Source organism: Schistocerca piceifrons, chromosome 2 (genome assembly GCF_021461385.2).
Source record: "Schistocerca piceifrons isolate TAMUIC-IGC-003096 chromosome 2, iqSchPice1.1, whole genome shotgun sequence".
In the NCBI taxonomy this organism is placed as follows: Eukaryota; Metazoa; Arthropoda; class Insecta; order Orthoptera; family Acrididae; genus Schistocerca; species Schistocerca piceifrons.
In genome coordinates, this window is record NC_060139.1 from 953571578 (window position 1) to 953859935 (window position 288358).

Consider the following 288358-nt stretch of genomic DNA (forward strand, 5'->3'; position numbering starts at 1 on the left):
CTAATCATCTTTGTTAGCCCCTCAATCCAGAGGTGGATCCTCCTTGTGTTCGTACATGTCTTCCTCTTTCCTATTGCATCTTCAGATGATTTTAATACTACATCACTAAGTTCTCTTCATTATTCATTTACGTTTTGGTTTACTGTTGAATCTCTTAACTTTTCATCCATTCTCCGTTAATATGGATGCTTCACGCTGAAACCGTGCAGAAGATGTATTCTAAGACATTATCTTTTGGTGTATAAGTATTAAAGTGAACACTTTTACCTTGGTATTTTTATTTTACATGCTACCAGGAAGTGGTCCTAATGTATACAGTACCCTCGTTATACTCTAGTATCTTGTACTAAAGATGTGGTTTTGTAATTTGTGAGGATATAATTAATGACTGATTTGCTTCCTCCTGCACACCAGGTGAAGTTATAGATATTTCCCATTTATTATCCTCAGGTAGTTTCGAAGTATCTTAACTGTTCACCATTCCAATTCTCATAATCTTTTCAATTAGTTCCAAGTATCTCTTTTGACGGCGTGTTTCCTACCTTTGCGTTAAAATCCTAGGCGAATGTGGTGTGCTCGCAACTAGATCTAGCTTATCCATCACAGACAGCAGGGCACGATAAAACTCGCGTGTCTCTTCTTTTCTGCCTTTCTCGGGTACATATATATCCATGATGTTAATATTATGTTTTAATTTGAGTTTTAGATGTATAATTGTTTCATTAACCGACTTGTATGAATGAATGCTGTTTTTAAAACCCGTCTTTACCATCACATCAAGACCAGTTCTTGCTCTTTTACTCATATCTACTCCGCTGTACAACAAAACATAATTCGTTCATTCAGTTTGGTTTCTTTCTTGTTTTAGTTATTACTGTTACATCAGTTTTTACCGTCAGCAGTTCTATAGTTAGTCCTTGTTCTTTTCTCTGTAGGCCCCTTGCGTTCCATGCCGCTACATGTAGATCTACATCTACATGATTACTCTGCAATTCACATTTAAGTGCTTGGCAGAGGGTTCATCGAACCACAATCATACTATCTCTCTACCATTCCACTCCCGAACAGCGCGCGGGAAAAACGAACACCTAAACCTTTCTGTTAGAGCTCTGATTTCTCTTATTTTACTTTGATGATCATTCCTACCTATGTATGTTGGGCTCAACAAAATATTTTCGCATTCGGAAGAGGAAGTTGGTGACTGAAATTTCGTAAATAGATCTCTCCGCGACGAAAAACGTCTTTGCTGTAATGACTTCCATCGCAACTCGCGTATCATATCTGCCACACTCTCTCCCCTATTACGTGATAATACAAAACGAGCTGCCCTTTTTTGCACCCTTTCGATGTCCTCTGTCAATCCCACCTGGTAAGGATCCCACACCGCGCAGCAATATTCTAACAGAGGACGAACGAGTGTAGTGTACGCTATCTCTTTAGTGGCTTGTTGCATCTTCTAAGTGTCCTGCCAATGAAACGCAACCTTGCAACCTTTGGCTCGCCTTCCCCACAATATTATCTATGTGGTCTTTCCAACTGAAGTTGTTCGTAATTTTAACACCCAGGTACTTAGTTGAATTGACAGCCTTGAGAATTGTACCATTTATCGAGTAATCGAATTCCAACGGATTTCTTTTGGAATTAATGTGGATCACCTCACATTTTTCGTTATTTAGCGTCAACTACCACCTACCACACCATACAGCAATCTTTTCTAAATCGCTTTGCATCTGATACTGGTCTTCAGATGACCTTACTAGACGGTAAATTACAGCATCATCTGCGAACAACCGAAGAGAACTGCTCAGATTGTCACCCAGGTCATTTATATAGATCAGGAACAGCAGAGGTCCCAGGATGCTTCCCAGGGGAACACCTGATATCACTTCAGTTTTACTCGATGATTTGCCATCTATTACTACGAACTGCGACCTTCCTGACGGGAAATCACGAATCCAGTCGCACAACTGAGACGATATCCCATAGGCCCGCAGCTTGATTAGAAGTCGCTTGTGAGGAACGGTGTCAAAATCTTTCCGGAAATCTAGAAATACGGAATCAACTTGAGATCCCCTGTCGATAGTGGCCATTACTTCGTGCGAATAAAGAGCTAGCTGCGTTGCACAAGAACGATGTTTTCTGAAACCATGCTGATTACGTATCAATAGATCGTTCCCTTCGAGGTGATTCATAATGTTTGAATACAGTATATGCTCCAAAATCCTATTGCAAACCGACATCAGTGATATAGGTCTGTAGTTCGATGGATTACTCCTACTACCCTTCTTAAACACTGCGCAATTTTCCAATCTCTAGGTACAGATCTATCGGTGAGCGAGCGGTTGTATATGATTGCTAAGTAGGGAGCTATTGTATCACCGTAATCTGAAAGGAACCTAATCGGTATACACTCTGGATCTGAAGACTTACCCGAAACAAGCGATTTGAGTTGCTTCGCAACCTCTAAGGTATCTACTTCTAAGAACCTCATGCTAGCAACTGTTCGTGTTTCAAATTGTGGAATATTCCATTCTTCTTCCCTGGTGAAGGAATTTCGGAAAACTGCGTTCAATAACTCCGCTTTAGCGGCACAGTCGTCGGTAACAGTACCATCGGCACTGCGCAGCGAAGGTATTGACTGCGTCTTGCCGCTTGTGTACTTTACATACGACCAGAATTTCTTCGGATTTTCTACCAAATTTCGAGACAATGTTTCGTTGTGGAACCTATTAAAGGCATCTCGCAATGAAGTCCGTGCGAAATTTCGCGCGTCTGTAAATTTTCTGTAAATTTTAGCCAATCTTCGGGATTTCGCGTTCTTCTGAACTTCGCATGCTTTTTCCGTTGCCTCTGTAACAGCGTTCGGACCTGTTTTGTGTACCATGGGGGGTCAGTTCCATCTCTTACCAGTTTATGAGGTATTAATCTCTCAATTGCTGTTGCTACTATATCTTTGAATTTGAGCCACATCTCGTCTACATTTGCACAGTCAGATTGGAGGGAATGGAGATTGTCTCTTAGGAAGGCTTCTAGTGGCACTTTATCCGCTTTTTTAAATAAAATTATTTTGCGTTTGTTTCTGGTGGATTTGGAAGAAACGGTATTGAGCCTAGCTACAACGACCTTGGGATCATTAATCCCTGTATCAGTCATGATGCTCTCTATTAGCTCTGAATTGTTTGTGCCCAAGAGGTCAAGTGTGTTCTCGCAACCATTTACAATTCGCGTGGGTTCGTGGACTAACTGCTCGAAATAATTTTCGGAGAAAGCATTTAGGACAATCTCGGAAGATGTTTTCTGCCTACCGCCGGTTTTGAACAAGTATTTTTGCCAACATATCGAGGGAAGGTTTAAGTCCCCACCAACTATAACCGTATGAGTGGGGTAGTCTTGTCTTGTGACAGCCAGAGCGAGAGCACCAGCAGCAGCGAGTACTGTTTGTATAAAGCGTTTATTTTGCATTTTGTTTACGACCTTCCACTAAGGAAGGGATTCTATTTGTGTTTATCTGCTCTGCATAGTAACTAACAGTTCTTGATAAAACTTTACGTAGTTTTCGTGTTAGATTTCTTAGTGTTTTCTTGATCGTTTAGAACAGAAAGCGCCCTAAAACCGTCTTTTGTTTGTTTCGCGGCCGTTAGCCACTAGTCACTTGAATCAGCAGTTGTCTTGTGACAGCCAGAGCGAGAGCACCAGCAGCAGCGAGTACTGTTTGTATAAAGCGTTTATTTTGCATTTTGTTTACGACCTTCCACTAAGGAAGGGATTCTATTTGTGTTTATCTGCTCTGCATAGTAACTAACAGTTCTTGATAAAACTTTACGTAGTTTTCGTGTTAGATTTCTTAGTGTTTTTTTGATCGTTTAGAACAGAAAGCGCCCTAAAACCGTCTTTTGTTTGTTTCGCGGCCGTTAGCCACTAGTCACTTGAATCAGCAGTTGTCTTGTGACAGCCAGAGCGAGAGCACCAGCAGCAGCGAGTACTGTTTGTATAAAGCGTTTTTGTACTTATTTGCTGCGCTTAGCTTTTAAATAGTTTTTCTGGGAAAACCTAGCCTAGTTTTCGCGTCTCGTATTTCAGTGAGTGTTTCTTGATTATCAGAGTAGCTCATCAGAAGATTATCTTGGGAATTTGTCACCGTATAGAGTAGGGTAAACATAGTCATGTGTAGGGACTGTGGTTGTTGTGAGCGGACGCAAGGAGAATTGGCCACTCTTCGGGGGCAGGTGGAGGCTTTGTCTGTTAGGCTCATCGAGCTCGAGGCGCAGGCGTCGGCTCGTAGTGGCGTTGGGGCAACTGTGGTGAGACCTATGCCTACTTCGGTGGCCTTGGAATCACATGGAACCCCTGATGTCGCTGCGTCTTCCGGCAGTGAGCATCTTACCGGCCAGCCATCACTCCAGGGTGAATGGCGGACAGTGGTGGGCTCGCGCGTGCCTGGCCGAAAGGCGAAGGTGGGATCTGGCCGCGTGGCAGCTGCCTTACCCCTTTCCAACAGGTACGGGGTGCTTCCTAGTGGTGATGACATCGTTTCCGAGCCACCACAGGATGCCTCGCCTGTTGGGCCAGTGGCCGATTCTCCGGCAAGGTCCCGACAGTCACAGAGGGCGGGCCTATTAGTTATAGGGAGCTCCAACGTTAGGCGGGTTATGGAGCCCCTTAGGAAAATAGCGGGTAGGTCGGGGAAGAATGCCAGCGTGCACTCGGTGTGCTTGCCGGGGGGTCTCGTCCGTAATGTGGAGGAGGCCCTTCCGGCAGCTATTGAACGCACTGGGTGTGACCGGCTGCAGATAGTAGCACATGTCGGAACGAATGACGCCTGCCGCTTGGGTTCTGAGGCCATCCTTGGTTCCTTCCGGCGGCTGGCTGATTTGGTGAAGACAACCAGCATCGCACGCGGAGTGCAAGCTGAGCTTAATATCTGCAGCATAGTGCCCAGAGTCGATCGCGGTCCTCTGGTTTGGAGCCGTGTGGAGGGTCTAAACCAGAGGCTCAGACGACTCTGCGACTATAATGGTTGCAAATTCATCGACCTCCGTTATTGGGTGGAGAACTGTAGGGCCCCCCTAGACAGGTCAGGCGTGCACTACACACCGGAAGCAGCTACTAGGGTAGCAGAGTACGTGTGGCGTGCACACGGGGGTTTTTTAGGTTAGAGGGACCCCCCCTTGGGCGAAACGATAAAATACCTGACGGCTTACCAGAGAGGACATTATCATCGTTGATAAAGAACGTCCGTCCTCAGAGACCAAAAACAGGAAAAGTTAACGTAATATTGGTAAACTGCAGGAGTATCCAGGGCAAGGTTCCTGAATTAGTATCTCTTATTGAAGGAAATAGTGCGCATATAGTATTAGGAACGGAAAGTTGGTTAAAACCGGAAGTGAACAGTAACGAAATCCTAGACACAGAATGGAATATATACCGCAAGGATAGGATAAACGCCAATGGCGGAGGAGTATTTATAGCAGTAAAGAATTCAATAATATCCAGTGAAGTTATTAGCGAATGCGAATGTGAAATAATCTGGGTTAAGTTAAGTATCAAAGGTGGGTCAGATATGATAGTCGGATGCTTCTATAGACCACCTGCATCAGCAACCGTAGTAGTTGAGCGCCTCAGAGAGAACCTGCAGAACGTCGTGAAGAAGTTTCGTGATCATACTATTGTAATAGGGGGAGACTTCAATCTACCAGGTATAGAATGGGATAGTCACACAATCAGAACTGGAGCCAGGGACAGAGACTCTTGTGACATTATCCTGACTGCCTTGTCCGAGAATTACTTCGAGCAGATAGTTAGAGAACCAACTCGTGAAGCTAACGTTTTAGACCTCATAGCAACAAATAGACCGGAACTTTTCGACTCCGTGAATGTAGAAGATGGTATCAGTGATCATAAGTCAGTGGTTGCATCAATGACTACAAGTGTAATAAGAAATGCCAAGAAAGGAAGGAAAATATATTTGCTTAACAAGAGTGATAGGGCACAAATCGCAGAATATCTGAGTGACCACCATCAAACGTTCATTTCTGAGGAAGAGGATGTGGAACAAAAATGGAAAAAATTCAGAAACATCGTCCAGTACGCCTTAGATAAGTTCGTACCGACTAAGGTCCAAAGCGAGGGGAAAGATCCACCGTGGTATAACAATCATGTACGAAAGGTACTACGGAAACAAAGAAAGCTTCATCATAGGTTTAAGAGTAGTCGAATCATAGCTGATAAGGAAAAGCTGAACGAAGCGAAAAAGAGCGTAAAGAGAGCAATGAGAGAAGCATTCAACGAATTCGAACATAAAACATTGGCAAACAATCTAAACAAGAACCCTAAAAAGTTTTGGTCATATGTAAAATCGGTAAGCGGATCTAAATCCCCTATTCAGTCACTCGTTGACCACGATGGCACCGAAACAGAGGACGACCGAAGAAAGGCAGAAATACTGAATTCAGTGTTCCGAAACTGTTTCACTGCGGAAAATCGTAACACGGTCCCTGACTTCAGCCGTCGCACGGACGCCAAAATGGAAAATATTGAAATAAACGATATCGGAATTGAAAAACAACTGCTATCACTTAGTAGCGGAAAAGCATCCGGACCAGACGAGATACCCTTAAGATTCTACAGTGATTATGCTAAAGAACTTGCCCCCTTTCTATCAGCAATTTATCGTAGATCGCTGGAAGAACGTAAAGTACCTAGCGACTGGAAGAAAGCGCAGGTCGTTCCCATTTTCAAGAAGGGTCATAAATCAGATGCGAATAATTATAGGCCTATTTCGCTTACGTCAATCTGTTGTAGAATAATGGAACATGTTTTGTGTTCTCGTATTATGACGTTCTTAGATAATACAAATCTCCTTCATCATAACCAACATGGATTCCGCAAACAGAGATCATGTGAAACTCAGCTCGCCCTATTTGCCCAAGAAATTCACAGTGCCGTAGACACTGGCGAGCAGATTGATGCCGTATTCCTGGACTTCAGGAAGGCATTTGATACGGTTCCGCACTTACGTTTAGTGAAAAAAATACGAGCTTACGGAATATCGGACCAGGTTTGTGATTGGATTCAGGATTTCCTAGAAGAAAGAACACAACATGTCATTCTTAACGGTTCAAAATCTGCAGATGTAAAGGTAATTTCGGGAGTACCGCAGGGAAGCGTGATAGGACCTTTATTGTTTACAATATAAATAAATGACTTAGTTGACAACATCGGTAGCTCCGTGAGGCTATTTGCAGATGACACGGTTGTCTACAAGAAAGTAGCAACATCAGAAGACTCGTACGTACTCCAGGAGGACCTGCAGAGGATTAATGCATGGTGCGACAGCTGGCAGCTTTCCCTAAACGTAGATAAATGTAATATAATGCGCATACATAGGGGCAGAAATCCATTCCAGTACGATTATGCCATAGGTGGTAAATCATTGGAAGCGGTAACGACCGTAAAATACTTAGGAGTTACTATCCGGAGCGATCTGAAGTGGAATGATCACATAAAACAAATAGTGGGAAAAGCAGGCGCCAGGTTGAGATTCATAGGAAGAATTCTAAGAAAATGTGACTCATCGACGAAAGAAGTAGCTTACAAAACGCTTGTTCGTCCGATTCTTGAGTATTGCTCATCAGTATGGGACCCTTACCAGGTTGGATTAATAGAAGAGATAGACATGATCCAGCGAAAAGCAGCGCGATTCGTCATGGGGACATTTAGTCAGCGCGAGAGCGTTACGGAGATGCTGAACAAGCTCCAGTGGCGGACACTTCAAGAAAGGCGTTACGCAATACGGAGAGGTTTATTATCGAAATTACGAGAGAGCACATTCCGGGAAGAGATGGGCAACATATTACTACCGCCCACATATATCTCGCGTAATGATCACAACGAAAAGATCCGAGAAATTAGAGCAAATACGGAGACTTACAAGCAGTCGTTCTTCCTACGCACAATTCGTGAATGGAACAGGGAAGGGGGGATCAGATAGTGGTACAATAAGTACCCTCCGCCACACACCGTAAGGTGGCTCGCGGAGTATAGATGTAGATGTAGATGTAGATGTATTTATTTGTTACGAGACTCAGATTTTCTCTGATCTGTTCAGCAACTATATCATCGGAGTCTGGTGGTCGGTAGAAGGAACCAATTATTAACTTAGTTCGGCTGGTAAGTATAACCTCCACCCATACCAATTCGCACGGAGTATCTACTTCGACTTCACTACAAGATAAAACACTACTGACAGACACAAACATTCCACCACCAATTCTGCCTAATCTATCTTTCCTGAACACCGCCTGAGACTTCGTAAAAATTTCTGCAGAACTTATTTCAGGCTTTAGCCAGCTTTCTGTACCTATAACGATTTCAGCTTCTGTGCTTTCTATTAGCGCTTGATGCTCAGGGACTTTCCCAGCACAACTACAACAATTTACAACCACAATTCCGACTGTTCCTTGATCGAAGCACGTCCTGTATTTGCCATGCACCTTTTGAGATTGGAGCCCAACCCGTACTTTCCCGAGGCCTTCTAACCTAAAAAACCGCCCAGTCCACGCCACACAGCCTTCGCTACCCGTGTAGCTGCCAGCTGAGTGTAGTGAACTCCTGACCTATTCAGCGGAACCCGAAACCCCACCACCCTATGGCGCAAGTCAAGGAATCTGCAGCCAACACGGTCGCAAAACCGTCTGAGCCTCTGATTCAGACCCTCCACCCAGCTCTGCACCAAAGGTCCGCAGTCGGTTCTGTCAACGATGCTACAGATGGTGAGCTCTGCCTTCATCTCGTAACCAAGACCGGCAGCCTTCACCAAATCAGATAGCCGCTGGAATCCAGAGTGAATTTCCTCAGATCCAAAGCGACACACGTCATTAGTGCTGACATGTGCCACCACCTGCAGCTGGCTGCACCCTGTGCTCTTCATGGCATCCGGAAGGATCCTTTCCACATCACGAATGACTCCACCCGGAATGCACACCGAGTGCACACTGGATTTCTTCCCCTTCTTAGCCGCCATATCCGTAAGGGGCCCCATTACGCCCAATACTGATCTTCAACAATTTATTGCATCGGTTACTCTTAATTCTTTTCATAGTCCTAGTCGTCATCTAAGCATCATTCCATCTTTTATTTCCCCTGTTTCAGGTAACCGACCTATAACCAGGGTAACTAGGCGGTGGGACTGCCACATTTAGGCATCCTTGCAAAACCTAATAAGAGTAGAAAATAGAAAATGAAAGACACGCTCAGGCCTCGACACCTAATTCCATCGGGGTCGATAAAACCAGGAGTTAGCCACGGGAGGCCGACAGGAGAAAATACAGGGGAAGCAATATCTGCTAAGGCCCCATATGGTTGCCATACACATACTCCTAAGAAGGGAGTCGCCTAGGGAGGACTACAATTTATCTGGAATTTCACCAAGTAGGTGACTCTACCAGGATCATTACTCCCGCCAGAATAGGTCAGTGGATCACTGAGACGCACAAACTTCACCAACGTTCAAGTGGCAATCCCTGAGGAGACTCTAAATCTTCTAATAAAAATTTGAAATGTTCTGGAAAATATTCCCATACTGATCTTCTTTACGTGAAGTATCTGATGACGTGGATGATAAAAAAAATGTTTGAACAATAACTCAAAACCACAGGTAAAGTCAAAGACAACATTGCCATAACAAGCAGGTTCAATTTCAATAAGAAGATAACTCTGAGACAAAGTGGCTAGTTGCTTGATCGTTCGGCTCATCAGTTAAAAAACGAAACAATACACATAAAACTTCGTAACAGCTGGTGCCGGCAGAAATGCTGAATTTTTAAGTAAGAAGTACCTTAACATTTAATGATTTCCGTTATCGTGATAGCTTGTTTACTCACATTATTTACAATGGCACGAGTATGCTCTTGCCTCACATACGCCTATTCAGCTAAAGACATTGTAACAAGATGAGATTGCTAAAGTGCGTTCGGGGGTTTTTAGCATAGCAAAAAAGATGAAAATTGCATATATATAAATGTGACTCGTAGACAGTCACTGGGTTGCGATTAATTATTTTAGAGATGTAATAAAACGTATAAGTGAAAGTTCGTAGTATTATTTAAAAGCGATACCAAGTAAATGCTAGTGTTGTGTATTTGTTATGGCATTTTGCCAGCTCGTATGAATCTGGAACATAAGAAGCCGCATTACATGTTATTCTCATTGATATAAACATATTTTACCTGAATTTATCTCAAATTCGTATAGCTATTGGTGTAGAGAAACCGATTTTTACTGAAATAATAATTTTGTGCCCAACTGTAAGCATATAGTTACGGAAAACCATGAACATTTTCCTTTTTTTTTTACCTCATATACTGATCCTGCGCTATTGCACTGAATGACAACCAATGAGAACTTATTAACCGTTGCAGGTGGCTATTTGTCAGGCCCTCCAGAATATGAAAATATGCTAAATACTAATTTCAGAGAGTGAGTAAAAAAAAAGCTCTATGGACCTTTTGCATGTCATGTATTACATAGTTAAAGAGCTGTTACCTGGTATTTTAAAATGGATCGTATATTTTAAAATTTTCGTCATGTAATAATATAAACTGTTCAACATTACGCGCAAATATTGCTTTTAGCTAAGAAAGATCAAAGATACAATAATGAATTACGAAGAAAGATAATGAAAATATAAGCTACAAATTATTTAAACGAAACAGAGTATATTAAGTAAAAGTGTTAGTAACTTGGAAGAGAATGAAAGAAAGATGGGAAGGATGGATAAGTCGATTGCTTACTACCGTCAAAGATCGAAAGGCAAAGCCTCGGATATGTGTTTAGCCTTACACTCTCTGTTTGAGATTACAAGTTTTATGTGTAATCTGGCTGTATATTAAAGGTAATTACTTACTGTCGTAGTACAGAGATGTGTTGATTGTTGATATTTCTTGTTTCCTAATTTAGTTGCACTTTTTAAGTGACGCTTAAGCAACGAAAGTCAATCACTTTCTGTTGCTGTTACACAACGCGTGGTGAATTCTGTTAAGTGTCTACAACCTTAAAATAATCTTTGGGCATAGGCAGCCTGCAACTGTTTACAGATTGTTATGAAATACATTTTAAAAACAAGTACTATGGCAGTCTTTACTGCCAGTTCTTTACGGCTCCTCTCAAGAAGGCAGATATCGGAATGGCGTCATCGAACTATGCATTTATGACCAGCATTTTCTCCATTCTTAAGTTTCTATGTGGCTGTGTTTGTATGCATTTTTATTTTTAATGTTACTACACGCTTTTTTTTATTTTTTAACTACGTTATGTAGTACGTTGGTTTGTCTTAGTGCCTGTCCGCTTCATCTTCTGTTTCTGTATCACTAAATGAAGTGTCATTTTCTCTATTATTATATCTGCATCTACATCTACATCATTCCACAAGCCACCGTACGGTGCGTAGCGGAGGTTACCATGTACCACTGCTAGTCATTCCGTTCCCTGTCCCACTCGCAAATAGAACGAGGGAAGAACGACTGTCTATTTGCCTCCGTATGGGCTCTGATTTTTCGTATCTTGTCTTTGCGGTCGTTATGCGCCATGTATGTGGAGGCAGTAGAATCGCTCGGTAGTCAGCTTCAAACGGTGGCTCTCTAAATTTTTTTAAACAGTGCTTCGATGTCTTCGTTCAATCCGACCTGGTAGAGATCCCAAACACTCGAGCAGTACTCAAGAGTAAGTCGCACCAGCGTCCTATATGCGGTCTCCTCTAGATGTGAAGCACACTTTCCTAAAATTCACCGAATAAATCGAAGACGACTGTTCGCCTTCCCTAACACGGTCCTCACACGCTCGGTCCATTTCATACCGCTTTGCATTGTTATGCCCAAACATTTAAACGACTTGATTGTGTCAAGCAGGACATTAGTAATACTGTATCCGAACATTACAGGTTTGATCATACGCATTAATTTACATTTGTCCACATTTAGAGCTAGCTGCCATTCATCACACCAACTGGAAATTTTGTCAAAGTCATCTTGTATCTCCTAGAGTCACTCAACTTCGACATCCTACCGTACACCATTGCATCATCAGCAAACAGCCGCAGATTGCTGCCCAGCCTGTCCACCAAATCTTTTATGTGCGAGGGTTGCCCGGAAAGTAAGGCACCGCATTTTTTTCTTCAACAATTCTTTATTGAACATGTAAGACGTGTATATTTCTACCGTCTATTGTCAAACCACAATTTATGAAAGATGTTTATATTTTATTAATAGGATTAAGTAGGAATAATTAATATTCGTCATGTTGGAAATAACTGTGGTAGCAGGGAATGTCTACATCAAAGTATTGTTGGCAGGAGGGACCGCACATTGATATAATTTTTAAAAAAGGCGGGAGAGACCGCGTATGGATACACTTTAAGAAAAGAGCGGGAAAGACTGCGCATTGATACATTTTGTAATGGTAGCAGGGACTGTCTGCACCAGGAAGCATTGTTGGCGGGAGAGACTGCACTTTAGCGTTCCTAGGAAGTCAGTAGTAAGCGAGAAGTGAAGCGAGTCGGTGGCAGGTGTGAAGCTAGAGGTTGAGAGGAGCGGTGTGCCTGCCAGCCGCCAGCTATGATTTACAAGAGAATATAAACGGATGTACAGAGACATTAGCTAACTATTATCATAAGAGCAACTAATATTATTGAATTATTTTTTTGAGAAACTCAAGACTACTGAAGGTATGTTTGCGCAATGCTAGTTGTAAGACTATTGTAAAAAGTAAGTCCCATTTGAACGTCTGTAAAATCATTTCATTCAGAATATAATTAATTTTTGCCAGCAATATTGCATTACTGATTATAATCCATTCCAAAAACCATCAACGTAAAACTTTGTAAAATTTTATTGTTGTCGAGAAAAAGTTTAACTATGAATTACGTACCAGTCAAATTAATTAAACAATAACGTCAGTTTTGCTATTAAAGAATAAAGGCACCTTTGGTAATAAATACAGTCACTTATTATGACTGCTCACCAGCAGCTAATAGAGTATAGTAAAACAGAGTAAGTATATTCACGTCGCAGTTCGATGTAGCAGTCAGATGGCGACCCAGTAACAGTAAAAAAGGTAAGGAACAGTTTTTTTGGGTTATTGCAGGTAACGACTGAGGGCCACGACAACGACACATTCTATGTTTCGTCGAAATAATCAGAAAATAACTTTTAATAAGCAGCATTTAAATTTGTATGCGAAGATTGAGAAAGAGAATTAATTTCAAAGGGAAGATTTCATTTGTTACTATTAAGCAAGAGATAGAAATCCTAAGGGAAGGTTTCACTGGGTTATTGTAGAAGGGAAGGTTTCGTAACACAAAAGGTACAGAGGAGACGGGAAGGTTTCAAACATAATGAGAATTACACACACGAGAAAATGGTGTTTTATCTACACACCCTATATTTCCACGTAATCTCCATCCCATTCTGTGGTCTTCCTCCAGCGCGAAACAAGGGCGTGTATGCGCTGTCGGTACCAACCCCTGTCCTGGTCTCGCAGCCAGTGCTTCACTGTGTGAATCAACTCCTCATCGTCGTCAAAATGTCTTCCACGTGTGACATACTATAACGGTCCAAAGATGTAGAAGTCAGAGAGGGCTAGGTCAGATGTGTCAGGTGTGACAGCCGTAAATGGTCTAACGGCCTCTGAAAATCGTGGAGCTCCACCGAACCGCCTTCCGATGACCTCACCCTCCGCGACTAACTTTACCTCTGTCGACAGCAATGCTCCTTAGACTTTGCACAAGCGTTTCTGAATATTCCCCACAGGTTTTTTCTCTGCAGTGAGAAATTCAATGACGGCACGTTGCTTTGTAACGTACATCACCTACATACGCCTTTCTGAACTGTCCTACAGCTACGCAATCTGTCAGAAGTGATGGAAACTTGGTGCGTTCGCTCAGGAGACTTCAAATAATACACTAGTGGCCATTAAAATTGCTACACCACAAAGATGACGTGCTACAGACGCGAAATTTAACCGACAGCAAGAAGATTCTGTGATATGCAAATGATTAGCTTTTCAGAGCACTCACACAAGGTTGGCGCCGGTGGCGACACCTACAACGTGCTGACATGAGGAAACTTTCCAACCGATTTCTCACACACAAACAGCAGTTGACCGGCGTTGCCTGGTGAAACGTTGTTGTGATGCCTCGTGTAAGGAGGAGAAATGCATACCATCACGTTTCCAACTTTGATAAAGGTCGGATTGTAGTATATCGCGATTGCGGTTTATCGTATCGCAACATTGCTGCTCGCGTTGGTGGAGATCTAATGACTGTTAGCAGAATATGGAATCGGTTGGTTCAGGATGGTAATACGGAACACCGTGCTGGATCTCAACCGAACAATCCGAAAAAATGACATTTTGCCATTCGTGAACCCAGGTTCGTCGCTGAGTACACCATCGCAGGCTCTCCTGTCTGTGATGCAGTGTCAAAGGTAACTGCAGCCATGGTCTCCGAGCCGATAGTCCATGCTGTTGCAATCGTCGTCGAACTGTTCATGCAGATGGTTCTTGTCTTGCAAACGACCCCATCTGTTGACTCAGGGATCGAGACGTGGCTGCACGATCTGTTACAGCCATGCGGATAAGATGCCTGTCATCTCGACTGCTAGTGATACGAGGCCGTTGGGATCCAGCACGGTGTTCCGTATTACCCTACTGATCCCACCGATTCCATATTCAGCTAACAGTCATTGGATCTCGACCAACGTGAGGAGCAATGTCGCGATACGATAAACCGCAATCGCGATAGGCTAAAATCAAAGTCGGAAACGTGATGGTCCGTATTTCTCCTCCTTACACGAGGCATGACAACAACGTTTCAGCAGGCAACGCTGGTCAAGTGCTGTTTGTGTATGAGAAATTGGTTCGAAACTTTCCTCATGTCAGCACATTGTAGGTGTCGCCACCGGCGCCAACCTTGTGTGAGTGCTCTGAAAAGCTAATCATTTGCATATCACAGTATCTTCTTCCTGTCGGCTAAATTTCGCGTCTGTAGCACGTCATCTTCGTGGTGTAGCAATTTTAATGGCCAGTAGTGTATATAGAAAACAGCAGCGGTCCTGTCACACTTCCCTCGGGCGCTCCTGACGATACCCTTGTCCGTGGTGAACACTCGCCGTAGAGAACAACAAACTAGATTCTGTTTATTAAGAAGTCTTCGCTACACTCAGATATCAGTGAACTTACTCCAATGTTCGTACCTTCGTTAACAGCCCGCAAAGGGGCGCCGAATCCAGTGCTTTCCGGTAATCTAGTAATGTGGTATCAGATTGTTGCCCTTCATCCACAGTTCGTAGTACAACATGTGAGGGAGGGGCAAGCTGAGTTTCGCACGAGTGATGCTTTGTAAATCTACGCTTATTCGTTGCCATTTAATGTGATGGCTATGGGTTACAAAAAAAAACAGTCATTCTTTGCAAGACTAAAGCTTTCCAGCTCGCCCTTGTAGCGTTAGCGCGGAAATGATGCAGCTAGGAACTGCCTCTAGGCGCACTGTAATTTCGGCTATGCAGCCGGATGTTGCGGCGACCAGGTGAGCGCTGTGCGTTGTGTGTGTGTGTGTGTGTGTGTGTGTGTGTGTTTGTGTGTGTGTGTGTGTGTGTGTGTGACCCAGAAACAGCGTAGCCGGTGACGAGAGGACTGACGCTGCATTAATCAGGGCCTGCCTTATCGACATACCGTCTCGCGTCACGCGCCTGCTAAAAGAAACACAGCGTGTACAAATGTGGAGGGTCGGGGGCTGTTTTGTCACTGCCAAAGGCTGAAGCTTTTGAATAAAGAGGCTCTTGAGAGGTTCTCGCGGTAAATTTTATGGAAACTATCTCTCTGTCTGTCACACACACACACACACACACACACACACACACACATACACACACATACACTCCTGGAAATTGAAATAAGAACACCGTGAATTCATTGTCCCAGGAAGGGGAAACTTTATTGACACATTCCTGGGGCCAGATACATCACATGATCACACTGACAGAACCACAGGCACATAGACACAGGCAACAGAGCATGCACAATGTCGGCACTAGTACAGTGTATATCCACCTTTCGCAGCAATGCAGGCTGCTATTCTCCCATGGAGACGATCGTAGAGATGCTGGATGTAGTCCTGTGGAATGGCTTGCCATGCCATTTCCACCTGGCGCCTCAGTTGGACCAGCGTTCGTGCTGGACGTGCAGACCGCGTGAGACGACGCTTCATCCAGTCCCAAACATGCTCAATGGGGGACAGATCCGGAGATCTTGCTGGCCAGGGTAGTTGACTTACACCTTCTAGAGCACGTTGGGTGGCACGGGATACATGCGGACGTGCATTGTCCTGTTGGAACAGCAAGTTCCCTTGCCGGTCTAGGAATGGTAGAACGATGGGTTCGATGACGGTTTGGATGTACCGTGCTCTATTCAGTGTCCCGTCGACGATCACCAGTGGTGTACGGCCAGTGTAGGAGATCGCTCCCCACACCATGATGCCGGGTGTTGGCCCTGTGTGCCTCAGTCGTATGCAGTCCTGATTGTGGCACTCACCTGCACGGCGCCAAACACGCATACGACCATCATTGGCACCAAGGCAGAAGCGACTCTCATCGCTGAAGACGACACGTCTCCATTCGTCCCTCCATTCACGCCTGTCGCGACACCACTGGAGGCGGGCTGCACGATGTTGGGGCGTGAGCGGAAGACGGCCTAATGGTGTGCGGGACCGTAGCCCAGCTTCATGGAGACGGTTGCGAATGGTCCTCGCCGATACCCCAGGAGCAACAGTGTCCCTAATTTGCTGGGAAGTGGCGGTGCGGTCCCCTACGGCACTGCGTAGGATCCTACGGTCTTGGCGTGAATCCGTGCGTCGCTGCGGTCCGGTCCCAGGTCGACGGGCACGTGCACCTTCCGCCGACCACTGGCGACAACATCGATGTACTGTGGAGACCTCACGCCCCACGTGTTGAGCAATTCGGCGGTACGTCCACCCGGCCTCCCGCATGCCCACTATACGCCCTCGCTCAAAGTCCGTCAACTGCACATACGGTTCACGTCCACGCTGTCGCGGCATGCTACCAGTGAAAGACTGCGATGGAGCTCCGTATGCCACGGCAAACTGGCTGACACTGACGGCGGCGGTGCACAAATGCTGGGCAGCTAGCGCCATTCGACGGCCAACACCGCGGTTCCTGGTGTGTCCGCTGTGCCGTGCGTGTGATCATTGCTTGTACAGCCCTCTTGCAGTGTCCGGAGCAAGTATGGTTGGTCTGACACACCGGTGTCAATGTGTTCTTTTTTCCATTTCCAGGAGTGTATATAAGGTTGTCTCATTTATCTTCACCACCCCAAAAACATTTTGTGCAGAAGCAAAATAAAAAGTGTATCAAGAAAATATTGTTCAGGTACCAGGGTGACATTAATCAGCTTGACTGCCCTGAAAATATATATATATATATATATATATATATATATATATATATATATATATATATTTAAATTTCTTTCTTTTTGCTTTGGATTACGAGAACGAAAGAGCCAAAACGGTTACAAAGTGCCAAAGAAACATAATCGCAATAATGCAGAAAGCAGAAAAGTACGAAGTTAGCACACGAACACCCTCTCAAAGTAAAATAAAAGCCCAATTAGACCAACCCCAAACAGCCGGCGGCAGTGATGGCAGTGACATTGGAGCAGAATTACGAACAGAGCTACACAATAACATTATGACAAGCATGCATACGCTCTTATAGTAAAAGAGAAAGCTTTAAAGGGCAAACACTGTACATCATACATTAAGTACAGTTATACCCGAAGAATAAAATTGCAGATAACTTCATATGCTGAAGCACCAAGAAACTGGCATACGCATGTGTGTTCAAATACGGAGATATGTAAACCGGCAGAAGACGGCGCTGCGGTCGGCAACGCTTATATAAGACAAGTGTCTGGCGCAGTTGTTAGATCGGCTACTGCAGGTTATCAAGATTTAAGTGAGGTTGAACGTGTTACAGTCGGCGCACGAGCGATGGGACACAGCATCTCCGAGGTTGCGATGAAGTGGGGATTTTCCCGTACGACCATTTCACGAATGTACCGAGAATATCAGGAATCCGGTAAAATATCAAATATCCGAAATCGCTGCTGAAGGAAAAAATCCTGCAAGAACGGGAACAACAACGACCGAAGAGAATCGTTCAAGGTGATAGCAGTGCAACTCTTCCGCAAATTGCTGCAAATTTCAGTGCTGAGTCATTAACAAGTGTCAGCATGCGAACCATTCAACGGAACATCATCGATATGGTCTTTCGGAGCCGAAGGCCCATTCATGTACCCTTGATAATTGCACCACACAAAGCTTTACGCCTCGCCTGGGCCCGTCGGCACCGACATTGGACTGTTGATGACTGGAAACATATTGCCTGCACGGACGAGTCTCGTGTACGGATGGACGTGTACGGGTATAGAGACAACCTTACGAATCCAATGACCCTGCATATCAGCAGGTGACTGTTCAAGCTGGTGGAGACTCTGTAATGGTGTGGGGCGTGTGAAGTTGGAATGATATGCGACCGCTTGTAAGTCTACATACGCCTCTGACAGGTGCCCACGTACGTAAGTATCCTGTTTGATCACCTGCAACCGTTCGTGCCCATTGTGCATTCCGGCGGTCTTGGGCAATTCCAGCAGGACAATGCGACACCCCACACATCCAGTATTGCTACAGAGTGGCTCCAGGAACACTATTCTGAGTTTAAACCTTCCACTGGCCGCCAAACTCTCCAGTCATGATCATTACTGAGCATCTCTGCGATGCCTTGCAACGTTCTGTTCAGAAGAGATCGCAACCCCTCGTAGTCTTACGGATTTATGGACAGCCCTGCAGGATCACGATGTCAGTTCCCTCCAACACTACTTCAGACATTAGTCGAATCCACGCCATGTCGTATTCCGGCACTTCTGCGTGCTCACGGGGGCCGTACACGATGTTAGGTAGGTGTATCAGTTTCTTTGGCTCTTCAGTGTACAACAATATGAGAAATGTAGCACACAGACAGACGTACTTAAAACAAAAGAAGAATCCAAAATGACAAACACAATACGACCAACGGTATGTTCAATAGTTCCAGCAGAACAGGGACATAAAATGCACAAGAGAGCAATAATGAAAAGTTAATGTCTAAATTAAGGTCTGTATGCAAATTAAAACACAAAATTACGCATCCCATTACGAACCAGACTGACTCCATGTGGAAGTGAAGACTCCTGCAGCTCATAAATTAAATTTGGATGCCGGTGGCCTTGAAATAGTCTGTGAGCAAGTTATATTTATCAAAACGGTGGAGTAAACCAGAAATACTTGTGAGGAGGGGGTAACCTCTCGGAACCAGCTGCACATATAAGTCTGACTCTGAAGTTGTGTACTTGGAACAAGCCAATACGACGTGTTTAAGATCCGCTTCTGCCGTTGAGTCCTTATCATAGTGTCCAGAAGTGATAATCACCAAGCGATATAGGAGCGCGGGTTTAACACCGTGTCACAACCTCATGCAAATGACAGAAGTTACATGACGTCTACGAAGCTGCACCGAGGCGAACCATGGTCGAGAAGAATGTTTAGTTGCATGGCCGCCAGGTGGCCTCTGTTAAAGTGCTAAGAGAGATGCCATTCACAGTTCCAAGTGTGGTAAGCAGCCTTCCGTATCGTCGATGTGAGATCCGTATAGGGGATGGGCGTTGGGTGTAACTAGCCTTCTATAGTACTCCGCTTGAAAAGGCGGTCAGCAGTTTCATTGTGAAGAATGCCATGATGTCCTTTAATCCAGAGTAACTGAACTGCGATGCCCACGGTCTGCTCGTCTTTTATGGCCACCAAGACGTCCAGAAAATACCTGTTGGTCTGTTTATCAAATGGGGGATGTTGCAATTTCTGCAGCACTCTTTGAGAGTCCGTAAGTACCAGGACGAACCTGAATGTCCGGGTACTATAATGGATGACTTCCCTGATGGCCTGTAGCTCCGCCGTGGAGATAAAAGATGGAGGTGGAAGCGGAAACATTTGGCAGGCGCCACTAGAAGGGGAAAATAAGGCTTATCCAACACCCGCCTCAGATTTAGAACCACCTTTCTTGTAATTTTATTGATTACGAAGATATGTACAGCAGTAATTATTTTCTGAAATAGCACCCTCTACCATTATTTGGTAATTCACTTCCTCTACTGAAGACCTATACGAAAACGTATCACAGTGCACCATTCACGTAAACATGATGTTACTAAAAACGTAACACAAAACTGTTTTTGATTCCCCTGTACCCGGGGTAACGTAACTCGCCCACTAGTTGGAGTCCGCAGTGAACAAATGGAAACACAAGGAAAATGCTCATCGCTTATTGAGTCAACCATTTCTAGTTGAAGGTTTTTGTGGATATTATGTACACGTGTGAAGAGAAGGCAGAAATGCAGGTCGTTTATGGAGAATGTAAGTACTGTTGTAAATGTACCAGTCTTGCAAATAAGAAATCATTATTGTAATTACTGTTCTGATAACTTACATTCCCCATATATGAGTCGTATTTCCGCATTATTTTCGTTGGTGTATATTGTATTCTCAAAAATCTTCAACTGAAGGCGGTTGACTGAATAACCAGTGTGCATTTTCCGTGTTTCTCTGTTTCATTACTGTCATCTCAGCGAGTAGACGAGTTAAGTTAACTCAGATACTACACTGTTTGCTATTACAGGAGAGTCAAAGTCAATCTCGTATTGAACTGTCCATACGTGAACTGTACACAGTGATACGTTTTAGTACGGGTTTTTAGGAGAGGAAGTATATTACCAAATAAAAATTAAAAGGTGCTATTTCAAAAACGACTTACTGCCGTTCATATTTTCATAACGAACCAAGTTACATGAAAGAAAATAATGTTGATTAATGTTCCGCTGGCAGTTAAGCATTAGCTCGATGCACGTTTTACTGTACTTCCGAACATAAAGATTTTCGAGTGGTCAAGATAATGAGACATCCTGCTCATGTATACAGACTGGATAACTCAGCTAAAACTTGTACTCGTTTCATTTCGTGAACGGTTCAAGACATCTGTGCAGGCCACATCGCCAGTCTATGGGGAACCGGGAATTTTTATTGCTGATTTTAAAAATTTTCCCTGCATACATTTTCGCTATCAGTATTCACATATGGTTATCGTGGTCTACGTGTTAAATAGGAGGATGCCATCGGTGGGGCCGGTCGAAGTGGCCGAGCGGTTCTAGACGCTACAGTCTGGAACCGCGCCACCGCTACGGTCGCAGGTTTGAATCCTGCCTCGGGCATGGATGTGTGTGATGTCCTTAGGTTAGTTAGGCTTAAGTAGTTCTGAGTTGTATGGGACTGATGACCTCAGGAGTTAAGTCCCATAGTGCTCAGAGCTTTTTTTTTGTCATCGGTGGAGGATGTTTGTTTCCATAAATGCTTTAGCAAACGAGGTACTCGTAGTGGCAAGATGCCAAGCCACAAAAAAATGGTTCAAATGGCTCTGAGCACTATGGGACTTAACATCTATGGTCATCAGTCCCCTAGAACTTAGAACTACTTAAACCTAACTAACCTAAGGACATCACACAACACCCAGCCATCACGAGGCAGAGAAAATCCCTGACCCCGCCGGGAATCGAACCCGGGAACCCGGGCGTGGGAAGCGAGAACGCTACCGCACGACCACGAGATGCGGGCCGAAGCGATTTAGGGAAATAACAGAAAACCTAATTGAGGATGGCTGGAAGTGAGTTGAACCGTCGTTCTCCTGAATGGTGGGTACAGTGTGCTAACCACTGCGCCATCTCGCTCGGCCCATGTGTATGAAAACCTGCTTTGCGCATAAACCTTCTGCACCGTACAGTTCGGCCGGCATATGGAGCAGTTCCCTCAGAGCACTTAGAGCTCATTGTCTCCGCTGTGTGCATCATACCGTGAAGTGGGAGACTTCAAAGTGATACGATCTTCAAACTTATTTACATCCAAACGGTACATTGTCGGACGTGGGTTCCTTATCAAAACTTTAACTACCAAGTGCCCTCTACAACGCCTGGAAGCCTCTAATATCAGTTGTGAAACACCTTGTATATGGTTATCCAGACATTTGTCTGAAGGTATTTATTTTTTTCGTATTTCATTCCATACCCTGAAGGAGAGAGCGGGCTCTTCGAGATACTTATCACTGACGAGCCCAAATCTTTTCTGCCACATTGCAAACGAACTGGTGGAGAGAAAGAGAGGGTCGCAATTTGTAATATTCAAGATGGAATTCCAGTTCTGGCTTTTGCCTTACAACCAAGTAAAAATCTCCTGTAAAACTTGGTCGGAACCGGTGGATTAGAGGTAATTTCATTTTGTTTTTGGGCGTTCTATTCGCCAAATAAATTTTCAGTCAAATACTAGTATGTGAAAAGAAGAGATCCTCTACCTCCGAAAGTACGAGGCCTGTTCAGAAAGTAAGCTCCGATTGATTGCCAAATTGAAACCACAGTGAACATCAGAAATGTTTTACTTGTAACAATTAGCTACACCTTTCAGCTACTTCTCTACGTAGTCGCCGTTCTGACTTAGACTTTTGTCATAGCGTTGTACCAACTTTTCAATAGCCTCATCATAGAAGGCAGCCGCCAGTGCTTTCCGCCAATTCTCCACGCTGGCCTACACCTCGTTGTCTGTGTCAAAATGTTGTCTTCAAAGACAGCGGTTCATGTGACCAGAGATGAAACTCAGGGGGAGACAATTGCGGACTGTATTGTGGGCAATCTAACATTTCCATTTGAAAACGATGCAGGAGCATCTTCATTGCCCCTGCAGAATGCGGCTGAGAATTGTCGTGAAGACGAAACAGCACGACAGTTATGTAATGTTAGCTGCATAGCTTCAGGCGAAATTTCTCACCAGGCCCTCGTACTTGGCGGCAGACACTATTTTCTAGACATCTTTACGCACTCACTGCGAGCTCAGAAATGAGAAGAGCGACGTGATGCTAATTGGGGTTATACTAGAGACACTACCCAACACATCTGTGCAAAGCTTTATCGGATTTTCATAGTCGTTTCCATTTCGCGACCGATCGGAGCTTACTTTCTGAACGCCCCTCATATTTGCTGCTACGTGATAGCTCGCTTATACGTAGCACCTATACTGGCTGGTCACAGGGACAAATAGGATTAGATAGCACTACGAACAGAACGTTGGCAACACAAATTAGCAGCAATTTACAACAATTTGTTTTTAGAAGTATCACACAACTTGATTTTTGTATGAAGAAGGTGCATGTCACTAGTTCAGTGTTCATTTCCACTTAGCAGTCTTTAGCTCTTTCTGGTCCCGAATCCAGTGACCACTAACTGCAATCTCTTGTAGAATGTCCGTTTTTCTCTCTTCTTGGCAGCGGCTGTACACATAGTCCTCATGCTGTCTTCAGGTACTGTTGATCCTTTGTTGCCAGCGACGATACTGACGCTGATACTTTCTCACTGTGTAATGGATTGATACCCACTTAGGAATTATTTGAGTTATGTCTGCTGGAAGTATGAAACAGTCTGTGTTGTGTGTGCCCTCCACAGTGTCTGACCATAGCTATGTATCTGTCCTCTGGAGGCTGCCCTTGCCATGTGATACGTTTTCTGTGTATGGCTGTGTCACTGATCTTCTTAACAGACACAGTACTAAGACTGCATCCTAGAGTACGTTTGTGTATCTGAATGTGTGTAACAGGGAAAGGTCGGTGACTTGATCTACCTGTATGACAGTGCACCTCATCATCGAATCGCATGAACCCTCGACGAACATCATCGAACTCAGGTGGCAAATAAAAATTCTGAAATATCGTGATAGCCATAGTTGTGATTCTTCGCAAAACGGAGACAGTGGAATGAATAAGAAATTTAATAATAGTCACTTATGTTACATGTTGTTGGTATCTACATCACTTAAGAAAGACCTGTAAGGCCTAAATTGGCCAGTTGTGTGAAACATAATAAAGTAAATTCTTCCTGATTAACCAGCAGCCAAGGTCCACTACCTGTTCAACAATTTCTTTTACTTCGCCTGTGTACAGTTCTAAATCAGATCTTCATCAACTGAGCTTCAGATGATACGTAAAGATTTTCATTTTGACGTAAACATGACACAAAGTCGTACCTGTGGCATTTATAGCGCCTATGGCGACTCCCTTTTCAAAACAATTGGAAGTTAAGCTGCGAGTACTAACGTTGATCTAATTCGAGTTATTGTAATCTGTCTCCGGCGAACCATAGCTCTATGGGACCCAAAATTCAATATTCCCGGGAAAAAATTTAACAATATAAAAATCATAACTGGTGCATTAGACTATGCAACTGACTGCTGTTAATAAACTTCCACCTCCGGCCAACGCTAGCAAAACAAATGAACACCAAAGAATACTAAACGATAACACACAGAGCAAGTAACAGTCTCTGTTTCAGGCAATAATTAATAAAAGAAGCTACACACTGCACTTAGTACTGGAAACAAAATTAGAATATTTTCAACTCAGTTTAATTTGTAAAGGAAACAAAAATATTTTTCAAAAATTGTAAGCGCATTAACTTTTTTAATGTTCTCTTGTATTTTTTGACTCATCCTTCACTTGAAAATAATTTTTAATAGTCGTTTATGAAAAGTGAAGAATGAAGAGTTAGCAGTCCAGGACTGAACCAAGGCCGTCCTTTTTCCCCAATTAGACACGAAGTTGTGTTCGCGTGCCAACTGGGTTCCAAATTCTAATTGTAAGATTGCATGTTTCGTTGTGATCCATTCCATAGAATTAGAGATGACTCAAATTCTTGCTGTTGAAATCTCACACTGTTTTCCTCTTCCTAAGTACACGTACGAGCAAACCTACGACATTCTTCAGGGTCTACCAAAATCACTCTGCCGTCTGAAACTACAGGTAGTCTCACCAAGCTACGACAGGTCTTGTTTGTGTGCGAATTAAAGCTAAACTACAATTGTCATGAAGTTGTGAAGCAGGAAGAAAGAAGTATCAGTGGTGGAATTCGATAACGGATGGTGACCAGGTATACTACAGTCATATATATTTTGACGATGGTAAGGAAGAAGTGTACTGGCCATTTACGGCTGACAGCATGTGCCTGGTTTTTCGGACCGGCCTTCTTTTGCAGCTCAGTAAGGACTGTACACGGAAGCGATAAAAAAAAGATGGATGACACTATTGCGGTTATGTTGTGCGGAAGTTCGTATCCGGCTTCATTGAAGGGCGGCATCGAAAATGGCGCCGTGCCAAGGAAACGGCACAGTTTCTCGTGAACAGTCTGACAGATAAGATAATCCATGTTAATAGTGCGTGACAGTGCTAAATCTGCAATTTAGAATAGCCGAAGAAAATTATTGTTGTCGTCAATGGGGATGAGTCTGCTTTCTAAGGTTGGTAGACACAATAAGATAGACCAAAGAGGCTGTAAGATGTAAATGTATAGGCACGGCGGTGTACCTTTTTTTCTGCCGTTGGTTCTCTTTGAACTGCAGTATTGCTGGTGCGACCGACAGGCATCGTTCATCCGTTATGAGTCTCTCCACTCTGTGGCGAGAGCATGGACGTGTGTGTGGCTGTGTTAAAGACATGAAAGCAGGTGTAACACAGTTAGTCGACAGGGGAGACGCAAAATGATATTGCGAGTGAATTTCGCAGAACGTATGTAATGTTGATTATTGCAATATTGCTGTTAATGGACTTACGTGTGTGAAAGGTAGAAATATGAGATCAACACCATGCTTGTAAGAGTTAGAAATTACAGTGACTGATACTTACTGATAAATTTTAGTGTCGTGTAACTTGACTTGTACAATTATCATTCAATAGTATCCCATTCGTTAATAGTAGATGCTCGTAGTAATGACTTTAACAGTGGTCGTATTGGTTAAATAGTGCTGCCATTCTTACAAGCGAATACGGTCAATGGATGTGAGTTCTGCTGCTAACTAAACAATCCGACTGTCAAAAATTAATTAAACTGTGATAATATTTTAATAGCAGAGAACGTTCAATGCGCAGTCATTTCGAGGCCTTTCGCTACGTCTTTCAAACGGAGCTCGAAGGAAGATCTCTCTGCTCAATCGACTTTTTGGGCGTGTCCTAGCATGCCCCGAAAAATCAAGCCTTTGAAATGAACTGTCCTCCATCTTCGTTAATCTGTCAAATAGACGAAGGGAGATGAAAACTATACACTGAACTCTCAGATGGTTCTGCAGTTTCACCTGAAAAGTGTTGTGAGGAGCAATGGGTACTTGACAAGTTACATTAGAAGTGTAACAATGCCCAACACTTGGCGGAGTGACAAATCAGAAAAAGAAATGTCGGGTACGGCCTTTCTGCCATACATTCCCAGAGTGACGGACAGAATCGGTGGTATATTGCGCAAACACGGCGTAAAGACGACTTTCAAAGACAAAGAAGATCAAAGAGTGTCTCAGATCGGTAAAGGAGAAATGGGACCCTCTTGAGATGTCGGGAATATACCGCATACCATGCACATGCGGAAAAGTTTATGTCGGAATGACTGGACGATCAATCAACACCAGGATCAAAGAACGTAAGCGACGTTGCAAGTTGGGGAAGGTTGAGAAATAGGCTGTGGCATAGCACACACTGTGTGAGACCGACCACGTAGTAAAATTCACCGACATGGAAGTTCTGGCTGTAGAGAAACACTAATCCGTCTTTTCTGTAATGCGCGAACGACCGTCGCAGGTAGCAAGAGGAGAACCGCACAGGAAATGACCGCAGAGAAGCCCTCGGACGTTGGCGCGCCAGGTACATATAATCTGCAGCCGCGAGCTCGGCTCCAGTTCACCACCAGCAATGGATGGGTGAAGCTTTGACGGTGCCAGCCTCTCGTTCCGGCAAAACGTCAGTAAAATCCTCAGAAGAACGTCGGCCGAGGAACCCGAGACAGAGGCCAATAGGCAATTTATCAACAAGTGGCCACGAAAGCCTTAACAATTTTGATCTGATACAAAGCTTGTCCGTGCTTCCAATTCAACTTGAATCATGTGGCTTGTGAAATCATCGTTGTTTATAAGAGTACGGATTTGTGGCCCATCAAAAATTCCTGCTTCTAACTATTCTATACTGAGACCAGGAAATGACTGACAAACATATTTGAAGCAATCACCATTTATCTGTACAGCTTTACGAAACCGTTTTGCAAGCCCAAGTTTAATATGGGGTGACGCAAGAATGATTTTTTCCCGACTGACCTACAGTTCATGAACGATGTTATCTTTTCCTATAGACAGGTTCATTCACGGCGACCAGTCTTTCCTGCTCCTATGTTCGTTTTTCGCACGACTGTCCAGCAGACAAAGAAAACAGGGATATTTAGTGTATCCACTTTGTTGAGATAATAAAAAATTCACCGTTATTATATCTACACACACTGACGACTGATGTTGATGAAATGAAGCTGTCTCTAAAACAAATTTAACGTTTTGATATTCTTCCTGAAGAGTAATTGAATGAGCTATCGTGTTCCAAGCTAATTTACTTCCGTTATGCAGTAACACACATTTAAAACTTATTTTGAGCTATCTAGGAAAAGTCGCCAGTCTTTTGGTTGGTACAGTGAAGGACCCATTAAATTTAAAAGCCCAGGAGTGCCATCTGTCGGATTCCTGCAATAGTTACCAAGACAAAGGCACTAGGCCATATTGAGTCACAAGCCCTATTCAGTCCAATTACCTTACTTCTGAGGGTAGAGTAGCAAAAAAATGCGTATTTTTTATAGAACGGATTGTCATGAGAACCAGAATCTATTCAAACAAAATCATTTATAGGATAAGTACCTCAACATCACGTGTATCTAAATAGACCCGTAAACTTAAAATTTTGTTGTCCACTGTGTTATTGTTGTCCGAACTGAAACGAAGCAACACAACTCTTGTAATGAGCGCAAGTCGTGCAATTTTTACAGGTGACACGTTTGCTGTATTCTGTTCACACTGCCTCCTCAAGGTAGAAGCATGGACTGTTTCTGCTAGAATCACGTTAGGCACAAGCTAATGTGTTGATATAATAGCGTATTTTGGGATCAAACGTTCAAGACAAAGTATCGGCAATATGCAAGATTTATTTTTGACCACTGTGTTATCGGTTCAGCAACTGTTGCGGTTCCTTCATTTTGTGAAAATGAACACTAATTTAAAATTTTAATACACTACTGGCCATTAAAATTGCTACAACAAGAAGAAATGCAGATGATAAACGGGTATTTTTGGACAATTATATTATACTAGAACTGACATGTGATTGCATTTTCACGCAATTTAGGTGCATAGATCCTAAGAAATCAGTACCCAGAACAGCCACCTCTGGCCGTAATAACGGCCGTGATACGGCTGGGCATTGAGTCAAACAGAGCTTGGATGGCGTGCATGCAGCTTCAACACGATACCACAGTTCATCAAGAGTGGTGACTGGCGTATGGTGACGAGCCAGTTGCTCGGCCACCATTGACCAGACTTTTTCAATTGGTGAGAGATCTGGAGAATGTGCTGGCCAGGGCAGCAGCCGAACTTTTTCTGTATCCAGAGAGGCCCGAACAGGACCTGCAACATGCGGTCGTGCATTATCCTGCTGAAATGTAGGGTATCACAAGGATCGAATGAAGGGTAGAGCCACGCGTCGTAACACATCTGAAATGTAACGTCCACTGTTCAAAGTGCCGTCAATGCGGACAAGAGGTGACCAAGACGTGTAACCAATGGCACCCGCTACCATCACGCCGGGTGATACGCCAATATGGCGATGACGAATACACGCTTCCAATGTGCGTTCACCGCGATGTCGCCAAAAACGGACGCGACCATCATGATGCTGTAAACAGGAAGAACCTGGATTCATACAAAAAAAAAAGACGTTTTGCCATTCGTGCACCCAGGTTCGTCGTTGAGTACATCTTCGCAGGCGCTCCTGTTTGTGATGCAGCGTCAAGGGTAACCGCAGCCATGGTCTCCGAGCTGATAGTCCATGCTGCTGCAAACGTCGTCAAACTGTTCGTGCTGATGGTTGTTGTTTTGCAAACGTCCCAACTGTTGACTCAGGGATCGAGACGTGGCTGCACGATCCGTTACAGCCATGCGGACAAGATGCCTGTCATCTCGACTTCTAGTGATTCGAGGCCGTTGGGATCCAGCACGGCGTTCCGTATTACCCTCCTGAGCCCACCGATTCCATATTCTACTAACAGTCATTGGATCTCGACCAACCTTTAGCATCAATGTCGCGATACGATAAATCGCAATCGCGATATGGTACAATCCGACCTTTATCAAAGTCGGTAACGTGATGGTACGCATTTCTCCTCCTTACACGAGGCATCAAAACGACGTTACGCCAGGAAACGCCGGTCAACTGCTGTTTGTGTATGAGAAATCGGTTGGAAGCTTTCCTCATGTCAGCACGTTGTAGGTGTCGCCACCGGAGCCAACCTTGTGTGAATGCCCTGAAAAGCTAATCATTTGCATATCACAGCATCTTCTTCCTGTCGGTTAAATTTCGCGTCTGTAGTACGTCATCTTCGTGAGTTGCAATTTTAATGGCCAGTAGTGTAAATTTAGAAATTCTGTGTAAGATCGGCCAGCGATTAGGCGGCCTGCAGACTGTGCGAGACACATCGGTAGGTCTCCGGAAGATCGATAGGCTTCAAAGCTACGCCTCCCGCTATCTCGCCGGGGCTGACGGCTTATCGCCGGCTGCTGGGGTATCAGATTTCCGGCCACGGAGGCGCCCGCGTCCGGATTGTGCGTGATGAACGGCAGGGGGCGCAGTTTATTCAGCGGAATAGCCACCGTAGCTCAGGTTAAATTAGGAGCGCCGATGCGTCGCCCTCCGCCGCGTCCCGCTATATTGCCTATAAATAACCCAACCCGCCGTCCAGTCCGGCGGCCAGCGCTCGCGTCTGGAACCGTAGCTCCGTGTTCCACAGTGTCCAGCCTTATCTCCATAGACCGGCCACGTTTCGGTAACGGTGTGGACACCGTTTCCAGCAGCCTCAAACGGCGAGGCAGAAAGCGAAGTGTGCCCACGAATATTGTACAACAGATGGTGTAACACAGGCACAGAACAAAATGTAGTCTGAATCCGAACTCCACCGAAGAAGTTTCGAGAATTATTCAGTGACGTTTTCGGAGTATTTTAGTATATCCTGCCCAAAGTCTGCGGTGGCTCATTACAGAGTAATAGTGTAGATATTATTTAAAACTGTAGGCTTCTATGGCAACTGTCAATTTGAATAAAAATATTTTGAGTTTCGGACCAGGTCATTGTCGTTGTTGTGGTCTTCAATCCTAACACTAGTTTGATGCAGCCCTTCATGCTAATCTATCCTGTGCAAGCATCTTCATCTCCGAATTACTAGTGCAACTTACATCGTTATGAATCTGCTTACTGTATTCATCTCTTGGTCTCCCTCTGCAATTTTTACCCCCCCCCCCCCCCACGCTACCCTCTACTTCTAAATCGGTGATTCACTGATATCTCAGAATGTATCATATCAACCGATCTAGTCAGGAGGTTGTGCAACAAATTTGTTTCTCTACAATTCTGTTCAGTACCTCCTCATAAGTTACGTGACCACCCACCTAATTTTTAGCATTCTCCTACACCACCACGTTTCAAAAGCTTCTATTCTGTTCTTGTCTAAACAGTTTGTCATCGATGTTTCTCCTCCATTTACGACTGCAGTCCAAACAAATACTTTCCGAAAATATTTCTTAGCTCTTGGATCTATATTCGATGTTAACAAATGTCTTCTCCTCAGAAACGCTTTCCTTGTTATTGCCAGTCCACATTTTATATCCTCACTTCTTCGGCCATCGTCGGTTATTCAGCTGCCCCCCCCCCCTCCAAAAAAAAAAAAAAATCATCTACTACTTTAAGTGTCCCGTTTCCTTATCTAATTCCTTCAGTATCATCTGATTTAATTGGACTACATTCCATTACCCTCATTATCCTTGTTTTGCTTTTTTTACATCCATCCTCTACCGTCCTGTCAAGAAACTGTCTATTCCGTTCAACTGCTCATCCAAATCCTTTTCTGTCACAGTATTACAATGCAATCATCACACCTCAAAGTTTTTATTTCTTCTCCCCGAACTTTAATTCCGACTCCAAAATTTTCTTTGGTTTCCTTTACTGCTTCCTCACTGTACGGATTGTCCGCCTCCATAGCGTAGAGGAAGCGTTACCGCCTACCACGCAGGGAGCCCGGGTTCGATTCCCGGCAGGAGACTGGTTGTTGTGCGTCCTTCATCATCATTGATTCGCAAGTCGCCGAAGTGGCGTCACCTAAAAAGGACTTGCAATATGGCGGCATGCGGCGCGGCGCGTTTCTTTTTACCGCCCTGCCAGTGTCCAGCAATGTTCATTTGTCTAGCTAAAAGCTGTAGTAGAAAATACTAGACCACTACTGTCTATTGCAGGTCGCAACATACATAGAATTGTCCGGTAAACGGGATGTGGCTGGCTACTGAAATAAAAAGTTTTAACTTGGCAATGTAAATTTTCAGGTGTATTTTTACAATACAGATCACAGTTAATACTGCCAAGTCCGTACTAAGTGTCTACACAATGTAAAGTTCCCACGCACACCACAATCACACACGTAGCCAATTTATGGTTCAAAAATGGTTCAAATGGCTCTGAGCACTATGGGACTTAACATCTATGATCATCAGTCCCCTAGAACTTAGAACTACTTAAACCTAACTAACTTAAAGACAGCACACAACACCCATCCATCACGAAGCAGAGAAAATCCCTGACCCCGCTGGGAATCGAACCCGGGAACCCGGGCGTGGGAAGAGAGAACGCTACCGCACGACCACGAGATGCGGGCGCCTGTTCATGGTATTTACACCCGTTACCGAAGTTAATAGAGTTCACTTGATCGTTTAGTTATGAAAATGCTCGTGCAAATGTTGTGCACTCTGCTCTACACGTAATACCTGCTCCAGTCTTAGATTGCACAACACGCCACGTGGTTTTAACTAACAGTCAAAAGCAATAATTTTGATATTCCGTCCGAAATTCCACACGACTTCCACTATACCGTTCACTTAAATACGCTTTGTACTACTTCGCGAACTCGTAATTAGCATTTTCCGCGATTTTACAGTACTTTCGTCGGAGCTGCTTTCAATGAGGTGTCACTGGTTCGAACCCTCAGCCCCGACTGACTTAGATCACACCAAAGGCTTTGTTCCCAGCATAGATTAGCGCGAGCCTGCATTTTTCCGATTGGCTGATGTCACAAACAGCAAGTCAGGTCGCAGTATTATCCCGCGCTAACCCGCACTTTTCTTCAATGACCAATCATAGTAAAACATTTCTTTCTATGACAATTGCTAAACAAATAAATTTAGAAAAGTATCAAATATAAAATTACTCCTTCCGAAATTACTGATTAATTTGTGTTCTACTCTCGATTTAGTAGTACCATAAACTGGCTGCACATTTAAGGATAGTAAATCCCCTGTATAGTTTAACTGGTACTTCGTGAACAAACAAAACAATTTTCATTTACTTCTGTTCTTCTTCACTCATACAACACTCACACTGCTAATTACTACACATATAAAACAATTATATATATATATATATATATATATATATATATATATATATTTATGCAAATACATTAAATATTAATCAAACATAACTTTACAACATTGTTTTGACTACGATTGCTAGCACTGTCTGTCAACTGCTGACCTCTGCCGCCTACTAGTACAACTACGTGCAGCTCTGTAACTCAGGTCCATGTCAGCTGGTGACATCTGTCGATGACTCATGCCTATAACGATATCGTCCTAACAAGTGACAAACAACCCCGAATGGGGTCTCCCGGCCAACAATGCCATACGATCATTTCATTTTCATTTCACTATACGGACTGAATAACACTGGCGATAGGCTGCAGCCCTATCTCACTTCCTTCTCAGTCATTGCTTTCCTTTCATGCCCCTCGACTCTTATAAGTAGCATATAGCCTTTCATTCCCTATGTTGTACCCCTGCTATCTTCAGAATTTCAAAGAAGGTGTTCCAGCCAACATTGTCAAAAGCTTTCTCAGAGTCTACAAATGCTACAAAGTAAGTTTACCCTCCCTTAAACTATCTTCTAAGATAAGTAATAGGGTCAGCAATGCCTCTCGTGTTTCTACATTTCTCCGAAATCCAAACTGATCTTACCGAAGTCGGATTCTACCAGTGTTTTCATTCTTCTATAAAAAAAATGTTGTTAGTACTTTGTAACAATGACTTATTAAACTCATAGTTCGGTAATATTCACATCTGTCATCACCTACTTTCTTTGGAATTCGGAATTATTACATTCTACTTGAAGTCTAAGGCTATTTCGCCTGTCTCATACATATTGCACACCAGATGGAAAAGTTTTGTCAAGGCTGTCAGTAGTTCCGACGGAGCGCCGCCTACACCTGCGCTTTGATTCGACTTAGGTCTTTCAGTGCTCTGTCAATTTTTTCTCACAGTATCATATCTCCCATATAAGATTCATCTACGTCATCTTCCATTTCACAGCCGGGATCATATACCTGGGTGCAACACTTTGTAGGAACATGAAATAGAACCATCATATACGTGCAGTCGTGTGTAAAGCAGGTGGTTTATTGATATGAGGGTGAGCCAAATGAAAACCGTAAATTTGTAATAACAAATCGAAATTTCGCTCCGATATCCTGTAAGTTGGTAAGCGTGCTACAAACAGCGTGCAAAATGGCCTGTAGGTGGCAGCATAGTACAGACGCACACGTACCGTCGCAGTATCAGTATAAAGATGGCCGCCCCACTTGCGACTTGCACCAGGGAAGAACAGCGTTCTGTTATTCGGTTTGTGCGTAGTGAAGGTGTGAAACCTATTGAAATTCATCGACGAATGAAGATTCAGTACGGTGATGCATGTTTGCCACAGCAGCAAGTCTACGAGTGGAGTAGGAAGTTCGCACATGGTGTGACTTCAGTGGAAGATGCTTCTCGTCCAGGTCAGGCACAACGAGTTGTGACTCCACAGAGCATTGCAGAAGTTGAAGCCTTAGTGAAGGAAAACAGCTGAGTGACACCGAATGACATTGCAGCATGTTTACAGATTAGTCACGGGGACAGTACACCACATTGTGCATGATGTGCTCCAGTTTCGCAAAGTGTCTGCAAGATGGGTGCCACAGCAGCTGACTCCTGAAATGAGAGAACGACGTGTTGATGCTTGTGAAGAACCTCTTCGGCGCTTTGAACGAGAAGGTGATGAATTCCTTGCAAGAATCGTTACTGGGGACGAAACCTGGGTTCACTTCCACCAACCGGAAACGAAGAGAGCGAGCAAGGAATGGCGCCATTCCTCATTACCAAAACCAAAGAAGTTTCGAACAGAACCATGTGCATGGAAGGTTATGCTGACTCTCTTTTGGGACGAAAGAGGCGTCATTTCCGAGCATTACGTGCCTAGAGGGACCACTGTCACCAGTGCATCACACACAGATCTCCTAAAGAATCATCTGCAGCTTGCAATCAAATCAAAGTGACGTGGATTGCTGTCAGCAGGTGTCGTTTTGCAACATGACAAGGCCCCACAGTACCCATACAACAGTTGCAACAATCACAGACCTGCATTTTGAGTGTCTTCCTCATCCACCATACTCGCCAGACCTTGCCCCAAGTGATTTCCATATGTTTGGACCACTCAAGGATTCAATGGGAGGAAAGAAGTTCCGTTCTGATGAAGAGATACGCCACGCGGTGCATGAGTGGTTGTGCGGACTACCAAAAGGATTATTTCTAAAGAAATTTATGCACTTTGTAAGCGCTGGAGGACTTGAATTGAGCATGGGGGAGATTATGTTGAAAAGTGATACAACTTTGTACCACTTCTGCACAATAAATAATATTTAAAACAAATATTTAAGGTTTTCATTTGACTCACCCTCGTGGAATACCTAGAATACAAGGGAAATGCCATCAGTCTGCAATTGAGGTTGCTTACAAATCACTCGTGCTACCAATTCTAGAATATTGCTGAAATGTGAGGAATCCATACCAAATAGGATTAACAGGGAGTACGCAACATATACAGCAGCACGAATCGTCACAGGCTTGTTTCGCCCCTGAGAGATTGTGACAATGATGCTGAAGAAACTGAAAAGGCAGGTTTTTGGAGATAGACGTTAACTATCCCGAGAAAGAAAACTTACAATGTTTCAAGAACCAGCTGTAAATGATGGCTTTAGGAATATGTTACAACCCCCTACGTATCACTCTCATACCGATCGTGAGGAGAAGATTAATTATAGCACACACAGAGGCATTTTAACAAACCTTCTTCCTGCGTTCCATATGTAAATGGAATGGGAAAAAACCCTGATAACCGGTACAATGGAACGTACACTCTGCCATGCATTACACAGTGGTTTACCGGGTATAGATGTAGATGTGGGAAGTATAGGTTCATGGTGGTTTTAATGTTCTGTAATGACGCAGCCTAACACCCAAACATAATACAGATAATTTATCAGTTACAGTACTTTTACCTTTATTTCCTCGGAAATGAACTCCTCTGTCGTCAGTTTCTACCAGTTTTTCCATTCTTCAGCAAGTAATTTTTGTATCGGTATTTCGGCACCGCGTCTTATTAAACGGATAGATGATATCCATACCTGTCAGTATCTACCTTCTTTGGAATTGCGTTCCTACATTCTCCTTAAAATCTAAGGATATACCACCATCTCCTATTCTTTGTAGATCAGTTGGTATAGTTTTGTCATGGCTGGGACGGCCAAGGAGCTGAGGGAATGTCTCTACTTAAATGTCCTTATTCCAGTTAGGTCCTTCAGTGCTCTGGCAAATTCTCGCAATATCATATGTCTCATCTCATCTTCATTTTCTTCCTGATCCCTTTCTATAATGTTGTCTTCAAGTCTTTTTTTTATACTCCTTCTATCATTCAGTTTTCCCTATTTTGGTTAGTACTGGCTTTCCGTCTGAGACTTAATGTTCGTGGAGCTGCTTCTCTTTTCTCCAAGGTCTCTTTATTTTTCTGATTGGAAAACAGCAGTGAGGTTGCAAGTGGGCTGCTGTGTTATGAATTCTTCTACTGAGTTAAGTAGTCAGATTAAGCTATGCCTTGTACATTCATGATCCAATAATTAATTTTCTGATGCAGTCTGATATCGAAAATGAGAAAAAGAAATAATCACTGTGGAACACACTCACAAGAAACTGCGCAAGTAGGAATTATCAGACACAGCTTGTACACACATCAAAAAACGTTTTGCATCACCGCACTTCCCAGAACTCCTGAAGATAGACGTTGACTGTGGATATTGTATCACAGACACAGTCCCTTTGTTCACAGATGTCAAGATGTAAACAACCGAGGCTCAGGTTGTCTGTAGTTCAACCATGAATATACGGTCAATACTGCGGTTCGATCGCGTGCGCAATGTTACTTTGTGCCGGGAAGGGCTCTCAACAAGGAAAGTGTCCAGGCGTCTCGGAGCGAACCAAAGCGATGTTGTTCGGACACGGAGGAGATACAGAGAGAAGACAGGAACTGTCGATGACATGCCTCGCTCAGGCCGCTCAAGGGCTAATACTGCAGTGGATGACCACTACCTACGGATTATGGCTCGGAGGATCCCTGACAGCAACACCACCATGTTGAATAATGCTTTTCGTGCCCACATGACGTCGTGTTACGACTCAAACTGTGAGCAATAAGTTGCATGATGCGCACTTCACTCCCGATGTCCATGGCGAGGTCTATCTTTGCAACCACGACTCCATGCAGCACGGTACAGATGGGCCCAACACCATGCCGAATGGGCCACTCAGAATTGGCATCACGTTCCCTTCACCTATGATTGTTGCATATGCCAGCAACCAGACAATCGTCGGAGACGTGTCTGGAGGCAACCCGGTCAGGCTGAACGCCTTAGACACAATGCGCAGCGAGTGCAGCAAGGTGGAGGTTCCCTGCTGTTATGGGGTGGCATTATGTGGGACCGATGTACGCCGCTGGTGTTCACGAAGGGCGCCGTAACGGCTGTACGATAGGTGAATGTCATCCTCCGACCAACAGCGCAACTATATCGGCTGCATATTCGCGAGGTACTTGTCTTGAAGGACGACAGTTCGCAGCCGCATCGTGCACATCTTGTTAATGACTTCCTTCAGGATATGACATCGCTCGACTAGAGTGGCCAGCATGTTCTCCAGACATGAAACCTATCGAAATTGCCTGGGATAGATTGAAAAGGGCTGTTTATGGACGACGTGACCCATCAACCGCTCTGAGGAATCTACGCCGAATCGCCGTTGCGGAGTGGGACAATCTGGACCAACAGTGCCTTGATGAACTTATGGATAGTATGCCACGATGAATACAGGCATGCATCAATGCAAGAGGACGTGCTACTGGGTGTTAGAGGTACCGGTGTGTACAGTAATCTGGACCACCACCTCTGAAGGTCTGTGTGTGTGGTGGTACAACATGCAATGTGTGGTTTTCATGAGCAATAAAAAGGGCGTAAATGATGTTTATGTTGATCTCTGTTCCAATTTTCTGTGTAGGTACCGGAACTCTCGGAACCGAGATGATGCAAAACGTTTTTTGATGTGTATATATTTGAACATCGAACAGGACAAAAATCACTCGTGAATTCTATCAAAGGTACAGAGTGTGGTCGAGTGACAGCCAAACACGCTGCAGTGGTCTGGTTCTCCTCAACTGCAGTCGGAATACCTCAATCTGAAAATGGTTAATTGCAGTTAACAGTTCACCAAAGCAAGTGAATACCGATGTGCCGCGCGGAGTTTCCACGCGGTTTCAGGCGCCATGTCACGGATTGCGCGGCTCCTCTTAAATCTCCGGAAGTTCTTCACCAATGCAGTGTGAGTATTGTGGGAATTTCATGAGATGGTAAAGGATCGGTGTGGGGGAAGGTAAATGGATGCGGAATTCGAGGCGGAGAGCATGACGTACAGGTATCTGGAGGGACTTACAGAACTTAGGGGAAAGGGGGTGGGGAGGCGAACGCATGTAACAGTCCAATTCCATACTTTTTTTTATTCCAATTAAAATATTAATTTCAAATACAAGCTAGAAAAATATTAATTTCAAATAGTTGATGAGTGATGGGAGAAGAGCGAAATAGTGGGCTAGTCAACTGGCAAGGCAGTATTACCAAATTCCGAAATTCATTTCCAACTACCCCGTATGTTGTTGTACAGAGGATGCCCAACTACCAGGTGGGTTGGCTCACACCAGCGCCCGCTAATGCTGCACGCTAATTATCTGAAGAAATAAATACATGTTGTTTAGCGCTTTGGTGGCTCGCCACGGCTTGTATTCAGGGACAAACAATGCCTCTGAGAATTCATTGTTTCATTAGTTTAAGGAAAGAGTAGCAAACAATAACCTCAAGGAGCCAACAAGCAGCCTCCATTCTCGAGCTGGAGACTGACGATTCCACAGGCGACTGACCACCGCACTCTGAGGGAGCACAAACGCCAACACGGCCCCGTTGATCATCTGCCAGTCAATTCAGGCGACGGTTTTCGCAGTCACATTTACATATTTTACTCTGGTCTGGTCTAGTTGCCCTCTACTAAATAATGGCACAGGTCTTCATGACTAGGGCTGTTATACTGATTTAATGTTATTCACTGAGCGTTTGTTGTGGCAGACATGTCACATCGAGTTCACGTGATTTAGAGAGGAAAAAAAAGAAAGAAAAACAAATTACAACGAAAAAGAGTGGGCACCATGTGAAGTGAATGACTGCTGTGAGAAGTAAGTTTGGTCACCTTCGTCTTATGTTGGTTTTACGTCTACAGTAAATTTCAAAATCCCTACGGCAAAATCTGATAAGTTAATAAAATGGGCAGTTTTTTGCGGTTTCACTCCACACTTAATGAGAACACATTGCCAAAACGCGAATACAGGCAGTCATGGGGTGACCCCGTTTGCGAACAGAAAGTGGCTTACATAATTTTTGGAATGTTGTGACTCGTCAGGCTGTATTCTGCATGGCGGAGCAGTGAGATTTTCACTTGTCGCCTTTCACTGCAAAATATTGACCCGTATATACGACATTAAAGATACAAGAACGCTTTGAAAGAAGATACGCAGAGTTCGCTGGAAAAGACGTTGAATTTCTCAGACGCAATGTAGCATAATTGAGAAGTTTACGCTTAGATTCATCAGGCTACTTTTTCCAGTCATCAGAAGATTGTCTTGAAACTGCACACCAAATCTCATTTCGAATAACAGAAACCAAGAACTCGCATACAATACGAGCAGATCTCAAAACTTACTTAGGAGGTGTGGCGAAGCTATTTCTAAGACAGCATGGTGTGAATAAAACAAGATATCTCTTATTTAGAAGATGAGTTTGAACATCTACGGTCGACATTCAAGAAGAATAGTTATTCAAACAAGGAGATATATCGAGCACTTTTCCGTAGGGAGAGAATCAGGACCAACGAGGAACAAGACACCCAGGAAGAAAGTTTTCCTTTCGTGCATTAGTAAGATTACGGGTCAGTTGGCAAAGTCTTGAGCACGTATGGTTTCGAAACTATCTTCAGACCCACCAGGAAAATAAAAGAATGTTTAAGATCTCAAAAGATATACGATATTCTTTGGGTACACCGGGTGTACATAAAGTTCCTTGTGGTTGTGGACTCGTTTATATTGATATTACGAAAAGAAGTGTGAACACTCATCTGGTTGAAAACAAGAAGACTTGTTTTGTAAATAAAACTTCGTTTTCCTGCTGCTAGTTACTTTATTTATCCTATACGTGATTCGCCTTCTCCTGCTCTAAGGCATCATCAGTGGGATCTATAACGTTACAGTTGTATTAGGTTTAGATTATTAAACATTTCACTTCGCGATTTTTTTAAAAAAAGTAATTACTGTAGTGTCAGGGAATAGTAAAGAGTTGGAAACGTGGAATATTGTCAAAGTTTCGTTGCCTATGCCGAGAGCCAGAGGCAGTAGGTTAGCCAAGAGGTAAGAGGATTGCACATGTATCGGAATGTGTTGTCACGCAGGGGCAGTGGCCTGGTTACACACAACAGGTAAGAGAGTATTGCTTAGCACACAGGTTTGTGTTAGACGGAGACTTTTGTAGAATGTAAGACAGAGGTATAGCGTCAGCTGTACTGCATTTCATAACTTCGCGTAAGTCTGCCATAACAACACATAACTCTGTCACAAGGACACACTAAGGGGCGAGTACGACAGATAAATCAGCAGCATAAATGGAACGAATGCGTTCATTACTAACGAGCATGACATCAGGACGTCGCTCGTGCTTCCTTTACATACGCCAGCTTTGATAGCAACAAAGCACTTGCGGTTAGATGTGTACTGGGACGCTGCGTAGTGCTCAGCTCGGTGATCTACATGTTAATCTTTATTAAGGAGATGTTGCAGTAAGGGCGGCCCATCCATCAGCAGATGTGAGGGGACAGTACCAGCTCTGGTCCTCTCTGCTGCCGCTGTCAATCATCAACCCAGGATTAGCAGACATCGCGGCAGACTCGCTCGCCGCCAATGCTGACCACATCAGTGAGCCATCGTCGAGATCATGCGGGGCCTAGGGCCTGTGCATCCGCCGTCACAACCGGGTGAGCCGATGACGCTGGGGGACTGCAGCCCATTCCACACGTCCACTGCGGACGAGCCACCAGGAGGAGTAGGGAAGAAGACCGGGTGGGACAAAGTACACTCCGCACTACGAGAACGCCTCTCGTGCCGACAGCGCCGGGACTCCAACCCGGAGCCTCCTACGCTTAGCGGCCTGCTGTCCACCCACCAACGAGCCGGCCGGCCAGCCGGGAGCCGCCAGCCACATGCGGCCGAAGCAAGGGTATTCCATCGCTACGTCACAGCACGCGGCGCTGCGGTAGCAAGACCGGTGCGGCCCGGAGCTGGTGTCATCGCTCCGAGTCAGTGAGGACTCGGGGAAGGTCGTTGATATCACGAAGCTCAGCCAGCCTGTGTTTTGTCGGCCACATTGTACTCGGCAGGAATAAAGGTATCATGAATTAATAATGTTTCTTTGGCGTTTCTGACGCGTCCACAGTCATTCCCTGGCATCCTGACAACTGAGGAGGTCACCGCTCGGCTTCCAGTTCACCGTAGGCGACCGGGACCACCGGGGCGCCTACATTACTTACGATTTGCTGATCTGCGTTTCCTCACATCTGGTCTGGAGGTCGCACTACTACTTTTATCACTGCCATATAATCACATCTTTGTGTTGTCGCCTTCCACGCACTGTTCACCATGTTTCTTACTCTTTTCTGTGGTGGACTATTGTACTTTTGTCACTCGATACAAATATTTCGTCGTACACTGTTTTTCACAACGTAAATATTGCGACTCCATTACGTGTTTCATTTTCTTTGGTATATTTACCTATTTGTTGCAACATAACAAAGTATATGTTCGAGACTAACTTCTATTTATGATGTTTATACCGTGTGTGTGTATGAGTGAGAGAGAGAGGGAGGGATAGAGCCGAGAAGTTTGTGGGGGGGGGGGGGAGGGGGAGGAGAAGGGGGGCGTGTACTAGCTGTTAACGAGTGGTTGAAAACTTTGTTGAATGCTGATTTGACTTTTCGTTTCAATATTCTGTGGAGGGGTTCATGGATGAGTGAGTGTAGAGATGTTGGGTTCTATTATTATATTGGACAGTATTACTATATTAATACTTTTTGCGAACGTTGTTCTATTATTTTATCTCTTAGTGTAAATAATGAATTGCTTGCCATGTGTACTTGGGCATTCAACAGGATTTTCACCTCTGCTTTGGTTTTCTGTATGTGGGAATTTTCTTGCATTGTTAGGAGGTGTTTTTTATTGTTGATTCTAATTATTTTCATGTCATATTCTCTAGTGGTGGGTTTGTGGTCATTTTCTCTTAGGTGTTCTGCAAATGTGGAGTGGTTTGTCCCATATTTCAAGGCTCTCATGTGTTCTTTGTATCTGACATCAAATGTTCTCCCTGTTTGCCCTATGTATGTGCCTTCACAAGTGTTACACTGTAGCTGATAAATACCTGCTTTCTGTTTTTTGTCAGTTTTGGGGTGTATATTTTTACAGAATTGTCTGTTGTGCATGCTATGTTTATTCCATGTCTTTTGAATATGTTGGTGATTTCATGGGTGAATTTGTGTTTGTATGTTATTGTGTAGCGTCTTGTGTTTCCTTTCATCTTTTTCTGATTATCCTGTGTAGTTGTTACGGGACTGCGTGTTTGTGTTTGGTTCTGTTGTGTTGTTTTCTGTAGTTTGGAGCTTTCTGCTTTTATTTTACTTTTAATTTTGTTGTTTAGCTTTGTGACTGTGTTATTATTGTAAACATTATTTTGTGCTATCTGCATTATTATGTCCAGTTCTTTCTGGTAGCATTCTTTGGTGAGTGGTACTGTTGAGTCTATAGAGCATGTGTCGAAGTGCTGCTTGCTTTTGTGCGTATGGGTGGTTCGAGGATTTGGGAATGATAATGTCCGTTGCTGTGGGTTTACGGAAAATGATGGTCAGGTCCTGCAGAAAGTGTCATCGCTTCTGTCTGTAAGCTGGTCGTAGGTTGTGTTCCAAGAATGAACAGGATAGAGACAGAAGTGATGACACTTTCTGCAGGACCTGACCATCATTTTGCAGGACATTGCTCTAGCACGTACAGTGCAAGTATTACTGATTTGTTTGGCTGATGTGGCTGCTAAGTGCTATACCACCTACTGCACTCGCCTGACTTAAGCCCTCGTAAGTTCAATTCGACTTCTAAACTGAAGGAAACACTTCACGGCATTCGCTTCAGAACTGCTACAAATTCGTTGGGCAATAGACCGCGCCGCTCGAACTATCAACGCAACTGGGCTGCCAAGAGTATCCTACGACTTCCACATCGCTGGCAACGGGTTATACACAATGCTGGTTACTACTTTGAAGGTCAGTAAAACTTTGAAGCGTGTATCTATTCGATACGAGCTGTAAATAAATAGTTGTCACTGTTAAAGTTCCAACCCTCGTATATTCGGTGCTCTCTCGAGTTCTGCTTGCAGTTTGCCGCTTTACCTCTGAAGATGTCTCCCGCAGTCGGAAACGAAATGCTAGGAGAAAGTTTTATGCATCGACCACGGCCTATCAGCCCGGAAATTTACAGTGAAGGTATCTCTTTCTAATAACACAGTCAGACGTCGTATCGAGAAGATGAGTTTGGATATTTTGGACATGGTACTGAACGAAATAGGGTTATGCGATTCTACCAGTGTTCTGTCTTGTTTCCAGCTGCGTGTCTATGTCCGATACATAACAGGTGACGCTTCAAAAAGAGTACTGGTTCTCCAAATCTCGCGGCTAAGAAGTTTTCAGATCAATGAAAATTTTTTTTGAGGAAAATGAGGTGGATTTGTCGGAGTTGTTACGTGTATGTACGGACGGAGCACCTTCTAATTTGAGGGTTCGCTCTGGATTCCATATATTGGTGATAGAAGTTGCTCCAAATGCGACATTCAGATCCTGCATGATACATCGTTGTGCTTGGCACTGAAAACAGTTTCACCCGGTTTGTTGAAACGTACTCATTCAGGTAGAGAAGACTGGAAACCACAGGCGAGACAGTCCAACAAACACTTCTCAAAGAACTGCATAAAGTTGACGAAGTCAAATTCGATGTGCTTTTATTCTACAAAGAAGTACGGTGTATGTCATGTGGCTGTTTGAGGTTCGACAAGAGATTGCATTATTCCTGGAAACGCTGAGGAGGAAAGGAGGAAGAATTACATGCCAAAGTAAATAATATATAGTTATTTCGAAAGTGGCGTATCTCTCGGGTTTCCTCGAGGAAAGAAATTCGCTTGACGTTGGCTTACAAGGAAATGTGGTGAATAGCTTGACAGCACACGATAAACTTGCCGGTTTCCTTTCCTGACTGGAGCTTTATCAACGCTCGGCTGAAGTTCAGGGCATTTCGATATTCCCAGTACTGATAATGATGCTCGACATCAAAAGTGAAAAATGGCCATTCGCACATGATCTAGGTCAGCACTTAACGTCGACAAGTAAAAGCCCGCGTTTTAAGACCCTTTCCATTGAAGGAAGCAATATATTTTAGATAGCGAATTTCAAGCCAAAGCATAATTTGTTGGACTCCGCGAAAAAACACACTGAAAAAAGATTGGACACAAAGAAAGATTGGAGACGAGTATCCACGATTATTAGAAAAAAGTATTAAGAACTCTGGTTTCATTCGAGCGAAAGTGTAATTGCGACTAGGGTGGTGCTGTAAACAAAAGCAAGGAACTGACTGAGCTCGGGACACGATCAACGATGTGCACTGGCCAAGGCGAAACCGGTATAAAACAGATTGTTAGAAATTAGAAATACCAACTGTAGGATCTTGCCCACTCGTTGCTTATAGGTTGTCTAGAGGACGTTGCGTTCTAGGAACGCTATACAACAATTAAACAAATAACATTAGTAGTTTTATTTCTAGAAAGCAAATTGACAGTACTTAACTTTGGAGATTTACAAGTAGTAGTCGCAAACGAGGGGCGACATGAAAACAGTAAAGTTATTGTAATACACGAAGTCCAAGTTAGCACTTGATAGGATCACGACGATCTGATAGCGTAGCACAAATGTCCGTTGCAGACTCGGGCCGATCTGAGCGGCCGAGCCTAGCAGGAGCGGAACTTAATATTCTCTTCTTCCAGGTGTCGCTCTTGGCACGGCACGGTCCAATTCCGCGCACCATTGGCCAATGTCTCCTCACCGCCTTCTCTGCTCTTGCGTTCCGCATCTTCGTTCCGGCGCTTGCGGTTACGCCATAACACCAATCATTTCCTTGGTTTTTAATTATTTCGTGGTTTAATATACACTACTGGCCATTAAAATTGCTACACCAAGAAGAAAAGCAGATGATAAACGGGTATTCATTGGACAAATATATTATACTAGAACTGACATGTGATTACATTTTCACGCAATTTGGGTGCATAGATCCTGAGAAATCAGTACCCAGAACAACCATCTCTGGCCGTAATAACGGCCTTGATACGCCTGGGCATTGACTCAAACAGAGCCTAGGAGGGCGTGTACAGGTACAGCTGCCCATGCAGCTTCAACACTATACCACAGTTCATCAAGAGTAGTGACTGGCGTACGGTGACGAGCGAGTTGCTCGGCCACCATTGACCAGACGTTTTCAATTGGTGAGAGATCTGGAGAATGTGCTGGCCAGGACAGCAGTCGAACATTTTCTGTATCCAGATAGGCCCGTACAGGACCTGCAACATGCTGTCGTGCATTATCCTGCTGAAATGTAGGGTTTCGCAAGGATCGAATGAAGGGTTGAGCCAAGGGTCGTAACATATCTGAAATGTAACGTCCACTGATCAAAGTGCCGTCAATGCGAACAAGAGGTGACCAAGACGTGTAAGCAATGGCACCCCATACCATCACGCTGGGTGATACGCCAGTATGGCGATGACGAATACACGCTTCCAATGTGCGATCACCGCGATGTCGCCAAACATGGAGCCAACCATCATGATGCTGTAAACGGAACCTGGATTCATCTGAAAAAATGACGTTCTGCCATTCGTGCACCCAGGTTCGTCGTTGAGTACACCATCGCAGGCGCTCCTGTCCGTGAGGCAGCGCCAAGCATAACCGCAGCCAAGGTCTCCGAGCTGAAAGTCCTTGCTGCTGCAAACGTCCTCGAACTGTTCGTGCAGATGGTTTGTTGTCTTGCAAAAGTCCCCATGTGTTGACTCAGCGATCGGGACGTGGCTGCACAATCCGTTTCAGCCATGCGGATAAGATGCCTGTCATGTCGACTGCTAGTGATGCGAGGCCGTTGGGATCCAGCGCGGCGTTCCGCAATACCCTCCTGAACCCACCAATTCCATATTCTGCTAACAGACATTGGATCTTGACCAACGCGAGCAGCAATGTCGCGATACGATAAACCGCAATGGCAGTAGGCTACAATCCGACCTTTATCAAAGTTGGTAACGTGATGGTAGGCCTACACATTTCTCCTCCTTACATGAGGCATCACAACAACTTTTCACCAGGCAACGCCGGTCAACTGCTGTTTGTATATGAGAAATCGGTCGGAAACTTTGCTCATGTCAGCACGTTGTAGGTGTCGCCGCCGGTGCCAATCTTGTGTGAATGCTCTGAAAAGCATATCACAGCATCTTCTTCCTGTCGGTCAAATTTCGCGTCTGTAGCACGTGATCTTCGTGGTGTAGCAATTTTAATGGACAGTAGTGTAGTAGTCGCAAACGAGGGGCGACATGAAAACAGTAAAGTTATTGTAATACACGAAGTCCAAGTTAGCACTTGATAGGATCACGACGATCTGATAGCGTAGCACAAATGTCCGTTGCAGACTCGGGCCGATCTGAGCGGCCGAGGCTAGCAGGAGCGGCACTTAACATTCTCTCCTTCCAGGTGTGGCTCTTGGCACGGCGCGGTCCAATTCCGCGCACCATTGGCCGATGTTTCCTCACCGCCTTCTCTGCTCTTGCATTCCGCATATTCGTACCGGCGCCTGTGGTTACGCCAGAACACCAACCATCTCTCTGGTTTTTGATTATTTTGTGGTTTAATATATAACCACCGAAAACATGGGAATTTTAGTTGTGTAATATAAACTATATTTTACATATTTTCCATGAACTCGACATATAATTTAATAAAGTCTTTGGTGCACTTAAAATGAGGAGCATCTTAGCAAGTCTACCATACGGTTTTTCCAGTTTCATTTATGATGAATTGCACATTCAAATCATACAACTTTCTCCAGGAATTTTTCCTGGCATCCAGTGAGAAACAAAAGGGTGTGGGAACATGCAGACCAAAACTTCCTGTTTACATATAACAGCACTTAGAACGTCTGTGATATTTATTTCACATTCCTCCGGGAAATGGATGTTGACGACGATGTAAGCGACTTTATTATCTCCTGCCGTAATACACTACTGGCCATTAAAAATGCTGCACCACGAAGATGACGTGCTACAGACGCGAAATTTAACCGACAGGAAGAAGATGCTCTGATATACAAATGACTAGCTTTTCAGAGCATTCACACAAGGTTGGCGCCGGTGGCGACACCTACAACGTGCTGACATGAGGAAAGTTTCTAACCGATTTCTCATACACAAACAGCAGTTGACCGGGGTTGCCTGGTGAAACGTTGTTGTGATGCCTCGTGTAAGGAGGAGAAATGCGTACCTTCACGTTTCCGACTTTGATAAAGGTCGGATTGTAGCGTATCGGGATTGCGGCTTATCGTATCGAGACATTGCTGCTCACATTGGTCGAGATCCAATGACTGTTAGCAGAATATGGAATCGGTGGGTTCAGGAGTGTAATACGGAACGCCGTGCTGGATCCCAACGGCCTCGTATCGTATCACTAGCAGTCGAGATGACAGGCATCTTATCCGCATAGCTGTAACGAATCGTGCAGCCACGTTTCGATCCCTGATTCAATAGATGGGTACATTTGCAAGACAACAACCATCTGCACGAACAGTTTGATGACGTTTGCAGCAGCATGGACTATCAGCTCGGAGACCATGTCTGCGGTTACCCTTGACGCTGCATCACAGACAGGAGACAGGAACGCCCCACTTTGAACAGTGGGCGTTATTTTTCAGATGTGTTACGACCCGTGGCTCTACCCTTCATTCGATCCCTGCGAAACCCTACATTTCAGTAGGATAATGCACGACCGCATGTTGCAGGTCCTGTACGGGCCTTTCTGGATACAGAAAATGTTCGACTACTGCCCTGGCCAGCACATTCTCCAGATCTCTCACCAACTGAAAACGTCTGGTCAATGGTGGCCGAGGAACTGGCTCGTCACAATACGCCAGTCACTACTCTTGATGAACTGTGGTATCGTGTTGAAGCTGCATGGGCAGTTGTACCTGTACACGCCATCGAAGCTCTGTTTGACTCAATCCCCAGGCGTATCAAGGCCGTTATTACGGCCAGAGGTGGTTGTTCTGGGTAGTGATTTCTCAGGATCTATGCACCCAAATTACATGAAAATGTAATCACATGTCAGTTCTAGTATAATATATGTGTGCAATGAATACCCGTTTATCATCTGTATTTCTTCTTGGTGTAGCAATTTTAATTGCCAGTAGTGTATATGTCTCAGCAGCTTGTCCTTTCTTCAAATTATTTAATACAACTACAATAAGCACCTCTCCAGCGCTTATTAACAACAGCACAATCATATTCAAACAAAAACCGACACCAACCGTACCAACCAGCAACCGTGCCATTCTCAGACCTTAGGCATCAAGGAATTTGGATACAGAGGGGCGTGTGGTCAGCACACCGCTCTCCTGACTGTCAGTTTTACTGACCGGTGTCACTACTTCTCAATCACGTAGCTCCTCAACTGGGCTCACTAGGGCTGAGTGCACCACGCCTGCCAACAGCATTCGGTAGACCTGGACAGCGACCTATCCGAGTCCTAGCCAAGCCCAAGAGCGCTTAATTTCGGTGATCTGATGGGAACTGCTGTTAATACTGCGGCAAGGCCGTTGGCTAGCATGATCATTATGAAACCTCCCCGTAGAAAAATTTATGAATGATTGTGCTGATAAACCCCTTACGTTATTTGATTTTCAATCAGCTGAGCAAAGCTGAACGTTCACAGACATTTCTCTCTTTACTTATTCAGATCATCAATAAACTGACACACTATATTTTTAGCACAACACAATCTGAATTTCAATAATCTCTACAAAAGGATAGCCCTGACCAACAATAACCTATATCTTTCATGAATCACTTACCTCACAAAAATCTTCGTTACTCGAACTACTGCAATACAGCGAGCGCCACTACTGCCAGCTAAATAAGAGACTAACAACTGAAGGCACTAACTAGTGATAGACATAGTTAGCAAATGAAAGATTTTGATAGAGAATAAAACAATGTATTTACCTTAATAGCGTTCAAAAGTCATTATATATACATCGGTTCATGACATCCAGTCTTACAAATTTACTCTTTCTGGCGGACACACGTCCAGATCCTCCGCTCTCAAAGCTCCGCCATCCCATTCCCCACACGCACCACTGCTGGCGGCTCACCTCCAACTGCGCAACGCCACGCGCTGTTCACATCCAACTGCCCAACACTACAATAGCGAATGTTCCAACAATGCCAACCAGCCACAGACTGCACACAGCACAGCCAGTGATTTTCATATAGCGTTACCAGCATAAAAACGTAAACAGCCTTCTTACAATCATCAGGTATAAAAATAAAGTGACCGAACTGTAGATTTCACTCTACGGAGAGCGCAGCTTTCCGCGTTAGACGGAAAACAGAAATAACAACACCCTGGCCCAGAGAAATGTGTAGGAATTCTTGCTGTTTATCTCCTATATTAATGAACTCGCAGACAACATCAATATAAAACTCATATGATGCTGTTATATATAAAATGATGTATTATATGGCATGGCTGTCATCATTAAAAAAACAGTATCAGTTTTTTCAGTGTTAATTGACAAAAAATGACCTTTAAACGAATATAACCAAGCTTAGATAATTACACACACTAAAAGCTCTTGTGCCATAAGAATTAATGATTTTCAGGATTTACTAACGTGCCAGGAAATCAGATACACTTATATTATTCACATTTCAACTTTTAATGACTCTTGTTGGTAAGACTATACGTTTTGGAGCTGGGTGGATAAGCATGAATCTTCATTTTGCTGTAAGTTGTAGGAAGGGTGGCCATGACGCAGATGGTTAACAATCGAACGTCGCACAACAGCCACCTATAGTCACGTGTTGGTGCAACAGTAGCTATAGCCAAGGTATGTGTCAAGAGGAATTGTTATGAAGAGAGTTCAGGGCATTGCATCAATAATGCCTTTTTTTTAGGGAAAGGAATGATGGTAAGTAATTATTTATTACAAAATGTGTTCCAATTTATTCAGATTTACCTCTACATTGTGGTAGAAGACCTAGTTGATAGGAATTTATCAGGTACTTTTCAAGCTGATTTAAATATAGCATAGAGCCTGTTATGTTCTACACATATTATTTACCCATGATTCTTTACCACAAAATGTTTATCATGATGTAGCAATTCACCCATCACGGCTTCGCCCACGTTACTCAGTGCAAGAAAACCACGCATCGTGAATTTTTTGAGGGTACTCTTGTAACCTAAAAGGTTTCAGCGTTTTTAAAAGAGACGTCTGTACTTTAATCTAAGAAATACACTATGTTTTCTGTCGGATTATTTTCATTTTCTGAAAATGGTTTTAATCTTCAAACTAATATAATATTTAAATATGTAGAGGACTTCGTATGTTACTGTTTGAGTCAACCGACTGAGTCGAAATTTTGCACGAACGAAGCTTTTACGTATTGAAGTAACTTAGGACTATTGCCGTTCCGTTTTGGACATGATGATGATGATGATGATGATGAGTCCCATAATCCTTTACAGAGCGTAGGGGAGCGACGCGGGAGACCCGCGCAGCCTTACTAGGCAAGGTCCCAGTGGAGGTGGTTTGCCTTGCCTGCCTCCGACCGTAATGGGGATGAATGACGATGATGAAGACGACACAACACCCAATCATCTCGAGGCAGGAAAAATGCCTGACCCCGCCGGGAATCGAACCCGGGACCCAGTGCTCGGGAAGCGAGAACGCTACCGCGAGACCACGAGCTGCGCATAATAACCAAACAAACAATCGATAAATTTAAATGTTAATATCATATAACTTTTTTTGGACTCAGCAATCGCAAAGTACCTTCTAACCCAGGCTTTAGAACCGTAGTAACATACAGTCTGTGGCTCCAAAAAGTGATTTTAGGTCTTACTTTTTTCAGATTTTTTCAAGGAGATCTCCCGTTTAGGCTGGACGTCCTTTTGTGATCTTTACCCTATCTACTCAGTCTTCTCTCCCTCCCTCCCCCGAATAATTTAGTGCTGGTGACGACTGTGCTATCAGGAAAAGCTGCACAGATACTGAGTCTCACCTTCATAAGCTTTCAATGTGCTGTAAAGATTGAGAACCTTCTTTCAGTGTTCAGTAATGTAGAATTTTACTTCAATAACTGCAAGAAAAAGATAGTACACTATAACTACATTTTCAAGTAGTCACATCTGGAATCATTCAGATCATACAAAACCTGGATGGAAACATTTGAGGATATGTGAAATAGAATTATAATTGACAGCCGTCTTTATGTTGGAAGGCAGTCAGTCTGCAAAGGAGATTACTTACGAAACACACTAGAGTATTTCTCAAGTATGTGTTACCCACATCAGATAAGAGGAACAGGGCTTATTCAAGGCATAAAAGAAAGGACAGCGCAGATGGTTATCTGCTTGTCTACTCCACGGGACTGTGCCAAGGACATGAAGTGGTAGGACTATTGACGATAGAAGTCAGCTATCTTGTGCAGGCGTACTTACAAAGGATCAATAACAAGAGTTAAATGAAGAATGCGTTTTACAGCTTCTTACGTTCCGCTCCAGAAGTAACCCTGAAAACAAAACGGTACTAATTACATCTCGCCCAAAGGCATCTAACAAACAGACCACACGGTAATAAGATTTTTGCAATCTATACTGCTATATAAACACAGGTCAGTGTTTAAAGTTGTTACCAAAAAACTCGAGAAGAACCAATTATTTTCACATTCTTGCATGGATCGCTCATGAACATTTGGACTCGCATAGGTTATAAATTTCTTAATATATATGACTGGAACACGCTGTTACCAAATCTCGGAAAGTTATTAACCAAACTACTTTAATTTTCCGCACTACTCTCTAAAGAAACATTCGGGTAAATACTGGAAAGGTTGTTCATTATAGAACACATTTTACATAAATCAAGGAACATTGAATAAAAAAGGTATGCCAGATTCGTTTAGTGCGCTCTCATTGGTCAGCGACTTGTTACGTCACCCGGCAGCCAGACGGCAGCAGTCTCCGTTAGTAGAGTATGGGGGATTGCAAAATAATTTTTTCACGTCTCTTCTCTTCCCATATAACTAGAAGTTTCGCGCTCACAGGTTTGAACACACTTCATGTTAATATTATATACAAGGTTTCCGAAAGAAATGATTTAAATATTAGTAGCAATGATGATATATCGCCACGCAAAACTAGTGGTCGATGTTCGCATCCGCATTCATGCTCGTGTTTTAGGCATCTGACAAAGGTAAATGTTTTACAATTGGGTACTGCCTATTTTATACATTTTTTGTATATAAAAAGATAATAATCTCCAAACTTACCTTACAAAGCTGACGCAGAAGCTACGTCGAAGATGCTGAAGGCGTCGCTGACCAGAGCCGATTCTTCCTTGCCGAATTCCGTTTCATTGAATCAGTTTTGGCGCTTTTGTTTAAATGCCTAATCCGTATAAAAGTTCTCGTTCTGACATATAATTGAACTATTTTGCCATTAAGCTCGGGAAATTTCGCACGTATATGATCTGCTAACGTTGCCATCACTCTACTACAATGAGAAATATTTGATCAATGAAAAGCAGCAAATATAATTTCTAACTCACGTATTTTAGCAAGCCAGTCAGTAGAGGGAGAAATGAGGCCCCCTTTTGAAATAATAGTAACCCAGTCTTGCTTCAGACTTAATTCTGTATCAACAGCACACTGCCCTGTTGTATTTCCCAAAGCACTGTCAACGTTTTTGCACTTGAATGCTATGTATCCTGCTAGATATTTTAAGGTATCATCATTAACATCTTCACTGGTGCACGCTGAATCACTGAGCTCGAAATCTGAGAGCAAGTTTTCGTCATCTGTAGGGACGTCAAATGATTTGTCAGTTACTCTGATATATCAGTCACTCGAGAGAAAACGTGCAAAATCTTCCTCAGTTACATCAGCAGGTGTCGGGTAGTTTTCAGAAGCAGAATTCTCATTTCTGTCCTCTGAAGTCGAAGCACCAGAAGACAAAGGTATTTCACTTGCACTTCTAGTCAGTATCAATAAACGAATTCTGTTTTTCACCTCGAAAGGTGTGGGTTGTTGTAGAAGACACCAAGGCCACGAATTCTGGAAAAGAAATTTTCCAGACAATCTTGATTATGTCTGGCTGTCAATATATAAGTAGCTCCGGAATTTTTCATATCATTCTCAAGTCCAAAAAGTGAATTTATTGATATAATGAATCCCTTCTGAAACGGGAGAAGACTTTCTTTTTCCTACTCGCGTATTAGAACACATCTCAAGGAATCTTTTTAGAGTGTTTTCCTGACTTCTGATATTAAACCCGTAACCACTTCTAAGGGGAGCTTTCTCATATTGAGGGTATATCGAGTTAAGCACATCGAAAACATCGTTCACCGGCTCAATGAAGCTTCCTTCGCGATCTTGATACAGAACATATCTCAAAGCTTGGGCAGTGTGACGTGAAAATAGCTGTGCAGCCCTTCGGACTATCACGTCCACTAACGTTAAGATGAACCTCCGATATGTGGTGATTGATCGAAAGATCGCCTTTCTGATGTCGAAGAAGATCTTCTATAACAATTTTTGTAATCACAGTACCTTCAGGCAAAGTGATTCCATCATCAAGAAAATGATTTATTAATAATTTTAGCAAATGTGGAACATCAAAAATAACCCAAACTTTTCTGCCATGATCAACAGGGTTTGAAAAAAATGTCTTGGATGTAGAACACCAAGTTGCTTCCACACATTCATATATTTTGGCCCCATGTCACACGTAACAGCTACTGCATGGATTCCTGCTGTTTCAACTTCTTTTATGACATTCTGCAACAAATCACTAGACACTGCAACATCAAAGTCATCATACATTGGGTGCTTCCACCTTGAAAACAAGCTGCGAACCATGACGATTTGGACATTGTTGTGTGGTCCGAGTACTACATCGCCGGACGAATCGTAGTAAGTCACACGACCGTCAATGCTCATCTCGTCGAAGCTTAGGATATCAATCGCCTCTAATGATGTGAACATTGCTGATCTACCTTTAATTAACTCCAAAACTGATTTCAAAATACCTGGTTGGCACTTGAACTGTTTCGTCCATATCTGGAGTGTTGACCTGCAGGGAAAAGGAAAATTCTTCCTTCTCAGGTACGTATATGCTATGGGAGACAAAGTTCTTAATGTAAGAGCATCTACAATGTCCTCTGAGCAACACTTTACTTGCTTCCTCTTCTTTAACAGATAGCGAATTTGTCCTTATGTGAAACACTGAGAAAGTGTATTTCTCACATCCGAGCATACACATTTGTGCTTCTTAGTGTGAGACACATTACGTTTTATACAGGGTGTTACAAAAAGGTACGGCCAAACTTTCAGGAAACATTCCTCACACACAAAGAAAGAAAATATGTAATGTGGACATGTGTCCGGAAACGCTTACTTTCCGTGTTAGAGCTTATTTTATTACTTCTCTTCAAATCACATTAATCATGGAATGGAAACACACAGCAACAGAACGTACCAGCGTGACTTCAAACACTTTGTTACAGGAAATGTTCAAAATGTCCTCCGTTAGCGAGGATACATGCATCCACCCTCCGTCGCATGGAATCCCTGATGCGCTGATGCAGCCCTGGAGAATGGCGTATTGTATCACAGCCGTCCACAATACGGGCACGAAGAGTCTCTACATTTGGTACCGGGTTGCGTAGACAAGAGCTTTCAAATGCCCCCATAAATGAAAGTCAAGAGGATTGAGGTCAGGAGAGCGTGGAGGCCATGGAATTGGTCCGCCTCTACCAATTCATCGGTCACCGAATCTGTTGTTGAGAAGCGTACGAACACTTCGACTGAAATGAGCAGGAGTTCCATCGTGCATGAACCACATGTTGTGTCGTACTTGTAAAGGCCCATGTTCTAGCAGCACAGGTAGAGTATCCCGTATGAAATCATGATAATGTGCTCCATTGAGCGTAGGTGGAAGAACATAGGGCCCAATCAAGACATCACCAACAATGCCTACCCAAACGTTCACAGAAAATCTGTGTTGATGACGTGATTCCACAATTGCGAGCGGATTCTCGTCAGCCCACACATGTTGAATGTGAAAATTTACAATTTGATCACGTTGGAATGAAGCCTCATCCGTAAAGAGAACATTTGCACCCAAATGAGGATTGACACATTGTTGGGTGAACCATTCGCAGAAGTGTACCCGTGGAGGCCAATCAGCTGCTGATAGTGCCTGCACACGCTGTACATGTACGGAAACCACTGGTTCTCCCGTAGCACTCTCCATACAGTGACGTGGTCAACGTTACCTTGTACAGCAGCAATTTCTCTGACGCTGACATTAGGGTTATCGTCAACTGCACGAAGAATTGCCTCGTCCATTGTAGGTGTCCTCGTCGTTCTAGGTCTTCCCCAGTCGCGAGTCATAGGCTGGAATGTTCCGTGCTCCCTAAGACGCCGATCAATTGCTTCGAACGTCTTCCTGTCGGGACACCTTCGTTCTGGAAATCTGTCTCGATACAAACGTACCGCGCCACGGCTATTGCCCAGTGCTAATCCATACATCAAATGGGCATATGCCAACTCCGCATTTGTAAACATTGCACTGACTGCAAAACCACGTTCGTGATGAACACTAACCTGTTGATGCTACGTACTGATATGCTTGATGCTAGTACTGTAGAGCAATGAGTCGCATGTCAACACAAGCACCGAAGTCAACATTACCTTCCTTCAATTGGGCCAACTGGCGGTGAATCGAGGAAGTACAGTACATACTGATGAAACTAAAATGAGCTCTAACATGGAAATTAAGCGTTTCAGGACACATGTCCGCATAACATCTTTTCTTTATTTGTGTGTGAGGAATGCTTCCTGAAAGTTTGGCCGTACCTTTTTGTAACACCCTGTAGATGCAGCTTGCTTTATAATTTATCTCATTGACTTAATTCTTTGTTTCAGTCGACCATTTTTAGTCTTCAAACTAACCAATTTTTTCTTCAGTCTTTGAATTTCCTGGTCTTCAAGTGAAATTAGCGGATCAGTAATAATGTCTGTGTTGATGAATTTGTCCAGCTTACTTTTCTTCGGGGATAAAGTGTTCAACGTTGAGAGTGCTCTTTTTTTACTGTTCTAGTGTCACAGCGACGTTCTCTCTCTGTTAGAACGCTACCGGTAACATTCGCGGTGCTAGGACCTGGAACTTCGAATATATTTCCGTGCCAGTTTGGTATTTTTTAGACGGAACAGCATTATCCTGTAGCAATTTCCGTGTAGGTAGACCTAGCAATTCATTCGACAAGTCTCGTTTGTAATCGCTTTCACAAAAATGTTCAGAACAAATTCTTGCATTATTAACATTAATTTTGTCCTCTCGTTTACAACGAGCAATCCACTTACGCTGTAGTTTAACATTTTTTGGAAAATAATGATAAATTACGCCCTTAGTCTTACTTCCGCTGTTACTACATTCACCAACTGCACAGTACAAGGTATTTGTAGACATAATTCCAAGAGAGAAGCTACAAGACTAACGAAACAAACTCCTTTCCAACTGAACACTCGGCAGGACAAGAAATACACACAAACTTACACGTAACACTAGCTTAAATGCACGCCTTTGATAGAAGCACTGACAGTTACTGTTGCAAACAAGCAGCAGTGGCTGCCAGATGACGTCATTACTCGAGATTCACCATGGCGCTGAAACGAGTCAGGAGGTCGCATTTGCATTCCAATGATGTAACTTACCAAGTTTTTTTTTGTGATATGTTACAATACAGCATCACCGGTCTATTGCGGTTTAACTGTGTTGGTGAGGCAGTAAATTTATCCACAGGGCAGTGACTACGTCACTGCAGTTCGCTTTGGAGGTGTGGCAGTGGGACTTGTAGTCCCGTACCACTCTCTGACGGTGACAGTACTACATGAGTCAGGCAGAAAAATTTAGCCTAACGTGGGCAAGTATGATTGGAAAGTATTGGACGTAGAATGGGGGCTAGTCCCGCCAAAGGATGCGTCCGTGGTGGGCGTGCCAGACCTATTGTTAGCCATGGTCGGAATCCGATTCCTCTAGGATGGTTAGGGGAACCGGGTGTCGATGCCAGTGGCGTGGACGTGTGGTCCCAACGTGTCGTAACCTATGGACAGTGTCCCGCAAGGCATCCACTTTCTCATAGAGCCGCCGCGCGTTGCTGCGTATGGTCGTCTTTAGGGGGACGATATCCGCTTCCTCGTGGAGAGTGACAATTCTCGTGAGTGGCGGGGCGTGCAGGCTCCACCTGAGCACCTTGTTCTGCAGGCGCTGCAATGTCCGCATCCTGGTGACACTAATCGTGGCCCATGCAGCAGATCCATACGTGAGGGCAGGCAGGATAACTGTTCGGTAAATGCGGAGCTTGGTATGCAGGTTAAGTTCAAAAATGGTTCAAATGGCTCTGAGCACTATGGGACTCAACTGCTGAGGTCATTAGTCCCCTAGAACTTAGAACTAGTTAAACCTAACTAACCTAAGGACATCACAAACACCCATGCCCGAGGCAGGATTCGAACCTGCGTCCGTAGCGGTCTTGCGGTTCCAGACTGCAGCGCCTTTAACCGCACGGCCACTTCGGCCGGCACAGGTTAAGTTCCCTACTGCGAAAGAGCGGGTACAAAGCCCTGGTTAGCTTTTGCCCCTTGTTGGTGACATACTCCGCATGAGAGTGGATGAGCAACTTGTGGTCCATCTGGACCCCGAGGTAGGTGGTTGTCGGGGACCAGGGCAGCTGCACACCTGCAATCATTGCGGCGGAGGACTGGGCGCCGTTTCGTGAAGTAAACTGCCGTAGTTTTGGCGGCATTGAGAGCTATTTTGTTTGTCCGGCACCAGGTGATAGTGGCCTCCACCTGTCGCTGGAGGCGGGCGACGACGGCATCAGTAATGCGGCCAGTGGTGTATAGTGCTGTGTCGTCAGCGTATTGTGCAAGGTGGCACTTGGGGATGACCGGCATATCATTGACATAGATATTAAAAAAGATGGGAGATAGCACCGATCCTTGCGGAGTGCCTGCCGACAATTGGCGAATGCCAGAACGCATTCCCCGTTGAGCCACTAGGAAAGTCCTACCACGGAGGATGTCATCCACGATCTTGTCATAAATATCCGGTATAGGGGTCTGTGTCAGCATCTTGTGTACGAGGTTGTCTCGCCAGATCTTCTCGTAGGCGTTTTGCAAGTCCAGAAAAACGGCAGCTGTCGACTTGGCAGTGTTGAAGCCTTTGCTGACGTGTTCAGTGATCCGTAGGACCTGAAGTTCATCAGAGAGGTGGGAGGTGAAATCAGACTGTTCAGGACGGATCGTCCCAGCTGCCGCAAGAGGTTGGGAAAGTCGGTGAAGGATCACAGATTCAAGGACCTTCGCCATAGTGTTTAGGAGGCTGATGGGCCTGTTGTTGGTGGGGACTGTAGGGTCCTTGAACCTCTTGGGGATCGCAATCAACTTGGCTTGTTTCCACTGAGGGGGGAAAAGGTCAGATGTGAGACAACAGTTTAAAATGTTGGTGAACAAGATGAGTGGTGTGCGGGGAAGGTGGCAAAGATGTTCATTTAAAATTCCGTCCAATCTAGGGGCCGACCGGCCACGTTTCCGTCGAAGGATGCACTGAATTTCTGCCATGGACGTAAGAAGGGGAGCAGACTGGGGTGGGCGGTTGCGGAAAGCAGCAACAGCTGTCAGGACTTCATGTTCTTCCTGTAGTTCGCTCGGAGAAAGGTCCTGGACCAGAGGGCGGTTTTGGGCCTCGAACGCGTCTGCCAGCGTTTCCACAATTTTCTGGGTATCATATGACAAGCCCACTGCTGTGCGAATAGGATGGGCAGTCGCTGGCTTAGAACGCCGCAGGGTGCGAATGACAGCCCAGTCAGATTTTTGGTGGAGTAGGAAAGTGGACATCCTGTCGTCCCACTGTTCAGACCTCCATTCGGCGAGCCGGTGGCTGAATTCGCGTTGGAGGCGTCTCATTTGGCGTTTGTCCTGAGGGTCACGAAACTGCTTCCACCTCCGGCGGTAGCGGTTCTTTTGCACCTTCAGCTCTCGTAACAGAGGGGGCAAGTCGTCCAGGAGTGTTAAATTTCGAGGTGCAGTGGAGGTGGAGAGTTTCACTGCTTTCTGTATTTTGGCGGTAAGGTAATTCACAGCACGGACTATATTGGCCGGTGTTGTCAAATCGAGGTCGTGTCGAGTGGTGTTATTAAGTACCCTGGTAAACTTGTCCCAATTGGTGAGGGTCGCAGTGGAGCGAACATCAAATGAAAGGGCAGCATTGGTGAGGTGCAAGAGTACTGGCTCATGGTCAGAGGCCAGTTCGTGGAGAACTTCCAGTGAAAACTGAGTGGTGATGTTTTTGAAGATGGTCACATCCAGAACGTCTGGCTGGCAGTTAGTACGGACTGGGATATGGGTAGGTTCGTGGGGGCCATAGACTGAGAGTGCTAAAGTATCCTCCAGGTCAAGGAGGAGCTGGCCTTTGGGGTTAGACACGTGAGAATGCCAAGTTGGGTGCTTGGCATTGAGATCTGCTCCAATGATGAGCCTGTCGAAGGATGACAATGTGTGGAGGTCTGCTTCCAGCAGTGGCTTGTTTGGGCTCAAATACGCTGCTGCAAAGGTAATGGCACCAAGGCATGTGGAGATGGTAACTGCTCTGGTCTCTATGTGTTCCATTGGCTGGAGAGTCTCTTGGGTATGGACAAGAGCTTTGTTAAGGAATACAGCTGTGCCTTCACCACAGCGGTCGAGGCGGTCAGAGCGGTAACACACCATGTTGCGAAGGCGGAAATCGTCTGCTGGTTTGAGGTGTGTTTCTGTGACCAGTAAAACATCTACACGATAGTCATGGAGGAAAGTGTTCAATTCCGTCTTCATACGTTTTATACCATTGGCATTAAAAGTGCAAGTACAAGATCCCGAGGGGCCTGGTGGCGGTGTGGAGGTCCATTCGCCATTACAACAATATTTGACTAAGCTCTTCCACTAGGGCGATGACCTTGGAGAGCCCGTCCTCCGACTGACGGATTTTTTGTGCAGTGTCACGAATAACAGCCCGGATGTGGGGTTTCGTGGAAAAGGAGATGACCTGGAGGATTTCGTGCATGTCCGCCCGAAAGGACGCATCAGTCTCCACCACTGTGGGAGGGTCCCCGGTGGTCTGCTTACCCCTACGGCGCGCAGGTGCAGGTGTAGTAGTAGGCAGAGTGGGGGTAGGGGCAGAGGGCTGAGATAGAGCCACAGATGGACTGGAGGGAGCTGCAGCTGGCTCCGGTAGTTGGTGAGCAGTGGGAGCCATCACGGAAGACAGACAATGAGGAAGAGACCAGGCTGCAGCAGCTAAGGATGTCGTGGGAGTCTGGGCAGGAAGGGGCACAGGAGCCACCGAACCATCTGGTGCCTGAGTGGCTGGTACCAGAGTGGCTGCTGAGGACAGTGCACCAGGCTGACCCCGCAAAACAGGATAGTTGATCATGTCCCATAGCGGTGGGGGAGGTCGATTTGTTCTTGGTTTCTTTTTGGGCGGACGAGAAGACTTCAGTGCCTTCTGGTAAACAGGGCACCCCCTCCAGGATGCCATGTGGTGGGGATCGTGCGTCGTTCCCAAAGATCTGGCACAGATAGGTTTCTCCAAAGCAGGGAGTGTGCAGTTCTCCACTAAATGTGGGCCAGCACACTTAACACACCGCAACGGTAGAGAGCAGTAATTCCCTGTATGTCGTAAACGTTGGCATTTGCGACAGATGGCTGGCCCGTTGCGGCCCTCGTACGATTCAATCCGGACTTTCGTGTACAGAAGATACTGGATTTGGTAAATCCGCTCTATGTCCTCCCTCCGGGAAAGGGAGACGACGTGGGTAGGGAAGGGGATCAATGCCCTGGTCTCAGGATTCCTCTTGCTATACTGGTGGACCAAAGGATCTTCGAAATCGAAGCAGTTCCTCCTTGACCTCCTCTGCCGTAACCTCTGGTGGCAAGTCCTTGATGACGATTTTGGTGCGGTGATTACCCGACGTCTGGTGGGTAAAGTAAGGCATCGCCTTTCATTTTACGAAATCTAGAATGGTAACATAGTCGTCTCTACTGTCAAGCAGGTATTTCACATGATCTTTTTGGTAAACAGCTCTCAATTGGCCGACAATGAGCCGCTGGAGCTCAGTGTTCAGTTTCGTATAATTAGTGACATTATATACCACAATGGGGGGTATCTTCTCTTTCTTCAGAGGGCTTGACGGGATCTCTTGAGAAGGAGGGTCGGGAGCATGAGCCATGTCCTCATCCACAGGACCATCCGTTGCGGCGTCCCCCGGCAGGGGGGTATCGGAACACGATCTGCTGCCACCACAGCCCGCGTGGGCGGAGGGGCGTCTGGAGCGACGGCTAGAGGACTTTCCGACTGGGTCAGCGTGTCCAGAAGACTCGCCACGGTGGCGGGACGGCGTAGAAAGAGGTGCAGGTACAGCCGGGTGGTGGTCAGACAGAGCCGATGTGTTCGCCGCCTCACTACGAGAAAGATCAATTACTAGGCGGTCAGGTGAATCATCGGACGACGACGACGACGCGGATGAACGGACCCTGACACGCGACTGTGGACAGTCTTAATGATCGGTTTCAGTGCCGGTGGTGTCCACCGGCGATTTGTGGCGGTTGGCGCGATTCAAGCTATCCTTCGCCAGTTGCGAGGTGGGCGGAGCATTGTGCGCGACGGGAGGCCGGGACGAGCGGCGTTTCGGACGCGGTTCTCCCCGAAGGGCGGCGGTGCAAGAGTCGGAGGGTCGCGATGAAGGCTGCTCCGCGAGCTTCTCCATAGTGGACACGGGTCCGCCTGGCATGGCCAGGGGCCCGGCACGGGAGGACTGCGCACACCAAACACTTCCCAGCTATCCTGGGGTAATAACTACTAAGACACCAACGCCGAAATAGCAGGTATACCAACGCTGATTAAGCGGTGCAAAAACTATAACGATACGAAACGGGAACGCACTCGTATTAGATAACACTTTAAGGGATCCAACCTGAAGCACTACTTACCACTTTTTTTTATTTATTGTGATATGTTACAATACAGCATCACCCATGAGTAAAGATAGGTTTATTATACAGATTATCTGTTAAACCGACTGCGAAAAATAAAAACTTTGCTATGTCAAGTTCTCAAAATGTATGGTTTTCTTTTCTTTTTCGTTGTCAGTTTTAACTATGACAGCAGGGCATTTAAAATGTTAGACAAAAAGTTATTAGCAAATAGTTTTTCCCATATTCTTTCTTTCTCATTATGTATGTATTGACTAAAAATTGGATACAAATCTTATGTGCTGTTCTGGTTTCTTCCTCGCAGTCGGTTTTCACAGAAAACAGGAAAGTTGAATTAATGGCTTTTCAGTTTATCATAGAATACTGTTATGAGACTTTGAATTTGCTACAACAATAAACAAGGCTCAAGGGCAGAAGGAGAGAGGGAAGAGGAGATGGACAGAGGGGGAAGGAGTAAATGGACACAGAAAAGGGGAAGGAGGCGATAGACAGAGAGAGAGAGAGAGAGAGATAGAGAGAGAGAGAGAGAGAGAGAAGGAGGTTAAGACATATATTCAATTCCCTTAGATATTTAGCAATTGCGAAGCATTTCCGGATACGCTAATTTTTTATATTTGTTGTTTTACGAGCTCTTTTAATACCCTAAAGGAAGGACAGTTGTTCGGTGGGTGGCGCGTCTGTGCGATAGGATGCTCGCACATCATGTGAGGGGCCTGATTTTGATTCTGGGCCGATGAAAATTTTTAAACAAAGGCACATGTTCTACGAGCATTTACGTGAAGCGTAAAATATACAAACATGGAAAAAATCTGCTTTACTCGAGACTGTAATCGCTGATTAGAATCTCCTTCACTCATTATTTTTTTCATTTTCAGTCCGAATACCAACGTCATTTAAATAAGAATTTCATCAAATATATTCTAATTAACGCATATAATTGTCATTGTTATATTATGAAAAATGGACGTCTTGTTATTTCTAAGTACATATCGCACACAAAAATTCACTTTTCCGTTGAAAATGCACAGCCTCAGTTCACACCGATTCGGCGAACATGACGTCACTGAGACTTGTGCCGAAGCCCACGAGAAAGACAGATCGTGGCGCTTACGCCACAGCACGTGACACCGTAGGTCTTACGAGTGTCAGCAGACGTCTCGGGCGGGGAGCGACTAACTATTTCAGACAAGTTTAATAATTCTCGACTGCGTGTCTAAATGCATGCAAGTTCTCGATAATACACGACAAAATTAAGACCTTTAGGGGGTATCAATCAAATATTTATTTCCCATGGGCCGTGCACGGAGCTGAGCGTTCGCGAATTGTGGCGCACAAGCAGGCCAGTGTGACGTCAGATGTACGTTGCACGGCCCGTGTATCTCGTTGGACGCGGGCACGATGTGTGGTGGACACTGATGCTGTCATCTGGCGGAGGTCAGTCTGCAGATAGCCTCTCCAGGATTCGACGGTATAAATGGCCGACTTCCAGCAAGATGCGTCAATCGCAACTCACCGCCATGGCCCGCATTTCCAGAATGTTTCTCGCCTTTGCTGCCCTCGTGGTCACAGGTATAGTGTTCTACAACACCTTCTAGATTTAGGCGTGTCCAGCATATGTGAGCCGTGACTTATGGACAGCGAAATATTACCAGATGTCTGAGGCAGCGCTGTCTTTGACACAGACGAGCTGAAAATTGATACCTTAACGTTACTATCTCGCCGCTGATTCGCTGCGAGGTCACCTGATGTACTCGGAGGAGCATAACACCTTCTTTCCCTCCCAGCTATGTCGTTTCACCGGCTTTCCTCACAGCTGCGGGCCGTTACAAGAAGTGTAGCGTCAATTGTTGTGAATATGAAGTGTTAAAACAGAAACAACATATCGTTTACAAATTAGTCCACCAGGATTTCTCAGTATCACTACATCTCAATGTTACAAAGGTCTAAACAGAGCATTCGAAGTGCATGACAGCGGACCTGATTGTGCTTTGCAGGTGGTTTCTAAAAAACAGGTGAATTAGACCCTCTCTACCTTCCTACTTCCAAAGAAATGTACTACATTTCATCGACATAGACATCAATCGCAATCAACATTGTACTAACTATGAATTAGGTCGAGATAGTTCTAGATTCCATTATCTCGTATTTCATGTTATTACCAGACCAGTAACATTATTACAATTGAATATGAAACTCCAAGTGCCCATCGGAGAGTCCGATTTTTCTTCTTTTTGTTTTATTTTTTGAGTCATCGGTCTTCTGACTGGTTTGATACGGCCCGCCACGAGTTTCTCTCCTGTGCCAACCTCTTCATCTCAGAGTATAACTTGCAACTTACGTCCTCAAGTATTTGCTGGACGTATTCAAATCTCTGTTTTCATCTACAGTTTTTACCCTCCACGCACCCTCTAGTAGCATGGAAGTCATTCCTGAGCCAGCGTAATTACGATATTTATTAATGTTCCAGACACATAAATACTGGTAAGAAAATTTTGTAATTCGTCGTCAGTTCTAACAACGTTTTGTGATTCAAGAGAAAGTTCAGTTGCTGCCTTTGTTATTTTTGTTCAAACTGTCAAAAGTTTTCTTTATTCGTGAAATGCGTATATAGCTCCGTTGATTTTAAATCATTCAGCTTTTGGTTGCAATTTAAATTTGATATTGTTTAGTCTGACTTCAACCAAAAGACTACTGTAATGATGAATTTTGTCGAAAAGTTTTAGGAAAAACGTACCAAACGTACGTTGGTTGATTTGGGGGAGGGAACGAACAGCCAGGTCATCAGTCCCATCGGATTAGGGAAGGATGGGCAAGGAAGCCGACCGTGGCCTTTTCAAAGGAACCATACCGGTATTTGCGTGAAGCGATTTAGGGAAATCACTGAAAACCTAAATGATGATGGCTGGCCTCGGGTTAGAACCGTCGTGCTCTAGAATGCGTGGCCGAGCGGTTCTAGGCGCTACAGTCTGGAACCGCACGACCGCTACGGTCGCAGGTTCGAATCTTGTCTCGGGCATGGGTGTGTGTGATGTCATTAGGTTAGTTAGGTTTACGTAGTTCTAAGTTCTAGGGGACTGATGACCTCAGAAGTTAAGTCCCATAGTGCTAAGAGCCATTTGAACCATCTAGAATGCGAATCCAATGTGCTAACCACTGCGCCACCTTGCTCGGTCCTATGCGTGAGTAAAACATCGTTTGAAACCTACGTTTATCTCTACATCTACATCAAAAGTCCGAATGTCACCTGACGGTGTGTGGCGAAAAGTACTTCTGTCACCACTGTCTGATCCTCCCTTACTTGTTCTACTCGCGAACGGCGCTTGGGAAGAATGGTCGTCGGTAAGGTTCTGTATTAGCTCTAATTTCTCGAATTTTCTCCTCGTAGTCATTTCGCAATATGTGTGGGGGAGGAAGTAATGCGTTCTTCGACTAACCGCAGAGCGTACGCCCTCGGAACACCAGTAGTAAACCTCTACGTGATTGGAACATCCCTCTTGACGCGTCCGCCATTGGAGTATCTTGAGCACCTCCGTAATGCTCTTGCGCCGAGTGTATGCTCCGAGAACGAAACGCTTCGCTCTTTGTTGAATCTTCTATTAATTTAACGTAGTAAGGCTCCCAGAATGTTGAGCAATATTTCAGAATCGTTCGAAAAAGTGTTTTGTAAGCTACTTCTTCTGTTATGAATTACATTTCCGTAAGGTACTTCCTATGAATCTCAATTTGGCATCTGATTTTCCTAAGATTTGTTTTATGTTATCATTCCACTTAAGATCGATCCGGATAGTTACATGTATATATTTTACTGTAGATACTGTTTTCAGCTTTTTTTGGCATTAATTGTGTAATTGTACAGCCGTATATTACTCGTGGTCTTGCGGTAGCGTTCTCGCTTCACGCGCACGGGATTCCGTGTTCGATTCCCGGCGCGGTTAGCGATTTTTCCTACCTCGAGATGACTGGGTGTTGTGTCGTCATCATCATCATTCATCCCCTGTTTCAAGAAGGCAATGACAAACCACCTCCGCTACGACCTTGCCTAGTCAGCGGTACGGGTCTCCCGCATCGTCCCCAACGGTCCTCGGAGTATGGGACCTCATCAACATCTTATTTCTTCTCCTAAATATGTGCAATGCGTTACATTTATTTACGTTCAGGGCCAACTGCTGGATCTTTCACCCTTTATCTGTTCTCTGCATGGGCATCCTGCAGTTCGATTAAGTATTCTGACAATGCTACCTTCTTCAAGATAACCGCAACAGCTTCATGTAGCTTCCGACGCTTGCTACCTTATCATTGTAAACAGTAGTGGTTCTATGGAACTTCCTCACGGTACTCTGAAAATAACCTTTATATCAGTCGATTTTTCTTTCAAAGCGACGTGCTGAGTTCTATCTGCAAGAAGTCTTGATCCCCGTCAACAATCTGGTACGGTACTCGGCAAGCTCGTATTTATCTTCGCTAATGTGCAGCTCTGGATTGTGTCAAAAGCCTCCCTGAAGTAAAGGAACATGGTATCAATTTGAGCGCCGTTGGCTACAGCACTGTGGATCTCACGGAGGAACAGAGCGAGCTGAGTTTCACAAGATCCCTGTTTGAGGAATCCATATTGATTTTCAGACGGGAGATTTTAATTCTGCAGAAACGTTCAAATGGTTCAGATGGCTCTGAGCACTCTGGGACTTAACATCGGAGGTCATAAGTCCCCTAGAACTCAGAACTATTTAAACCTAACTAACCTAAGGACATCACACACATCCATGCCCGAGGCAGGATTCGAACCTGCGACCGTAACAGTCACGCGGTTCCGAAATGAAGCGCCTTGAACCGCTCGGCCACCGCGGCCGGCTGCAGAAACGTCATTACAGATACGTCATTACACGTGAGCATAAATCATGTTTCATAATACTACAACAGTTTGACGTCAACGATATTGTCCTATAATAATGAACAACGGTCTTACGACTCTTCTTGATAACGGGAATGATGTGCGCTTTTTCCAGTCGCTAGGTACTCTTCATTGCTCCAGCGAACTACTATAAACTGCTATTAGAAGGGGAGCAAGTTCTGTCGCACAATCTTATCTCACAGGTATCTCATCTGGTCCTGGTGCCTTTCCATTACTAATCGATTGCAGCTGCTTTTCTATTACGCGAACACTTATCTCAATGTCTCCAGTTTTGGCATTCATGAAGTGATTGATAGGATGCATCCTATTACGATTTTTCGCGGTGAAGCTGTTTTAGAAGGCCAAATTCACTATTTCGGACTACTCTTTGTCATCTTCCATTTCGGTGCCAGTATACTCACTGAGTACTGAGTACATGATTTTGATCCGTTTTCTGGTTTAACGTGAGACGAAAACTTCTAAGAATTTTTGGTCAGATCAGTTTAGTTTCAAGTTGATTGAAGATTCATTTTCGCTTCGCTTAGCTTTTGTCTGGCTGATGAAGTTCTTTTCTATACGTAACAACTTTGTAGCAGGGCAACTAAACCAAGGTGGGTCTTTTCCATCCCATAAAACCTTGCTCGGAACATACTTGTCTGTGGAGTATTGAATGATGCTTTTGAATTTTATCCACTTGTGCTCCACATCTTCGTTTTAAGAACTGAATGTTTGACACTGGCTATTCAGATGCTGTGCAATTAGTATCTTGTCACTCCTGATTAACGGAAATATTTTCCTACCTTTCTCGACAGTCCTTATAACACCCGTAGTCTTTGATGCTGTCACAGTTTTATGATCACTGATGCATTCTTCTGCCTTAACTGATTTGAAAAGTTCAGGTATGTTTGTTGCTAGGAGGTCTAAGACTTTATCCTCACGAGTTGGTTCTCGATCTACTTGAAAGTATTTTCGGACAAGACATTCAGAATGTCACACAAATTCCTGTCTTTGGCACCAGTTTTGATCGCATTACGCTCTCATTGTATACCAGGCAAATTGAAATCTCCTATTATTATACCAGGTAACTTATTTATGACATTCTGCAAGTTCTCTCTTTAACGCTCTGGTCATACAGCTCCTGACCCAGGCGATCTATAAAAGCATCCGATTACCATTGTTGACCCACCTTTGAGGCTTTTCACGCAGCTTGTTTGCTGGGCTGAGGTTGACAACTAATTGCGTACAAGGCAATGGATCAACTAGATAACGCAGTTCAGGATTTATCCTAGAAGTGCATGTAAGTTATGCAACATGAATGAATTTTCTAAAATGGCGGAAGCAATAAACAGCACGTACCGAACACAGGGGAGTGTACTTGGGCGGAAAAATTTTACCCACTGTGTCAGCTAGCATTGGGAAATTTCTGATAATATTTACGAGCTTTGTATCTGTTACACGTCGTTTAATGAGCTCCGTTAACGATCATGTGTCCATCTGTTATATTGCGGTAGTATATTAGATGATTTGAAAAAAATGAAAACGCTGTTATTAGAGAGAGAAAGGGAGAGAGATATCAGCGATAATAGCGTAACATTTTTGGCCGTTTATCCATCTTCACAGCCCCTAAAAAAAGGGATAATGTGTTTCTTGAGAGAAAAAAACAACACATCAAAACACAAATAAATACAATCTGCACAGGCGATCAGATACACGACAGACTGGCAGGCACCACTGGCTTTATTGTCCGCAGTCAAGTTTATTTAAAGTATATAAATTTTTGGACATCTTCCATCACCTTATCAAAAAGTAAGAAAAAAAAATTACAGAAAGCGCAATTAGAATCCAGGCACACTGAAAGAAGTTGACCTGACCTTAGCCTTCACCATTTTTCTTGGCACCGCCTCAGTTTCCTCGTGAAATATATCTACAACAGATCGCTCCGCCTGTTTCCTCCTCAAATACATCTACAACAGATCACAGTTGCTAAATCTTCTATTAAGTTGCGAATCGAAAACATGTAGCAATTTTTTTGTATTTTCGTCTGCATCAACGGATCAACTTGGACCAAAACGGATCCTGCGTCTTGACGTTAGCCTGGAAACGTAATGATTTAACAAGAGGACCGCTCCTACTCATCATCACCAATTTCCTCAAAATTTATGGTGTATGCAGGACTTGGCTAGAAATGAAAGTGACAGAAGTGCTAAATCCAGATGGCAAAGCGTTTGGAAAAACATAGTATCTCCAGCGCAGATTGAGCGAGACATGTTTGCTTACTTTCCAGGCATCGGTTGATTCACCGGGAAATGTACAAAACGGTAACCAGAGGTTCGTGGGCTCGAGAACCTAGGCGGAAACTTTTTAATTAATTTTCTATTTTAGTCTTCAGTTTTTACGTTAGTCACACTGAAAATAAATGTAAATATGAAGAAAGTCACCCACTAGCAACAGCGCAATATGGTATAACAATTTCTGGAAAACTGTTGCATGCTTGTTGACGAATTCGCAGATATATGTAGGAATGTCGTTATTCCTTCGTCAAAATCTGGGAAACTTAGAGCAGGCTTATACAGAAAATTTTTGACTGATTTGGTGAAACCCTACGAACCGGAGAACAAATGTCTTCTGTTGATTGACTCGTGACAAGGATAAACAAATTAACAATTATACAACCGGATTTTTCAAGCTGAAGGATGTTTCCCAGATCCAATATTAAATTGATCCCCCTCAAATTCTCTCCGCTAGCCTGTGATGTACACTTTTATTGTCAGGTAAAGAATTTGATCAAAAAGCTCAAAACTGCTGCTATCCAATCAAGAGAGGAAAAGAAACCACATCCCGAGAAGACTGCATCTAAACACGTTGCATTGTACATTGAGGTGAGGAAACTCATGGGGTAGCGATATGCACGGTATACAGATGGCGATAGCATCGCGTACACAAGAAGTAAAAGGGCAGTAAATTGGCGGAACTGTCATTTGTACTGAGCTGATACACGTGAAAAGATTTCCGACGTTATTGTGGCCGCACAACGGGAATTGTCAGACTTTGAACGCGAAATTGTAATTTTCTGTCTCGAAATCTGGCAGAAAACCCTAAGAGATTCTGGTCATACATAAAGCATACCAGTGGCAAGATGCAATCAATACCTTCACTGCGCGATAACAACGGTGAAGTCACTGATGACAGTGTCACTAAAGCAGAGTTATTAAACACGGTTTTCCGAAACTCCTTCGCCAAAGAAGACGAAGTAAATATTCCTGAATTCCAGTCAAGAACAACTTCCAAGATGAGAAACATACAAGTAGATATCATCGGTGAAACAAAGCAGATTAAATCGCTTAATAAAGACAAGGTCTCCGGTCCAGATTGTATGCCAGTCAGGTTCCTTTCAGAGTATGCTGATGCGATAGCTCCGTATTTAGCAATTATATACAACCACTCGCTTACAGAAAGATCCGTACCTAAAGACTGGAAAATTGCTCAAGTCACACCAATACCCAAAAAGGGAAGTAGAAGTAATCCGCGGAATTACAGGCCTTTATCACTAACGTCGATTTGCAGTAGGGTTTTTGAACATATACTGTATTCGTACATTAAGAAGTACCTCGAAGAAAACGATTTATTGACACATAGTCAGCACGGTTCCAGAAAATACCGTTCTTGTGAAACACAACTAGCTCTTTACACTCATGAAGTAATAAGTGCTATTGACAGCGGATGTCAAATTGATTCCATATTTTTAGATTTCCAGAAGGCTATCGACACCGTTCCTCACCAGCCTCTTCTAATCAAACTGCATGCCTACGGTGTATCGCCTCGATTGTGCGACAGGATTCGTAGTTTCCTGTCAGAGAGGTCACAGTTCGTAATAATAGACGGAAAGTCATCGAGTAAAACAGAAGTAATATCCGGCGTTCCCCAAGGAAGTGTTATAAGCCCTCTATTGTTCCTGATCTAGATTAACGACATAGGAGACAATCTGAGTAGCCGTCTTAGATTGATTGCACATGATGCTGTCATTTACCGTCTTGTAAAGTCACCAGATGATCAAAAGACTTGCAAAATCATTTAGATAAGATATCCGTATGGCACGAAAAGTGGCAATTGACCCTGAATAAGGAAAAGTGTGAAGATATTCACATGAGTACTATAAGAAATCAGCTGAATTTCGATTACGCGATAAGTCACACAAATCTGAAGGCTGTAAATTCAACTAAATACTTAGGGATTACAACTACAAATAACCTAAATTGGAACTATCACATAGATAATATTGTGGGTAGAGCAAACCAAAGACTGCGATTCGTTGGCAGAGCACTTAGAAGGTGCAACAGGTCTACTAAAGGGAGTGCTTACACCACGCTTGTCCGCCCTATTCTGGAGTATTGCTGTGCTGTGTGAGATCCGCATCAGGTGGGACTGACGGATGACATCGAAAAAGTACAAAGAAGGGCAGCTCGTTTTGTATTAACGCGAAATAGGGGAGATAGTGTCACAGACATGATACGTGAATTGGAGTGGCAATCATTAAAACAAAGGCGGTTTTGCTTGCGACGGGATCTTCTCATGAAATTTCAATCAGCAGTTTTCTCCTCCGATTACGAAAACATTCTGTTGGCACCCACCTACATAGAGAGAAATGATCATCACGATAAAATAAGAGAAATCAGGGCACGCACGGAAAAATTGAAAATTGCTCGTTTTTCCCGCGTGCTGTTCGAGAGTGGAACGGTAGAGAGACAGCATGAAGGTGGTTCACTGAACCCTCTGCCAGGCACTTTATTGTGAATAGCAAAGTAATCACGTAGATGTAGATGTAGATGTGCTAATCGTAAGGGACATTCCATTTCGGAAATCGTTAGCGAATTCAGAATTCCGAGAGCCACAGTGTCAAGAGTGAGCCGAGAATACCGAATTTCAGGTATTGCCTCTCACCACGGACAACACAATTGCCGACGGCCTTCACTTAACGAGCGAGAGCAGCAGCGTCTGCGTAGAGTTGTGAATGCTAACAGATAAGCAACACGTGAAATAACCGCAGAGATGCATGTCGCGCGTACAAAGAAAGTATTCTTTTGGACTGTGAGGCAAAATTTGGTGTTGAGGGGCTGTGGCAGCAGATGACCGATGCGAGTGCCTTTGCTAACAGCGCGACATCGCCTGCGGTGCCTCTCCTGGGCTTGTGACTATATCTGTTAGACCCTAGACAGCTGGCAAACCGTGGCCTGGTCAGATGAATCCTGATTTCAGTTGGTAAGAGCTGATGGTGGGATTCGATTATGGTGCAGACCCCACCAAGTTATGGACCAGACTGTCAACACGGCACTGTAAAAGCTGGTGGTGGCTCCGTGATGGAGTATGCTGCGATAACATGGCATAGATTGGGTCCTCGGTAATGTTCGTCTACTTGGAGACCATTTTCAGCCTTCCATGGACATCGTGTTCTCATACAATGATGGAACTGTTATGCATGACAATGTGCCATGTCACTGGGCCACAACTGTTCGCGATTGGCTTGAAGAACGTTCTGGGCAACCCGAGCGAATGGTTTGGCCACCCAGATCATCCGACGTAAATCCCATCGAACATATATGGGACGTAATCGAGGGGGAAGGTTGTGCACAAAACCCTGCATCGGCAACGGTTTCGCATTTATGACGGCTATAAAGGAGTCTTGACAGGTTTTTGCAGAGTTTGGTATCCCACCTCACTTGATAGCATTGATTAGAAGTCTATACAATAACCACTTCGCAGTTGTAAAGACAAGTGCTGGCGCGTCCGATTCATTCAGAGTATCAAAAGGTGTGAGACAGGGTTGTGTCCTATCCCCACAACTGTGCAACATCTATGCGGAACATGTCATTAGGAAAGCTCTTGATGGTCGGAGCAAAGGCATCTCAATTGGTGGGAGAACTATCAACAACCTTCGTTTTGCTGATGACACTGTGCTTTTAGCCAACAGCGAAGATGAACTTGCTGGGCTACTAACAAGAGTAAAGAACATTAGTGTAGAATATGGATTGGACATCAGTCTCAGCAAGTCCAAACTCATGTTTATTCATCGAGCGAGGTGGCGCAGTGGTTCGACACTGGACTCGCATTCGGGAGGACGACGGTTCAATCCCGTGTCCGGCCATCCTGGTTTAGGTTTTCCGTGATTTGCCTAAATCACTCCAGGCAAATGCCGGGATGGTTCCTCTGAAAGGGCACGGCCGACTTCCTTCCTCATCCTTCCCTAATCCGATGAGACTGATGACCACGCTGTCTGGTCGCCTTCCCCAAAACAACCAACCAACCAACCATCATGTTTATTCAAAAATGGTTCAAATGGCTTTAAGCACTATGGGACTTAACATCTGAGGTCATCAGTCCCCTAGACTTAGAACTACCTAAACCTAACTAACCTAAGGGTGTCACACACATCCATGCCCGAAGCAGGATTCGAACCTGCGACCGTAGCAGCAGCGCGGTTCCGGACTGAAGCGCCTAGAACCACTCTGCTGCAGCGGCCGGTTCTTGATAATTGATCAGGAGTAACAGATCCAGCTGACAGGTCATTAAAGGAACTGGAAGTCGTGCATTCCTTCATCTATTGTGGGTCAACCATCTGCAGCACGGGAAGATGTGAATATGAGGTAAGAAGACGGATCACGAAAGGGCGAGTGGCTATGAAGAAGCTCACCAATATGTGACAGAGCAGAGCAATAATAAATAGCACAAATATCCGGCTAGTCGAAACACTCGTGTTTTCTGTCTTCTTTTATGGTTGCGAAACATTGACACTCAAGGCCAGAGACAAACAGCGCATTGACGCGTTTGAGCTTTGGTGCTGGCGTAGGACGCTACGCATAAAATGGACCGAAAGAAGAACAAATGTGTCCATTATTGAACAACTCGGTATCTCCAGACGCCTTTCTATCCGAGTTGCCGAAAACAATCTACAATTCTTTGGCCATATTTTGAGAAGAGAGGGAGAAAATCTAGAGAAAATAATTTTGCAAGGAAATATTCGACGGCACGAGACCAAGAGGAAGAGCAACGAGCAGATAGATAGATCAAATCAATGAGATCTCCGGTCTACCTCTTCAGGAGGATGGAGACGCTTGGTTCATAGGGTCACGACGCTCAGCAATGAGCACAACAACTTATGATGACGGTGAGAGGCGGCATGGTTCACTATTTCTGCAGAGGACATCCAACAACGTCCAACAACGTCCATGCCCACCACTATGCTGGTCAAAAGAAGGTGCGACACGATATTAGGAGGTATACCATGACCTTTGTCACCTTTGTGTATACCGCCAGCTACGTTCGTCAATATTTGGCGAAATCTTCCATTACGCGTGGCTTGCTGCCAGTCTGTAAATTGATAGCCAACCTTTCATCAATATAAACCAAGTTTGTTTTTCTTAGAAACTTTAAAACAACCATGTGCTTGTCATAATGCTGCGTTTATAAAGTATGCAAGATCCTAAGAAAACTACTGCTTCCTCAAGTTCGACGATGAATATCACTCCACTATGTCATCAACTGTAAAATAATAAAAGTATCTAACTTGTTGTACGAAATTCTCCTTCCCTGGAGCCGGCCGAAGTGGCCGTGCGGTTAAAGGCGTTGCAGTCTGGAACCGCAAGACCGCTACGGTCGCAGGTTCGAATCCTGCCTCGGGCATGGATGTTTGTGATGTCCTTAGGTTAGTTAGGTTTAACTAGTTCTAAGTTCTAGGGGACTAATGACCTCAGCAGTTGAGTCCCATAGTGCTCAGAGCCATTTGAACCTTCCCTGGAAATTTATTTTCGGTCCCAAATGTTCCGTTGCCTTTTCTGTTAACGCTCTTTATGAAGCAAGAAGAGAAGAACGTAGGTAAAAGATGGAAAACTACTGGAAAGAAAGAAAACGAGCAGAAAAGAAAGAAGACGTAATTTATTTCATGCCATCATCAGTAGACCAAACCGATAAAAAAGTACAGTATTCTGAACTTTATTTCCTGGAGACTATGCTAACATAAAAGATTGATGCCTCACCGAGCGAGCTGGCGCTGTGGATAGCACACTGGACTCGCATTCGGGAGCCTCCTGATTTAGCATTTTCCGTGATTTCCTTAAATCGATTCAGGCAAATGCCGGGATGGTTCCTCTAATAGGGCACGAACGACTGCCTTGCCCATCCTTTCCTAATTCGATAGGATCGATAATCTCGCTGTTTGGTCCCCTCCCGCAAATCAATCAACCAACCAATACATGTCTCGGCCGGCCAGGGCCTAAACTGCTATTTTCTCTAAATGCTTGCTCTTCTGAAGCATCCACCTCCATCACATTCACATCTGGACAAGTCCAATGTGCCATAAATCTGGATGAAATCGGTGATGACAAGTAGACGCGGTCCTCTTGAAAGATATTTCGTGGGAGATGCTGTCGGGTGATCCCCGACTAGCATGCCAAAGCTGATCGCAATTAGTGCGTCGAAGAGTCCACCTCTACTTCTGAGGCAGTGTAACGTATCTGCAGTGCCAATTACACAGCCGTTGAAGACTTAATAATCCATTAAAAGCACAGCTGCATCCGCGAAAGTTGATTCATTAAACAGTCTCGTATCCTGTTTTTCATAATACATACATTTATTGACTGTTACTGAGAATCTGCAGTGAGTGGCTTACAGTCATAGGCCCTCTCAATGCGCAGCTAGGTGTGGCTATTGTCCTCTCCTAGAATCCGAGTGCGACTTTTTTAACCTTTACAGCATTCTCACGAATTTCCATTAAGCACTGTCTGCGATACTATGAAACTGTCGCGTTCAAGACTACCAGGACCAACGGGAAATACTGTGACTTTAACGACGACTAGACTATCTTCGTTTCTTTTTACACACTTTTCAGGGGAAATTGTGCCACTTCCTTAGCCAGACGGCGGTTTCGACGGTGCTTTGCAGTGAAGATTGACACGAAGCTTCAGATAACTTAGCAGAAAACGCCCTCACCAAACCTGGTCATTTCCGTATCGAGCTGCAGAAAGGACCTGATCCAACACCGTGACAGGCGAGCTGCCCGCATAACATAAACATAGTAGCAGCATGAGTGCCCGTCATCTACCCAGAATCCCACTCAGCGATGTCCCTTCCCCTTGACGAACCACGGTACCACAACAGTAGTTTACCATTTGTATGTGGACAAATAAAACCCGCGATGGCTTGCAAATTTTACAATCAGTTTTACACGGCACAACTTTTGCCGTAGACTCTGAACAACACGGCCGTGTATACATCTACACTTAATCTGCGTGCCCAAGTGCATGTTTCGTAAAAGTAAATACCATATTTCGGGCTGGAAAAGGGGAAAAGAGACGGTATCAAGAAGAACTGGGACTTCTTCTAACCCAATGGTGTCCAACAAAGTGCCAATGCAGTCGTAGAGGTACGAATTGTACTGTCCATCTGTCATGATTGCAGAGTTATATGATGAAGTAGAGAGACAAGGACATCCTGGGTTCTGTCCTAGGTTGTTGAAAGAGATTCAGGCTAGTTTTCGGCAATTTCCCACCTTGCTTAAATCATATACTGACCCTCGAATGCCTTGTGCCAATGTAACTACAAAAACTCATTCTGTTCACCTTCAGTTATGTTAATCAATATTAAAAACTAGAAAGAATGATAGTAATGCAATAAATCATTAATGTAACTAGATATGTAGTTGTGGAGGGAATATAGTGTTATAGATGGCATCAAAGCTTGATTAAGCCTTTTTAAATTTATTCCGTTCCTCCGCTTCGGTGAGTATATAAATGATGGCGCATAATTATGTATATGGTGTTTCACTGAATGTTTCTTAATATGTTACATTTACAATTTTCAGTGTAAATCTAATATAATAATGGCAAATGACAAGATTTTTCGTGTATATTTCCTTACTTTATTTCATAGTTCAGTGGGTGCATACATGTTCATACTATTAACATAAAAACATTTACTTTTTGTATGGTAGTGGAATATGCTTACCGGTTACGCATCGAAGTAATCTACATTAAAAATACTATGTGGGGAACTACCAATAATTTGACACACAGTTACTTCTATGTATTGTTATGACATGTAGTCGTTGCAACACGACACCTTTTCAAACTTGCCGAGCCAGTTACATCCAAACTGAAACTTCCTGGCAGATTAAAAGCGAGTGCCGAACCAACGCTCGAACTCGAGACACCTTTCGCGGGCAAGTGCTCTATCATATTTTTTTGTTGTTGATTTCATTTTGTTGTATATTGTTCCTTGTATTTGGTCAGGGCGGACGTCTCATGACACCTGTTGAGGTTCTTCGTTGATCGGTTCCCTCAGCTTTTTATTACAGAGGGTAGCCAACCCTCTGACCGAACACGCTGAGCTATCGTGCCGGTAACCATCTGAGCTAACCAAGCACGACGCACGACCCGTCCTCACAGCTTTACTTCCGTCAGTACCTCGTCTCCTACCTTCCAAACTTCACAGAAGCTATATCAAAACTGACAACGTTAGAATCTTTCTCCCTCTTGGTAAAAGTTCTGCGGATACCCATTATACCAACGCAAACCCGGAGAACGGAGATTAATAATCGGACTGTTTCAATATTTCGTACAGGTGTTCTGTACATCAGTTTATTAGACGTTAGAACCAACATCTTTCTTCCTTCCTTACATAAATTTATTAAAGAGCCCTCATTTTATGAAACATTCGGGATTAGGTGCTGATTGGATAGAGTGAATATTGAAACGTTTGCAACGAGAATGTCCAAAACTTTCCTGGCAGATTAAAACTTGTGTGCCGGACCGAGACTCAAAGTCGGGACCTTTGCCTTTCGCGGGCAAGTGCTCTACCACCTGAGCTACCCAAGCACGACTCACGCCCCGTCCTCACAGCTTTACTTCTGCCAGTACCTCGTCTCCTACCTTCCAAACTTTACAGTAGCTCTCCTGCTCTTTCAGGAGTGCTAGTTCTGCAGGGTTCGCAGGAGAACTTCTGTAAAATTTGGAAGGTAGGAGACGAGGTACTGGCAGAAGTAAAGCTGTGAGGACGAGGCGTGAGTCGTGCTTCGGTAGCTTAGTTGGTAGAGCACTTGTCCGCGAAAGGCAAAGGTTCCGAGTTCGAGTCTCGGTCCGGCACACAGTTTTAATCTGCCAGGAAAGTTTCATATCAGCACACATTCCGCTGCAGAGTGAAAATCTCATTCTGGAAGAATGTCCAATTTTGCAGATTTGTGACTGAAAGAATGCAGGAGAAAAACCTGTTCTGTTAAACACGTCTCTCAGAATAACCAATTCATTGCTATCATAACTTCACGAACTTTTTGTTACTATGTGTTAACATTCTTAAAATTCATTATGATCTCAGTAACTGGTTATAAATAACAGTTTGTATCGAAAAGCTCTTCTGTACTACACATTATGGTCTGTGTGGATATGTTTCTGTCATCCTTTTTACATTTATTTGTTAAGAAATTTTGTTTATTTTTTATTTATTCGTGAAATAGCTATTCATTACTTTATAAATAGCCTTCATATGTGCGTTCCTGGAGCATCTTATTTGTATGTTAATCATTTTTCATACATGTTACTATTATCACACTATTACTTCTGAGTGCTACTGACTTCCAGTGATGCAATGTTACACTTGCCTCCGTTAACCTATTTCGCTGTCCAGTTGCTGCATATATTTTCCGAAAAGTATTTTAAAATTCCTTTTTAACAGTGTGGTTACGGATCCAACTTTTTGGTCTAGTGTTGCTCTGAAGTGCTTTTTAGTTTTTTTTGGAAGGTGTTTAAACTCTTTTCGCTTATCAATATGAAGATTGGAAGCCTTACCATAAGCACTCTAATAAATAGTATCCGGAGACCAAACGAGACGAATATCATCTACGGTCTGATAATGAGGTGGGGGAGGTGGTAGGGTTTACGTAGAGACCGCTGGTTCCAGACAAACGCTCATACTGACTATGGGAGTTCGCCTGGAGGCAGTGTATTTACAAAAATGGAGATACTGTTGCTTTTCAAACAGCTCCATGTGAGATGTCCAGTGTCTGCTCGTCTCTGGAGATGGAGTGCTCCGTTCATTCATTTTGGTCCAACAAACGGCAACGACGAAATGCTGTAATATCTCACGTACAGCCCACCTTGAGAGTTACGGTCGAACATGTACAGTCTGAAAATATAATACTCACTTATGATAGGAAGACGTGCGCGTTTACCTCTTCTACGTGACAGCGATTAAGCGATCACTTATGAAATAAGTCGTACAAAAATTCTTGTTATTCAGTCTCTTCCTGAATTTGATATTATCTCTTTACAAATTGGTGCACTTCTCTAAGAAATGGGTGCTGTCCACTGCCCTTCCAACAAAGGGTTGGCAAAATGGAACAACAATACAGAAAAAGGGAGGGCTCAAAGGCGACAGATTAAATATGCAACGGGGAAGGTAACTTGACGTTCTGTCTACATCGTAGACACGAGAGATGGAGATCTTGCTCATTTGGGAACAACGGGAGGAGTAAACCCGCCGTGGCTTTCGCAAGAGCGTTTTAGGGACACTACGTAAGCTCGTGAGCATAACACATGACAGTATTTATTTTTTATTTTATTTACTTCGTTTAATTATTGCGTTTGTATTTGTTTACATCAAGTTTATTCTTATGATGAAGGGATTATAGTTATTCCAACAAGGGAACCTCCCCATCGCACCCCCCTCAGATTTAGTTATAAGTTGGCACAGTGGATAGGCCTTGGAAAACTGAACACAGATCAATCGAGAAAACAGGAAGAAGTTGTATGGAACTATGAAAAAAATAAGCAAAATATACAAACTGAGTAGTCCATGCCAAGATGGGCAACATCATGGGAGCCGTCAGCTCAGTAGCTCCGTGGTCCGGTGGTTAGCGTGAGCAGCTGCGGAACGAGAGGTCCTTGGTTCAAGTCTTCCCTCGAGTGAAGAGTTTAATTTCATATATTCAGTTTATGTGACAACCTCTTCTTTTTCATCACTTTTTTGTGAGTGATTATCACATCCATAAGAAAACCTAAATCGGGTAGCGTAGAAGAATCTTTTTACGTATTCGCCAAGTGTACAAGTTAGGTGGGTCGACAACATATTCCTGTCATGTGACGCACATGCTGTCACCAGTGTCGTATAGAATATATCAGACGTGTTTTCCTGTGGAGGAATAGGTTGACCTATGACCTTGCGATCAAATGTTTTCGGTTCCCATTGGAGAGGCACGTCCTTTCGCCTACCAATCGCACGATTTTGCGGTGCTGTCGCAGAACACAGACACTAAACTTATTACAATGAACAGAGACGTCAATGAACGAACGGACAGATCATAACTTTGCAAAAATAAACTTTTCACTCGAGGGAAGACTTGAACCAAAGACATGTCGTTCCGCAGGTGCTCATGCTAACCACAGGACCACGGCACTCCTGACCTCACTTACTCCTTGATGTTGCCTATCTTGCGCATGGACTACTCACTTTCTATATTTCGCTTATTTTTTTCATAGTTTCACACAACTTCTTCCTGTTTTCTCGATTGATCTGTGTTTAGTTTTTCAAGGCCTATCCACTGTGCCAACTTATAACCAAATCTGAGGGAGGTGCGATGGGGAGGTTCCCTTCTAAGCACTTCAGTGTCGAGGATGTCGAGATATTCATTTGCACAAATCCGGGCAGTGAGCGTAATGGTGGGACCAGCTGAATACCACGACGTAGCCGGCCAAATCGTAACCGAATCTCGCCGAGTTTGACTGTAGGAAGCAGGCAGGCCGGATCGTAAGCTTCTTTTGGTGGTCTCCATAAATAAACTCAGCTGTTTGTGGGAAACAATTTAAACGATGATACAGCGCACCGTACCACATTTTTCCAGTCATCAAGTGTAGAGGTTTTATGATCGTGGCGCCATTTCTTTCGCAGCATTACGTTGGCTTCCGTCAGTAAGGGTTTCGCAACTGCATCCCTTCCATGAGTGTTAGCCTTGTGAAGTTCCTCCCGTAGTAGTTTTGTCGACACAGTATCACTTAAATGAGTGTCCGCCTGCTTAGCTGAGTAGTAACGTGCTTGCCTCCCACTAAAATGAGTGTACCGCTTTGGCGGTACATATACTAAAATTGGAACGATACAGAGAAGATTAGCATGGACCCTGCGCAAGGGTGACACGTTACAAAAAAAAAAAAAGAGAAAAGAAAAGTTGAGTGGTAACGTGCTTGCCTGGGCCCGGGTTGTCCCCATCATCATCGATGCGGAAGTCGCCCAGTGTGGCTTCAAGTGAAATAAGACTTGCAAACAAGTCGGCCGAAACCGTACGGGACCTCCTGGCCAACGGTGCCATACGATCGTTTCATTTTTCACTCAAAATGAGTGTTGAGCTCTGCAGTCACTTTTGCCGCAGTAGTTTTGTGTTGTCCGGTCACAGTCCTTTTGAATACTCGTCGGTCTCTCGCAGTAAACTTCGACTTCCGTTCGCTATTCCTCTTCGCCAACGACGTCTTGCCGTGTTTCGTGTACCCTGTCGTTACCGTGGATGTTGTCGCCCGTGAAACGTTAAACAGTTCAGCCGTTTTCGTCTCAGATGCTCCCGCTAACCGTACACGAACGAGTAGCACATTTTGGAAGTGTGAGAGGTCACACATTTCACTGACCACTGGTGTTCACTGTCGCAGAACAAAGTGTATAATATACTGGTAGGAAACTTCCGACGCTTGTCACGTCAGTTGCGCACTGCGGCCAAGTCGAAGTACAGGGTTATTCTGAATGATGGACCCATTTTCAAAAATTCGTATATATTCAAGTACAAATCCAAGATGAACGAGCTTTATACCAACGAAAAGAGGAAGTTTCGAAGTTTTTGGCAGGCGGCGGCGTGCGAGCGGTGATGGTTTCAGAAGCGGCCGATAGAGTTCGCGCGGCAATAGGGCCGTCATTGCATTTCACTGTCAGTTGTGAGTGAAATGGCACCTGTGGAGCACAAGGTTTTCTGCGTTCTTGAGTTCGCGAAAAGTGAGTCCCAAAATGCAATGCAGCGCGGGGATTTCGTACCAAATTCGGTATTCAACCAGCAACTCGCAAAAGCATTAGCCGTTGGTTTAAGCAATTTAAATAGACTAAGAGTGTGTGAAAAGGCAACAGCACAGACCGACCGCGTTGTCAGAGGATGATGTCCGACGGATTCGAGAAAGTTTTATGCGCAGTCCCAGTAAGTCAGCCATTCGAGAACTTGGAATACCTCAGCCAACTGTATGGAAAGGACCCCAGTGACAAAGAGAAGCGACTTGAATTTTGTGATTGCGTGCTAGCAAAAATGGAGGATGACGCATTTCTGCGGCGTGTAATTTTTAGCAATGAAGCGACGTTCCACTTTAGTGGAAAAGTCAACAGACACAATGTACGCCTATGGTGTTTGGAAAGTCCACATTCACCTTGAAACACGAATCACCGAAGCTCGACGTGTTCTGTGTCGTATCCCGTACAAAGGTTTACGGACCATTTTTCTTTGAAAAAAAAAAAAAATAACTGTAACAGGATCACGTACCTGGACATGTTGTGACAATGGCTGTTCCCTCAGGTTATGGAAGATTCCCAGGACTTCATTCTCCAGTAGGATGGAGCTCCGCCCCATTGCCACAGTGATGTACGAGGCTTTTTGAATGACTCCCTTCCTCAGCACTGGATCGGTCGTAGGGGACTTGACCTGGCTCTGCTCTTCTGGCCAGCGAGATCTCCTGATCTCACAGTCTGGGACTATTTCTTATAAGGTTATGTGAAGGAAGCTGTTTACGTCCCGCCTCTACCAACCACTCTGAACGATCTGCGGAACCGGATCACAGCTGCCGTGCACTCGGTAACAGCAGATACACTTTCGCGCGTGTGGGACGCGTTTGGCTACCGCGTCGATATTTGCCGTTCAGCCAACGGTAGCCACATTGAAGGTTTATAACATTTATCACATTTATAATTATGAAATAATTATTAAAAACTAATTAATTACAAATTATTAAATATACACTACTGGCCATTAAAATTGCTACTCCAAGAACAAATGCAGATGATAAACGGGTATTCAATGGACAAATATATTGTACTAAAACTGACATGTGATTACATTTTCACGCAGTTTGGGTGCATACATCCTGAGAAATCAGTACCCAGAACAACCACCTCTGGTCTCCGAGCTGATAGTCCATGCTGCTGCAAACGTCGTCGAACTGTTCGTGCAGATGGTTGTTGTCTTGCAAATGTCCCAATCTGTTGACTCAGGGATCGAGACGTCGCTGCACGATCCGTTATAGCCATGAGGATAAGATGCCTTTCATCTCGACTGCTAGTGATACGATGCCGTTGGGATCCAGCACGGCGTTCCGTATTACCCTCCTGAACCCACCGATTCCATATACTGCTAACAGTCATTGGATCTCGACCAACGCGAGCAGAAATGTCGTGATACGATAAAGCACAATCGCGATAGGCTACAATCCGACCTTTATCAAAGTTGGAAATCGATTAAATTTCGCGTCTGTAGTACGCCATCTTCGCGGTGTAGCAATTTTAATTGCCAGTAGTGTATTAAATTGATATCGAACATTATGAAAAAAAAAAAACCTTGAAACGTCCTCTTTTCATTGGTATAAAACTTGTTCATTTTGGATTTGTACTTGAATAAATCGAACTTTTTAAAATGGGTCCATCAGTTAGAATAACACTATTTACATGTACGCAGCGGTGCCATCCTACAACAAGATGTACTATGTAGTGTGGTGTTCACATTATTTTGTCCACGCCCTGTACGTAAGAGCGAGTACAGCCTGTGTTCAAAGTATAGGTAATAGGTTACAGAGTAATAAATAAATAAATAATAAGTTCTCGTCACCAGCATTGTGCCATTCTAAGAGTAGCTTTGCAAGGACGAGGACATTTCATTCTTATGGGGTAAGTCAGGCTTGTATGGACAGTTTTACACGTAACTGCATGTGTCAGTCAGTTATATGGTGTAATTCACACTCCATATTTATGTTATTATCTTCTCCCAGCGCACTGGAGGCTTGTGATGATGTACAGCATAGGCCGTTCCAACAATCACATTATAATAACCAATGTTGTCCTTAGCATACATGTGTTGGTCCGTTCTCTCTGCAGGGTCACTGAGCTTCGCGGACTGCTCTTCTGTGGGAAAGAACACGGAAGTCGGTGTCTCCAGCAGCAACTACTCTTCCACGGTGACAGCTGCCGTCGGCAGCATTATGTACCTCCAGTGCCCCCTGTCCTCCAGCGACAAAGCTTCACAGGTGAGTCACACTTTAACTTAAATACTCGTTTTTGAGTGAGCTGTTACCTTGTGGCAGTTGAAGCGACACTAGTGCACCAATGGGCGAGTACACTACTGGCCATTAAAATTGCTACACCGCGAAGAGGACGTGCTACAGACGAGAAATTTAACCGACAGGAAGAAGATGCTGTGATATGCAAATGATTAGCTTTTCAGAGCATTCACACTAGGCTGGCGCCGGTGGCGACACCTACAACGTGCTGACATAAAACTTTTCAACCGATTTCTCAAACACAAACAGCAGTTGACCGGCGTTGCCTGGTGAAACTTTGTTGTGATGCCTCGTGTAAGGAGGAGAAATGCGTACCATCACGTTTCCGACTTTGATAAAGGTCGGATTGTAGCCTATCGCGATTGCGGTTTATCGTATCGCGACATTGCTGCTCGCGTTGGTCGAGATCCAATGACTGTTAGCAGAATATGGAATCGGTGGGCTCAGGAGGGTAATACGGAACGCCGTGCTGGATCCCAACGGCCTCGTATCACTAACAGTCGAGATGACAGGCATCTTATCTGCATGGCTGTAACGGATCGTGCAACCACGTCTCGATCCCTGAGTCAACAGATGGGGTCGTTTGCAAGACAACAACCATCTGCACGAACAGTTCGACGACGTTTGCAGCAGCATGGACTACCAGCTCGGAGACCATGGCTGCGGTTACCCTTGACGCTGCATCACAAACAGGAGCGCCTGCGATGGTGTACTCAACGACGAACCTGGGTACACGAATGGCGAAACGTCATTTTTTCGGATGAATCCGGGTTCTGTTTATAGCATCATGATGGTCGCATCCGTGTTTGGCGACATCACGGTGAACGCACATTGGTAGCGTGTATTCGTCATCGCCATACTGGCGTATCACTCGGCGTGATGGTATGGGGCGCCATTGGTTACACGTCTGGGTCACCTCTTGTTCGCATTGACGGCACTTTGAAGAGTGGACGTTAAATTTCAGATATGTTACGACCCGTGGCTCTACCCTTCATTCGATCTCTGCGAAACCCTACATTTCAGCAGGATAATGCACGACCTCATGTTGCAGCTCCTGTACGGGCCTTTCTGGATACAGAAAATGTACGACTACTGCCCTGGCCAGCACATTCTCCAGATCTCTCACCAACTGAAAACGTCTAATGAAACCAGTTTAACACATTAATTCATTTGTAAAGTAAATAAGTCGTTTGACAGTGGTTTATACATGAGAGTTTGATGCTTTAAAGAATCATTGGAATGGGTGGGGCGGGAGCGGGGCTTTCCGTGTAGTGACTGTTTCGTAAATTGTGCAGGGCAAGAATTTCGTGATGGGAGACAGCGGAACTACACTACTGGCCATTAAAATTGCTACACCGAGAAGAAATGCATATGATAAACGAGTATTCGTTGGACAAATATATTATACTAGAACTGACATGTGATTACATTTTCACGCAATTTGGGTTCATAGATCCTGAGAAATCAGTACCCAGAACAACCACCTCTGGCCGTAATAACGGCCTTGATACGCCTGGGCATTGAGTCAAACAGCTTGGATGGCGTGTACAGGTACAGCTGCCCTTGCAGCTTCAACACGGTACCACAGTTCATCAAGAGTAGTGACTGGCGTATTGTGACGAGCCAGTTGCTCGGCCACCATTGACCAGACGTTTTCAATTGGTTGGAGATCTGGAGAATGTGCTGGCCAGGGCAGCAGTCGTACATTTCCTGTATCCAGAAAGGCCCGTACAGTACCTGCAATATGCGGTCGTGCATTATCCTGCTGAAATGTAGGGTTTCGCAGAGATCGAATGAAGGGTAGAGCCACAGGTCGTAACACATGTGCAATGTAACGTCCACTGTTCAATGTGCCGTCAATGTGAACAAGAGGTGACCGAGACGTGTAACCAATACCACCCCATACCATCACGCCGGGTGATACGCCAGTGTGGCGATGACGAATACGCGCTTCCAATGTGCGTTCACCGCGATGTCGCCAAACACGGATGCGACCGTCATAATGCTGTAAACAAAACCTGGATTCATCCGAAACAATGACGTTTTGACATTCGTGCACCCAGGTTCGTCGTCGAGTACACCATCAGAGGCACTCCTGTCTGTGATGCAGCGTCAAGGGTAACCGCAGCCATGGTCTCCGAGCTGATAGTCCATGCTGCTGCAAACGTCGTCGAACTGTTCGTGCAGATGGTTGTTGTCTTTCAAGCGTCCCCATCTGTTGACTCAGGGATCGAGACGTGGCTGCACGATCCGTTACAGCCATGCGGATAAGATGCCTGTCATCTCGACTGCTAGCGATACAAGGCCGTTGGGATCCAGCACGGCGTTCCGTATTACCCTCCTGAACCTACTGATTCCATATACTGCTAACAGTCATTGGATCTCAACCAACGCGAGCAGCAATGACGCGATAGGATAAACCGCAATCGCGATAGGCTACAATCCGACCTTTATCAAAGTCGGAAACGTGATGGTACGCATTTCTGCTACGTACACGAGGCATCACAACAACTTTTCGCCAGGCAACGCCGGTCAACTGCTGTTTGTGTATGAGAAATCGGTTGGAAACTTTCCTCGTGTCAGCAGGTTGTAGGTGTCGCCACCGGCGCCAAGCTTGTGTGAATGCTCTGAAAAGCTAATCATTTGCATATCACAGCATCTTCTTCCTGTCGATTAAATTTCGCGTCCATAGCACGTCATATTCGTGGTGTAGCAATTTTAGTGGCCAGTAGTGTAGTTAACCTGCAACTGGGACTGTATACTGTGCACCAGTTAGCCGTTTAATCTCTCTATATTCAGGGTGGCGGAAATTCCCATTACAAACGTCTAGGAGTTGTAGAGGGTAGTAAGTCTCAGAGTTCCCTGTCCTGGTATGCAACGGGTAGACACGATGACGTGTAGTCAAACGATCCCCAGATGTGACTTATTGTCCGCTTTGCTGTTAGACCGAGTCAATACCTGTGCATCACCGATAGAGGAAACACGGTGCAGTACACGTTTGCGGAATACACAGACATGCTCCTTGTGTATGGCGAAGTTGCAGGTAACGGAAGAGCTGCTAGTCGGTGTATCACGAACGTTTACCACACCGTCACACTCCATCGCACAAACTGTTTGCCTAAGTTACACAACTGCTACGAGAAACGGGTACCTACTCCGTGAGGAGGCAGGACTGTGGTGCTCGCGCAGTGGTTAACACACTGGACTCGCATTCGGGAGGACGACGGTTCAATCCCGTCTCCGGCCATCCTGATTTAGGTTTTCCGTGATTTCCCTAAATCGTTTCAGGCGAATGCCAAGATGGTTCCTTTGAAAGGGCACGGCCGATTTCCTTCCCAATCCTTCCCTAACCGTCTCTAATGACCTCGTTGTCGACGGGACGTTAAACACTAACCACCACCACCACCACTGTGGTGCTCCACGGCGACGCCTCACTCCCGAATTTGAAGAAGGTGTACTGCGTTGCACTGAAGACAGCCCATCAGATAGTTCGCGAACAATTGCGTGTGCAATGGCTGTTAGTCACAGTACCGTCTTGGACGTCCAGCATGAGCAACAATTACATCCGTACCGCTTACAAAGGGTACTCGCTATGGGTTCAGCTGACTTTCCTCAACGCGTCGCCTTCTGCACGTAGTTCCTGCACCGTTCCATCGACGCGCCCCTGTTTCCACGTCGACTTCTCTTCACAGATGAATGTAGGTCAACAAGGGATTGTCTCCTGAATGCCCGAAATAGCCATGTCTTGCGGACGAAAACCCTCATGCCACGCATGTTCAGGGATTTCAAGACAGGTTTGGAATTAACGTGTGGGCAGGTATTCTGGACAGTCATGTGATTGGACCATACCTCATTCCATCCAAGGTCACTGGCCCTGTATACTTAGCCTTCCTACGACACGTAACGGACCGGTTCTTGGAAGCTGTGCCACTGAATGTCCGTCAGGAATTGTGGTTTCAGCATGATGGAGCACCACCTCACTTTTCACTGGCTGTCCGGAGACATCCCAGCAGACGGCATGGTGAAACGATTTAGGGAAATCACGGAAAACCTAAATCAGGATGGCCGGAGACGGGATTGAACCGTCGTCCTCCCGAATGCGAGTCCAGTGTGTTAACCACTGCGCGAGCACCACAGTCCTGCATTCTCACGGAGTAGGTACCCGTTTCTCGTAGCAGTTGTGTAACTTAGGCAAACAGTTTGTGCGATGGAGTGTGACGGTGTGGTAAACGTTCGTGATGCAGCCGACTAGCAGCTCTTCCTGTACCTGCAGCTTCGCCATACTCAAGGAGCATGTCTGTGTATTCCGCAAACGTGTACTGCACCGTGTTTCCTCTATCGGTGACGCACAGGTATTGACTCGGTCTAACAGCAAAGCGGACAATAAGTCACATCTGGGGATCGTTTGACTACACGTCATCGTGTCTACCCGTTGCATACCAGGACAGGGAACTCTGAGACTTACTACCCTCTACAACTCCTAGAAGTTTGTAATGGGAATTTCCGCCACCCTGAATATAGAGAGATTAAACGGCTGTGGTGATCCAACCGCGTGGCCGCCACGATCGCCGGATTTAACCCCTATGGACTACTTCTTGTGGGGTCGTATGAAGAGCCTAATTTATGAGGCACCTGTAGAGACAGAGAAAGATCTGCTGGCACAAGTTCTAGCCGCTGCACGAGACACTGACGATACACCAGGTGGGATGGAGAGAGTGTACCAGAACATGCTTCGGAGGTACAATGTGTATAACAACGTTGATGGTCGCCACATCGAGCCGCTGTTGTAAGGCATCGGTACGTTGCGGCTGGTGCCGTAGATGCTGGGTTCTTGTTGTTGTCGATTAATTTATACCATAAGGTGTACATTGTAATGCAGATGCGTAAGTAATAACGGAACGAGTCAGTATTCTTTTCAAATGGATTGCAACAATTGTACTGGGTCACGCCTAAGTACATTCCTGTGGATGAGATAATCACCTGCATTGAAACTGTCGTAGAAAGGAAACGACACGTTTCCGCGCATGGAGGGTTGGGTTGTTTGGGGAAGGAGACTAGACAGCGAGGTCATCGGTCTCATCGGATTAGGGAAGGACGGGGAAGGAAGTCAGCCGTGCCCTATCAAAGGAACCATCCCGGCATTTGCCTATAGCGATTTAGGAAAATCACGGATAACCTAAATCAGGATGGCTGGACGCGGGATTGAACCGTCGTCCTCCGGACATGGGTTCCTATTCAAAATGATATGTACTCACTACCCTCTACATGTCCTAGAAGTTTGTAACGGGAATTTCCGACCACCCTGTATAGAAGGCAATGTCCTGACTGACTGACTCATCATCGCTCAGCCAAAACCGCTATCAACAGAAACTTGAAATTTGGTGAAAGTGGAGATCTGACTTACACTATGTGATCAAAAGTATCCAGACACCTGGCTGAAAATGACTTACAAGTTCGTGGCACCTTCCATCGGTAATACTGAAATTCAGTATGGTGTTGGCCCACCCTTAGCCTTGATGACAGCTTCCACTCTCGCACGCATACATGCAGTCGGGTGCTGGAAGATTTCTTGGAGAATGGCCGCCCATTCTTCACGGACTGCTGCTCTGAGGAGAGGTATCGATGTAGGTCGGTGAGGCCTGGCACGAAGTCCGCGTTCCAAAACATCGCACAGGTGTTCTATAGGATTCAGGTCAGAACTCCGTGCAGGCCAGTCCATTACAGGGATGTTATTGTCGTGTAACCATCCTGCCAGAGGCGTCGATCGTGTTGAGAGATGCAATCGCCATCCCAGAATTGTTCTTCAACAAGTGCGAAGTAAGAGGGTGATTAAAACATCAATGTACGGCTGTGCTGTGATAGCGCCACGCAAAAAACAAGAGGTGCAAACCCTCTCCATCAAAAACACGACCACACCGTAACACCACCACCTCCAAATTTTACTATTGGCACTACACACGCTGGCAGACGACGTTCGCCAGGCATTCGCCATACCCACACCCAGCCATCGGATCGCCACATTATGTACCTTGATTAGTCACTCCACACAACGTTTTTCCACTGTTCAATCGTCCAATGTTTATGCTGCTTACACCAAGCGAGGCGTCGTTTGGCATTTACCGGCGTGATGTGTGGCTATGAGCAGCCGCTCGACTACGAAATTCAAGTTTTCTCGCCTCCCGCCTAACTGTCGTAGTACTTGCAGTGGATCCCGATGCAGTTTGGAATTCCTGTGTAATGGTCTGGATTGATGTCTGCCTATTACACATTACGGCCTTCTTCAACTGTCGGCGGTCTCTGTCAGCCAACAGACGAGGTCGGCCTGTACGCTTTTGTGCTGTACGTGTCCCTTCACGTTTCCACTTCACTATCACATCGGGAACAGTGGACCTAGGGATGTTTAGGAGTGTGGAAATCTCGCGTAAAGACGTATGACACAAGTGACACCCAATCACCTTACCACGTTCGTGAGTTCCGCGGGACACCCCATTCTGCTCTCTCACGATGTCTAATGGCTACTGAGGTCCCTGATACGGAGTACCTGCCAGCACAGTGCACCTAATATGAAAAACGTACGTTTTTGGGGGTGTCGGGATACTTTTGATCATATAGTATATAGTTCAGTCGTTACAAAATTGCGGCCTTTAGGGGGCAAAATAGGGGATGAAGGTTTTTTATTTTAAGAAATGTCGTTATTAAGGCAATTTTGAAGCTAGACCTATGAAAAATGGTATTTGGTTTCTCGGTCAGAAATAAAGAAATACGCGTTTCAGCATCTTTCGAAAGCCTACCCTATGAGGGTGAAGTTGTGGGTGAAAACTTTTTTTGAAAGTATATAATTATAAAGAACTACTAAAATATTTTCAAAGATACATCTGTGAACACTAGTATGGATTTCTCGTTTACAAATAAAAACATACGTGTTTCACTGTTCTTGGAAACTGCAGCCCTAAGGGGGTGAAATAGCGGATGAGATTTTTTATGGAAATATTTTATTATGAAAGCATTTTTAAAGCTAAATCTTTGAAAATTTAAATTTGGCTGCTCAATTAGAAATAAAAAATACGTGTTTCACTGTTTTTGGAAATTCAACCCCTACGGGGGTGAAACGGGAAATGAAAGTTTTTATGGAAATATTTCATTGTGCAAGTATTTTTGGAGCTAAATCTATGAAAATTTGTATTTGCCTTCTCTGTTAGAATTAAACACATGCATGTGACTGTTTTTGGAAATTCAACCACTAAGATGCGAAATAGGGGACAAAACTTTTCATGAAAATATTTCATTGGGAAAGCATTTTTAAAGCTAAATTTTTTGAAAATTGATGTTTAGCTTTTCGCTTGGAGTAGAAGACATACGTGTTTCACTGTTTTTGAAAATTCAACCCCTGTTGTTGTTATTGTGGTCTGCAGTCCTGAGACTGGTTTGATGCAGCTCTCCATGCTACTCTATTCTGCGCAATCTTCTTCAACTCCCAGTACCTACTGCAGCCTACATCCCTCTGTATCTGCTTAGTGTATTCATCTCTTGGTCTCCCTCTAAGATTTTTACCCGCCACGCTGCCCTCCAGTACTAAATTGGTGATCCCTCGATGTCTCAGAACATGTCCTACCAACCGATCCCTTCTTCTTGTCAAGTTGTGCCACAAACTCCTCTTCTCCCCAATTCTATTCAATACCTCCTCATTAGTTATGTGATCTACCCATCTCATCTTCAGCATTCTTCTGTAGCACTAAATTTCGAAAGCTTCTATTCTCTTCTTGTCTAAACTATTTATCGTCCACGTTTCACTTCTATACATGGCTACACTCCATACAAATACTTTAAGAAACGACTTCCTGACATTTAAATCTATACTCGATCTTAACAAATTTTTCTTCTTCAGAAACGCTTTCCTTGCCATTGCCAGTCTACATTTTATATCCTCTCTACTGTGACATCATTAGTTATTTTGCTCCCCAAATAGCAAAACTCCTTTATTACTTTAAGTGTCTCATTTACTAATCTAATTCCCTCAGCATCACCCTACTTAATTTGACTACATTCCATTATCCTCGTTTTGCTTTTGTTGATGTTCATCTTATACCCTTCTTTCAAGACACTGTCCATTCCGTTCAACTGCTCTTCCAAGTCCCTTGCTGTCTCTGACAGAATTACAATGTCATCGGCGAACCTCAAAGTTTTTATTTCTTCTCCATGGATCTTAACACATACTCTGAAATTTTCTTTTGTTTCCTTTATTGCTTGCTAAATATACAGATTGAATAACATCTGGGATAGACTAAAACCCTGTCTCACTCCCTTCCCAACCACTGCTTCCCTTTCATACCCCTCGACTCTTATAACTGCCATCTGATTTCTGTACAATTTGTAAATATCCTTTCGCTCCCTGTATTTTACCCCTACCACCTTCAGAATTTGAAAGATAGTATTCCAATCCTCTTTGTCAAAAGTCTTCTCTAAGTCTACAAATGCTAGAAATGTAGGTTTGCCTTTCCTTAATCTTTCTTCTAAGATAAATCGTAGAGTCAGTATTGCCTCATGTGTTCCAACATTTCTACGGAATACAAACTGATCTTCCCCAAGGTCGGCTTCTACCAGTTTTTTCGTTCGTCTGTAAAGAATTCTCGTTAGTATTTTGCAGCTGTGACTTATTAAACTGATAGTTCGGTAATTTTCACATCTATCAACACCTGCTTTCTTTGGGATTGGAATTATTATATTCTTCTTGAAGTCTGAGGGTATTTCGCCTATGTCATACATCTTGCTCACCAGACGGTAGAGTTTTGTCAGGACTGGCTCTCCCAAGGCTGTCAGTAGTTCTAATGGAATGTTGTCTACTCCGGGGGCCTTTTTTCGACTCAGGTCTTTCAGTGCTCTGTCAAACTCTTCACGCAGTATCATGTCTCCCATTTCATCTTCATCTACATCCTCTTCCACTTCCATAATATTGTCCTCAAGTACATCGCCCTTGTATAAACCCTCTATATACTCCTTCTACCCTTCTCCTTTCCCTTCTTTGCTTAGAACTGGGTTTCCATCTGAGCTCTTGATATTCATGCAAGTGGTTCTCTTTTCTCCAAAGGTCTCTTTAATTTTCCTGTAGGCAGCATCTATCTTACCCCTTGTGAGATAAACCTCTACATCCTTACATTTGTCCTCTAGCCATCCCTGCTTAGCTATTTTGCACTTCCTGTCGATCTCATATTTGAGACGTTTGTATTCATTTTTGCCTGCTTCATTTACTGCATTTTTATATTTTCTCCTTTCATCAATTAAATTCAATATTTCTTCTGTTACCCAAGGGTTACTACTAGAGCTCGTCTTTTTACCTATTTGATCCTCTACTGCCTTCACTATTTCATTCCTCAAAGCTATCCATTCTTCTTCTGCTGTATTTCTCTCCCCCATTCCTGTGCATTGTTCCCTTATGGTCTCCCTTGAACTCTGTACAACTTCTGGTTCTTTCAGTTTATCCAGGTCACATCTCCTTAAATTCCCACCTTTTTGCAGTCTCTTCAGTTTTAATCTACAGTTCATAACCTATAGATTGTGGTCAGAGTTCACATATGCACCCGGAAAAGTCTTACAATTTAAAACATGGTTCCTAAATCTCTGTCTTACCATTATATAATCTATCTGATACCTTTTAGTATCTCCAGGGTTCTTCCATGTACACAACCTTATTTCATGATTCTCGAACCAAGTGTTAGCTATGATTAAGTTATTCTCTGCCCAATATTCTACCAGGCGGCTTCCTCTTTCATTTCTTAGCCCCAATCCATATTCACCTACTATGTTTCCTTCTTTCCCTTTTCCTACTCCCGAATTCCAGTCACCCATGACTATTAAATTTTCGTCTCCCTTCACTACTTGAATAATTTCTTTTATCTCATCATACATTTCATCAATTTCTTCATCATCTGCAGAGCTACTTGGCATATAAACTTGTTCTACTGTAGTATGCGTGGGCTTCGTGTCTATCTTGGCCACAATAACGCGTTTACTATGCTGTTTGTAGTAGCTTACCCGTACTCCTCTTTTTTTATTCATTGTTAAACCTACTCCTGCATTATCCCTATTTGATTTTGTATTTATAACCCTGTGTTCGCTTGACCAAAAGTCTTGTTCCTCCTTCCACCGAACTTCACTAATTCCCACTATATGTAACTTTAAACGATCGATTTACCTTTTCAAATTTTCTAACCTACCTGCCCGATTAAGGTATCTGACATTCCACGCTCCGATCCGTAGAACGCCAGTTTTCTTTCTCCTGATAACGACGTCCTCTTGAGTAGTCCCCGCCCAGAGATCCGAATGGGGGACTATTTTACCTCCGGAATATTTTACCCAAGAGGACGCCATCATCATGTAATCGTACAGTAAAGCTGCATGCCCTCGGGAAAAATTACGGCTGTAGTTTCCCCTTGCTTTCAGCCGTTCGCAGCACCAGAACAACAAGGCCATTTTGGTTAGTGTTAGAAGGTCAGATCAGTCAATCATCCAGACTCTTGCCCTTGCAACTACTGAAAATTCTGCTGCCCCTCTTCAGGAACCACACGTTTGTCTGGCCTCTCAACAGATACCCCTCTGTTGTGGTTGCACCTACGGTACGGCTATCTATATCGTTGAGGCACACAAGCCTCCCCACCAACGGCAAGGTCCATGGTTCATGGGGGGGGGGGGGGGGTTCAACCCCCAAGGGGATGAAATATGGTCAGACTGATTCACCAACTCATCATCGCCCATCCCACACCGCGGAGGATAGAAATTTGAAGTTTGGAGAGGGTGTGGCTCTTATATTGTAGGCATCGTTTAAGAAGGGATTGTCCGAAATTTCACCACTAAGGGGGTGAAATAGGGGATGAAAAGCTTTTTGAAAGTATGTGGCTGTTAAGGGAATTTTGAAACTACAACTACGAAAATTGGTACATAGCTTCTCAGTCAGAAAATAAAAAATACGTGCTTCGGTGTTTGTGGAAATGCAGACGCTAAGGGGGTAAAACAGGTGGTCAAAGTTTTTCTGAAACTAAATAATTATTTAAAAAGTACTAAAGGATTCTATGGCTACATCTACGACAGTTCGTATTTGTCTTCTTGATTAGAAATAAGAAGTATGTGTTTCAGTATTTCTGGAAATTCAGAATTATATGCAATAAGGGATGAAAATTTTTAATGAAATGTTTCGTTGTATAATAAACGGTTTAAAGCTAAATTTATTAATATTGGTATTTCACTTCTCTGTTAGATATACGGAAATATTGGTTCAAATGTTCAAATGTGTGTTAATTCCTAAGGGACCAAACTGCCAAGGTCATCGGTCCCTAGAATTACACACAGCTTAAACTAACTTATGCTAAGAACAACACCAACAGCCGTACTCGAGGGAGGACTCGAACCTCAGGCGGGAGGGGCCGAGCAGTCCGTGACATGACGCCTCAAACCACGCGGCCACTCCGCACGGCGAAATATTTGTAAGGGGATGAAAGTTGCTGTGGAAATATCTCCACAAGAACGCAAAAACTGTGGACTCCACCTACCACAGCCGGCCAGAGTGGCCGAGCGGTTCCAGGCGCTGCAGTCTGGAACCGCAAGACCGTACGGTCGCAGGTTCGAATCCTGCCTCGGGCATGGATGTTTGTGATGTCCTTAGGTTAGTTAGGTTTAACTAGTTCTAAGTTCTAGGGGACTAATGACCTCAGCAGTTGAGTACCATAGTGCTCAGAGCCATTTTTTTGTAATTTGTGAACAACATAAAAATTAAATTAAAAAAACCTCTGCAGACCATACAGTGCGAGCGAACCAACGGGAACTAAGCTAGTAATATACAGGGTGTTACAAAAAGGTACGGCCAAACTTTCAGGAAACGTTCCTCACACACAAATAAAGAAAAGATGTTAGGTGGACATGTGTCCTAAACGCTTAATTTCCATGTTAGAGCTCATTTTAGTTTCGTCAGTATGTACTGTACTACCTCGATTCACCGCCAGTTGGCCCAATTGACGTGAATCCCCTCGCAGCTATGCAATCACGTCATCAACACAGATTTTCTGTGAACGTCTGGGCAGGCATTGTTGGTGATGTCTTGATTGGACCCCATGTTCTTCCACCTACGCTCAATGGAGCACGTTATCATGATTTCATACGCGATACCCTACCTGTGCTGCTAGAACATGTGCCTTTATAAGTACGACACAACATGTGGTTCATGCACGATGGAGCTCCTGCACATTTCAGTCGAAGTGTTCGTACGCTTCTCAACAACAGATTCGGTGACCGATGGATTGGTAGAGGCGGACCAATTCCATGGCCCTCACGCTCTCCTGACCTCAACCCTCTTGACTTTCATTTATGGGGGCATTTGAAAGCTCTTGTTTACGCAACCCCGGTACCAAATGTAGAGACTCTTCGTGCTCGTATTGTGGACGGCTGTGATACAATACGCCATTCTCCAGGGCTGCATCAGCGCATCAGGGATTCCATGCGACGGAGGGTGGATGCATGTATCCTCGCTAACGGAGGACATTTTGAACATTTCCTGTAACAAAGTGTTTGAAGTCACGCTGGTACGTTCTGTTGCTGTGTGTTTCCATTCCATGATTAATGTGATTTGAAGAGAAGTAATAAAATGAGCTCTAACATGGAAAGTAAGCGTTTCTGGACACATGACCACATAACATATTTTCTTTCTTTGTGTGTGAGGAATGTTTCCTGAAAGTTTGGTTGTACCTTTTTGTAACACCCTGTAGACATTTTTATGTCCCGAGAATCAGTAAAATGTCAATAGGCATGAAAGATCATAAAATGGATTAGAGTTCATGAATGAAATATCATAAACAACGATGTATTTCTGCCTTCAGAAATTTTTTCGAACTTGTTTTATCCTTTCAGTTTTGCCTCTGTTAAGGTTTTTCCGCAGAAGGCATGACGTTAATGTGAATATTAACATCTTGTTCAAACACTGTTTTGGGAGGTTCAATCAACTAATTAGTTTGAGATGTGGAATGTTCCTGCCATGACACATTTGTTTGTCCAACACGCTAAAAACGCAAGTTGTTATTTGCAAATTGTTACATGTGAAGGGATGCGTTGACCAGTTTGTAACAAAAGATCCAGCAGTTATCTCCTGTATCTTTTTTAATGAAATTTGCCTTTTTAAATGGAATTTCATTAAAGAATAAAAGTAAATAATCAGTTACCTTTTTTAAATTTTTTGCTTTTAGTTACTTTGCCTTTCTTTCTTTCTGTACGTACGAACGAACTTTGTTGTAGAACCTCTCATTTACGTGTGGTAATAAAATATTCATTTACACGGAACTAAGTACATTTAAAATTACGTGAACTCATATTAACTGATTAAGAATATTAGTTGAGAATTAAATCCTTTACATAATTCGGCCTTGGCACACATTTTATAAATGCAGTGTTTTTTTTTAAAATATTTACTGCATTCTTTCCCGGCGTTAGCTATGGAACACAAGACTGTCTCTATTAGCAGAAAACGGTTAAATATTGCCAAGCCGACGTTTAATTATCACTGATAAAACACACATCCCTATACATTTAAGTTATTTGAAAGAACCAAAATTGTTAAATTTCAACATTAACTATCCGCCTATGAATGCACAAATGTGAACTAATTTAAAATCCGTAAGTCTCAGGATCGCTGTAAAAGAAGTACATTTTCTTAATTCACTGCTAATTTTTATCTGTTCCCGATTTACGGGTTTGGTTAATTTTTCATAGCAGAACAATTTTTTAAATGTGCCGCCGCTGCAAATCGTTCGGTCGCGGCACAGCCCAGCAACACCGCTAAAAATGCTGAAAATTCTTTAAAGAAATATTATAGATGATATGGGCAAGCTAATTTACATTAATAATACACACTTTTGATAAATTATAATATATTTAAACCACAACAAATATTCAACTCACATTAGTTTGTAATTTCTCCTCTAATGGCGGCTAAATCTAGCTACAGACAAAAGACGTCTACCCATTCATAAAACGCTTTCTCACAGCTTCCTATCGCTTTCAGCTCTAAAAGAGGATGACCAAAGAATACTCAGTACGTGGTGCTTTTATACTACTGCTGACTATTAACATCTCTTTGTAATCATATAACATTATTTTCGTCTGTGGCTGATTTTTACATTTTTGTTATCGCAGATATTGACACATTTCGCAATTATATTACGAATATAGAAATATTACCATCCTAAATACAGAAAGAATATTACTACAGAAAATATTACAATAATAATGAATGTCCTTGACACAAAATTCAATAATATTTTTTGTTAAATAATTACAGTATTTACAAATTCCTTTATAGCGGCGTATATGGTACAATTAAATTTTAGTTTATTAATAGTGTGAGTTGGCCAGGGAACGTTACATTGGCCCCTGGCAGCATTTGGCAAAGAGTTTTTATACTTTGACACAATGGTGCCAGTGACGTTCTTTACAATTCTGTATTTTTTTTATGGACTGGCTCTTTTAATTAGTCCTAGGGTTATATATGTTCATGGCTCCCCCATTTGGGCGAAGGCAGACAGGAAAGCTGGGCAAAACTGTGCCGGAGCCCAGCCATCCCAGTTGGTTCATGATTAATCTTGTCTCTTTAACAGTCATTCTTTTGAATTGATATAGCAGTTTGTCATCAATGGTTACATAATATCACAGTCACATACAGTTCAACGAAAGCTTTTGTGTGTGATTAACAACTCGTTATTATCAATTTTTGCGATGTACTGCAAGGTCACTTGTCCTAGGATACATCACTTAGTTTTTTGAAATCACTTAGCACAACGTCACTTTTTATAATGTTCCCACTACCTACGTGTTACAAATCCATCTCCTACACTTGTTAGTGTTCATTTTCTCTTATCAGTTTACGGATATACATAATAAATGTTCAATGTTTATCAAAAATGGAGTCATTGGCATGTTATGCAGTTTGTGTAAATATTTTGGAATATGTCAATAATGCTGTGGTTGGTGAGCGGTGCGGAGTAATTGTTGAGCGGCGCTCGGCGCGGCGCGTCGGCTCCGTGTAGGTCACCGCCCCCGGTGTTGACAGCTACGGCGCGGAGAGGCGTGTGGCTGTCTGGTCTGCTACGGGCTGCTGCGGCCGCTGCATGGCTGAGGTAGCCGGATGCGCGTTGTATATCAGCTCGCCCGTGTGACATCTTCTTGCAGTGCTCCAGCAAACATGCAACAAGTTCACAAACAGTGTACTACCCTTATGGGCATTTTTCCTGCTGTGGGAAAAAACGCACACAGTTATTGGCAGTTATTATTCAGTAAGCCTTCACTAGTCTGGTTTGCACAGTGTTTCGTTGTCATAGTAACACGTTTTATGGGCACACAATATTTTTTCACCATGTCATGACTTGTCATTAGTCACACGCAAGTTTTCACCTTAGGACAAAATGTATCTCTGTAGTCAATGCGCTTTTCTGGCGTCCCTTGACACACAAAGAGTTATAGTTTGACACTAACTTGGTTCACCGTCCGTTATCGGCTCACTGTTCGTGTCGTGCTAGTTCCTTGTTCACTTGCACACACGGCGATGATACAGTTTCTTATTGTTTGTTCAAAACAACTTCGTGACGTATTGCTGCAGGTTTAACAGTCACTGTCTGTCTCTGCCACACAATACTGCACTTTTGTTTAAGGTTTTTTTTTATTTACAATGTCCGTTGTGCGATTTTTATAACAGCACATTCGTAACTTCTTTGTTCGCTCTTTACCAAGGTGTGTGATATTTGCGTACATGGTAACAAATATTAAAACTTCGTATTAGTTTGCCCAAAAATCATCTATATTTATGTTCGAGTAGATTTTATTTGTGCATTCCAGCCGGATTAAGGCATATTGTTCAATAACTCCTTTGAAATTATGTCTCAGTTTACTTGCAAGGTCCTACGTAACTACAGTGTAGTCTCTGTAGGCTAAAATTGACTTGGACTGTATCAGGCTAGCTCTTTTTTACTGATTGAATCTGCACATGCTTCAATTGAAGCTTCTTTGTGCGTAACTTTGCGTTACTTAAATTTGCAATAAGTTTGCCTCCCATGGTGCCCTCGGGTCACTACTGGGTGCATTATTCTCTTTGATAACACTGGTTTGAAAATAAAGTTCTCAGGGTCTCATATTACTGATATTATTCTGGGTTCGAATCTGTCAATCTGACAGCTACACATATATACATACATACATATATAATAGAAAAGATTGTACCAAGAAATATTTCAAGTTTGACACACATACAGAAAATTATGCAGTACCCAAACTAATCACTACTAAGATGCTCCTCCTCACTGAACTCTGTCACAATTTAACACTATAAATAATTGTACTAATCAGGTTATCTGTGCAGACATTTAGAGCATGTTTAAGCTAACACTAATTAAAAGAAGACACAACTCAAATATTCATAAACAAAAGAGAAAGTCAATCATATTCTTATAACTAAATACTTCTACACTAATACATTATCTCTAAGATCACACATCATTAATGTTCATTCATTTTCAAAAGAATGGTGTATCTTTTTTACACATAACACATAGGACATTTAGTCATTTACTGTAGGAATATTTTTACATCCTTACGCGGATACAGTCCCCGTACTCTCCGTGATTGGGGATCTGCTAAGAGATAGCTACTATTTCCTTCTTGGACTAAGGAATGGAGTATGAGGCTCGACAGTAGGTTTTGTGAGGTTTCACCTCGATATTGTACTGATATCCCTTAACAATTCCTGGTCGTTCTGAAAATACATCTGCATAATTAGATAATAACTGTACCAAATCCTGCTGTTGCATTGAGTTCAAATTTTCGGACTGTGATACTTTGCTCACAAGTGCGTCCACATTTGCTTTTAACTGATCACTTTGTACGTCTGGATAATAGAGATTTTGTCCTAAACAATGATTGTCTAAATGTAGTATCCACTGATTCCTACATTTTATGTTAATAGCATTACAATTAGGCACAGTTACCTCTTCAGATCTGAGCATGGACAATTCTATCCTCCTACCCGCGTTCATCAAACTCTCGTAATTTTCCCCGAGAAAGGTCGATTACTGCGTCCCTTTCTCTCAAAAAATCTACCCCCAAAATGCAGGCTACCTTTAAACCCTTTACTACCAGGAATGAGCACGCTATGGCTTCTCCCCCTATATACATCTCTACCCGCACTTGGAGTTTAATTATTTGTCGCTGTGCACTGATGGCTCCAGTGACTTTGCAATTGTTTACAGGAAAAGTCAGCATACGCTTTTCTTTCCCCAGTACTCTGAATAAGTCCATCCTCATGACACTGACAGTAGCACCTGTATCTACGATTGCTTGCACATCAATATTGTTAATTTTGATCTCTATTATCGCTTGTACTTTGTCCTTGTGCTCCTTTATGCACGTGGATGGTTCAGTTATTAATTCATGTCCCATCTGTACCCCTTCATTATACCTGAGGATACAGATTCCCGATGTTTTGTTCTGTGTCGGGCTGCTCTCACTCCAAACCTCAGCCGACGATGGAGAGCGTATCTCGGCTGAATCTAGTTTGTTGGATTATTACTGGTGGATGGGTGTGGCTGCTCTGTGTCGCTGACCTCCACTATGTGTAAGTTGTGTTGCGTCGGCCGCCACGGTTGCGCAATTGGCGCATTTTGTGGTGGCGGTCGGTTATTGTCATATCTTTCACTGTTTTGCCGGTCCGGACTGGGCCTCTGGTTCTGTGGCCAAGTTCGGTTTGCATCGTTATAGGTATTACTGTTCCACGGCCCCCTGGCATTTTTCCATCTACTATTGCTTGGTGGGCCTGTTTCATATCGGTCATCAGACCTCCTTTTCCGGTCATTATTCACCGGCGGACTACTGCCGTTCCGGTCTCTACCTCTATTCCCGTTTTGTACATAATCTTGTCTCCTATTGTTACCTCCGCCGTTTCCATTATTTGGTGGAGGGGTGTTATTTCGACCATTTCTGTAACCGTTTCCGTTACTTCTAGCCTGTTCAGAGGCTGCCTTAACATCCTCCTGAATCAGGTCAATTGAGTCCAGAACAGACAAGAATTGTTCTATGTCGTTCTCCAGTACGTGTATAAGTTTTTCCTTTACGTGTATCGGCAAGTGTGATTTCAAAAGTCTGATCAAATCCCGGGATGAAATCTGCTCGTCCCAGTAACGGGTATTATTAATGTACTTCTCAAAATATTCTCGCAAATTGCCTAATCGTGGAGAATACGGCTCTGGATTATATAACTCTTTCCGTAATCTCTCCTGAATACATGTTGACCAATATTTGGCCAAGAATGCCTTTTCAAATTTCTCATATGTGTCGCAACTGTCAGCTGCTTCGGTTGCCCATAATGCAGCATCTCCTTGTATGTAAGACATAACGAACTGTATTTTCTGTGTATGACTTCAAACGCTAGGCAAAATATTTCTAAATCCCTTGATAAACACTACAGGGTGAACAGATTTCTTCTCCGTTGTAAATATCTGAAACTGTCGGTTTCTAATCAGGCTTTCTTCAATCACTATTTTGGAGTGACATTTATTTGTTTCGCTAACATTGGTTGCCTGTTCTGTTTCGCAGTCGCAATTTTTTACTGCTGTATTTATATGCCTATCATTGTTGGACCTGGCTGGCGTGACACACGCCTGTGCGTCGCCGTGCAGCAAGCTGGTTTCCAGCTCTGCAAGACGACGGTTGACATTCCGCTGCCACAGCGGAATGTCAGTGTGTACCGCCTTTTTTAGGTCCTGCACTTCCGCATTGGAGCCTACGTCTTTGGCTTCAATCGCGGCGTGCACCTTCTCATCTATTTTTTTTATAAATTCATTTTCAATTTTGTGCACTTGTTCGGACATTTTGTGCTCAATTACTTGACTTGTGTCAATTTCTAATTGTTCCATCCTGTTAGCCAGTACACTAATTTCACCCACGATACTGGCGTTAACCACCTGGATATTATCTACTCTGTCGCTCAGTTCTTGCACCGCTTTGGGTATGGTTTCGTAGTTTTGTCTCAAACTAACAATCTCACTTTGCATAGTTTCCAAAGATTGCATTAACTGCAAGTCTCTCTCATTCAAGCGTTGATCACGCTCTGCTTGTTTAGCATCACGTTCTCTATCGCGTTCTGCTTGTTTAGCATCACGTTCTTTATCGCGTTCTGCTTGTTTACGTACAAATTCAGCTTGGAAATTGAGCATGCGCTCGAACATAACTCTTAATGATTGCACTTCTGACACCTTACCACTCTCTGGTCCGTGTCTAGTGCTTGTGGGTGGCACAGTATTTCTACTATCAACTGAATCACTGGCTGGCAGTGGCAACATTTCTTGCCCTTCTGCCCCCAGATTCTCACATGGTACTTCCTGAATTACGCTACTAACATTACTTTGTGCCCCACTTTCTAACTCGGTATCACTACTTGCTAACTGTTGTTCATTATCCATGTTGATATCTTTCTGACTACGCAATCTAACCATAGTCAACAAAAGAAACAAAATCTGAACTAAATATCCTAACACTCAGGTTTCACTGACATAATCACACAAGAAATGGTCATTTGTTGACACACACTTATTATATACTACAATGACTAACTACTCAAATGCCCTGTTATTTAAAAAAAAAAACACTAACAACAAGCACACCACTAATGATCCGAGAACACTGCACTGAGGCTGCTTTACTACCCACAGGACAACTACACTGTAGCTTTACCTTTTGGTGATCTGTCTTGGGTGCAGCTGCCCCCTGGTATTGTGGTAGGTAATTAATTTTTCGATATAATGAGCTCTCTTCTTCAGCTTGCCTCTGGGTATATAGTGTTCTCATGCAAAAAATCATATACAGGTATTACCACACAATATTGGTTAGGCAATACATACAATACATGAAAAAAAAATTATTGGTTGTTCTCCAACAAAGTTCGACTACAATAATTCCCTAGTTATCTCATGGGTATTTTGTGGCCACTGCATATTCGGGCCCCACGTTGGGCGCCAATTTAATGAAATTTGCCTTTTTAAATGGAATTTCATTAAAGACTAAAAGTAAATAATCAGTTACCTTTTTTAAATTTTTTGCTTTTAGTTAATTTGCCTTTCTTTCTTTCTGTATGTACGAACGAACTTTGTTGTAGAACCTCTCATTTACGTGTGGTAATAAAAAATTCATTTACACGGAACTAAGTACATTTAAAATTACGTGAACTCATATTAACTGATTAAGAATATTTAGAGACAATAAAAATTCTATTTCAAAAATAAAAATTGGTAAATATCTATCACATGGATTCCAAGTCACAAAAGTATTACGTCAAGGATGTGCATCTCACTGACATTGTATAAAATATATACAGAAGTAACTTTACAGAATTGGAAGAAAAAATGTCACGCTATGGGAATACCAATAAATGATAGAACAATATACTCGTTACAATTTGCAGATGACCAACTGATTATAGCCCAACACTATGAGGACATAGAGTATATGACCAGAAAATTGATTCAAGAATATAAAAAATCAGGTCTAAATGTAAACATGAATAAAACAAAGTACATGGTAATTGGTGGAGTGAATGGAGACTTAATATTAGAAGAAGGGATGGGAACAATAACAGCTACTGAGGAATATAAATATTTAGGTGTGAAAATTACAAATGATGGGAAACAGGACGAAGAAATTAGATCAAGAATAAATTCTGGAAAGACGACAATCTCTTTATTGAATGGAATTCTCTGGGACAAACACATAACAACTGATAACAAAATAAGGATTTTTAAAACAATAGTTAGGAGCATTATTACATATGGTTCAGAAGTGTGGACAACAAAATGGCAACTGAAATCAAAATTATTAGCCACAGAAATGGATTTCTGGAGACGTTCAGCAAGAATATCAAGACGAGAAAGAATAAGAAATGAAGTAATCAGAGACAAGATGAAATGTAAAAATTCAATTATTGATTTCATCGAGCACAAACAACTTAAACGGTATGGACACATCAGACGAATGGAACAGGAAAGGCTACCAAAATGCATAATCGACTGGGTACCAATTGGAAGAAGAAAAAGGGGCCGACCACCTGATACATGGATACAGGGAGTTCAGTCAGCAATGAGGAAGAACAACATTCCTGAAGATTTATGGACAAATAGAGAAGAGTGGAGAACAATAATTAGTGACTTACTGTAATCTAGAATAGGTGCTGGAAAAATGTACTCACATTGTAAATCCAGAATAATAATAAAGAATATTTAGTTGAGAATTAAATCCTTTACATAATTCGGCCTTGGCACACATTTTGTAAATGCAGTGGTTTATTTTTTTTTTAATATTTACTGAATTCTTTCCCGGCGTTAGCTATGGAACACAAGACTGTCTCTATTAGCAGAAAACGGTTAAATATTGCCAAGCCGACGTTTAATTATCACTGATAAAACACACATCCCTATACATTTAAGTTATTTGAAAGGACCAAAATTGTTAAATTTCAACATTAACTATCCGCCTATGAATGCACAAATGTGAACTAATTTAAAATCCGTAAGTCTCAGGATCGCTGTAAAAGAAGAACATTTTCTTAATTCACTGCTAATTTTTATCTGTTCCCGATTTACGGGTTTGGGTAATTTTTCTTAGCGGAACAATTTTTTAAATGTGCCGCCGCTGCAAATCGTTCGGTCGCGGCACAGCCCAGCAACACCGCTAAAAATGCTGAAAATTCTTTAAAGAAATATTATAGATGACATGGGCAAGCTAATTTACATTAATAATACACACTTTTGATAAATTATAATATATTTAAACCACAACAAATATTCAACTCACATTAGTTTGTAATTTCTCCTCTAATGGCGGCTAAATCTAGCTACAGACAAAAGACGTCTACCCATTCATAAAACGCTTTTTCACAGCTTCCTATCGCTTTCAGCTCTAAAAGAGGATGACCAAAGAATACTCAGTACGTGGTGCTTTTATACTACTGCTGACTATTAACATCTCTTTGTAATCATATAACATTATTTTCGTCTGTGGCTGAATTTTACATTTTTGTTATCGCAGATATTGACATATTTCGCAATTATATTATGAATATAGAAATATTACCATCCTAAATACAGAAAGAATATTACTACAGAAAATATTACAATAATAATGAATGTCCTTGACACAAAATTCAATAATATTTTTTGTTAAATAATTACAGTATTTACAAATTGCTTTATAGCGGCGTATATGGTACAATTAAATTTTAGTTTATTAATAGTGTGAGTTTGCCAGGGAACGTTACACTTTCCTAGCTCAGCAGGCAAACGTCTGATTATCTGGTATCTTCTAAAGTTGTCTCAATGTCCCTGTCGGCTTTCTTCACCGCCAGCTGTGGATTCGAACACGTGAACAATGAGTAGAGGATAATGGAATGGCAAGTGGGAATGCCACAACGCCACTATAACGTAAGTCCCAAAGTAAAAGGATGCCGCCTGCTTTAATTGGGATCAGTTTCAAAATCAAGAAAATGAATTATTGTAGTGATAAGTCACTTGAGTTATACAATGCTAACAAACGTATTTATGTATGTATGTATCTCCAGACGTGTCTTGATGAGCTCCTTAAGCTGTCATGTTAATCACTGCTGTGCCAGGTTTTATCAAACTGAAATTAATTTATAATGGTTTGTCCATTATGTCTTTATTCAGTTTACGTATCTTTGATGATTTTATGCGACCCCTTTAAACTTGGTATTGCATTGATCAGTGCATCGAGCTCGCTGTGAGGTGCAGTGTATGTCTGTACGTATGTTGGTATCCACAGTACATGCTCATAATAAAATCACAGTAGCCTAGCCCCCACCTTCTTCGGCTAGAGTCCCCAAGCATGTGACACCGCAATTCAGCCATTAGCTAGTTTGATAGACCCAAGTGCTCAGGTAGTTTTACTCTCACTGTCTGACAGATGACGGAACAGATCCACTTCTGGCACATGCACTCCGTATGTAATCTTATAGGCTTCGTAAATAGCTTCATATGTTTTGTGTTTTCCAGCTACACGCTGCTTGTCTTGGCGATTTGCTGCTCATTGTTAAGTTACATTGGGACATGTACAACTTTGATTGTGTCAGTCTCTAATAACGGTCATTCTACACTAATATCAACTACTCCATTAAACAACACTATTTAATGGATGTGGCTGTATGAATCTTGTCAACAGGTGGAATGGAAGCATGGAAGCTACGACACCACCAACAGGCGTTTCTTCATTGCAAGTAACAAAGAAACTGGTGAGACGGTTCTGCAGATATTCTCTGTGCAGTTCAATGACACCGGCGTCTATGTCTGCTCTGTCCCTGGCATACCGACCGAGGAACACTCGGTATATCTCTCTGTCATCGGTAAGTTCGTATGACGCTGGAATGATCAGTTTGGCAAATAATATTAATTATTATTTTACAAAAACATACATTTCTTTTACTGTCTGGTGTCATCTCAACTCAGCTGATTACATTCAGTGAAATTTTAATATTTATTAATCCGTCACGTTTATTCCTATCCCTTCATAGTAATTGTTCCCAGCACAGGTAACCCCTCCCTTCCCTCAACCCCAAGCAATTATTATGATTAAGATACAATTAAAACCACGTATGTCTAAATTGCAGACCGGGTGGCTACTAGACCACGGTGAACTAGTGCTTGTGCATTTCGCATCACTGTGCCTCTTGTGTGAACAGCCACATTTTCCTAGTGTAACAGATTTTTTTTTCTTTGCTAACTTTGCTCACGCCAGTTACAGCACTCTGTGGACGCAGACTAGTAATGTCTCGTAATAAGAATTATACTTTTGTCGATTTAGTCACAAGCAGCCTGTCTCTAAAAACAAATGCCACCATTTTTCCCTTTGACAATAAGGTTTTCATATTTTCTTGTGTAACTTCCTTCATACCCATTCTATTTTAATTACAGAGTAGCCTGCAGATGTGAATACAAATTTCGTGTAGCCATTGATGAAATCCCTCAGATTATGCTAAGCTCTTTCCATACGAAATTCAGAAATGTCTCTATTCGAAAATTTCTCACTTAGTCAACAAATGCGGCGCTCTTCTTCATGATCCCAGCTTTTTCATGCAACGTACTTAGGTATATTGTGTACCTGTAATCATGTTTCTGTAAAAACGATTCTGTACAGTTTAATATGAATGTTTACATCAACAATTAATATTATTTAGTATTTTAATTCAGAGAAAGTGCTTAAAGTAATTAACAAAAGTATTACTAATTTCCAAACAGTAATTTGAAGTATATTGTATATTAAATGATTGAATTATGAATACTGTTGGTAGCACTTCATCACTTGAAACCCAGAGCATAGTTGATTTATGCCAGCAATGGAAGGCAACAATGTTCACAGAACTCCAGTTATAGAGAAACAGTCTTGCTGCTACTTTTGACTTACAACCGGTCTCATTTCTTTGAGTGTCACACTTTCAAAGAGTCGCTCTTAAACAAGATATTTTCTTTTATAATTGTAATAGAAGTAATACGAGTACTTTCTTTATAACTTTTTAGTTATTTAAGTTTCTTATGATTATCTTCCGGGAAGTAAACAGTATCTGAACAATATTAATAATGTTTCAACTGGGCACAATGAAAATTTTGACCATAGTGCTACAACAGCCACTTTTTGAAAAAAAAATGCCTTTCCAAAGCACTTTTTCTTGGAGGAATAATGCATGACTGTAAGCATTTATGTACTTAATCAACTAAGAGAACAAACAAACCCTGCATTAAAGGATAACTTTGCGCAAATCTGTATATACTGGAATAAAAATCATGTTGAAAGCATGTATTGATCCTGTATAACGCTACATGACTTTACTCCATCAACGTAAGTTAATTTTAGGGGGATATAGAGAATTATTTTGCACTTTTGCTACTAAGGCTTAGTCTGACTGTATCCTGAATTTGGTCCGATGCACATAATTTGCAATATTCATTCTCCTCAAGTCATTATAGCTGGGGCTTACTGCTCTTTCCTTTAACTGGTTAATCATTTCATCATCAAATTTGACTCTAAATGAATGTGGAGTGAATAAAACCGTTGCGTGTGCTGCAATTTCGCTTGGCAAGGCAACAAGGCATGGGCAAGTCATATCTTCCTCAAGTTTCTGAATTGTCTTGTATTCTTGTATGTCCCCCCCCCCCCCACCCCTTCGTGACGTCGCGACACAGGGACTCCTGTAAACACAGAGACAGATTTTCAACCTGTTAACACCACGAGTAAGATAACACAATAACCTTTTTTGCAGCTCGGAAGCAGGCCTTCCTGCCCAACGACTACTCTCTATTTCATCTCCTGAAGACTAGGGCTTTTTCTCGTCTGCTAATACGGTGCAAACCCAAGCCCTGCCCTCGATCTGTTCGATGTTACCTCTGCGAACATACGGCTTAGAGCACCGGCTACCGGACTGTAGGAGCCTCTTGCATGTTTGACGAAGAAATGGAATGCTGAAATACGGATGTCGCAACGTCAATGTGACCTGTTTGATGTGGTCGAGCAAGGACCTAGCTAAAAGCCTGATTATCGTTTTTAAGGGAAAAACTCCCGATTCTCAAGACACAATTTGAAATTTTTTAGCACAAAAGGGACTGCTAATGCCTCTAATTCATAGACCGAATATTTTACCGCGGCAGGAGACATAGATCTGGAGGCATACGACACAGGCCGTTTTTCACCGCCCTGTTCTTGCAGCAAAACTGCCACGACGCCTGAATTAGAGGCATGGGTCTGGACTATGAATGCGTGACAGAAAGCTGACGTGGCCTGGAAAGGAACGTCATTTACGACGGATTTCAACGCGTCAGAGGCTGCCTGTCGGCTTTCAGTCCAGTGAAACGCTCGCAATTTATTACGTAACTGATTCAAGGGGGCGACCAGCTGGGCAAATTTAGGTACAAATTTCCTATAAAAATTCCCCCTTCCTACGATGGACATGAATAGTTCACATCAGCAGCAATAAGGTAACATGTTTTTTAAAATTTTACATGACAGGCCTGTTCAGGCTTATTGCCATTATCAAGTGACCTGTGAAGTAACATTAGTAAGTTGTCTGTGTAAAAATTGTGACTAAATTACAATGAAATGAACACCCTTAGCTGCTTACAGGCGTTGACATACGTCAACGGGGACAGATGAAAATGTGTGCCCTGACCGGGACTCAAATCCGGGATCTCCTGCTTACATGGCAGACGCTCTATCCATCTGAGCCGCCGAGGACACAGAGGATAGCGCGACTACAGGGATTTATCTCTGGCACGCCTCCCGCGAAACCCACATTAACAACATATTGTCCCGCACTACGGCCGGTGAGTCTTAACTATATATATACTAAGATGGTATCTGTTCTTTCGGACATGTCCGAAAGAACAGATACCATCTTAGTATATATAAAATTGTGACTGTTTTACGTTTACATTTGCGCTCGTACTTACGTCTAGTTGGAAGTGACGACCATACTGCATCTATAGTCTTACTCTCAAGTCTCGGTAAGAATAATTGTTCTTGTAGTGATCGAAACGTAAAAGTACGTTTTCGTCAGATTGTTTTGACACTTCAGTTCTGACAGTTCTCTACTATAACGCTACATGTTTGCAAAGTATCTACAGCTTACCAGAGATGATGTTACCTATCGTTGTTCTTCTACCCCCATGAACCATGGACCTTGCCGTTGGTGGGGAGGCTTGCGTGCCTCAGCGATACAGATGGTCGTACTGTAAGTGCAACCACAACGGAGGGGTATCTGTTGAGAGGCCAGAAAAACGTGTGGTTCCTGAAGAGGGGCAGCAGCCTTTTCAGTAGTTGCAGGGGCAACAGTCTGGATGATTGACTGACCTGGCCTTGCAACACTAACCAAAACGCCTTGCTGTGCTGGTAATGCGAACGTCTGAAAACAAGGGGAAACTACAGCCGTAATTTTTCCCGAGGGCATGCAGCTTTACTGTATGGTTAAATTACGATGGCGTCCTCTTGGGTAAAATATTCCGGAGGTAAAATAGTCCCCCATTTGGATCTCCGGGTGGGGACTACTCAAGAGGACGTCGTTATCAGGTAAAAGAAAACTGGCGTTCTACGGATCGGAGCGTGGAATGTCAGATCCCTAAATCGGGCAGATAGGATAAAAAATGGATAGGTTGAAGTTAGATATAGTGGTAATTAGTGAAGTTCGGTGGCAGGAGGAACAAGACTTTTGGTCAGGTGATTACAGGGTTATAAATACAAAATCATATAGGGGTAATGCAGAAGTAGGTTTAATAAGGAATAAAAAAATAGGAGTGCAGGTAAGCTACTGCCAACAGTACAGTGAACCCATTATTTTGGCCAAGATAGACACGAAACACATGCCTATTACAGTAGTACAAGTTTATATGCCAACTAGCTCTGCAGATGATGAAGAAATTGATGAAATGTATGATGAGATAAAAGAAATTATTCAGGTAGTGAAGGGAGACGAAAATTTAATAGTCATGGGTGACTGGAATTCGAGAGTAGGAAAAGGAAGAGAAGGAAACATAGTGGGTGAATATGGATTGGGGGAGAGAAATGAAAGAGGAAGCCGTCTGGCAGAATTTTGCGCAGAGCATAACTTAATCATAGCTAACACTTGGTTCAAGAAGGTTGTATACATGGAAGAATCCTGGAGATACTAGAAGGTATCAGATAGATTATATAATGGTAAGACAGAGATTTAGGAACCAGGTTTTAAATTGTAAGACATTTCCAGGGACAGATGTGGACTCTGACCACAATCTATTGGTTATGAACTGTAGATTAAAACTAAAGAAACTGCAAAAAGGTGGGAATTTAAGGAGATGAGACCTGGATAAACTGACTAAACCAGAGGTTGTGCAGAGTTTCGGGGAGAGCATAAGGGAACAATTGACAGGAAAGGGGGAAAGAAATACAGTAGAAGAAGAATGGGTAGCTCTGAGGGATGAAGTAGTGAAGGCAGCAGAGGATCAAGTAGGTAAAAAGACGAGGGCTCGTAGAAATCCTTGGGTAACAGAAGAAATATTGAATTAAATTGATGAAAGGAGAAAATATAAAAATGCAGTAAATGAAGCAGGCAAAAATGAATACAAATGTCTCAAATATGAGATCGACAGGAAGTGCAAAATAGCTAAGCAGGGATGGCTAGAGGACAATTGTAAGGATGTAGAGGCTTATCTCACTAGGGGTATGATAGATACTGCCTACAGGAAAATTAAAGAGACCTTTGGAGAAAAGAGAACCACTTGTATGAATATCAAGAGCTCAGATGGAAACCCAGTTCTAAGCAAAGAAGGGAAAGCAGAAAGGTGGAAGGAGTATATAGAGGGTTTATACAAGGGCGATGTACTTGAGGACAATATTATGGAAGTGGAAGAGGATGTAGATGAAGATGAAATGGGAGACATGATACTGCGTGAAGAGTTTGACAGAGCACTGAAAGACCTGAGTCGAAAAAAGGCCCCCGGAGTAGACAACATTCCATTAGAACTACTGACAGCCTTGGGAGAGCCAGTCCTGACAAAACTCTACCGTCTGGTGAGCAAGATGTATGACATAGGCGAAATACCCTCAGACTTCAAGAAGAATATAATAATTCCAATCCCAAAGAAAGCAGGTGTTGACAGATGTGAAAATTACCGAACTATCAGTTTAATAAGTCACGGCTGCAAAATACTAACACGAATTCTTTACAGACGAATGGAAAAACTGGTAGAAGCCGATCTCGGCGACGATCAGTTTGGATTCCGCAGAAATCTTAGAAGAAAGATTAAGGAAAGGCAAACCTACATTTCTAGCATTTGTAGACTTAGAGAAAGCTATTGACAATGTTGACTGGAATACTCTCTTTCAAATTCTGAAGGTGGAAGGGGTAAAATACAGGGAGTGAAAGGCTATTTACAATTTGTACAGAAAGCAGATGGCAGTCATAAGAGTCGTGGGGCATGAAAGGGAAGCAGTGGTTGGGAAGGGAGTGAGGCAGGGTTGTAGCCTGTCCCCAATATTATTCAATCTGTATATTGAGCAAGCAGTAAAGGAAACAAAAGAAAAATTCGGAGTAGGTATTAAAGTCCATGGAGAAGAAATAAAAACGTTGAGGTTCGCCGATGACATTGTATTTCTGTCAGAGACAGCAAAGGACTTGGAAGAGCAGTTGAACGGAATGGACAGTGTGTTGAAAGGAGGATATAAGATGAACATCAACAAAAGCAAAACAAGGATAATGGAATGTAGTCGAAATGAGTCGGGTGATGCTGGGGGAATTAGATTAGGAAATGAGACACTTAAAGTAGTAAAGGAGTTTTGCTATTTGGGGAGCAAAATTACTGATGATGGTCGCAGTAGAGAAGATAGAAAATGTAGACTGGCAATGGCAAGGAAAGCGTTTCTGAAGAAGAGAAATTTGTTAACATCGAGTATAGATTTAAGTGTTAGGAAGTCGTTTCTTAAAGTATTTGTATGGAGTGTAGCCATGTATGGAAGTGAAACATGGACGATAAATGGTTTGGACAAGAAGAGAATAGAAGCTTTCGAAATGTGGTGCTACAGAAGAATGCTGAAGATTATATGGGTAGATCACATAACTAATGAGGAGGTATTGAATAGAATTGGGGAGAAGAGGAGTTTGTGGCACAACTTGACAAGAAGAAGGGACCTGTTGGTAGGACGTGTTCTGAGGCATCAAGGGTTCACAAATTTAGCATTGGAGGGCAGCGTGGACGGTAAAAATCGTAGAGGGAGACTAAGAGATGAATACACTAAGCAGATTCAGAAGGATGTAGGTTGCAGTAAGTTCTGGGAGATGAAGAAGCTTGCACAGGATAGAGTAGCATGAAGAGCTGCATCAAACCAGTCTCAGGACTGAAGACAACAACAACAACAACAACAACATCGTTGTTCTTATTTTCCTTTAAATTTTATCTATGATCCGTGTGAGTTTTGTTTATCATTTGACTATGTCTTTTCTTGTTCTGTTATGTCAACAAAGTTTTTTCCTTAAAATGTGTGTGTTCATTTAAAATGTCTTGTGGATGTTTCCTCGTATGAATATGAATTTCCAGTTCTTCGAGAACGTTCATCGTAAGTCCTTTCGGTACTTTGTGTAACATTTCTAGCGCAGTTTCATCTTTCTTCGCTTTGTGGTGTTGATATTACAGGTGTAAACAGAAGCTTGATGGATTACTATCACTGTTTCTAGTGTGTTCTTTAAATCTGTTCATATATGTATATATAGTGACGATTGCAACAATGTCTCTTGGCCAGATCAGACGAAATTTTAACACCAGACTTAAAGAACACGAACAAGAAGTTCTAATTGAACACACAGATTTTAAACATAAATACTATCAAGAAAACTTTAATTACATAGAACACGAAAAGACATACTCAAATGGTAAACAAAACTCACACGTACAATAGATAAATTTTAAACGAAAATAAGAACAACGATAGTTAACGTCATCTCTGGTAAGCTGTATATACTTTGTAAACATATAGCATCATAGTAAAGAAATGTCAGAACTGAATTGTCAGAACATCTGACAAATACGTATTTTTACGTTTCGATCACTGCAAGAACTGTTATACTTACCGAGGCATGACAGAAAGACTTTACTATAGGTGCAATACGGTCGTCACTTCCAACTAGACGTAAGTACCAGCGCAAATGTAAAACAGCCACAGTTTTTATACAAATAATCTTACAATGTTATTTAGAGGACGACTTGATAATGGTACTAACTCGAAACTGGCCTGTCATTAAAAAAACATATTATCTTATTGCAGCTGATTTAGAACATTCATCTCCATAATGTCTTATACCGATTTCCTTTTTATCCTTAGGTGGTCGGAAGTTTGGATTGGCGTAGTTCGCTCCTGATCTTTCTGAAATCTGCTGCCCTTCGGATGTTGTGTGAACAGAAGCATCTTCCTGGTGTAAGGACACATTTTCTTCACCGATCTTGGTCACGTCCATTCCAAGTCTCTATGGAAGCGGATGAATTAAGTGTCGTATTAAGAACTCCATTTTTGTCCATTTAATCACTATCAACAACAATGACACCCTGCGTGTCTCTAAAAAACAAATACCACCAATTTTCCCGTCGACCAAAGGGTTTTTGTATTTCCCCGTGCAACTTCACTTTCATCACCATTCTGTTACGATTTTACAGTGCATCCGCAAAGTTTTACCTCAACGGCGAGTTCCACGTGTCTCGGCGTGCGGGACTCGTAAAGTTGGCAGCGCATTCATGTCGCTGTATGGCCTAGAGTCCGAGATTCACTGTTAGTGGTTGCATTTACGTTGGTGGATTGGATTCAACATTATTACAATCGTAACAATGACCTTAATTATATTACATTAATTACAATTAAATACACTCTAATCACCAGTATTACAGTAGGTGCTGGAAATGTTTTCCTCTTTCTTGAAGGCATAATTCAACACGTTCACAACAGCTTTACCAATGTTTCACGTGTAATCGAATGCAGATAATCAATTACCGCTATCTCCAGTTCATCTATTTTCTTTGGATTATTTTGATACACAAATGTTTTGACAGCACGCCAAACTGGATAGTCGGGCGGAGACAGATCAGGTGAGCGCCGGTGCCAGAGGCCTTTCGTAATTACTCTCTTTCCAAAGATTTCATCTACAAATCGTATACACTGGTGTGCAATATGAGCAGTAGCGTTGTCTTATTGGATAAATGATTGTTTGATCTTATTTTCATTCAGCAGAACAATAAATGGATGAATGGTATAGGAATAATAGATGTCGGAAATGACGGTAGTATCGAAAAATGTCAGCCCTGTAATTCGCACTCGCGTTATGGCAACACAAATTCCGATTTTCTCTGCATACAACACCTGAATTTTATGATGACAAAATTCGTGAATTTTGAGGATTAATGTAGCCAGCTAGGTGTAACCAAGACTCATCAGTGAAAAACGTTCGATCTGAAACACCAACTCCATGTCGGTTAACAAATCGCTGAAACAATTCACAATACGCTATTCGTTTCGCATGCTTCATACAATTTAATTGCTGCACAGCAGTAATTTTATGTGGATACATCCCCAGTTCTTTGGTTACAGCCTTATGTGCTATGGTACGAGTGAATTTAGCCGCTTGCGTTAATCTCCTTACTGATTTTGTTGGACTCCACAACATGATATCCAAAATGTCGTCAAGCTTCCGTTCTGTTAAAATTGTGGACCTACCAGTTCGTGGTACATCATGAACTGAACCTGTTATGTGGAATTTGCGAAGTAAATCACGCACAGTGTCACGATGCGGACACATCGAAGTAGGAAAACGCAATCTAAATTGCCGATTCACATGCTCTCTACCGTTTCCTCCTGCACGGAAAACATCTTACATTAAAAACGGTCTATCTGCAGTAGTAAGCATTCTCACTACACTCACCTTACACTACTTCCCCCCACCCTTCCCCACCCCACCGCCTATTTTCTCGGAGAACGGCGAAGTGAGAGCTGAACCTGCTGCCAACATTTCGCGCCCAGTTTTGTGTGTAGGTTGTAGTTATGGATATACATGTCACCTAGCCACTCAGTAAATGCTTCAGATGTTGCTGTGTTCTACCCTTATAAATTTCTGAAACGTCCCTCTTCGAAAATTTGTTGCTTGGAGTCAACAAATCCGACACACATCATGTGTGGTCCCAAGTTTCTCATATGCAGAACGAGGTTTAGTATATTATGCACCTGTTACTATAACATGTTTATAATCACTACAATCTCATCAGTCTTAATATTACGGTATTCTGTCACCATACCTTGAATTCTATCCATTCTTTTTCCCATAAGAAATAAAACTGAATTTCAGTAGTGTGGAGATCTGCCATTGCGCAAACTATTGTGATCTCTTGATTCTCAATAGCCGACCAATGATGATCTTCCACAGCAACCAGTCACCTCGATGAGTCTTCAGTCACGATCGTCACTATTTATACAACAACAATCTTTTCCACCTGCCACTATGTAAAATTTACTTGGGTAATTTAAGCAAGTTTGGCAATATTCTGTGATTTGTGTACCACGAATACCAATCATTGTAGCCAGAATCACAGTTTAGTTTTGTCAACTTGGAAACGTACTGCCGTTGGATGTGATATAGTCAAGGATCAATTTTTTGCCTTCTGCATTACATCACATCGAACAAAATAAGAAATACTTCTATGGTCTCCACACATTGCAGAGTCCAATGAAAACACATGTGCCATCACAATTTACATTTCTTATTATCATTTACACTGTCTGATGCATTCTCGACTGCTGTTTGAATGCTCCACTGTTTGAACGGATCTCAGGGATGATGTTCGTGTGGTCGTGGAAATTAAATACCACTTCGGCTATACAGTTGTGTGTTACCTTCAGCTACGAGTACCAGGAATTTCGAGACAAACTTCAGTACTGAATTGTACCTTGCTTTTACTGGTTTGGTAGAATTCTGTACATTTTAGAACTTGTCCACTACCCTTAAGTAGAAGTATGTATGTGTTTCTCAGTCTTCACTTTGATATTTTCGGTATCATTAGACATGGCTGTGGGAAGTCGTAGCAACGAGACGATTTATACAAGGGGCAGTTGGAAAATAAGTTTCCCCTGTCGACTGTGGGCAGAGTTGTGTTACATGGGCGAAAGACGACACGGCGCACGTGCAAGACACCGATACACCACTGGGTAGAGGTGGACCGCGATCAAGCAGATGGCGCTGTCGCAGTGCCTGCGCAAAGCGGAGTCCAGCCGCTCAGTCTTTTCCCGGAGTTATGGAAAGAAGGTGCGTTTTGGAGTCGTGGATCACAGGCGGAAGTGAGAGCTGTTATCTGCTATAAATGGGCACGTAGAGTATCAGGCACAGAAATTCATGACCGCCTTGTTGAAGTGTATGGGTCAGGTGTGATGTCAAGGCAAATGGTGCGGAGATGGTGCCAGCAATTCAGTGACGGACGTCAGCAAGTGTAGGACATACCGCGACCTGTACGGACGCTCACGGCCACTACAGATGCAAATATCAAGAAGGTGGACGACATGATTAAAGCGAACCGGCGTATCACCATCGATGGAGTAGCGGTAGAACTTGGAATCGGACATGAACGAGCTCACAAAATCATCCACGACATTCTTTCATACAGGAAGGTGTCAGCACGATGGATGCCGCGCCAAACGACCCCGACACAGATGGAATAACGCATGGCGTTCAGTCTGGAACAGCTCATGCCTTACCATGACTCTGGCAATGACATTCTGTTTCGGATTGTGACACGGGATGAAACGTGGGTCCACCATTACACATCCATGGAATGGAAACATCCGTCATCACCTGTCCGTAAGCAGTTCAAAAGCACTGCGTCTGCAGGTAAAGTGCTAGTCTCCGTTTTCTGGGACGCCAATGGAGTTTTGCTGCTGGACTTTCTGGAGGATGCAACCATCAATGCTGCGCAGTACTGTGCCACTCTGTCGAAATTGAAAGAGGTGATTCGGGAAAAGCGGCCTGGCCTTCTCAGATCTGGCGTTCTGCTGTTGGATGAGAATGCGAGACCACACACGGCGACGGCATCGCAAAACCATATTGCAACTCTTGGTTGGGAGCGCCTACACCATCCGCCTTACAGTCGGGATCTCGCACCAAGCGACTTCCATCTGTTTCCTGCTTTGAAGAAGACTCTCGGCGGAAGGCGTTTTGGCAGCAATGCTGATGTCAAACAAGCCGTTCTACGGTTCTTCCGTATGCAATGCCCTGATTTTTTCCTGGAAAGCTTTTTGAAGCTTATAAAGTGGTATGACAAATGTCTCAGTGTACTTGGAAATTATGTAGAAAAATATACACATGTCTTATCTTTAATGTGACATTTTCTTTTTTTTCCTTTCACACACAACTCTGACCACAGTCAACAAGGGAAACTTATTTTCCATCTCTCCCTCGTATATTAGCTCGGTAGACAGGCTTTAGTGCCCTGAGAAAGGTGGAGGGGATTTTGATATCCATCGTCCATGCTGGAGAAATGAAGACAGTCCTACGGTACTTGGGGCGGGAAGTCCCGCAGTAAGCCGCAAACACGAGCATGTGCATTTGGCAAACTGTTACAGCCCAGCGTAGGTGTCGTTTCAGGCACCACTAGATGTGGTCTCGGCAGATTCGTTCCTCTATAACCGATGGTGTCTTTCGAAGTCAACGCTTGTTTCCACGCTCAACTAAACCGAAATACTGAATCTCAGTTGATGTTGACACTGCTTTTTTAAAGGTCACCTGGGTGCTGTGTGTAGCCGTTTTTATCAGCGAAGGTGAAAAGCATAGGGTGATGCCGACAGTTACATGTGTTATCAGACACGTAGGCCACAGTGAAGTAATTGTGGGAGATTGACTGGAAGATTTGATGGAAAAATTTCGAAATAATATGTTATATAAAACCCTAAAATTTGTGCAGACATGTTTTTAACAAAGAAGCAGGCATATATGAGTATATTACCTTACCTTTACTGATACGCAAAGTCGCTGCTGAAGATGTTATACAACTGCTTAGTTGAAATACTTTTGTTTTTCCACAACATCTGATGTAATGTCCAAAAGCCATTGAATATTGCTGATAGAAGGGGAAATGGTGGGGAGCATGTATTTAAAGGATTTTATTTTGTATTCAATGAAACTATACTGTTCAATATGAATGGTTACATCAAATAATGATTTTACTTGATATTTTAATTGCAGACAGTGCCTAAAATAATTAAGAAACGTTATTAATCTTATAAAATAATTTGAAATATATTGAGTTCTTAGAGAATTTCAGTTATTGAGAAAGAGTCTGGCTGCAATGTTTGACATACAATTAATCTCTTTTTTTTCAGTGCCACACATTAAAAAATATCGCAGTTGTACCCTTCTTTTATTTTTGTAATAGAAGTCATTGTCTTCACAAATTATTATTTCTTAAAATCTAGAATGATAACCCTTCAGAAAATAAAATTTCCAGAAAGACATTAATAGTGGTCCAAATGGATGCAATGCATGGATGAAAAATTTTGTCATTCCTTAATTGTTGTGCTACAATAGTCACTTTTTGCAAAAAAAATTTAAAAGAGTATTTTGCAGTTACACATACATTTTCTTAAAGAAGTAATACAGAACTGTCAAATTTTCTCTAGCCATTCACCTAAGAATACAGAGACATCTTTCACAAGCACATTATTCTGAACGAATCATTATAATGGATATCAAGGATTATTTTGTACTTCCACTACAGATGGTCAGTGTTAACATTTCAAATCAAAATGGTTCAAATGGCTCTGAGCACTATGGGACTCAACTGCTGAGGTCATTAGTCCCCTAGAACTTAGAACTAGTTAAACCTAACTAACCTAAGGACATCACAAACATCCATGCCCGAGGCAGGATTCGAACCTGCGACCGTAGCGGTCTTGCGGTTCCAGACTGCAGCGCCTTTAACCGCACGGCTGTTAACATTTCCTAAATGCAGTATCGTATATACAATTTACATGATTCATGTTTCCAAATCATTGCGTTCAATGAATACTGGTTTTCCTCTTTCACTAATTCAACATTTCATCATTACATTTACCAACAAATTTATCTGGTTTTTCTCACTGTCAGGAATACCATGATTTTTTTTACAAAATGTTGTATCTCTGTCTCAATATTTCTCATTAATTTCTAGTTTGAATAGTTTTCTGAGTATGAATGAAATTTATGACTTGAATAGTGCTTGATCCACTAGGTTCCAAGTTACAAATTTGTATTTTTAAAAGTCCATGCTCTTATTGACACATTTCTGTGATTCATAGCAATTGTTCCGTCAATGTTTAAATAATAATCAAATTTGGTGATTCAATAAATGGACAGAGCAACTGCCAGTTAACAGATATAATCTATTAAGACAGTCCGGTATGTAAAATTACTGTTAATTCCAGTGAGGAATCATGCAGGCTGAGTCACCAATGATAAAATAATGGTATTCGATATATATTAAACCAAATGAATCTTACTCAGTTAATATTAAACAGCCAAGTTTGTGCATAATGCTCATTATAGAGAAAATGTTATGTATAAAGTAGAAAATGCACATGAATATTTTTTAAAAAAATTAAGAAAGAAACTGGATGGCTGTCTTCACAGATGTTAACATCAAACCTTTAACTTCCATGGAAAAACACAGGTACAAAAAGTCAAAGAACTTTTTCCCTCTGCTACAATTTATACAGAAAGAATACATCATTATGTTCATTTAATTGGAGACTTAATGCCATCACCCTGATATAACTAGAATCCGAAACTGAATAATCCTTCCATTACATTTTCAGAATCAATCTGGTTGTCGTGCACAAAATTTTGCAAGAGAAAAGTTGGATGTGAAAAAAAAACCAAATACTGAAGTGAAACACATAAATTTATCAAAAACAGGCTGATGCCATAAAACGATACGTTTTATACTCACTTTAACATCTATATCTTCATCTTTAGGCAAATAACTGTCAAATTCATCAGAAGAACTAATGAAAAATATTAGAACATATTTTCCAGTATATAAGAATACCTTGGTTTAACTGCAGAAATGCAAGCATGTGACGAATCTCTGCCATTAAAGACTACTATATTGCAGTGCCTGTGTTGGTTTGAGGTACTCTGCACTGTGCTTCAGATATGCATGCATTGCTGTGATGATCAGCCACATAAAACACAAGACTTATATACGTATTTGCGAATATTTTGAAACTCCAGCTGCACAAATTATTGGTGACAATGAAGATTTGTGGTAGACCTGGACTTGAAAGTGGATTTCCCACTTTATACGAGCGGTCACCTTAACCGCTTCAGCTGTCTGAGCACACTCCCAGGACAGACCTAGACTTATATATGACACTGATTTGTTTACATCCTATACTTGCACAGGTGCTGTGAATCCCATACAGGGAGATACATGTAATTAAAGATCTGGCCTTCTTATTAGGATCGAAATACTATATTGCAGTGGCCATGTTGGTTCGATGTACTCTGCAATGTGTTTCTTACATGCATGAATGCATGTCAGAGAGAACAGGCACTGCTGCAGTCGTCAGTTGCATGAAATACAAAAATTTTATTTTCATTTGCGAATACAGTGAACTCCAGCTGCGAAATTTATTGTTGACAACGAAAATTTGTGCCAGACCACAATCAAACCCGGATATCCTTCTTTACAGTAGTGTTTGTCATAACCACTTCAACTATATAAGCACGCTCCCTGAACAGACAAAAACATTTTGTGTCACCATTTTGTCTGCGTCCTATACCGTCAAAGCTGCTCTGAAATCCATGGAGAATGAGACAAATGATTTAGAGTCGTGGCCTCATTTTTACCTATGAAATATTATACTGCAGTGCCTTACTTCTTTCAATTTACACTGCAATGTCCTACATACATGCATGCATGTTTGGAGGTATGGGTTCTGCTGCGATCGTCATCTTTGTTAAATACAAGATTTATATGTGCATTTGCGAATATGACAGACTGTTGTTGCATAATTTACTGGTGACAATGAACATCTGTTCCGGATCAGAACTCGACCTTGCATTTTCGGCTTTACAATAGTGGTCGCCTTAACTGCTTCAGCTATCTGAACATGCTCCCCAGAGAGACCCGGACATCTGTATGTCACCGTTTTCCTATACTCACACACACATGCATGCTTGACTGAAGGACATTGCAGAGTTCATCAAGTCCAACACAGCCATTGCAATATAGTATTTCATGTCTCAAAGTAAGGCCAAGACTTTAATTACAGATCTTTCCCTGTATGGGATTCACAGTATCTGTGTGAGTGAAGCATGTAGACAAAACGGTGACATGTGGAAGTTCGTGTCTGTCCAGGAAGAGTGCTCGGATATGTGAAGCAGTTAAGGTAACTGCTCATGTAAAGTGGGAAATCCTGTTCCAGTCTAGCACAAATTTTCCTTGTCACCAAAAAATTTTTGCAGCTGGCGTTTCACAATATTCAGAAATGGGAGTATAATTCTTGCAGTGAATTTTTCATTGAGCTGAATGAATATGATATAAGTGGTAAGAATTGAAACCTGCTAAAAGTATATGAGAAATTTCTATACAAAGAATCTTGGAGAACTTAAAATTTATGTTTATAACTGATGGTTTGCTATTAGCTAATATGTTTGAAAAAATTGGAGAAACACCTATAAACCACAATGATTCGATAATATGATATACTGCACCAAGATTGTGATGGGATGCAATAAAGAAAAAACCAAACAGCTATTGAAATCTTTACATAGTTACAGTTTGATTTTTAATTCTTGAGAAATGTATGAGAGAAGGATTATCATGGTGCTGGGGAAGATAAGTTCACAAGCAACAGATATATGATTAATTATTATTCAGTTGGCATATATAAAAAAAAATTAATACTCAAGAAAAGAAGCAAATTATCAATCCATGTTGATGTCAATAATCTACATGCATTTGATGCTTTTATGTAGGTGTATTATACAGAATTTGAATTTAGTACCTCATGAGAAATAGAGCTGCAGCTTTACTGTATGATTAAATGATGATGGCGTCCTCTTGGGTAAAATATTCTGGAGGTAAAATAGTCCCCCATTCGGATATCCGGGCGGGGACTACTAAAGGGGACGTCGTTATTTGGAGAAAGAAAACTGGCGTTCTACGGATCGGAGCGTGGAATGTCAGATCCCTTAATCGGGCAGGTAGGTTAGAAAATTTAAAAAGGGAAATGGGTAAGTTAAAGTTAGATATTGTGGGAATTAGTGAAGTTCGGTGGCAGGAGGAACAAGACTTTTGGTCAGGTGATTACAGGGTTATAAATACAAAATCAAATAGGGGTAATGCAGGAGTAGGTTTAATAATGAATAAAAAAAATAGGAGTGCGGGTTAGCTACTACAAACAGCATAGTGAACGCATTATTGTGGCCAAGATAGACACAAAGCCCATGCCTACTACAGTAGTACAAGTTTATATGCCAACTATCTCTGCAGATGATGAAGAAATAGATGAAATGTATGACGAGATAAAAGAAATTATTCAGGTAGTGAAGGGAGACGAAAATTTAATAGTCATGGGTGACTGGAATTCGTCAGTAGGAAAAGGGAGAGAAGGAAACATAGTAGGTGAATATGGGTTGGGGGGAAAAATGAAAGAGGAAGCCGCCTTGTAGAATTTCGCACAGAGCATAACTTAATCATAGCTAACACGTGGTTCAAGAATCATAAAAGAAGGTTGTATACCTGGAAGAATCCTGGAGATACTAAAAGGTATCAGATAGATTATATAATGGTAAGACAGAGATTTAGGAACCAGGTTTTAAATTGTAAGACATTTCCAGGGGCAGATATGGATTCTAACCACAATCTATTGGTTATGAACTGCAGATTGAAACTGAACAAACTGCAAAAAGGTGGGAATCTAAGGAGATGGGACCTGGATAAACTGAAAGAACCAGAGGTTGTAGAGAGTTTCAGGGAGAGCATAAGGGAACAATTGACAGGAATGGGGGAAAGAAATACAGTAGAAGAAGAATGGGTAGCTCTGAGGGATGAAGTAGTGAAGGCAGCAGACGGTCAAGTAGGTAAAAAGGCGAGGGCTAATAGAAATCCTTGGGTAACAGAAGAAATATTGAATTAAATTGATGAAAGGAGAAAATATAAAAATGCAGTAAATGAAGCAGGCAAAAATGAATACAAACGTCTCAAAAATGAGATCGACAGGAAGTGCAAAATGGCTAAGCAGGGATGGCTAGAGGACAAATGTAAGGATGTAGAGGCTTGTTTCACTAGGGGTAAGATAGATACTGCCTACAGGAAAATTAAAGAGACCTTTGGAGAGAAGAGAACCACTTGTATGAATATCAAGAGCTCAGATGGAAACCCAGTTCTAAGCAACGAAGGGAAAGCAGAAAGGTGGAAGGAGTATATAGAGGGTTTATACAAGGACGATGTGCTTGAGGACAATGTTATGGAAATGGAAGAGGATGTAGATGAAGGCGAAATGGGAGATAAGATACTGCGTGAAGAGTTTGACAGAGCACTGAAAGACCTGAGTCGAAACAAGGCCCTGGGAGTAGACAACATTCCATTAGAACTACTGATGGCCTTGGGAGAGCCAGTCATGACAGAGCTCTACCATCTGGTGAGCAAGATGTATGAGACAGGCGAAATACCCTCAGACTTCAAGAAGAATATAATAATTCCAATCCCAAAGAAAGCAGGTGTTGACAGATGTGAAAATTACCGAACTATCAGTTTAATAAGTCACAGCTGCAAAATACTAACGCGAATTCTTTACAGACGAATGGAAAAACTGGTAGAAGCGGACCTCGGGGAAGATCAGTTTGGATTCCGTAGAAATGTTGGAACACGTGAGGCAATACTAACCTTACGACTTATCTTAGAAGAAAGATTAAGAAAAGGCAAACCTGCGTATCTAGCATTTGTAGACTTAGAGAAAGCTTTTGACAATGTTAACTGGAATACTCTCTTTCAAATTCTGAAGGTGGCAGGTATAAAATACAGGGAGCGAAAGGCTATTTACAATTTGTACAGAAATCAGATGGCAGTTATAAGAGTCGAGGGGCATGAAAGGGAAGCAATGGTTGGGAAAGGAGTGAGACAGGGCTGTAGCCTCTCCCCGATGTTATTCAATCTGTATATTGAGCAAGCAGTAAAGGAAACAAAAGAAAAATTCGGAGTAGGTATTAAAATTCATGGAGAAGAAGTAAAAACTTTGAGGTTCGCCGATGACATTGTAATTCTGTCAGAGACAGCAAAGGACTTGGAAGAGCAGTTGAACGGAATGGACAGTGTCTTGAAAGGAGGATATAAGATGAACATCAACAAAAGCAAAACGAGGGTAATGGAATGTACTCAAATTAAATCGGGTGATGCTGAGGGAATCAGATTAGGAAATGAGACACTTAAAGTAGTAAAGGAGTTTTGCTATTTAGGGAGTAAAATAACTGATAATGGTCGAAGTAGAGAAGATATAAAATGTAGACTGGCAATGGCAGGGAAATCGTTTGTGAAGAAGAGAAATTTGTTAACATCGAGTGTAGATTTAAGTGTCAGGAAGTCGTTTCTGAATGTATTTGTATGGAGTGTAGCCATGTATGGAAGTGAAACATGGACGATAACTAGTTTGGACAAGAAGAGAATAGAAGCTTTCGAAATGTGGTGCTACAGAATAATGCTGAAGATTAGGTGGGTAGATCACGTAACTAATGAGGAGGTATTGAATAGGACTGGGGAGAAGAGATGTTTGTGGCACAACTTGACTAGAAGAAGGGATCGATTGGTAGGACATGTTCTGAGGCATCAAGGGATCACCAATTTAGTATTGGAGGGCAGCGTGGAGGGTAAAAATCGTAGAGGGAGACCAAGAGATGAATACACTAAACAGATTCAGAAGGATGTAGGTTGCAGTAGGTACTGGGAGATGAAGAAGCTTGCACAGGATAGAGTAGCATGGAGAGCTGCATCAAACCAGTCTCAGGACTGAAGACCACAACAACAACAACATGAGAAATAGAAATTAAGTGAAGAATGATTCTTTTCATGGATATATTCCTGAAGTGGATATTGATTATGTAATACAATTACATAATTCGCCCAAGGATACACTACTCACACCAGAAAATAAGAATACTCCATGAATAAACGCATGAAAATTATTGAAAAATGTTATTTAAATCACCATCATTGCGTAATATTTATATTATTTCTTTTGTCACGCTTCTACATTTAAAGAAATGAGTAAAACTCTGTGGTCACATTTGTCTGCTTGTTAGCTATCCGGCAGGACTATGTTGTTATCTTTTCCTGCCACCCCGGAGGTGTTTCCTGGTGCCGGCCAGAGTGGCCGCGCGGATCTAGGCGCTACAGTATGGAGCCCAGCGACCGCTAAGGTCGCAGGTTCGAATCCTGCCTCGGGCATGGAAGTGTGTGCTGTCCTTAGGTTAGTTAGGTTTAATTAGTTCTAAGTTCTAGGGGACTGATGACATCAGAAGTTAAGTCGAATAGTGCTCAGAGCCATTTTTATTTCCTGGTGTAGAGCATAGGACACTCAAACCGTGATTTCATTATAATAACCAAAAGCGTCATTACGTTGGGGCATTTCCTTTCCAGGTTCAGACGGCTCTTCTGGCGAGCAGAGCGCAGAACGGTCGTCCTCCGTGGTGACGGTGGTTGTCGGCAGCACTGCCTATCTCCCGTGTAATATGCCCGACACTAACAATTCATTGGTGAGCCACAGTCTAACTTAAATAGTCGCTAGACTCATTTTGTGTAAGTTGTTATGGGCTGACAGTTGGGGCGACATTAGCGAACCAACCTGCCAGAAGTCTGGCTGTCTCTTAACAATATATGGACACGACAAATAATACAGATGTTAAATCTTTTCCTTCATAATTTAGAACATGTACTGTATTTTTGTATCCCAAGCTTTAGCAAACTGCCAAGAGAAATGAATGGTTGTAAAGTAAATTCACACAGATTTAAAACTGGTGTATGAGATGAGTAAACAACAACCTGTTTCAGATAAAATGTTTTCGAATTTCCTTTATTACTTCATTGTCGCAACTGTTGATGTTTTTTTGCCCAAAACAGGAGTTTTCTCAATAAAAACTTTTGTTACACTGATTGGTAGAGGGAACAGTAAATACAATGCAAACTGGCTACTTAACATGTATTAACTATTACAAATTCTGAGATGTTGTTGTTGTGGTCTTCAGTCCTGAGACTGGTTTGATGCAGCTCTGCATGCTAGTTTATCCTGTGGAAGCTTCTTCATTTCCCAGTACCTACTGCAACCTACATCCTTCTGAATCTGCTTGGTGTAATCATCTCTTGGTCTCCCTCTATGATTTTTACCCGCCACGCTGCCCTCCAATACTAAATTGGTGATCCCTTGATGCCTCAGAACGTGTCCTACCAATCGATCCCTTCTTCTAGTCAAGTTGTGCCACAAACTCCTCTTCTCCCCAATCCTATTCAATACCTCCTCATTAGTTATGTGATCTACCCATCTAATCTTCAGCATTCTTCTGTAGCACCACATTTCAAAAGCTTCTATTCTCTTCTTGTCTAAACTAGTTATCGTCCATGTTTCACTTCCATACATGGCTACACTCCATACAAATACTTTCAGAAAAGACTTCCTGACACTTAAATCTATACTCGATGTTAACAAATTTCTCTTCTTCAGAAACGCTTTCCTTGCAATTGCCAGTCTACATTTTATATCCTCTCTACTTCGACCGTCATCAGTTATTTTGCTCCCCAAATAGCAAAACTCCTTTACTACTTTAAGTGTCTCATTTCCTAATCTAATTCCCTCAGCATCACCCGACTCATTTCGACTACATTCCATTATCCTCGTTTTGCTTTTGTTGATGTTCATCTTATATCCTCCTTTCAAGACACTGTCCATTCCGTTCAACTGCTCTTCCAAGTCCTTTGCTGTCTCTGACAGAATTACAATGTCATCGGTGAATCTCAAAGTTTTTTATTTCTTCTCCATGGATCTTAATACCTACTCCGAATTTTTCTTTTGTTTCCTTCATTTCTTGCTCAATATACAGATTGAATAACATCGGGGATAGGCTACAACCCTGTCTCACTCCTTTCCCAACCACTGCTTCCCTTTCATGCCCCTCGACACTTATAACTGCCATCTGCTTTCTGTACAATTTGTAAATAGCCTTTCGCTCCCTGTATTTTACCCCTTCCACCTTCAGAATTTGAAAGAGAGTATTTCAGTCAACATTGTCAAAAGCTTTCTCTAAGTCTACAAATGCTAGAAATGTAGGTTTGCCTTTCCTTAATCTTTCTTCTAAGATAAATCGTAGGGTCAGTATTGCCCCACGTGTTCCAATATTTCTACGGAATCCAATCTGTTCTTCCCCGAGGTCGTCTTCTACTAGTTTTTCCATTCGTCTGTAAAGAATTCTCGTTAGTATTTTGCTGCCGTGACTTATTAAACTGATAGTTCGGTAATTTTCACATCTGTCAACACCTGCTTTCTTTGGGATTGGAATTATTATATTCTTCTTGATGTTTGAGGGTATTTCGCCTGTCTCATACATCTTGCTCACCAGACGGAAGAGTTTTGTCAGGACTGGCTCTCCCAGGCCGTCAGTAGTTCTAATGGAATGTTATCTACTCCCGAGGCCTTGTATCGACTCAGGTCTTTCAGTGCTCTGTCAAACTCTTCACGCACTATCATATCTCCCCTTTCATCTTCATCTACATCCTCTTCCATTTCCATAATAATTCTGAGATACAAAATCAAATAACTGGAAGCCACAGCGATATCCATAAATAAGTAACTGGAAATGAACATTGCTTCGCAGCTTACAGGTAGCCAGTTACATGTGGCCCTTGTTAACCACGGACTTAAATATTGCACACAACGGATACGACGCTCATCCGGAGAATAGATTTGTCCAAGGTGTCAGCTATCATGGTCTCATTTGTGTGCCAATTAAATTTCTTCTAGCTGTTCATTCAAGATCCATAATATTTGAAGATGGCACTTCCACCTCAGTGACAAAAATTACAAGAAAATGGCAATGAACAAGTCTAAAACAACGCTTCATGAAGTAACTAGCACATGCAGCATCACATAAACTTCCAAAACCCCGAGACAATCACATATAACACACAATTAATTGGAAACATCAAAATTTTAGCTTAAAATAAAGGATTGTAACGGTTTTATTATCACATCTCACCAGCTCCGCGCCGCGCGGGATTAACCGAGCGGTCTGAGGCGCTGCAGTCATGGACTGTGCGGCTGGTCCCGGTGGAGATTCGAGTCCTTCCTCGTGCATGGGTGTGTGTGTGTTTGTCCTTAGGATGATTGAAGTTAAGTAGTGTGTAAGCTTAAGGACTGATTACCTTAGCAGTTAAGTCCCATAAGATTTCACACACATTTGAACATTTTTGAGCCAGCTCCGTGAACAAAAATTTTGAGTAAGTTTAACACAGCTAGCATCTAGTTTAAACAGTTGCGCATTAGACAAATCCTTACCAATTGTCAATGCACCATTCTTACATGATACCCTTAGTGACTAACCAACTGAGAATGGCGCTGCCTGTGAGCTTTGTTTTAGCTCGCGTGTAGAAGCAGACACTGTGAATCTGGCAACATACGTTGGGGATAATTTGACACATCCAAGTTCGAGAGTTCTGAAGAGTGCACACACCTGAAAACAGCCTACAATAAAGAAGCGAAAAGTGGAGAAAAGCCAGAACGAGCCAGTTGCAATCCATATGTGGTTGAGTGGAGTGCATCTATCCACAACATATTCTCTCCCGGAAATTCGACTGCAATACAGCAATATCCCCAAAACCACTGCTGAGCTGAAAACAGCCATTCAGGAGGTCATCAACAGCATCGATATTCCCAAAATTCAGCGGTTCATGCAGAATTTCGCTATTCGTCTGCACCACATCATCACCATGCTATATATATGAGACATGGCCACGATAGATGAGATGTTGTGGCCTAAACTGTTTTAACCCTTAGCCGTGAAGTTGGTCTGTGACTGAAACCGGTCGATATTTGGGTTTTAAATAAAAAAGGAGCTGATGGTCAAACATCCATTTCATACATTACTTGACGGCTGTTAGAAGTCACCTTCAACAAATGTTCCCTTGAATTAGTCTAGGTAGAGTTAGATGCAGAAACAGTGGCCCAACTTTGCGCTCACCCCAACGTTGTCATTTAACAGGGTAAGCAACGGCTGGAGCCTGTTGGCAGGCAAATCACTCATTCGTGTGCCAGTACGAGTGGTTGGCATTGTCAAAACTTCACTCTGCATTCCCGGTGGTAGCCTGGAGTCGAGCTCGCGGCCGCAGGTGTATTTGCCTGACGCGCCAACGTCCAAGGGCTTTTCCATGATCATTCCCTGTGCGGCTCTCCTCTTGCTACGAGCAAAGGTCGTTCGCTGCAGCACGGGAATCCAAGATCCGTTCATCTTGAGGTTTTCTTCTTTCTTGTTGAAGCTATTCTCATGTTTGTGTATTTCTGTAGCTTCTCTGGACAACCGGGTGTCATAGCTCTTCGCTACAGCCGCCGCGCGGGATTAGCCGAGCTGTCTAGGCGCTGCAGTCATGGTCTCGGAGGACGTTAGAGTCCTCCCTCGGGCATGGGTGTGTGTGATTGTCCTTAGGATAATCCAGGTTGCGTAGTGTGTAAACTTAGGGTCTGATGACCTTAGCAGTTAAGGTCCATAAGATTTCACACACATTTGAACATTTCGCTACCGCCAGACCTCCCGTGTCGGCGAATTTTACTAGGTGGTCCGTCCGCCCCCGGTAGCTGAGTGGTCAGCGCGACAGAATGTCAATTCTAAGGGCCCGGGTTCGATTCCCAGCTGGGTCGGAGATTTTCTCCGCTCAGGGACTGGGTGTTGTGCTGTGCTAATCATCATCATTTCATCCCTATCGACGCGCAAGTCGCCGTAGTGGCGTCCAATCGAAAGACTTGCACCCGGCGAAAGTTGTACTCGGCGGGAGGCCCTAGTCACACGACATTTATTTTATTTACTACGTGGTCCGTCTCACACGGCGCGTGCTCTGCCACAGCAGATTTCTCCACCTGCCACAATCTGCAACGCCGCTTATGTTCAGTGATACTGGTGTTGATTGATCGTCCAGTCATTCCAGTACAAACTTTTCCGCGTGTACAAGGTATGCGCGTACATTCCCGACATTGGAAGTGGATACCTTTTCACGTTTTCCGATCTGGGACTCTCTCTGATCTTCTTTGACGGTTTGTAGATAGTCTTTACGCCATGTCTGCGTATTACGAGGCTGATTCTGTCCGTCACTCTGCGAATGTATGACCTTTGTTACACTTATTGTATAGCTGGTGGAGTACCCATTGCTCCACAGAACGCTTTTCAGGTTTTGCATCTCTCGTCTGAGGTGCTGTAGCTCTCGTATTTGTCTTGCTCGCGTTACGAGCGTATTAATCATGTCTCTTTCTCTGACTCGGGTGGTGATTTGATAGACTATGCAGGTATATGTCCGTGAGTGTCGGTTTTCGATATACACTGTGTCCCAGGTTTTCACCATCCCTTGTGACCAGCATATCGAGAAAGGGTAGCTGTTATTCCATTTCTAGTTCCACTGTAAATATTGTATTGGCATGGAGGCTATTCCAATGTCTTAGGAAGTCACAGAGCTGTTCCTCACCATGGCTCTACACAAAGAAGGTATCGTAGACGTACCTGTACCACACCGTAGGTTTACAAGGTGCCAAGTCCAGTGCTTGTGCTTCAAAATGTTCCACGAAGATGTTGGCCGCCAGTGGACTAAGAGGACTACTCGTGGCGACGCCTTCCAGCAGTTCATAGAAGCTGCCATACCATGTCAAATAGCTCGTTGTAAGACGTCGTGGTCTCCTGACCTTCATTGCTTACATATTACGCCCTCACAATCATATTCCGCACATCAAGACGTTTCATTCGAACCCAAACTCGATAAGATAAAGTCAATGTTGTATGAATTCATGTAAACGATATGCAAATAACTAGTAAATCGTAAGTGCGCACCGAGATTGAAATACTCGAGGCTGACGTAACCACACACAGTCAAGACACGATGGTCGCAGGGGCTTTTAGTTCAGGAGAGGCAAACCGCACGCCGGGGCGCCGGACTCTTCAGAGTACGAGTCAACCTATCTACGACGGCTGGCGACTGCCCGTAGAGCAGACAGCATTTGCCCGAGTGAAAGGGAGAACGACCCCGTGTTTGGCTTAAAAGCAAATTCCGCTACATTGTGTGGAAGCGCCCAGCCTACGCATTGTTTGCAAACATAGCATGGAGTTTCAGAGGTTTTCACAGGGAGACCGCAAACGCCAAACGCCGGTGCTACAGATTTCTGGATTGGTCGCCTTAAACGAAACGTCATTCTCCCGTTTTAGAAGAGCAATGCTGATTGGCAGACGATATTCCTGGCGCCTTGAGCTTAAGAAGTGATGGAAGAGACCGAAAGATATACTCCTTCACGTCTGGTGTGGAGAGGGGCCGTTTCGCTGTCGCTCTTGGAGTGAGAACACATAATGAGAGTGTGTGCCCTCGTACGTGTACTCAAAGAGCGAGGAACAAGTCTCTCCTCAGAACATCACTGGGAGAGCACCTCTGTCAAGAGCGAATCGAAGTGCGACTCTATATTGAGTGCTTGCGATTAAGCATTGTTCACTGTGTTGGCCGCCACACTTATTGTGCGGCGTGAACGGACAGAGTTATAGTTAAACGCCTGCGAGCGAATTGAGTGGCATCGCGGTGGACTGGTTATCTGACCAGTGTACCACGCCAATAGTTAGACTAGGGGCGAATAGGAGTCCTTGACTTCATCAAGGCATAGGGAGAGTTTGATTGGCGAAGTCAATCCAGATAGGACGGGAGTTATGTGTCAGCAGCGAGCGGCGCAGACAGCAGTCATCGCAGCTTACCGTATTGTGCGCTACAGCTCTTGCGAGCCTCATATTTCCTCCACAACAGTACACTTCACTGCATTTCACACACGACAGCCTCGACCGTACCTAGCAACATTCTAACGGATAATTATTCAAGTTGAGTAGGCGCGGCTCTCAGCCATTCTGCCAAGTAAATAACCATCTTAAACTTTATATAGAAATTTCATTAGCGAATCCTATCCTCAAGAGGTAACTTCACATTCCGAAAAGAACCCGGAAATAACTTGTTGAGTTCATAACTAAAAGTGTCATTGTGATTTCTCAGAATTTTTGCAAAATAAATAATTTTCGTTAGTTTCATGTTTACTTACACTAACTAGCACTACTCCATTACCCAAGTATCCCACTAGTTACATAAGAAATTTTGTGAATTTTTGTGTCATTTACTTACAGCGGACGACTCGAGAAGATATTTATTGCTGAAAGTTTCTCAGGCATTTCTCTTTAGAACGTTATAAGCCTCTGTCTGACTTATGTAGTAGTGTGGGGGGTGGAAATTGCATCTTGCAGGAGCCACAGGGTAAAGGGTACATCTCAGATTAATCCGTTGCGCAGAATGACAGCATAGCACCCACACGCTCACATCGTGGTGAGATATTCATGAGAATTTGGTGATGTCTTGCGCGAAAATGGAACCGAAGTTCTCCATAGAGTCATTGAGTGGCTCTTTCATAAACGAAGAAACAATATCAGAGCTTATCAGGATGTCGTGTGGTCCAAGTTTTAGTTTCTTCAGTATCTGAAAGTAATGTCCTGAGTCCTTTAGTATGTGTCAGTCTTCCCCATTTGCAGCTGGAGCAGAGAGGCCAAGTGCTTCGCCAGTTTATACGTCGGTGTGCCAGGGGGGCTAACAATAGGTCTTAATGGAACATTATTCCTATTGATCTTTGGTAATCTATACAGCGAAGGTGATGGGGCTTCTATGTAACGCAGGTTCCTCTGCATCTCCGCCGAGAGGAAAGACGCCTTGATTAACCGATTCGTATTTCGTATGATCCGATGCGTCGGATCTGCGCTTAGTTTTCTGTAAGTCGTTGGATCTAATATGTCGCGGTTCTTCTGCTCATGAGCTTAGGTTTTCATTATGACGATCTATTTTCCTTTATCGGCAGGCAGTACCAATATACTCTTGTCGGCGTTCAGACTCTTGAGTAACAAGTGAAATATTAGCTGTCAGGAACAGTTTAGTCCAGATATCTGCCAGTTGTTTCCCTGTACCCACTACTGATATACAATGAGATGATAAAAGTCATGGTTCAAATGGCTCTGAGCACTATAGGACTTAACTTCTGAGGTCATCAGTCCCCTAGAACTTAGAACTACTTAAACCTAACTAACCTAAGGACATCACACACATCCATGCCCGAGGCAGGATTCAAACCTGCGACCATAGCGGTCGCGCGGTTCCAGACTGTAGAGCCTAGAACCGCTCGGCCACTCCGGCCGGCATAAAAATCATGGGATAGCGATATGCGTATATACATATCGCGATAGTATCCCGTACACAAGATATAAAGGGGCAGGTATCGTAATTTGTACTCAGACGATTCATGTGGCGAGGTTTCCGACGTGATTATGACCACGCGACGGGAATTAACAGACTTTGAACGCGGAATTGTACGAGGTGCATTGAAGTTCTAAGGCCTCCGATTTTTTTTTTCTCCGGAGTGGAAAGAGATAGAAACATGCGCATTGTTTTAAAATGAGGCCGCATTAATTGTCAATACACCCCAGAGATGGCAGCACCGTACGGCAGATGGAATTTTACCGCCAGCGGCGAGAATGAGAACTGTTTTAAATACTTAAAATGGCGACGTTTTCCTTACTTGAACAGCGTGCAATCACTCGTTTTCTGAATTTGCGTGGAGTGAAACCAATTGAAATTCATCGACAGTTGAAGGAGACATGTGGTGATGGAGTTATGGATGTGTCGGAAGTGCGTTCGTCGGTGCGACAGTTTAATGAAGGCAGAACATCGTGTGACAACAAACCGAAACAACCTCGGGCTCGCACAAACCGGTCTGACGACATGATCGAGAAAGTGGAGAGAATTGTTTTGGGGGATCGCCGAATGACTGTTGAACAGATCGCCTCCAGAGTTGGCATTTCTGTGGGTTCTGTGCACACGATCCTGCATGACGACCTGAAAATGCGAAAAGTGTCATCCAGGTGGGTGCCACGAATGCTGACGGACGACCACATGGCTGCCCGTGTGAGCAATGTTGACGTGCAACGACAGCATGAATGGGACTTTCCTTTCATCGGTTGTGACAATGGATGAGACGCGGATGCCATTTTTCAATCCAGAAACAAAGCGCCAGTCAGCTCAATGGAAGCACACAGATTCACCACCACCAAACAAATTTCGGGTAACCGCCAGTGCTGAAAAAATGATGGTATCCATGTTCTGGGACAGCGAGGGCGTAATCCTTACCCATTGCGTTCCAAAGTGCACTACGGTAACAGGTGCATCCTACGAAAATGTTATGAAGAACAAATTCCTTCCTGCACTGCAACAAAAACGTCCGGGAAGGGCTGTGCGTGTGCTGTTTCACCAAGCAAACGCACCCGCACATCGAGCTAACTTTACGCAACAGTTTCTTCGTGATAACAACTTTGAAGTGATTCCTCATGCTCCCTACTCACCTGACCTGGCTCCTAGTGACTTTTGGCTTTTTCCAACAATGAAAGACACTCTCCGTGGCCGCACATTCACCAGCCGTGCTGCTATTGCCTCAGCGATTTTCCAGTGGTCAAAACAGACTCCTAAAGAAGCCTTCGCCGCTGCCATGGAATCATGGCGTCAGCGTTGTGAAAAATGTGTACGTCTGCAGGGCGATTACGTCGAGAAGTAACACCAGTTTCATCGATTTCTGGTGAGTAGTTAATTAGAAAAAAAATCGGAGGCCTTAGAACTTGAATGCACCTCGTAGATAGATCTAGACGCATGGGACATTCCATTTCGGAAATCGGTATGTAATTTAATATTCCAAGATCCACAGCGTCCAGTGTGTGCAGAATAACCAGATTTATGGCATTACCTCTCATCACAGACAACAAAGTGGTCGACGGCCTTTACTTAACGACAGAGAGCAGCGGCTTTTGCGTAGAGTTGTCAATGCTAAGAGCCAAGCAGCACTGTGTAAAACAACCGCAAAAATTAATCTGGGACGTTCGACGAACGTATCCGTTAGAACAGTGCGGCAAAATCTGGCGTTAATGTTCTATGGCAGCAGACGACCGACGTGAGTTTGGCGCAGACCCCACGAAACCATGGAGCCGAGTTGTCATAGAGGCACTGTGCAAGCTGGTGGTGGATCCGTAGTAGTGTGGGTTGTGTTTATATGGAATGGACTGGGTCCTTTGGTCCAACTGACCCGATCATTGACTGGAAATGATGATGTTCGGCTACTTGGAGACTATTTGCAGCCATTCATGGACTTCCCGTTCCCAAACAACGATGTAATGTTTATGGATGACAATGCGACATGTCACTGGGCCACAATTGTTCACGACTGGTTTCAAGACAATTCTGGACCGTTCGAGCGAATGATTTGGCCACCCAGATCGCCCGAAATGAATCCGATCGAACATTTATGTGCCATAATCGAGAGGTCAGTTCGTGCACAACATACTGTACCGGCAACACTTTCGCAGTCATGAACGTCTATACAGCCAGCAAGGCTCAGTATTTCTGCAGGGGCTTCCAACGGCTTGTCGGGTCTTTTTCCTAAAGGAAGTAGCTGAAAAACCCAAGTCTACTTGTCCTGCAATGTTTTTATTTCTTGATCCATTGCTCTCTTTTACTTGTCTTATTGATCTTACATCATAGCTACTTGAAATATATGTGGCTCTTCACAATCTGTAAAGTAGAAACTACATAACCTTCACATCTTATGGGAGATTTCATCAATCACGTAACTATATTCTCCCATTTATTTTCTCATAGCATTTATTTCCTCATGTCGTTGTCTTCAGTTTAAATAGCTTTTTGAGAATTGTCGAGTCTTGGAATTCTTCAGCAGGATTATTCATAGCTACTGTAACAAGCTCGTCTACCTGCTAAAGTAAAGTATTTTCTTCAAAAATGAAATTTCGTATGGGATTAACTTCTTGTCATCTGTTGACCAAATAAGATAACCTTTCATGTCATCACAACCAAGAAAGATTACTTTTACGGCTTTCTGGTCCATCTTCTTTCTCCTTTCCTTGGGAACACTAGCATGCAAACAGATCTTACTATATGCAAAGGCTTTGTCTCAGGTTTCTCTCAATAGCACAATTCATATGAAGATAATCCAGAAACGATGGAAGATCGTATTCGATGTGAAATGTAAGCTGCTGGACGTATCATTTCGGCCGAATAAAACACCCTGGAATATCACTGTGAACATTCATCACTGCTCAGTCTGTTTCCAAAACGGTACGATTCTCACTCAAACAGCAGCCATTTTGCTGTGCAGTACACAAAAATGTCAGACGGTGAATTATGCCCTCTTTGTGTAGAACCTCTCTAACCACGTTGTTGTCTGACTGTCCACCACTATCACTGAAAAGAATCATAACACCTAAAACAACAATCTTTGCTTGAGCTATAAATTACCTCGGTTTACGAACAAAATCAGATATTGCTCCTACGAAACAAAAATTTCAAAAACACAAAAAACTATATCCAGACACAGAGCTTTGAAATAGGCTACGAGTATCTGTATGACGCTCTCCCAGCATGGTAGCTTTTTTGTCTTATTCCAAAGGGAAGTCGATGACGTTTACCATAAACAAAATCTTCACATAAGTCAAAGTGCAGGTCCAGTTGACATTCATCTCCTTGCAGATATTTTCTATCAACTGATGTTTACTCTGATGTTCAAATCTTTCATGATGCAACTGCTGTAATTGTTGTTGATTGAGTGCATTTCCTACAACAGAAAATTGACATTTAACACTTCTCGTAGTCACTTTGAATAAGTCTCTGAAGCGAAAGGGTAATCCACTCAAGTTGGACATTTGAACCAATTTTAAGAGCGCATTTTCCACAGACGACATATCTAGCTATATTCTTGTCTTTTAAAGCAACTACGGAAGATACGTTTCCATTAGTTTTTGTACATACCGTAAGTCTATCGTTAGTTTCTAATAATTTCCCTTTACTGTTGTTTCGGTATTTATAGTTCCTTTACCAAACGCTTCAACAGTACTTCTACCTACTATCTAACAATGTGTGTTGACAGTAACAATTCAAAAACCTTAAAGTTCCTTCTGTCATAGGGAACGTATTGTTCAGGTACCCATATCCTGTTTTGCTTCATTGTAGTCAGAATACATCACATCAGATGTCATAGGAAGCAGCTTCATACTAAATTTCTTGTCTGAAACATTGTTAACTTCAAACTAAAGCATGTCTATCATTTTGGTAGCTTTCCATCTGCTATTCACTTTGATCATATGAATCTGCTTTTTGCAAAATTGCAAATTATTTTATCCTCCTCCTTGAAATCCTTAGAATATTTTTTTTTTGTTCTTTCGAACTTAACGTAAGTTCCTCTTGCGAAGTATATTCTTTTTCTTTACTTTAGAAATCCCTCTCAAAAGCACAGACCGTGTATCAGTTTATTAAAAAATAAATCAGATATTTTACAATTATTCGTACCGTCGTTGTTCACTTGTTGCTTCGAATCAATTGTCAAAGTTTCAAGTTTACGTACAATATATTGACACCAATATCATCAATGAAATTTTTCTTAAAATGAAAGAACGGGGAACAAGTGTCATGCATCTATGCACTTATATCCAAATGTCTTGAGCGGAAGCATTTCACCTTACCTGTTTCAACATTTCTTCAGTCATATTTGTTGTCAAGACAGTTAACAAATTGGTATCAGTAGTGAGAAATGTTTCCACAGAAGCACTACATGGCTATCTTTCCGTCACACTTGCATCTTCTGCAGCTGTATGTGATTTTGCTAACGGATCTTCAACTAAATCAAATGCTTCTGAAATACTTCTCTATTAATTTAACATTGTCTAATGATTTTTACGTTCTTACACTTCACTCTCTTTTCAATGCGAGAATGACCTAGTTAGTCTAATCACATCATCTTCAAAAGTCGTCTTTATTAAGGAGTTTGTATCGCATTTCTCGAGGTTTTTTTTTTTCTCTTTTGGAAGGAAGGACTGGGCCATAAGGGATCGAACATCATTGGTAACGTTCATAAATGTCAACATAATTTATTAAAATCACAACTGTTTCAATTAAAGCAAGTCACATTGATTAAAAAAGAGAAGATTGAAATGTTGAATTTTGGGACTTTCAAAATAATTTAAAACTTCATCAAAATAATAAAATTCAGTAATTAAATACAGTGTTAATTAAGAAAAAACCTTCATGATTTAAATATCTAATCAAGCCTAATAAAATTAATCAATATGAAAGAGACTAATAACTCCAGCAAAAATTATAAAAATAAATTTCCAAGGTTCTCCCATCCATGGGAGGTAATACCAGATAACAGAAACCAAGAACTTTCTGCCTCATAATTGTGAAGTGTGGCTTCAATTTTAGAAACGCCAAAAACACAGGTGGAGCAGCGTTATCCCAACATATATATATATATATATATATATATAGGGTGAGTCACCTAACGTTACCGCTGGATATATTTCGTAAACCACATCAAATACTGACGAACCGATTCCACAGACCGAACGTGAGTAGAGGGGCTAGTGTAATTGTTTAATACAAACCATACAAAAATGCACGGAAGTATGTTTTTTAACACAAACCTACTTTTTTTTATATGGAACCATGTTAGTATTGTTAGCACATCTGAACATATAAGGAAATACGTAATCAGTGCCGTTTGTTGCATTGTAAAATGTTAATTACATCCGGAGATATTGTAACCTAAAGTTGGCGCTTGAAACCTCCGACGTTCAGTTGCGTGTTGCAACAAACACGGTCCACGGTCGGCGAGCAGCATCTGCAGGGACATGTTTACGATGACGACCGTGTTTACGAGTGTGGCTGTAGTGCACTGTTGTGGTTTGGTCTAGCTGTCGCAGTGTCCGCATGTAGCGCTTGCTGCTATTGTTTTTCTGCATTCGTCTCCGCACGCAGACCAACTGTAGTACACCGTGTTACCAGACGTCTGTGATAGTGTAGTGTTGTCGGAACTGTGACCATGGTGTATTCGAACTCTGAAAAGGCGGAGATGATAATCTATGGCGAGTGTCGACGAAATGCAGCTGAAGCCTGCAGGGTGTATGCAGAACGGTACCCGGACAGAGAGCATCCAACGTGCCGCACATTGCAAAACATCTACTGCCAACTGTATGCAACAGATATGGTCGTAGGACGCAAACGGGTCCGTAACAGGCCCGTCACAGGAAAAGCGGGAGCAGTTGGTGTGTTAGCTGCTGTTGCCATGAACCCACACATGAGAACACGGGACATTGCGAGAGCCGGTGGACTGACTCAAAGTAGTGTCATGCGCATACTGCATCGTCACCGCTTTCACCCGTTTCATGTGTCGCTACATCAGCAATTACATGGTGATGACTTTAATCATCGAGTGCAATTCTGTCAATGGGCATTAACAGAGAATGCGTTGCAGTTCTACCTGTTTATCAATGAAGCGGGTTTCACAAACCACGGGGCAGTGAATCTACGGAACATGCATTACTGATCCGTGGACAATCCTCGCTGGCTCAGACAGGTAGAGCGACAGCGACCGTGGACTGTAATTGTATGGTGCTGAGTCATTGGCGACCACCTCATTGGTCCTCACTTCATTGCAAGGGCCCAAACAGCTGCAACATACATCGCGTTTCTACAGAATGATCTGCCAGCGTTGCTCGAAAATGTCCCACTGGAAACGCGTCGACGCATGTGATATCAGCATGATGGTGCACCTGCACATTCCGAAATTAACACTAGGCTGACCGTTGACAGGATGTTCGACGGACGTTTCATATTACGTGGAGGACGCATAAATTGGCCAGCCCGTTCTCCTGATCTTACACCTCTGGAGTTCTTTCTGTGGGGTACGTTAAAGGAGAATGTGTACCGTGATGTGCCTACAACTCCAGAGGATATGAAACAATGTATTGTGGCAGCCTGCGGCGACATTACACCAGATTTACTGCGGCGTGTACGACATTCATTACGCCAGAGATTGCAATTGTGTGCAGCAAATGATGGCCACCACATTAAACATCTATTGGCCTGACATGTCGGGACACACTCTATTCCACTCCGTAATTGAAAACGGAAACCACGTGTGTACGTGTACCTCACCCCTCATGGTAATGTACATGTGCATCAGTGAAAAAGACCAATAAAAAGGTGTTAGCATGTGGACGTAATGTGCTGTTCCAGTCTCTTCTGTACCTAAGGTCCATCACCTTTCCTTTTGGATCCCTACGTAATTCGGTACTCTCCGATACACAAGATCGAACAGCGGAGGAGTGGTACTCAAGCGTCAACTTTAGGTTACAATATCTCCGGATGTAATTAACATTTTACAATGTAACAAACGGCACTGATTACATATTTGTTTATATGTTCAGATGTGCTAACAAAACTAACAGGTTTCCATTTAAAAAAAACGTAGGTTTGTGTTAAAAAACATACTTCCCTGCATTTTTGTATGGTTTGTATTAACCAATTACACTAGCCCCTCTCCTCACGTTCGGTCTGTGGAATCGATTCGTCAGTATTTGATGTGGTTTACGAAATATATCCAGCGGTAATGTTAGGTGACTCACCCTATATATATATATATATATATATATATATATTGGGATGCCTTACAACATGGGCAGCCTGGGGAATACTGGACTCTCCGCCTTCTACTAGTGCTGTTCGGAAAGTAAGTTCCGATCGGTCGTGAAATGGAAACTACTGTGAAAATCAAAGCTGTTTTATTTCCAATGGTTAGCTATACCTTACAGCTACTTCTGTAGATAGTCGCCACTCCGACTTAAGGCATTTGTCATAGCATTTTACCAACTTTCCAATACCCTCGTCACAGAAGGCAGCCGCCTGTTCTTTCCGCCAATTCACTACGCGGGTCTACAGCTCGTTGTCTGTGCCAAAATGTTACCTCCATAGCTAGCAGTTCATGTGAATAGAGATGAAAGTCAGGACGGGCCAATTATGGGCTATGTTGTAGGTGATCAAACAGTTCCCATCGAAAACGCTGCAGGAGCATCTTCATTGCCCCTGTAGAGTGCGGCCGAGAATTCTCATGACAAACGAAACGCATGACAGTTGCGTTATGTGGGCTGCACGATATCAGCCAAAATCTCTGATCAGATCCTCATACTTGGCGGGAGACACTATTTTTCTTTCTGTTCACTCAGAACTTGAAACAGCGATGGGCATACTGGAGACACCACCCAACTCATCTGTGCAAAACACCATCGGATTTTCACAATGGTTTGCACTTCGCGACCGATCGGAACTTACTTTCTGAACAGCCCTCGTATAACATACTGTAAATAACTTTAAACACAGACACCACTATGTTAAAACAGATGAGGTAAAATATCAGCCTCAAAAGGAATCTATGAAACCTAACTTAAGCAAACACCACCCAAGCGGAATACACTACTGGCCATTAAAATTGCTACACCACGAGGATCACGTGCTACAGACGCGAAATTTAACCGACGGGAAGAAGATGCTGTGATATGCAAATGATTAGCTTTTCAGAGCATACACACAAGGTTGGCGCCGATGGCGACACCTACAACGTGCTGACATGAGGAAAGTTTCCAACCGATTTCTTATACACAAACAGCAGTTGACCGGCGTTGCCTGGTGAAACGTTGTAGTGATGCCTCGTGTAAGGAGGAGAAATGCGTACCATCACATTTACGACTTTGATAAAGGTCGGATTGTAGCCTATCGCGATTGAGGTTTATCGTATCACAACATTGCTGCTCGCGTTGTTCGAGATCCAATGACTGTTAGCAGAATATGGAATCGGTGGTTTCAGGAGGGTAATATGGAACGCCGTGCTGGATCCCAACGACCTCGTATCACTAGCAATCGAGATGACAGGCATCTTATCCGCATGGCTGTAACGGATCGTGCAGCCACGTCTCGTTCCCTGAGTCAACAGACAGGGACGTTTGCAAGACAACAACCATCTGCACGAACAGTTCGATGACGTTTGCAGCAGCATGGACTATCAGCTCGGAGACCATGGCTACGGTTACCCTTGACGCTGCATCACAGACAGGAGCGCCTGCGATGGTGTACTGAACGACGAACCTGGGTGCACAAACGGAAGAACGTCATTTTTTCTGATGAATCGAGGTTCTGTTTACAGCATCATGAAGGTCGCATCCGTTTCTGGCGACATCGCGGTGAACCCACATTGGAAGCGTGTATTCGTCATCGCCATACTGGCGTATCTCCCGGCGTGACGGTATGGGGTGCCATTGGTTACACGTCTCGGTCACCTCTTGTTCGCACTGACGACACTTTGAATAGTGGACGTTACATTTCAGATGTGTTACGAGCCGTGGCTCTACCCTTCATTCGATCCCTGCCAAACCGTACATTTCAGCAGGATAATGCACGACCGCATGTTGCAGGTCCTGTACGGGCCTTTCTGGATACAGAAAATGTTCGACTGCTGCCGTGGCCAGCACATTCTCCAGATCTCTCACCAATTGAAAACATCTGGTCAATGGTGGCCGAGCAACCGGCTCGTCACAATACGCCAGTCACTAATCTTGATGAACTGTGGTATCGTGTTGAAGCTGCATGAGCAGCTGTACCTGTACACGCCATCGAAGCTCTGTTTGACTCAATGCCCCGGCATATCAAGGCCGTTATTACGGCCAGAGGTGGTTGTTCTGGGTACAGATTTCTCAGGATCTATGCACCAAAATTGCGTGAAAATGTAATGACATGTCAGTTCTAATACAATGTATTTGTCCAATGAATACCCGTTTATCATTTGCATTTCTTCTTGGTGTAGCAATTTTAATGGCCAGTAGTGTACATTAAATAATACACTCAAAACAGTAGCTTACGCTCGCTGTACGTGAACATACAAGGACTAAGATGCTGCCTGACGAAACCAGAATTATTACACACCAGAGCCACTCTGATGTCACCACAAGAAAATATAGGGATACCTTACAACACACACAACCTGGGGTGTACTGAGACCTCTGCTTTCTATAACATACAGTAAATAATTTAAAAACAAAGATGACTATATTAAAACAGTGTTAGATATCAGTCACAAAAGCAGCAGACAGTGCAGAGGCTACAAAACCCAACGTAAGGAAACCCCGCCCAAGAGCTATACAGTAAACAATACACCCAAAAACAGCTTAATATCTCCGTGAGCAAACTCACAAGGACTAAGGTGGTGCCTTACAATACCGCAGTGTCATAATAAAAGCCAGATTTAGAAAATACCTCTTCACGTAAAATATGTCACTTGGGAAGAAACACACTTCAGTACAATATATAAGCATTAACACCTTTTAATTTAAAAACGTCTTAAAAGCCCAAGGCGTATTGACTTACACACCAACATGAGAGGTTCTGTAAACAATTTGGGAATGTTAAGCAGCATAAAAATCACCAAGAAATACTTAAAAATGTATTCACAATATTGTGCTGTGCCGACCATATTTGGTCAAAAACTGTGCCAGAGCCGCAGGTGGACGAGAGTGTAATGTGTTGCAAAGCAAAACATAGCCGACTGGCGTATATTTTAACCGAATGCGGTCGATACGTTACATTAATGTTGAATGACCCTTGGATTGTTATCCATGGAGAGTGAAATGAGACATCAGGACGACTGTAGATACGATTAATTAATTTTTATTCCATCCCTCAGCCATAGAGGCAACGGCCTTGCCGCCGTGGATACACCGGTTGCCGTCAGATCACCAAAGTTAAGCGCTGTCGGGTGTGGCCAGCACTTGGATGAGTGACCATACGGGCCGCCATGCACTGTTGCCATTTTTCGGGATGCACTCAGCCTCGTGATGCCAATTGAGGAGCTACTCGACCGAATAGTAGCTGCTTCGGTCAAAGAAAACCATCATAACGACCGGACAGTGGACCACGAATTGCATTCCAGGACGTCGCTCCGGGTGTCATAGACCCCTGGCGTAGGCTGTGATACTGAGATGAGAATCCTTTAGTACATGACTGGCTTAGTACTTATAGGATCCAGACTATGTTCAAATGATTCAAATAGCTCTAAGCACTATGGGACTTAACATCTGAGGTCATCAGTCCCCTAGTCTTAGAACTGCTTAAATCTGACTAACCTAAGGACATCACACACATCCATGCCCAAGGCAGGGTTCGAACCTGCGCCTGTAGCAGGCAGACTATGTTCGTTTTGGGGTTAAGGCAATTACTCCAAACACTCCCATGGCGGCAAGCCAGGAGAGGCTTCCATCTTCCATCCTTCTGCTAACGTAATGCAGCATCGGCTGTTGTTTTATCGCACCCGACTGGCTCCACTCCGCAACGCCAGTCGGCCGTGTTTTGCGTTGCTCCTGCGGCTTGCTCTGTTGCGACTCACGTCTGCTCTGACGTATTTTTTTACTGTATACAGTCGATACGCTACAAAAGTCTAGGGCGATGTCTGGACAGACAAATGCCGGCGTAGTCACGAGCGGTCGTGGCCATGGCACTCACCGATTCATGGAAGACTCACAGTTGACAGGACGAAAACTGCGAACATCTTCTCGCATACACAAGAACGTGTCCCGCATGTCTCACATCAATATCTTACCCACTACACGCCACCATCAGCGCCTCACAAGTAGACGCAGCAATTTCACCATCGCAAGCCCTGCCCCGCCTCGAAGCCCTGCTAGCCACACACTGAGGTCCACTACACGTCCTGACAGCCTACACAGACTTCCGCATTCTCGGACAAAGATCAAATTTAAAGTCGTGACGCGACTATTTATCGTAGCACGGCTGAGAGACTTATGTTTGTGACTCTGATGTACCAACAATTGTGAAAATGGTTTCTTCTGCATATGGAAACAGTTTTACTGCTTTTAACAATTTATTATAAAATTTGCGTCAGTTTTCTCTTACGCGTCAGCTGTGGACGCTCATTTCTTAGGTTACACGATTTAGATCCTGAATTTCCTGCGTTGCACAATTATGAACTTGTTTGGCTCGAACTAGAGCAAACAAAGTTTCGTGCTGCTGTACAGTTATGTAACAGGCCATGTTCTCTACTATTTACTAGCTATTTCTTGTTCCGTAAAAGAAACGTTAATCTTTATTAAATACCTGTAGGTTTGAAGAGAATTGTTACTGAACAGCCATCCAGAGTTAATTGTCAATCTATACAGCAGTTCGGCGATTTGGTACTTTCTAGTTGGCTACGTTATGTACCGGACCAATACTCAAACATGGAACCTCCACCTTTCACGGGTAAATACGCTACCGAAACGGTTTTGTGGTGTGATGTTTCATACGTCTCATGGTCCTTAGGAAACCCAATGAATGAGAAATGCGTAGCTAAACGCTGATACATTCCTATAGTTGACTTCATTACATCTACGCGTTCAACAACGTCTGTACTCCACTGACGGTGTGTGGTGGAGAATACTTACGGTACCACTTACTGATCCTCTCTTCCCTATTCCATTCACGAATGGCGCTTGGAAAGAATGTTCGATGGTAAACCTTGTTCTAATTTCTCGAATTTTCACTTTGTGGTCACACACACTCGGAGTAGTGAAGCAACTTGAATCACTTAACAAAGACAAGTCTTCTGGTCCAGACTGTATACCAATTAGCTTCATTTCGGAGAACTCTGATGCATTAGCTCCATACTTAACAATCATATACAACCGTTCGCTCGACGAGAGATCCGTCACACCAATATTCAAGAAAGGTAGTAGGGGTAATCCACTAAGTTACAGGCCCATATCGTTAACGTCGATATGCAGCAGGATTTTAGAACATATATTGTATTCAAACATTATGAATGACCTCGAAGGAAACCGTCTATTGACACACAGTCAACATGGGTATAGAAAATATCGTTCCTGTGAAACACAACTAGTTCTTTATTCACATGAAGTGTTGAGTGCTATTGACAAGGGATTTCAGATCGATTCCCTATTTCTGGATTTCCGGAAGGCTTTTGACACTGTGCTACACAAGAGGCTTGTAGTGAAATTGCATGCTTATGGAATATCGTCTCAGTTATGGGACTGGATTTCCTGCCAGAAAGGTCACAGTTCGTAGTAATTGACGGAAAGTCATCGAGTAAAACAGAAGTGATTTCTGGTGTTACTCAAGGTAGTGTTATAGGCCCTTTGCAGTTCCTTATCTATATAAACGATTTGGGGGCAACAATCTGAGCAGCCATCTTAGGTTGTTCGCAGATGACGCAGTCGTTTATCGACTAATAAAGTCATCAGAAGATCAAAACAAATTGCAAACCGGTTTAGAAAATATATCTGAATGGTTCGAAAATGGGCAGATGACTCTAAGTAACGAGAAGTGTGAGGTCATAGACATGAGTGCTAAAAGAAATCCGTTGAACTTCGGTTACATGATAAATCAGTCAAATCTAAAGGCCATTAATTCAACTAAATATATAGGTATTACAATTACGAAAAACTTAACTTGGAAGGAACACACAGAAAATGTTGTTGGGAAGGCTAACCAAATACTACGTTTTACTGGCAGAACACTTTCCTCTTTCAGAATACTGCTGCGCAGTGTGGGATCCTTACCAGATGGGACTGACGGAGTACATCGAAAAAGTTCAAAGAAGGGCAACACGTTTTATATTATCGTGAAATATGAGAGTGTCACAGAAATGATAGAGGATTTGGGCTGGACATCATTAAAAGAAAGCCGTTTTTCGTTGCGGCGGAATCTTCTCACGAAATTTCAATCACCAACTTTCTGCTCCGAATGCGAAAATATTTTGTTGTCACCGACCTACATAGGGAGAAACAATCACCACGATAAAATAAGGGAAATCAGAGCTCGTACGGAAAGATATAGGTACTCGTTCTCTCCGCGCGCTATACAAGATTGAAATAATAGAGAATTGTGAAGGTGGTTTTGTAAGTAGCCTGTTCAGGTTTTTATATTGGTAACGCCATGTAGCGCTCTGTATGAAAATCACTGGCTGTGCTGTGTGCAATCTGTGGCTGGTTGGCATTGTTGAAATATTCTCTATTGTAGTGTTAGGCAGTTGGATGTGAACAGCGTTAAGCGTTGCGCAGTTGGAGGTGAGCCGCCTACAGTGGTGGATGTGAGGAGAGGGATGGCAGAATTTTGAGTACGGACGATCTGGACGTGTGTCCGTCAGAAAGAGTAAATTTGTATTATTGGATATCATGAACTGATACATATATATGATGGCTTTTGAACATTATTAAGGTAAATACATTGTTTGTTCCTTATCAAAATCTTTCATTTGTTAACTATGCCTATCAGTAGTTAGTGCCTTCAGTAGTTAGAATCTTTTACTTAGCTGGCTGTAGTGGCGCCCGCTGTATTGCAGTAGTTCGAGTAACGAAGATTTTTGTGAGGTAAGTGATTCATGAAAGGTATAGGTTATTGTTAGTTCAAAAATGGTTCAAATGGCTCTGAGCACTATGGGACTTAACTTCTAAGGTCATCAGTCCCCTAGAACTTAGAACTACTTAAACCTAACTAACCTAAGGACATCACACACATCCACGCCCAAGGCAGGATTCGAACCTGCGACCGTAGCGGTCGCGCGGGTCCAGACTGTAGCGCCTAGAGCCGCTCGTCCACCACGGCCGGCTATTGTTAGTCAGGGCCATTCTTTTGTAGGGATTATTGAAAGTCAGATTGCGTTGCGCTAAAAATATTGTAGGCCTATGTCAGTTTAGTGATGATCAGAATACGTAAAGAGAGAAATGTCTGAGTACGTTCAGTTTTGCTCAGCTGTTTGAAAATCAAATAACGTAAGAGGTTTATCAGCACAGTAATTCGCTAATTTTTCTAAGGGGACGGCTCAGTTTGATGATCCCTCTGCCAGGCACTTGAATGTGATTTGCAGAATATCGATGTACATGTAGATATAGATTGTAATTGCGCAAGACGTATGTGGGAATAAGTAATATAAGGAGCGATCAAGAAGTTTCCGTTTGATAGCGTTGCTGCAGCGCACCTGAAAAGTAGCGCGACTCAGATGCATGTGTGTAAGCACCGACGTGCGTGCAGTAAATGCGCAAACGTGAACTTTGGCGACATTATTACCAAATACGCCCAAACAGGACCAACGTGATGTTATTCTTCCTTGGCTGCCGCAAGACAAAGACCGGTAGACATCCACCGCAGAATAAAGAAAGTTTATGTTACAGCATGTCTATCGAAAACCGCCGTTGTGGAATGGTGCGTCAAGAGATGCTGCCACTTCATGACGACGCACATCCCCACATCGCAAATGCCGTAATGCTGAAGTTACGCCAACTCTTGTGGGAGTTACTCGACCTCCCGCCCTATAGCCCTGATCTCTCCCCATCCGATTACCTCAAGCTTTCACTCCCTTAAGAAAGGTCGTGAAGGGCCGACGATTCCTGTTGTACGATGTGTGCAGCAGGCAGTTACGGACTTCTTCGCGCGGCAGGTCATGGTGTTTCAGCCTAATGCGTCAATGTGATGATTGCCTCAATCCTCACTGCGATTTTTTTTGGATTAGGATGCCAATTCTGTACTGTTCGGCCTTTGAAAGGAAACGTTTTGGTCCCGCCGTAATGTAGTCCTACTCTTCGCGATTCTGACAGTAAACTTCTCCATGCCACACAAACCCCCTCCAGTAGTGACTGCTAATGGAGTTTCTTAAGCGTGCCTGTAACACTCCCGCGGCGATTAGACGACCACATAAAAAAAGTGCCGATCTTCGATCGATATTGCCCGTCTCTTGTGTTAATCCATCCCAGTAAGGGTCCGAGGCTGATAAGCAATACTGGAGAATGAGTTCTACATCTACATGATTACTCTGCAATTCACATTTAAGTGCTTGGCAGAGGGTTCATCGAACTACAATCATACTATCTCTCTACCATTCCACTCCCGAACAGCGCGCGGGAAAAACGAACACCTAAACCTTTCTGTTCGAGCTCTGATTTCTCTTATTTTATTTTGATGATCATTCCTACTTATGTAAGTTGGGCTCAACAAAATATTTTCGCATTTGGAAGAGAAAATTGGTGACTGAAATTTCGTAAATATATCTCGCCGCGACGAAAAACGTCTTTGCTTTAATGACTTCCATCCCAACTCGCGTATCATATCTGCCACACTCTCTCCCCTATTACGTGATAATACAAAACGAGCTGCCCTTTTTTGCCCCCTTTTGATGTCCTCCGTCAATCACACCTGGTAAGGATCCCACACCGCGCAGCAATATTCTAACAGAGGACGAAAGAGTGTAGTGTAAGCTGTCTCTTTAGTGAACTTGTTGCATCTTCTAAGTGTCCTGCCAATGAAATGCAACCTTTGGCTCGCCTTCCCCACAATATTATCTATGTGGTCTTTCCAACTGAAGTTGTTCGTAATTTTAACACCCAGGTACTTAGTTGAATTGACAGCCTTGAGAATTGTACTATTTATCGAGTAATCGAATTCCAACGGATTTCTTTTGGAACTCATGTGGATCACCACACACTTATCGTTATTTAGCGTCAACTGCCACCTGCCACACCATACAGCAATCTTTTCTAAATCGCTTTGCAACTGATACTGGTCTTCGGATGACCTTACTAGACGGTAAATTACAGCATCATCTGCGAACAACCTAAGAGAACTGCTCAGATTGTCACCCAGGTCATTTATATAGATCAGGAACAGCAGAGGTCCCACGACGCTTCCCTGGGGAACACCTGATATCACTTCAGTTTTACTCGATGATTTGCCGTCTATTACTACGAACTGTCACCTTCCTGACAGGAAATCACGAATCCAGTCGCACAACTGAGACGATACCCCATAGACCCGCAGCTTGATTAGAAGTCGTTTGTGAGGAACGGTGTCAAAAGCTTTCCGGAAATATAGAAATACGGAATCAACTTGAGATCCCCTGTACAAACTGTTTTATAAGCAACTTGCTTCGCGGTTTCCCTAAGATTCTTCCTATGAAATGAAATGATCGTATGGCAATGTTGGCCGGGAGGCCCCATTCGGGGGAGTTCGGCCGCCGTATTGCAAGCCCTGTTTAGGTGACGCCACATCGGCGACTTGCGAGTCAATGATGATGAAATGATGATGAAGGGCACACAACACCCAGTCCCCTGCCGGGAATCGAACCCGGGCCCCTCTGCGTGGTAGGCAGTAACGCTAGTGCTACGCTACGGAGACCGGATGGTTCTTCCTATAAATCTCAATCTAGCATCCGCCTTTCCTAGTTTTGATTCATGTGGTCATTTCAGTTCAAGTCGCACTATGTGGTTACCCCTAGCAATTTTACAGCAGTCATTGTATTGATAAGTTTTCCAGCAGTAGTGCAATTGCGCAGTAGTGTATTTCTTCTTGTATGTATGAGCATTTTGATACATTTATGTACGTTCATGGTCAACTGCCAGTCACTGCACCAGTCATCAATTCTCTACAGACTTCTTGCAGTTCGCTAAGATTTTCTGAAGTTGGTACCTTCTTAATGACAAACGCATCATCTGCGAACAGTTTTAGGGACCTTCCGAGTGACCTACTGGATCGTTTATATTAGGTTGGTGTGTAAGTTTGTAGCGTTTTTCGCCGCCGGAGTGGCTGAGAGGCTCTAGGCGCTTCTGTCTGGAACCGCGCGAGCGTTACGGTCGCAGGTTCGAATCCTGCCTCGGGCATGGATGTGTGTGACGTCCTTAGGTTAGTTAGGTTTAAGTAGTTCTAAGTTCTAGTGGACTGATGACCTCAGAAGTTAGTGCTCGGAGCCATTTGTAGCGTTTTCCGATAACTTTGCTGAACACAACAGGTACAGAATGAGATTTTCACTCTGCAAGCGGAGTGTGCGCTGATATGAAACTGCCTGGCGGATTAAAACTGTGTGCCGGACCGAGACTCGAACTCGGGACCTTTGCCTTCTGCGGGTAAGTGCTCTACCATGTGAGCTACCAAGCACGACTCACGCTCCGTCCTCACAGCTTCGCAGGAGGTTCGCAGGAGAGCTTCTGTGAAGTTTGGAAGGTAGGAGACGAGATACTGGCAGAAGTAAAGCTGTGAGGACGGGGCGTGAGTCGTGCTTGGGTAGCTCAGATGGTAGAGCACTTGCCCGCGGAAAGGCAAGTCTCGGTCCGGAACACAGTTTTAATCTGTCAGGAAGTTTCAAAAAAGTGTTCAAATGTTTGTGAAATTTTGTGGGACTTAACTGCTTAGGTCAGGTCATCAGTCCCTAAGCTTACACACTACTTAACCTAAATTATCCTAAGGATAAACACACACACCCATGCCCGAGGGAGGACTCGAACCACCGCCGGGACCAGGAAGTTTCACAATAGGTACAGCTAACACAGACTTTAGTCGTCAATAATATGTTCTCCTTCACTATTTATAACAGTCTGCCAATGCTGCGGTAATTTCTCGATTCCGCGACTGTAGATATCATGTTATTTTGAGGCGAAGAACTCATCGAGCTATGTTCGTAGCGCATTTTCATCCTTGAACGTTGTTCGATAGAGAGAGTGGAGAAGGTGAAAGTCTGATGGTGCAATATCAGGTGAATAAGGTGGGTGCGAAAAGACTTCCCAGTCCAACTCCTGTATAATGTTTTTTGTCAGTCTCGCAGCATGCGGGCGGGCGTTGTCGTCGAGTCCCACACTTCAAGCAGTCTTGCTGGTCGTTTTCATGGATTGCGTCTGCAAGACGACTCGGTTGTTGACAATAAATGTCAGTAGTGGGAAGCAATTCGTAGTAGGCCTACACCACACCGTCGCTGTTCCACCAGGTGCATAACATTATCCTTATGGATGCATGCAGGTAATTTATATGGGGAGTTGTTGCTTTGTTTGGGCTCAACCGTCTTTATTTTCCTTATGTTAGCATAAAGACACCATTTTTCGTAACCTGTAACGATACAGGATAGGAATGGTCGTTGTTGTTCACGTGCCAATAGATGACTAGCAAACAGAGATGCAGAAATGGCCACCCACTGATTTCTGTGATTTTGGTTTGGTGCATGCGGTACCCACACACCCGATTTTTAATCTTTCCCCACTGCATGCAAATGTTGCACGGTGGTGAAATGATCACAGTTCATCACATTTGCTAGTTCTCGAGTACCCTGACGTGGATCATTGTGGATTAATGCTTTTAAGTCATCTTCATCAAACTCGATAGTCTTCTTGAACGTGGAGAGCCACTAATGTCAAAACCAACCTTCTTCAAACAAGGAAACTTTTACTTGCTCTTTCTAAAGGCATTATCCCCATACATGTCGTAGATGTTTGTGGCTGCCTCCATTCTCTAGCGTCCACAGCTCCATTCACTATCTCCAAAAGACAAAATGGCAATATGTGAACTCAAATAGCAACAATGAACTAAAAATAAAAATGACAATCTATAAATAAACCCATAGATAGCAATAACAACATACAAAACAAAAACGCTACGAAGTTATGCACCAACCTAATATATATTGTAAAAACTAACGGTTCAAATGGCTCTAAGCACTATGGGACTTAACATCTGATGTCATCAGGCCCCTAGACTTAGAACTACTTAAACCTAACTAACCTAAGGATATCACACACATCCATGCCCGAGGCAGGATTCGAACCTGCCACCGTAGCAGCAGCGCGGTACCGGACTGAAGGGCCTAGAACCGCTCGACCATAGCAGCCGGCAAAAAGTAACGGTTCTCTTCTCTCTTCTCTGGGATGCACCCTAAATCACCCTAAGATTTGTTGATTTTTTTTTTCCAGTTAAGATCGACGAGTTGAGTTCTGTGTACAAGGTAGTCTTGTATCCAGTCGCAAATCTTGTCAGATATTTGTGTGCTCGTATTTTTTCCCTCTAAACCTCGATGAGAAACTGTGCGAAATGGCTTCTTGAAGTCAAGGAACACAGAGTCAACCTAGCGCCCATGTCTACAGCGCTGGGGGAACAGAGCGAGCTGAGTTTCACAAGATCTCTATTTTCGAAATCCAAGATGACTTATGCAGAGGAGATTTTAGTTCTCTAAAAACGTCATAATAGGTGAGTGATATAGGCTTTCAGTTACGTGCATCTACGATAATGCTACTAGAAACGGAGCAAGTTCTTTCACGTAATCACTATAGAATATTAGAGAGATCTCATCTAGTCCATGGTGAGTGGTATAGGCTTTTAGTTTCGTGCATCTACAATAATGCTTCTAGAAACGGAGCAAGTTCTTTCACGTAATCACTGTAGAATATTAGAGAGATCTCATCTAGTCCATGGTGAGTGGTATAGGCTTTTAGTTTCGTGCATCTACAATAATGCTTCTAGAAACGGAGCAAGTTCTTTCAGGTAATCACTGTAGAATATTAGAGAGATCTCATCTAGTCCACATGGCTTTCCACTTTTAAGCGATTGTAACCGCTTTTCTGTTCCGCGATCACTTATCTCAGCATGTGCAATTTGGGCATTTGTATGATGACTGAAACGGGGAATCGTATTATGAGTCTCCACAGTGAAACCGTTTTGACCACACTGTCACTGAGTGACTGGGTAGATGAATTCGACATGCTTAGCGATATTAAGACAAAAACTTTTACTGAGGTGGGTTCGCAAAACTTTACTTTCATTGAATGCTTCTCCCAGTGTTCTCCTTACACTGATTCTTGCATCGTTCAGCGTTTGTTTTTCACCTGTATTTTGATTTCCGTTAAATGTGCGACGGAGCTCTGTTAGACAGTGGCGAGTTTTATCGCATACTAAGTAGCTACCAAAAAAATTATATTTGGGCAGTTTCGCAAACGATAAATGTGTCTTCTGTGAATATTAGGCGACTGCAACTAGCTACTTGGCACCACGTAGCATGCCGTTAATTGCCATGAGCGCATTATATTTTATTTCTTTGTAAGTTGATGGTTCTCCATGCAGGCTAATGTAATCTGTCAAGAAGTCCATAATCTAGTATCAAACAAAGGAAGATATGCACTGCGACAATGTTGAATAGACATCTTGAAACGGTACAGTAGTTTCCGCTCTATAAGCAGCAGGATCCGCTGCTCGCTCGCACCGGGAAATAGAAACAGAGGCGGCTCCGCAGCCAATTTTATTACACGGCGCGGCCGGCCGCGGGTGCAAGAGAACCCATGTGGACGGGTGGAAAGAAACGTATCAGGCTTCATAATACCTATTTATATGTGTTGTGTATTATGCATTTCTTGCACGTGAATATGAATCTGCAGATGATCTTTCCTAACCTCCTCACACATTTCCGTAAAGCGGGGCCAAATCTCTGTTGGGAAGTAGTTCTGTAGTATAGTAGTGCCAACCTTACTCCTGGGTAGGGGATCAGAGAGACAGCACAGGCAGGTAAAAGTCAAAGACTTTCCAGTGTCACAAGATTTGGGGTGGAGAGGTTGGTCACGGCAAAGTGGTTCGACCACCCCCTCCACCGGGGCCCAGGAAGACCTCCGGGTGCCCGCCATATTCAAGGAGGGTTACAGAAGACGAGTAAGTGAGCAGACGTGCCCTCTGTCCGTCTGTCTCAATGTTCACGCATGGAAGAGAGGAATTTGAATATTTGTACAAATTCTTTTATTTCCAGCTTCGGATTGTGTAAGGAAATGAATGCGCTCGTTTAATTCCGGAAATTTGACCCCCTGTGTTAAAGTATATGGTCCCCAGTTTGCCCGTTATCCCCCTCACATAGTGAATGTCCTATGTAAAATATTGGGAGACTTTGGTGGTATACATTTGGCCAACGCAATTCCGTCTTACCCGTAGAAATGTGCGTGCAGATTAGTATATAATATACCCGAGCTATAAGTTGTAAAATTGTAATATCTGTAAACCGAAACACTTGCTGCGATCGCTGTAAAGTCGAGTGATAATGTTTAAAATAAATAAGTAATCAACTGTCATCAATCTTTAACACACCTTAAAAATCACAAAGAAGTCAAGTTAAAGGAACTTATTTAAAATAAAAGCTATAGAATGCAGGGACCCACACATCAGCGTGTGAGCCCTCCAGCCCCTTGCCTAGTATCGTACAGAAAGGGCACGCTCTCTAGGTAGCGCGCTCAAGTTCCCCTCCCCAGTTATCCGTTGCGCAATTTTCATTCAGGGCTTGACGACATCAACTTTCATCTGGCGTCCCTAGGCAAGGAGGTTAGACGGTAAACTTTCAATCTCTTTGAAAGTCTAGAAATAAGGAACCCATCTGGTTTCCTGTATTCGCATTGTACCCTCAAGAAACTGACGGAGTTTCGAAACGGTCAGTAGTGTTTCATTCAGTTCGTAACAGTCAAATGTAGTAGTGGCATCTAAAACAGTGATTGGCAACATTTTAGTACCGATGCGCCGCATTCTCAGTACATGACTATCGTGTGAGCCACACGAATTTCCAGCTCAATATTTTGAAGATTTTAATCAAATAATAAGTTAAAATTCAATAAACTTTGTAGTTTTATTGGAATATTGTTAACCGTTAGGTTAAAATGATACCTGTGTACTAATTTAGTGAAGTTAACATGTTAATTATTTTAAAACTCAGTTTTGTTCCAGAAGGAAAAAATTAACAACATTAATATAAATGCTTATCTATCTACTGATTGTAGTATTATTTGGGGATTAGGGATAAAGAAACAAGTGCAAGTTGAAGGTTGTAACGTATATGCAACTAATATGTGTGTAGCTACAACAAATATACATACGTTCGTTAATGAAAAGTGACTCGATAAGGAACCTGACATATCAGTAAACGGAATCTAACCTGATTGACACTGTGTGCGTCTTGTCACTTAAGCCCTCAGCAGATTGTTACATGAAAACTTAAAACTAGTATTTGGGTAAGCTATTTGACTGCGTATTTGAATATGAAAAACTACACGAACAAATGAACCTCTAACAATAGATACCTAAGCTATCTGACTGCGTTTTTAAACAAGAAATTACAAGTGATACAGAATCTGACTTGTGGAACGGAGTTTACTGGATTAGAGTACATGACATGTTGTAGTGTGTCAAGGTCTCTGTTTTGCATTCACCTCTTTAGATGACTACCCTTTGCCATGTGGGTTACAGCAATGCGCAGCAGCATGCAGCAGCAGCGACTAAGCATATTGTTACTAAGAATGAATTTACACTACTGGCCATTGAAACTGCTACACCAAGAAGAAATGCAGATGATAAACGGGTATTCATTGGACGAATATATTATAGTAGAACTGACATCTGATTGCATTTTCACGCAATTTTGGTGTATAGATCCTGAGAAATCAGTACCCGGAACAACCACCTCTGATCGAAATAACGGCCTTGATACGCCTGGGCATTGAGTCAAACAGAACTTGGATGGCGTGTACAGGTACAGCTGTCCATGCAGCTTCAACACGATACCACAGTTCATCAAGATTAGTGACTGGCGTATTGTGACGAGTTAGTTGCTCGGTCACCATTGACCAGACGTTTTCAATTGGTGAGAGAGCTGGAGAATGTGGTGACCAGGGCAGCAGTCGTACATTTTCTGTATCCAGAAAGGCCCGTACAGGACCTGCAACATGCGGTCGTGCATTATCCTGCTGAAATGTAGGGTTTCGCAGGGATCGAATGAAGTGTAGAGCCACGGGTCGTAACATATCTGAAATGTAACGTCCACTGTTCAAAGTGCCGTCAATGCGAACAAGAGGTGACCGAGACTTGTAACCAATGGCACCCCATACCATCGCGCCGGCTGATACGCCAGTATAGCGATGACGAATACACGCTTCCAGTGTGCGTTCACCGCGATGTCGCCAAACACGGATGCGACCATCATGATGCTGTAAACAGAGCCTGGATTCATCCGAAAAAATGACGTTTTGCCATTCGTGCACCCAGATTCGTCGTTGAATACACCATCGCAGGCGCTCCTGTCTGTGATGCAGCGTCAAGGATAACCCCAGCCATGGTTTCCGAGCTGATAGTCCATGCTGCTGCAAACGTCGTCGAACTGTTCGTGCAGATGGTTGTTGTCTTGCAAACGGCCCCATCTGTTGACTCAGTGATCGAGACGTGTCTGCACGATCTGTTACAGCCTTTTATTGGTAAAACACGCAATTTGTAATTTTCGCATCTATCTGGAGATTGTAATCCTTACGTCCCCACTTTTCTCACGATGTCATTGAGCATATCATTTTTTCTAAAATCCACATGACTTGTTCTTTTTCATTATTTGGAATTACTGTTGCACTGCTCAATCTTTTACACAGAAGAGCCAAAGAAACTGGCACACCTGCCTAATATCGTGTAGGGCCACCACGAGCACGCAGATGAGCCGCAACACGACGTGGCATGGACTCGACTAATGTCTGAAGTAGTGCTGGAGGAAATTGACACCATGAATCCTGCAGGGCTGTCCATAAATCCGTAAGAGTACGAGGGGTTGGAGGATGTCATCTGAGAACCACGTTGCGTGGCATCCCAGATGTGCTCAATAATGTTCGTATCTGGGGAGTTTGTTGGCCAGCGGAAGTTTCTAAATTCAGAAGAGTCTTCCTAGAACCACTGTGTAGCAATTCTGGAATCGCGGGGTGTCGCATTGTCCTGTTGGAATTGCCCATGTCCGTCGGAGTGTGCAATGGACATGAACAGATGCAGGTGAAATGTGTGTGTGAATTTCTAAGGGACCAAACTGCTGATGTCATCTGTCCCTAGACTTACACACTACTTAAACTAACTTATGCTATGAAGAACACACCCATCCAGACCGAGGGAGGACTTGAACCTCCGGCGGGAGGAGCCCCGCAGCCCGCGACATGGCGCCTCAAAACAGCGCGGCCACTCCGCGCGGCGATGCAGGTGATCAGACAGGATGCTTCCCTACGTGTCACCCGTCAGAGTCGTATCTAGACCTATCAGGGGTCCCATATCACTCCAACCGCACACGCCCCACACCATTACAGAGATTCCATCAATTTGAACAACCCCGTGCTGAGATGCAGGGCCCATGTTTGTTGGTGGTTAGTTCCTGTGGGATCAAATTGCTGAGATCATCGTTCCCTAGGCTTACGCACTACTTAATCTAACTTAAATTAACTTAAGCTAAGGACAACACACACACACGTGCCTGAGGGAGGACTCGAACCTCCGACGGGGGGAGCCGCGGGAACCGTGGCAAGGCCCATAGACCACGCGGCTACCCAGCGCGGGTGCTGGTTCCATGGATTCATGAGGTTGTCTTCATACCCGCACACGTCCACCCGCTCGATACCATTTGATACCAGACTGGTCCTACCAGGCAATATCTTTCCAGTCATCAGCAGTGCAATGTCGGTGTTGACGGGACCAGGTGAGGCGTAAAGCTTTGTGTCGTGCAATCATTAAATGTACACGAATGGGCCTTCGGCCCCGAATGCCCATATCGATGATGTTCCGTTGAATGGTTCGCACGCTGATATTTGTTGATGGCCCAGCATTGAAATCTGCAGCAATTTGCGGAAGGGTTGCACTTTGTCACGTTGAACGATTCTCTTCAGTCGTTGTTGGCCCCATTCTTGTAGGATCTTTTTTCGGCTGCAGCGATGTCGGAGATTTAATGTTTTACCGGATTCGTCATATTCACAGTACACTCGTGAAATGGTCGTACTGGAAAATCCGCACTTCGCTCGTGCGCTGACTATAACACCACGTTCAAACTCACTGAAATCTTTACAACCTGCCGTTGTAGCAGCAGTAACCGATGTAACAACTGCGGCAGACACTTATTGTCTTACTTAGGGGTTGTCGACCGCAGCGCCGTATTCTGCCTGTTTACACATCTCTTCATATGAATACGTGTGCGTATACCAGTTTCTTTGGTGCTTAAGTGTATCATCTATTTATACTTACACTGTACATGTGTGAGCCAAGTTTTTTCGTCTTCTATTATATACATTATTTATTCGTCTATCAGATTTATGTCGATTTTGAAAAGCACATGAAAATGGCTTAACGTAAAAGCCGAGGAGGAAATTAATGTTTAACGTCCCGTCGCCAATGAGGCAGTTAGATACGGAGTAGAAGCTCGGGTTAGGGAAGGAAGTGGAAGAAAATCGCCTTGCCCTTTCTAAGAAACCACCCTGGAATTTGTGCGAAACGTTTTAGGGAAAAATCAGGATTTCCGGACATGGGTTTGAAAGGCATCCTCCCGAATGCGATTCCAGTGTGCTAACCACTGCGCTACCTCGCCCCATGTAAAGACCGAAATCGGTGGTGGACTCAGTAAAGTTCTCAGTAGCACTTGGTGCGGTTTTCATTAATCAAGCAGACAGTTAAGGTATCAGCACTCTTTCGAACGTGGGAAAAACTATTAAAAACTAAAAACAACCAAAAATATAGATTTGTGTGTACTAACGTCTACTTGAACATACCACATTCCTGTTACTTGCAGCTATCTTATCTTTTTGATTAATTTTGTCTTGATCTGTAAATAGTCATCATTTCTTAATGAAATATTTGAATGCTGACAAGGATGTGCGGGTGCATGTGTGTGCCTGTGTGTCGAGATGAGTCTCGAAGATCTCATTAAGTTGACATTTTGTTCGCAGTTGTGACACTTTTTAAATTGTTATTAATTTATAGTTATTTGTCTTTTATGTATTTTTTCAGTTTGTGTACGTGTTTTTAGTGATTTGTATGTGACCTGCATAAAATTGGTATTCAACTGATCATTGCATCCTGCTTTTTAACGTGACATATAGTGCACTCTGCAACTATGTTTGTAATCAGGTACACCTACACATTAGAAAGACAGTAGACTTGGCGCCATCTTCCTGTCCTGGGTCTCCCGTGCACATGAACACCCCAATACCGTCACTAGACAGTTCGACGCATCCAAGTGCGCTAGCGGTTTCACACTGACAGACGGCGGGCCATACACATCTCAGGCGCGAGCTTTCTGTGTGTAATGTCACAGTCTTCATAGGACATGTGTTTTCCACCTACATGATAACTGCTTGGCGATGTGCTGCTCACTATAAAATTACATTGTAAACATACGTAATGTCGATATGTCAGTGTCTCACAACAGCCTCTCTATACTAATAACAACAACTTGCATCGCATATCACCATTAAGTCAGGTGATTATATCAATCTTGTCAACAGGTATTTACTCGGGATGGACTCGAGACGGACACAAGCTCCACGTTTGACCGTGTCAGCGGAGTGATGAACAATCAGTCTGATACACTGGATGTGAAGATAAGTTCAGTGCTAAAGGAGGATTCGGGCATCTACTTCTGTTTTTTCCCCGGTGTGGCAAACGGCCGACACACGATACATTTCTCTGTCGTCGGTAAGTTTGTTTGAGGCTGGAATGACCAGTTAGGTTAGAAATATTAAATTATTATTTTATAAAAGCAGATATTTATTTTCAGTCTAGTATACTCTGCACTTAGTTGATTAAGTTATGTGAGATTTCATTATTTTTTAGCCCTTTACAAAGAATCTTCGCAGTTCTTGTTCTCAGAGAAGATACGTCCTTCAATAGATGATTTTTTTCTCAGCTCTCAAGCAGTCGTTTGTGATTAAGATTCAGCTAAAACATCACGCGAGTCTAAATCTGTGGACAGGGTGGGTATTAGAGTAGTACGAAAGAGCGCTTGTGCCGTTCGCAGCACGGCGACTGTTGTGTGAACAGCCGCATCTTCCTGGTGTACCAGCACTTTTCTCTTGGTCACGTCGATTCCAACATTCTGTGGAAGCAGACGAGTAATGTTACGTACTAAGGACTACTTTTTTGTCGATTTAGTTACAATCGGTAATGATCATACCCTGATTGTATGTAAAAACAAATGCCACCAATTTTCCCCTCGACAGTAGGGTTTTCATATTTTCTTGTGCAACTTCACTTTCATTCCCATTCTATTTTAATTACATTTGTGTGAAGGTTGTAGTTGTGGATTTACCAGGTGGTTATATTTAAAGTGCAGTTACTCACACTTCATAGTGTAATTATCGTATGGCATCGAAACTTTATAGATGTTCCATTGCACTAATGCAGAAGAGGTTTACGATGGGAAAAGAATTAGTTCCAATTTTGGCCACCACGTGCAAATCTGGCGCTGTGAATGCAAGAAAGATGTACGGCAATGTTCCATATGTAATGAATTAATAACAGGACATGGGCAGAAAAGGTCAAATAAGTAAGAAAGACACAAGTTAATTTTATTATTAACCGCCACTTAACACAGTTTGTTCAGTCTGAGCCTCGTAGACGTCGACGAAATGCTGTACAGCGCCGGAGTTGCGCCTGGTGACCATAAGTGGAACCAATTTTTTTCCAGCGTAAATCGGTTCCGCATTAACGTGTAAGCAAACCTACCAGGTTTCACTACCATACGGTAATTACAACCCATACTGGGTTTCCGTGAGTAGCTACACGTCAGTTATAATCACGTGGTACGTTTCGTCTAGCCACTGTAGAAAGCCTTCAGAATATGCAAAGCTTTCGCCATACAAGATTCCGGAATGTTCCTCCTCGAAATCAGGTTTGTAGTCAACAAATGTGATACACATCATGGGTGGTCCCAAGTTTTTCATACGCACATTGTAGTTTATTGTATTACATACCCGTTATTATAGGATGTTTATAATCGCTACAGTCTCGTCAGTCTCAAGGTAACTTGCCAGTAAACCGCTGGAAAAACAGTAGCAATTTTCATAAAGTTTATGAGGGTCTAACTGCATAATGTGAACTCTGAATACAAAGATATTTTAGGACAATGAAAGTGTTTTAAGGATGAAGATTTTGGTATAAGAATAATCACAATAGCTTTGATATAAACTTTATTATATAAACATTTATGTCGGTCAGTAATTTAAAATTTTTCCTGCCAATCTATGTTCGAAGTCTATAGACTTATCAACTAGATGCTTAAAACTTTGTGATCACATTTTTGTTATTGTTATCTAACAAGCAGAATTAAATCAAATGATTTCAATCAATAGTTTTTATAATATAAATACATAAATTACACAATCAAAATTAAGGTAATTTTTTATAATTAATAAGGGTATATTTTTCCTCCTGGTGATAGTAAGCTGGTGCCTGTAGCCTACTTTTCTCCAAATGGTATCCTGAAATATCACCAAAAATTTCAGACCTCTAGCTCAAATTGTTTTTTTTTTTGCGTAAAACAAAAATGTCAGGAAATTTGATTGTTGGGAAATTCAGTTTAAAGGTACATTTCATCTGTTACTCACCTCTTTTGTTCTTAGAGCCCTCCAGTTGCATTATATTCTTGGATTTTGTGTTCCTCATCTTCTCTCTTCCTTTTCTAGCTCTTCTTTGCTGTTGTGGCCTCTTTAGTTGCCTCAAGAGCCTTCGGCCACTCTCAAGCAATCAATTGCCATCAGTGCTTGTCTCATATTGCAGCCAGGAGTTGGTCCCAACAACTCTAAAGCATCACATCTGCTAACTGACCCCAATTATTAAAGAATATAACTGCACCTAATCTCATGGTGTTGGAGCCGGATGGGGAATATTTCATTTCTCAAGAACTCTAAAGAATTACATCTGCTGACTGACCCATCATTAAAGCAAGTAACTGCATCTAATGCTCGTACTCTCATGGTATTGGGGCCAAGTGCGGAATTTTTCGTTTCACGGTTTCCCTGATTATTCCCGACTTTGAGCCAATTACGGAATATTTCGTTTCACGGCTTCCCTGTTTGCTTCCCCACATCTAATGCGCCTAATCTCATGGAATTGGGACCAAGTGCGGAATTCTTCGTTTCACGGCTTCCATGATTATTACCGACTTCGAGCCAATTACGGAATATTTCGTTTCACGGCTTCCCTGTTTGCTTCCCCACTTTTAACAAGCGACACTGCTAGTTTTGCAGTCCGGGGGTGATATGTTACAATACAGCGTCACCGGTCTATTGCGGTCTAACTGTGTTGGTGAGGCAGTAAATTTCCTCCGTCACTGCAATTCGCTTTGGAGGTGTGGCGGTGGGACTTGTAGTCCCGTACCACCCTCTGACGGTGATAGTACTGCATGAGTCAGGCAGAAAAATTTTGCCCAACATGGACAGGTGAAAGTGTGGCGGTGGGACTTGTAGTCCCGTATGCCAGGGCACTGGTCGTGACGACTGCTAGTAAATACCAGATCCGTTATAACGCGACCAGTTCAAACAAGAGACAGCGAGAGAATCGCATACATTAAACGATTCACGAACATCTGCAGAGTCAAAGCAAACTAAGCTACTGGGCTAGAAGGTGCGTATCTTCTCTTCGTGTTTGAAAACATGCGACATAAATGACCCTAACTCCTCACTGCCTTCACTTACAAGCTTAAAACTTTTACACCGCCAAGCGACCACAGACCTTAGTACGTGATATTAATTTCAACTCGATACACCCTTACTTTGCTAGGGAAAAACGCTCTCACAGACGCAAATACAAACCGAAAAACGAATTAAAGGAACTCAGAGAAAAGCTGCTTTTTCGTCTATTGTAATTACAAATTAAACTCTTTCCGTTACTTTCCTTCAATTGTACTGTGAAACCTTGTTTCTTTCCGCGTCTCACGCTTCTAGGTAACGCAAATAATAATGACTCCATTTGACATCCGACCGCAGCGGAAACACGGTCGTTGACATATACAGGCATATATTTAAATTTGTTTTAAAAGATGTTCCCGATGACTAAATCGATTCATTTAACTACCATTTTGTTCATAAAGCTCTAAATATTGATTTAAGATGGCAAAAAAAACTCGTATTTTTGAAGCAGATTCACTAGTAAGTGTCTACATCTACATCTATACTCCGCGAGCCACCTTACGGTGTGTGGCGGAGGGTACTTATTGTACCACTATCTGATCCCCCCTTCCCTGTTCCATTCACGAATTGTGCGTGGGAAGAACGACTGCTTGTAAGTCTCCGTATTTGCTCTAATTTCTCGGATCTTTTCGTTGTGATCATTACGCGAGATATATGTGGGCGGTAGTAATATGTTGCCCATCTCTTCCCGGAATGTGCTCTCTCGTAATTTCGATAATAAACCTCTCCGTATTGCGTAACGCCTTTCTTGAAGTGTCCGCCACTGGAGCTTGTTCAGCATCTCCGTAACGCTCTCGCGCTGACTAAATGTCCCCATGACGAATCGCGCTGCTTTTCGCTGGATCATGTCTATCTCTTCTATTAATCCAACCTGGTAAGGGTCCCATACTGATGAGCAATACTCAAGAATCGGACGAACAAGCGTTTTGTAAGCTACTTCTTTCGTCGATGAGTCACATTTTCTTAGAATTCTTCCTATGAATCTCAACCTGGCGCCTGCTTTTCCCACTATTTGTTTTATGTGATCATTCCACTTCAGATCGCTCCGGATAGTAACTCCTAAGTATTTTACGGTCGTTACCGCTTCCAATGATTTACCACCTATGGCATAATCGTACTGGAATGGATTTCTGCCCCTATGTATGCGCATTATATTACATTTATCTACGTTTGGGGAAAGCTGCCAGCTGTCGCACCATGCATTAATCCTCTGCAGGTCCTCCTGGAGTACGTACGAGTCTTCTGACGTTGCTACTTTCTTGTAGACAACCGTGTCATCTGCAAATAGCCTCACGGAGCTACCGATGTTGTCAACTAAGTCATTTATGTATATTGTAAACAATAAAGGCCCTATCACGCTTCCCTGCGGTACTCCCGAAATTACCTCTACATCTGCAGATTTTGAACCGTTAAGAATGACATGTTGTGTTCTTTCTTCTAGGAAATCCTGAATCCAATCACAAACCTGTTCCGATATTCCGTAAGCTCGTATTTTTTTCACTAAACGTAAGTGCGGAACCGTATCAAATGCCTTCCTGAAGTCCAGGAATACGGCATCAATCTGCTCGCCAGTGTCTACGGCACTGTGAATTTCTTGGGCAAATAGGGCGAGCTGAGTTTCACATGATCTCTGTTTGCGGAATCCATGTTGGTTATGATGAAGGAGATTTGTATTATCTAAGAACGTCATAATACGAGAACACAAAACATGTTCCATTATTCTACAACAGATTGACGTAAGCGAAATAGGCCTATAATTATTCGCATCTGATTTATGACCCTTCTTGAAAATGGGAACGACCTGCGCTTTCTTCCAGTCGTTAGGTACTTTACGTTCTTCCAGCGATCTACGATAAATTGCTGATAGAAAGGGGGCAAGTTCTTTAGCATAATCACTGTAGAATCTTAAGGGTATCTCGTCTGGTCCGGATGCTTTTCCGCTACTAAGTGATAGCAGTTGTTTTTCAATTCCGATATCGTTTATTTCAATATTTTCCATTTTGGCGTCCGTGCGACGGCTGAAGTCAGGGACCGTGTTACGATTTTCCGCAGTGAAACAGTTTCGGAACACTGAATTCAGTATTTCTGCCTTTCTTCGGTCGTCCTCTGTTTCGGTGCCATCGTGGTCAACGAGTGACTGAATAGGGGATTTAGATCCGCTTACCGATTTTACATATGACCAAAACTTTTTAGGGTTCTTGTTTAGATTGTATGCCAATGTTTTATGTTCGAATTCGTTGAATGCTTCTCTCATTGCTCTCTTTACGCTCTTTTTCGCTTCGTTCAGCTTTTCCTTATCAGCTATGATTCGACTACTCTTAAACCTATGATGAAGCTTTCTTTGTTTCCGTAGTACCTTTCGTACATGATTGTTATACCACGGTGGATCTTTCCCCTCGCTTTGGACCTTAGTCGGTACGAACTTATCTAAGGCGTACTGGACGATGTTTCTGAATTTTTTCCATTTTTGTTCCACATCCTCTTCCTCAGAAATGAACGTTTGATGGTGGTCACTCAGATATTCTGCGATTTGTGCCCTATCACTCTTGTTAAGCAAATATATTTTCCTTCCTTTCTTGGCATTTCTTATTACACTTGTAGTCATTGATGCAACCACTGACTTATGATCACTGATACCCTCTTCTACATTCACGGAGTCGAAAAGTTCCGGTCTATTTGTTGCTATGAGGTCTAAAACGTTAGCTTCACGAGTTGGTTCTCTAACTATCTGCTCGAAGTAATTCTCGGACAAGGCAGTCAGGATAATGTCACAAGAGTCTCTGTCCCTGGCTCCAGTTCTGATTGTGTGACTATCCCATTCTATACCTGGTAGATTGAAGTCTCTCCCTATTACAATAGTATGATCACGAAACTTCTTCACGACGTTCTGCAGGTTCTCTCTGAGGCGCTCAACTACTACGGTTGCTGATGCAGGTGGTCTATAGAAGCATCCGACTATCATATCTGACCCACCTTTGATACTTAACTTAACCCAGATTATTTCACATTCGCATTCGCTAATAACTTCACTGGATATTATTGAATTCTTTACTGCTATAAATACTCCTCCACCATTGGCGTTTATCCTATCCTTGCGGTATATATTCCATTCTGTGTCTAGGATTTCGTTACTGTTCACTTCCGGTTTTAACCAACTTTCCGTTCCTAATACTATATGCGCACTATTTCCTTCAATAAGAGATACTAATTCAGGAACCTTGCCCTGGATACTCCTGCAGTTTACCAATATTACGTTGACTTTTCCTGTTTTTGGTCTCTGAGGACGGACGTTCTTTATCAACGATGATAATGTCCTCTCTGGTAAGCCGTCAGGTATTTTATCGTTTCGCCCAAGGGGGGGTCCCTCTAACCTAAAAAACCCCCGTGTGCACGCCACACGTACTCTGCTACCCTAGTAGCTGCTTCCGGTGTGTAGTGCACGCCTGACCTGTCTAGGGGGGCCCTACAGTTCTCCACCCAATAACGGAGGTCGATGAATTTGCAACCATTATAGTCGCAGAGTCGTCTGAGCCTCTGGTTTAGACCCTCCACACGGCTCCAAACCAGAGGACCGCGATCGACTCTGGGCACTATGCTGCAGATATTAAGCTCAGCTTGCACTCCGCGTGCGATGCTGGTTGTCTTCACCAAATCAGCCAGCCGCCGGAAGGAACCAAGGATGGCCTCAGAACCCAAGCGGCAGGCGTCATTCGTTCCGACATGTGCTACTATCTGCAGCCGGTCACACCCAGTGCGTTCAATAGCTGGCGGAAGAGCCTCCTCCACATTACGGACGAGACCCCCCGGCAAGCACACCGAGTGCACACTGGCATTCTTCCCCGACCTACCCGCTATTTTCCTAAGGGGCTCCATAACCCGCCTAACGTTGGAGCTCCCTATAACTAATAGGCCCGCCCTCTGTGACTGTCGGGAGCCAGCCGGAGAATCGGCCACTGGCCCAACAGGCGAGGCATCCTGTGGTGGCTCGGAAACGATGTCATCACCACTAGGAAGCATCCCGTACCTGTTGGAAAGGGGTAAGGCAGCTGCCACGCGGCCAGATCCCACCTTCGCCTTTCGGCCAGGCACGCGCGAGCCCACCACTGTCCGCCATTCACCCTGGAGTGATGGCTGACCGGTAAGATGCTCACTGCCGGAAGACGCAGCGACATCAGGGGTTCCATGCGATTCCAAGGCCACCGAAGTAGGCATAGGTCTCACCACAGTTGCCCCAACGCCACTACGAGCCGACGCCTGCGCCTCGAGCTCCATGAGCCTAACAGACAAAGCCTCCACCTGCCCCCGAAGAGAGGCCAATTCTCCTTGCGTCCGCTCACAACAACCACAGTCCCTACACATGACTATGTTTACCCTACAAGCGAACGGTGTCCTCAATGTTATGGACCTCTGTCGCTATACCTTCAATTTTGTCAATTCTTTTTGCCCTAAAAAACATCATTAGGGTGCCAGTAGCATGGAAAATCTGCGTATGTGCAAACTGTGGGGGCTGTTTTGGTCTCATCTTTCTCACTACCCGACCGATCACCAGCTTCCACAACAACCAGGGGTTACATTCCCTAGTCACCTCATCGTGTGTTCATTCAGAACCATCGCTATTCATAAAACAACAGATTCTTCTCCCTGTCACTATTCAAGTTTTACTTCCTTCTCTTGCGAAATTTTATATCAGTTTCATGGCTATATAATGTGATTTACGTACTGTGAATGCCAATAATTGTATCCCACGTACTGTCACTGAACTTCTTCCAGTCGTGGATTAATTTTCTGGGGTCTGCATTACCTCACTTCGATCAAAATAAGATCGACTTTCATGGGCCAGATACTTTCAACGTCATCGCCATTAATTCCAAATAATAGATCCCAATGAAAACGCAATTGCAAGCACAGTTTACAGTATCTATTATCTATGCTGCATGAGACAGTCTGGACGTAATAACTGCTGGAATGGTGGTGTGTGGTCGGGGGAATTACATAAAATGTCAAACGGACAGTTGTGCATCTTCCTTAGTTGCAACTATCGGGAGCGCCGAAGTTATCTTCTGTCAACGATTTGTAGCATGTTTTTAATGATCGCTGACACTGTTAAGCTTTAGTGACGACATGTGTCTTACTCTTCTGTTTGATATACTTCGTAGCTACACTACTGGCCATTAAAATTGCTACAACACGAAGATGACGTGCTACGGATGCGAAATTTAACCGACAGGAAGAACATGCTGTGATATGCAAATGATTAGCGATTCAGAGCATTCACACAAGGTTGGCGCCGGTGGCGACACCTACAACGCGCTGACATGAGGGAACTTTCCAACCCATTTCTCATACAGGAACAGCAGTTGACCGGCGTTGCCTGGTGAAACGTTCCTATGATGCCTTGTGTAAGAAGGAATAGTGCGTACCATCACGTTTCCAACTTTGATAAAGGTCGGATTGTAGCCTATCGCGATTGCGGTTTATTGTCTCGCGACATTGCTGCTCACGTTGGTCGAGATCCAATGACTGTTAGCAGAATATGGAATCGGTGGGTTCAGGAGGGTAATACGGAACGTCGTGTTGGATCCCAACGGCCTCGTATCACTAGTAGTCGAGATGACAGGCATCTTATCCGCAAGTCTGTAACGGATCGTGCAGCCACGTCTAGATCCCTGAGTCAACAGATTGGGACGTTTGCAAAGATAAGAACCATCTGCACGAACAGTTCGACGACGTTTGCAGCAGCATGGACTATCAGCTCGGAGACCATGGCTGCGGTTACACTTGACGCTGCATCACAGACAGGAGCGCCTGCGATGGTGTACTCAACGACGAACCTGGGTGCACGAATGGCAAAACGTCATTTTTTCGGATGAATCCAGGTTCTGTTTACAGCATCATGATGGTCGCATCCGTGTTTGGCGACATCGCGGTGAACGCATATTCGAAGCTTGTATTCGTCATCGTCATACTGGCGTATCACCTGGCGAGATGGTATGGGGTGCAATTGGTTACAAGTCTCGGTCACCTCTTGTTCGCATTGACGGCACTTTGAACAGTGGACGTTACATTTCAGATGTGTTACGACCCGTGGCTCTACCCTTCACTAGATCCTTGCGAAACCCTACATTTCAGCGGATAATGCACGATCGCGTGTTGCAGGTCCTGTTCGGGCCTTTCTGGATATAGAAAATGTTCGACTGCTGCCCTGGCCAGCACATTCTCCAGATCTCTCACCAGTTGAAAACGTCTGGTCAATGGTGGCCGAGCAACTGTCTCATCACAATACTCCAGTCACTAATCTTGATGAACTGTGGTATCGTGTTGAAGCTGCATGGGCAGCTGTACCTGTAAACGCCATCCAAGCTCTGTTTGACTGAATTCCTAGGCGTATGAAGGCCGGTATTACGGCCAGAGGTGATTGTTTTGGGTACTGATTTCTCAGGATCTATGCACCTAAATTGCATGAAAATGTAATCACATGTCTGTTTTAGTATAATATATTTGTCCAATGAATACCCGTTTATCATCTTCATTACTTCTTTGTGTATCAATTTCAATGGCCAGTAGCGTATTATACAGCAAGGTGACAAAAGTCATGGGATGCCACCTAATATCGAGTCGGATCTCCTTTTGTTTGGCGTTGGGGAGCAACTCGACGTGGCATGGACTCAAGTCATTGGAAGTCCCCTGCAGAAATACTGAATTATACTACCTATGTAGTCGTCCATAATCTCGGAAGAGCTGCCGGTACAGAACGAACTGACCTCTCGATTATGTTCTGAATGTTCGATGGGTTTCATGTTGGGAGATCTGGATGGCCAGTTCATCAGCTCCGATTTTCCAGAATGTTCCTCAAATTACTCACGAAAAATTGTGTGTCCCGATGACAAAGCGCATTGCCATCCACATTATTCTATCGTAGTTTGGGAACACGAAGTTCACAAATGGGTGCAAATGGTCTGCAAGTAGCCGAACATAGCCATTTCCAGTCAATGATCGGTTCAGTTTGACTGGAGGAACTCATTCATTCCATGTAAATACTGACCGCACCATTATGGGGCCATCACCAGCTAGCACACTGCCTTGTCATGTTGACAACTTAGGTTCATGGCTTCGTGGGTCTGCACCACACCCGAACCCTACCATCGGTTCATACCAACTGAAATCGGGACTGATGTGACCAAGCCTTGGTTACCAGTTGTGTTGGGTCCAACCGATATAGTGACGAGCCCAAGATAGGCGTTGCAGGCGGTGTCGCGCTGTTGGCAAAGCCACTCGCGTCGGTCATCTGCTGCCATATCCCATTAGCGCTAGATTTCGACGCACTGTCCTGACGGATACGTTCGTCGTAAGACCCACGCGGATTTCTGCTTTTCTTTCACTCAGTGTTACTTGTCTGTTAACACTGGCAGCTAGACACAAACGCCGCTGCTCTCGGCCGTTGAATGAAGGCCGCCGCCCACTGTGTTATCCGTGGTGAGAGGTACTGCCCGAAATTTGGCATTCTCGGCACGCTTTTGACGCTGTGGATCGCGGTTTATTAAATTTCCAAACGATTTCCGAAAAGTATTGTCCATGTGAAACTTCCTGGCAGCTTATAACTGTGTGCCGGACCGAGACTCGAACTCGGGACTTTGCAAGTGCTCTACCAACTGAGCTACCCGAGCACGACTCACGCCGCGTCCTCACAGCTTTACTGCTGCCAGTACCTCGCCTCCTACCTTCCAAACCTTACAGAAGCTCTCCTGCGAAGGGCAAAGTCCCGAGTTGGAGTCTCGGTCCGGCACACATTTTTAATCTGTCAGGAAGTTTCATATCAGCGCACACTCCGCTGCAGAGTGAAAATCTCGTTATTGTCCATGTGTCTATTGTATTGTATTGTATGGAACTGGGGACCTAGAAACGACCGAGACGCTTCATCCCCGCCGTTGCCTCAGTGGTACACAATCCCAAAAAAGGCTACAGCATTCCACTCACCCCTTCGTCGCCCCACGCCGAACCTAGGGTTATTGTGCGGTTCAGGCCCCAGTGTCCCCCCAACCTCTCCGGGAACGGCTCATACCAGACGAGTGTAACCCCAATGTTTGCGTGGTTGGGTAATGAAGGTGTACGCGCACGTGGAGAAAGTGTTTGCGCAGCAATCGGCGACATAGTGTAACTGAGGCGGAATAAGGGGAACCAGCCCGCATTCGCCGAGACAGATGGAAAACCGCCTAAAAACCATCCACAGACTGGCCAGCACACCGGACCTCGACGCTAATCCGCCGGGCGGATTCGTGCCGGGGACCGGCGCGCCTTCCCGCCCGGACAACCATGCGTCTAGCTCGAACTACCATTCCATGTCGTATGGCCTTAATCTGTCCTTCTACTCACTCCCCTTTACAAGTCGTAGAAGTCTGTAACGGGAATTTCCGACCAACCTGTATAAAGCGCGTCTGGAAGAAGCGGAAAACAGGGCACCTGTTATAGTGTAAAAACGACGCGATTTATCTGACGTCAAAACGGGCTTGATCTCTGACTTTCGAGCCAAGGGTGGAAGCATTTCCGAAACGACTTAGTCTGTAAATTTTTCCTGAGCGGCCGTGGTTAAAATTTGCAGTGAATGGCAAAATGGCGCTATCCAAAACCGGTACCTTGTGTACTCGATACCACCGTCACCTGTGTATGTGCATATCGCTGATACATGACTTTTGTCACCTCAGTGTACACCGTCTAGCCAGATGCCTGAACAATCATATTTTTGCAGTGTGTACCGCTGCGAGACGTTCAGGAAGAGAGTCAGTGTGTTTCTGAAAGGTACCGACAGAGATGTGGAGCCGTTCGACTCCAGTGCTGTGGCCAGTTGCGCTACGTTTCTCGGTTGAGGATCCATGGCTTGAACAGTCCTATCGAGGTCGTTCTACATATTCTCGTTTGGGATTAAATTCGGGGAATTAGGTGGCCAGGGGAGTACGGTAAACTCGTCGTGGTGCTCTTCGAACAACGCACGTACACTGTGAGCTGTGTGACGAGCTCCAATCTGGTGAATGCCACCGTGCTGAGGAAAAAGAAAGTGCGTGTAGGGGTGGACATCATCCCCAAGGATAGATACATCCTTTTTTGACGGTACTAGCGTGAAAATTCCAGTATTCGTCTCTAACGAAAAGCATTCAGCATGAGCGCATAAAGCAGATGCATGCAGTGGCCCGTACCCAGCAACGTTCGCTGAACGGTCGTTGAGGAGACACTGTCGGTAGCCTATGTTTCATCTCACCCATCAGTTGCTCGGCAGTTGCTCGTACGTTCGCCCGTACACATCTCCACAGCCAACGTTAACACCTGCCATGTTAGCGCAGGGTGCAGCACAACTGCATCAGTACCGGTTTTGGATAGCGCCATTTTGCCATTCACGGCATGTTTTAACCACGGCCGCACACGAAAAATTTACGGACTAAGTCGTTTCGGAAATGCTTCCACCCTTGGCTCGAAAGTCAGAGATCAAGCTCGTTTTGACGTCAGATAAATCGCGCCGTTTTTACATTATAACAGGTGCCCTGTTTTCCGCTTCTTCCAGACGCGCTTTATACAGGGTGGTCGGAAATTCCCGATACAGACTTCTACGACTTTAGAGGGGAGTAACTACGTCATATTTTGAATGGGAACCCTTGTCCGGAAACGTCATCCAACAAGACTAAAGAGCGTCAAAGTTATAGGCGCGGGCGTCTGTAAATGTACGTATACACAGAGTGATTCCGTGATGATGTTACAGACTTTCTAGGATGGTGTAGAACGATAAATGTACTAATTTGAAGTAAGCATCACTGTACCGGAAACGAACGAGTCGAAAATTATATACCTATGACAGTTGAAAACATATACCGGTTCTTGTGTTGCGAAGAGTGTAGGGCTGGTAACTTTCAGTGGCTGTAGTGTGGACAAAAACGAGAAAAAATGTCCAATAAACGTGGGCTTCAAATTGCATACCTGAGGAGCTATGACCATTCGTTCATCTTCGCTAATGTGAAACCCATCTCCTCTACTGAGCAGGTGTTCATAGCTGTTAAGGTACGCACTTTAGAGCCCACGTTTATTGGACATATTTTCTCGTTTTTGTCCACACCACCATCACTGAAAGTTACCAACCCTAAATTCTTCGCAACACAAGAACCGGTATATGTATTCAACTGTCAGAGGTATCAGAGCGGTTTTCGTTTATAACTTTCCACTCGTTCGCTTCCAGTACAGGGATCCTTACTTCAAATTAGTACACTTGTCGTTCTCCATCATCCTAGAAAGTCTGTAACATCATCACGGAATCACTCTGTGTATACGTACATTTACAGACGCCCGCGCGTATAACTTTGCCGCTCTTTAGTCTCGTTGGATGACGTTTCCGGACATGGGTTCCCATTCATAATATGACGTAGTCACTCCCCTCTAAAGTCGTAGAAGTCTGTAACGGGAATTTCCGACCACCGTGTATATCCTCCACTGCAAGTACTACCTCCTGCCGTCTGGGTGTGACTGTTGCACTTTGCCGCCGAACATAGGCGGTGGTCAAATTAATGTGACTGGACCGTGTATATGACTGGAGAGTTGTAGCAGCGAGACAGTTTATCTGCTAGCTCAGCAGGCGCTGATGCATCGGAAGGGATGGGGCTCATTATGTTACAGCAGTGGATGTTGACGTCCGACGTTATTGCTGAAGAACGAACATCATGATGCTGCTTGGGATGAGAAGCCCCGCAGTAAATCACACTCTCATGTGCATGCTTTTGGCAAGCTGTTCCAGCCCAGCGTAGCTGTCGTGGTTTCAGGCACGCATAAGTGTGCACTCGGCAGTTTTTTTTTCTCTGCGACCTATAATGTCTTACCCCCCTCCCCCCCCCCCCCTCCCGCCCAACGCCAGTTTCCACGCTCTGCTGAGCTAAAATCTTGTATCTTTGTAACTTTCTTGATGAGGTCAACTGTACAGACGAGTGACGTGGAACTTTGCCGGGGTGGGAGAGAATGAGAATCCAAAGAGAGGCTGGAAATCAAAGAGAGAAATACACTGAGCATTTGGGTGTATTCTGAAACTAGATTTACAGATGGGATCATCTGGTGTGGGAGAAAGGGTTGAATGAGGCTCCAGGAGGTCGCATGAGATAAAGGGAATAGAAAGCATGAGAGGAGGTGGTTCACGTCCGAATTAGTTCGTGGCAGGTCCAGACGAGCAGAGTCTATGACGGGTGACTTACGCCATCCATTCCTTAAGAAACTATAAATAAGAGAAGCGAAGGCCGACTGCATAAAGCCATCTGTTCTCTAAGAAGTTTCAGACACTTATGAGTGCCTGTGCTGTCGGAAGACTGAAAACCAAGACAGCGCCTGGGCTGCGGACTGCCCTCCAACACGTGGCCAGCAACCACAAATATGACTCGTTTCCCACGTTTCCTGTCAGGCACCTGATTGGCGCAAGTAGCCGTTTTTGTGATGCTGCGTATCTATCATCATCAAAAATACAATGCACAGCCATTGTGTAAGAATCATGGGTAAGGAACAAATTGGCTTTTATATAGAAAGATAATGCTGCGATCGCAATTTTTCTTAAAAAATTCCAACAGAGAACATAGAGACTGTAAGCTAGAAACACATATTGCCTTTGTTGACTTCAAGTAAGCTGCTGATGAAGTCAACAGAAACAAACAAACTTAAATTCTGGGACTTGATCATATCCCAAAATAACTCATTGAAAGTATATACAAAATGTTTCAACAAATTTAATCTGTTTCAAGAAAGAGGACAATTATGAGAGTGGAGCAGAACACATGCTGGAGTGTGATGGAGATGCAACCTTACAACACACTTGTTTATTATTTATATGAATAAAATCAATCAAGAATGCTACAAAATTCCATAGCATCGACATAAACATGAAGCTAGATGCTTTACATTTTTCAAATGATTCAGCTCTTTTAGCATTTTTTGAGGACATGCTGCATTCTCTACACAGTTTACAGATTATATGAAAGATAAAAAACTATGGCCATTTGTGGAAAATACACAAGTCGGAGTAAGATCTGTCTGAAAAATAAAACTCTGGGAAGAGTGAACACATTCACATATTTATGCTACAATCTATCTAAATATAGCTGAAAAAGCGACCAGGTATACATAAACAATGGAAACCATTAATAATGCTGTGATACCTTCCTTAGTCCATATGCATACCAGAATACCGTTTTATAAGATCTTAACAAAACCTGTAAACATTGTTTTGGTGTTACACTCTGATTGCAATAGTGAATCTTTGAACATGTTTAAAGTGACATAGTGGGACCCATTTTCAGATAGACAAAATTTTCATACACAGTTTTTTTAGTAAAAAATAAGGTTTAACTTATGATACTGCAGTGGCTGACCATGGTGAACACCTAATGAAATATACAATATAAAACCATACAGTTCTGACACGTGTCCATAGAAAACAACGATACCAAGATACAAAGATTAAGAACAGGACAAAAGAGCTGGTTAGGAATGAGATGGTAATGTAAAATCTAATTGAAATTTGCATCAGTATTTGAAAGGAACTATCACAGAACTGTCCAGCAGTACCATAAAAAAAGAAACTAGTAAACCACAGCCAGATGAACTGCTCAATCCAATACTTATTGAGAAGCTCTTACTTTCTACATACACTTGCGCAATATATTAAGGAAAACATACTGAAAGGTCCTGTATTAGACGTATCTTGACAAATTAATAATGTTAATAGTACATTTGAAACTATATTAACCGTAGTGAGATGAGAAATATATCAAACAGCCAGTGCACAAACTGGTATAAAACATAAACGGAATGAATGTACTGCATCTAATACTTCAAAAACTGAAATAATTTGAATAATTACTGAAATTAACATGAATAAAAGTGCTGAAAATTCAAATCTCATAATGTTTTGATTGTACCTGTAATAGATTTCTAAGAAGTTACTCTAATTTAATCATGTCATTAGCAGTATATGTAATACATAACGAACACACCGAATTTTCCAGGCATTAAAATGTAACGTTCTTAAACCAAATCGCAAATATGGCAATAGTTATTATTGTCCAGTTTCCTCGCAGACACCTGTTACTAAAATATTCGAGAAGTAACGAACTCAGATCTAAACAAAAATGCGGCTTTGTTTGACGCTGAGTCAGCAAAGAGGCTTATTTTCTAAATTCTGTCTTAATTTCGTCTTCCGTTGCAGCAGACCTCGATCAAAGAAAGTCAAGTCTGACTTCCATAGCAGCCACCTCTCTGGTTCCGAATGCACTGTTCAGTTGAAGGCTGATATTAAATATATCTACTCAGCATGGAAAAATGAGCCAACCATCCATCTTGTTGCAACCAAGCTAGAAACTTTGTTAGAGGTTGATTATCCTTCTACAAAGTCTTTTACTGCATGTTAGAGTAATTGAAACTACAGTGCAACATCTACTTAATGTTCTTCACTACAAGACTGAAAAGGTGCTAAGATCTTGTTCACCATCCGTTTTTCCCTAAAGCGCTATCCAGCGTTTCATCCATACAAAATGTTTTGATTATATTGGTATAACATACCATAAAATTTCTCGAGACAAAAATGTTCAATTTTGAGAGCTGCATTGAACGACGGGAACTTTTTTTATCGTCTTCCTTGTATAATTCAATTGTTCGTTATCTCGAGTTTCCAGGATATTCCACACAACATAAGGCTCGTCTCATTCATCATTAACTATTGTCCTCCACACATTGTATCCAAAGGTTTCTACATAGGTCTCTTTCGACAAAAATGACTCACAAAACCGACTAGGGATAGCCCATGTAGAATTTGCATGGGACAGGGAAAAACAATATGAAAGATTTTGTGTGGAGAGGCGAAAGCGCTACTTGGATCTGTCCAACCATTTTGTATGACTGTTTGCTGCTGTCGTCAGTATCTGTTGAAAGTGGACAGGTGACGGTGTTCCAGACGAACGCTGCTCAACACATTTATTTAGGGGAGTACGTACGCCTTGAGGGACAGTAAGATGCCAGTGGGAGGGTTTACATCAGCTCTCTAAGGTAACATGCGTTTCACACATAGCAGTGTGAAACCTATGGTCAGTATTTCTGCTTATTACACATATCGCCTCAAGCTGAAACTTTTTCCCGTCGGACAAGAAGACTTCCAGCACGACAGTTGCCCATTTCACAGTACCAGAATCTACTACAGTTCATTAGGAGCATTCTAATGAATTTGCTTCGATAACATAGCAACTGTGGCGAAATAAATAAAAAAATAAATTTATTGATTTTTTTGAAAAGAGAAAAAATTATGGATATGGAACTTTAACTTTAGAATTTTTGAAATCCTTTTTTACATACTGTATTGACTGGCTTGAATGCGGACAAATTCAGTGCTGCGTGAAATTTTCCTGTAATATAATTTACAATTCCGATTAGCAATATTTTTGAATTCTACGTCGTTGCTGATTTATTCAGAGTTCTCACCTTAGACGTAGAATTAGCCCTTCTGCCACAATATTAATTCATTAGTCGCCATCTTTGTTGACCGTGTGTACCTTCGTAAGTCGGCATCGGTTTCCTTCACGAAGACGGTGGAAACAAAGGAATACAATGCTATGTCGCTTTAAATAATTTTCGTAAAACTTAGATAATTTTCACTATTTTTTATTCACAACACAATAAGACTTTCTCTGCTCATCGCACAAACCATAAATACTAACAAGATGGCAGCCTGTCAGCACACACCAAAAATTACCCATCCCCTACAAGGTGATAATCGAAAGTGTATCTTAACTCCTTCTTTGAGTATGAAACAAAAGAGAATCCAATATGAACATTACAGAGATTATATCCTACAGTCCTCTCAGTTTAATCTTTCGAGCAGACTTTAAAGTATTGTATCTCTCTGCGTCGGAATGTGTCTGTACACAACCAAACTTGCCGGTAACGAGCCGTACAGAGCAAAACCATCCCGTCGCTGAGGTGCACCAAACCACTTGCTTGCGGTCTCCATGAACTGTAAGTTCTGAGCTCATACATCTGGAACTTTCTACTTCTAGCCGCGTACCAAGCGCCGATGGAGCATTTTTCCAGAACTATTTGGTTGCTGCGTAAGTTCTTAACCTTTTTCCATAAGTTTAATAACTACAACAGATATACAGGGTGTTTCAGGAAACATTCCTCACACATAAATAAAGAAAAGATGTTATGTGGACATGTGTCCGGAAACGCTTAATTTCCATGTTAGAGCTCATTTTAGTTTCGTCAGTATGTACTGTACTTCCTAGATTCACCGCCACTTGGCCCAGTTGAAGGAAGGTAATGTTGACTTCGGTGCTTGTGTTGACATGCGACTCATTGCTCTACAGTACTAGCATCAAGCACATCAGTACGTAGCATCAACAGGTTAGTGTTCATCACGAACGTAGTTTTGCAGTCAGTGCAATGTTTACAAATGCGGAGTTGGCAGATGCCCATTTGATGTATGGATTAGCACTGGGCAATAGCCGTGGCACGGTACATTTGTATCTAGACAGATTTCCAGAACGAAGGTGTCCCGACAGGAAGACGTTTGAAGCAATTGATCGGCGTCTTAGGGAACACGGAACATTCCAGCCTATGACTCGCGACTGGGGAAGACCTAGAACGACGAGGACACCTGCAATGGACGAGGCAATTCTTCGTGCAGTTGACGATAACCCTAATGTCAGCGTCAGAGAAGCAGCTGCTGTACAAGGTAACGTTGACCACGTCACTGTATGGGGAGTGCTACGGGAGAACCAGTTGTTTCCGTACCATGTACAGCGTGTGCAGGCACTATCAGCAGCTTATTGGCCTCGACGGGTACACTTCTGCGAATGGTTCATCCAACAACAATACGGATGAGGCTTCATTCCAAAGTTATAAAATTGTAAATTTTCACAATCAACATGTGTGGGCTGACGAGAATCCGCACGCAATTGTGCAATTACGTCATCAACACAGATTTTCTGTGTACATTTGGGCAGGCATTGTCGGTGATGTCTTGATTGGGCCCCATGTTCTTCCACCTACGCTCAATGGAGCACGTTATCATGATTTCTTACGGGATACTCTACCTGTGCTGCTAGAACATATGCCTTTACAAGTACGACACAACATGTGGTTCATGCACGATGGAGCTCCTGCACATTTCAGTCGAAGTGTTCGTACGCTTCTCAACAACAGATTCGGTGGCCGGTGGATTGGTAGAGGCGGACCAATTCCATGGCCTCCACGCTCTCCTGACCTCAACCCTCTTGACTTTCATTTATGGGGGCATTTGAAAGCTCTTGTCTACGCAACCCCAGTACAAATGTAGAGACTCTTCGTGCTCGTATTGTGGACGGCTGTGATATAATACGCCATTCTCCACGGCTGCATCAGCGCATCAGGGATTCCATGCGACGGAGGGTGGACGCATGTATCCTCGCTAACGGAGGACATTTTAAACATCTCCTGTAACAAAGTGTTTGAAGTCACGCTGGTACGTTCTGTTTCTGTGTGTTTCCATTCCATGATTAATGTGATTTGAAGAGAAGTAATAAAATGTCTTCTAATAATTTCCGGGTATGCAGCCGGATCCCGTCGACATTCTGCCACGATATTTCAGCCCAGAGACGTCCGGCCATCATCAGGCGAGTACTGAAGAGTCCAGGTGCAGTCGCGGTATTTATGCCGAATCTCGCGCATGCGAAATGTACTGGTATCCTACAGCGCATGCGTCAGGTGTTGACATGCGCGACATGGCCGAGTTGTACGTGCTGCCCTCGGTGGTGGGAAAATTTCAGTCACAACAAGTAATAAAATGAGCTCTAACATGGAAAGTAAGCATTTCCGGACACATGTCCACATAACATATTTTCTTCCTTTGTGTGTGAGGAGTGTTTCCTGAAAGTTTGGCCATACCTTTTTGTAACACCCTGTATGTAACAGTGACTTAAGTCATCAATAATATATTCTCCTCAAATATCTAGAACAGAAAGCCAACGCTGGTGTAATTTTTCGGTCCCGCGACTGTAGAAATCACGTGCTTTTGAGGCGAAAAATTCGTCGAGCCATGATCGGAGCGCATTTTCATCCATAAAGGAAGTTATTTCAAGGTTGTTCCATAGAGAGCGTAAATGGTGAAAATGTGAGCGTCCCGGATCAGGTGAATGAGGCGGGTGCGGAATGGTTTCCTAATCCATTTCCTGTACAGTGTTTCTTCTCAGTCTAGCAGAATGCGGGCGGGCGTTGTCGTCGAGTGCCATACTTCACGCAGTCTTCGTTCCGTTGTTCTCGGACCTGCGTCTACAAGACGTCTCAGTTGTTGGCAATAAATGTCCGCAGTGATGGCTACACTTCGGGGATGCAATTCGTATGCACCACACAGTCACTGTTCCACCAGATGCGTAACATTATCTTCTGTGGATACGCACAGCTCTTTGTTCGGGGCGTTGCTGCCTTTTTTGAGTTCAACGATCCTTTATTTTCCTTATGTTAACATGAAGACACAGGATAGGAAGGGTTGGTGTTGTTCACGATCCAATTGACGACGGGCAAGCAAAGACCCACATATGACTACCTTCTGATTTTTGTGATTCTGACTTAGAGGATGCTGTGCCTGTACAGCCGCTTTTTGACCCTTCTCCGCTGCATCCAAATGTCGCATGATGGCAGAATGATCACGGTTCATCAGATTTGACAGTTTTCAAGTATACTGACGTGGATCATTGTGGATTAACGCATTTAAACGATTTTCATTGAACCCCGAAGGTCTTCCTCAATGTGGGGAGAGTCACTAATGTCAAAAAGATCCTCTTAAAATGAGAGAACCATTTTCTTGCCGTGTCCTGTCCAATTTCATGATCCCCATACACGACGCAAATGTTCTGGCTACCTCCGCTGCTGTCGCACCTCAACTGAACTCAAACAGAAAAACATGTCGGAAACGTTCCGATTTCTCCATTTGGCACTCAATTTTCTACCGTCCACACCTCCACTCACTATCTCCAAATGACAAAATGCCAATGTGCAAACTCAAATAGCAACAGTGTACTAAAAACAAAAAGTGACAATCGGTAAATAAACCCATAGCAATCGGAATACTAACATGCAAAACAAAAACGCTACGGACTTATGCACCAACCTAATAACTGCAGCTGTTTCACAAGGAAAAGGTGGGTCAGCACCCTGTTTGATGGTAGAATGTACGGGAAAATCAAAGAGTACCTTCTAAATAACGAAACAGAATACCTAAAGACATAGCAACGCCTCGATCAATTTCGCATCTGGAAGACTGTTTATGAAAGACGAGATGTTGCAGTGTGTGTTGACATGATTCCAGTAATCTAAAGGTTTATTTTCTTTATTCCAGAGCCGGAGATTTTGGGGGAGCGTACCAGATCCGTTGTGGATGGTGACTCCGTCAGCCTGATGTGTGTCCTCGACCCCATTCCAACATCGGAGGTCAACATCGAGTGGACGCGAGATGCTGGAGATGTGGGTTGCTTTAACAACGCCTTCTTCCGCTGTGTGACCTTTGGATGGTGGAAATAGGAAAATGAACTAAATTTAACGTTGATGTCTCCACAACAATGAGATCGCTACAGGTGCTATACTACACTGAGGCGACAAAAGTCATCGGATAACAAGAAGCACATATACGGATGGCGGTAGTGTCGTGTCAGCTAGGTATAAAAGGGCAGTGCATTGGCGTAGCTGCCATTTGCACTCAGGTGATTCATTTGAAAAGATTTCCAGCGTTATTATGGCCGCACGACGGGAATTAACTGACTATGAACGCTGAATGGTAGTTGGAACTAAATAGATGGGGCATTCCAGTTCGGAAACAGTTGGAGAATTCACTATGCCGAGATCCACAGCATCAAGAGCGTGCCGAGAATACCAAATTTCAGGCATTAGCTCTCACCACTGACAACAAAATGGCCAACGACTTTCACTTAACGACCGAGAGCAGCGGCGTTCGCGTAGAGTTGTTAGTGCTAACAGACAAGCAATACTGCGTGAAGTGATCACAGACATTATTGTGGGACCTATGACGAACATATCCGTTAGAACAGTATGGCGAAATACGGCTTTAACGGGCTATGGCAGCACAAGACAAACGCGAGTGTCTTTGCTGACAGCACGACATCGCCTGCAACGCCTATCCTCGGTTCGTGTCTACATCGGTTGGATCCTAGACGACTGAAAAACCGTGCCCTGATCAGATGAGTCCCGATTTCAGTTGGTAACAGTTGATGGTAGAGTTCTAGAGTGGCACAGAACCCATGAAGCCAGCAACCTATGTTGTCGACAAGGCACCCTGAAATCTGGTCGTATCTCCATAGTGGTGCCGCCTGTGTTTACATTGTATGGACTGTGTCCGCCACTGAACCGATCATTGACTGTAAATGGTTATGATCGGCTCGTTGGAGACCATTTGCGGCCATTCATGGACTTCATGTTCTCAAACAGCGATAAAATGTTTATGGATGACAATGTGTCATGTCACTAGGCTACAGTTGTTCGCGATTGGTTTGAAGAATTCGAGAGAATGAGCTAGCCACCTAGATCGTACAACATGAATTCCTTCGAATATTTATGGGAAATAATCTGGAGGTCAGTTCGTGCACAAAACCTTGCATTGGCAACTCTTTCCCAGTTATGGACGGTTTTACAGACATGATGGCTCAATATTTCTGCAGCGGACTTCCAGCGACTTGTTGAGCCCATGCTACATCGAGTTGCTGCACTACACCGAGAAAAAGGAGATCCCACACGATGTTACGAGGTGTACCATGACTTTTGTCACCACATTGTGTAAACGGCTGAATTTGAGAAGGATGGGGCTAGAAACTGGTTGTCGACTTGTCGATTGGAATCATCCCAGAATAACCCAATAGTGACTTGCACTCATGGTCACAAATTAAGGATAGTTGCAGAATGTGGTGCCACACAACGTGGCACTACACAAAATTGGCGCTGATAGCATAGGTACATAGGGAATACACACGACACAGATTTGTAATTCCACGGTATTGTTGATAAGTTGAGAAAACCGTCCAGAACCATATGTGCTACAAAATACCACTGTTTCCTGTGCATGTACCCCGACATCAATATGGGATATGATCACCATGCACACGTACACAGGCCGCATAACGGGTTCGCATACCCTGGATCAGGTGGTCGAGTATCTGCTGGGGTATAGCCTCCCATTTTTGCACCACTGCCTTTCGGAGCTCCTGAAATGTCGTAGGGGTTTGAAGACGTGCAGCGATACGTCGACCGAGAGCATCCCACACTTGCTCGATGGGGTTTAGGTCTGGAGAACAGGCAGGCCACTCCATTCACCTAATATCTTATGTTTCAAGGTACTCCTCCACGATGGCAGCTCGGTGGGGCCGTGCGTTATCATCCATCAGGAGGAAGGTGGGACCCACTGCACCACTGAAAAGGTGGACATACTGGTGCAAAATGACGTGCCGATACAACTGACCTGTTACAGTTCCTCTGTCCAAGACCTGCAGGGGTGTACGTTCTCCAATTATAATCCCACCCAACACCATCAAACCACGACCTCCATACAGGTCCCTTTCAAGGATATTGAGGGGTTGGTATCTGGTTCTTGGTTCACGCCAAATGAAAACCCGACGAGAATCACTGTTCAGACTATACCTTGACTCGTCTGTGAACATAACCTGGGAGCACTGTTCCAATGACCAAGTACTCTGTTCTTAACACCAGGCTTTACGAGCTCACCTGTGACCATAGGTCAGTGGAATGCACCTTGCAGGTCTCTGGGTGAATAAACTATGTCTGATCAGTCGACTGTAGACTGTGTGTCTGGAGACAAGTGTTCCAGTGGCTGCGGTAAGGTCCAGAGCAAGGCTACCTGCAGTACTCCGTGGCCGTCTGCGGGCACTGATGGTGAGATATCGGTCTTCTTGTGGTGTTGTACGCTGTGGACGTCCCGTACTGCAGCGCCTGGACACGTTTCCTGTCTGCTGGAATCGTTGCCATAATCCTGAGATCACGCTTTGTGGCACACGGAGGGCCCGTGCTATGACCTGCAGTGTTTGACCAGCCTCCAGTCGCCCTGGTATTCTACCCCACATAACGTCATAAATGTGTGTTCTTTGAGCCATTTTCAACACACAGTTTGGGCACTTACTCGGTGCACTGTACACCGACATTCACCAACACACCTCTGCGAATGTGGACTGCTGCCAGAGCCACCGTGCGACGACCGCGGGTCAAATGCACCGTATGGTCATAGCCCGATGTGATTTAAACCCGCCAACCGCCCACCAGGGCGTTGTTTCACCATGTATCAGCATTATCCTTAATTTCTGAGCGTGAGTGTAGTAACTCAGTGGAAAACAGGATCTGCTCGGCTAGATGGGTAATCGAATAAAGAGGATGGGAGTGGCGTTGGATTGCGATGCCTTAAAGGGCTGACTGGGTTTCTAAATTTCCTGAAACTGAAGCATGTCACGTAACGGAAATTTCGAAGAGAGAATTGTTTCCTGTTATGCCCAAAGTAAACGACAGCGGTTCGAAAGTAAATAACTCCTCACGTCACTTATAATAAATGAACAAACAGTGACTTGCTGTTCAGCCCTTGGTACAGATGAAATAAATGACACAAGATGTGCGAAAACCAGCTGGACAGATTATCGAGCGACGTGGCCATGCGGTTCAGGCTACGAAATCGTATTCATGAGGAGTAACGTTCAAATCCCTGTCCGGCCATGCAGATTTAGTTTTTCGGGGGCTACACTTAATGGTCCTACCTTAGTGTTCTTTTGGTTCCGTTAGAAAGGCTAAATGCAGTTTCTCGCTCCATTTTTCTGCAATGTGCACTTGTGCTGTGTCTATATGGACTTCGTCGTTATTTGGGCGTTGAACTTTAATCTGCCTTCCATTTTAGTCTGTGTAAACTTTGGATGTGTAGTCGTTACACAAAAGATTTGCTTTTGAGTTATTACTGAAAGAATATTTTGCGTCGGTGTCTCAAAAGTTTAATGGTAGAATATGAATCCAAAGATCGGTCGTTCTGTTCGTCCTACGATTCTGATCTTTCACTTACCACTTGTTACACCTCTTTCTTGAGGTATACAACGCCATTTGCCTGTATACTTCTATATATATCCCGTGTACAATCTACATTTTGGCTTTCACCCCGTTATCGAGTACGATGCTAAAAGCAAGGCTGTGCAAATAGTATGACAGAAAGTACAAAACTGAAAAATTAAAAAAAAAATTAGATGCAAGCTGATATAAAATTACGAGATACGCGCTTACATCTGAGACCATTAACGTATTTTCCTCTGTACTGTGCAGGATGGTATGTTATCTTACGCCATTATTGAGTACAAAGCTAAAAGCAAAACATGCAAATGATAGGTCATAAGATAAAAGTATTAGATGTAAGTTGGTATACAGTTACGAGAGATGCACTTACTTCTTAGACCATTAACGTCATTTTACTGTGTTCTGTGCAGGATGACATAAATTCAGTTCAACAAGTTTGTTTAACATTGATATAAATGGTACAAAATTTACACCTTGTGCGAATGCAGCACATTATCGTACAAGCACATAATATCTGGGAAAATCAATCCAAAGCAGGTAAACACAAGACTATCACTATGAAAATGATGTCAAAGAATGTAGACTCTAGAAAATCTGATACATTAAAATGTAGAAGTACCACATATATAAGCCTGCTAGAGTCAGGTGTCATTGGACCATATGTGATTGCCTTTTGAGGCGGCACTGTGAATCTTCATCTTTGTATTTATATGTAAACTTAAGATCATTAATAATAAGAAATATATATATGTAAAAAACAAACGAAATAAAAACAAAATTCAATGAATCACACTTAACGATACAGCGAGCGCCAGTAATAATATAAAAAAAGCGACATTCGTATAAATTGGGGGAGGGGGAGTGGGAAAGGTGAGAAAAAGAAACAGGGGAATATATTGTTATGCGAAGGTGGAATAAGATTAAGAAAAAGAAGGTGAAGAGTGTGATTGGATATGATCTGATGACACCTAACTCTAGTAATCTTATATCTGCCTTATAGAGTCTACATTCTTTGACATCACTCTTATAGTTCCATCTTAAAGGTATATGCTAGTCATGTGTTTACCTGCTTTGGGCTGATATTCCCAGGCATGCTGTGTTTGTACGATAATATGCTGCATTCCTATAAGACGTTAATTTTGTACCATGTGTAACATGTAAAGCCAATATGTTGAACTGTATATATGTCATCCTGCACATTACACAGCAGAATGATGTTAATAGTCCAAGATGTAAGTGCATATCTCGTAGTTTTATATCAGCTTGTATCTAATATATATGTATATATTTTACAATATATTTGCTTTTAGCATTGTACTGGATAATGGGGTGCAAGCTGAAATCTATGTTGCACACAAGAAATATACAATTAAATAGCGGTATATTACTTTAAAAAATGATGTATGACTGTGGCTCAGCACCATCGGAAGCTTATAATGTCATAAATGAAAAACTGCTCTATTGTTCGAAGTTCACTGCAAACTTTAGATATGGCTGTCATTCGATTGTTAAGGGGAGTTAGAACGGAAACTTTTTTCACATTGTCGGATTTTTATCTCATTATAAAATTTGCAATTTTCCGAATAAAATGATATATACAGTATATCACTTGTAAACTCACATGGGAATTATTACTTTTTTAAATATAATGTACACCAGTTGAAAATGTTAAAATTTTTACGTGCATTACTTCAAAATCTAATAAAATCGGTAATTTTTTTATATAGAAGGCTGTGGATTTCTTTGTTATAAAGGTTAAATTACGTGTTCGTAGTGATAGCACTGTCTAAAACATCATCGTATAGTTTCATAGTATAAACACGCGTAATAACGTTTTTCCGAGAAAAAGTGTCGAAATGATTGGTAAATCTTCAAATAGCAAAGTATGAAACCAAAACGAAATGTTTTTAAGAAATGTGGGTTTCTTGACAATAGATTTTCGAATAAACGGAAACATTGTGTTCAACATGTGTTGTGTGAAGTTACAGACAACGAAATACATGCAAACTTGTCAGTATCTAGAGAAACAACTATTAGTGCTTCTAAGATTAAAATAAAACGTTGTGATACAGTTTTCTCAAAATGAAAGTGATGTAAATTGTAGGTTAGGTTATTTTCTGATAGATTTACACATCCTAACAAGGGTGTTAGGTGAATGTGTGTGTTGTAAAGTATGTGGAGGGCCAGTTAGTTTACATGAAGACAATGAGGTATCAAATGGACTACCCAGGAAAGTTATCATTAATTGTACCACTTGTAAAAATAATCATTTATTTTGGAATTCTGCTAAGTATAAAGATAATTATTTTTAAGTAAATGTTAGGTGGTTTTATGGATTGAGAGCTATTGGCAAAGGACACACTGCAGCAGAAACAATGCGTGCCGTGATGAATATGCGACGCCCACCTTGTAAAATCGACAAGTTGCAGGATTTTTTGGAGCTGCTGTGGAATCTATTGCATGTGAGTCAACGAAGGGTGCTGCAAACGAAGCTGTTGAAATAAATGATGGTGTGACTGACATACCAGTAGCTTTTGATGGCATTTGGCAGAAGCGTAGCTACAGTCCTAGGAATTCTGTTGCTACAGTGACCAATGTTGATACTGGAAAGGTAACAGATTTTAACCAAACACTGTTATAAGTGTAAATCAGGGAATGAAGAAAGGCATATCTGTGACAGAAATTATGAAGGAACAAGTGGTGGTATGGAGACCACTGCACCTATTGAGAACGAAAGGGGAGTGTGTCGCACTAAGTTCTTTGCTGATGGAGACTCAAATGCATATAACAGTGTAGTAACCACTCAGCCTTATGCTGAGAAGATTATCACAAAACTGGAATGTTGAAACAATGTTTGAGAGACATGAAACCTTCTGATGTTAAAACCATAAGAGGTAGGCTGACAGACAAAATGATTGATGAACTACAGCAGTATTATGGGATGGCCATTAGAAATAATACTGAGGATTTATTGAAACTGAAGCAGGCAGTTTGGGCTACCTTCTTCCACAGACTATGATGAAAAACCAGTACACCACCTTTTGTCCTCCTGGACCTCATTCATGGTGCAATTACCATAATGTCCAATACTCAAACAGTTCATACAGCCATAAAAATTCCGTTCCAGCAGCAGTCATGGGTATCATAAAACCTGTGTACAGAGATCTGGCAAATCATGAATTACTGAAGAAGTGTCTGCATGGTCAGACTCAGAATCCCAATGAGTCGTTTAATAATCTTATGTGTACTCGCTTACCAAAAAATGGTTTTGTTGGAATGAAGACAGTAAAGTGGGAGGTCAGTGAAGCTCTTTTAGCTTTCAATGATGGCAACATTGGCAGGGTGAAAGTGCTACAGCATATGGGAATTAATACTGGAGCAAACTGCATCAGAGAACTTGAACGGATGGACAAGGTTCGCATTGATAAAGCAGAGTATGCAGTACAGTTGGCCACTAAGGAGTTCACAAAGAAGAAAAGAAGAAAAATAAAAAAATAAGCATATATTAAGTGAGTTACAGTCTTCTGAAACTTTAGAAGCCGTTCCTGAAAATTTACATTTTCTGTTGTATTTTTTCCTAAATCTCAGAAACCACTTCCAGTACAGTATTCAAATTTTCAGGGAATAATAACATAATATCCTGAGTCTACTGAGCTAAAAGAAGAACATAATGTTATGTATAATTAAAATTATTTAGGATAACGTACAAAAAAGTACACAAAAATTTAACTGCGTAGTTAAAAAATTGCATTTCCGAAAGCAGTGGCTTAAATGCAATTATTGTTGTTCAATGGACTGAGAACGTACAGTTTAATGCCCTGTAAAAGTTTCATGTCAGTGGCTACAGTGGTTCCTGAAATACAGAGAAGCCAAGTCACTAGATTTAACAGTGTCGGTATAGGACGTTCCAACTCCCCTTGAAGTCAATTCAATGGTTGGAGGAAGACAAGAGCGTACCATGTCAGTAGTAGAGCAAGATACTTTCTAGCCCATTTTCAGTGCGTACGTATGCACTGGAGCGTGCTGAGTACTATAACTAAGACATCTGATGGAGAGGGGAGCATACATGCAGTGGTAGGAGAGTGAAAAAAATGCTTTTTTAGCAGCTATCTGACACGGTTTTCCCAGCAAAAATTCTAAATTCTGACTTGTCAGTAAATATGATCTATTTCTCTGTCTCTGTCTCTCTCTCTCTCTCTCTCTCTCTCTCTCTCTCACTCTCTCACACACACAATGTATGTCAAGTGTCACAATGTTATTTCCACATTTAAAATGTCCTATTTTTAGCAGAATTTTGTAAGGATACTGACAATACTGGTGCACTTCACAGAATTTTCACTTGTAAAACGTTTATTATTTATTTATTTATCAAATTACGTGTATCAGTAATGAAGTAACTTACAGCTTAACCTCTTCACGGCTGCCAGGGCTGCTCAGCCGGTTACTGGGGGCAAGTGTAATGTGCATCTGGCTGGTGTACTGTTAACTCAGCCCGACCACCACAGCAGGCTATGGCCACTATAGGCTAAATGCATATTACAGTGTGCACAGAACCACTCTCCACTAACATTATTTATAAAATCAGTATCATATTGTACGATCACTGTCGTTACAGTTTCTGATAACCACAAATGAGTGCTTCAGTACTAATTCAAGCTTTCTGGTATGAGTTTATTCCAGGCTGAGGAAAATTTATTTTAGAAAAGAGATAAGATCATTTTTATTTGTGCTTGCAAAATTCAGAAACTTGAGATTTACGCTACCAACATACACTGAAACGCCAAAGAAACTGGAATAGGCACACGTATTCAAATACACAGATATGCACTTGTTAGATCGGTTGCAGATGCTACAATGGCACGTCATCAAGATGTGAGTGAGTTTGAACGTGGTGTTATAGTCGGTGCACGAGAGATGGGACACAGTATCTCAGAGGAAGCGATGAAGTGGGGATTTTCCCATTACGACCATTTCATGAGTGCACCCTGAATATCAGGAATCCGGTAAAAATCAGATCTCCGGCGTCGCTACGGCCGGGGAAAGATCTTGCAAGGACGGGACCAATGGCGACTAAAGAGAATCGTTTAACGTGACAAAAGTGCAACCTTTCCGCAAATTGCTGCAGATTTCAATGCTGGGTCATCGCAAAAGTGTCAGCGTTGTATTGTTGATGACTGGAAACATGTTGCCTGGTCGGACTAGTCCCGCTTAAAATTGAAAGCAGCGGATGGACGTGTACGAGTATGGAGACAAGCTCACGAACCCATGGACCCTGAATGTCAGCAGGGGACTGTTCAAGCAGGTGGACGCTCAGTAATGGTATGGGACGTGTGCAGTTTGAGTGTTTGAGTGATATGGGACGCCTGATACGCCTAGATACGACTCTGACAGGTGACACGTGCGTACGCATCCTGTCTGACCACCTGAATCCGTTTTTTTTTTTTTTTTTTTCATCAGTCTACTGACTGGTTTGATGCGGCCCGCCACGAAATCCTTTTCTGTGCTAACCTCTTCATCTCAGAGTAGCACTTGCAACCTACGTCCTCAATTATTTGCTTGACGTATTCCAATCTCTGCCTTCCTCTACAGTTTTTGCCCTCTACAGCTCCCTCTAGTACCATGGAAGTCATTCCCTCATGTCTTAGCAGATGTCGTATCATCCTGTCCCTTCTCCTTATCAGTGTTTTCCACATATTCCTTTCCTCTCCGATTCTGTGTAGAACCTCCTCATACCTTACCTTATCAGTCCACCTAATTTTCAACATTCGTCTATAGCACCACATCTCAAATGCTTCGATTCTCTTCTGTTCCGGTTTTCCCACAGTCAATGTTTCACTTCCATACAATGCTGTACTCCAGACGTACATCCTCAGAAATTTCTTCCTCAAATTAAGGCCGGTATTTGATATTAGTAGACTTCTCTTGGCCAGAAATGCCTTTTTTGCCATAGCAAGTCTGCTTTTGATGTCCTCCTTGCTCCGTCCGTCATTGGTTATTTTACTAGATGGGTAACAGAATTACTTAACTTCATTGACTTCGTGACCATCAATCCTGATGTTAAGTTTCTCGCTGTTCTCATTTCTACTACTTCTCATTACCTTCGTCTTTCTCCGATTTACTCTCAAATCATACTGTGTACTCATTAGACTGTTCATTCCGTTCAGCAGATCATTTAATTCTTCTTCACTTTCACTCAGGATAGCAATGTCATCAGCGAATCGTATCATTGATATCCTTTCACGTTGTATTTTAGTACCACTCCTGAACCTTTCCTTTATTTCCATCATTGCTTCCTCGATGTACAGATTGAAGAGTAGGGGCGAAAGGCTACAGCCTTGTCTTACACCCTTCTTAATACGAGCACTTCGTTCTTGATCGTCCACTCTTATTATTCCCTCTTGGTTGTTGTACATATTGTATAGACCCGTCTCTCCCTATAGCTTACCCCTACTTTTTTCAGAATCTCGAACAGCTTGCACCATTTTATATTGTCGAACGCTTTTTCCAGGTCGACAAATCCTTTGAAAGTGTCTTGATTTTTCTTTAGCCTTGCTTCCATTATTAGCCGTAACGTCAGAATTGCCTCTCTCGTCCCCATTACTTTTCCTAAAGCCAAACTGATCGTCACCTAGCGCATTCTCAATTTTCTTTTCCATTCTTCTGTATATTATTCTTGTAAGCAGCTTCGATGCATGAGCTGTTAAGCTGATTGTGCGATAATTCTCGCACTTGTAAGCTCTTGCCGTCTTCGGAATTGTGTGGATGATGCTTTTCCGAAAGTCAGATGGTATATCGCCAGAGTCATATATTCTACACACCAACGTGAATAGTCGTTTTGTTGCCACTTCCCCCAATGATTTTAGAAATTCTAATGGAATGTTATCTATCCCTTCTGCCTTATTTGACCGTAAGTCCTTCAAAGCTCTTTTAAATTCCGATTCTAATACTGGATCCCCTATCTCTTCTAAATCTACTCCTGTTTCTTCTTCTATCAGACAAATCTTCACCCTCATAGAGGCTTTCAATGTATTCTTTCCACCTATCTGCTCTCTCCTCTGCATTTAACAGTGGAATTCCTGTTGCACTCTTAATGTTACCACCGTTGCTTTTAATGTCACCAAAGGTTGTTTTGACTTTCCTGTATGCTGAGCCTGTCCTTCCGAGAATCATATCTTTTTCGATATCTTCACATTTTTCCTGCAGCCATTTCGTCTTAGCTTCCCTGCACTTCCTATTTATTTCATTCCTCAGCGACTTGTATTTCTGTATTCCTGATTTTCCCGGAACATGTTTGTACTTCCTCCTTTCATCAGTCAACTGAAATATTTCCTCTGTTACCCATGGTTTCTTCGCAGCTACCTTCTTTGTACCTATGTTTTCCTTCTTAACTTCTGTGATGGCCCTTTTTAGAGATGTCCATTCCTCTTCAACTGTACTGCCTACTGCGCTATTCCTTATTGCTGTATCTATAGCGTTAGAGAACTTCAAACGTATCTCGTCATTCCTTAGTACTTCCGTATCCCACTTCTTTGCGTATTGATTCTTCGTGACTAATGTCTTGAACTTCAGCCTACTCTTCATCACTACTATATTGTGATCTGTGTCTATATCGGCTCCTGGGTACGCCTTACAATCCAGTATCTGATTTCGGAATCTCTGTCTGACCATGATGTAATCTAATTGAAATCTTCCCGTATCTCCCGGCCTTTTCCAAGTATACCTCCTCCTCTTGTGATTCTTGAACAGGGTATTCGCTATTACTAGCTGAAACTTGTTACAGAACTCAATTAGTCTTTCTCCTCTTTCATTCCTTGTCCCAGGCCCATATTCTCCTGTAACTTTTTCTTCTACTCCTTCCCTGACAACTGCATTCCAGTCGCCCATGACTATTAGATTTTCGTCCCCCTTTACATTCTGCATTACCCTTTCAATATCCTCATACACTTCTCTATCTGTTCATCTTCAGCTTGCGACGTCGGCATGTATACCTGAACTATCGTTGTCGGCGTTGGTCTGCTGTCGATTTTGATTAGAACAACACGGTCACTGAACTGTTCACAGTAACACACCCTCTGCCCTACCTTCCTATTCATAACGAATCCTACACCTGTTATACCATTTTCTGCTGCTGTTGATATTACCCGATACTCATCTGACCAGAAATCCTTGTCTTTCTTCCACTTCACTTCACTGATCCCTACTATATCTAGATTGAGCCTTTGAATTTCCCTTTTCAGATTTTCTAGTTTCCCTACCACGTTCAAGCTTCTGACATTCCACGCCCCAACTCGTAGAACGTTATCCTTTCGTAGATTATTCAATCTTTTTCTCATGGTAACCTCCCCCTTGACAGTCCCCTCCCGGAGATCCGAATGGGGGACTACTCCGGAATCTTTTGCCAATGGAGAGATCATCATGAGACTTCTTCAATTACAGGCCACATGTCCTGTGGTTACACGTTACGTGTCTTTAATGCAGAGGTTTCCATTGCCTTCTGCATCCTCATGTCGTTGATCATTGCTGATTCTTCCGCCTTTAGGGGCAATTTCCCACCCCTAGGACAAGAGAGTGCCCTGAACGTCTATCCGCTTCTCCGCCCTCTTTGACAAGGCCGTTGGCAGGATGAGGCTGACTTCTTATGCCGGAAGTCTTCGGCCGCCAATGCTGATGATTTATCAAAATTTAGGCAGTGGCAGGGATGGAACCCGGGACCGAAAACGTTTTGATTATGAATCAAAGACGTTACCCCTTTTTTTTTTGTCTCATTTTGTTCGCTTTTGTTCGTTGCATCTGCTCGGGGCGGACGTCGTAAGACATCCGTTTAAGTTCGTTGTTGATCGATTAGCTCAGTTTTTTTTTTATTACAGAGGGCTGCTAACCCTCTGACCGAGCACGCTGAGCTACCGTGCCGGCAGCCCTAGACCACGGTGTTATCCATTGTGAATTACAACGGACTTGGACAATTACAGTAGGACAATGCGACACCCCACACGTCCAGAATTACTACATTGTGGCTCTAGGAACACTCTTCTAAGCTTAAACACTCCGCTGGCCTTTAAACACCCCAGACATTAATAGTATTGAGCATATCTGGGATGCTTCGCAATGTGCTGTTCAGAAGCGATTTCCACCCTTTCGTACTCTTACGGATTTATGGACAGCCCTGCAGGATTCATGGTGTCAGTTCCCTCCAGCACTACTTCAGACGTTAGTCGAGTGCATTCCAAGTTGTGTTGCGGCACTTCTGCGTACTCGCGAGGCCCTGCACGATATTGGGCTGGTGTACCAGTTTCTTTGGCTCTTTAGCTTATATGTCTATAAACTGTTAAAATTTATGCCTATAGCCTCTTAATATTTCATTAACATCCGAAAAATACGTTCCAGGTTACATAGCTTTCTAGCGAAGGTGCCCAAAACTCGGAGCGTCCTCTGTTCGGTGCATTAGCGAATGTTGCAGAGAAACTGCACAAATTTTACTACAGTTTTCACCTTTTGCGACATCTGTTACGTCAGTTGTGTAGTGTAGCTCACGCCTTTTCGGATTATACTTACTTGTATCACACGCACTTTGAAGATAGGCAAGCAAATTACATGTACGTGGCAGTGTGCAGAATTTGCCCTTCTGTACAGCAGTGAGTGTTGCTGAAAAAACTGCTAATTTCTTGCTGCACTTTCCGCCTTTTCCAACATTTGATACGTCAGTTCTGCAGGATAGTTCATTCCACTTCAGATGTTCATATAATGTGTAGTTTGTAGATTAGGGTATCAAATTACGTTTCTTTGGCTGTACGCAACGTTTGCAGTTCCACGTGGCAGCGAGTGTTACTACAAAGCTGCACTTATTTTATTGCACTATTCGCCTTTCGCAGAATCTGGTCGGTCAGTTCTGTAGGGTACTTTGTAGATTAGGAAATCAAGTTTTATTTGTTTAGCTATGCAAGCCGTTTTCTGTTTCAGTCAGCAGTGTGTGTTACAGGTATACTGCATACATCTGTTGCACATTTCTATTTTGTAACATCTGATGTGGCAGTTCATTATGGTAATTCATGCCCTACAGATTATATACATTTGATCTTTTGTCTTGTGTGGGCTGGGAAATAAAATTGTATTTACTAGATTGACTCTTAAGCAGAAAGTAACCAGGGAAAGGTGAAAGCTGTAGTGCTTTACAACCTTACAAATAAGAGTAGGTAATCACAGTGTTGAAAGGAATGTTGAAACGCAGTCATCAGCGAGTCACCACTCTGTTGCGAGTTTTACCCGGTCACATGTACAGGCTCACACCAATGTCTTTAGCTGTTAGGCCTTCCCCGTGCCAGGCATAAACGAATGCTCATATCCATCTGGACGTTTTAAGTGCCAGGTGCACAAGTACACCAATAGCCATGTGAGTGTTCCACCTACCAGTCATACATGTGTGACCATAGCTGTAGAAGGATTAACCTACACTTGGCTACGAGAAAAGGTTTATCGTTGTGTTACACTTCCTGTAAGGCACAATGATGCCACAAATTAAATATTTTCACATCTAAATTATTTGTTTTATTATTCTATAACTGTAAAAAAGGCACTCTGTAGACAGCCACATTATGTTCACAAAAACTAGCCCCAATGCAATTTCCCCATACAGTGCCGTTTTACAGTTGGTTAAAGACAAGCATTAAATAAAGCTACAACAAACTTCCCCATATGTTGCCATTTTAAATTCAGTTGCAGATAACCATCAAATGAAATTGTAACAATCTGTCTCACATACAATCATTTTGCTTTCACTCATAGATAAACGTCAAACAAAATTGTAACAGACTGTCCCATATGCCACCATTTTATACTCGATTACAGATAATCATAAAACAAAACTGTAACATAACCAAATACAATATATTGATGTATGGGGCAATTTGTTACAATTTAGTTGTTGCTTCAAATGTGGTTCAAACATTAAAGTTCTGTCATTGAGACGTGTACTTTAAGTTAAATCAGTAGTACCAACAAATAATAAATAATACCGACAGTTTTTTGATTTAAAAAAAATTGGTACATATATTAAAGTATTTCCGTTGCCAAGTCCACTCGAACCTGTAAGCTAGATCACTAGTGCCACATGAGTTTTGTACTGTTTTAGAAGAAATCTTTACACAGTTTGATTTCTTATTTTGGTGCAAAAAATTGAATTTTTATAGATCAGACTTTCATCTGTGTAGAGCCTTAACCACCATTCTTTTTGACATAGTCAAACTAAGTAGCTAGCACATTTATCCAGGTGTAAAGTATTGTAGTAGTTGCTTTCTGAAGTTATATTTGTATACTGCGGTTTAAGTAAACCACTGTGTTAAAGACCTCTTCAAAACACATCAATTTAGTATGGTTAGTTGTGCTAAAATTTCAGAAAAGTGTAACGTTGGTGGATAATCATGCTATACATATTGGTATTATTTATTGGTTGATTGTTGAGATACAGTCTCTGAAATGTTTTAGAGAGCCTTGGCTCTCTAGTTCCGATTCCTAAATCCTGCAGCTTTCTTCAAACTTTCGTTCTTGTACAACAGTAACCCATAGCCCCAGATAGGTCCAAGAGCAAAAGTAATTAACACGATTTATATTAAGTAGTCGAAAAAGTCAATTATATTTTTCTAGTGTACAACATGGTGAATTATCTTTTTCCCCCCTAAAATGGTGCTTAGTCAGGTTATGACACTTCATATTTGTACCACCAATAACACAGCCTCATTTAGGCTTGGGAGGAACTGTTAACTAATACTGCTTTAATATGTTATTTTTGGCAAACGTTTTTTGTACAGCTATAGAAAAATAATTTCTTTGTTTGGAACTGTCAACTATCACAGACTTTCCTTCTTAGCATATCTTATCCAATATGTGTTTTGCACTCTTATTGAACAATAATACAAACGATTGTTGTGTAAATTTTAAGTTTAGGGCTTCAAGGTGCCTAGCACCAAGTATGGTACAAAATCAAACTTTGTTCATTAACAAAAAAAAATTGTGCTCCATGTATTTAGATATTTATTTATTTACATAGTTTTCGCCCACATTGGAGCACTAAAATCAAACATAACACAACAGAGTCTACAATGATTAAGTTTAGATCTTAGCAGTCAGCAATTTTTTCGTTTACCAAATTTTCTTCATTCACTGCGATCTGGTTGCTCGTTCTTCTGCAGATATGACATACTTCTTCCGTTCTGATGGTGTGAATGTCAGCCGTGTGTATTTGTTCTTCAGAAGCAGTTCCTCTGCGCTTTGTTGAATTTGGTGTTTTGTGATGGTCAGTGTATCCAGATCACTTTGTACTTATTTAAACCCGATGTTTTTGGTTTTACTGTTCCAGAAGTAGTCAAAAAGCTGCTTCGGGATTCCAGTATTTGGTAGGCGAGATATGTGGCCGAAAAATGCAATCCTTCTTTTCCGCATTTTATCTATAATGGATTCACTTTCTTTATACACTACTGAATTGGGCGAAAGTCTCCACTGCCCATTTACTTGGTGTTTCTTACTGATAATTGTTCGGAGTATTCTTCTGCCAACTTTCTGCAGTTTGTCAGTTGCTGCTTGAGTATCTAGTCTGAATAGTGTTTCACTTGCGTATGTTGCTTCCGGTTTAACGACGGAGGAGTAATGTCGAAATTTAGCATTCATTGAGAGAGCTCGTTTTTTGTAAGTTGGCCATGTGGTTCTCTGCGCTCGCTGAAGTTTTAATGTTCTACTATCTATTGATGCTCTTTCATTAACATTCCAGGTAATAATCTCACCAAGATATTTAAACCTTTTTACTACTATAATTTTTTGATCATTATGGAGTATGATATGGGATGTGTCAACTGGGAAGCTGGGCATCATTTCTGTTTTCTCAAACGAAATTTGCAATCCGACCTTTGCCACTAATCGTTCTAGTTGTTCTATCTGAACCGTTGCTTCATCAACATTGTTTGCTAACAGCGCCAAATCATCTGCAAATGCAAGGCAGTTAAGTTGAATCTTTCTTCCAATTTTAACAGATGGTGGGCATATCTTGTTCCATTCACTCGTGATTTTCTCCAGCACACAACTGAACAATAATGGAGACAATCCATCGCCTTGTCGAAGGCGAGTATGAATCTCAAAAGGTTCAGAGAATTCATTTCTGATCATTACTGTAGCTTTAATATTTCGAAGGTTGACTGCAACGAGGTTGACAAGTTTCTGATGTAAACCGAATTCCTTAATAATTGGCAATAGAGAATCACGATGGATGCTATCGTAGGCTTTTTTTAAATCGACAAACGTGATCACTAGTTTCTTGTCCCTGACCCTTTGATTTTTCATTATCCATTTGAGACTAATAATTTGATCAGGACAGCTTCGTCCTGGGCGAAAGCCTCCTTGATATTCGCCTAGTTCACCATCAAGCTTTTCATGAATTCTGAACTACAGAACCTTGGAAAATCTTTTATAAGTAATATCCAGCAGGGATATACTCCCATAATTATTTGGATCCAATCTATCTCCTTTTTTGTGTAATGGATGGATTATTGCAACATTCCATTCCTCTGGTAACTTCTCAGTATTTCAGATGTCATTAACATGTTTGTGTAAGTTCAGAAAAATTTGCACATTTGCGTATTCCCAAAGTTCTGCCTTAGTTGGTTCTCACCTGCTGCTATATAATTCTGAAGTGAGTTAATCGCTGCTTGTATTTCATCTGGCTGTGGTGGTATAACTTTTTCAACATCGTTTTATTTCTTGGATAGGGGTCAAATTCCAGGTTCCGCGCTACGTAATAACTGTTTGAAATATTTCGCCAGTATGACTGAATTGTCATAATTGTTATGTGCTACCTTTCCGTTTGTATCCTTCATCATAAGAGTAGGTGGAGTGTATTTCGACTGGTACTGTCTGAATGTCTGATAGTAATCTCTTGTCTTGTGGCGATTGAAAGCATCCTCGATAGATTTTATCGAATCCTTATGAAATTGCCTTTTGACCCTTCTAATTTCTTTGGCGGTTGATCGTCTAGCATTTATTAATTCCTCCCTGGAGCTTCAGTTCTTTTGTTGGTCATTTAACCAGACCTTATGTCTACGTTGAATCGCTACATCGCATTCCTCATTCCACCAAGCATGTTTCTTGCGTTTCCGTACAGGAGCTACTTATTCAGCCAAGGCTTTTAATCGATTGACAGTCGCTTCTAGATTCCATTCAGATAAATAATAATACAATTTAGATGTGAAAATATTGTAAGTTGCACCGATACTGTCGACGTCTTTCATTTGTTTTGATAAATAATAAAGATATTTTAGACGTGGAAATGACTTTGTGCCACATAATATTACGAATATATGTTTGGGTGTGTTACTGATGGACATAACACGCATGCAGAAATCTCACCCTTGTGACATCATGCATCTGGTGCTTAGCACAGAACAGTACATGTATCTGCGCCAATAAAACCGGAAAACACGTAATGGCCCTTTCCATGGGGGTTAAGAAATAGGACTTATTGTCAGTTGCGTCTTTTGAGTGTAGGTGACTTCAGTAATTGTGTGTAAACTGTGGCGTGCGTATATGGATGAGAGTAGAAAGAAGATGAACTTGATGCTGAACATAAAGTACAAGTCTTAAATAATACCAAGAGGACCACCAACCGCATCATCTTCAACTGTGTCTGAATGACCTCACTCCATCAGACACTGTGACTAGGTTTGGAATGCAGTCCAGGACATTAGATTTGTGAACAGAAACTTTATGCAGCCAGATGTCCTCCTCTTGCGGCCAAAATAGTTCCTTCCAGCATCGGGATTTGACTATATCCAATTTGGTGGCCACCAGACACAATACATTGGGAATCTTGTACTTCGCCAAAATCTATGTTTTGATGACTTATCCAAAGCCTTCTACAGATTTTACATCAGGCGGGAAGGAAAAGTCGTGTGATTTGTATTCACATTGTTGGAGATACCTTGCTGAATGAATAGATATGGGAATATCTGTTACATGGTATAATCATGGGTAAGATAACTTTTTTTCTGTAGGGGCTACCAGAAGAATTAGTTTAGTCATTGGAAGTTCGAAAAACCTCATCTGGTCAAAAGTATTTGAACGCACCTATGTAATACGGAATTGTCCACTAGAGGTCACATGATGTAGAACCGACAGTATAAGGGGAGATGGATAAGATTGTTTCAGCAGTAAAGAAACAGTAACAGAAGAATGTGTTGATCACAAGAGATCAGTGACTTCGAACATGGACAGATCACTGGAAATCTCCTGACCAACATATCCATCAGGGACATTTTAACCCTTCTAAAGCTGCCCAGTTTGAATGTTGGTGTGACTGCAAAGTGGGAGAGCGGAGGAACAACCACAGCTAATCAAGACCAGGGAGACCTCATATGCCGACAGACAGCGAATGTCGAACATAACGGATGGTGGTTCGCATGAAATCAAGGAGTGCTCCAAGTCAGCCACACTTTTCTGAAGTCAGTGCTAAGCAAAGCTTGTGGTGGCGTAAAAAGCGACGGTACTAGACTACTAGACAGTGGATGAGTAGAAGCAAATTGAGTTTGTAGTGATGAATCACGCTATACTCTTTGGCAGTCCGATGGGAGGACTTGAGTTTCGCAAATGCCTGTAGAACGTTACCTACCGTCATGAGCAGTGCCAACCGTGAAGTAAAGAGTAATGAGGGTGTTTTTCGTGGTTAGGGTGTGGTCCTCTTTTTGCGCTTAAGAAAGCGCCAAATACAGACGAATATGAATACATTTTACAGCATTATGTACTGCTGTACAATAGAGGAACAATTGGGAGACGATGATTGATTGCATCGGAATGAAAATGCACTCTGTCGTAAGGCACCGTCTGTGTGAACAAGAACATTCCTTAAATGGAGTGGCTTACGCAGAGTCCATACCTGAACCCAATGGAACATCTTCTGGATGAGTGAGATCGTCGATTTCACTCCAGACACCAGACCTTCTCTAATTTTGGCTCGGCCTGGGCTTCCATTTCCACACAGACATTTGGACGCCTCATTTAAAGTGTCCTCAGCAATGGTTTCTTCATTCAAGGGTGCTGTGTCAGGAAAATTCGGAGGGAGAGCCAAAAATTTGCTACCCTGAAGAAGCAGCATGTGTGGCTTTATCCTGTTCAGAACGAGGTGGAGCGTTGACGCCGAGCATACGCATCTCCGTGGACAGCAAAGGCTTGACAGTTTCTTGTAACTTTGTCAACAGATTTCGGTTGTAAGCTTTTGTGACAGTTTTGCCCCCTTTAAGCGTATTCTATTAGCAACACACTATGACAGTCCCAAAAATCACTCAACATCGCCAGGTCTAATGATGACTGAATTTCCAGCTGGATAAGCAGCGACGATTCCAAGTGTTCCTACTACTTGCTTTGCTCTTTTGTCTGGAGGTCATAGTCGTATATCCACCATTTCTTCGTGGTGATTATGTGAGTGAGGAGCCACCTAGATTGGTCTAACACATCAGCAGCCTTTCTGGTGCCTCGGTTTGGGGGGGGGGGGCTTTTTGAATGAATGTGTGTACTCGTGGAACTCAGCTGGTGGCGGCCTTTGCCATGTTCAAAATTCGTGCCAGATTTTCAAAACTGGCCCATGATTAGGTTTCAGTTTTATCTGTATAGCCTCGGCGCTGGGATTCGAGCAACAGGGCGTCCGATTCTACTGCAATCCTCGGTTCTTCACAGAGAGATGGTGTGCCACTGCTTTCTTCGTCGTTAAGACGTGTTTGGCCACACTGGAGCCTCTGTGTGATCTAACCGCTGTGCAAAATGAGTGCACAGTGTGGCCCTACACTTCCATCGACTCATCCTGGATTCTTGCAGGGTTTTTCCTGTTCAACGCAAGGTGTCACTGTGCAATTTTATCTCTGTAATAACTCAAACACGAAGCGTTGGTGTGGGGTGTATACCCCCACAATTTGTCCAAAAAAATTTAATACACAGAATGTGAGAGTGATAATATTTTGCCTGTCTTAGGAGATCGTCCACCTCCATCACAACGAACGCATTACCACCATCGAAGAGAGAGGTACAGCTTTGAAGGGCACCTTGGTGATCAACAACATCCAGCTGGTGGAATCTGGAAACTACACCTGCACTCCATCTGAAGGCAACAGCTCAGCAACCGTCGCTGTTCACGTAGTACATAGTGAGTATGATACGCCTCACCACTCACCCTTTCATTATGTCCAGTCGCAGCATTGATGCCTATGGTCAAAACTCCACTCAGAGCCCAAAAATCTTCAGACACAAATTGCTGCTCGCTCCAAGGACGACAGCTATCTAACAAATAACTTGCTCAGAGCACTTTAGATACGGTTGTAGCCTTTAACCTTCTGGGAGAGCTTTCCGTCAAGTTCTTAATGAAGCATGAATAAATTTGTTGATGCCTTTTTCGGCAATTTACTTTGGCCCCTCATAGGCACTCCGGTTCATTTCAAAGATATTAGAAGGACCACTGACAATATTGCTGTCAAAAAGGTTTAATCGGAATTTAATACTGAACTTGGCTCGGCTTGGGATTCCATTTCCACACAGATGTTTGGACAACTCATTTAAAGTGTCCCCAGCAATGGTTTCTTCATTCAAGGGCGCCGTGTCAGGAAAATTCGGAGGGAGAGCCAAAAGTTTGCTACACTGAAGAAGTAGCATATTGTCTAAAATATTTTCATAAACACCTGTGCGTTAATTTTCATGATGACTGACTTTTAGGCTATGGCACGACTATGATAACAGTTCCACCGCCTCCACAAGGTTTGTGTTACTTTAGAAGTCTGCCTGACTGACAGCAGAAGTTCCTTACGACAACTGACAAGTATGCGGCCCGATCTCACTCGTTTTCCTCCACTGGTCAGTTTTGATAGAAAATTCGTCTGTGGTGTTGGTTCATAGTGTCTAATTGTTCACATCTACAGCGGAACATCACACAGCGCGTTTCGTAGGTGGTCCCGAGATGCTGACCACCCTGTATCTTATGAGTGCCATACCAACCAGAGCAGAAGGTCTTCAAAGTACATCTAGTAAAGTACAACACGACGACCTACTGCTAGTTTTGGGAGACTGTAATGTACCGTATGGGTGAAATAAATGTGAAAGAATATCAGGGAGATACGCATTACGTGAAGAAAGAAATGAGAATGGAGATATTTTTTATCAGTTTCTGCTAGAAATAATTTAGTTATCAGGAGTACCTTCTTTCGACACCAAAGAATACATCTTGGCTCATGGATGTCAGGTGTGAATGGAGTAATTAACCAAGTAGTCCATTTGTTAATAAAAGCACGATATGCCACGTCAGTCATAGGTGTACAGAGTTGCAGGGGCCCGAACGCTGATCCTGAGTGCTACGCTGTGAAAACCATAGTGAGAGGGAAGTTAGCTGTAATACATGAAACCATAATAGAAAAAGCAACTTCGCATGCAGAGAAACTGAATGGCCCAGAAGCTGTAAAAATACAAGAGCTTATACAAGTGAAATTTATTAAATCTCAACGAATACGCCGGGCAGAACATACGGTGAGAGATATCTTGATAGTCAATAAGAAAACAATGGCAAATCAAGGTAGATCGAACAAGACCCAGAAATTGGTGGAAGGAACAGGAGAAGAAACAACTGGGATAACAAGAAAAGAAAGAAATGAATTGTTTAATGATGAATATATAGTGGCAATAGAACGTAATGATGCAGGAAAACTGAGAATGCTACAGAGCAAGACAAGAAGAAATTAGATATATGAAGAAATAAGGTACAATTCTCATAGGATGTGTAGGAAAAAGGAAAAGAAATGTTTACATGCAAAATTCAAGAGATAGAAGAAATAAATCAACAGAATGAAACAAGGAGTTTCTATCATGTGAAAGGAGAGATGGAAAAAAAAAATCAGCAAAACGCAAAATACCTATTGTTAACAGGCCAGCATTGTATAAATCGCTAAAGTAATTGGGCATCTATGACAAGCCAAGAAGGTTAGTTGAGTTAATAATGAAGGACAGAAAGGTAAACGTAAAACTTAACAAGAAAACGACCACGAGCTGTAAATTTACGAGTGAGGTGAAACAGGGTGCTGATCTCTCTATAGTTCTCTTTAAATTAGCACTGTATAGTCCGATGCAAAAAAGTAGACAAGTGAGGAACAGTAATTATGAAATCTAGTCAGTTATAGGTATACACAAGTGATACTACAATTGTGGCCAGAAACGAACGAAATATGGAAGCAGAAGGAGCAAAAATTGAACTCATAAACGAAAACGAGATCAAGGCTAGAAGAACACCATATGTGCTGAAGGCCTTAAATAAATGTTTTAAAGCTGTCAGCTCCTTCCATTATTTAGGTGTCCTATTAACCAACGATAATAATATGAGATAATGTGTTAGAGAAAGGATACAAGCAGGAAACTAGCCTACTGGGCAAACACACAGGTATTCAAGCATTCTCTAACCGCAAGAACAATTAAATTAACCCTTTCAGACCCGCTGGCTACAATTGTGTACATTAATTATTACTGTGTATTAGTGGCAACAGAAACATTCTTCCTCAACCGAAAACTCATTTACACATTTGTGAATGTTCAATCTTTTCATCACATACAATTGCTTCCAATTGGCGGGAATCCCTATAAAAATATCAACAGGTTAATGTAGCAATGTGCAACAGCTTATGACTGTCAGAATACAAGGAATTTGTTGGTTGTGTAACTGAACATTATTATTATTCTTTTGCATGGTAATTATTGAAAGATCAGTCTATTTATTACTGTACTGAATATTTCAATTTTCATTATTTTTGTCCATAAAATGGTGCGTTGAGTAGGAAGAATATTTTAAAAATGGGCACATATATTTGTATCAATGTTGCTTATAAAATTATTTAAAAAATCACTTTAAAGGGTGAGAGCATAAACAAACATTTTCCTTATTCCAGAAAAAATTAAGGTTTGAAAGGATTAAGAGTATACGATTCTCTTGTACACATCGTTGTTACATTTGGGTGAGAAATATGGACTATGACAGGAGCATATATGAACAATCCAAGAGAAATTGAAAGGTAAATCTTGTAAAGCTGTAATGGAGGCATGAAAGAGGCAGAGTGTTGGAGAGTAAGGTTTAGCCATGAAATACAAGAGCTTATACAACGAAAAGACGTAGAGCAATTTATTAAATAAAAGCGAATACATTGGTTAGGACATATGGAAAGTACAATTGATGATAGGATGCCCAAGCGAATCACGAATGGCGGATTATATTCCACCAGAAGGAAGGGCTCGAGAATTTGTTGACTGACCACCAAGATGGAGATCCAAGGAGGGAAGAGAAAAGCGGAGATGTATAGAAGAAGATTGTTTTGGAGGCCAAGGCCCATAGAGAGCTGTAGTCCGTAAGAAGAAAGAGATGCTTGCCAGTCTAACTTTAAGGTACCGATTTCTTCCCTTTTTTTAAATAAACATTCGTTGCGTTTAGACAGGCAGCTTTAATAAAACTGTGATGTGTCTAACGGGTGGTAGCTCATCGGAAAAATGAGACGCTGTGATTAGCAAGCTTCGGTTCGCCTTTATGGAATCAAAAAGAGCTCCCCCTAGTGACAGAGCCGTGTCCGGAAACGCTTACTTTCCATGTTAGAGCTCATTTTATTACTTCTCTTCAAATCACATTAATCATGGAATGGAAACACACAGAAACAGAACGTACCAACGTGACTTCAAACACTTTGTTACAGGAAATGTTCAAAATGTCCTCCCTTAGCGAGGATACATGCATACATCCTCCGTCGCATGGAATCCCTGATGCCCTGATGCAGCCCTGGAGAATGGCGTATTGTGTCACAGCCGTCCACAATACGAACACGAAGAGTCTCTACATTTGGTACCGGGGTTGCATAGACAAGAGCTTTCAAATGCCCCCATAAATGAAAGTCATGAAGGTTGAGGTCCGCCTCTACCAATCCATCGGTCACCGAATCTGTTGTTGAGAAGCGTACGAACACTTCGACTGAAATGTGCAGGAGCTCCATCGTGCATGAACCACATGTTGTGACGTACTTGTAAAGGCACATGTTCTAGCAGCACAGGTAGAGTATCCCGTATGAAATCATGATAACGTGCTCCATTGAGCGTAGGTGGAAGAACATGGGGCCCAATCAAGACATCACCAACAATGCCTGCCCAAACGTTCACAGAAAATCTCTGTTGATGACGTGATTGCACAATTGCGTGCGGATTCTCGTCAGACCACACATGTTGATTGTGAAAATTTAGAATTTGATCACGTTGGAATGAAGCCTCATCCGTAAAGAGAACATTTGCACTGAAATGAGGATTGGCACATTGTTGGATGAACCATTCGCAGAAGTGTACCCGTGGAGGCCAATCAGCTGCTGATAGTGCCTGCACACGCTGGACATGGCACGGAAACAACTGGTTCTCCCGTAGCACTGTCCATACAGAGACGTGGTCAACGTTACCTTGTACAGCAGCAACTTCTCTGACGCTGACATTAGGGTTATCGTCAACTGCACGAAGAATTGCATCGTCCATTGCAGGTGTCCTCGTTGTTCTAGGTCTTCCCCAGTCGCGACTCATAGGCTGGAATGTTCCGTGCTCCCTAAGACGCCGATCAATTCCTTCGAACGTCTTCCTGTCGGGACACCTTCGTCCTGGAAATCTGTCTCGATACAAACGTACCGCGCCACGGCTATTGGCCCGTGCTAATCCATACATCAAATGGGCATCTGCCAACTCCGCATTTGTAAACATTGCACTGACTGCAAAACCACGTTCGTGATGAACACTAACCTGTTTATGCTACGTACTGATGTGCTTGATCTTAGTACTGTAGAGCAATGAGTCACATGTCAACACAAGCACCGAAGTCAACATTACCTTCCTTCAATTGGGTCAACTGGCGGTGAATCGAGGAAGTACAGTACATACTGACGAAACTAAAATGAGCTCTAACATGGAAATTAAGCGTTTCCGGAGACATGTCCACATAACATCTTTTCTTTATTTGTGTGTGAGGAATGTTTCCTGAAAGTTTGGCCATACCTTTTTGTAACACCCTGTGTAGGGACCAATAGAAGTTGCTAACAGCCCCAACAATCTTGATCGGAAGGAGCAAGGTGTACAATTGAAGGATATCTGGATTCCGGTGCTGATAAAGATGTGTACCAGTTTTCCACCAAGGGGTCGTAGGAACAGTGGACGACTGTAACAGACTCCGACCAACTGAGCTCGTGTATTCCAAACAGGTAACGTCACGCCTCTGTACGGGAGCACTTGGAAACGGAATTTCACTTCTATTAACAGCGAACCAGGGTGTTCATCCGAACTTCGAGGTAGCTACAACCCGCACTGAAGATGTCCTCTGGAGATGCGGACGAAACATTGGGTTTCATTCTGAACTTCAACCGACCACGGTATAATAGCCAGGAATATAAGGGGCGATCAAAAAGTTTCCGTTCGAAAGCCACACTAGCCACTTTCCTACATGTCGGTGCTTATATACCCGCACCGGAGTCGCGATGCGTTGAGTATACGCTGTAGCGTTGTATTCAAATAGAAACTTCTTGATCGCCCCTTATATTTCAATAAGTATGATATTTTCTGCTGTAAAAGTTTACTGTGGCTTTTTCAGGGCGACTTCAAGCTGAAACTAATGATCCAGAACAATCATCTGTGAATGTGACTCTCAACGATGTGGAACCTCGTACCTACTGAGGAAGCCAGGAGAAGTGACGGAAAGGAAGAGAAGGTTGATGAGTACGAATGAAGAGAGGGCTGACTGACTAAACTACGAGTACAGTGGTTGGTCAAGTAAGTCCTTGCGACGCAAGAGTACGCGAACAAACTGCAAGTATTGGTAATACACACAGAAAAGGAAAGACTCATGTGGATAAAAGGAAAATAACTGAGGCAGAATGAAAATGAACGCATACATAGCCTCGTGTAATCGTTTGTATCTTTAGTATTTTGGTTATAATAAAATATTCCAATTTCTGTTCATCTAGGTATTTTTAGTAGCAAATTATTTGTTTCTCAGCGACAAGTAGATCTGCAGGTTTTCTAATGACAGCCACCGCTGACTGATTGTTGCTGCTGGTTGGTTGGTTTCGGCAGGGGGGTGGAGGGGATCAAACAGTAAGGTCATCGGTCTCATTGGATTAGGGAGGACAGGGAAGGCAGTCTGCCGTGCCCTTTCAAAGGAACCGTCCCAGCATTTGCGTGAAGCGACTTAGGGAAACCACGGATAACCTAAATCATGATGGCCGGACGTGGGTTTGAACCTCCGTCCTCCTGGAAGCGAGTCCAGCGTGCTAGTCACTACGCCACGTTATTCAGTCATTGATGCTGTGTTAAGACATACATGTACACAGGGTAAATATTAATAAAACCGACAAACTGCAAGGACGGATTCCTGACTGGAGACGGAGTAAAAAAGGTCCTATGAACATGTGTTCGGAAATTCATCGTTGCCACGGTAGATGGTGCTGACGAATGACAGTGTGGCGTGTGTTCCTTGTGTATCCCAGGCTGGATGACTGATGCAGTGTACTGTAAGCAGTAGTAAGGTCTGTATTCATGGAGGGAACAACCAGGGATGGTGCTTGTGCAAGGCCAAGAAGATGGAAACGGCCGAGAGGCAGCACAGCTATACCAAAACAAGTACCCCCACAGACACCAACCACATCACACAATATTTCATGCCCCTGTCTGGGCGTTTGTGCGATCATGGGTCATTCCAGACGGACGGAAATGCAGGGAGGCGGTGGACTATGCGTATGCCAGATTAGTAGGACCGGGTTCTACAGGATATTGGGACGAACCCTAGTAGAAGCTCCAGGTAAGTGGCCCGTCAACATGGTACAAGCGTAAATACACCCACCATGTATATATATATATATATATATGTATATATATATATATGTATATATATATATATACATGATATATATATATATATATATATATATATATATATATATATATATGTGTGTGTGTGTGTGTGTGTGCGTGCGTGCGTGTGTGTGTGTGGTTTGTGAGATCCCTACTTAATGATTCGGTTTGTTAATTTGTTACATAACAATTGAAATCGGTAAGACTATGATTGATTAGATACACTAAATTTCTATGTATCATAATCCAACCAAATTATTAAAATCCTGAAACTCAAACATTAGTGTTCAAGAAACAAAAAGTGACTCGAGACTAACGTAAACACCGCTGCAGTATGAGAACAGCATACATGGTCAAATCTATCCATCTCGCAGTTCTGTCGCGCCTGTTTGACACGTTCCAGAAAGAAGAGCAGAAAAATAGAAGGTGAATATGGACTGTGGGAAAGGAATCAAAGAGGAAGCCGCCTGGTAGAATTTAGCACAGAGCATAATCTAATTATCGCTAACACTTGGTTTAAGAATCACGAAGGAAAGCCGTGTATATGGAAGAGACCTGAATACACCGACAGCATTCAGCCTGATTGCATAACGGTAAGACAGAGATTTCGGAATCTGATTTTAAACGTTAAGACATTTCCAGGAGCATATGTGGAGTCAGCACATTTGTTACGAATTGTAGATTAAAACAGAAGATATTGCAAGAAGGTAGGAAATGAAAGAGATGGGGCCTGGATAACTTGAAAGAACAAGACGTTCTTGAGACTTTCAGAGGGGGCGTCAGGCAACGATTGACTGGAACCGGGGAGAGGAATACATTAGAACACGAAAGGGTAGCTTTAGGAAATGAAGAAGTGAAAGCGGCAGAGGACCAAATAAGTAAAAGACTTCTGTTACAAATCCTTGGATAGCACAGGAGATACTGAAATTGATTCATGAAAGGAAAAAGTATAAAAATGCGACAAATGAAGCAGGCGAAAAGGAATAAAAATATCTAAAAAATGAGACTGCCGGGAAGTGCAAAATGGCTAAGCATAAATGACCATAACAGTTAATGCGAGGATTTAGAAGCATATTTCACTAGGAGGAAGATAGATACCGCCTACACGAAAATTATAGAGACCTTTGGAGAAAAGAGAAGCAGCTATATGAATATCAACAGCTCTGATGGAAAACCATTACCAAGCAAAGAAGAGAAAGCTGAAACGTGGAAGGAGTACATAGAGGATCTATACAAGGGAGATCAACTTGAAGGCAACACTACAGAAAGGACAGAGTACGTAGATAGAGATGACATGGGAGATATGTTACTGTGAGTAGAATTTTGCGGAACACTGAAAGACCTACATCGTAATAAAGCCCCTGAGCCACCACTGACAAAGCTACTCCATCTGGCGTGCAAGATGCACGAGACAAGCGAAATACCCTCAGACTTCAAGAAGCACGTAATAATTCGAATTACAAAGAAGGCAGCTACTACCAAGTGTGAATATTATCGAATTATCAGTTTAATAAGTCGTGGTTGTAAAATATTAGCACGAATTCTTTGCAGAAGAGTGGAAAGACTTGTAGAAACCGACCTCAGGGAAGATTGATTTGAATCCTGAGGGTATTGGGAACACGTGAGGCAATACTGGCTTTACGGCTTCTGTTAGAAGATAGGATAAGGAAAGGTAAACCTACGATTATGGCATTTGTAGACTTAGATAAAGCTTTCAACAATGTTGACTGGAATACTCTCGTTGCAATCCTGAAGCTATCAGAGGTAAAACAAAGTTTCAATAGGCTATTTATAACTTGTACAAAAACCAGACAGCAGTTATAAGAGTCGATGGGCATGAAAGCGGAACAGTGGTTGAAAAGGAAGTGAGACAGGGCTGTAACCTATCCCTGATGATGTCCAATATGTTCACTGAGCAAGCAGTAAGGTTCTTTGAGGTTTGCCGATTACATTCTAATTCTCCCAGAGACATCAAAGGACTTGGAAAAGGAGTTGAAGAGAATAGACACCATCTTGAGCAGAGGATAGAAAATTAACATTAACAAAATAACAAAAAAGGATAGTGGAATGTAGTCGAATTAAATTAGGTGATTCTGATCAGGAAACAATACAGCAGTTGATGAGTAATAGATAAGTTTTGCTATGTGGGCAGCAAGGTAACTGATGATGGCTGAAGCAGAGAGGATATAAAGTGTAGACTGGAAATGGCAAAAAAATTGTTTCTGACGAAGAGAAATTTGTTAACATCGAATACTGATTAGTGTTAGGAGATTCTCTGTGAAGATATTTGTCTGGAGTGTAGCCATCTATGGAAGTGAAACATGGACAACAGTTTAGACAAGAAAAGAATAGAGGATTTTGAAATGTGGTTTACAGAAAAAGTTGAAGATTAGGTGGGGAGATCATGTAACTAATGAGGAGATACTGAATAGAACTGCAGAGCCAAGAAATTTGTGGTACAACTTGACGAAAAGAAGGGATCGGTTGATAGGACACATTGTGGGACATCAAGGGATCACCAGTATAATACTGGAGGACGTGTAGGGGGTAAAGGTCATATAGGAAGACCAAAAGATGAACACAGTAAGCAGATTCAGAAAGATGCAGGTATCAGTTCGGAGATGAAGAGGGTTGTACAGGATAGAGCTGCATCAAACCAGTCTTCGGAATGAAGACCACAACAACAATAACAACGCCACCTCATCTGTTGCTGCTTCATTTCGATCTTTGCCTACCTCCATTTTCGCAATTTCATAGTCTTCATCCTTAATCCTGGATGTTTAGCGACGTTGTGTGGATCCATCCACATTAAAATTACAGAAGGTACGCTGTGGCCAATAGTCTTTCTATTGTAAAATTGAGAAACGATTTTTCATCTGGCCAATCCTTCAGGATGACTGCAGAGGGTGGCTGAGAACTCATACCCAAAGTTGAAAGCAGATGCAAAATGTATTTAGTGCCACGTAGATAACCACATCTTTAAACATGAACTCATTAGTGACATAGGAATGTTAATAAATCATAGAAACATAAAGTTCATGGTCAACAAATTGGTTACAGTTGTAAAATGCTTTTACTGACTAAAGTGTTACACAGTGTGTCACTATACACCAACATGGTTTCAGGATCTTAGCACGATCGTTAGCTGTATCTGAAATCCAAACTAAAGCGATAGTTATAAAAATTAAAAAATTCAACAAATTAAAATTTCAAAGTCTAGTAAGCACTTTGTATGAGTAAATGATTTCAATAAAATAATCGTACCCATTAATTTCAATTCACCCTTAAGAAATGTGAAAATGATTATACATTGCATTCTATGCAAGTCATATTCAAGACCAACAGCGAAAGGGGCCACTGGATGGGCACTTTGATTCACTTTCTGACTCTGCCAAAGCTAGAATTTCTCCCACTACGGAGTAAAAGAATGGGACCGACAGTCAAACTTGCCTCTATTATTCCACTGTAATCAATCTGCCTGTTGGAACATCCTACAGGAGGTTCACTACTAAATTTCGTTAACGATACGGAAGCAACCAACTATTAACTAATAAACTGCATACTCACATGAGTACTCTATAACACACACACAACTCCTAAGAATCAACAGTGAAAATTTCAGTCCTAAGTCCCATGCAATAGTGTACATTAAATGCACAGTAATATTTCATACATACATTTAAATAAAGAAAATTTGCAATGATAACTTCAAGAGAGGTCCCCACACAGCAGTTCACAATGGTAAATTAACCTTTCAAATTAAAATTGAAAAATAATATTTTAGTGCAAAATGAAATTAGAATTCACTTCACAATTCAGAGTATATCACATAGTATCAATAGAATCATCGAAAAAGAAATTCAGTGCCACAAAATTATCTTCACTTAATATGGTTGTTCATACACCACCAACACTGCAAAGTCTGACAAATACCTCATCATGTTCATGGCGCAGAATATAACATTCCCTCAAAACATTTGGGTATACCTTAAGTATCACTTAAACTAACAGAGAAACCTCAACTTGAATTACAAAATTTCTCAGATGATACTTGAATGCCAATATTAACCAATTTAGAGATGCAACTTGAATTTTCGTCTAATATGTCACAAGCAGATATGTTAACTATTTCTCTCACTTTGTAAAAAGTCTCCATATTTGCTGCTTTATGTACAAATAAAAAACTAAGTCACCTGTGCAACACATTCATCTTATAAAAACTGTGAGAAACAGTGGGATCTTCACCGACAACAGAAAATAACAGCTTCAGATCCTGAACTACACTGAATAATGTCCACACACGTCAATTATCAAGATATGAAAAAATTCGGGCATTAGAGAAACACATAAACATTAAAGCTGCAGCCAGGTATATATAAGAATATTATGAAGAATATATTCTAGCAGACAGCACATACAATGCATTAGATAACAGGATAAGATGAGAGATAATTTAAATTGCAGTTACGCTGAATATTGTGCTTATGCAGGCATGTCGAATGTATGATCAGCAGGAGGCACTCTTCTGTTCCTCTGAACCTGAAAAGCAAGCAAAGGATAACCAAAGGTTTCTACTGATAGCAGTTCTGAAAAAAGAGCTTATACTGATTGCAATTTTGCCTCACATTGACTAACATTCCAATGAGGGCAGAGGATGGATGAGAGTTCTTACTCTAAGCTAAGAGCAGAGCGCAAAATGCATATGATGCCGTGTAAATAGTAGTTTCTTTAAACATGAATTCATTAATTGGAATGTAAATAAGTCATAGGAGCTTCAGTTCAATGTGTAATTATTACGAATCAAACTATAAACATTGATGCAAAAGAGTACAACTGTCCGCAAACGATCCACGTGGCAGATGAGGTCATCACCTGACATTATGCTAATGCAATCGAGATAATTGGCTGCCTAGAATTGGTACAAGGCAAGGCGAATTCGTTTTCGAAGCTGTGCGGCGCCAGGGCAGAGAACGCGTTGCGGCCGGATGGGTAACAAAAATTTACTGGCAACTGAAGACGATTTTAATTCTATTAATTCATTTCTTTAAATGATTACTTATATAAATGCACGGTGTTTCTTGTTTCGGACATGTCCGAAAGAACTGACACCATGCATTCATATAAGTAATCATTTAAATAAATGAGTTAATAGAATAAAAACCCTCTTCAGTGGCGAGTAAATTTTTATTTGTTACACCACCGGTTTCGTAACCGAAAACTCCATCTTCAGGTGCCTGTTTTGGCTGTAAGGCAGGTTCCCCCAGCTGCTGGTCCTACGCTCCCGTGCGTTTTGTTTTGGCGTGAATGTGACCCCTCATGACTGACTGGCCAGACTGATACACATTTATGTTTCCATAAGTATTTTGTAGTTCCTGAAGATGGAGGTCAGGCTTCGAAACCGGTCGTGTAACAAATAAAAAATTACTGGGAACTGAAGTAGATTTTTATCCTATTAATACGTTCCTCAGTTGCGGATGTTCGGCTGATCAAATATTTTGTAAATAAATGTGAATGTGATGTATTCAACACACCTACGACTTTGAGTTACGGATGTATTAATGAAATCCCAATTCAGTAACATGTAGATTGTCAACTGACTGCCTTAGTGGACAATGAATGCTAATTTTGAGCACAAGTAAAAGCACATTGAAGATATGAAAATACTGTAAACATATAATACGCTAAGATGTCAAAATGCTAGCTGCATTCTTACCATATTTTTAGAACTCGTTTCTTGAGAATGACAATCACAAAGCAACGTCAGAGAAAGTCACTACATCAGTCGTACGTAGCATGAACGTGGTAGCAACAAATAGTGCTGCTCGTGGAAGACCACCCGGAGTCGCAGACAGGAATAGGCTGGAATACTTTGTGTGTTCTAAAGCAGCAAAAAGCTGAGACTGCGCTGCAATGCTCAATAGCGATTGGCTCACAACCCTACTCACCAAATTACCTCATGATAGAAATACCATTACTCAGCTAGTCCATGACTCTGATACCTTCGCCGGCCGGTGTGACCGAGCGGTTCTAGGCGCTTCAGTCTGGAACCGCGCGACTGCTACGGTCGCAGGTTCGAATCTTGCCTCGGGCATGGATATGTGTGATGTCCTTAGGTTAGTTAGGTTTAAGTAGTTCTAAGTTCTAGGGGACTGATGACCTCAGAAGTTAAGTCCCATAGTGCTCAGAGCCATTTGAACCATTTGTGATACCTTCAGTAATTTACTTTGGTCAGAGCGTCTTTGCAGTATGATTGTAATTCAAAAGACATAGAAGAAAGGATAATTTTGGAAGATGATACTGTGACCAGCAGCTTTCACGCTGACTCGTGTACCTATCGAGGCCAGGTCACACTAACACTACGTAAAGTATCTCTCCTTTCTGGCAGATAAAATTAAGTGAAATGTTTAAACGGTGCTGAAATTATGCAGTGCATGAATGAAGATTTGCCTCGGGAAAGCCACGCCGCAAATGTGAAGGCACAATGTGGTTAATAATTTGGCACAAAAGGTGCCACAAAATTTTCTACAGCGCTGAATTACTGTCATTAAATACTATACTACCTCTCGTTGTGATCTTTTGATGTATCATGCCGTGGTGGCTATTGTATGAAGGCTCGTTGACCGTGACAGGGACTACCACGTAAAAAGTGATAATGAAGATTAATTCGGACTGCATAAAAGTAGATCTGCAGGTTCGACTTGTTGAAACTGCAGTGCTTACCTGAGGCGATGCGATGAGCAGTCGGTTGTTCTGCTTTCAAAAAAAATACGTTCAGAATTTACTGATACCTTTCCTGGAACCCAGGAAATCATCGGAATAAAATTAATTTGGTAGCGACGAAAGGTTCTACAATGAATGCAGACACCAGCAGTAATGGATACAAGCAGCCAGAACAGGAACTCCAAAACGCCGTTTATTTCACAAAAAATGAATATAGTAAACAGATTCGTTATTAGCTTTATGCAAATAGTCTTTGAGTTATAACTGGCATAAGTTATTCAATCTGTGATGTAAAATACACATTTTGTGACATAAAAGTTCTCACATAATGATGATTGCTTCGTAAAAATAATAAAAAAGAAAATAATACATTTCTTACGGGATATGTTTAAAGTATTTAACCAGTTTGTCGCGTTACAAGTAGCTTTAACATTAAGATTGGGATACTGTTTAGCAATTATTTACCAATTGCGATGTAGACGAAAATTTTTAATTAACAGGTGCATACCGTCGACTGCCACTATAGTATCGGATAATAGCGTTCATTGAAGTTCCCATTTGACCTTTATTGCCTCAAGAGCAATCGTAGTCGAAAGAATTTGATCCGATCTGATGCCTTAATTTTATTGCGATTGCTACTCTCTGAAATGCGTTTAGAACAGCGCTCTGAGAAATGTTGCTCTCTTTCGAGAGATCACACCGAAAACCAGGGTCTCTTTCTTGCCGTAAGAAGGTCCTTTTCTGTTTCACCCTTAGGGATTCACCTCGTTTTGCTCTGCGTCCATCGTGGAAATAATCACAATGACATTTTACCCGCCCGTTCATGATTTTGGTTCCTTTTATAATTTTTATTTCTGTGATGTCTACTTGTTTTGTAATATTTTCGTCGTATGTCTTTTCTTCGAGCTGTGTCTCAGGCAGTGGAGTGTAGAGTCTCCACTGAAGACTGAGATCACTTGACACATGAGACACACGCTTTTATTTTTACGGAACTGATCTGAGGCTCAAGAAACGGGAGTTTCAAACCAAGAATTCCTTTTATTGACAATATCCGAAGAGTTAGATGCCACTTCAGCGCGTATGTGATTACGTTGCTCATCCATAGCCAGCTTTTGAGAGCCCGAGACAGCACAGCACGCATTGTAGGTACTCATCGCTTCGGTATGGCTGCTGGTGCAGTCAAATGCGTTCTGAGGAATTGGACTTTCGACCATGGAGAAATTTCGCTTTGGGAAGCCACGCACATTTAATTTGTGGATGTACCCGGGAAATTTTAGATTCAATAGGCCCTCTCTTACATCTAACCAATAATTAGTAATAAACAATATGTTTTGCTTTAAGTATGTCATACTAGTGACATAAGTAGTGAAGACAAGAGTAGCTCTATAAATATTTATAACATATAACATAAATTATATATATATAAATTTTACACAAAAAAGACCAAAAATTGGACACTTCAAGTGCATTTGGTGTAGCTCTCATAAGGTCTTGCGTGGTGCAGGTGGTTGGTTCAAGTGGTTCAAATAGCTCTAACCACTATGGCACTTAACATCAGAGGTCATCAGTCCCCTAGACCTAGAACTACTTACACCTAGTTAAACCTAAGGACATCACACACATCCATGCCCGAGGCAGGATTCGAACCTGCGACCGTAGCAGCAGCGCGGTTCCGGACTGAAGCGCCTTTCAACCGCTCGACCACAGCGGCCGGCGCAGGTGGTTGGTGATGAGGAACACAGATGGAAATGGCTGTTAGTCTGCCCAACGGCACACTGGCAAAGAACTGAGTCCACAGAGAAACCCTAAGTCCGCAAATTAGTCTTGCATCTCGTTGTGTTTGATCGTAATCTACTGAGAGATCTCCACATTGACCACTTCTCCGATTGTCCAGGCGGAAGTTCTTCCTTTGGAGCCATCCATTCTCCGAAATACCGACATTTCTCCCACCATCACGAGGTCCGTTTTGTACGTGGATTCTCGATGAGAGCCTCAGTAGTTGTCAAGAAGAAATAATGATGTGGTTTTGTGGTTCCCAGTGGAACTAACTTTGTGTTGTCAATAACTAAGTTTTTATGACAGAAGGTATGATGTAATAATAATAATAATAATAATAATAATAATAATAGAATAAAAATCTAAGGAAGGAAACTGAAATAATGATGATCAAAAATAAAATACACTAAGATTCAATCCTATAATTACGTCCCAAAAAGTAATTTATATGTATTCCTTACAAATGAACCTTTTTCAGTTAGTTCTAAATGCAAACTGTGTTGCCAACCAGTTCTTTGCTGCAAAAGGCAAAACTTAACACACATAACTGATACTGCTAGTATGCGACTTTTGTATCCCAAATGAAGCCCAGTGGTTTTGTGGGTCTCAGTGGAACTAACTGAGATGTCAATAACTAAGTTTTTATGACAGAAGGTATGATGTAAAAATTATAACATTTGAAATCCAATTATAAAAAAGATACATATGCAAAAAGAACACGGAAACAGTAATTATACCAAACGATGTCCCTAAATGTAACTGAGGCAATCTTAAGTGTTTGACACTTCAAATATTTTTTATTCCTTTGTGCCCTGAGCCTTACAAGTTCACTGTGGGATATTTAGTTGGCAAAACTATGTACAGCAGGAGAGGAATCTGTCTGTGTTAGTGAATAGTGAAGGAATAGATCTACAGAATTGGCTCTCCTAATGTCATAGTTTAGAGGACACTGTAATACAACATGATCTGCGCGTATTGACCTCTCCACATTCTCATCCATCATATTGTCTTTGATATTGCCTCACAGGTGCCAACAGTAATTTATAGGTCCCAATTCCATCTCCGGCTAACTTGTGGATGATTTTGCATACATCCTCAGTGATTTTACTCAGGTGTACCGGAGGAAATTCTTTTTTGGTCTATGGGTAAATCAAAATCCCTGCACACTTGAGTCCTACGAATCTAAATACCTCCTTTTTGGCATAGAACTTTTTTTAATGGGCTATCTATCTTTTAGAAGCACAAGATTTCTCTTATGGTTAGCTGCTATGAGTTTATTGTTAAAATACCACTGCTGCATCATTAATAGAGCACATGTTACTTTTGCCTGCAGCTTAGCCTGGAATGTTCTGAGACAACTACCAGAATGTCTTCAGCATATGTGACGACGATTTCGACTGCTGAAACTTGAAAATAGTTACAGCAGACATTACAGCCATACATTACAGTTTTCAGTTCATTTACGCGTTATGTAATATCCAACTGCGGATAGTGTGGCAGAGATCAAATTTCTGCTAAAATCAGGTGTTTGTGTTCATGAAAAGATGAAGATTATGATACGATGTACATTCTCTTTGTTGAGAATGATACGACGGAGTTTCCTGCTGAATGTAGGTAGGGGTTAGGATGTGGGAAATATTGGGGAGGATATTATGATGGAAACGATGGGGGTACTCATGTGGAGACGAACTGAAAGGATGAATGTGAGCATGGGATATCAGCTGGGCAAGAAAAGGATAGTTTCATTTAGGATGGCGTGGCATGAGTAGGTTATGTTGTGAAATCGTGGTCCTGGAATGAACTGCGACTGAAACTCTACGAAGAAGAACATGTATTAGGAGATAAAAGAGAAGGCAGCATGAGATGAGAAAGACGGGCAGCACGCCAGGGTTCTCAAGTACTCAGGGAATATAGCTTGTTGTCGCTCAAGTTTAAGGTAGATGTCGGAGAAGAAAATACGACATAGATGTTGGAGAAGATGAGGAAACTTTATGAATTGGTATGGTATATGTGTGGGCTTAGGTAGATGGGTAAACAAAGTGAAGCACGGAGCGTGTCTTTTCAGGATTTGAAGGCAGTGATAAAGCTTGGGAAGAGTGGAAGTACATGGTAGATTGACAGATATAATAAGCTATCTGTGAAGAACTAAGCAATACGTATAGTTTACAATTGCATGGACTCATACCCTGAGCTATGGAAGATAGGAAGGAATGCGGCAGGGTAACGGGGGAATATATTGCAACTCAAGTAATAAAGAAAGAAAAAAGAGTAACAAGGTTACGTGAGTGATTGGTAAATGCAAGGAGCAGTAACGTTAAGTGGGAGAGGCGACGTTGTGCGTGGTTTCGAAGATGACTTTTCAACAACACGTATGTCGCTTTTCCAGTTACAAACAGCTGCTGTTGCTAATGACGTATTTTCAGTCCTTGAACTTAGGCGCGAAGCAAGTCCAAAATAAGAGTAGTTTTCAGTCATGTCATCTCCGCTAATGCTGACAAAAGAATAACGGTAAGTGATTTAGTAAAGTCACCATTCCTTAAATAGTTCCTAACGCTATTGTTATAGCAACGTATAAAGCCACAGTTTCACAGCACCCCCAATACTGAGAATAAATTCAGTTTATTTAATAGCAGTTTCGAGTTAGTGTTCAAGTGTTATAGCAAAGTATTGGCTGTGATTAGTGACTAAAACCAAAACTAGCTCAGATAAATTGTCACCATTAATGTTGATCGCCTGTATAATGTGAGTGGCAGTCCACCAGCGACTGCTCACAAAGACCAATACTGTCTGCAATCGGAGAAGACATAGCACAAACTGAGAGTGCGTTAAATAATTAAGTAATTGAGGTCAAAGGGGGTTGCTATATGGGAACTGAGTGTAGTAACTGTAAAAGTGCAAACAGAAGGAGATAGAGTGAAGTAGCAACAAAAGTGAGTATAGACAATTTACTGCCAAGAGAATGTAGTAAAACAGAATTCCGCCCTAAATTAATCTTTCTACCAGTAATGACCACGTTCGTGCAAGAATCCAGCAAAATTTAAATGAAAGTGAAATCTCCTTGACAAGTAAAGGGGCAGAAACGTGACTGATCAACGGAACCAGGAAAAAACTCTGTCGTATTTAATGTTGGAATAACTAAAAAAGTTATAAAACTTGACTCTGCGCTGAAGTGACTGGAAAGTATTACTCAGCAACTAAGACAAATAACTCCCCACAGTCGCTCTGGAATTCTGTAATACGGTAAATTACTGCACTACTCGTGTATTTTATTAACACATCGAATGAAATGTTGAATAAACCACTGGAAAATCTCACCAAACATACCGAAGAAAGAGCAACGCCCAAAAACATTGCTAATGCTAATTTTTCATAGTGCGACAAAACAGAAAAAAATCTCCATCTAAGATGAGAGTGCTTTTAGGTTCTGTTAAGGAGGATCTTGGTTTGACGACGTCTATAGTATTCCTTGCATTTGTGGCATGTCATACACAGACCAGACTATCAGGACCGTGGAGGAGCGGTGTACTGAACATAAGCGTCACATATTAACACACGCTTACAAATGGTTCAAAAGGCTCTAAGCACTTTGCGACTTAACATCTGAGGTCATCAGTCCTCTAGACTCAGAACTACTTTAAACCTAACTAACCTAAGGACATCACACACACCCATGCCCGAGGCCGGATTCGAACCTGCGAGCGCAGCAGCAACGCGGTTCCAGACTGAAGCGCCTAGAACCGCTCGGCCACAGCGGCCGACCATACGCTTACAACAGCCGGGCATATCGGCTATTGCAGAACACTGTCTTGGCACCGGTCATCGTATGAATACGAGGTCTGTTCAACAAAATTCCGAAACTTTGTCCACAAAATTTTTCTACAGTTAGCATTTACTTATTGTTCATGGTCTTCTTCGAAATACTATTCTCTACAATTGATACATCGCTCCCAACGCCATTTCCACTTCCGGAAGCATTCTTGGTAAGCCTTTTGCTGGATAGCGCGAGGCGCCGTCAGTGAACTTTCCTTTATATCGTCTATTGTTGCAGATCTTCGTCCTTTCAACGGGATTTTCAACTTTATTGTCTAGACACATCTCTGGCCGTTTCCTATTCACATTCTCTCACAGGAATCGCAACACGTCCCGATAGTATCATCGACTAACAGCTTGTCACCGTGTCACGAATTCGTAATGAACTAATCTCCAAAGTCAAAGAAAACTTTCAGCATGGGTTTGACATTTGACCTGACCCGACGAGCTTTCTTTGAAGCTTTGAGCATTAGTCTCAACATCATACCCGTAGTCCCATCTCTCACCACCAGTTATGATTCTCTTAAGGAACACCATTTGCGAGATGCAAAAGCTCTTCACAGATTACGAAGCGGTCTTTCTGGTCTTGACTCATGAGCCGTGGGACGAACTTGGCGGAAATGCGATGCATTCCAAGACGCTTTGTCAGCATTTCACGACACGATCCACCTGACATATTACATTCTTCTGCAATCTCTCGGAGAGAAATTCTTCGACTGGCACGCACAATTCGTTGACGTTCCTTACATGAACTTCCTCGGTAGACGTCGAAGGGCGTCCTGAACAAGAGTCATTTGTAACTTCCGTCTGGCCATTTTTAAACCGTGTGAACCATTCCTAATGCCGAGTACGGCTTAGCACTCTTCACCGTAGGCTCCTGCATCATTTGGCATGTCTCTTTAAAGGTTTTCTTGAGTTTCAGGCAAAATTTATCGCAGACCCATTGCACCTCTAACTCTGCCATATCTAAATTCGCAAACTGTGCGACACAAAGTTCCACTCGATACAGAACTGAATTGTAACCAACAAACATACAACAATGAAACTTTCGCAAGTTACACATTAAATACAGACGTGTGCAGGGATGCCAACCGCATTTCGCTCAACACATCATTGGCGCGAAATTACGAATATTCTGGGACTTTTTGAACAGACTTCGTACAACAACGTGGAGATTCTGACATCCATTTCCAGCTATTGGTTATTAAGGAGGCAGTTGAGGTTAAGTTAGCACGTAACCTAGCAAACAGTGTTGGAAAGTTTTGCTTAACTCTGCGAGGAATCCTGCTCGCTCCCCTGTCAAAAAACAGAGGAACAGAGTTTATGCCATCACAGCCGTTGTTTAATAACTTCCACTCTCTATAACTTCTGGTGTGATCATCTCTGGTTCTGTGATGAAGTAAGTGTTTAGTGTGTGTGTGTGTGTGTGTGTGTGTGTGTGTGTGTGTGTGTGTGTGTGTGTGCGTATGTTATCTTTCCGGAATCGCTATCGCTCTGTTAACCGAGATTTCAAATTCACTTATTGTCAACTTGTCTTGCAAGTCTCACAATATTTAAAGTGGCCGTTAACTTCCCTGTGAAGAAGCCGAGTTTATACAGAATGACAAATGGTTCTCCTTATTAAACATAGAACTGTCAAGTCACAGTCACCCTTACTTTACCCAGTTGAAAATTTACTGTCACTCACACTCTTTGATAACATATACGTACATCCGAATACAAATAACACACGTCTACCAAAACAAAAGTAATCGAAATCCATCTGTGTGCAGACACGAGTATAAAAAAACATTTTCATTGTGTGTGTTTAATGGTGGCACATCAAAATGCTGAAAGAATTATACTAAAGCGAAAAGGATTTACATTCGCACTATCCGGGGCCTGGCGGTTCCCAGAATACGAGCTTCCTGCAGAGTGCCAGCGCATTGCGATAATGTACTCCTCATCATTGTTCACACGCAGTGCACCACCTAGTGCCAGTGGACACACGACGTTAAGAACAATACACAATAGCTTCCCATCATTTAGGACGCCAACGCGTATGACGCCTCTTCAATGGAGCTTGGCCGGCGTACAGTATACGGGTCCGAAGTTCTACCTGGTTCCCCTTCCCCTGACGTAGTGGTTGTGCCTATCCTTTGAAGAGGACTGCGCCCTTCCCCTCTCCCCTCCGCCGCCAAATGGCCGGCCTTGGCTCGATCTCTCCTGTTCTGCTGCCCTCTGCTCAAGTGCAGTCAATAGGATCCCCAACTACACATTTAAAAAATCCTCCCGAATAAAAATTAATAAAGAAATTTAGAGGGTAAATATGGCAATCGCTGATATTATCTTCAACCACATTTTTACTCTCATTTCTAGCTTGGAATTACTTTACATTGACTGGGTTTATCAATTTAATGGAATTTGATTGTGGTATGTGGTAGTCTAGACAAAAACGGTTGCGTAACACTAACAATACGAGTTATATTTATAGTAACAGTGCAGGCTGGAGGAATTCTGCCTTAGCGCACTTTGACTGCTTCTGTTGGGCCCTAGTTTGCAAATGGTTAGGTCCACTCTCATGCTTATGAAAGTAATTTTGATATTGAACAAAGAGAAATTTGATATAGGGCATGCGTATTCAAATACAGAGACATGTAAACAGGCGGAATACGGCGCTGCGGTCCGCAACGCCTATATAAGACAGCAAGTGCCTAGCGCAGTTGATACATCAGTTACTGCTGCTATCACGGCAGGTTATCGGGAGTTAAATGAGTTTGGTGTTATAGTCGGCGCACGAGTGATGGGACACAGCATCTCCGAGGTAGCGATGAAGTGGGGATTTTGCCGTAAGACCATTTCACGAGTGTACCGTGAGTATCAGGAATCCGATAAAACATCAAATCTCCGACAACGCTTGGGCTGGAAAAAGATCCTACAAGAACGGGAACAATAATGACAGGGGAGAATCGTTCAACGTGACAGAAATGCAACCTTTGCGCAAACTGCTGCAGATTTCAATGCTGCGTCATCAACAATTGTCAGCGTGCGAACCATTCAACGAAACATCATTGATACGGGCTTTCGGAGCCGAAGGCTGCTCGTGTACCCTTGATGACTGCACGACACAAAGCTTTACGCCTCGTCTGTACCCGTTAATACCGACATTGGAGTGTTGATGAATGGAAACATGTTGCCTGGTCGGAGAATCTCATTTCAAATTGTATCAAGTGGATGACCGTGTACGGGTATGGAGACAACCTCATGAATCATTGGACCCTGCGTGTCAAGCTGGTGGACGCTCTATAATGGTGTGGGGTGTGTGCAGTTTGAGTGATTTGGGACCACTATAAGTCTAGATGCGACTCTGACAGATGACACGTATGTAAGCATCCTGCCTGATCACGCGCATCCACACGCGTCCATTGTGCATTCCGACGAACTTGGGCAATTCCACCAGTACAATGCAACACCCCACACGTCCAGATTTGCTACAGAGTGGCTCAAGGAACACATTTCTGAGTTTAAAGACTTCCGCTGACCACCAAACTCACCAGACACGAACATTATTGAGATCATCTGGGAAGCCTTGCAACGTGCTGTTCTTACTCTTACGGATTTATAAACGGTCCTGCAAGATTCATGGTGTCAATTCCCTCCAGCACTACTTCAGGCATTAGTCGAGTTCATGCCACGTCGTGTTGCGGCACTTCTGCGTGCTCGTGGGGGCCGTACAGGATATTACGCAGGTGTACCAGTTTCTTTGGCTCTTCAGTTATTTATCTAAGGTTAAAAATGGTTCAAATGGCTCTGAGACCTATGGGACTTAACATCTATTGTCATCAGTCCCCTAGAACTTAGAACTACTTAAACCTAACTAACCTAAGGACATCACACAACACCCAGTCATCACGAGGCAGAGAAAATCCCTGACCCCGCCGGGAATCGAACCCGGGAACCCGGGCGTGGGAAGCGAGAACGCTACCGCACGACCACGAGCTGCGGACATCTAAGGTTAATTACGCTCACTTTTCAACAGGCGATTCGTTATGCTACAATTCACAGTGAGTAGCATGATAATAGAGCTTTTGTAACGATATGTATTCTAGTCGCGGTTATGAGGGCACAAAGAGGGACACACACGAAAAGGGGTGTTGCAAGATCGAAATCGGTTGACCGTGTGATGGCTTGAAATTCTCTCCTCCGCAGTACATGCTCCTTAACCAGTACGTCACTCTGTCTTGAAATCCAATGTGTACTGTCGATATTCAAAGTCGATGTAAAATATCGATGCTTCCAAAACCTGACCAGTTCAAACTGTTTAGGATTTCGTTTCGACGTAAACTCGCATTAGATTGTCGTCAACCGAAAAGTGGCCATGTTCACTTGAGCTTCAAAGGCGTATTAGAGGCAACTCTGGCGCCTCGGTACTTCTGCCACGGTCGAAAACAAGGATCATCGTTCTGCGCCAATCTTCGTAGCCTCACGGTTATTCAGTGGGACATTCAGTGCGGTGATAAAGTTCCACTGGAAGACGGTAAGGTATAACGATGACCGAAATGAATGAAATAGAAACAATGTCACAGTTAAATCATGCGAGCATAGACAATGTTGCAAAGGCATATAACCCAGGTAGAGATGAGTTACGCAACAAACGTTTTAGTCTAATAATTCAATAAACATGAGGTTATACAGTCTTTTGACGTTCACTTGTCATCGTACTACTCTATAGTATGTCTGATGAAGGGTAGGTGTCAGTTATCACGAAGGCGAGGTAACTGTGTGGTTCGTGCAGAGGGCGTGAGATGCTTGCAGCTGTGGAATATTTTGAAGGAAGATGAATTCACGGATTTTCCTCGACAACTTTCCAAGCGTCAAAGTTATCCTGTTATGCAGCGTGCTGAATTTGCTTACCGAATGATCGCCACGCTACCCTTAGAGCCGAAGCAGAGCTGGCTCGGACACAGATAAACCACGAACTCGTACCACACGTGTTACGTCACCACGCCCTGGCAATAGTCCACCGCTAACCCAATGCAACGTTATCACGAGGAAACAAACAGCATCTATAAACATATATATTTTCTGCGATTATCGTTTCAGGATTTTCCTCGTAATCGACTTAACCTACGCCAATAAGAGGCTGTTTTAAAAGCAGAATACCTAACAGTCAACAAATTGTTTCTTAGAGTGACGAATTGGATCTGTCAACCTGTGTCTTTGGGATCGCTTATTTGGGATGATGGCGTGACGAATGCTACTAATCGCTATTCTACTTCTTCTCACTTCGGTTCTCTCTCATTGCAGACATATTTTCCTTGGCTCTTGTGAACTTCACCGCGTTTGCAAGAGCAGGAAGATTGTATGACGCAGCATGACGGAAGAAAGAATATGAAAAATAAGCATGTACAGGGATCTTAAGCAGCAATTTAAAGACCGCTTGCGCCCGCTGCTCGTGGTCGTGTGGTATCGTTCTCGCTTCCCACGCCCGGGTTCCCGGGTTCGATTCCCGGCGGGGTCAGGGATTTTCTCTGCCTCGTGATGGCTGGGTGTTGTGTGATGTCCTTAGGTTAGTTAGGTTTAAGTAGTTCTAAGTTCTAGGGGACTGATGACCATAGATGTTAAGTCCCATAGTGCTCAGAGCCATTTTTAAAAAACAAAAAACAAAAAAAAGACCGCTTGCACCAGGCTCAATGGAGAGCTGACACCGACTTGTGGTACAGAATGTGACTCATGGAGTACGCCGTATAACAATGTCTGCCATAGAGAAAATCACCAACAACGTTATCATCATTAAAACTAGGAAACGGACCATGTCAGAAGCAGACAATAATCAGCACAACTACTAATGAATACACTTTCTCCTGATGACATCGAAATAGATGAATATGATGAATACAGGGAACTGTGGAAGAAAAGCAGGAAAGGAGCCGGTGGAACAGTGATGGTTCTTCCAAGGTAGGAGCAGTAAAGAAATCTTGAAACTGTAAACGAATAAGTCGCGCAAAACTGATGGCAACGATGCTGAAGACGTACGAGCCTCTCGTACGCAAAAAGTCCGCATTTATTCCAAGCCTGGCATCTACTGCAGGGAAGAATACCAGATATTTACCAAATTGCGAATATTGCAATCCTGCAAAAGGGCAAAAAGATATATCTACTTGTTTCAAAGAGCTACAGAAGTTTGCTTTTTCGAGACCATAGGTAAGGTGTGGGAGAAGCTAATCTGAAGTAGACGGCCACATAAAAAATTGCTCTATGGAATGAACTCCCAAGAATATTGGAGAGGAGGGAAAGAAACAGAAGACACTGTAAACGAGACGACAGAAAATTGGACGTTTGGATTCTCCACAAATGACACTCGATTGTTTTAAAAACAACTGCTTAAACAGTAAACTAGCTGTGTCATGCCTAAGACAGAGTGTTACAAAAGAAATTTCTTAATAGGTGCCCACAGGGATCCATACGTAGTTGCAGCTGCTGGGATCTGACACCCGATCTTGTATTAGCAAAACTGTGGAATAACAAGGGTGACGTAGTAGCAAAAGCTGTCAGTGTGCTGACTCTTGGGAAGGAAAACTCCAGAAGTAATTAGGAAAAATAATGTTATACACTTCTTCAATAATTTCATCAGCTGTACAAAGGCGTCATACACTCCTGGAAATTGAAATAAGAACACCGTGAATTCATTGTCCCAGGAAGGGGACACATTCCTGGGGTCAGATACATCACATGATCACACTGACAGAACCACAGGCACATAGACACAGGCAACAGAGCATGCACAATGTCGGCACTAGTACAGTGTATATCCACCTTTCGCAGCAATGCAGGCTGCTATTCTCCCATGGAGACGATCGTAGAGATGCCGGATGTAGTCCTGTGGAACGGCTTGCCATGCCATTTCCACCTGGCGCGTCATTTGGACCAGCGTTCGTGCTGGACGTGCAGACCGCGTGAGACGACGCTTCATCCAGTCCCAAACATGCTCAATGGGGGACAGATCCGGAGATCTTGCTGGCCAGGGTAGTTGACTTACACCTTCTAGAGCACGTTGGGTGGCACGGGATACATGCAGACGTGCATTGCCCTGTTGGAACAGCAAGTTCCCTTGCCGGTCTAGGAATGGTAGAACGATCGGTTTGATGACGGTTTGGATGTACCGTGCACTATTCAGTGTCCCCTCGACGATCACCAGTGTAGGAGATCGCTCCCCATACCATGATGCCGGGTGTTGGCCCTGTGTGCCTCGGTCGTATGCAGTCCTGATTGTGGCGCTCACCTGCACGGCGCCAAACACGCATACGACCATCATTGGCACCAAGGCAGAAGCGACTCTCCATTCGTCCCTCCATTCACGCCTGTCGCGACACCACTGGAGGCGGGCTGCACGATGTTGGGGCGTGAGCGGAAGACGGCCTAACGGTGTGCGGGACCGTAGCCCAGCTTCATAGAGACGGTTGGGAATGGTCCTCGCCGATACCCCAGGAGCAACAGTGTCCCTAATTTGCTGGGAAGTGGCGGTGCGGTCCCCTACGGCACTGCGTAGGATCCTACGGTCTTGGCGTGCATCCGTGCGTCGCTGCGGTCCGGTCCCAGGTCGACGGGCACGTGCACCTTCCGCCGACCACTGGCGACAACATCGATGTACTGTGGAGACCTCACGCCCCACGTGTTGAGCAATTCGGCGGTGCGTCCACCCGGCCTCCCGCATGCCCACTATACGCCCTCGCTCAAAGTCCGTCAACTGCACATACGGTTCACGTCCACGCTGTCGCGGCATGCTACCAGTGTTAAAGACTGCGATGGAGCTCCGTATGCCACGGCAAACTGGCTGACACTGACGGCGGCGGTGCACAAATGCTGCGCAGCTAGCGCCATTGGACGGCCAACACCGCGGTTCCTGGTGTGTCCGCTGTGCCGTGCGTGTGATCATTGCTTGTACAGCCCTCTCGCAGTGTCCGGAGCAAGTATGGTGGGTCTGACACACCGGTGTCAATGTGTTCTTTTTTCCATTTCCAGGAGTGTATTATCTGCCGTGGTTGAAAAGACCATGTGGTATCAATGTTCGATACCACACTTGTTATGGGTTGCAGTTATCGACCGCGGTCCGTACTAGTATCGCTGGACCCGCGAGTCGAGACTAGCGCCGCTAGCGCCGCTCCGGAGCTTGCAGCAAGTCTCTAGCGTGCGCTCGGTCATTCTTGCCCGGGTCGTCAAGTAGGAAAGTAGTATAGCCTTCAGCTGATAGGAAGCAACCTCTAACAAGGCTCTTAGTTAAGGTATGGCCTATGTGATGCATCTATAGCTCTCTGTTGGTAATTATATTACTCCTGACTATGAAGACTCCTGTACCACCAGTTAAGTACAATGTTCTTGTCGTTGTGGTCTTCAGTCCTGAGACTGGTTTTATGCAGCTCTCCATACTACTCTATCCTGTGCAAGCTTCTTCATCTCCCAGTACCTACTGCAGCCCACATCCTTCTGAATCTGCTTATTGTATTCATCTCTTGGTCTCCCTCTACGATTTTTACCCTCCACGCTGCCCTCCAGTACTAAATTGTTGATCCCTCGATGTCTCAGAACATGTCCTACCAACCGATCCTTTCTTCTAGTCAAGTTGTGCCACAAGATCCTCTTCTCCCCAATTCTATTCAATACATCCTCATTAGTTATGTGATCTACCCATCTAATCTTCAGCATTCTTCTGTAGCACCACATTTCGAAAGCTTCTATTCTCTTCTTGTCTAAACTATTTATCGTCCACGTTTCACTTCCATACATGGCTACAATCCATACAAATACTTTAAGAAACGACTTCCTGACATTTAAATCTATACTCGATGTTAACAAATTTCTCTTCTTCAGAAACGCTTTCCTTGCCATTGCCAGTCTACATTTTATATCCTCTCTACGTCGACGTCATTAGTTATTTTGCTCCCCAAATAGCAAAACTCCTTTACTACTTTAAGTGTCTCATTTCCTAGTCTAATTCCCTCAGCATCACCAGACTTAATTCGATTACATTCCATTCCCTCGTTTTGCTTTTGTTGACGTTCACCTTTATCCTCCTTTCAAGACACTGCCCATTCCGTTCAACTGCTCTACCAGGCCCTTTGCTGTCTCTGACAGAATTACAATGTCATCAGCGAACCTCAAATTTTTCATTTCTTCTCCATGGATTTTAATTCCTACTCCGAATTTTTCTTTTGTTTCCTTTACTGCTTGCTCAATATACATATTGAATAACATTGGGGAGAGGCTACAACCCTGTCTCATTCCCTTCCCAACCACTGCTTCCCTTTCATGTCCCTCGACTCTAATAACTGCCATCTGGTTTCAGTACAAATTGTAAATAGCCTTTCGCTCCCTGTATTTTACCCCTGCCACCTTCAGAATTTGAAAGAGAGTATTCCAGTCAACACTGTCAAAGCTTTCTCTAAGTCGACAAATGCTAGAAACGTAGGTTTGCCTTTCCTTAATCTAGCTTCTAAGATAAGTCGTAGGGTCAGTATTGCCTCACGTGTCCCAACATTTCTACGGAATCCATACTCATCTTCCCCGAGGTCGGCTTCTATCAGTTTTTCCATTCGTCGGTAAAGAATTCGCGTTAGTATTTTGCAGCTGTGACTTATTAAACTGATAGTTCGGTAATTTTCATATCTGTCAACACCTGATTTCTTTGAGGTTGGAATTATTATATTCTTCTTGAAGTCTGAGGGTATTTCGCCTGTCTCATACATCTTGCTCACCAGATGGTTGAGTTTTGTCAGTATTGGCTCTTCCAAGGCTGTCAGTGGTTCTAATGGAATGTTGTCTACTCCCGGGGCCTTGTTTCGACTCAGGTCTTTCAGTGCTCTGTCAAACTCTTCACGCAGTAGCATATCTCCCATTTCATCTTCGTCTACATCCTCTTCCATTTCCATAATATTGTCCTCAAGTCCATCGCTTACAATATATTTCTTTTTACCAACGAATTCTAATTATTTTAGTCGTTGTAGATCCAGACCATGCAGCCAGCTCCTTATCGACTTCACTGACAAACCTGCTGTATATGCAAAGAACAGATTTGTATGTTTCTATTTAGCATTGGTCACCAATCATTCACATTGGCGACGATACGTTCATCATCATAACAGACCATATACATTTACTGAAAGCGAACACTGCAACAGTTTCAGTAGTGTAATTAAGCAAACTGGTCTACAATAAGAAATACCTCCTCCAGATACCTAGCCATAGTTTAGAAAGACCTAGAAAACTATAGTGTGCATATAGAGCAAGTGTGCATATTGGTGTGATATAAGGAACAAAATTATTAGCACATCCAACAGAAACAATGTACTAATGGCATAGTCGCGTACTGCGTCAGTGCTTGGGGGCAAAAACTCCTGCTTTTAACATCAGCACGGGCAGTTAAGAAGCTGGAGTGCGGATTTCTTCTTAGGTTAACAGGTACTGTTGATACTGCGTAAATTAGACTTCAGCTAATACTTGGAATATATCCACTCTGTCTATAAATACGAAGGAAACAGTGTATTGGATGAAGGGATAAGAGTACCATCAAGGCCAGAACGCAGTAGGAATATGGGCCCCACACGAACAGCAATATCGCAGTCAAATGCTCCTCCACTTGCACAGACGATGGGATGATATACAAACAGCGAGGCGCACTTGCAGCTTCTTCTTCGACATAAAACAGATGAGGCAGCTGAATCTGTCAGCAGCACTCACTCTGATACTGACGGTACACTGTCATTAAACCACCTACCGGTATCCAGCTTGGAGAGAAAAAACCTTCGGGGGATGTCTCCTGTATGCCTATGTCGTCGATGCTGTTCGGTAGCACCTGAATCGTTATGAACTACCTTATGTCATGGAGATAGAGCACTGGAACACAATATTGCAGATCGAGAGTAATATTGCCCATGCATTTCAAAAAATGTGTGTGAAATCTTATGGGACTTAACTGCTAAGGTCATCAGTCCCTAAGCTTACACACTACTTATCCTAAATTATCCTAAGGACAAACACACACACCCATGCCCGAGGGAGGACTCGAACCTCCGCCGGGACCAGCCGCACAGTCCATGATTGCAGCGCCTTAGATCGCTCGCACGCATTTCAAGAAAGGCTTGCAGAGCGACGTAGTATTTATCAAGTCACACCTGCACAGTTTCCGGAAGATTCCATGAAAGACCAACAAGCAGTGCAGTAAAGGCTATTGAGGTCAATATCCACTGCAGACGAACAGCCAACAACACACTCTCGGCCGACGCAACTGCAACATTAGATCGGTAGCCAAATCGAGGACCTTTGCCTCAGCATCCAAGGGTACAAGGTTGGCAGGCGGCGCTTTACGCAATGACACTGCTGTGGAATTGGGTAGTCATCCCCTGCAACCATTGAGGCAGGAAACAAAACTGAACAAGCAGATAACACTATAGCGCCCTCTGCAGTCCTCAGGGAACCCTCAGGATGTTCCTACCGGGGTGCGATGGAATGCTTTGTTGTATCTGGTGCGAAAAATCTGTTTGTGTTAATTCCATAATATGTTTTTTACGTAAAGATACATAAAAAAAGTTGCAGGTTGCTATGTTTCTTAAGGCAACTTATTTCAGAGCGACGGAGCCCAGTCACCATTATCATGGATAAATTAACAATGTATTTCAATTAGACACAGTGTGCAGTGTAGATGGACGGTAGTGAAAATATTTGTAGTGTAATAGTAGTCGTAGATACAGATAACTGTAGTAGTGCCTGTTGTCTTAATTAACATTACGAATATCATAGTGATGGGGAGTTGAATCAAGTTAGTTATAATAACATGTATGAGTAGTTTCATTAGTTGCTGATGTATGGAAAATAATATTAACCTTTGAATATAATACGAGGGTGTGCTAAACAGTAACACCTACGAATTTTTTATGTGGAAACTGATAAAGGTTTTTAATTAAAACAAACGTTGTTAACATTCCACATCTTTATTGTTCATGTGTACGTATAAATTTTCAACATAGTTACCCTGCCGACGAAAGACCAGTTTGTTGACAGCGTCACTGTAGAATGTTTGACTTTGTTGGCGGAGCCACAACCTCACCTCTGCTTGCACCGCATCATCACGATCAATATGATGTCCTCGAAGGTATTCTGGAAACAGGTGAAAATCGATTGGGGCGACGTCGATATTGTATGGAGGATGATCGCTGTCAGTATATCCAAGGCGTCGGACTGTTACAGATGTCTCAGCTCTCGTGTGTGGTCTGAAATTGTCTAGTTAAGGGAGTGGGGGGGGGGGGCTCAATGTGTGGACGAGCTCTTCGAATTCGTAACTTGATTGCAGAGCATTGTATCTCACGTACCGATACAGGTACGATACACAACGCCACGTTACACGCTACAATTCGGAGAACTGTAGTGGCACAAGGCTGAACACACACTGGTGAACCAAAACATTTTGACCACTGCCCATTGCGAGGCTAAATGCCTCCTGGTGGTGTTGCGGGCGCACGACCCAGAAAGGAGAGAATGTAAGCGAAAGAGACACGAATCGACAGTCATTATAGCGAAGATACGGTCCACAAATGCTGAAATTCACTGATAAAAGCGGTTTTGACAAAGGGCCCATTGGTGTGTCGCTACGGCTGGAAACGAGAATCTCCGAAATGACGAAGCGGGTTTCCTGCTGACGTACTACTGTCGTAAGCACCTACGGAAAGTGGTTTAAGGCTGGTGAAATAACGAGTAGCCCGTATGAGACGAGTGTTTTGCAGAAAGTAAGCTCCGATCGGTCGCGAAATGGAAACCACAGTGAAAACCAGAAACGTTTTATTATGCAACAGTTAGGTACACATTCCACCTACGACTCTACATAGTCGCCGCTCCAACTTCGAGTGTTGTCGTAGTGTTGCATCAACTTTCCAATATCCTCGTCACAGAAAGCAGCCGCCTGTGCTTTCGGCCAAATATCTGCACTGGTCTGCAGCTCGTTGTCTGTGGAAAAATTTTGTCTTCATAACCAGTGGTTCTTGTGAGCAGAAATGAGACTCAGGGTGAACCAATTACTGACTGTATTGTGGGTGATCAAACACTTCTCATGGGAAACGCTGCAGGAGCGTCTTCATTGCCCCTGCAGTGTGCGGCCGAGAATTGGCATGAAGAAGGAACTGCTCGACAGTTCTGTTATGTGGGCTGCATGACACAGGCGAAATCTCCAACCAGGCCCTCATACTTGGCTGGAGACACTTTTCCCTACGCAACTTTACGTGTTCACTGTTCATTCAAAACTGAAAAGAGCGACGCGACACAATCGACGGGCATACTAGAGACACTGCCCAATACATCAGTGCAAAGCTTTACCGCATTTTCCCAGTGGTTTCCACTTCGCGACCGATCGGAACTTACTTTCTGGGCAACCCTCGTATTCAACGACCACGTCTGATCATCAAACGCAGAGAGAGGAGGATCCCCCACTCTGCCATCCAGGACAGGCAGCGATTTGTGGCAGATTTCACGACAGAGTACAGCGCTGGTCCATTCACAAGTATTTGGGAGCATGCCGAGAGGCAATTGTTGAACATGGAGCTCCAAGTTACACGACCCCATATGTGTTCCTATTTTGACCCAACGACGTCGTCAGCTATGACTGCAGTGGGCATTGCGACACTGTTTTCATCGTGCATCGATAGAAACGTGTCGCCTGTTGAATGAATCACATTTCGTCTTACACCAGGTTGATGGTTGGGTCCTTACATGCCTCATACAGGCGAATGGCTGCACGAGAAATGCAACACGACACAAATTCAGGCCGATGAGGGCAGAATTATCCCATGCGACACATTGAGTTGGGCTTCCATGGGATCTGGTGTGGTACTCCAAGGCATCCTGACAGTAGTGAACTACGTCAAAAGTACTGAGGACCACCTGCATCGCTTCATGCTTGAAGTCTACCCCTACATCTACATCTTCATATACATTTACATCTACGTGGATACTCTGCAAAACACATTTAAGTGCCTGGCAGAGGGTTCATCGAAACACCTTCACAGTTCTCTATTATTCCGATCTCGTACAGCGCGCGGAAAGAACGAACACCTATATCTTTCCGTACGAACTCTGATTTCCCTTATTTTATCGCGGTGATCGTTTCTCCCTATGTAGGTCGGCGTCAACAAAATATTTTCGCATTCGGAGGAGAAAGTTGGTGGTTGGAATTTCGTGAGAAGATTCCGTTGCAATGAAAAACGCCTTTCTTTTAATGATGTCCAGACCAAATCCTGTATCATTTCTGTGACACTCTCTCCCATATTTCGCTATAATACAAAACGTGCTGCCTTTCTTTGAACTTTTTCGATGTACTCCGTCAGTCCTATCTGGTAAGGATCCCACACCGCGCAGCAGTATTCTAGAAGAGGACGGACAAGCGTAGTGTAGACAGTCTCCTTAGTAGGTCTGTTACATTTTCTAAGTGTCCTGTCAATAAAACGCTGTCTTTGATTAGCCTTCCCCACAACATTTTCTGTCTGTTCCTTCCAATTTAAGTTTTTCTTAATTGTAATACCTAGGTATTTAGTTGAATTTACGGCTTTTAGATTAGACTGATTTATCGTGTGACCGAAGTTGAACGTATTCTTTTTAGCACTCATGTGGATGACCTTACACTTTTCGTTATTTAGGGTTCACTGCCACTTTTCGCACCATTCGCATATCTTTTCTAAATCGTTTTGCAGTTGGTTTTCATCTTCTGATCACTTTATTAGTCAACAGTGTCACCTGCAAACATTCTAAGACGGCTGCCCAGATTGTCCCCCAAATCGTTTATATAGATAAGGAACAGCAAAGGGCCTATAACACTACCTTGGGGAACGCCAGAAATCACTTCTGTTTTACTCGATTACTTTCCGTCAATTACTACGAACTGTAACCTCTGACAGGAAATCGCAAATCCAGTCACATAACTGAGACGATATTCCATAAGCACGCAATTTCACTACAAGCCGCTTGTGTGGTACAGTTTCAAAAGCCTTCCGGAGATCTATAAATACGGAATCGATCTGGAATCACTTGTCAATAGCACGCAACACTTCATGTGAATAAAGAGCTAGTTGTGTTTCACAGGAACGATGGTTCCTAAACCCATGTTGACTGTGTGTCAATAGATAGTTTTCTTCGAGGTAAATCGTAATGTTTGAACACAACATATGTTCTAAAATCCTGCCTGTAATTTAGTGGATTACTCCTACTACCTTTCTTGAATATTGGTGTGACCTGTGGAACTTTCCAGGCTTTGGGTAGGATCTTTCGTCGAGTGAACGGTTGTATATGATTGTTAAGTATGGAGCTAATGCATCAGCATACTCCGAAAGGAACCTAATTGGTATACGGTCTGGACCAGAAGACTTGACGAATTCTGGAATATTTACTTCGTATTCTTTTGTGAAGGTATTTCGGAAGGCTGTGTGTAGTAACTCTGCTTTGGCAGCACTCTCTCCGATAGTATCTCCATTGATATCGTGCAAGGAAGGCATTGATTGTTTCCTGCCGCTAACATACTTCACATGCGACCAGAATCTCTTTTGATTTTCTGCCAGGTTTCATTGTGGAAACTGTTATAAGCATCTCGCATTGAGGTCTACGCTAAATTTCCAGCTTCTGTAAAAGATCACCAATCTAGGGGATTTTGCGTCTGTTTAAATTTGGGATGTTTGTTTCGTTGTTTCTGCAACAGTGTTCTGACCCGTTTTGTGTACCAAGAATGACCAGCTCCGTCGTTTGTTAATTTATTTTGTAAGTAGGCTGTTTAGGTTTTCATGTTGGTATAGGTTAATGTTGGTCAGGGCCATTCTTTTGTAGGGATTACAGAAAGTCAGATTGCCTTGCGCTAAAAATATTGTGTGTCACTTTAGTGAATGTCTGAGTACGTTTAGCTTTGCTCAGCTGTTTGAAAATCAAATAACATAAGATGTTTATCAACACAGTAATTTATAAATTTTCCTAAAGGGACGTTACATATGTCGACCCTTAGCCGAGGATACCTCACTGGAATCTTCTGATTGTTTCTTGTAGTTTGTGTAATTAGTGTAGCTATTGTTTACTGCTAGCGCCTATTTGTAGAGAGAATCTTCTTTGAAGTTGTAGTTTTCATTGTTGTACATTAAAACAGTTGTGGCATGCATGCAGATTTGCACCAAGTATTTTGCAGCTGCGCTTGCAGTTAACTAGATATTATTTTCAGTGCTATGTTAATGTGTTTTCTTATTTTACTCTTACAATTGTGCTTTTCTGTGTTATCGTGTGAAACATTGTGACAATTATGGCGTGTGAAAAACGTAATACTAGGCTCCAAAGTAAACTGAGAAATGACAGTGAAGACGATAGCAGTGTATCAGCACCACTGTGTAATGAATTAACTAATGTTCAACATAGTAATTTGGTAATTGTGCATTGGGAAATGGAACGAGCTGCAAATAATGGTGTAGGCAGTGAAACAATTAGTGAACAGGGAAGCATTATCGATCGATCGGTCGGCAACAGCTCGCCTCAGGATTCCGAAATGACAGGACACAATCTTGCAAATACTGTAGATTCAGGTTTTGCGTCCTCGCCGTTTTCTCAAATAAGTCAAGACCCATTTTTTGCTCGTCAAAATGTGAATGTTACCGGTGCAAACGCACTGCCGAAAAGCACAGAGGAACAGATTCCAGACGCTAATACATTATTATTGCAATTAGTACAACAAATGAAACAAAATCAGAGACAAACACAGCAACAGTTTGACACAATGGAACAACACCAGAGACAAACACAGCAACAGTTAGACGCAATGGGACAAAATCAAAAACAGTCACAGCAACAGCTTCAAAAGTTAGACACCACGCTTGAACAAACACGTTAAGGTTTAACTGCTGAGTTACTTAAAATCGAAGCGAAATGTCAAAAAGTCTGTAATGACGTAAAAACACAAATTTGTGAGCATTTATAACCTATTTTTTCGCGTCATGAAAATGCATTACAAAATCACGAAGCAGCCATAAAAGAACTGCAAACTATTGTTCATGAAAATCACGACACCTTGCAAGCTAAAATTGACTCAGCTGCATCTACCGATTCGGTTACGCAGCTTGCAAAAACTCAGGAAAACTTAAAGGACACAGTAGATACGATATCAACACAAATGGACACTCTGAAACTTGGTTCAGAAAAACACACTGAGGAAATAAGTTCTCTATCGGAGAAAGTAGCCGAACTTTCAGATCAGTTCACCAACTTATCCACAAAGGTAGATGATGATATGAATGACCCGTAGCCTTCACTGACACAGAAGAGTGTGAACAAATTAGAAAATGCAAACAAAATCAAAATCAAATCAATACACAGTACAAAAGAGAAATCTGGGAAGTACAAGGTAATACAAGAATTACATATTTCAGAGGACACTCGCGTTCCAACATGGGAAGAGGGACTTAGAAATACGGAAAAGTCACAAAATAATAACACAGGGCATTTCGGAAATTATGAAAGAAATTGGCAAGGCGCACTGAATTTTGAGATTGAACCGCCGAAACGAAGTAACAATGACCGACATGCGACTCGCCGACATGATGAATTTGACTATAAATTGTTTATTACTGCACTTAAATTCCAAACATTTAAGAATTCTGGCAACGACATTCATCCACAAGCATGGCTTGATCAATTCTCTCATTGTTTTCCTCCCAACTGATCATTGGAACACAGGTTAGAATTTATGTGTGGCTACTTAGAGAATGAACCAGCTGTAAGAATGTGATCGGTCATTCACGATTGTCACAGTGAAGGAGAATTTTATCATGCCTTCCTCTCAGCATATTGGTCTCAAGCTACACAAGACCGAGTAAAACATAGCATCATAATGATGAAACAATACGAACAATCGAAATTTTCTAGTCTTGTCAAATATTTCGAAGACATGTTACATAAGAATCAGTATCTTTCAAACCCATACAGCCCCTGAGAACTCATCCGCATTTGCTTAATCAAGTTGCCTGAACATTTAAGACATATTACTTTGGCAGGACGTTGCAAAGACGACATTGAAGCTTTTCAGGGACTATTACAAGAATTGGAAATTGACACTGACAATCGAGGAACGCGAAAACAGGAGCACAATTACAGGTCACATCCGTCACAATTCCGCGATGAAAGAAATAATAACTGGACATGACAAGGCTATTCTCACAACACAAATCGTGACCAAAACAGACACCACCCGTGTGACAACTGTTGGCAGAATAATAGTTACAGAGAAAGATCGCATTTCCATAGTAATGAAATGAAATGAAATGTCGTGTGGTTAGGGCCTCCCGTCGGGTAGACCGTTCGCCTGGTGCAGGTCTTTCGATTTGACGCCACTTCGGCGACCTGCGCGTCGATGGGGATGAAATGATGATGATTAGGACAACACAACACCCAGTCCCTGAGCGGAGAAAATCGGCGACCCAGCCGGGAATCGAACACGGGCCCTTAGGATTGACACTCTGTCACGCTGACCACTCAGCTACCGGGGGTGGACTCCGTAGTAATGAATATGACAGAGATAACCATAGAAACATACAATATGGGAACCAAAACAATTGTTATCAAGGGAGACAGAATAACTTCAGACGCAACAGTTCAGCGTGTAGTTACGATTCAGGGAGAAATTATCCTCCACGTGACCGACAAGAAAGAAATTATAGAATCTACCGACTTGACGACAGACGATATAATCGTAACGACAGACCTTAATTTGCATCAGAACTGGCGGGATTCAAACAGGGCAGGGCCCTCTCTACAAGGTGAATTTGTAGAAGTTAGGTCTCCTAATCTCAATAACGACGCGCGCCAACAAAGAGACAGACAATGACTCGCACCACAGGCAGCCACGTGCGCCGGCTATCTCAGCAAAAAATAATATAGAGGCTACCCTTGAGAAAAATTTTAGCATTCCTTACCGACGTATACAACATGATAATTGCGTTCAAGTTGTAATCTGCGTAGTAGGAAAAGTAAAGGATTGCACCACATTTCACATGTAAAACAGTTTATTGAAAGATAATCTGCTTTTTAACTTAGTCTTTGCCATAAATTTTTTCACTTCACGTTACTAGTATGCTTTGTCTGACTTAGAAACTGTTAACATGCAACAATGTTTGAAGTTAAATATCCAGTCAATAACCAAGAGAACTTATTTAAACAGAAATTACGAATGCATTGTTATAGTGAAGAGACGACACAGTGTTGTTATTTGTACATTCTTGCTTGTTAGTTGCACGATTACGTAACGAATGTAAGGCTCACATACTTAGAACATTTACCAGTACTGCTAATGAGATTTTACTACAACATTTTGGTTTACTTGAAAATACATTATGGATTTAAAGTGCTTTCTGAGAGATATCAGATGACTCAGTGGTTAGTTTGTTTGACAGCTACACGATTATATCACGACGCTACTAATGTGTGACACAATTTACATTGTTGCTTTTGCGGTGTATCTGTTTTATATCTGCACAGTTATTCTGAATTCTTCTGGAAAGGAAAACATGTTTTAGTAGTAACGTTTGTGGTATAGCTACAATGAGACAGCCTTTTTTGTAGCACAACAATACATTACATTATAGTACTTTCTTGATCACGGTATTGTATGTAATAACTATGATATCTATACGCATAGCACTTCACTTTTGTTTATTACGAGGTAAGTAGGTTGACTTCTACAGAACTTTGCTTATGGACGACGATAATTACGACACTTGGCATATTTTTACCCTTCAGTAATGACAGAGATTATCTTACAACAACACGCACAGTTTAGCGCTACAGTACACGTATTTGAGTGATTAATTTTGTACTTAAAACATTTATTTTTAAAGATTTTTTAATTACAAAGATACAACGGTTTTCCGTGATACATTTCATTCCATTGCTGTAATCTGTACCACCTGAGGGTATAATTACATTAATCCTCAGGGGGGCACACGCCTACTTTGTGTACCATGTGTTTTTGCAAGCGCAAGGAGCCCTAGCTAATATGGTATTTGCTTATACAACTTTACACATCGGTACCATGTTTCTCTAACACATAAATTACACAGGTATCTGATCATTTAATTGAGAGATACGAACATTCTTTTTTACTACATCAGTGACATGTTTACGCATTTACGCAGGTGGATAACTTCACACTTATGAAATTGAATTTTGTCTGTACTTTGTAAACTCTCTAATTTTTTCGGAACCATTGTGATACTATGAGAGCTTTGAATGATGTGTTTGGTATGGGATCATGATTTTAAAGTATGTTTGAGGTAGATGACACTATTGAAATGAGCAGAGAATTTTTTTTAGGTTTTGACATTATTGTATAAAGCTAAGACATTTTTGAGATTTGATTGAGGTGCTATGATGTTATTATTACGATGACTATGTGTATTATGCTGTTGAGGTACGTTTATGATCAATAAGCTGATGATATATGAGGAATTTGATTATGCTACATATTTATTATGATGAAATATTGAAGAAGTGTCGACGAATATGTATGAGTAATAAGGTAAGGAATAATGAGTAGTGGTTAGGGACTCTGATTTGTGAAACAGGATGTTGGAAACCAAGAATCGTACTTTAAGAATTATGAAAGGTGTGTAAATGGGTGAATGTATCACAATGCCGGCGAAAATTTTTTGGACCTGTTATATTCATAGGATTTTGTTTCTACATATTTGGAACGCAAATTCTCGACCTGTGAAATTTTTTATGTGAGACTGTCACTGTAGTGCAAACTGGTGTCGTAAATATTTCGGTAAGAAAGCTAAGTGACCTTGATGTAATGCGTTATGTACGACCAGCTGTGCGAGTCGCCTGGAGAAAAAGCCATTAGGTGGAAAAAAAACGAGACCATTAATCTCGCTATTGACATTCCTTTGTAGAAAGCATCGCAAATACGACACGCTCGAACTTGAAAACATATGATTACACTTTGGAGCTCTTAATTTATGATATTTACTAAAATGCCTAATGAAATGATGAGAAACATTTTACATCTATTGTCTTTCTAGTTGAGAATTTTTTTTTGCCTTTGGAGACGCCATTTGCCTAGTGAATGACGTTTCATTGTTTTATATATATATATATATATATATATATATATATATATATATATATATATATATATATATATATGTTTATTTCGTTTATATATGTTTATTTCGTTTAATATCCAGTTTCTGGCTGCATTGCAGCATTGGTTAAAATAAAATTTAATAGATTTACTAATATAAATATTTTATGCCTACAGATCCAGTAAATAATAATTTTATGATCTACTTCCAAAAAAACGAGGGAGCACAAAAAGACATTTCCCTTCACAGGAATTGCATACATAATTTTTGTCAATGACTTGGTAACTTGTTTAGCAGTGTGATGCATCACTATAGTGTTAAGTTCTGACGTAGGTGTTAGACATTTCCTATTTTTACTGTAATATTTTTTCTGCTTGAGATTTGTGATATTTAGGTATAAGTTATAGCATTTGCTGCTGCTGTTTGCCAGGCATAGTGCTACTGAATGTCACTTTGTATTACTCTGTTAAGCCAGTTTTACTACTGATTTATTTTTCTTGTTGCTGCACATTGTCTCATATTAGTTGTAATGTTGCATTTGCTCTGTTAATTTAGATTTACTGCTGCTTGCTTTGCCACTTTACATTTTTTTGTCATTGCTGTTTGTGTTAATTGTTTTGTGCTGCTGCATTGCCTCATCCCTTAGTTAGGGCTCTGAGCTCAGTAGATTTAACTTAGCTTAAGAGGGGATAGACTATGTAAGAGAGTGAGTTGTGAGGAACTGGAAGAAATGCATTGACAAGGTATTAAAAAAAGGTGAAATTAGAGGAAACATCTATGAAATGAAGTTTTGGGTTGGACTTCAGTACCAAATGTCACATTGAAAACAAACCCTGACCTGTCCTTTGTGTTATTCCACTATGTGTCTGAGTACCTTGTGTATTTGTGTTCTTCCTGTCTTTATGTATCTGATAAGACTTACGTTGTAGAATTTTTCTAATACTCAGCTACATTCACTATGATGAGGAATACATAATTTGCATTTATAATATGTTCTTTACTTTGTAAAGATGTTTAGACGTTATTTATTCTGTTTTGTTTTTATGCTGACGTGTGAAGTTGATGTTTCGAAAGTTATTCTGACCTTTTATGTATGTACTTATTTCATAATTCCTGTAACACTGATGTATATGTTTATTTCTATTCTTTTGTAAAGCCTGTGTTACTACAAATGTTATCTGTACTATTATGTTCTTTAATGATGCACAATGTGTGAGAAGTTGGAACTGTTAGTGTTTGCACGTGTGTTAATAATTCAGCAAGGGACTGGTTAACAGCATTGCTGGTTCTAAGAACAATTCCAAAAACTTCGTGAGTGCACAAGTGGTGGTTTATGGACTTGCTATATTGTCTGTAAGACTTTTCGATGGTGATTGTGCATCCTGGCCGTCTCTACAAGGACTACAATGGGTCTGAATTTTTGATGGCCTACCAATACGATTATTTCTACAAGGACTGCAGTGGGTCTGCACCTCTGGTGGCCCACCAATATCATAATATCTACCAGGCCTACAGTGGGTCTGCTCTGTGATGACCTACCTACCAATATTCTTCAAAAGTTCGACTGAATCTGCTGTGGGATTGCTCTGTTGTGGACCATTACCTGTCTGCATGTCAAGAGTCAGCATTATCTTTGTGTTGGAAGGACAACACTGCTTCTTCAAGACTGCATGGAAATCCACTACTTCCGTGTGCATTTTCTTTTACTGCTCAGACGTTGTGCATTAAATTGTAATTAATACTATGATGAATGATCAGGACTGTCTTTATGGACTGTGAGAAAATTTTAGCTTTTGACCAACATTGTATCAGTAAGTGTGTGCATTTGATATCTTTGTTATTGTAATTATGAAAAATTTTATCAAATCATTATTGGCCACTGCCCAAATTAAATTGTAAATTTTTTTGTGGGGAGCATGGGGCTACGTAAGTAGGCTGTTTACGTTTTTATGTTGGTAACGCCACGTAGCGGTCTATATGAAAATCACTGGCTGTGCTGCGTGCAGTCCGTGGCTGGTTGGCATTGTTGTAATATTGGCTATTCTAGTGTTGGGCAGTTGGATGTGAACAGCGCGTAGCGTTGCGCAGTTGGAGGTGAGCCGCCAGCAGTGGTGGATGTGGGGAGTGAGATGACAGAGTTTTGACGTGTGTCCATCAGAGACAGTAAATTTGTAAGACTGGATGTAATGAACTGCTATATATATTATGACTTTTGAACACTATGAAGATAAATACATTGTTTGTTCTCTATCAAAAGTTTTCATTTGCTAACTACGCCTATCAGTAGTTAGTGCCTTCAGTAGTTTGAACCTTTTATTTAGCTGGCACTAGTGGCGCAGCTGTATTGCAGTAGTTCGAGTAACGAAGATTTTTGTGAGGTAAGTGATTTCTGAAAGGTATAGGTTAATGTTGGTCAGGGCTATTCTTTTGTAGGGATTATTGAAAGTCAGATTGCGTGGCGCTAAAAATATTGTGTGTCAGTTTAAGCACAGTCGTGTATAATTTTTCTAAGGGGACATTTCAATTTGGTATAAATTTCTCAATTGCTGCCGATACTGTTTCTTTGAATTCAAGCCACATCTGGTCTACACTTATATTATTACTTTGGAATGAGTGGAGATTGTCTCTCAGGAAGGCGTCAAGTGAATTTTTATCTGCTTTTTTTAATAGGTCGATGACATCTTCCAGTAGGATAACTGTCCTTGTTGCAAGGTCAGATTCGTGCTACAATAGTTTGAGGGGCATTATAGTGAACTCACATTGATGTCTTGGCCTGAAAATGTGCCTAATCTGTACCTATTGGAACATATATCGGGCACTAGCTGCGTGCCTGTCAACCACCATCCCGTAATTGCTTGACCTGAGTGTAGAAATCTGTAGCCACATACTTCTGGAATCCTTTCAGGGAATCTATGCCTAGCAGGATCTCTGTTGTACTGTGTTTGAAAATGGAATAACATGGTATTGGTTCAAATGGCTCTGAGCACTATGGGACTCAACTGCTGAGGTCATTAGTCCCCTAGAACTTAGAACTAGTTAAACCTAACTAACCTAAGGACATCACACACAGCCATGCCCGAGGCAGGATTCGAACCTGCGACCGTAGCGGTCTTGCGGTTCCAGACTGCAGCGCCTTTAACCGCACGGCCACTTCGGCCGGCAACATGGTATTAAACGGGTGTTCATAATGTTGCACATCGACGAATGGGGACATGAAGAATAAAGATAGACAATGAAAAGCCAAAGAAACTGGTACACCTGTCTAATACCGTGTAGGCCCCCGCGAGTAAGCAGGAGTGCCGCAACACGACGTGACATGGACTCAACTGATATCCAGAGTAGTTCTGGAGGGAACTGACACCATGAATCCTGCAGCGCCGTCCATAAATCCGTAAGAGTACGAGAGGGAGGAGATTTCTTCTGAACAGCACAGTTGTGTTCAATAATGTTCATGGCTGGTGAGTGAGGTGGCCAGCGAAAGTGTTTAAACCCAGAAGAGTGTTCCTTGAGCCACTGTGTAGCATTTCTGGACTTGTGGGGTGCCGCATTGTTGTGCTGGAATTGCCCAAGTCCGTCGGAATGCACAATGAACATGAATGAATGCAGGTGATCAGACAGGGTGCCTACGTACGTGTGACCCGTCAGAGTAGTATCTACACGTATCAGGGGTCTCATATTACTCCAACTGCACACGATCCACAACATTACAGAGCCCCCACCAGTCCCCTGCTGACATGCAGATTCCCTGGATTCATGAGGTTGTCTCCGTACCTGTACACGACCATCCGCTCGATACAATTTGAAACGAGACTCATCCAACCACGCAACATGTTTCCAGTCATCAACGGTCCAATGTCGGTGTTGACGGTCCCAGGCGAGGCGTAAAGCTTTGTGTCTTGAGCTCATCAAGGGTACGCGAATGGGCCTTCGGCCCCTCAAGCCCATATCGATGATGTTTCGTTGAATGGTTCGCACGCTAACACTTGTTGATGGCCCAACACTTAAATTGTCAGCAGTCTGCGGAACGGTTGCGCTTCTGTCACACTGAAGGATTCTCTTCAGTTGTCTTTGGTCCCTTTCTTGCTGGATCTTTTTCCGGCCGCAGCGATGTCGGAGATTTGATGTTTTACCAGATTCCTTATATTCATGTTACACTCGTGAAATGTTCGTACGGGAAAATTCCTACTTCATCGCTACCTCGAAGATGCTGTGACCCATCGCTCGTGCGCCGACTATAACACCTCCTTGAAACTCACTTAAATCTTGATAACCTGCCGTTGTAGCAGCAGTAACCGATCTATCAACTGCGTCACACACTTATTGTCTTATGTAGGTGTTGCCGACAGCAGTGCCGTATTCTGTATGTGAAAACACGTTTCTTTTGGCAGCTCGCAGCAGAATGTTAGTAACGTTTGTTTTATTTAAAAAGGCTTAAGAGTTTCCACAAAAAGATTCGGAGGCATTAATTTTCAGCACGCCCTCGTAATATAAGCAAGCATGAGTACAGTTTGTGTTTTAATTATAGCCAACAGGCCACCGTGTATGAAATAAATAAATAAAGAAAGAAATTCTATTCACGAGTATTTTGCCACTCTAAGAACGCTTTCAATGAAGGAGAACGTTGTATTTTTTACGAACTAAGCAAATGATCGCTTCAAGTGGTAGTTTTGCTTAATGTTGTGCTTAATGTTTTATTCACGTTGCCGTATGTCTAACGAAGAGCAGCAGCGAAAATTTCTTTTAACAATAAAATTTGTTACAATCAAATACTCACGTACAATGTATTATTGACCAAACCGGTTTCAACGTAGGTTTTACTCAAAAGTCCTAAAATAATCAAATAAAACTGTGTCACAAGCAGAAAAAAATGTATGTTACTCTTTAAACATTTTAGGCCAATTGTAAATGACATAGTTTTAAAGCCGTTTAGCCTCCAAAATATCCTATGCGAGTATTTAATAGTAAAAACTGTACGTTTCATCACTGTTGTCGTTATTTCCAGTCTTGGATCACAATATTTATTTGTAATCAGGTAACTAGTTTCGGTCGGTTACGACCATCTTCAGGCATGTGAGGAAACGTGTTGCACTATACATATCATTCCACTACATTACATTGCACAAAATCATTACCCATAACATGTAATGGCGTGATATTTATAATGCAACACGTTTCTGCTCAGGTCTGAAGATGGTCATTATCGACCGAAATAAATTACCTGGTTACAAATAAACATTGTGATCGAAGACTGAAATTATAATATAGCAAATATTTTCCCGGGTTGTTGAAACCTCTTTTGTGACCATACCACAACTTGTAAATTTCAGTTTATTGTTCTTGGGATCATTCTATATTTATGGAAATGAATATGAGGGCGCATTCAACTGATTGATTCCAGTCCTCCAGGAATCTTCTCCTGTGATCTGAGGGCCTTTTCTGGTGTACAGCACAGGACGCATCAACACTGATGGCATGATACTAACCAGCGCTGTCCTTACAAGGGAACCTCCCCGTCGCACCCCCCTCAGATTAAGTTATAAGTTGGCACAGTGGATAGGCCTTGAAAAACTGAAAACAGATCAATCGAGAAAACAGGAAGAAGTTGTGTGGAACTATGAAAAAAATTAGTAAAACATAAAAACTGAGTAGTCCATGTGAAAGATATGCAACAACAAGGACAACTTCAACTCAGGAGCGCCGTGGTCCCGTGGTTACCGTGAGTAACTGCGGAACGAGAGGTCCTTGGTTCAAGTCTTCCCTCGACCGAAAATTTTACTTTCTTTATTTTCGCGAAGCTATGATCTGTCCGTTCGTTCATTGACGTCTCTGTTCACTGTAATAAGTTTAGTGTCTGTGTTTTGCGACCGCACCGCAAAACCGTGCGATTAGTAGACGAAAGGACGTGCCTCTCCAATGGGAACCGAAAACATTTGATCGCAAGGTCATAGGTCAACCTATTCCTCCACAGGAAAACACGTCTGCTGTATTCTATTCGGCACTGGTGACGGCATGTGCGTCACATGACAGGAATATGTTGTCGACCCACCCAACTTGTGCACTTGGCGAATGGGTAAAAAGATTCTTCTACCTTGCCCGATTTAGGTTTTCTTGTGGATGTGATAATCACTCCCAAAAAAGTGATGAAAACATAAGAGTTTGTCGCATAAACTGAAAATAAAAAATTAAACTTTTCACTCGAGGGAAGACTTGCACCTAAGACCTCTCGTTCCGTAGCTACTCTCGCTAACCACAAGACCACGGCGCTCCTTGACTCCCATTGACCTTGATGTTGCATATCTTCGCATGGACTACTCAGTTTGTATATTTTACTATTTTTTTTTCATAGTTCCACACAACTTCTTCCTGTTTTCTCAATTGATCTGTGTTCAGTTTTTCAAGGTCTATCCACTGTGCCAACTTATAACTAAATCTGAGGGGGGTGCGATGGGGTGGTTCCCTTGTTAGTATAGCAGCCGCGTTGGGCCGTTGTCTTTGCAGGGTCACTGAGCCGTGTGGACGGCCCTTCTGAAAAGCAGAGCACGGAAGACAGCGCCCCCGACAGCTACTCGCCTTCCCTGGTGACTGAGGTCGTCGGCAGCACTGTGTATCTCCAGTGTCGCCTGCCCAACATCGGCGACGATTCACTGGTGACCTTCTGTCTAACATAAATACTCGCTACACTCGTTTTTATGTATGTTGCGACCATCTGACAGCTAAGCTGTGATAAAGTCGCCTGTCGCTTAACAACATATTTGCGCTAATATTGAATTCAGTTCTTTTCCTTCACAATTTGCGAAATAGTTACTACACTGACGGAAAAAAATCACAACACCAAGAAGCAGTTGTGTGATATTAACGAAAGTTGTTAGGCGTTTTTCTACATCTCAGGGATGATGTCTATTCAGATTTCACACCTGTCGCATGAGAATGGTGTTACAGTAAAACTTCGTTAACACGAATCCGAAGGGACCGAAAAATCAGGAGTTCGTGTTAAAAAAAATTCGTGTTAAGTGAGAAACACAGATTTTAATAAGTATACACGTACAACAGTACACTAATGTGTAATAGACTACACTACCAATCACGTTATTGTAGACTTATAACACTGTACAATCCAAGTACTCACAAATTATGTACGTTACTTTCTTGGAAAATATTCGGTCATGGTTCGCTGACGTTCATGGGAACGATAATGTTTTGTAATTTCACAACAACCAATTGTAATGATAGCGTCCGCAAACCCAACAGTGACGTAGGATGTTGAAGCGAACCGTTCTAAACAGTCCAAGGCTGTAAACATCTCCTGACAGGTAGGTGGAATGGTATCTGTATTCTCTTCCTCTTCACTTTCTTCTGATGGCCCTTCTTGCACCTCGATGACAGCTTTTGTTTTGGCACATCCGATTCCACAGAAGCACATACGGCAACATCGTCGTCTACACTAATGAATTCTTCGAAACTAATCCCAGGCTTCGCAACGTCCTGCAGAACTGTCCATTCATCAGGTGAAGTGGCATCTTCTAACTTGTGGACATCTTCAGTGTTGCTATGTCTCCAAGTTCTGCTAAAGCACTTCCCTATATGATGTGGTGATACTGAGTTCCAGGCTGCTGCTATGGTTTTCATTCCGTCAAGCAGATTCCCATTTGGGGTTGCACTATTGTTTTCAACAGCACGAATTGCAGCTCTTACAAGTCGCTTACGATACGCTCCCTTTATGAGAGAGATTATGCCTTAGTCCAAAGGCTGAAGGCGGCTTGTGGCATTGGGTGGAAAAAAACTGAACTTTTATGTTTGATAGGTTCAGATCATGAACGTTATGGGCACTAAATCTGTCCAATTTAAGAAGAATATGTCTATTTTGAGCAACGATTCGACTGTTGAAACGAAGAAACCACTTGCGAAATGATGTGCCATCGATCCAAGCTTTCTTGTGTTGAGAGTAGATGCAAGGTAAAGTGTCCATATTTATGTTTTTAAAACAACGTGGTTTCTGGGATTTACCGATAACCCAGGGACGAACTTCTCACTGCCGTCAGCATTACAGCACAGTACAACAGTCACGTTGTTTGCTTCGTGCTCCACCCTGACACTTATCACCTTTTATACCCAGGGTGTGATTTGGAAAAAGATTGTAGAAAAATCCAGTTTCATCCTGTTAAACACATCACACGAGGCACACTTTTCCCTCACTCGGTTGAATTCATGCAACCAGCTGTTCGCACTTCCTTCATCAACTTTATTTGCTTCACCACAAATTTGTATAGATGAAATTGAATGTCTCTTTTGGAATCGATACAACCAACTAGCAGAACAACGGAAGTCTTCGATGCCCATATCTTTAGCAGTCTCATTTGCTTTTGACCGAATCACAGGGCCAGTTAAAGGTATGTTAGATGCACGCATGTGATTGAACCACTCTAGCAGTAACATCTCGATGTCTTCATACTTGGCGGTACGAAGTCGTTTAGATTTGTTACCAGAACCTGATGGCGCAGCAGTAATATTTTTTTCTCGATTCTTAATAATCGTAGATAAAGTAGATTTAGGTATTCCAAACTGCTCTGCAATCGTTGTTTTCTTGGTACCACGGTCCACTTCATCTAGAATCTTAAGTTTTAACTGTACATTTAGAGCTGTCGGTTTCCTCTTTGTCAGTTTTGCATGCTACGGTACCGGTTGTAACTGTAGTTTTTATTCAGTATTCCAACTCGATACGGCTACGACTAACAGAACACCTGTCAAATGTGGCACTGAGTACATTCCTAAATGCTGCTGCACACATTATTGAATGTCTTACAATGTACAGCATACACTGATTGTTGAGGTGATAATCGCGGCTACCGACATGCGATACGTTAAAAACGAGTCAACAGTAAGTATAATTAGCCTTGTAGCTACATTTCCTACATTCATTTCGGAAAAAAATTACGCTTTAGAACACTCTAAGGTCGTAAGTTTATGTTACAGCGAAATTTAATTACGCTAGGAACTGAAACAGAGTTCGTAATTCGCCTTAACCGAAATTCGTGTTAACCGACAAAACATACCATAAGAACTAATGTATTCCTGGCGGGACCAATATTTTTTTCGCGTTAACCGCGAGTTCGTCTGATGCGAGTCCGCGCTAACGAGGTTATACTGTAGTAGCGCCACTATGAGGACGCTAATCAGGTTTGCTTTAAATACACACCGTAACGGTCGTGAGTGTTAGTTACCTTTGAGACTGGAAGCGGCGAGTCGCCTTTAAGGCTACAAAGACCCTATAATCAACACCCTACTGAGTTTGAAAGAGGTCGTTTAATGGTGCTTCTGCGATACTGAATAAAGACTTACTAGAAATGTACCTAATATACATGATTGCTGGCAGCGATGATCACAAGAAAGTACGGTCGGAAAAAGCCAAGCACCGGATAGCCACGTGGCACTACCGAGGGGGGAGACCACCGTGTCCGGCCAAAGCCTTCTAGATACAAGGCCTACGCACAGCGGCCATATTGGCACGTGACGTCACAAACTGTTCCCCATGTTATCTTCAGTCGGCAGTCCTGTTGGCATGTATGTTGTGTTGAAAGTGTGTGACACGTGAAAGTGATATATATTTTATACAGTGTTCGCCTACAGTTCTTCGAAGTATGGGATACAAGTGCTGCGTTCCATTTTACCAGGGAAATTATAAATCCCAAAATGGCATGAAAGTGCACATGTTTCGATTTCCCAAACGTATGAAGTTGAGAAATCGCTGGATTGCAGCTATTCCCATACAGGAATTTGTGTCTACACATCATTCAAGGGTAAGCAAATGACAAAAAATTTGTAGCGGGTTATTTGTTTCCATTGCACCACATTTGCCAATTGTTTTTAAAAGCAGTTATGTATCACATACCAGTATCATTCGTTTCTTAATTCTGGACCATTGCTGCTAGGTTAATACGAAGCTGGCTGTGAAATGTCTCTCATATTTGCAACTATGGTCATACAGAATAGTTATATTAATTAGTGTGACTCGAAAATGTCTAGTATTCCTCATCATACCTACCAGATTATTGAGATTCCAGTAATTTTATTTGGAAGAGCTACAGAATGATTTTGTTCAGTTTTATACCTACAGCTATTCGGAAATAATTTTAATTTCAATAAACTACCTTAGAAAATTGCCTTAATGAATTCAGTGTTGGACAGATTAAGCAGTATAGAAAACAGAATTCGAAATTACAGTTTGTATTCAAGCCTAGAAACGCGTATTTAAGGCAAATCGTCAAAATAATTTTACATCTTAAAATAACATAGGACAGTTTTGTTCAGTTACTTTAGGCACTGATATAAATTTCAACACTTTCATTACAAGGACATGTTGAAGAGAAAAACACGAGAATCCCTATGCGGTCTCAGCTCTAAAACTCGTAAAGTTCGTATAGCTGCAGAGTGCTTAACAGGAGCGTTCGATACAGACCCGGCCATCAGTATGTGACGTCACAAGTGTGCGCGCAGGCCTGTAGTCTAGGCGGGGTTGGTCCGGCATAGGGCTCTGGCGAATTGTACCGCATCTGCAGCAGCAATGTGGGCAGCAGTTGGCACCACGGTGACACAACGAAATGTTACAAATTGGTTACTTCAAGGACAGCTCCGAGCCAGACGCCATGTACCGCGCGTTCCACTGACCCCAAACAACCGCCATTTGTGACTTCAAACGAGAGCTCATTGGAGGGCGGGTTGGAGGTTCATTGTGTTTTCTGATAGAAGCTGGTTCATATGACAGCAGGAGCACTCTCGTATTATTCGACGCTCTCTGACTGCAAATTTGCACATCAGTCTAGAGATTCGGCCTGTTGTTCCAGTAGGTGTTTTCAACCAGGATAACGCTCGTCCACATACGGCTGTTGTAGCCCAACATGCTCTATGGAGTGTCGCCATGTTGACCTGGCCTGCTCGATTAACAGGTCTGAGTCCAATCGATCACATGTAGGACATCATCGGATTACAATTCCAGGATCATCCTCAAATAGATTTTCCATCGATGTATTGAATGACAAAGTGCAACAGGCTTGGAACTCTATCCCAAAAACTGATATCCAGCACCATGGCAACACAGTGCGTACATGTTTGCATCCTCGTATTCAATATCTTGGCGGTTACGGTGGTTATTAATATACCAGCATTTCACATTTGCAGTGGCCTATCTCGCCCTTACATTAATCCGTGATCTTGCAATTTTACTCACTTAACTATCATACCTAGACAAATGTGTTCCCGTAATTTCATTACTCTGCAGTGATTATTTTTCGTTGTTGCGTTTTTCTTTTCCGTCAATGTATATTTTTGCGTGCCAAGCATGAGTAAAAGGTCAGGAGACAAATGGTTCAAATGGCTCTGAGCACTATGGGACTTAACATCTAAGGTCATCAGTCCCCTAGAACTTAGAGCTACTTAAACCTAACTAACCTAAGGACGTCACACACATCCATGCCCGAGGCAGGATTCGAACCTGCGACCGTATCGGTCGTGCGGTTCCAGACTGAAGCGGCTAGAACCGCTCGGTCACAACGGCCGGCGTCAGGAGACATGAATGATCGTAAAATTAATGTAAAGAGAAATCGAAATTCGTTAATGCGATGACATAAGGTACAATATATCTCTAAAGAAATATTTTCGAACTCTCTCTCTTGACCATGCTGATACATTTTCGCAGAAAACGCCACATTCTCGTGAACATTAATTCGCTGCTGGAACACTGTTTAGCAAAGTACATACAAATATGGAAAATAGGAAAAACATTGCACTGTATAATGGCTATTATCTCTGTCACTAGACAACTTAATGCATCTTAAATGTTTGACAGCATGAGTAATGAAGAATGTCAGTATTTATACATCCCTAATCCCTTTTTCTATTTTGTATTCAAGAGGTGGAAACTTAATATTTTCTGTAAATATGTTGCGGTGTTTTATATCACCTTAACTGTGCACCACTTACGTATAATGAAACGCTTTGGTCCAGCAGGAAAACGTGTATGCGTGTAAGATTTTGCTAACGAAGAAGTGACAAGTGACTCAGTGCTTGGACTCGGTAACGTAAGACTGGATGAGACATTACGTTAATTGATTGTAGGAGTGTAAGGTGGCGGATTTTGGCACCTTACGTGAGATTTATTCCGAAAATAAATGAAAAACACCACGCGGACAGGTATAGCGGTTAGACAGAATAATACTAATACCAACATACCAAGGTTCATTCTGTTACCTTAGATTTGAGAACTGTGCATATTATCACTGGGAACGTGGTTTGGACGGACACAGGGAAGAGCTGTTTTGAGCTGTAGAACAAACGAGGTGGTCGGCGGCTGGCCGGAGATTCACACGGCGGCCGCATTGGCGGCAGAGTGACACCAGTGACCTCAGGGAGGCATCGGGCGAGCCAGAGGCCACACAGGTGGAAGGAGAGAGAGAGAAAGCGTACATGCGAGACAGACTGCTTCTCGCTGTTGCGGCAATACAACGGCTGGAACGGGACACAACTACGGCGCGCCCATGAAAGGTGGGAGAACAGCGCGAAATTCCAGAGTCCTGAATGGGGGAAAACGCGTAGGAACTGGAATTTTTGCGGCAACACGAGGTAAGGACTCTGAAATTTCCTGGCAGATTAAAACTGTGTGCCGGACCGATACTCTTGGTAGAGCTCTTGCCCGCGAAAGGCAGAGGTCCCGAGTTCGAGTCTTGGTCCGGCACACAGTTTTAATCTGCCATCAAGTTTCATCTCAACGCGTACTACGCTGCAGAGTGAAAAATCTCATTCTGGAAGCATCCCCCAGGCTGTGGCTAAGCCATGTCTCCGCAATATTCTTTCTTTCAGGAGTGCTAGTACTGCAAGGTTTGCAGGAGAGCTTCTGTAAAGTTTGGAAGGTAGGAGACGAGGTACTAGTAGAAGTAAAGCTGTGAGGACGGGGCGTGAGTCGTGCTTGGGTAGCTCAGTTCGTAGAGCACTTGCCCGCGAAAGGCAAAAGGTCCCGAGTTCGAGTCTCGGTCCGGCACACAGTTTTGGTCTGCCAGGAAGTTTCATATCAGCGCACACTCCGCTGCAGAGTGAAAAATCTCATTCTGGTAAGGACTCTGGTGTCTGGCGTGATGCTGGGCAGACACGGAGTGTCTGGTTGGCGAGTGGAGGCCTAGACTCAGATTTGGAGATATTGCTGGCACTGTGACCGGTGATCCCTCTCCAATTGTTCAGAGTTAGTGCATACTTCTCCACAAAAGCAGAATCATCTGTTGCTCTGAGAAGAGAAAACACATTTGTCCTCACTTGTGGCGTTCGAATGCAACATTAAGTGTTCCTTTGCTATCGCGCACTTGAGTCTACCGACTACTCCTGGCATTTGTGCAAGTAGATTCTGTATCGACTCGTGACGGACTCAGCAATTGAGCAACTTACGGTCAGGAGTTTTCGGACGGAAAACACGTCCACGTTTTTAGATGAAGTCGAGCTTTCACAGGGGAAAGACGACATCACGCCGGTGGCCGGGACGACCGTCGTAATTTTCGCCCTGAATTATGGTGATATTAGCGCAAACAGCTGGCAAAGTAGGGCACTGTAATTGTAAACGAGTACGTGTTCCACTAGTTCTTTGCTTGAGCTCTCTGCTTCTGTGTCCGTCTAGGTGGAGCTTCAGTAGAACAACGATTTGCGTGACCCGTATGAAGCAATGTAAGTTAGGAACAGGGACGCGATAGCGAAGAGAGTTTCCATTGTGCCAATGGTAGGATAGTTAGTTTAGGGAGTTAATTTGATTGGTGTTGTAATGTCTTAGGTTAGTAACATTGCACATCCTGTGTTTAGTTATTAAATTTGTTATTTGATTACATACTATAATTAAAGTTATTATCATTTCCGTAGGTTGTAAACCACTTATTGAGAATAAAAGTTTTTATTAAGAGAAATTATCATTCAAAATTGACGCAAACGGTATTAGGGGTATTATTCGCGCAGTTGAACAGAGGCAAAGTCGGATAGCACTAAATAAGTAAGCATGTTTGATAAACATTATATTCCTGTATGTTTCGCGAGTGGTAATTTCGCGTAAGGGTAAGCACTTAAATTGGTGGTGAAAGTCAGAAGATTGTATATAGAAGACAGAATTACAGTAGGGAACCGCAGGAAAGAGTTTGAATGCGCAGAAACTAGCAGAATATAGAAGCTTATAACAGCAGCATTGTCACACTGGAAAATGAAGTCTGGAGAGAAATCTTGGCTTGATGTTATCAACAAAGAAGAACAAACCCAAGAAGGGAGGATTTAAGGCGACAAGATTCAAGAAAGGTTTATTAAGATATCAGAGCAGAAAACAACGGGAGGTCAAGACTGACAATACGCTGGGAAGAAAAGAACTTCAAGCAGTTTCGTCACGAAAACGTGAGTATACTGTCATTACGTGTAATTAACAGCTACCAGTTTTATTTTTATTGAGAAGAGAACGTGTATGACGTCAGCACCATAGGCTGTCTTACGAGAAGTGACTGTTACAGATTATTTAGAGCACAAATTATTGGACAGTGAATAGTTTCGCTATAGTTAATGTGCTAGGAGTGAACACGAAACAATACATTGATTTTGAAGGACAAATATCAATAAAGTAACGACTCGCCTGTTAAGTATATCATTCCATGGTCGTCCATTGGTTCTGTGCGTAAAACATCGTCCATGCTTCAGTCCGAGCACATCAAAGACCGCAAAGACCTTTATCGAATAATTTAAGGAGGTAGGACTTCTACGAGCAGACGGCTCATCGGAAGGTTGCGGGAATTTATTTAGTGTTTTTTAAATTATATCTTTCATGGACAAGGTAGCATCTTCCACATTGTCGTTGTTCCGTGAATCTGAGAACATCTGCCACATGAAGATGCCAGCGATTGTCAGTAATAGCAACAAATTCCCATGTGAGCAAAGCAAAAATTACAGTAATTAACATCTGACGCGGAACATTGTTTTGTGTCTCCATAAGGAAAAATGTTATACTGGATTGTAGCATGAAAATTAACTAATGGTCGACATAAGCCATGGATGGTGAAAATCAAAGACAGTTATCTAAGAGAATAATAATTAGCCAAAATATACTTAATTTCCCACTCAGACGTAAATTTTCCCCCAGTTAAAAGTTGTTGTCACACTACTGAAGTTGATTGTGAAGGCAATTATATCATACTTGACTTACAGTGCAAAAATGAACTACTATTTCTATAGATAACATTGCAAGCGTAAAATTGCTTAGTAAGTAGTTTTTTGCGATAGTTTATATTCATACGTATTTAATGAAAACAGAGTTTGACCAATACGATCCCATACTATACAATAAAAGTTTCATAATAGGCGTTTCATGTTACTACTTCGTTTCGATCTGCAAACTGACTAGAAAATAGTTCTGTAAATAACAGTAATTCTTAATTCTATACTGGGAAAGCCGTGTACATTAATATAATTCAATATTTCTCGAGAAACGCATATTGCTAAGCTCATACGTACCGTCACTTTGACTTATATAGTCTTAGTTCCATACGGTAAGAGACATGCTAAATATATTCACACACAACAATTCCGAAGAATCCAGAGATCGATTTACCTGCCCAAGTTCAACTCTGTAGAATATTTTCTCTTCTATTTCGAACATAATATAAGTCCCTCTTGAGATGCACATTTTTTTATCGATATTTATTAAAACACTCTCATAAACAAAGAATTGCGTTGTAAAAATTTGCGACATAAGCATCCAACTGGATCCAAACGAAAAATATTCTTCCAGTAAGATAGCAAGAATCTTGCAGATTGAAAATAAATGATGTAATCCACCATTACTCATACTATTTTTGTTCACTTCTTGCATCGAATCAGCCCTCAAATCATTCAATTTAAATATCTCGGTAGTAATACCACCACTGGAATTTTTCTCAAGACGAAAGAATGACGAAAAATGGATCCAAGCAATTCCAATTAAAAATACATTTATCACAGAAACAAGTAATGTATTTCTATAAGCTTGAGAAATGTTACATGCCGATTTTTCCGCCACACTTGCATCTTCTGCAACTGTATTTGGTTTCAGTAACCTAATTCCAACTACATCAAATGCTCCCGCTATACTTCTCAAGCAGAAAAGCAAAAACCTTGCTTTTTGCCTTCATTTATCCCATTAGGTTTCCCTTTAAGGTAAACGACATTTATGAGCGTTGTATCCATTTCTGAGCCGCTATGCCGGCCGCGGTGGTCTCGCGGTTCTAGGCGCGCAGTCCGGAACCGTGCGACTGCTACGGTCGCAGGTTCGAATCCTGCCTCGGGCGTGGATGTGTGTGATGTCCTTAGGTTAGTTAGGTTTAAGTAGTTCTAAGTTCTAGGGGACTGATGACCACAGCAGTTGAGTCCCATAGTGCTCAGAGCCATTTGAACCATTTTTGTGCCGCTATAGAAAGTCCGTTTTAAAACAAATTATGAAATAACAAAACACATTTACACAGTAAGTACTTTAAACCAACAAGTGATTGTGCTCATAAACTGTCGAGGTGTTCGCACAGAAAACACCAGTTATTTGAGACCGGCAAGAGACTCTTTAAAGCCGGCCGCGGTGGTCTCGCGGTTCTAGGCGCGCAGTCCGGAACCGTGCGACTGCTACGGTCGCAGGTTCGAATCCTGCCTCGGGCATGGATGTGTGTGATGTCCTTAGGTTAGTTAGGTTTAAGTAGTTCTAAGTTCTAGGGGACTGATGACCACAGCAGTTGAGTCCCATAGTGCTCAGAGCCATTTGAGCCACTCTTTAAACGCGGCTCAAAATAATCCGAAAAACGAAGAAAAAAACACCGACTGTGGAGCAGAGAGTAAGCAGCATTCACGGAATTTGTAATTACACAGGAGACATTAAATAACAGAGATGTCTTGAAATATGAACAGCCTCACGTTTTACCTGCCGTGGCATTCTGATATTGCATAACAAAATATCTAAAGGTTTTTTTTTTTAAATACTTGGAGCCAGTACTTTTTACAACGGGGTTGTCTTTCTGGACTCGCTTTGAATGACATTTCTCTTGCTGTGTATTGTTATAAAATTAGGTACTTCTCCCGCAAAAATTCTACAGAGATTTTCATTAATTGCACATGCTTATGCTTCACTCTGTGCTCCAACACACGAATAATTTTAGTTAATCTAATTATACCACCTTCAAAAGACACCTGTATAAACGAGTCAGATGTTTGTGGCTCTGATGTAGTCACAATAGTGGGATTGGTTTCTTCTGTGTTGGGAAACAATTGTATTGCTTTCGACATTTTACTGTCACGTTTGTGTGAAGCTTCTCTTTAAGCACAGTTGTGGAAGCTTTCTCTATGCTTTAAATAATTTGCATATTGAATGTCCTTTTTTTCACGTTTATGAGTATGGTGTGGCCTGCAGTGCAGCAAACAGAACATCACGGTGTTTCGTAGATATGCAATAGGCCATGTCCTCTACTATTTACTTGTTATTTCTTTCTCCGAAGAGGAAACCTTATTCTTTACTAAATATCTGCAGATTTCAAGATAATTATAACGAAACAGTCCTCCAGAATTAATTTTCACTCTGCAGCGTAGAACGCTGATTTGAAACTTCCTAGTAGATTAAATTATGTGTTGAACCGATAGTAAAACCTATAACCTTTACCTTTGGCGGGTAAATACCCTACTGCAACGTTTCTTTGATGTAACGGTTCATGAATCTCATGGTTCCTAGAAACCTAGTGAGCAAGAAATGTGTAATTAAAAACGATACAATCTTACATTTGATTTCATTACGTGGCAACCGAGGCTATGTAGATATTTATAGTTATTCAACAAATAACGGTGTCTTCAGTGGCTATTCGGCGATTGCCACTAACGTTGCTAAAAGATAGTATTTCGAAAGTGGCCATTAGCACATCATAATTTGCTTTTGTGTAAGTTGACGGTTTCCCATGCTGGATAAGGTTATACCTATCAAGAAGTCCCTAATCTGGTGTGAAACCAAGGTAGACATACCATGCAAATGTCTTTCTTTAGCGGGCGTTGCTGCGTAGTTGAATCGAAAACTTTGTGAAAACCTAAAAATAATAAATCCATTGGGCTACGTCTATTTACATTCTAGCCTCAAGAAACTAATTCAGCTTAGAAACAACAAATAATGTCTTACTCAATTGGCAACACTCGAAGACGACATAGACTTCTAAACCAGCGGTCGGGAGGATATGAGTACCAATGGCCCACATTAGCAAAAGATTACTATGTTTACAATTGCCAAATTAATGTTTCAAAAGTTTTAAGCGAGTGATACGTTAAAATTCAACAACTTCTATAGTTTTATACTAACAGTATTAGAAAACAGGTCAAACTGAAACTTGTTTATTAATTTAGTGGAAGAAACGCGTTACCCGTTTTAAAGCAGTATTTTACATTAAGAAGAAAATATAATAATATTCATATAGGTTTTATAGCTACGACATGCAGTATTATTGCATTTTAAGGGGAAAAAACGAGTGCAAGATGAGAGACTGGGGAGAAAATTTGGCTGTATTCTGTCGTAGTTGATTTTACGATCGTATATTTCCGAAAGTATTATTACCATCTGGCATTGCCTAAGGTCAGTGTTACCAAGAGTAGTTTATGCGTATTGATTCTATTTGAAAACACAGAATAAAAAATTCATACACTAGTGGAGAATGAAAGAAAGAGAACACAATGAATTATTCGACGCAGCAGAGGAAAATTTTATTGCCGCTTTCTTGAGGCAGTACTCAAGAAACGATCGAACCGACAGAACGGTACATTTCTAAGTACAGTCGACAGGATGTGCGAAATGTCACCGCTAGTACCATGTATACCCTCCTTTTTGCAGCAGTGCAGCCTGCAGTTCTCACATGGAGACGATCGTAGCGGTGACAGTCTTGGGGAATGGCCTGCCATGCAGTTTCCACTCGTGCGGTAGCGTTCTCGCTTCCCACGCCCGGGTTCCCGGGTTCGATTCCCGGCGGGATCAGGGATTTTCTCTGCCTCGTGATGGCTGGGTGTTGTGTGCTGTCCTTAGGTTAGTTAGGTTTAATTAGTTCTAAGTTCTAGGCGACTGATGACCTCAGCAGTTGAGTCGCATAGTGCTCAGAGCCATTTGAACCATTTGAACCAGCAGTTTCCACCTGGTGACTCAACTGGACCTTCTTGCCGGTCTTGGGAGACCGCAAAAGATGACATTTCGTCCAGTCCCAAACATGCTCAATGGGGGGATCCTGCTGGCCAGGGCAGTTGAGGTACGCCTTGGAGTGCAAGTTACGTGGCACGGGATACATGTGGACACGCATTGTCATGTTGGAAAAGCACATCACCTTGTAGGTGCCGAACGGTAACACGAGAGCTAGAATGATGATTTGGATGTACGGAGCACTGCTTAACCAGAGGAGAACCGCCGTTGCAAGATATGGCTCTCCACATCGTAATGACAGGCGTTGACCCCGTTTGCCTCTATCGTATACACTCCAGATGTTGGCGCTCACGTGCAAGACGCCACGCATGCTTGCGGCCATTATTGGCACCAAGGCAGAAGCGACTATCATCACCGAAGAAAACATGTCTCCATTCGTCCTTCTATAAGCAGCTACTGCGATGTCACTGGAAGAGTTGTTGTTGTTGTTGTCTTCAGTCCTGAGACTGGTTTGATGCAGCTCTCCATGCTACTCTATCCTGTGCAAGCTTCTTCATCTCCCAGTACTTACTGCAACCCACAGCCTTCTGAATCTGCTTAGTGTATTCATCTCTTGGTCTCCCTCTACGATTTTTACCCTCCACGCTGCTCTCCAATGCTAAATTTGTGATCCCTTGATGCCTCTGAACCTGTCCTACCAACCGGTCCCTTCTTCTTGTCAAGTTGTGCCACAAACTCCTCTTCTCTCCAATCCTATTCAACACCTCCTCATTAGTTATGTGATCTACCCATCTAATCTTCAGCACTCTTCTGTAGCACCACATTTCGAAAGCTTCTATTCTCTTCTTGTCTAAACTAGTTATCGTCCATGTTTCACTTTCAGAAACGACTTCCTGACACTTTTATCTATATTCGATGTTAAAAAATTTCTCTTCTTCAGAAATGCTTTCCTTCCCATTGCCAGTCTACATTTTATATCCTCTCTACTTAGACCATAACCAGTTATTTTGTTCCCCAAATAGCAAACTCCTTTACTACTGTAAGTGTCTCATTTCATCTTGCTCACCAGATGGTAAGGTTTTGTCAGGTCTGGCTCTCCCAAGGCCGTCAGTAGTTCTAATGGAGTGTTATCTACTCCCAGGGCCTTGTTTCGACTCAGGTCTTTCAGTGCTCTGTCAAACTCTTCACGCAGTATCATATCTCCCATTTCATCTTCATCTACATCCTCTCCCATTTCCATAATATTGTCCTCAAGTATATCGCCCTTGTATAGACCCTCTATATTCTCCTTCCACCTTTCTGCTTTCCCTTCTTTGCTTAGAACTGGGTTTCCATCTGAGCTCTTAATATTCATACAAGTGGTTCTCTTTTCTCCAAAGGTCTCTTTAATTTTCCTGTAGGCATTATCTATCTTACCCCTAGTCAGATAAACCTCTACATCCTTACATTTATCCTCTAGCCATCCCTGCTTAGCCATTTTGCACTTCCTGTCGATCTCATTTTTGAGACGTTTGTATTCCTTTTTGCCTGCTTCATTTACTACATTTTTATATTTTCTCCTTTCATCAATTAAATTCAACATTTCTTCTGTTACCCAAGGATTTCTACGAGCCCTCGTCTTTTTACCTACTTTATCCTCTGCTGCCTTCACTACTTCATCCCTCAAAGCTACCCATTCTTCTTCTACTGTATTTCTTTCTCCCATTCCTGCCATTTGTTCCCTTACGCTCTCCCTGAAACTCTGTACAACCTCTGGTTTAGTCAGTTTATCCAGTTCCCATCTCCTTAAATTCCCACCTTTTTGCAGTTTCTTCAGTTTTAATCTACAGTTCATAACCAATAGATTGTGGTCAGAGTCTACATCTGCCCCTGGAAACGTATTACAATTTAAAACCTTGTTCCTGAATCTCTGTCTTACCATTATATAATCTATCTGAAATCTGTCAGTATCTCCAGGCTTCTTCCATGTATACAACCTTTTTTTATGATTCTTGAACCTGGTGTTAGCTATGATTAAGTTGTGCTCTATGCAAAATTCTACCAGGCGGCTTCCTCTTTCATTTCTTACCCCCAATCCATATTCACCTTCTATGTTTCCTTCTCTACCTTTTCCTACTACCGAATTCCAATCACCCATGACTATTAAATTTTCGTCTCCCTTCACTGTCTGAATAATTTCTTTTATTTCGTCATACATTTCTTCAATTTCTTCGTCATCTGCAGAGCAAGTTGGCATATAAACTTGTACTACTGTAGTAGGTGTGGACTTCGTGTCTATCTTGGCCACAATAATGCGTTCCCTATGCTGTTTGTAGTAGCTTACCCGCATTCCTATTTTTTTATTCATTATTAAACCTACTCCTGCATTACCCGTATTTGACTTTGTATTTATAACCCTGTATTCGCCTGACCAAAAGTCTTGTTCCTCCTGCCACCGAACTTCACTAATTCCCACTAGATATAACTTTAACCTATCCATTTCCCTTTTTAAATTTTCTAACCTACCTGCCCGATTAAGGCATCTGACACTCCACGCTCCGATCCGTAGAACGCCAGTTTTCTTTCTCCTGATAACGGCGTCCTCCTGAGTAGTCCCCGGCCGTAGATCCGAATGGGGGACTATTTTACCTCCGGAATATTTTACCCAAGAGGACGCCATCATCATTAAACATACAGTAAAGCTGCATGCCCTCGGGAATAATTACGGCTGTAGTTTCCCCTTGCTTTCAACCGTTCGCAGTACCAGCACAGCAAGGCTGTTTTAGTTAGTGTTACAAGGCCAGATCAGTCAATCATCCAGACTGTTGCTCCTGCAACTACTGAAAAGGCTGCTGCCCCTCTTCAGGAACCACACGTTTGTCTGGCCTCTCAACAGATACCCCTCCGTTGTGGTTGCACCTACGGTACGGCTATCTGTATCGCTGAGGCACGCAAGCCTCCGCACCAACGGCAAGGTCCATGGTTCATCGAAAAAATGAATGTCGCACTAGAATAATTTGGAACTGCTCTACAGAATGCGCAACGGCCTTGCTGCAGTGGATACACCGGTTCCCATCAGATCACCGCAGTTAAGCGCTGTCGAGCGTGGCCGGCACTTGGATGGGTGACCATCCCGGCCGCCATGTGCTGTTGCCATTTTTCGGGGTGCATTCAGCCTCGTGATGCCAGCTGAGGAGCTACTCGATCGAATAGTAGCGGCTCCGGTCAAAGAAAACCATCATAACGTCTGGGATAGTGGTGTGCTGACCACACGCCCCTCCTATCCGCATCCTCACATGAGGACGACACGGCGGTCGGATGGTCCCGATGGGCCACTTGTGGCCTGAATATGGAGTGCTATAGAATGCACACGTTGAACAACGCCATGTTACATGCTAGAATTCGGAGCCATCTAGCGGCGGTAAGATGCGAATATGTAGACATGAAGAAAAAATATGTATAGTATTGTTAACGTTTATTTTATTTGAAAAGCTTTTATTTCACTTAAAAATTCGGACACATTAGTTCTTAGCATGCCCTCTTTCTATTCAAGAAATGAGACTGTCGGATTGTGAAAACAATTGTTGTGTAAGCATTCTGAACACTGTCTACAGAGTGTACTCCGAAAACATTACAAGAAGAACCAGCACAATTGCTGAGTTTGGAAACATGCTGTCCTTTCATTAAATTTAACCTAGTAGTTCATATGGGATCACACCATGGTTTTACAGCCCTAAGATGTTACCCATATGTGTCAAATCTTACCCATATGCAAATAAATGCAATAGCGCAATGTGACAATGATGACTGAAGTTTCGGCGTGGCAAGCAATTTCGCAAAGTGCAGCAGAAGAACGTGCATAAGCAGGGTTAATCAAGACGCAACCGAAATTCGAATCGACGCCATAGACCTCACACATCTACTATACCTTATAGATACGATCTGTACAATGCAAATGTTTTTGCCATCTGTTTCTCCACGCTACCTAATAATAAGAAAAACTCTTATCATTTATGGTAACAGAAATTGTCATGCATGCATGCATGCATCTCGAAGCTCCATAGCGACACAGACTTAATTCTACAGATGAAATTAATTGTGATTACTCCTTAACGCAGGCTATTTCATCCCAGATTGAAATAGAAATAAAAACAAATGGGGTGGTTTCGAAATCGTAATGCTTGGGTGAACACATGCAGTGGTGTGGGAGAAGTGGAAAAATTTGTTAAACAATGACCAAGGAGGAGAATTATAAATTCGTAAGATCCCAACTGCACTCAGATTTAATATAATGATCAGTGTTCATATGAAGGGCTTATTTCAATAGTGGTACAAGTCCATTACCTCCACGTTTCTGCCTATAATGCTTCTGCAATTAATGATCCAAACAAACAGAAAGAAAGGTTCATCTCTAGCAAGAAGCCATATGCTTGGATATTTCCTGTATCTCAACTGCAAATTTTTCAGCGCTCATTTGACTTCAGGACTTTGTATCTCACAATGAACAAAAATGGACTTGTACCACTATTGAAATAAGCCGTTCATATATGGGGTAACATACTTAACAGATAGATACTGGAGAACAGACCATGTGCTTATACTTTCCCCACTGGATACGATAGACAAAAGAAAATTTCAGAATGTTGTTATTAGTTCCTGAATCTCCTTCTTACCAATGCGGTAGCGTTGAAATAAGTAACTGGAAACTTTGAAACGTTAAATTAGAAACGGATGATGATTCCCACATTGAAACTGGCGAAAAACATTCATAACGCCAAATACGACTGAAAAGAAAACTGACACTTCATGACGTGAAAGGCCAATGTAATTTACAGTACTGGCCATTAAAATTGCTACACCAAGAAGAAATGCAGATGATAAACGGGTATTCATTGGACAAATATATTATACTAAAACTGACATGTGATTACATTTTCACGCAATTTGGGAGCATACATCCTGAGAAACCAGTACCCAGAACAACCACCTCTGGCAGTAATAACCGCCTTGATACGCCTGGGCATTGAGTCAAACAGAGCTTGGATGGCGTGTACAGGTACATCTGAACATGCAGCTTCAACACGATACCACAGTTCATCAAGAGTAGTGACTGGCGTATTGTGACGAGCCAGTTGCTCGGCCACCATTGACCAAAGGTTTTCAACTGGTGAGAGGTCTGGAGAATGAGCTGGCCTGGGCAGCAGCCGAACATTTTCTGTATACAGAAAGGCCCGTACAGGACCTGCAACATGCGGTGGTACATTATCCTGCTGAAAAGTAGGGTTTAGCAGGGATCGAATGAATCGTAGAGCCACGGGTGGTAACATACCTGAAATGTAACGTCCACTGTTCAAAGTGCCGTCAATGGGAACAAGAGGTGACCGAGACGTGTAACCAATGGCACCCCATACCATCACACCGGGTGATACACCAGTATGGCGACGACGAATACACGCTTCCAATGTGCGTTCACCGCGATGTCGCCAAACACGGACGCGACCATCATGATGCTGTAAACAGAATCTGGATTCATCCGAAAAAATGACGTTTTGCCATTCGTGCACCCAGGTTCGTCGTTGAGTACACCATCGCAGTCGCTCCTGTCCGTGATGCAGCGTCAAGGGTAACCGCAGCCATGATCTCCGAGCTGATAGTCCATGCTGCTGCAAACGTCGTCGAACTGTTCGTGCAGATGGTGGTTGTCTTGCAAACGTCCCAATCTGTTGACTCAGGGATCGAGACGTGGCTGCACGATCCGTTACAACTATGCGGATAAGATGCCTGTCATCTCGACTACTAGTGATACGAGGCCGTTGGGATCCAGCACGGCGTTCCGTATTACCCTCCTGAACCCACCGATTCCATATTCTGCTAAAAGTCATTGGATCTCGACCAACGCGAGCAGCAATGTCGCGATACGATAAACCGCAATCGTGATAGGCTACAATCCGACCTTTATCAAAGTCGTAAAAGTGATGGTACGCGTTTCTCCTCCTTACACGAGGCATCACAACAACGTTTCAGCAGGCAACGCCGGTCAACTGCTGTTTGTGTATGAGAAATCGTTTGGAACCCTTCCTCATGTCAGCACGTTGTAGGTGTCACCACCGGCGCCAACCTTGTGTGAATGCTCTGAAAAGCTGCTCATTTGCATTTCACAGCATCTTCTTCCTGTCGCTTAAATTTCGCGTTATCTTCGTGGTGTAGCAATTGTAATAGCCAGTAATGTACAATCATGTAAAAGCAGCGATAATTTGCAAAACCAATAGCAATCTCTCCATAATCCAGGACTAAGTGGGTGGAATGTGTACATTTCACTATCACAAAACAAAGCGTAACAGTAACAGTATCAAATGCAGAGTGTCCCTTTGTGCTGTGCCCACGAGGCTTCCAAATCGAAATACACGGCGAAGAAGAAATACTGCACTTGTCGATTGGCATGACATTCCTCATCTCAGATCAAAACATAAGTGTATCTAGCAAAACGTAGTCCCGCCAATAGGTTTAATGGAAATGCGATTTAAAAAGCGATATTCTTGCGAGGCTATAACAGCGTGCAGCATGGCCAAGAACAGGTAGGATGAAGTCTGCAGTGTGCCATAACTGTCCCACTAGTGCAGTGAGACGAGGCAATGCTTTGGAGAATGGACGTGCAGAGTCGCTGATATTCGAGTTGCGTTCACACCAAACTTTTTTTTTCATTTAAATGATCAAATTGCATCCAGTTTAGACCACCAAAATGCGATATCTTTTGTATTTCTTTCTGTTACTATTACCTTCATTTGAACATTAAGAGATAACAAAGCTCTTACAGACATGAATGACCATTTTGTTTTGTCGTATCACAAATAAAGACAATAGAAAACAACGACAGATAGAATAACAGCGTCTCTACTTAATGAGGCACAAAAAGCGCAATAGGTAGGCTACACTAGACTGAACATTATGCTACGCTCAAAATTTCCATTCTATACATTTCATGTTCACGTTTGACTTCACAGAGACGACACACACAGGCAGAAGGAATGTTCAACTTGGAGAATATTTTCGAAGCGACCATCCTTGCATTTGCAAACACTTCGCCACTCGCTAGATGATACTTCTCTGGACCCTACGCAGCAAACCTGCACCCACTTATTGCTAAAGCGGCACGCACGCAAGTTGTTGGGTCGTGTACATCTATGGCTGGACTCTATAAACTTCTTCCTTTAAGTGTCCCTATAAATAAAAGTCTAATGGATTAAGGTCCGAGGAACGAGGGGGCCAGAGTATTGCACCTCTATAAACTTGTTCGTTTAAGTATCCCCGCAAATAAAATCTAATGGATTAAGGTCCCAGGAACGAGGAGGCCAGAACATTGCACCTCCAAGACCAATCTATTTCTCCGAAAAGTCTTCATTTAAATAGTTACGAACATTTATTCCAAAGTTTGGCGGTGCACTTTTCTAATGCGTAAGGCAAAGTACTACAAAGAAACCTGCAAGCTTGCTACTCTCTTTTAGAGTATGGACTTTAACAAATAGGGCAAGGTACTGTTAATCAGAACACAGGGAAAAATTGTGATCTAAATGACAATAGATTTATTCGTCCTTAACACCACAGGACAACAAAAAATGACTAAAGAAACGTCACACAAACATTTTTATTTGACAAACCCTTTCACTAACATGTGGTCTATGGTGAGCAAAGTGATCAGCTGGGGATCGACACACGACACTAACCAGAACACTAATCACTTTATCTGGCTTCGCACACGTGAATCTGGATTATGGCACAGAAACTACACGACCATCCAGCACCTATACTCTACTATTTCAAAAAAAGAAAAATATGGTTCGAAAGAACAGGGTGCTGAGAAACATATATTGGAGCCCTATGCTGCAGAAACGAATACTTTACCCATATGCTGGTCAGGGCAGCACACCACGATGCATTCACCGACTGAAGTCATGGGCGACCACAATCTGTTATTAATGGCGTGTGCCCGAAAAATGCAAGTACGCTGTCTCATTTTCGGTTAATTCAGAACGCAGATACTTCTCTATGAGCCTCTGAAACCCCGGTGGATTCCAGTTTGCAGGTGGACCCATTTGCTGGTCTGCCAAACCAATTTGACTCCGTGCCACGACTATACGTGATGGAATATGTCAAATGTTTAGATGGCTGACTCAAGAAAAATAAGTGCACCCACGCATCACTCATTATGCATGATGATAGAAGCAGTACCTCTGATGGTTCAGAAGGTGACTGTCACAGTCTCTAAGTGGCATACTAACAACGGAAATAAGTCTCACCATTTAGGTAGAGACCTCAAGTTCTTTACTGGCGAAGCACCAGTATAAGTGTGTCCTTCTCTCTTTCTGTCCGCTTTCCTCCTCAGCTCAGTAGCAAAGCACATTTACATCTTAGACTTCCCCCATTTTAGCACAAACCAATCACAAGCTGGAGCATGGCATTCGAAGCTGAGAGAGCGCCCCTTGCTCTGCATACACCGATTTGACCAATCAGAGATTTTAAAGTTAATTGGAAAAAAACAGATTCAGCTTCACGGCCTCTTTCCCACGCGTTTCCAACGTGTCTTTTGCTAACAACATGACCGAGATGGAACCACAGCCCTCCATAAAAAGCTTGTTATCTCCCCTGTCGCGTCCATTTAGAAGTGTCTGAAGAATAGCCATAAACTCGCTAAAAGCCTCATGCTTTCACAAATATGTTTTGTAACAGTCTGGACGTCTGGGCGCCAGTGACTTGTCCCGTGGAAATTCGTAGAATGCTCACAGTTGTCCCCTCAGCTTGCTGCCTAACAAGGGCCAATCCTCTGCTTTATTACCGGTCCACAATGCGCTGGCCATTGCAGCGGCGACTTCTTGGCGCTAGTCAGTCTACCCACACGCGGATGCCAACCGACTGGCGCCAACCAACGTGTCTGCACAATGAGACGGTGGAACTCGGCTGTCTGGAAATTTTTCCACCCAGGTTCCGCAGAAAAATAAACGCACTTCCCTCGGCCCTCGTACACTTGTACTCCAGTCGTTTAAATCAGCACCATATTCCTTTGAACGTATGTAAAGCTTACTGCTATTCCTTCACTAGCACACAAGCAAGAGCGTTAACTACTGCCTACCATTTCATCATGATGTATGAAGCCACATCGTAATAAAGATCATCTTCCCTAAGAACATGAAGTGGCATGACACCGAATCAGAAGTGAGAGTGCACTACAATCTCTCAAATGTACGATATAGGGGCGCATTCAACGTGTCTGGCAACAGGTAATTGACCAAAGGCATTCTTCCCACAGTTCCAACGCACAGGTTTATGCGAAAGCTTGCCTGAAAGCCATACATGTGGATTGTGTTCCGACCAATAATGACTGTTGTGAAGGTGGAAAGTACCTTCACGTGTGAAGCTAGATCCGTCAGTCCATAACACGTTATCTTCCACTTGGTACAAAAGTCATTCAAAAAACTGCCCTCGTCCAATGCTGTCTTGAGGCCGCTGGTGTTGAGTTAATGTGTAATGATACGAATGAAGTTCTTCATCGCACAACACGTCCGCCCCGGTAGCTGAGTGATCAGCATGACAGAATGTCAATCCTAAGGGCCTGGTTTCGATTCCTGGCTGGGTTCGAGATTTTCTCTGCTCAGGGACTGGGTGTTGTGTTGTCCTAATCATCATGTATGTGAAAAACGGTATCCCATTTGAGTCAATTGATGTTTCAAAGTACTGCACTGAAAAGGTGTTTGAATGTTGTGCAGGTGTGGTTAAATTTAGTGGAGCTAAACTTCTTACTGTTGTTATTTATAGATCCCCAGACTCCGATTTCACAACATTTTTGCTAAAGCTAGAGGAGGTTCTTGGTTCACTTTATAGGAAATACAAAAAGTTAGTTATATGTGGTGACTTCAATATTAATTGTATAAGTGATTGTGCAAGGAAAAGGATGCTGGTAGACCTCCTTAATTCATATAATCTTATGCAAACCGTATTCTTTCCAACGAGAGTGCAAGGGAACAGTAGACCAACCATAGACAATATTTTTGTTCATTCGTCATTATTAGAAGGGCATTCTGTTAGCAAAAAGGTGAATGGCCTTTCAGATCATGATGCACAAATTTTAAGTCTAAAAGATTTTTGTGCTGCAACACATGTTAAATATAGTTACCAACTTTTTAGGAAAGCTGATCCAGTTGCTGTACAGACTTTTGTAAACCTTATCAAGGAACAAGAGTGGCAAGATGTTTATAGTGCTGATACAGTAGACGATAAATATAATGCTTTCCTCAAGACTTTTCTCGTGCTCTTTGAAAGTTGCTTTTCGTTAGAACGTTCAAAACAGGGTACTAGCACAAACAGGCAGCCTGGGTGGCTGACTAAAGGGATAAGAATATCTTGTAGAACAAAGGGGCAATTATATCAAAACGTTAGAAACAGTCAAAATCTAAATGCAGCAGCCCATTACAAACAGTATTGTAAGGTGCTTAAAAAAGTTATTAGGAAGGCAAAAAGTATGTGGTATGCAGACAGAATAGCTAAGTCTCAGGATAAAATTAAAACCATATGGTCAGTCGTAAAGGAAGTGGCTGGTCTGCAGAGACAGGTCGAGAATATAGAATCAGTGCGTAGTGGGGACGTCCGTGTTACTGATAAGTCGCATATATGTACAGTACTTAATAATCACTTTCTGAATATAGCAGGTGAACTAAATAGAAACCTAGTCCCAACAGGGAATCATATAGCGCTCTCAGAAATAAGTGTTCCGAGACTGTTACCTGAAATGCTCCTCCATGATACTGACAAGAGGGAGATTGAGTTAATAATTAAATCACTAAAGACCAAGAACTCTCATGGATATGACGGGGTATCTAGCAGAATACTGAAGTATTGTTCCACGTATGTTAGCTCAGTACTTAACCATATCTGTAACTTTTCCTTTAGGAGTGGTCGGTTTCCTGACCGATTAAAGTACTCGGTAGTGAAGCCACTTTATAAAAAGGGAGACAGGGATAATGTTGACAATTATAGACCTATTTCTATGCCATCGGTGTTTGCTAAAGTTATCGAGAAGGTTGTATATACAAGGTTACTGCAGCATTTAAATTCACATAATTTGCTGTCAAATGTACAGTTTGGTTTTAGAAATGGCTTAACAACTGAAAATGCTATAGTCTCTTTTCTCTGTTAGGTTTTGGACGGATTAAATAAAAGGTTGCGAACGTTAGGTGTTTTCTTTGATTTAACGAAGGCTTTTGACTGTGTTGACCACAAAATATTACTGCAGAAGTTGGAACATTATGGAGTAAGGGGAGTAGCTTACAATTGGTTCGCCTCCTACTTTAAGAACAGAAAGCAGAAGGTAATCCTCCGCAATATTGAGAGTGGTAATGATGTTCAGTCCCAATGGGGCTCTGTGAAATGGGGCGTTCCCCAAGGGTCGGTGCTGGGGCCACTGCTGTTCCTTATTTATGTAAATGATATGCCTTCCAGTATTACAGGTGATTCAAAAATATTTCTGTTTGCTGATGACACCACCTTGGTAGTGAAGGATCTTGTGTGTAATATTGAAACATTATCAAATAATATAGTTCATGATATAAGTTCGTGGCTTGTAGAAAATAATTTGATGCTAAATCACAGTAAGACTCAGTTTTTACAGTTTCTAACCCACAATTCAACAAGAACTGACATTTTAATCAGACAGAATGGGCATGTTATAAGCGAGACGGAACAGTTCAAGTTCCTAGGCGTACGGATAGATAGTAAGCTGTTGTGGAAAGCCCATGTTCAGGATCTTGTTCAGAAACTAAATGCCGCTTTATTTACCATTAGAACAGTATCTGAAATAAGTGACATTTCAACACGAAAAGTAGTATACTTCGCATATTTTCATACGCTTATGTCATATGGTATTATTTTCTGGGGTAATTCTTGTGATTCAAAAAGGGTATTTTTGGCTAAAAAACGGGCTGTTCGAGCTATGTATGGTGTAAGTTCGAAAACCTCTTGTCGACCCCTATTCAATAGTCTGGGAATTTTGACATTGCCCTCACAGTATGTATTTTCTTTAATGTCGTTTGTTGTTAGCAATATTAGCTTATTCCCAAGAGTTAGCAGCTTTCACTCAGTTAATACTAGGCAGAAATCAAATCTGCATGTGGAGTGCACTTCCTTGACTCTTGTGCAGAAAGGAGTGCAGTATTCTGCTGCATCCATTTTCAATAAGCTACCACAAGAACTCAAAAATCTTAGCAGTAGCCCAAACACTTTTAAGTCTAAACTGAAGAGTTTCCTCATGGCTCACTCCTTCTATTCTGTCGAGGAGCTCCTGGAAGAGATAAAAAATTAAGCAAATTCCAGTGTTACATTCTTGATTTTCTTTATTTAAACTAACGACTTGTCACCTGAATATGTTTCTTATATTTCATTTTATCTGTTTCTACAATCGTGTTATAATTTCATGTATTGACTCGTTCCATGACCATGGAGACTTCTCCTAAATGTGGTCCCACGGAACAATAAATAAATAAATAAAAAATAAATAAAATCATTTCATCCCCATCGACGTGCAGGCCGCCGAAGTGGCGTCATATCGGAAGACTTGCACCTGGCGAATGGTCTACCCGATGGAGGGCCCTAGTCACACGACATTTACATTTACTAAAACAACGTTTTCTTCAAATGGTTCAAATGGCTCTGAGAACTATGCGACTTAACTTCTGAGGTCATCAGTCGCCTAGAACTTAGAACTAATTAAACCTAACTAACCTAAGGACATCATACACATCCATGCCCGAGGCAGGATTCGAACCTGCGACCGTAGCGGTAATTCGGTTCCAGACTGTAGCGCCCAGAACCGCACGACCACTCCGACCGACCATTTTTTTCAGTTTCAATATTTTGCTGACAGGTTAGATTATGTTGTCTGAATTTGGAGCAGTGTTTCGTAGGAGAGCACTTAAGTGCATCTGTAATTGGATTAGCATGTTCAGTTAGTAAAATATGCCAGGTCATGATGTTTGTATCCGACTGGTGGCGGGATCATAGGGCCACTACACGAAAAAGGTTGTTCATGCAGCCTGCATGACCTATAACGCAAAATCGTTTAGAATTATGGAAAATGCTTGAATATCCGTATTTCAGTATTGTCCTCTGTGATGTATGGCACATGGACTATGTAACTGCTTTTTTACAAAATGTATTGGTTAAAAAAACAATATGTATTGCTTTTTAAATGTTTTGTAAATGTCAATTATTTATGTTGGTAGACCTTTGGAAGACAACCATCTGTACGTATGATGCAAAATTTGTAATGTAGCAACACTGCGATTTGTTTCCCTGAACTTTATATCGAATGTGACTGGTTAATTAAGGCGCTGCAGTGCCTCATTTTTTAATTTGTTGCTTCTATTGGGCGTGGACGTGCACCTAAAGAATGAAATGCTTGTCTTATGTTCAAATATGTAACGTGTACATGCTACACTAGTACCTCGTACTTGTATTTGTGTAACACTTGACATCTGTTATTGTCGTTCACTGCTTTGATTTCGAGTTTAATAAAGGTGTTTAGAGGCATCCCCATTTGCAAACGTGACACGCCCACTGGCTGAGGATATGCGCTTCTCCCTGAGGCGCGATGCTAGCGCCATCGAAAGATTCCTGGTGCTGTTGGCTATGTTGATCTGCAGTTTCTTTTTGACGCATGTATGGATTGTGGTATTCATTCTGCAAACATTTAGAAAGCATATGTAGCCACTTTGATGTTTATTATTAAGATCAGGCACTGCCACTGCAGCCGGCTGGGGTGGCCGAGCGGTTCTAGGCGCTTCAGTCTGGAACCACGCGGCCGCTACGGTCGCAGGTTCGAATCCTGCCTCGGGCATGGATGTGTGTGACGTCCTTAGGTTAGTTAGATTTAAGTAGTTCTAAGTTCTAGGGGACTGACGACCTCAGCAGTTAAGTCCCATAGTGCTCAGAGCCATTTTTGAACTGCCACTGCAGGTATGTTTGTATACAGATAATTACTTTCTGTTACATTTGAACTGTTTATTGGAATTCCACTTCTGTATTCACTGCTCACTGACCACTATGTACTGTTTTTTGCAGCTCCTGTAGGCCAGGTTTGAAAATGAACCTGTAAGGTTTGAAAATAGTCGTCTTTTATAAATACTGAAAATGTTGACAGAATCGCTAAAAACGCTTTTAGGAACTCCAACAAACAGTCGTTGAGATATCTGAAATTGTATTGCAACTTCACGAGTACATTGCCAAGGTGACTAGTGAACGATTTCTAGAATCGCGAGCCGGCCTTTGTGGCCATGCGGTTCTAGACGCTTCAGTCTGGAACCGCGTGACCGCTACGGTCGCAGGTTCGAATCCTACCTCAGGCATGGATGTGTGTGCTGTCCTTAGGTTAGTTAGGTTTAAGTAGTTCTAAGTTGTAGGGGACTGATGACCACAGATGTTAAGTCCCATAGTGCTCAGAGCCATTTGAACCACTTTTTTCTAGAATCGCTTCCTCTGTTTATAGAGTATGTCCAGTCCTTCACCGACCTGTGTGGACGAAGATTACCGGTTTCACGAAGGCGTTGCTCCAGAGGCCGAAAAATTTCTTTCAAATAACTTCCGGGAATTCAGCCAGGTAATACTTTCAGCGACCGTCGATATTTCGGCGGGAGAACACCCCGCCATTTTCAAGGCAAACTACAACGGACAGGAGACGTACATGCAAATTCAAAACCTCGGTTCTCGGACTGAAGGAGGAAAGATAACACACACACTGAACACTAGTGCCACCAAAGATGATCAAAGTCAGAGCTATCGATAGTGAGATGCCGTCGCTGTTTGCCATGAAAATGGCGGGGTGTTCTCCCGCCGAAATGTCGGCGGTCCTGAAAGTGTTACGTGGCTGAATTCCCGGAAGTTATTTGAAAGTTGTATACGCCATGAGAAACTCAGGTCTCTCGAAAACATTCTTATCTGGATGACACCTTTGAGGGTACCATACAGCATACGCACGAGCAGCAGTAGCAGCAGCAGCAGCTTCGTTATCGCATGCATCGGGCAAAAAAACATACTGACGTATTCGTTGTTTGTGTACTCTATTGGGAAGCACCCCTATATGAACTTGTCGGGACCAGTTATGGTTGCGCACAGTGCGTTTAGTAGATATATTCATGCAGTTTAATGCATCCCATTGTCTGTGATAGGCTATTGTCAAGTGACAAAATGATGTCCTGTTTATAAAAGACATGAATTAGAGAATAGACGTCTAAAAAAAATAAAAAAATAACCCAACGAGGATTCGAACCATAGCACCAAGGGGGTGGGGTTTTGATGGGATTCACTGGGCTGCGACGGCTGGTACAGTAGTACAGGGTGATAAACGTTCTTCTGTAAATTCCGGTGCGATGCACGATATAGCTGTACTGCTGCTCCTCCTTTTTATTCATGTCTTTTCAAAACGCATCCGTTCTGATTTTGTTAGATAAACTTCTGCCTTGAATCTGGATGAAGAATCGCATGAGGACCTGCAAGTGCAGTACTTCTTTTCTTCAGCCTCTGCAACTCCCAGAATTCTGCTCGGCGGAAGCCTGTGAAAGTTCGCTCGTTCCGTCTAGATATGCCTTTCTGTTCCTGCCCAGAGATACGTTACGCTATCAGACAGATAGGTGAGTGCACATCTTTGAAGTAGACAGTTGAGTGTCATAGCACACACGAATACCGCTGAAAGGCGTTCCCGCTAAAGGAGATCATTTTAAGACGAGAGCGATGAGGGTTCAGGAGACGAAGGAGCTTTAATTTATGCATATTAATTCTGGATGACATCCATCGCTGTGGACTGAATTACTTGAAGATACATACCGACATAACACTTTTACAGAGATTTATTTATGCCAGATGTATTTCGGTATTTTACCCTTCTTCATTTGGTGAAATACGTTTATTTCCTCATCAAGACTTATTTTTATCAACTCTGTTTTGAATACTACAGCTTATAATAACACAATAGATTTGAGGCGTCAGAACACACAATTTAATTACGTTTTCTTTCTTTCTCAGTTTATTGAATACCTTAATTTGAAGCATTTCACTCCAAGTCCTAATATTTAATGAAAAAAGCAAACAGTTGCGCCTGTTAATCGAATGTGAAACTATTTCTGTTTTTGTATTGTCTGAGCAAAGTTATAAATATTTATTACTTTTCAGTGGTACGTTTTCGTTTATTTTACCAAAGACTGCAGTTTATTTATTTTATTTATTCGTTCGGCATGTACAAGGCAAATGTTACAGTGTCATTACAATCCACCAGGAAATTACAACACTACACAATGCTACTTATAGTTTTGAGCCAATCTATGGCTAGGTCAGGCAAGTAATGTATGTCCTCCAGTTCGCCACTATATCCTACCACTTCACACACCAGTAGGTGGTCCATTGTCTGGATTTCACCACATTCACACACGGGACTCTCCGCTAGTCCCCACTTATTCATTAGATGTTGGCATCTTCCCACCCTTGTTCTAAGGCGATTTAAGGCAACCCAGAGCTTCCGAGGGAGATCAAAACCATTTATCTTCTTGCTGGGGTCATCGACAAGCTTTTGGTTCTTGTGTGTCCCTTTGCGCCATGATTCCCCCCAGGCTAGCTTTGGGTCGAAGTCCTGTAATTCCCTGCCAATCTTCCAAAAGGGGGACCTAGATTTTAGCCTGTTGATGGGTGATAAGTCTTGGTGTATAGGGAGTTCTGGATTGTGTACGATCTTCCTGTATATTATTGAGGTCGCCATGGAGCGCCTTATATCAGGGGGTTCTATGTTGGCAAGGACTGGGAGCCAGTCACGTGGGGTAGTCCTAAGTGTGCCTGAGGTAATTCTCATCGTCTCTTTCAATTGGGTGTCTGCTTTATTTACATGCGCACTTTTCGCCCAGACTGGTGAACAATATTCAGCCACGCTGTACACGAGGGCTAATGCTGACGTCCTTAGTGTATTAGCTCCGCACCCCCATGATGTTCGGGCCAGTTTAGACATAATGGCATTTCGAGATTTTAATTTCTGTTTGGTGTCTTCCAGATGGGAGTTAAACGTTAGTGTACGGTCTAATTTTACTCCCAGATATTTGGGCTTATCTTCATGTCTGATCTGCCGGTCATTCAGGGAAAGCTGTAGTTTCCTGCTTGAAGCTCTGTTATTAAGGTGCATTATGGTACTGGTCGTTTTATTGGGGTTGGGATGCAAATGCCACTTAAGGTAGTAGGTGTTCAGCGCTTCAAGTTCTGCATTCAATGTTTTTTCGAGATCTTCGAAATTTTTGCTTTGGTATGCGATGGCCAGATCATCCGCATACGCAAATTTACGCGACCTGGTGCTCGGCATATAAGATATGTATAAATTAAAAAGGGTCAGCGCCAGGGCTGACCCCTGCGGCAGGTCATTGTTTATGACCATGCTTTTGCTGCTCTTTCCATGGAGATAGACCTTGATCTTCCTGCCTGTCAGCACATTTTTTAGTAATGTGTACATCTGATTGCATTTGATAATTCGAGTAAGCTTGAGCAGTAGTCCTTCGGTCCAGACAGTGTCATAGGCTGATGTAAGAACTATTAATACCAGGCCCGTTTTCAGCTTGTTCTGATAGCCTTTCTCTATATATGTTGTAAGGGACAAAACTTGTTCACAGCAGTTCCTTCCCACATGGAACCCTGCTTGATAGCCCGGGAGGTTCGCCTCAATGTATGGTGCTAGTCTGGCCAGTAATATTCTCTCAAATAGTTTGTAAGAGGTACAAATCGGTGAGATCGGTCATTAGTTGTTTGGATTATCTCCATCCTTCCCTGGTTTCAGTACCGCTATTACCTTAGCTTCGAGCGGTTCTAGGCTTGGAGTCCGGAACCGCGCGACTGTTACGGTCGCAGGTTCGAATCCTGCCTCGGGAATGGATGTGTGTGCTGTCCTTAGGTTAGTTAGGTTTAAGTACTTATAAGTTCTAAGGGACTGATGACCACAGCTGTTAAGTCCAATAGTGCTCAGAGCCATTTGAACCATTTTTGATACCTTAGCTTCTTTCCATAACTTCGGGAGTGCACCTGATTTAATGCATTCCGTGAAGAGCTTGGCCATCCATTTCTTCCCAATGGGTCCCAGCTCCCTCAGAAATTCTGGGAGGATTTCGTTGGGTCCGGCTGCTTTCCCTGTTTTCATTAATGTTAGGGCCTGGGTAATCTCCTCGACATCTACTGCTTTGACAATATCTAGATTAGTTGGATTATTGGCTAATTCCTTGGTTAGGTTCCTGGAGATCCTTTTCTTCTCCTCAGTCTTCAGGCGTATTTTGGAGGTCTGTTTCATGGCAGTCGCTATTTCGGATGGGCCCACACCCGCGGCCGATCTTCGTGGTGTTGTGGCACCACCCAGTTTCCGTAGTAGACCCCAGCTCTTCCTGCTAGAATGGCTAAAGTCCAGGTTCTCCATTGCCATCTTCCACCTGTTCCTACGTTCCTCGTTCATAGTGTTGATCAGTCGTTCTGCAGTCTCGTCCTCCCCACTCCTCTCATACTGCTCTAACAATGACACGCACTCCTCTGACCAGCAAGGAATGTATTCCCTCCGGGCCCCTCGGGGGATAGCCTTTAGGGCCCCTTTATATATCAGGTTTATAAACCTTTGGTAGTTCTCTGGACTTGATGATATTCGATTTATTGTCTTGTCAATAAAAGATTTATATTTCCCCCAGTCCGCTTTTCTGAGATTCCACCGTGGAATCGGGGGGCTCTTTATGATCGGGATGGAAAGGCTGATCTCCACAATAATCGGGAGGTGTTGGCTCCGTGGGAAAGCTTCGAGGACTCTTCTTGTAGCTTGCATTGGTACGCCTGTTGCGCCGCGTGTGACAAAGTTCGAGTTAGGTGTCGTCTTTGTGCCCCATAATTTTGAATTGAAGGACGCTCTGTCCTTGGGATCAAACAGGAGGTGTAGGTCCTGGTTGTCAGCCCAGTCACTTAGTCCAACGCCTTCAGGAGTGGTTCTCTGATATCCCCATCCGGTGTGCTGGGAATTAAAGTCGCCGGCATAGATTGCTGGATGATTAGCCTGCGGTAAGATTCCTATAGGCCATTGCTGCGAAGGTGGTTTGTAGACATTGTAGATTGTCATCTCTCCCAGTTTAATGCCTATTGCGTGTGGAACCGATTCCAGAATGTTCTCTAGGTTTCCTAGAAGCTCATTTTTCACCAGGGTCGCCATACCATGTTTGTTGTGTCCTGAGTATCCCACATTGGTGAATCCTGGTATGCATAATCGTTCGATGTTTTCATCTGTCAGGTGTGTCTCCTGCAAGAGTACGACACTTAATCTTTCTCTTGTTACAATTTTTTCAAGGATTTCTCCTTTCGTCCTTGTGTAGCCTTCTATATTGAAGTGGCACACTCTCACCATCTTCGTGGAGTAATTCCGCTTCTGAATCGTTTGCCTTCTTGTGGGCCAGGAGGCATTTGAGCGTCCGGTCGCCGGAATTGTGTAGACTTTTTGCCGTTGCATTTTACTGCAGCGTTGCCCGGATAACACCATCTTGGAGGTTGTCTACACGTCGCTGGAGTGATCTGGAAATAGTAGAATGTCTATATAAAAGACCATATTCATCAATAGATACTTCGAGAGAGAGAGAAAGCTGCACTACGTAGATCAAAGATATTGTTCTGTTGCTAAACAGGGAGATGAACATTCAGTAGTTGTGAGTGGGTGGCCAGTGGTGTGCGTGACTAGTCGGATCCTGCGAACAGCAGTGGTCGTTGGAAAATGCATTGTGTACTGTATTCTGCATTTTGACAGGGCGTAGAGAAGCAAGCCGGCATTGTCTTAATTTTATGGATGTAGCCACTTCATTAAAAAGTGTGCCATTATTTCCAGGATCTTTGATAATGCAGTGTGTGAGTTTTTTATCAGTACACCATTTCAGGTTTCGTTGTGGAGTGAACTCCTGTACAGATAAGGAACACTTCGTAAAGTCAGCAATCCTTCGGAATTTCGTTTTGCCTAGGAATGATAAATTACTAAATTAAAACTATTTACACTAAAATCATTTTAAAGAATTACTGTTTCCACATCACGTAATAAACATTTCAGTTTGCACTGAAGGCCACAACAGTCATTCGTTAGAACTAAACTAACAACAAAATCTTCATTTTTATATTTCTTACGAATTGTCCATGTTGATTTTTTCATGCACATCTTTAAATGTGGTTCCGTTGCATTGCCATGTTTGTATTATGTAATGTATGTTACAAGTGAAGTTTTGTGAGGCCAAATTGAAATCGTTGATCATACTTCTGTCAATCTTGAGTAAATCAAATTTTCTAATTTTAAACACACATGAAAGCAGAGTGCTCCTACTAAGTATGATTTCATTTATATTAGCTGTAACACTGCGTTAAGTGTCCGATCGGTCTCCAATCTAAGTTCCTTGGAAGGAATAGTGATTCACTAATAAAACTCGACGGCTACTTACAAGCTGCTTTTTGTTCTGTAACTAGTTGCTCCTTTGTTGGATTAATAGATATAGCACAAACACTGAAGTACTGTGCAGCCAAGTTGAAACTACAGAAGATTAAATCTTTAATGAGTGTCGTGACATTAGGCTCGAGTAGACCAACGAGAGGCTGACATGTAGGTAGTAAATAAGATTTCTGATGGCCACAGAATTAATGTGTAACCTATTTATGTTGTAAAGATTATCTTTAACAGCTAGCAAATCTAAATCAACTATTACTAGGCTGTGCCACAGTCACCAGGCTAAATTCTGTAAGGCTATTGTCGAACTGAATATTTCTCTGCTTACAAATACTACGAACCTTGCACGGCAGCCAAGAATCTATATCCACATCGCCACATCACAGGATCTTTTCAAGAGATGAACATTCATCTCTATGATATACGGACACCGAGCTGCAGCAACCATATTACTTGATTGACTCCGTGAGTGCATATCAGTCAACTGATGCCAGATGATGAAACTGTCTGCAGTTATTTTCATAACTGGCTATTCGTTCACAATGTTAATTCCTAGAATTATGTTATTTATCTTCAGAGTAAAAGCGTATAAAATTTAACTACGAGTGAAATACGATGGTTAGTTTTTTACATTCTCAGTACAACTCTTTTCCATCAGTCTATGTTTATTTATTTATTTGGAATAATAATGTGGAAACAAGAAAGACAGACTGCTGTACCGAAACTTCGCTGTGAATATATCAAATCGATATACACGGTGCCCAAAAACATATGTAATTCTTGACATAAAAACTGAGAGGCAGGATGCAGATAAACGGTAAGGTGCCAGAAAATTTTTTGAGTACGATGTTTGCACAGAGTTTATTAAGCTTAGTCTTCTATCAAGACAGCAAACATACAATTTCTTGGAAAAGATACCTCAACGTTTAATAATAAAGGAAAATATACTCTGCTGAATAGTTAAGCACCATCTGTGAAATTAACAAGAATAAATCTTTAGACACACAGAATTAAGAAACAAGTTTCACTTAAAATAGTAAGATGTACTTTTGGTTCACTTTTATTGACATAAGCCCACTGGAGTCTTGGAACACCAACACCAATTAATCAGAATAGATAATGCATAACTGTAACAAAGAAAAAGAAACAAAATTAAAAAGGAGAATTTAGCTCGTTAAAATACTGGTTTAAAGAAGACAATACTAATAAGATGTAATTTTCGGTAAGCGTGCTGGAGCTATGTTTTGCTTTGGCACTCCTGAGATTATCATGTAGCTTGAGAAACACGAACAATGTTATAAAAAGTCCCCAACTGTCGTAATAAAAGACATTCAACAGTACTGACCCGTTATCAGGGGACTGATGACAACAGATGTTAAGTCCCATAGTGCTCAGAGCCATTTGAACCCATTATCACTCCACTCCGAGGGGGACAAAGTAATATCATCACACACAATAAATGATACTGATAAACCAACACATGAAATTTTAGCCATGGCAAGCAGCAATAAGTGGAAGTCTAGTGCCAATTTTCCGATGAGATCCGAAAAGACAATTTTAGCACAAAGTTCTCGCCTAGTGATTTCCGCTGTGATCCTGCTGGAGTAACTGTTTCATAGACCTCGATGTCGTGTGCCAAACTACATCAACTTAGGCTAACTTCCTTCTTAAGGCGCTTCTCAAAGTTAACAGCCAGGCCTGCACTTCAGGAAACACACCGGAAGTATAAGCCGCCAAGTAGATGTTTCGCATTCAGCTTCGACATGGAATCACACTGAAATGTAGCATATCTCCAGATGATCATGATGAAAATGTCCCAATTCACTACAGTACACGACTGACTCTGAGAGCGTGACCGATCCGCTGAAGTCAGCACAGCGCCAGCTGCCCCCTGTGGGCACAGATGGTAAACAGTTTCTTGGAAGTTAAGCAAAGATATAGTAAGGCCTTTGCACGGGTCAAAGACATTACAAGAAGTTCATATGAACGTGGGCCCAAAACTTCTTCGTTAGGAACGTGCGGAAGGAATTCCCTGCGGTGACTGCTAGTTGCGTAGCTCTGAAGTTCAGTTCTGTGAAAAGATGTGAAGTTTTCTCAAAGATGGTATCTCTGCTTACTGTTTAGAGTATCAAATAAACTGCTGCCTAATAACACACTTCTCCATATCGTCAGTCAGATGTTTGTTGTTTGCACTTTTGTTCTTCATTGAGGTAGATACTTGAATCCCTCTTGAGCACAGTGTCCCACTTCCTATCATTTTTACGACACCGATTTATTCAAATTTAATAATTTCCTGACAAGTTCTGGGATCCTTTAGAATAAACACTGTCGCCCCTTTATCCTTCTCATTGACGCTAAATTTGAATGACTTCAACAACGAGTCATCTCGCTCACTTGGCCGATGTGACAACATGCACTGCTTGTACCTTATCATATGACCAAGTCAAGTGTGGCTACTGGCAGGGCTATGGTTCGCTTTATCGAGTAGTAACTAAGTAGTTGGGCATATAGAGGGTAAATAAATAAAATGAAAAAGCATATGTTCTTCAAACAGATGCTGGGAGTTATTCTGAGTCCTTCTCAGCTGAGTAGATAAAACGGGTTGTGCCATCACCTATGGGAGCGACGAATATGGGTTTTCGGCACTCGGAGACAGTGAAAATTGTGATAATCAGTGAAAGTGTAAAGGGGGGGGGGAGGGATAGCTTGGATAACTATTGTGTTGTTGTGTTTGCTGATCTGCAGTAGATTCATAATACTACAGTAAAGTTGATGAAAGAATATCCATGACAGTTGCAGCGGGCTTGGCACGGCTGCTTTATGTACTTTCCTCAACCTGTCACTTAATGTGATATAGTGCACATCTATGTAGCAAGGACTCACTGTTGTGGCAGCTCTGTAGACGACTATTATTTGCATCTGCAGCTGAAATCAGGCAACAGCGCTGCCACCTGTCAGGGATCTCCTTTCGCCGTCTCTACTACAGTTCGCGGCAGCCTCAATGGCGTGACACCTCGAGAGTTTTCAGTGAGGACGAATCCTTGAAGTCGGTGGTTGCATTGCAGAGGAGCTGATGTTGACACTGTATGTGCAGCACAACAAATGGGATCTGACTGCTGTTGCTGATAAGAGGAGAAGGTAAGTGTAACTGGCCGCTCGTTAATGTCTTAGTGTGTGAAAATGGCTCTGAGCACTTTGGGACTCAACTTCTGAGGTCATCAGTCCCCTAGAACTTAGAACTACTTAAACCTAACTAACCTAAGGACATCACACACATCCATGCCCGAGGCAGGATTCGAACCTGCGACCGTAGCGGTCGCGTGGTTCCAGACTGTAGCGCCTAGAACCGATCGGTCACTCCGGCCGGCTTAGTGTGTGAATATGAACCCGCTATTGTTGTAACGAGATTTAATTTAAGAGTGACTATTCCTGAGAGACTCCTCCTCCTACAACGTCAAATGCGAGATCTGACTGCGGCGAAGTACCTGTCACTGCAGCTGGCATATTAACAAGATTGAACTAGGTGGTAACTGCCACATTTAGAACATCAGATTCAGGATCAGATGTAGTAATTTTAGACCCCTAGGCTGACTCTGTGGTGCTGGGCCCAAAGACATTTAGTGGTAGCTCTTCGAAGAAATTGCATTTTAGACTAATTTTAGCATTAAAAGCATATAACGCAACATTAAAAGATTAATATTTTATTCTATAAAATTTTAGTATACAGTTTGTGATATAATGAATTGATGGGTTTAAAAAGTAGAACAATTTAAATAATTAAGTTATTTGACACAGAAAGTGCTCAACTGTATGAGACA

At 42.7% G+C, this 288358-nt stretch overlaps 1 protein-coding gene and 1 non-coding gene across 2 annotated transcripts; both read left to right on the forward strand.

Moving 5' to 3' along the window:
* The first annotated feature begins 63705 nt into the window (after window positions 1–63705).
* On the forward strand, window positions 63706–210568 carry LOC124777229. The gene is made up of 8 exons (XM_047252554.1): window positions 63706–63780; window positions 84242–84390; window positions 107665–107845; window positions 127656–127771; window positions 162272–162461; window positions 183828–183952; window positions 204548–204719; window positions 210201–210568. Exons 1-8 carry the CDS (start codon window positions 63729–63731, stop codon window positions 210281–210283), a joined length of 1068 nt encoding a protein of 355 aa, XP_047108510.1. The 5' UTR covers window positions 63706–63728; the 3' UTR covers window positions 210284–210568.
* On the forward strand, window positions 81191–81296 carry LOC124778156. The gene has a single exon (XR_007015868.1). It is a non-coding gene; the product is annotated as a U6 spliceosomal RNA (small nuclear RNA).
* Window positions 210569–288358: the final 77790 nt, after the last annotated feature.

Coding starts and splice junctions, on each gene's coding strand:
- LOC124777229 (XM_047252554.1), top strand. CDS start 63,729: ATGGCCCGCATTTCCAGAATGTTTCTCGCCTTTGCTGCCCTCGTGGTC. Junction 107,846..127,655: donor GGTATATCTCTCTGTCATCG/GTAAGTTCGTAT, acceptor TTTCCTTTCCAG/GTTCAGACGGCTCTTCTGGC. Junction 183,953..204,547: donor GGACGCGAGATGCTGGAGAT/GTGGGTTGCTTT, acceptor TGCCTGTCTTAG/GAGATCGTCCACCTCCATCA.